A 230,992-nucleotide genomic window follows, 5' to 3' on the forward strand; every position below is an offset into this window, starting at 1 on the left:
ATTTTTTTTTTAAATCCAGGTCCAAAAAATCGAAATTTTGATACAACTCTCAAACCTGACCTCTTGTTGGAGATATATTTTCAATAGCTTTCAAATGATACCTATGTATTGGTTTAGGAGGTCCGGGTCTTGTACCCGAACTTTTGGGTTAAATATCCGGTTCCGTCCCTAAAATAAAAATATTTCCCCAAAATCCCCTACCTGTGAACTAAATTGTTCCTCATGTCCTGTTTGGTTGGCAGACCTTCTTCAGGTCTTTTTTTTTCTTTATCTGAGACTTCTCTTTGTAAAATAACGTTTTCAGGAGAGGACATTTCGTCAATCTTCTAGCATCTAATATTAAAAAACGCATAATTGACATCACTCATCAAATCTATTGGGGGGTTTTATGTGAGCTTAAAACGGGTTTGCTGTAATATCCCATAAATTCTAGAGTATTTCAAGAGAGCCAAAGAGAGCATGTCACACTGCATATGTTATGTTTACTTTTGTGAGTGCTGTGTTTTTAGTGGGTGATAGGCAAACTCACAACAAATATGGTAAACTCTGTCTTAGGTTTGAATATTGGGAGAAGAGAAGGTCTTTTTGGGGAGATTTGACCGAGTCTCATGGTGAGATAGATATGTGCAAATTTGTTTTTTTTGTTTATTTTTCGGTATCTAAGCCACAGTTTTCGTTGTTGTTGTTGCTACTGATTGGTTGGTTGGTTGGGCTTGTAATGTGTTGGGTTTGTTTGGCTCTGTGTTTAGATTGTGTGCCCGAGTGCTTTTGTTTTTATTCGACGGTGGGGAGTAGTAAGCGTTGGTCTCGCGCACTTGTTGTGTGCGCCTGTGTTTGTTTTTGTCTTGGAGGTGCACCAAACAAACAATTATCAATCAGTCTGTTTAGAAACAACGATCGATCAACAACGTGTCTGACGGAAGTGTGGCCAAGAAAACGAAGGCACATTACAAAACGGTGGTGAATGGAAATGTAAAGCCGTGCAGTTTGCAGTGCGAGCTTTTCAATTTTTATATTTTTTACATTATTCTAAACATCTCTGCGGAGGTGAGGTGATAATAGTGAAACAAATTTCGCAATGATAAGGAAAGATTTTTAAACAAAAAAATATTAAACGAATTTCCATTTAAACGTTATAAAAATAATTGCCATTCATGGATTTCCTTTTAATTACACAAATAAAAAATTTATAAATAGTGCAACAAGAGTATCCATTCATGAAATCAATATTGAATTAAAGTGTGCAACATAACTGTGAATTGTATAATTGTAAGAAACATCATCTTGTGAGAGCAAAAGAGAATAATAAGAGATATCTGCTCCAAAGTGCATCGGAATCGTAAGAAATGTGGAAAAAACGTGCGCGTGTCTAATAATCGCTGTTATCATCTTCAAATCATCAACCCAATAAAAACAACATCAACAAAAACGAGAAGACAAACTTTATAATCCCCCGCTTAAGCCGCTGAATTGATGTAACACAGAGTCAAATATCAAAATATTGAATCTGTTTTTTAAATGTAAACAAGTAAGCGACAATTCAAATCCCATCCGACAGCAGCCAATGTTAAATACCCTACACCAATTTTTGATTTAAATATTGCGAGAGTGAAAATTAGTAACAAAGTGTAAAAATAATTAAAAAAAAATTCTCGAGATAAATAAAGTTCAAATTTTTAAATACGCCTATCAATTTCCCTATTCTATTAGCCTCGAACATTTCAATATTTTCTTAATCTCGCAAACAATAAAATTTGAACATAAATCTGTGAAAATATGAATTTATGAAAACAAAAACATTTCGTCATTCGAATATTAATGTGTATATCGAAGATTTATCATTGAATTATCAATTTTTGGTTTATGTAATAATAGTTTTAATTGTTTGCAAGATTTAGACAATATTAAAATATAGGATACAAATTTGATAGATGAATATAAAAAATTGAACTTTATTTTTCTTGAGGATAATTTACTTGCAAAACCATTTTCGAAATTAATTTTTCGTAAAACTTTCATCTCCACAATTAAGCTTCTCTTAAAAAATGTAATGTTAAAAAGGGTGTTTTTTTAAAATTTTGAAAATATTGGTAAAAACATATTTTTAACAGAAGCAATTGGGGATATAAATTTAACATTAACAAGTAAAAAAGCAGTAAGTTCGGCCGGACCGAACTTTGAATACCCTCCACCATTTGGAACGAATTAGAAAATTTTCAAAAAAAAAATAAAATCCATTAAAAATTCTTTTAAAATCTTTAAAATATCTAATATAGGAAGGTGCCGATATGGGGGGATATACGATATTGTGGACCTATAAAGACAAATCTATGTCTGCGTGTATAGTACTCGCAAGGAACTCCTTGTGTGGATTTTCAAAATACCGAATATCGCGGGGTATCGTTATATGGGAGCTATACGTTATCGTTAACCTATACAGAGAATTCTCTGTCGGGGGGTAAAGTGCTCACAAAGAACCCCTTGTGTACAAAGAACCCCTTGTGACCATTTCATTGAAAAATATGGCTAAAAACATTAAAATACCGAATATCGGGAGTACCGTTATATGAGGGCTATACGATATCGTGGACCTATATAGATAATTCTCTGCCGAGGTATAAAGTACCCACAAGGAACTCCTTGTGTGGATTTTCAGACAATTCCGATGAAAATGTGGGTAAAATCATCAAAATACCGAATATCGGGGGTACCGTTATATGGAGGATATACGATATCGTTGACCTGTATAGACAATTCTCTCTCAGGGGGTGAAATACTCACAAGGAACTACTTGTGTGGATTTTAAGACAATTCCATTGAAAAGTGTGGCTAACATCATTAAAATACCAAATATCGGGGGTACAGTTATATAAGGGATATACGATATCGTGGACATATATAGGCAATTCTTTTTGAGGGGGTAAAATGCCCACAAGGGACTCCTTTTGTGGAATTTCAGACAATTCCATTGAAAAATGTGGAAAAAATCATCAAAATACCGAATATCGGGGGTACCGTTATATGGGCTATACGATATCGTGGACCGATATAGCCCATCCTCGAACTTGACCTGCCTGCAGACAAAAGAGAGATCTGTGCAAAATTTTAGCTTCCCATCTTAAATCGTTTAGACTGTAGCGTGATTACAACAGACGGACAGACGGACGGACGGACAGGGCTAAATCGTCTTAGAATTTTACGCTGATCAAGAATATATATACTTTGTTGGGTCTAAAATGATTATTTCGATGAGTTACAAACGGAATGACGAACTTAATATACCCTCCATACCTTTTTTGGTGGAGGGTATAAAAATTATCTTACCGATCCATACTGGCTAGATATTTTATAAAAAAAAAACACAATTAAAAAAGCGTCTAGGTTCGGCCGGCCGAACTTTTAGTACCCTCCGCCATTTGGAAGGAATTGCAAATTTCCAAAGAAAAAGAAAAAAGTCCTTCGAAATTTTATCTGCAAAAAATGTACAATCTCATATACCAAAAAAGGGGATGTTCCCTAGACCGCTTTTAGCTCGAAAACGGATGGAAGGTTTTCATAATTCTCACCAATTTAGAATGGCCTTTTGGCAGAATGGCATACAATGGTAAAAAATGGCTAAGAAAGGTGTGAACATTTTTTCTGTTATATTTTTCATTTTTTGTCAACACTATGTGTTTGGGGGTATTATAAGTTCATTGGGCCAAAAAACTTGTAACACCTCGTAATATTGGTTCAGCACGTAGGATGTTATATATAATAGAAGCCTAATGTTGGGAGACTTGATCGCAAAACATTTAGGGGTTGAAATGGACTAAAAATAGAAAAATTTCCTGATTTTACAGTTGCTCTAAAGGTACCAATTATATCGACCCGGAATTCAGCAGCCTACCATTTTGTTTGTTCATTCAATAATATTTAGCGGGTGAAATAACATTTATTTATAAAAATACAAAAATTTCCATATTTTTCATTTAAGCGAAAAGATCAAAGATATCCCATTTATAGTCTAATATATACAATCTCATATATCACAGCAAGGGATGTTAATTAGACTGCTTATAACTAAAGAACGGCTGGATGGATTTTGAAATTTCTCACCAATTCAGAATGTCCTATTGGCAGAAAAGAATAAAATCGCATACGATGTAGGGTGTAAATGTAGAGCAAATGCCACGAAGAAAAGCCAAGATAAAATTTGTGCAATGCGATGTGACATTACTTCAAGGAGAAAAGAGGTATTTGCTGTAGTAGGATCATCTGGTTCGTCAAATACCGATGCTTATTAAGAGCTTGTATGTTTTTGAAAACTATTGTTTCCAGATCTATGCTGATTATTCGAAAAGCAAGAGCAATTAGGTTCATCATTATAGTCAAAAGAGTTTCAGACCTGCAGAAACTTTACTGCAAATTGTAGTGTTATAGGGTATCAAATGGTCGGACCCGTCGCAACTACATCCTTTGCCTACTTTTTTTGGCAAAAGTACTTATACATACATTTTCACATTTATTGGCATTCACAATCGAAGTATTATTCAAAATTATTACCTTTTCTTAAGGTGGTACTGAAAAGAGTGGACCTATACGTAATATTCACAATAATCTAAGATTCGTGGAAATTTTGATATATACGAATTTTAAAACAAATCGCTGTCTTTTAGTCATTAGTCTGAGAGCATTAAAGTTAGTAGTTTTTCAGAATTATCAAATATGACCAAAAAATCTGAACAAAAATAAAGTCTATTTTAAATGTTTTATTTCGATACCCTCAGCAATATGTCTAGAGAGGGTATATATCATTTGATACGGTCAAAACATGCCTAGTCGAAAGAACGGTTTTAGACCAAATCTGTTTCAGGTCATTTGGAGTCGATCTAGCGATGTCCGTCCGTCCGTCTGTCTGTTTAGCTGGAGCACACGATAACTGTCGCAGGGAGTATCCGATTTGGTCCAAACTTGGTACATCGTAATATTTTTGTCAAACTTAGATCGAGTTCGGAGATGGGCAATAGCGGTCCACTCCTTCTGCTACCTCCCCACAAAAGGTCGAAATTTTCAAAAAATATATTTTCTGCACAGAAAGAGGAACGATAATCCCATTTTGCTCCAACTTTGCAAATCCTAATATTTGCATCAGTTCTAGATCAGGTGCGGACAATATCGGTCTACTCCATAAAGTTACCTCCCCCACAAAGAATCAACATTTTGAATAATTACAACTCATATAAAATGTTATGTAAGTGTCCGATTGTCTTCAAATTTCACACATCTCAATATTTATGTTAACCCAAGGTGTGGTGTAAAAATGGAATATATCGGTCCACTACTTCTGCTACCTCCCCCATAAATGGTCGAAATTTTCAAAAATATATATTTCTTGCACAGATAGAGAAACAATAATGCGATTTTGCTCCAACTTTGCAAATCCTAATATTTGCGTGAGTGCTAGGTCAGGTGTGAAAATGGACACTATTGGTCCACTCCATCAAGTACCTCCCCCACAAAAGGTCAAAATTTTGAATAATTATATCTTTCCTAAAATGTGATGTAAGAATCCGATTGTCTTAAAATTTCACACATCCCAATATTTTCATAAACCCAAGATCTGGTGTTAAGATAAAATATATCGGTGCACTATTTCTGGTACCACTCCCACAAAAAGGTAGAAATTTTAAATATCCATTAAGCTCATAAAACGCTTAACGAAACGCTAAAATGAAATTAACATCCGATTCCATTTAGAATCTTTTAAAAAAACTCCAAAGGGTAAAAATTTTAAATACCCATGAGGGTCATAGGATCTCTTTATATTTCACACATCCCATTATTTCTACTTAAATGAGATCTGTTGTGAATATGGAATATATCTGTCCATTCCTTCTGATACCTCACCAACAAAGGTTAACAATTTTGAATATCCATGAAGCTCATAAAAAGCGAAATTAACATCCGATTCCAGTCTGGACTTGGTACATCTCTATATTTCCATCAACACCAAATCTAATATAAGGATGGTAGAGAACTTTTGCTACCTGCCCACATTGGGTTCAAGATTTTGGAAAACAAAACGCTCAAAGAAAGCGAAACAAGCATCCAACTCTCCTCAAATTTCACACATACAAATATTTTTGCTAATACGAGATCTCTTGTGAAGATAATATTTCTACCTTCTGGTACCTCCCACAAAGGGACACAATTTTCAATAAAACTGCCCAAAGATTCTTACAATCTTCTAATTTTAAGTTAAACTCACTGTACCACCGTTGGGAATATGAGGGAGTTTTTTTACAGTCTTACATCAATAACTCATTGCGTTTATTATACCCTCCACTATGGAGGGTATATTAATTTTGTCATTCCGTTTGTAACTCCTCGAAATACTCATGTCAGACCCAACAAAGTATATATATTCTTGATCAGCGTAAAATTCTAAGACGATTTAGCCATGTCCGTCTGTCTGTCTGTCTGTTGTAATCACGCTATCTTTCGAACAAGTTATCGTATAGCCCCCATATAACTGTACCTCCCGATATTCAGTATTTTGATAATTTTAGCGACATTATTCACCGGAGTTGTTTCAAATTTGGCATTTGAAGTTCGTAATGAATACTACAGCCTAGGACAGAAAATTATCTGTGCGCGTCCACGTCTTCGTGTAGCCCCCATATAAAGGTATCCCCCGATATTCGGGATTTTGATGATTTTAGCGACATTCTTTACCGGAATCGTTTCAAATTTGGTATTTGAAGTTCGTAATGGATACTACATCTTAAGTCAAAAAAAAAAATGAGCCATGTAGGTCCACGTCTTTATATAGACCTCATATAACGGTACCCCCCGATATTCGGTATTTTGATGATTTTAGCGACATTATTTAGCGAAATCGTTCCAAATTTGGTATTTGAAGTTCGTAATAGATACTGCAGCATAAAACAGAAAATGAGCCATATGGGTCCACGTCTTCATATAGCCCCCATGTACCGTACCCCCCGATATTCGGTATTTTGATGATTTTAGCGACAGTATTTACCGGGATTGTTTCAAATTTTGCATGTGAAGTTCGTAATGGATACTTCAGCCCATGCCAGAAAATTGTCTGTGCAGGTCCATGTCTTCTTATAGCCCCTATATAACGGTACCCCCATAGTCGGTATTTTTATGATTTAAGCTATATTATAAACAGTTTTTTTTCAAGTTTCGCATTTAAATATTGTAAAAACTTATGACAAAAGTTGCCTATGCAGGCCCACGTCGTCGTATAAGCATTCGGTATTCTTAAGATTTTAACAGAATTTTTAACGGATTTTATTTTTTGGAAATTGCCAAATTTGTACCAAATGGTTTGTTTTTTTTTCATTTAAGAACGCCGAGTCTTGGTATCACAACGAAGAAGATAAAAAAATAGTTCTGATAGTTTTTAAGAAATAGCTTATTTTTTGTAATTTATTGGAAATTTTTTTATATTACCTTGTAATGGATTATTCGGCTCATACAGCTTCCAAATTTTTGCTGGGCTATCACTGCCAGTATTCGAGTAACAAATACTCCAATAATAACTAATGATTCTAAAAAAAATGTCACTCGTTTTACATATCTGCAAATTAAATATCTCAAACATGGTGTAGGGTACACCATTACCCTGCTGCAATTCAATTTTTTTCTATTTACTCTAACATTCCTGTTTTTATTCAATTCAATGCATTTTTAGGGTAATCCAGCTCAAATGAGGAAAAACTGCAATGGCATAACTGTTACACACCAGCCGCCAGCATGTTGTTGTATTTGTTGTACAATATGTGTTTTTTTTTTTCTTACTGAACCATGAATGAGTATCAACAGCAACAGCAACAACAACAACGTGAAGGAAAAGCCCCCTGCCATCATTAAAGAAGTGTGGTGAGCCTTAAAGAAGTACTAATCCAAATCCTAGCAACAACTCCTATAACTTACATATGCAATAATCCGGCTATCGCGAAAGAAAGAAAAAACTTGCCACAGTGTCAGCTAAGCCCGCGCATACCACAGGCCACCGCCACCACCACCGTCAACATTCGTCTATGGTTTTTGCCAAAAAAAACTACAACTACTACAACAGCAGTAACAACAAATATATATTACATTGCATATATCGTTCGTATCTATAGCGTCGCGTGTTTTATGCCTTTGCCGTTTGGAAATATTTTATTCGGTTGTACCTCCGTCGTCGTCGTCGCGGCAGTCTTCGGCACTGCACTGCTGTAGTAACAGCAACAAAGTTTCGCAGTAGTTCGAATATCTGTAACATTAGCTTGGCGAACGAAAAGCAATTGGCTTCATTTCTGTTTTCAAGTTAATTTTAATTTCATTATTTAGAGTGTCGTATGTTTGTATGTACGTGTGTGTCTGATTGCCTTAAGTTCTCCTAACATTACTTACTCCACTCTACAACTTGCTGCTACTTACTCCTCCCTTGTCGTTGCCTTCATTGTACCAGTCATTCGCTTGGTGTACTACATATAAATTGCAAAATTTACCAACAACACCAACAACAACAATCATCAGATTGAATGTGAATTTCAGTTTCTTAGTGAACATGCCCTGCTGCTGCTGCTGCATAGCTTAAGCAAAGAAAAAAAAATTGAAACAAACGAAATTAAATCGAATTGAAAACGATAACAAAAACAAAAAAGAAATACCTAGTTGCTGTTTTAAGTGCTTTTTAATCAGAATTGAATTCGAATATCAAAACAAAACAAAGCAAAAACAAAAAAAAAAAAAAAACGACAAACGAAACAAAAATAAAAATTAAAAAGTGTTTTTATTTTTAATATTTGATTACAACTAAAATCGAAAAGAAAAAAATATTTAAGAAATAAAACGATAAACTCCAGTGCTTGGTGTATTTACAACGAAAAAGAAAACAAAACCTTTATCGAAGTTTTGTTTTGAAATTGTAACCCCATAATCGTGGGCGATTTTTTTTCTGCTGCTGCACTCAGTGGAGATTGAGGATATTCTTAAGCCAAGGTAAGATAAAGTAGAATAAAATTTTAATTTTTCAAAAAACAAAAAAAAAAACATTACTTTTTTTGACACATTCGTTTCGTATATAAACAGTAAGGAAAGGACAACTGGGGATATTCTTTACCACTCTGCCTATTTTTATACCCTACACCACAAGGTGGTCAGGGTATTATGTCTTTGTGCATTTGTTTGTAACAGGCAAAAGGAAACGAGATAGACCCATAGTTCCTTTTGATGATCTGCATAGAATCACATTCTGAGTCGATTTATGCATGTCCGTCCGTCCGTCCATCTGTCTGTCTGTTCATGTATTTTTGTAAACAAAGTACAGGTCGCATTTATTGCCCTATCCAGATGAAATTTTGCACAAATCATTTGTTTGGCCCAAGGACGAACCCTATTGAAATTGGAGATAATCGGTCAAAATGTAGATATAGCTCTCATATATATCTTCGTCCGATTTGCCTTTTATTGTACACCAAACGTGTAATATCTGTCCGAATTGTATGGAATTTTGCACGTACGATCAGATTGGACCTGAAAATAAGTATGCCAAATTTGATCGAAATCGGTTCAGATATAGCTATAGCTCCCATATATACTGTTCATCCGATTTGTTATTTTTGTCCTCCGCAGCCGTAATATGCATTCTGTAACAATAATATTTGGGGAAATATATAAAATACAGCTCAGAAATACATTTGCTAAATTTTACCGAAATCAGTTCAGATTTGGATATAGCTCCCATATATAACTTCGTCCGATTTACTTTTTACCAAACGTCTAATATTTGCCCAAATGGAATGAAATTTGGCACTTACGACCAAATTGAGTCTAGAAGCTAGTATGTCAAATTTGGTGAAGATTGGTTCAGATATAGCTATAGCTCCCATATATACTCTTCATCCGATTTGTTATATTTGTTACCCACAACCGTAATATGCACTCCGTAACAACGATATTCAGGGAAATATATCAAATACAGCTCAGAAATATCGTTGCCAAATTTTATCGAGATCGGTTCCGATTTGGATATAGCTACCATATATATTTTTATCCAAGTCCGAATTTAAAAGATACAAATGCTTCGGCATATTTAGTCCTTTGAACTTTAATTTATAATTGTAATCATAGCGTGTATGATTGAATTCTCCCATAAAAACTTTTAATTGTTATTCGGAGCTCTACTAAATTAGCAAAGTGGTGTAGGGTATCATAAATTCGGCCCCGCCCGACTTTAAGACTTTCTTTACTGTTTTGTAACAGATTCATGCAATGAGGGTTTTTGTTAAGCAAAACATTCCGACTATGATACAGCGACAGTCGATCGAAAATTGTCCATTGTAAGGAGTTGTCCGCCTGGGGGAGGTTAAATAAAACAATTTAAAAAGTATCAGTCGGGTTTGCCGACAGATGTATACCCTCAGTCAATTTTCGATTATTTTAATATATTATGACTTGTGTTACGATTAATATGATATAAAAATTGCGACGTGCCAGGTTTGGACTATATTGGTTACTCATATTGGTTATTTATATTTAATTTTATGCGAATTGAAAAAAGAAATTGAAATTTGAAGAGAGTTGGATGCTTAATTCGCTTTGTTCCTTAGCGTTTTGTTTTTCAAAATATTGAACCCTATGTGGGGGAGGCCATCGTTATAATAGATGATGTGTTAATGGATATATTGAAATGTGCCAAGTCTGAATGGAATCGGATGTTAATTTCGTGTTTTATAAGCTTCATGGATATTCCAAAATTGGACTTTTTGTGGGGGAGGTACCCGAAAGAGTGAACCGGTATATTTCATCTTAGCACCAGACCTTGGGTTTATAAAAATATTGGGATGTGTGATATTTGAAGACAATCGGATTCTTGCATCACATTTTATAAGAGTTATAGTTATTCAAAATGTTGACCCTTTGTGGGGAGGGACATGATGGAGTGGATCGATATTATCCATTTTTGCATCTGACCTAGAACTGACGCTAATATTAGGATTTGTTGGCGGAAAATCGGATTATCGCTTCTCTTTCTGAGCAGAAATTTATATATTTTTTAAAAATGACGAGCTTTGTTGGGGAGGTATCAGAAGGATTGGACCAATATATTCCATATTAATTTGAAGACGATCGTATTCTTACATCACATTTTTGAAGAGTTGTAATTTTTGAAAATTTTGACCCTTTTCGGGTGAGGTACTTGCTGCAGTGGACCGGTTTTGTTCATTTTCGCACCTGACCTGGCACTGACGCAAATATTAGGATTTACAAAGTTGGAGCAAAATCGGATTATCGTTCTTTTTTCTGTTCAGAAAATATATATTTTTTTGAAAATTTCGACTTTTTGTTAGGAGGTACCAGAAGGAGTGGACCGATATGGCCCATTTTCGAATTCGATCTATGTTTGACAAAAATATTACGATGAACCAAATTTGGACCACATCGGATACTCCCTTCGAGAATTGCCGTGCGCGGACATCGCTAGATTGACTCCAAATGTCCTGAAACAGATTTGGTCCAAAGAGTCCTAGGGTCTAAAACCGTTATTTCAAATGATATATACTCTCTCTAGCCATTTGGCTGAAGGTATGAAAAGGTAAAAAGTTTTTATTCATTTAACAAAATATAACAAAAGAAGATCGGCGGAAACCTCCTTACTATGGGCAAATTTCGGTAGACCGTACCCGTCCACTGTTTGGAGCTGTCACTGTAGTTACCAAATGAGATCCATATCTTGAGCTGATTCAATTTGGAGGCTTTATGTGTTCTCTCTTACCATTAGATCTATTCTAAACTTGATCGTATGATCATCATCTTAATTGGACAAATAAAGTTGAGTTAGTGCATCATTAACATCAAATCGGTGTCAATATCTAAATATGTACAGTAAGATTTTGAGAGGATTCGAAAGAGGATATTTTGTACCTAAATCGATTATTTTCAAATTTTATAGACTGGCTTCTAGTATTGAATCAACTCGGTATGTCAAATTTTATCCTGTTTGGGAAAATGTTACACAATTAAAATACATGGGCAGACGCACGGACTTACACAGATCGACCAAGAAAGTCGGACCGTGCTTCAGAATAATTTTTCCTGACCAAAAATTAAAATATTAATAGATTTTAATAAAGAAGCCAATTATTTTTGTATGTATATTATACCCTCCACCATTCAATGGAGGGTATATTAACTTTGTCATTCAGTTTGTAACTCCTCGAAATACGCATGTTAGACCCTACAAAGTACAGGGTGAGATAAAAAGGATAAAGATAAAAAACTGCAGCAAAGTTAAACGACATAATTTTTAATTTTTTTTTTAAATTTTATTGAATGAAAGCCGAAAATTTCGGAAATAGCTTTGGCCAGAATTATGGCCTTCAAACGGCCAATGAAACCGTCACACGCAGCCCGAATGATGCTCTACCGTATTTTGGCCCATTCCCGGTGAAGCGCTTACTTAAGGTGATCGACACTTTGGTGTTTTTTTTTTTTTTTTTTTTTTTGCCAACCTTGCTTTCGAAAATACTCCAGACACAATAGTTTAACGGATTGGTATCGGGGAGATTTTGGTGGCCATTGTGCGCTGGAATTGAAGCGAGAAACCTCATTTTGTAACCATTCTTGGTTGGCGAGTGCTGAGTGCGATGGTGCTGAGTCCTGTTGGAATGTCCAAGGTCTGCGGCCAAAATGTTTGCGTGCCCAAGGCTTTAATACACCCTCCAGAATATTTTCGCGATAAAATTTGGCATTTATTTTAATGCCACGGTCGATTAATACGAGCGGAGAGTGACCATCGGCTGTTATGGCTGCCCACACCATAACCATGGCCGGCGCTTGAGTTCTGATGGCCAACGCAAGGTGCACATTTTCAGCTGACCTCTTTGTCAAGTAAACATGATCGTTTTGTTTGTTTACAAACTGCTGGACAACGAATGTTTTCTCATCGGAGAAAACCAAATTCGGCAGTCCACCACTTTCGGCCAAACGAAGCTAGTCTCTTAAGCTAGTCTTTTTTCTTTATGTTGAGGGGTAAGTTCTTGCACTTTTTGGAATTTCAATGGCTTTACCTCGAGCTCATTTTTCAATATTTGTCGAATGGAATATTGTGATATGTTCAGCTCACGAGCCATTTTCGGCCACTGCGACGTGGGTTTCGATTAGCTTCTTTACTTTTCGAACCATTTCTGCTGATGTTGCTGGTTTCTTCCGTCCACTTCCTTGACGTCGGGCTACGCTACCATTATCACGGTAACGATCGATGGTACGTGACACAAAAGAGTTATTGACATTTAAATGCTGGAGTGCTCTAACGATTGTGGTTTTCCATCCAAATATAAAGAAATCACACTATCACGCCTGAATTCCATCACGAGTAACTTTTTTTCGGGAAAATTCTCACCAAAATGCTTTTGTACGCTTGTAAACAATATAATGAGCTGTCACTGGAATAATTTTAACAGATGTCGGACGAGTGGCTTAGAAATGACAGCAGTCTGAAGTTGTTTGCAGTTTTTTCATCTCACCCTCACCTTCACTATAATTTGACAAACTAAACTCCCACTGGATAATTACTTTCAAATCTCCGATTGCATTAGCCACTATAAACGTCACAATAAAACCAACCTCCTGTTAATTAATACAGTCTATTAAATTTTTTCCCAGGAGAATTACACGACAACATTTTATTGCTTTTAATTGCTGGTTTGAAAAAACTAAAAGACAAACAGAAGTCCCATTGCTTTGGGAGAGTCATTTGTAAAGTTTGTTGCCTAAGTCTTTTGTTTCTTCCATTTCTGCTCTACTTCCCCATTTGCTAAATTGACAACATTTGTAGGCTAAAATCATATTTTTTATGATTTTCAATTTGCATAAACTTGAAACCCAGGCAACCTTGTGCCGCTCCACCAAAAACAAAAAAAACCTTTTGAAATATGAACTTAATTTGAAACATAGACAACATTTTTCAATTAGATTACCATCATTTGTTGCCGTATCTGAAAACCAAAATTAAATCACAACGCCTGTCTATTAAATTTTTTTTTTATGTCTAGTCATGTCGTGGAGGTCATTGCTGGCGGGGGGTGGGTTGCTTGCGCACTTGCAGCTAGCCCACAATGTAACCTGCCTTACAAAATCTGCCAAATTGAAGGTGTCTGCCACTAGAGAAAAATTAGACGGAGAAAAATTGTTAAGTCACGGGTTGAGAGGAAATCATTGCTCCAAATTTATGCTAGGCCATCAATCAAAAAAACGGTATTGCTTTTATTTTTGATTTTTGCACGCCGCCAATTCGAAAAAAAAATTGTGGTGGTCAATTGGCCATTGCCCGTTTCGTGTTATTATTTTAGCCCAGAATTATGGCCATTATTTATTGTAAAAAAAAATAGAAACAACAACCACAACCATCACCACCACCTAACAATCAAAAGTGAAACTTTGTTTTATATAAGTTCCAGTTATTCGTAATTTTGTTCTAAATGTGTTTTCATGGGTTTTGTTTGAAATAACAGTTGGTATGCCCTCCCCCGGCTCACTGACAACTTCTGATGGTTGTTATAACCACTTATATATCTCTCTTTTTAAAAGTTCTTGTTATTTGGTCTTAGCCGTTCTTGTTGCCATATTCTCTTTTTCCCCTTTACTTCTTTTGCGTAGCCATGAAACGTGAGAACTTGTTTGTTGTTGGTGTTTTGTTGGTTTCTATTTTGTGTTTTTGTTTTTTTTTTATTTTTATTTCAACATTTGAACAGTCTAGCTGGCGTTAGAGTTGTTGACGTTATGGAAAAATGTGGGTGTGTTAGCGTTTAGACCTACCGAACCCATAAAAAACAGTGCTTAAACTGTATCATGAGTTGCATTTAGTGTAACAGACACCAAAAAAATAATTATACCCTACACCATTTGGAGGAGAGGGCATTATATGTTTGTTTTGACTAAAAAAGTTTGTATCATCTCCAGGGTGAGATGATAACACTGCAACCAATTTCAGAATGCTGTCATTTCTAAGCTACTCGTTCGACAGCTGTTAAAATTATTCCAGTGACTGCTCATTATATGGTTTACAAGCGTACAAAAGCATTTTTGTGAGAATTTTCCTGAAAAAAAGTTATTCGTGATGGAATTCGAGCGTGATAGTGTGATTTTTTTTACATTTAGCTGAAAAACCACAAGTGGCTATCGGTAGAGCACTCCAGAATTTAAATGTGAGTAAATCTTTTGTGTCTCGTACCATCGCTCGTTACCGTGATACTGGTAGCGTAGCCCGACTTCAAGGAAGTGGACTGAAGAAAACAGCAACATCAGCAGAAATGGTTCGAAAAGTAATGAAGCGACTTGATCGAAACCCACGTCGCAGTGGCCGAAAAATCGCTCGTGAGCTGAACATATCGCAATATTCCATTCGGCAAATATTGAAATATGAGCTCGGGGTGAAGCCATTGAAATTCCAAAAAGTGCAACCCAACAGAAAGTAAATAGACTCGGAAGAACTAAAAAGTTGTTTCGCTTGGCCGAAAGTGGTGAACCGCCGAATTTGATTTTCTCCGATGAGAAAACAGTGGTTGTCGAGCAGTTTGTAAATCAAAAAATAGGTCAGCTGAAAATGTACACCTTCTGTTGGCCACCAGAACTAAAGCGCCGGCCATGGTGATGGCGTGGGCCGCCATAACAGCCGATGGTCGCTCTCCGCTCGTAGTAATCGACCGTGGCATCAGACTAAATGCAGAATATTTTAGCGAAAATATTCTGGAGGGTGTATTAAAGCCTTGGGCACGCAAACATTTTGGCCACAGACCTTGGACATTCAAACAGGACTCAACACCATCGCACTCAGCACGCACCATCCAAGAATTATTACAAAATTAGGTTCCTCGCTTGACTTTCAGCACACAATGGCCACCAAAGTCTCTGGATACCAATCCGTTGGACTATTGTGTCTGGAGTATTTTGGAAAACAAGGTTGGCACTAAAAAATACCAAAGTGTCGATCAGCTCAAGCCATCGCTTCGCCGGGAATGAGCCAAAATACCGCAGACATTCAACAAAATTCGGACAGCGTGTGACGGTTTCATTGGTCGTATGAAGGCCATAATTCGTGCCAAAGGTGACCAATTCGAACAAATCTAGACTTATTCTAAAATTTTATGCTATTTCCGACATTTGTTGCTTTCATTCAATAAAGTTAACAAAAATATGTAAAAAATATGGCGTTTGACTTTATTGCAGATTTTTTTTCTCAGCCTATGGGGCCTACATCCGCCATATATTATACCGATAATCATATCTTAATGAACCGAAATGGTGTAGCTATGTCTGACTCTTGGTTTCTCTACTTTATTTGTAATCAAAGTTCAGATTTCAATTATGACCCGATCCTCATTCAAATTTAGAACGAAATCAGGTTAAGGGTCACGATAGAAGCCTATAATTTTTGGAGACGTTTAAGAAATATTTGGGGAAAATGAACACATTTTTCGCTGATTTTGCAATCACTCTACAGGTCAATGTTATGGACCGATCGTTGCCAAATTGTGATTTTCTGGAATACTTTTGCCTATGATTTACGAGGATTGTTCGAACGGAGGAATATAATAGTGACTGAATAGTGGCAACATTTGGAGCCCCTGATAATCGACAATTAGAGAACGAGCCTTTATATTTAAAAAGGGCTTGTGTTTTCATTACCTTGAACGATTTATTTTTAAGTGATTTTAGTCAAAAGGGTTTGAGATCTACTGCAAATGATAGTGGTGTAATGTATCACACCGCCGACCATAGCCCTTAGCCACATGCCTAGAGAGGATATATATCATTTGATACGGCCAAAACGTGCCTCATCGAAATAACGGTTTTACACCCTAGGTCTCTTTGGACCCAATCCATTTCAGGATATTTGAAGTCGTCCTAGATATGTCCGTCCCTCTGTCCGTCTGTCTATCTGGCTGGCTGGTGCGAAGATAACTCTCGAAGGGAGTATCCGATTTGGTCCACACTCGAAATATTACAACCAAATTTAGATCGAGTTCGGAGATAGGCTATATCAGCCCACTCCTTCTGGTATCTCTCCCACAAAGGTTCGACATTTTCAAATAATATATTTTACTGCACACAGAGAGAAGAGATGATCCGATTTCGCTCTAACAATTCAAGTTCTAATGTTTGCATCAGTGCTAGATCAGATGAGAAAACATTCATCACAAAGGGTCAAAATTTTAAATAATTATAACACTTCTAAAATGTGATGTAAGAGTCCGACTGTCTTCAAATTTCATTCATCCAAATATTTGGCACGAATTATGAAACCGTCACACGCTGCACGAATGTTGCTCTGCGGTATTTTGGCACAATCCCGGCGAAGCGCTTGCTTGAGGTGATCGATACTTTGGTCCAACGGATTGGCATCCGAGATTTTGGCGGCCATTGTGCGCTGGAAATGAAACGAGGAACATCATTTTGTAACCATTTTTGAGTCCTGTTAGAATGTCCAAGGTCTGCAGCCAAAATGTTTGGGTGCCCAAGGCTTTGATACATCCTCCAGAATGTTTTTGCGAGAATATTTGGCATTTATTTTGATGCCACGGTCGATAAATACGAGCGAAGAACGACCATCGGCTGTTATGGCGGCCTACACCATCACCATGGCCGGCGCTTGAGTTCTGGTGGCCAACCCAGGGTGCACATTTTCATCTGACCTCTTTGGCAAGAAAACACTATCATTTTGTTTGTTTAAAAACTGCCGGGCAACGAATGTTTTCTCATCGGAGAAAACCAAATTCGGCAGTTCATCACTTTCGGCCAAACGAAGCAACACTTTAGCTCTTTTGATTTTATTTTCTTTTTGTTGGGTTGCACTTTTTGAAATTGCAATGACATTACCCCGAGCTCATTGTTCAATATTTGCCGAATTTTTCAATATTGCGATATGTTCAGCTCACGAGCCATTTTTCGGCCACGGCGACGCGGTTTTCGATCAGTCGCTTCTTTACTTTTTGAATCATTTCTGTTGATGTTGCTGTTTTCTTCCGGCCACTTCCTTGAAGTCGGGCTACGCTACCAATATCACGGTAATGAGCGATGGTACGAGACACAAAAGATTTATTCACATTTAAATTCTGGAGTACTCTGACGATAGTCACTTGTGGTTTTCCAGCCAAATATAAAGAAATCACATTATCACGCTTGAATTCCATCACGAATAACTTTTTTTGCTGGAAAATTCTCACAAAACTGCTTTTGTACGCATGTTAGCAATAAAATGAGCTGTCACTGGAATAATTTTTAACAGCTGTCGGACGAGTGGCTTAGAAATGACAGCAGTCTGAAGTTGGTTGCAATACTTTTGTCTGTCATAACTTGCGAAATAAGTCAGCTATTCTTGACAACATGCTTTATCTACATATTTCTCTCAACCAGAAACCTGAGATGAATATGGAATGTATGATTTCGCAGAAAATTGGATATAAATGTTCGATTTTCTTGTAATTTTGCCCATACCAATATTTTTATCTCTATTAGATGAATTATGAAAATGGAATACTTCGGTCGACTAAATCTGGTACCTCAGGCACATTTTAAAAATTTCCAAAAATTATCACATATCTCACTTAAAGTGAAGTGAATAACCAATATAGTCCGAACCTGCAACGTCGCAATATTTGTAGTATATTTATTTAGGTCCGATACGAAATGGACAACATTGGTCCACTCCTTTGGAACCCTCGCCATAAAGGGTTCAACTTTTGGGATAATTATAAGACAAGTCCGAATATATTTAAATAAACGAACAGTGCCTGAGGGCATATGTCGGTTGAACCCAGAGATAATTTTTAACTTGTTGCTATTGCTATTGAAAATGTTAGAAAGTGGTACCGACCTATTGTTTTGGAACGTGGAGTTTGTAATGGGCACCGCCTTTTGGGCAGTAAATTGTCCATAAAGATTCACATTTTCAAATAGCTCCTTTAAAATGGTAGCTGTCTATATTCGGTTCTACAAAAATTTACTTTACTATAAAAATTATTAAAAAAAATGGCATAAGAGTAGGCATCGGAGAGCCGCAGGCCCCTATAGGAACCTTTCCAGATACATTTGCATATTTTTTCAAAACACTGTGCAACAATCCTTTAACATTTAATAAATAGACCGGTTTCGCCTTTTTTTCAAAATGACAAACCCCATTGTGGCTAATGATATATCGTCGTCGTCTCCGTCGTAGTCGTATGTTCAATTATCAAACAACATTTTGTTCAAGTTCAGGAAACTATTATGTAAACTATTGACCGACCAGAAATTTTATATTGTTAACAATTTATTTTAGCTTTGGGGGTTATGTTGATTTCTTTTTTTTGTTTTCTATTCTGTTGAGGAAATTGTTTGCTTTGTTGGTTGGTTTGATTCGGTTCTATTTGAAATTCGCAACCATTTAAATGGTTCCTAGAATCAAGGCATAGCATGTCATATATTTTTTTTATTATTACCTTGAGATTAATCGGACTCAAACCAAATGTAAGTATGGGTGTGTGTGTGTGTAGTTTTAATCGAACAGACATTTTGTGGTTTCCGTTCGGACATATTCACATGTTTTAACTATTGAATATGAAATACGAAATAAAGGCACGCCTCTGAGAAGGGGAGGAAAATATGAAATCTGAGATGTAAGAAGACAAAGAACAAACTTTTGCTAACCTTTTGCTTACATGCATAATTCATAAAGTTCTCTTGAGAGAACATTTTTCAAATCGCCGATTATGCCATTTAGACAAACAGATTGATCACATGAGGTGCAGTTATGACGTTCGTTAGAGGAAGTTTTAAAGGAAATCCGTTTTCTAATGGAATTCTATTTTTATTTGTATAATGAACATTTGGACGTATTTTAGAAAACTTTTTGATATACAGGGTGAGATGAAAAAACTGCAACCAATATCAGACTACTGTCATTTTTAAGCTACTCGTCCGACAGCTGTTAAAATTATTCCAGTGACAGCTCAAAATATTTTTTGCAAGTGTACAAAAGCATTTTGGTGAGAATTTTCCAGCAAAAAAGTTATTCGTGATGGAGTTCAAGCGGGACAGAGTGATTTCTTTGCTGGAAAACCACAAGTGGCTATCGTTAGAGCACTCCAGCATTTAAATGTGAATAAATCTTTTGTGTTTCGTACAATCGCTCATTACCGTGATACTGGTAGCGTAGCCCGACGTCAAGGAAATGGACGGAAGAAAACATCAAAATCAGCAGAAATGTTTCTAAAAATTAAAGAAGCGACTTGATCTATACCCGCGTCGCAGTGGCCGAAAAATTGCTCGTGAGCTGAACATATCGAAATATTCCATTCGGCAAATATTGAAAAATTAGCTCGGGGTAAAGACACTGAAATTCCAAAAAGTGCAAGAACTTACACCGCAACAGACAGAAAATGGACTCAAAAGAGCTAAGGAGTTGCTTCGCTTGGCCGAAAGTGGTGAACTGCCGAATTTGGTTTTCTCCGATGAAAAAGCGTTCGTTGTCCAGCAGTTTGTAAACAAATAAAATGATCGTGTTTACTTGCCAAAGAGGTCAGTTGAAAATGTGCACCTTCGGTTGGCCAGCAGAACTTAAGCGCAGGCGATGGTGTGGGCCGCCATAACACCCGATAGTCGCTCTCCGCTCGTATTAATCGACCGTGGCATCAGAATAAATGCCGAATATTATCGCGAAAATATTCTGGAGGGCATGCAAACATTTCGGCCGCAGACCTTGGACATTCCAACAGAACTCAGCACCATCGCACTCAGCACGCGCCACCCAAGAATGAGTACAAAATGAGGTTCCTCGCCTCATTTCCAGAGCACAATAGCTACCAAAATCTTTGGATACAAATTCGTTGGACTATTGTGTCTGGAGTATTTTGGACAGCAAGGTTGGCACTAAAAAATACTAAAGTGTCGATCATCTCAAGCAAGCGCTTCGCCGAGAATGTTGCTAAGTTTTTGTACCCTACACTACAAGGTGGTCAGGGTATTATGTCTTTGTGCATTTGTTTGTAACAGGTTAAAGGAAACGAGATAGACCCATAGTTCCTTTTGATAATCTGCATAGAATCACATTCTGAGTCGATTGTCATGTCCGTCCGTACGTCCGTCTGTCTGCGCGAATAGTATGGAATTTTGCACATACAACCAAATTAGGCCTGAAAATAAGTGCACCAAATTTGATCGAAATCGTTTCAGATATAGCTATAGTTTCCATATATATTGTTCATCCGATTTGTTATTTTTGTCCTCCGCAGCCGTAATATGCACTCTGTAACAACAATATTTGGGGAAATATATCAAATAAAACTCAGAAATAGCTTTGTTAAATTTTATCGAGTTCGGTTCGGATTTGGATATAGCTCCCATATATGTCAAATGGGCAATACAAGTCCGCATTTAAAAGATACAAATGCTTCGGCATATTTAGTCCTTTAAACTTTAAATTATAATTATAATCATAACGTGTATTATTGAATTCTCCCATAAAAACGTTTAATTGTTATGCGGAGCTCTACAAAATTAGCAAAGTGGTGTAGGGTATCATAAAGTCGGCCCCGCCCGACTTTAAGACTTCCTTTACTAGTTTATACTGAAATTTAAAGAGATTATTCGCTTCTCGATTTTACATCTGGATGATTTCATTGGTTTTGGTAATAAAAAAAGTTCCCCTGGAATAAAAGTTTCCTTCAATTGTTTATATCAAACCCATTTCTATAGGTATTCCCCCCGAAAATTTTAAACAGAGTGAATAAAATATTGTCATTGTAATTTTTCTGCAAAAATATGTAATGCTAACTGGAAAACGTTTAGTTTCGTTCTCTATTTCTTGTTTTTCTTTCGTTTATTTTCGACTTTGCTGCTGTTGTTGTCAGCTCAAACTCATGGTTCGTAATTGTTGCCAAGTTGTCGCCATTGCTTGTGTTACATTAAAGGTTTGTAATCAAATCGTTATGCAATATAGCAGTATGAAATAACAGCAGACCAGCTAGAAGTGAAACAATTTAAATCAGATTTAAATAATACACCGAAAGGGTTATTAGTAAAAGGTGGTCTATAAAAATGTAAAAATAGTAATTGTTGTTTTTAAAAAAGTCGTTGGATACTTAGACACCTTGTAATGGCTTGGGGTAGACACCAATGTGTATTGGAAATTTGGGAAAGCTTTTATAATACAGAGATTACGTGCTCGACGTCTGTAATTCTCAGAAGAATAAGGAGTCTTCTCATCGAAGGTCTTCTCATAAAAGACCAGAGGGTCTTCTCGCAGAAGACGAGGTTTTTTCTCAAGGAATACCAAAACGTCTTCTCACGCAAGATCATAAAGTATTTCCAAAGAAGACCAAAATAAGTCTCCAGTAGCAGATCAGAAGAAGTTCTTCTCACAGAAGAAAATGATGTCTACGAACAGAAGTCCAAAAGGCTTTCGAATGGAAGACCAGGGGGGTCTTCGAATGGAAGACAAGAACGTCTTCGAATAGAAGGTGAGAAATCTTTCGAACAGAAAACCATAAGGTATTCGAAGAGAAGGCCAAACGAAGGTCTTATAAGAGAAGACTAGAGTGTCCTTTGGAATAGAAGGACACAGGGTCTTTGAAAATAGACCAGAGGGACTTTCCACAGAAGACCAGAGAGAGATAAGAACCGATGGTTTTGACTAAGAATAGCTGCGTCTCCTCTAAAAAGACAAAAGGTATAAAAGACCAGAAGAAGGCCTTCTCATAGAAATTCAGAAGAAGGTATTTTCATAAAAGACCAGAATGTGTCTCACCGAAGGACAGAAGGATTTATCGCAGAACTCTAAAAGGTCTTTCCACAGCAGACGATAAGGTTTTCTTATAGAAGGCAACAGGGCTCTGAAGGCTTTCTCATAGAAGACAATAGCAATTCAAAAAATCCTCCTACAAGGCCGGAATGTCTTTTCAGGGAAGGCCTGAAAGAAGAGCAGAAAGTCTTCGAATAAAAGAGCAAAGGGTCTTATCATAGAAGAGAGCAGAAGGTCTTCTCATAGAAGAGAGTTGAAGGTGTTCTCATATGTCTTCTATCATTGAAGACCACAAGGTTTTCTCATAAAAGACCACAAGGTCTTCTCATAGAAGAGCTTAAGGTCTTATCATAGAAGAGGAGAAGGTCTTCTCGTAGAAGAGCCGAAGTTCTTCCTCTAAATGAGCCGAAGGTCTTCTCCTAGAAGAGCCGAATGAGAAGAAGGTCTTCTCATAGCAGAGAAGAAGGCAGAGAAGAAGGTTTCTCATTGCAGAGGAGAAATTCTTCTCATAGCAAAGAATAAGGTCTTCTCATAGCAGAGAAGAAGGTCTTATCATAGCAGAGAAGAAGGCCTTCTCATGGCAGAGAAGAAGGTCTTCTCATGGCAGAGAAGAAGGTTTTCTCATAGCAGAGAAGGAGGTCTTCTCATAGAAGAGCCGAAGGTCTTCTCATAGAAGAGCCGAAGGTCTTCGTATAGAAGAGCCGAAGGTCTTCGTATAGAAGAGCAGAAGGTCTTCGTATAGAAGAGCAGAAGGTCTTCGTATAGAAGAGCAGAAGGTCTTCTCCTAGAAGAGTAGAAGGTCTTCTCCTAGAAGAGTAGAAGGTCTTCTCCTAGAAGAGCAGAAGGTCTTCTCCTAGAAGAGTAGAAGGTCTTCTCCTAGAAGAGCAGAAGGTCTTCGTATAGAAGAGCAGAAGGTCTTCTCATAGAAGAGCAGAAGGTCTTCTCATAGAAGACCAGAAGGTCTTCTCATAGAAGACCAGAAGGTCTTCTCATAGAAGACCAGAAGGTCTTCTCATAGAAGACCAGAAGGTCTTCTCATAGAAGACCAGAAGGTCTTCTCATAGAAGACCAGAAGGTCTTCTCATAGAAGACCAGAAGGTCTTCTCATAGAAGACCAGAAGGTCTTCTCATAGAAGACCAGAAGGTCTTCTCCTAGAAGATCTTAAGGGCTTCTCATAGAAGAGCTTAAGGTCTTCTCACAGAAAACCAGAAGGTGGTCTTCTCACAGATAACCAGAAGGTGATCTTCTCATAGAAGACCAGAAGTCGGTCTTCTCATAGAAGACCAGATGTCGGTTTTCTCATAGAAGACCAGAAGTCGGTCTTCTCAGTGAAGACCAGAAGTCGGTCTTCTCACAGTAGACCAGAAGTTGGTCTTCTCACAGAAGACCAGAAGTTGGTCTTCTCACAGAAGACCAGAAGTTGGTCTTCTCACAGAAGACCAGAAGTTGGTTTTCTCATAGACGACTAGAAGGAAGATGATGAGAAGGCCTTCTCATAGAAGATGATGAGAGGGTCTTCGCATGGAAGACGGAAGGGGTTTCTAGACCTAAGAAGATGTGAAAAAGGTCTTCTATTCCTAAAAGTCCTCAGAAAGGAAATTTTTCGTGAGAAATCTCCATTAAAGGGCACTTTTGCTGAATGCCTGAAAATTATTTATTCGAAGTAAACTAGAATGTTTTCAAAAGTCGTTAGAATATCTGCCAGGGAAAGACCAGCTTTTATTTACCCAAAAATATTTTTGTTCGACTGACTCTCATTAATTGCAAATGCAATCCATTCCAAATTCTTTCATATGCTGCCCTTAATCGTATAACCCTATGGGAAAATTGGCAATCACTTTGTTGCCGAAAATGTTAAGCAAGGAGTGCTGGCTGGCTAGCTCGAACTATTTCTGTATCACTGGTCTGGTCTCGATTTGTTCCTTTCGTTATCCCATGGCTAAAAAGCAGCAACGCCCTTCTTTTGTGGTTTTCTATCGATAGAGTTTTGGACCATTTTAGTTTTTGTTTTTGGTGGTGGTTGCTCTCTGCATAACCTCTAACTTTGGCAACAGCAAATGCAGAGAACAAAGCGTTTTGTTTGTCTGCGGTGTAGCAATTTTTATATGTTTTTTAGCCAAGTTTTTATTGTTTGGAGGCAAAACAAAATCTTTTACGGTGCGGACATTAATTGGTAATTGTTTTAATGCTGCTCCGGTTTGTTTTTGTTTTCTTCTTTTGTTGCTGTTGTTGTTGTTATTGTAGTCTGTAGTAAATGGTCTTATATTTCACACTCTCGAACGACGATAATAATACCAATAATAATAAAAAAAATAATGGTAACAAATCCGTTGTTCGGATGCTATGGTTGTTGTTTGCTGTTGTTATTTTGCGCCATTCAGTCACTCGGTCAGTCAGTCACTCACTCAGAGAGACAGTCAGTTGGAAATGACTGACTGGTTTTCCATTTTTTTTTCTATTTTCAATTCCCATTGACCAGCCCGACCATTAGAGCTCCGCTGTATCCATGTGATATATACGGTGGAACGACAATTATAGAATTGGTTTGGTCGCTTGGCCAGTTTGTAACCTTGTGCGTAATGAAACGGTAATTTTAACTTTATTAGCGGTATTTAAGCGACATGCCAGCGAAATGACTTGAAAACAAACCAAAAACGAAGAAACGCTCGCACATGAGACATTAGTCATTAACTATGTCCACGGTAGACGGTGTTGCCGCAGCCACATTTCTTGGTACTCAATCTTAGATTAAGTTGTCTGACCAAAAGAGTTAACAGCAACAACAACAACGACATCTGCGTTTTGCTGTTGTTTCGTTTCGCATCGAAAGTGTGATTTTTGCCATTCCATTGTGTCGTATTTGGCTAGAATCACAGAATTGTTAGCTATCCTAATAAAGGTGGGAACTTTAATCTGTTTGTTGTTAATTATTATTTAATTTATTTTTTCTTTCATTCAAAAAGCCTGTTTGCATTCATGTATTGTTTTGTGTGTGTTTTTTATGCTTTTCTTAATAACTCTCGAGGGTTTTGGGTTCGTATTAAAGCCAAGTATTTTAATAATGGTCAACTCGAACAGATGTGGGAATTTTATGATTAATTGTTTGCCAGATATGTTAGTTTGGCTATTTAAATTGTAATTATGATGTTTAACTAAAGTGGCATTTATGCAGAAGCCTAAGCGCCCAATTATAAATTTTGTGAAAATTCCAGTTTTTTTTGTGGGAAAATAGAAAATTTATTCAAAATGGAGTTGTGGCCAAATAACTTCATAATATTGTGTGTTGAATGTGTTATAAGTATTTTGGGGTTAGAAAGCATGTAACACCTCGACCCGCCTAGATCCATCGGTTTTCTTATCTCTCCGAGGAGAATCGTCTAGCTGCTTTGACTATAGGGATTGGTTTAAACAAGAAATCTAAAATTTGGAACAAGGACTACACTTGACATAGGAGCAGGCTATTGAAAATTTATTCTAAACAAGTAAAACAACAGTTTAGTTTGGCCTGGCAGAACTTTTAATACTCTCCACCATTTAGAGAAAATGTGTTCAAACGGAATGACAAAATTAATACACAAGAGATTTTATGGGAGAATTCAATCATGCACGCTACGATTATAATTATAATTTAAAGTTCAAAGGACCAAATATGCCGAAGCATTTGTATCTTTTTAATTCGGACTTGTATTGCCCATTTGGAGCACAATTAATTTGTAATCGGATAAAAATATATATATGGGAGCTATATCCAAATCTGAACCGATCTCGATAAAATTTGACAAATATATTTCTGAGCTGTATTTGATATATTTCCCTGAATATCGTTGTTACGGAGTGTATATACAACAAATCGGATGAACAATATATATGGGAGCTATAACTATATCTGAACCGATCTTCACCAAATTTGGCATACTACCTTCTAGACTAAATTCGGTCGTGGGTGCCAAATTCCATCCCATTTGGACAAATATTAGACGTTTGGTGCACAATAAATGGTAAATCGGACGAAGTTGTATATGGGAGCTATATCCAAATCTGAACCGATCTCGATAAAATTTAGCAAAGGTATTTCTGAGCTGCATTTGATATATTTCCCCAAATATTGTTGTTACAGAGTGCATATTACGGCTGCGGAGGACAAAAATAACAAATCTGATGGACAATATATATTGGAGCTATATCTAACCCGATTTCGATTAAATTTGGCATACTTATTTTTAGGCCTAATTTGGTTGTATGTACAGCCATACTATTCGGGCTGATATAACACGTTTGGTGCACAATAAAAGCCAAATCGGACGAAGATATATATGGGAGCTATATCGAAATTTTGACCGAGTATCTCCAATTTCAATAGGGTTCATCCTTAGGCCAAACAAATGATCTGTGCAAAATTTCAGCTCAATCGGATAATAAATGCGAACTGCATTTTGTTCACAAGAATACATGGACAGACGGACGGACTGACATTCATAAATCAACTCAGAAAGTGATTCTATGGAGATCCTCAAAAGAAACTATGGGTCTATCTTGCTTCCTTCTCTATGTTACAAACAAATGCACAAAGACATAATACCCTTACCACTATGTGGTGTGGGGTATAAAAAGCGGTACCAAAACGAAGTCCTACTTCATTTCGTTCTGAAGACAGATGAACGGACATTTCTAAATCAAAACGATCATCAATATACAGAGTGAGATGAAAAAACTGCGACCAACTTCAGACTGCTGTCATTTCTAAGCCCCTCGTCCGACAGCTGTTAAAATTATTTCAGTGACAGCTCATTATATTATTTACAAGCGAACAAAAAAATTTTGGTGAGAATTTTCCAAAAAAAAAAGTTATTCGTGATGGAATTCAAGCGGGATAGTGTGATTTCTTTATATTTGGCTGGAAACCACAAGTGTTTATCGTTAGAGCACTCCAGCATTTAAATGTGAATAAATCTTTTGTGTCTCGTACCATCTCTCGTTACCGTGACACTGGTAGCATTGCCCGATGCCAAGGAAGTGGACGGAAGAAAACAGCAACGGCAAATCAGCAGAAATGTTTCGAAAAGTAAAGATGCGACTTGATCGAAACCCGAGTCGCAGTGGCCGAAAAATGGTCGTGAGCTGAACATATACCAATATTCCATTCGGCAAATATTGAAAATTGAGCTCGGGGTAAAGCCATTGAAATTCCAAAAAGTGCAAGAACTTACACCGCAACAGAAAGAAAATAGACTCAAAAGAGCTAAAGAACCGCTTCACTTGGCCGAAAGTGATGATCTGCCGAATTTGGTTTTCTCCGATGAGAAAACATTCGTTTTCCGGCAGTTTGTAAACAAACAAAATGATCGTGTTTACTTACCAAAGAGGTCAGCTGAAAATGTGCACCTTCTGTTGGCCACCAGAACTCAAGCGCCGGCCATGGTGTTGGTGTGGGCCGCCATAACAGCGGATGGTCGCTTTCCGCTCGTATTAATCGACCGTGGCATCGGAATAAATGTCGAATATTATCGCGAAAATATTCTGGAGGGTGTATTAAAGCCTTGGACACGCAAACATTTTGGCCGCAGACATTGGACATTTCAACAGGACTCAGCACCATCGCACTCAGCACGCGCCACCCAAGAATGGTTACAAAATGAGGTTCCTCGCTTTATTTCCAGCGCACAATGGCCACCAAAATCTCCGGGTACCAATCCGTTCGACTATTGTGTCTGGAGTATTTTGCAAAGCAAGGTTGGCACTAAAAAATACCAAAGTGTCGATCACCTCAAGCAAGCGCTTTGCCGGAAAATGGCCAAAATACCGCAGAGCAACATTCGGGCAGAGTGTGACGGTTTCATTGGCTGTTTGAAGACCATAATTCGTGCGAAAGGTGACCATATCGAACAAATCTAAAATTATTCTAAAATTTGATGCTATTTCTGACATTTTTGCATGCATTTAAAAAGGTTAAAAAATTTAAAAATTATGGCGTTTGACTTTGTTGGAGTTTTTTTTTTATCTCACCGTTTATGCGTCTTCTAAGTTTTTCTGAATAAATATTTAAACGATATTAGAAATGTTACCCCCTTCGACGACTATCCAATGTGGAATTATGTAAGAAAAACCAATGGGAAAATTAAAAACCGGCTTTACTCCATTTTTTAAACTTTCCTATGCTTTTCAACTATTACCCATTGAAATTGTCAATTTAAAGACTTAAATTGTCAATTTAAAGAAAATTCGCTTAAAGAACAACTGTCTTAGCCAATACTTTAAAGTTTTGGTAATTTGAATAGAAATCATTTAAAAATCTCACTTTAAAGATTAGCACCAATTAATTAAGGTTTTTTTTTTCGTTTACTGCCTTCTGGTTTAAGAAATCATATGATAATTGAAATCAATAAATATGCGATTTGTCTCACTTCAACATTTACTTTTGAATGAAACAATAATTTGTGTTTCAATTATTTACTTTTTATTATCTACCTTATTAAATGAGTTTTAAATAATGCTATCAAAGTTTATAGACTATACAATTGAATGATTGATTGTTGGAAAGGGGATTAACAAATTGTCTATTGTTATACATTTTAACTTATATATGTTTCCGGGTTTAATTGCACTGTGGATTATTGAAATTTATTACCCAATTTTCATGTTGCCCCAAACTAAATAATATTTTGGTTCTCTAAAAGTTAGAAAAATTTCTAAATATTGGTCCATATGTACCGCTCAGTATGGCCCAAAATAATGACCTGCGTGTATAATGCAGTCAATCTAAAAGAAAAAAAAACTGTTGTTGTCACCAAAAGGTCTTCTAAATATCTAATATTAGGTTTAGAGAATCTTAGAATATTTCTAGAAAAAACACTTGAGAGTTATGGAATGTTGCGGATACCGACATTTATGTTAAAAAACAGACGAGAAATTGATGAGTCTTGAAATAATAATTGTTGTTATAGATACAGGGTGTCATCAAAAAATGCAACAAAGCCAAACACCATAATTTTGAATTTTTTTTATACGTTATTGAATGGAAACAAAAATTGTCAAAAATAGCATTAAATTTTAGAATAAGTTTAGATTTGTTCGAATTGGTCACCTGTGGCACGAATAATGGCCTTCAAACGATGAAATGAAACCGTCACACTCTGCCCAAATGTTGCTCTGCGGTATTTTGGTCCATTACCTGTGAATCGGAAGGAAACCAAATTCGGCAATTCTCCACTTTCGGCCAAGCGAAGCAACTCTTTAGCTCTTTTGAGTCTATTTTCTTTCTATTGCGGTGTATGTTCTTGTACTTTTTGGAATTTCAATGGCTTTACCCCGAGCTTATTTTTTAATATTTGCCGAATGGAACATTGCGATATATTCAGCTCACAAGCCATTGTTTGGCCACTGCGACGCGGGTTTCGATCAAGTCGCTTCTTTAATTTTCGAACCATTTCTGCTGATGTTGCTGTTTTCTTCCGTCCACTTCCTTGCCGTCGTGTTACGCTACCAGTATCACGGTAACGAGCAATGGTACGAGACACAAAAGATTTATTCACATTTAAATGCTGGAGGGCTCTAACGATAGCCACTTGTGGTTTTCCAGCCAAATATAAAGAAATCACAATATCACGCTTGAATTCCATCACGAATCACTTTTTTTCTGGAAAATTCTCACCAAAATGGTTTTGTAAACAATATAATGAGCTGTCACTGGAATAATTTTGACATGTGTCGGACGAGTGGCTTAGAAATGACAGCAGTCTGAATTTGGTAGCCGTTTTTTCATCTAACCCTGTATATATAAAATATATAAAAACAAAACTCCCAATAAAAGTTGTTGGCCACAAAAGGTCTGCTAAATATCTAATAGTAGGTTTTTTCTGACGAAAAACACTTGAGATTTGTGGAATATTTCGGATACAGACATTTATGTTAAATAAACAGGCACGCAATTAAAGAGTCTCGTAGGCATAATTGTTTTTATAGATATGTATGTTTTTATCACTATGACCAAAATACCTTCGTGCCGCTCCTTTTTTTACTATATGACTATAAATATCCACAAAATGTTTATTTTAGGCTTTAACCAAAAACATAATTTCGATTTCCTAAATAATTTTTTATCCTGTGCTTTAAGTGTGTGGTTCCTCTTTTTGTTTGTCGGCAGAAAAAATGAATTATGTTACGTTGCAAAATGTTGCCAACATAATTCGCACAAAATCCCCTCATTTGTCAAAGACTTTTGATATATGACTCAAATAAAATACTTTGATTTAATAACCGTTTTTCGGTGTGCGAGTGAAATTAAATTTAGCCTGGTCAAGGAAGTTAGCCATTACAATGATGGATAATCAAAATTATTCATCAGTCAAGACATTACTTTATTTTGTATTTTTGCAAAGGAAATCATATTTATTTTGTAAAAAGTTACTAATCCATGTAATTTCTTTTAATTTCAGGTAAATATTTCACTTTAAAAAAACACTGGTTGTAAGGTAACACAATTATATATTTATATTTTTTTTAATATAAAATTCATATTTTACAAAGAATAAATATAATTTATTATTTAATTGTTTGACTTAGTATTCTTAAATCTCTTTTTTGTGTTTCTTGAAAGTAGTAGAAACGAAATTATAACTCTTAACCCCGCTCTTGAGCAGTACATAATTTCAAGTCGATATGACCATCTCCGTCTGTTTGAGCTAGTCAAACTTGACATTACTCCAATGTCAGTCAACATAAGTATAGTGGCAGATAGCCACAGCTCCTATTTGCCAAAATTTTGGCTTAGGCCCAACTTCGAACCACATTACCTGTACATTTCTTTTTTAAAGTTATGTTAAAAAAGTAAGCAAAGACTATAGTCGTGCGGAGCCGACCATGTGATACCCTACAACACTACAATATGTTCGAAGTCCCTTTATATCTAAATCCATTTTGGAAGATTTCGTTTTCTAAATAATATCAAAGAGCCCTGTCCAGAGGTTACCCTTAGCTTTTTGACCCGGAGAATTAGGCCATTATTTACGCACTCCGTAATGTTGTTAAATATTCAAAACAATTTCACACGAAAGTTGTGGTCCATTTTACAGCTAATTATAACCCAATGGTCATCCAAAATGCTGGAATTCATCCCTGCCCTTAACACTCTTCTGATGTGAAATTCTGTGTCGATTAGCTTTCAATTGTGGGCTGTAGAGCGACTACAAAATTAGGATCGGACGATAATTGCGACATGCATATAATACCCTCAAAACGTAGTGTTGAAGGGTGTAAAAATTTGTAAAATTTACAATTCAACATAGTAAGTCAAATAAAAAAATAAATAAAAGATATTCACTTTTTTATTAGTATATTTTTCCGCAAATTTCTTGAATTTTTACCTTTTCTGGCAAGTGACCATTCCTAATTGATGGGAATTGTAAAAAATCGGCCCAGCGGTTCTTGATTTATAAGCAGAATAAATAATATCAATTCTTTTACATATATATTGTACCTATTTTGCTATATATCCGATTTCTTGGCTATTAGCATCACTGTAATGGTCAGAAGTGATCTTTTAATGTTTTAGTGATTTGGCTGGGATTAAAAATATTCGCGGTTTAGTGAAAATTTTTATTTTTTTTACATAAAAGCTTAGGTCTATTTTTACACGCTGATTATTGTCTGATGGTCGCCCAAAGTGGTAGGTTTCTTCCCAGTCCTATCGATTGGTTCATAATTGTGGCCTATAGAGCAACTGCAAAATCATGAAATTTTTCTGTTTTTGGTCCATTTCAACCCCTAAATATCGTGCGAACATAGGGTTCTATTTTGACCCTAACATCACCTCTATTTTCAATTTCGTGAGGATCGGTTCATAATTGTGACCTGTAGCTTGATTACAAATTAACATAAAAAGACAGACAGTCGGGCGGACATATATACCTAGATCGAATATCTCGGCGAGATAGGAAGATCCATATATATTTTCCTATGTGGGAAATCAATATTTCGAGGTGTTACATAATTTTTTGGCCCAATCAAACTTATAATACCCCCAACACATAGTGTAGGGTATAAATATTAATTGTAAACTACACCTTGGAAGCAGTTATTTGTTTCCTGTAGTTTTGGAGTCATATAACTCTACTTTTCGATTTTGAATTTTTTAAAACACTATTTTTGAACTGTATCGGTTGCACAAATTTCAAAAATTTTTAGCATACGTGTGGTACAAAATACCTATACTGAGGCTAAACGCTATATATTTCAAGTTTCATGTTCGAATTAGATCTACTTTGAGTTTCAGTAAGACATATCGTTGTCAAATAATATTCTGCAATTTGCAGTCTTTCTTTTTTTGGAGTTGTGTTTTCTCTCGAATTCGAATTCAAATTTAAGTTTTTGTCTTTAAGCCACAAATAGTTGTAATGGTTCATTAATCAATAATTATAACCTAAAGCCATAGAGTTGCATTCGACCAAAACTTGGATAACTTGTTACAAATATATATAATGATGTGGTGGTGGAATTCAGCAAAAGGAATATTAGGGTGGATAAAATATCAAATTGGCATTTTTTAAAATATACAAAAAATCAAAATGTTCTTATAAAAGAGCTGAAGGTCTTGTTATGAAAGAGCTGAAGGTCTTATGGAAGACCAAAAGGTTTTCTTGGTGATATTAGGAAAGACTTGGAGAACCAGACGTTTCTCTCATAGAAGAACAGTAGGTCTTCTCATAGAAGACCAGAAGATCTTCTCATAGAAGAGCAGAAAGTCTTCTCATAGAAGGCCAGAAGGTCTTCTCATAGAAGGCCAGAAGGTCTTCTCATAGAAGGACAGAAGGTCTTCTCATAGAAGGCCAGAAGGTCTTCTCATAGAAGGCCAGAAGATCGCCAGAAGGTCTTCTCATAGAAGATCAGAAGGACTTCTCATAGAAGATCAGAAGGACTTCTCATAGAAGATCAGAAGGACTTCTCATAGAAGATCTTCTCGTAAAAGACCAGAAGGTGGTCTTCTCATCGAAGACTAGAAGTTGGTTTTCTCATCGTAGACCAGAAGGTGGTCTTCTCATAAAGGACCAGAAAGTTGTCTTCTTGTAGACGACCAGTTGGTTGGTCTTCCTTAAACGACAAGAAGGTGTCTTCTCATAGACGACCAGAAGGTGGTCTTCTCTTAGAATACCAGGGAAAATCAGAAGGTCTTCTCAGAGAAGATCAGAATGTCTTCTAAGAGAAGGTCAGAAGGTCTTCTCAGAAAAGATCAGAAGGTCTTCTCAGAAAAGATCAGAATGTCTTCTCAGAGAAAGTCAGAACGTGTTCTCAGAAAAGATAAGAAGGTCTTCACAGAGAAGATCAGAAGGTCTTCGACTAGTTGGTCTTCTCATAGAAGACCACCAGTTATTTTTATAGATTACCACCATATACAGAACACCACTAGGTCTTCTTTGGAAGACCGTTATGCTTCTTTATAGAAGATCTCCACAATGTCCTCTCATAGATTATCAAATTATCTCTGCTTTTTCCACCCACCCTTATCTCCAATATTTGCATAGATGACTGAATATGTCTTTCGACGACGGCATGCATGCATTTACCAAGGAAAACCAATGACAAACTGAAAAATGTCAATACAAATCGAGAAGAAGAAAAAAAAAACAGTTCAATAAATATTGAGTAGGAAAAATTTTGAGCCAGCCATGGCAAACGACAGCGGTTTGCGGGCTGCCAGCAATCAGCCAACAAGACTGCCGGCCACATTAGAAATTTGATACAAGTGACCGAAAAAATCAAAAAGCCGTAGAAACTGTAGCATGAAAAGACAACAACAGCAACAATAACAGTAACGATAAACCACAGTCGCCTAGCAGTCACATTGGCTTAGATTCGTGGTTTGTTTTACTTCAAGAAACTGAACGAAAAAAAATCGAATCAAGTCTGAAACTGCAACAACGCCATCACCGCCACAAATCTAAACAACCAGCCAAGAAACGAAACATTCCCCCACAAAACTTCAAAAGCCTATGGGCCAAGGTATGAACTGCCAATGTTTTTAGCAGAAAAATTACGGTTGTTTTTGTTGTCGGAGTTTTTCGTTTTTTTTTTCTCCAACGTCGTCAGTTAGTGTTGTTATTTATTAACATTTTTTCTACATGAAAGAATTTACCTTTCGATATTGCTTAATTTTCATACCCACCGTCCGTGCACCAGCCCCCCCCCCCCCCAAAATTGAAAATAGAAAAAAACATCGTTTCTTGTAAAGTTAACAATATATGAGGTTTTTGGTTTGTTTTATTATGCCAATAATGCAATAGCCTATTTCTAATAGAAGGTAGCTGTTGTACAGAGCCAGACATGGCTAATATTGTAATAGAAATTAGTCAATGGATGCAATATTTTGGTTACCTGCAATAAATTCCAAAGTATTACAAAGTATTGGAAATTTTCATTTATTTTTTTCTTGGGAATTTTCTAAAGACTAAAGGTAATGTCAGACCAATTTGCTAATTGACATGTAAAAATACATTGTGTGTGTGTGTGGGATAAATCGTAGCACTGACTTAGATTGGGTTACAGGGGTATTTTATGAATTGGGTGGCGAATTAGGGTAGGTTTCTGTATGGCGGCACTAAATTTCAATAGTATTTTTCTAGTTTGGATATAACTCAAAAAATCATGAATTTTAAGAATTGTTGTGGAATTGTGTCATTTTCATATCGACATACGGAAACAGGCCCATAATCTAATCCACATCAAAACCAGAAAGGAAAGGTCAAAAATCGAGCGGTGGCGACTATATAATACCCTACACCACGTATTTAGTGGAGCTCTCGTAACAAAAAACATTGCTGTATAGTGCATGCTATTACTTCGATAAGGATTATATTAAAAAAAACTGTTTTTGGAGCTATAAATATACCGGACCAAGTTTCTCCAAATGGTAAAATTCGGTTGAATATGAAACAAGTAAAAAAACAAGTTCGGCCGGGCCAAACTTTTAATACCCTCCACCTTAGGGTAAAAGAAACATTTGAAGAAACGTGGCAAAAACCATTAAAATGCCGAATATCGGGAGGTACCGTTATATAGGGGCTATATCAAATCATGAACCCATGCATGCAATGTTTCGCCACCGAAGCTGGAACCGATTATGACCAACAAATACCAATTTTCAGACAAATCCGTGAAAAAATGTGGCAAAAATCATCAAATTACCGAATATCGGGAGGTACCGTTATATGGGGGCTATACCAAAACGTGGACCTATAATTACAATGTTTTGCCACACGAAGTAGGACCCATTATTACCCACAAATACCAATTTTTAGACAAATCAGTGAATAAATGTGGCAAAACCCATCGAAATACCGAATATCGGGAGGTACTATTATATGGGGGCTATACCAAATCATGGACCCATACATGCAATGTTTCGCCATCGGAGCTGGAACCCATTAAGACTAACAAATACCAATTTTCAGACAAATCCGTGAAAAAATGTGGCAAAAAAAAAACTAAAATACCGAATATCGGGAGGCACCTTTATATGGGGGCTATACCAAATCATGGACCCATACATGCAATGGTTCACCACCGGAGCTGGAAACCATTATGACCGACAAATACCAATTTTTAGACAAATCCGTGAAAAATGTGGCAAAAAAAAACTAAAATACCGAATATCGGGAGGTACCTTTATATGGGGGCTATACCACAACGTGGACCTATACATGCACTGTTTTGCCACACGTTCAGGGACCCGTTATGACCTACAAATACCAATTTCCAGACAAATCCGTGAAAAAATGTGGCATAAATCATCAAAATACCGAATATCGGAAAGTACCTTTATACGGGGACTATACCAGAACGTGGACCGATATATCTCATTTTCAATACCAACCATCCTAGACACAATGCAAATAGCTCTGCTAAATTTTGGCGCTCTACGTCAAATAATGTGGGCTGTATCGTGATTTCAACAGACGGACAGACAGACAGACGGACATCGTTAAATCGACTTAGAATTTTATGCTGATTATGAATATATATACTTTATGAGGTCTAAGACGAATATTTAAGGATGTTACAAACGGAATGACAAAGTTAATATACCTTCCTTTCCAAGGTGGAGGGCATAAACATTTTGATTTTACATATATGGTGAGCACCTTAAAATCCGATGAAGATGTATATCGAAGCTCTATATAGAAATCTGAACCCATCCCGATAAAATGTAGCATAGGTATTTTCGAGCTGTATCTGATATCTGCTACCAACTATCAGTGTTGTGGAGTGCATATTACGCATGTGGGGGACTTTAATACCAAATCGGATAAAACATATATATGGGAGCTATAGCTATATGTTAGAGCTATAGCTAAATTTGAACTGATTTCCAACAAAATATGATGTACCTTATTTTAGGCTGAATTCCGTCGGAAGTGCCACAATTCACTCCATTTGGGCTGATAGTAGCCATTCGGTGGACAAAAAAACCTGAAATTGGATAAAGAAGCCATATCCAAATCTGAACCGATTTTGACACTTACAAACCTCAAATCGGATAAAAATATATTTGGGAGCTATATCCGAATCTTGGCACCGATCTTGACAAAATTTTATAAGCCTATTTCTGAGCTGCATCTGATATCTGGTACCAAAGATTATTGTTGTGGAGCGCATATTACACATGTGACCCCATGACACCCCTAATTGGATGAAACATCTATATGGGAGCTATAGCTATATATCTGAACCGATTTTTTCCAAATTTAAATAACTTGCTTTTTACATTAATTCGGTCGGATGTGCCAAAATTCAGGTCATTTGGATAGATATTGCCCATTTGGTGCACAATAAACATGATATCGGAGAAAGATATATATGGGAGCCATATCCAAATCTGAACCTATATTGACAAAATGTTATGCACTTATTTCTGGGAGGTGTTGTAGAATGCATATTACGCATGTGAGGGACTTAAAACCCCAAATCGCATGGAACATATATATGGGAGTTACAGCTATTTCTAAAACGATTTTTAGCTAAAACGATTTTTTAACGAACTAGCAATTTTTACTAGGAGGAATTTTGTCGGTAGTCCCAAAATTCAGTTCATTTGGGCTTATATTAGTCATTTGGTGCAATATATAAACCCGAAATCGGTTGAACATATATCTATACATGTTTAGATGAAAAAATTGCAACAAATTTCAGACTACTGTCATATCTAAGCTATTCGTCCGACAGCTGTTAAAATTATTCCAGCGACAGTTCATTATATTGTTTACAAACGTACAAAAGCATTTCGGTGAGAACTTTCCACAAAAAAAGTTATTCGTGATGGAATTCAAGCGTGATAGTGTGATTTCTTTATATTTGGCTGGAAAACTACAAGTGGCTATCGTTAGAGCACTCCAGCATTTAAATATGAATAAATCTTTTGTGTCTTGTACCATCCCTCGTTACCGTGATACTGGTAGCGTAGCCCGACGTCAAGAAAGTGGACGGAAAAAATTGCAACATCAGCAGAAATGGTTCGAAAAGTAAAAAAAACGACTTGATCGAAACCCGCTGCGAAGTGGCCGAAAAATGGCTCGTGAGCTGAACATATCGCGCTATTCCATTCGGCAAATATTGAAAAATGAGCTCGGGGTAAAGCCATAGAAATTCCAAAAAGTGCAGGAACTTACACCGCCACAGAAAAAAAGAGCTAAATAGTTGCTTCGCTTGGCCGAAAGTTGTAAGCTGCCGAACTTGGTTTTCTCCGCTGAGAAAACATTCGCAGTTTGTAAACAAACCAAATGATCGTGTTTACTTGCCAGAGGGGTCAGCTGAAAATGTGCACCTTCGGTTGGTCGCCATAACAGCCGATGGTCGCTCTCCGCTCGTATTAATCGACCGTGGCATCAGAATAAATGCCGAATATTATCGCGAAAATATTCTGGAGGATGTATTAAAGACTTGGGCAAGCAAACAGTTTGGCCGCAGACCTTGGACATTCCAACAGGACTCAGCACCATCGCACTCAGCACACGTCACCCAAGAATGGTTACAAAATGAGGTTCCTAGCTTAATTTCCAGCGCACAATGGCCACCAAAATCTCCGGATACCAATCGGTTGGACTATTGTGTCTGGAGTATTTTGGAAAGCAAGGTTGGCACTAAAAAATACCAAAGTGTCGATCACCTCATTCAAGCGCTTCGCCGGGAATGAGCCAAAATATCGCACAGCAACATTCGGGCAGAGTGTGACGCTTTCATTGGCCGTTTGAAGGCCATAATTTGTGCCAAAGGTGACCATTTCGAAAAAATGTAAACTTTTTCTAAGATTTGATTCTATTTCCGACATTTTTTGCTTTCATTCAATAAATTAAAAAAAAAAAAATAAATAAATAAAAATAATGGCGTTTGACTTTGCAATTTTTTTATCTCACCCTGTATATGGGGGTTACGGCTGAATCGATTTTTCATCAAATTTGAAGTACTTGTTTCTTGGTTGAATTCCGTCGGAAGTCCCAAAATTTAGCTTATTTGGACTTATATTTTCAAACTGATTTTCACCAAATTTAAAGTACATACTTCTAGGCTGGATTCGGTCGGTAGTGTCACAATTCATTCCATTTGGCCCCTATATTAGCTACTTGGTGCACAATTAACCCCAAATCGGTTGAATATATATTGGAGCTATATCTAAATTTGAACCGATTCTCACCAATTTCAATTTGGGTTGTCCTTGGGCCAAACAAATATTATTTGGAAATTTTCATCTCAATCGGATAATAAATGCGACCTGCATTGTGTTCCCAAAAGTACATAGATCGTCCGTCCAGACATGCGGATTGACATTCATAAATCGACAAAGAAAGTAATTCTATGAAGATCCTCGAAAACAACAATGGGTCTATCTCGCTTCCTTCCCTATGTTACAAACAAATGCTCAAATACATAATATCCTTACCACTATGTGGTGTAGGGTATAATAACACCAATTTTTTGTCAATTTTTTCCAAAGCTATTTCTTTTAAGTGTCTATGTCAAATTTTCTCAACATTTCATTTTTTTTTTCATTTTTCGATTATCCCAGTTAAGAAAATAAACCCCTTGAATTCAATCAACCAGATGTATATCTGTTCAGAAATTTATTCATATCTCTACGAAATCTCTTTTTTTTTTTGTTTTGAAACCGACAAAGTCATTCCTTCAATCAAATATCGCAAGTTGTTCTCGACAGCAAAGTCATGACATGACAAATTAAAAACCTGAGGGGAAACATAAAACATGACATTTGATTTGGTATCTGAGAAATGAAATGGTGGGGAGAAGGTGAAGAAAAAAAACCGATTCGAAAAGAATTTGAAATGTTTGTGCTAGAAATTATTGATTTCAATCGATAATAATTGATGTCGTTTCCACAAGAACAACGACGTTAACAAGAGCGAGCCGCAATGCTGGCAACTAAGAATGACAGCAGGAAGTTGGTAATTTTTTGAAATATAGTGCAATATATTTTATGCGAACATTTATGTCTGAATGTATGAGACATTCCAGAAAAATTCTTGCGGTGACACAAAACTGATTAAATAAATTTTTATATCCTGAATCTTATGGTTACAGAGGGAACCGACATAGCCATGGGCGGAAGTGTTGAATTTTCACATATTTTCAGAACAGTTTTCTTAAAAAACAAGTAAAAATGCATCGGCCGGTTTTGCCGACAGTTGTATACCCTCAGCCAATGTTCGATTATTTAAAAATAATTTGACTTCTGTTGTGATATTCAAATGTTTAACCCCTTATGCAGTTGGTTCCGAATCGGATGCCAAATTCGCTTTTTATTAGCTGCATGGATATCCAAAATTTTGAGCCTTTCAGGGAAGGTACCAGGAGGAGTGGACCGATATATCACATCTTCACAACGGATCTTTTGTTAGTGGAAATAATGGGATGTGTGAAATATAGAGATAACCTTATGCTTTTTTTTCGGATTTTATAAACATTTTGGTTATTCAAAACTTTCACCCTTTGTGGGGGAGGTAGCAGGATGAATGGTCCGATCTCTACCGCTTTTTTGGTAACAGATCCTGTGTTGATAGAAATATACAGATGTGCCAAGTCTAAACAGAATCCGATGTTAATTTCGCGTTTAATGAGCTTAATGGATATTCAAAATGTCGACTTTTTGTGGAGGAGGTACCAGAAGGAGTGAACTGATATATTCCACCTTAACATCAGATTTTGGGTTTATGAAAATATTGGAATGTGTGAAATTTTAAGACAATCGGATTTTTACATCTCATTTTATAAGACTTATAATTATTCGAAATTTTTACCCTTTCGAGGGGAGGTACTTGATGGAATGGACCGATATTGTCCATTTTCACACCTGACCTACCGCTGACAAATATTAGAATTTGCAAAGTTGGAGCGAAATCGGATTATCGTTTCTCTTTCTATATTTTTTGAATATTTCGACCATTTTTGGGGGAGGTACCAGAAGGAGTGGACCGATATATTTCATCATAACACCAGAACTTGTGTTAATATAAATATTGTGGTGTGTGAAATTTAAAGATAATCGGACTCTTACATCACATTTTATGAGAGTTGTAATCATTCAAAATTATGACCATTTGTGGGGGAGGTACTTGATGGAATGGACCGATATTTTCCATTTTCACACCTGACCTACTACTGATAAACAAAATCGGGTTATCCTTTCTCTTTCTGTGTAAAAAATATATTTTTTGAAAATGTCGACCTTTTGTGGGGGAGGTACCAGAAGGAGTGGACCGATGTATTCCATCTTAACCCCAGACCTTTGGTTAATATAAATATTGGGATGTGTGAAATTTGAAGACAATCGGACTCTCATCACATTTTATGAGAGTTGCAATTATTAAAAAATTTGACCGTTTGTGGGGGAGGTACTTGATGGAGTGGACCGATATTGTCTATTTTCCCATCTTACCTAGCACTAACGCAAATACTAGGATTTGAAAAGTTGGAGCAAAATCGGATAATAGTTTCTCTTTCTGTGAAAAAAATATATTTTTTTTTTAAATTTCGACCTTTTGTGGGACAGATACCAGAAGGAGTGGGCCGATATTGCCTATCTCCGAACTCGATCTTAGTTTGACAAAAATATTACGATGTACCTAGTTTGGACCAAATCGTATACTCCCTTCGAGAGTTATCGTGCGCACCAGTCAGCCAGACGGACGGACGGACGGACATCGCTAGATCGGCTCCAAATGTTCTGAAACGGATTTGGTCCAAAGAGACCTAGGGTCTAAACCCGCTATTTCGACTAGGCACGTTTTGATCGTATCAAAGTGTATATACCCTCTCTAGCCATGTGGCTGAGAGTATAAAAATGAAATGAGAATCACTGATGGACTACCGGATAGGTGTACCACATAATTTTTGGAAATCGACTTTAAGGTTGCGAAAAGTTCTAAAACGATTCTAAATTTCTAAAATAGTAGCATTTGGTATTATGTGAACAGATAGTGCTTGCAATCTGAAATTTGGTATTAGGGTCGCTGTTCATGTGTAGGCTGAACATATGGAGGTGGTTTCGGAAATTTCTACTATAATTGTACGAAAGTACTAAATTTTCTATTGGGTTAAGAAATGGAGCTGAAACCCTGAAATGTAATATAGATGTCGCTCTTTGTGTCTGTGGTTAATATGTTTATACCCTACCCCACAAGGTGGTCAGGGCATTATGTCTTTGTGCATTTGTTTGTAACAGGCAAAAGGAAATGAGATAGACTACGCCGATTTATGCATGTCCATCCGTCTGTCCTTCTGTTCGCGTATTTTTATAAACAAAATACAGGTCTAATTTAATGCCCCGATTCAGATGAAATTTTGCAAAAAATCGTTTGTTTGACCCAAGGACGAACCCTATTGAAATTGGAGATAATCGGTCAAAATGTAGATATAGCTTCCATATATATACTCGTTGGGTGAAGGAATACAGATAGAATTCTGAAATATGATATTTGTGTTTGAGACTTGGCGGTGATTTGGAAATCCGTCCTTCATTTGTATGAAGTACTTAATAGTACTAAATTTGGTATTGAGCTAAGGATTAAAGCTGAAATCCTGAAATTTGATATAGATGTAGATGTCACTGTTGGAGTCTGTGTTTGAGACTTGGCGGTAGTTGGGAAATGCGACCAATATTTGTACGAAAAGTACTAAATGGTACTAAATTTGATCTTGGAAGAAGGGATAGGGTTGGAAACCTCAAATTTGATATTAAGGTCTGTGTTGGTATCTGGAATTGAGGCATAAAGGTGGTTTCGGAAATGTATACTATAATTGTACGAAAAGTACTGAATGGTACTATTTTTGGTTTTGGGTGAAGGGATAGAGATAAAAATCTAAAATTTGATGTTTAGATTAATGATGATACCTGTGTGAAAAATTTATCGGAGGCTTTGGTTGAAAACCTGAAATTTGATATGGGTATCATTCTTGGTGCCCGTGGTTAAGAAACAGAGTTGGTTTTGTATATGCGTACAATAATTGTACTAAATGGTACTAAATTTGGTAATGGAGAAAATTACAAAGCCGAAATATGATATGGATGCAAAGACATAAAATGGTAAAGACTAGACAAAATACATTCTGAAATTTTAGATTGAGGTCACCGTTGGGGTCTTGGTGTCCGTGGTTAAGAAACGGAGTTGGTTTTGTATATGCGTACAATAATTGTACTAAATGGTACTAAATTTGCTAATGGAGAAAATTACAAGGCTGAAATTTTATATGGATGCAAAGACCTAAAATGGTAAAGACTAGACAAAATGCATTCTGAAATTTTATATTGAGGTCACCGTTGGATTCTAGGGATTACATATGAAGACCATAAAATAGTTTTGGCCTAAAAACATTGACGTGGGTCCATTGTTTAATGGTTGGAAACTTCGAAAGTAAAGATTTTAAAGATGTTAAGGTTTAAAAGGTCAACATTTTCCTATTATTTTTTCTGAAAACAGGAAAATCGTGAATAATATATAAATGATGCCCGTAAAGTTAAATTTTAAAATATAAATGCAATGTGTTGGTGCGCAAGGGGTTAATTGAAAAATAGTTTTTTTTTTTATTATTAATGATTTTTACCATTTTTTTGGATAAATCAACGTATTTTTAAATTAATTTCAATTAAATTAATTAATTAAATTAATTTAACAGGAAAATGACACAATTTCCCGACGAGGACGAATAACCAGAGTGGTGTTGGCGGTAGGGAAACTGCATGGAAAATGCTGAATTGCACAAAAACTATGCTAGCTGCGTCATTGAGGCGGGTCTTAAATGAAAGGTCTCGAGGAGTACTTTCTGGCTATATATGCCTTATATACCCAACTGATTTCAGATAATCGAATTTTTTCGATTTTCTAACCAAAGTAGCGGTTTCTTAAATGAAAGTACTCCTCGAGACCTTTCATTTAAGACCCGCCACAATGACGCAGCTAGCATAGTTATTGTGCAATTCAGCATTTTCCATGCAGTTTCCCTACCGCCAACACCACCCTGGTTATTCGTCCTCGTCCGGAAATTGTGTAATTTTCCTGTTAAATCAATTAATTAATTAATTTAATTTAAATTAATTTAAAAATACGTTGATTTATCAAAAAAAAAAAAAAAAAAAAAAAAAAAAAAAAGGTAAAAATCATTAATATTAAAAAAAATATTTTTCAATTAACACCTTGCGCACCAACACATTGCATTTATATTTTAAAATTTATCTTCACGGGCATATATAAATGCTTGAAAGTCTGAAGATTTAGTACGATGTATGAAGTTTTCAGTGGAAAATTTTGTCAAACTGAACAAATTTTGCATTTTGAATACTAACAAGTTAAAAAGCAGTAAGTTCGGCCGGGCCGAACTTTTAATACCCACCACCATTTGCAACGAATTTGGAAATTTTTAAAAAATAAAATCTTTAAAAAAATTCTGTTAACATTTTAAAAATACCGAATATAGCCGTTATATTGGGGTCTATTCGACGTGGACATACATAGGCATTGTTTGTCATAAGCCATTACCATATTCAAATTCGAAACTTGAAATAAACGGTGAATAATGTAGCTAAAATCATCAAAATATCGTATATAAGGAGGTGCCGTTAAATTGGAGCTGTGCGAAGACCTGGACCAGCATAGACAATTTTCTGTCACAGACTGTAGCATCCATTACGAACTTCAAATACCAAGTCTCAAACAATTTCGGTGGGTATTGTACCTAAAATCATCAAAATACCGAATATAGGGAGGTACTGATATATGGGGCCTATACGAAGACCTGGACCCGCACAGACAATTTTCTGTCACAGACTGTAGTTCCCATAACGAACTTTAAATACCAATTTTGAAACAATTCCGGTGAATAATGTCGCTAAAATCATCAAAATACCGAATATAGGAAGGTACCGTTATATGGGGGCTATATGAAAAAGTGGACATACATGGCCCATTTACGAACTTAACCTGGCTACTGGAAAAATAAACATGTGTGCAAAATTTTAGCCATCTATCTCAATTCATTCGAAAGATAGCGTGATTACAACAGACAGACGGACGGACAGACAGACAGACAGACGGACATCGTTAAATCGACTTAGAATTTTACGCTGATCAAGAATATATATACTTTGTTGGGTCTGACATGAGTATTTCGAGGAGTTACAAACGGAATGACAAAGTTAATATACCCTCCATAGTATGGTGGAGGGTATAAAAAGACGAATACGAACTTTTGGAATAATTCTAAAAGTTTAAGGTGGACTTTCCTCCGACGATATAGTGGACACTTTGAAGTTACATAATAAAAGCTGTAGTAAAATGCGAAATTTCCGACATTTTGAACTGAAAAAGCATTAAATCTTGCGTGAGTATACCAACAGTAATCAACACTTTCATAAAATGCGATGCCGATTTGATTGGAAATTTAGGCTAGAACCTACAAAAATACCAAAAATCATGGGGCTATACCAAAAAGTGGACCTACATTGAATATATTTTGCGAAGAGTAAATCTACGTACAGAGACCTCTAGATGTCAAATTTATTTGATTGGAAATTGTGACAGTAACTTATAATTTTCCGAATGCAGGAGGTATTCTAATCGAGTTGTTATGTTGTTTTTTTTTTTTTTTAACAAACAGATTCTTGTACAATAGCATTAGCCTTCAACACGGGCTCTTCTTGGGAGTCCATGAATAAATTACCAGCTCCCTTATTCAGTTTTTGGCTTCCTCTTTATCACCAGAATGTCTGTAGAGGGTTTCCAAAGAATGAAACGAATTTTGAGGGCAATATTCAGTTTCTTTTCAACTGACTTATATTGTGTTTAGGCTTATTCAGCACTCAACGCTTGATTTGTAATTTGTCTTTTATTTCACAATAATTTAAAAAAAACAAGTAAGCAAAGGCTACAGTCGAGCGGGGCCGACCGTTGAATACCCTACAACACTATAATAAACGATACATATTATATAGGCGAGATACTCGAAAGAATTCCACAAGATATTGTGACAAATAATAAAAGAAAACCATCAGGTTCCGTTCTCTAATTTTCGAATAATAGCAACTTTAACTAATTTGCTCATTTCCAATTTATTGGAAGATGTTGCACGTAAATGGTCTTCCTAGATCTGGAACCAATATTTCCCAAAGACCTATAATCTTTAGAAGTGGCAAAAGATTAACATTTATTATTGGTTTTTGACTGTAACGCATCTATATGAGATACAGACATTTGACTATATTCTTCAACGAAATCAGCGTTAACGGAATAGTCAGAAGTGCGTCTTTCCTGTATTTGTGAAATCTCCAAAAATCACTGGAATGGATATTTTCGTATTTTGTCTACAAAAGTTGGCAATCTATTTCAGACATTGAATATTTTTGAATGGCCATCCAAAACTGCTTGGCTTTTGAAATGCCCGGTAACCCCCATTTAAATGTGCGTGAGGATCGGGCAATAATTCCGACCTGCTGACAATTTTGCAGTTTTTTTGGTTCTTTTCAACCCCTAAATATATGGCGATCATCTTCAAAAAGAGTAGGCTTCTATCTATTAATGAGAACTGCCGAAATCAGTTCAGCCGTTCTCGACATATAAGAGATCTTTCAAGCATATCTTCATTGATAGAGTTATATATCGCACATATTTTGCTATATATCCGTTTTGTTGGATGTTAACATCAATGTAATGGCTTTGTCATGGCTTTGTGATTTTGCCAGGATTTAAAATATTCGCTGTTTAATGAAAAATTTTGAATTTTTTCAATACAAAAGATATGGTTTATTTTACCCGCTAAATATTATCCGATGACCACCAAAATTGGTAGGCTTCTTCCCCGCCCTACATTTTTTCAGTTTTTGGTCCATTTCGACCCCTAAATATTATGCGATCATCTCCAAAAAAAATAGGGTTCTATTCCGACCCTAGCCCCACCTCCATTCTAAATTTCGTGAAGATCGGGCCGTAATTGCGACCTGTAGAGTGATTACAAATTAACATGGACAGACGGACAGACGGACGGACGGACATACATAGCTAGATCGACTCATCTCGGCGAGCTAGGAAGATCCATATATACTTTCCTATGTGGGAAATCAATATATCGAGGTGTTACATAATTTTTGGCCCAATCAAACTTATTATAGTGTTGTAGGGTATAAAAAATCAGCCATATGTTCTTAGAAACCCAAGGCAAAGAAAACGAAAAATACTGGGACATATGTAAATATAATAATTGTTACACCATTATCGATCGAAGTCAATCAAACGCAATCGCATATGCAAATCTAATTGAAACAATACTGCAATGCCGCATTAGCTTTCGATTGAAATGCTATTCTTATGACACATTTCTACCTTAAATAGTGTATAATTTCAAGAAAACAAAAATAAATAAAAACTAAACAAATGCACTTCATTTACATTTTAAACACTTTAAGGTGGGACATTGTACCATTTTGTCCAACATTTGATTGATGAGTTCAAATTGATTGTATCCGATCTCAATGAAATGCCATATTGAATGCACGTTTTTTGCTAATGTCTTTGACGCAATGAATTTATGTATATTACGTTAACCCTATGTCCAATGAAGGGACTTGGAAGACCCTGTGGTAATTTTTGAAAAGATTTTAATTTAAATGAGTACTTATATACATAATCGAAATAAATATATAACAACAAGTAAATTTCGATAATTTAAAGGTTATATTAAAATGAATTCTAAATTTATTATCAATACTTAAATTGAAAACTATTTATTGCTAAAAAAAGACAGATTCCATATTTTTAAAGCCCAAATTCCTAAGGTTTTTATATGATCTGAACATTGACGTCATAAACTTATTTTTTCGCATTAATCCGATTAATAAAACTCTGATTCTGCAGCTATCCAATTTCTTAATATCTAAACGAGTCCGAGTTATATTCTTTTCTAAAAAAACATAAATTGAAATACAATTAAAATATTATCAATTATTTACATTTATGGATTGATCGACTTTATGTGAACGGATATCGAACTTTTAACATTTGCTCGTGAAGTAATTTGCATAAATAAGTATATAGATCAAATGGGTCATATATGCTACCATGTTTTCTCTAATCATTTCAGTTTCATTTTGTAGTGAAGTGTGAAAACATCGATAAATTTGTGAGACAGCATCCGTAGCATATTGTGGAAAAGTTAATATAATTAAAGGTATATATATATATATATATATATATATATATATATATATATATATATATATATATATATATATATATATATATATATATATATATATATATATATATATAAAATTTTATAAAAATAGGATTTTCCACCGGCTTAAAGATCCAGAATAATTCAGAATAATTCCGTTCGTTTTGTATGTGAGTAATGATTTTTGAAAATTGTGAATTTTATATAGAATTTTATTGATATATCCCATTTAAATAATCCATTTAAAATTTATATTTACAATACTTGCAATATTTGTACCCGATTTTATATTCGTAAAACATTTAGATGGTTGTTATTTGAATAAAATCAGAAGAATATTTGTTAGATTTATGATTATTCAAAATGTCAATTCTTTTGGGGGACAGAAGCATGCAACTATATATACATACCTTCTGTGTGAGATATGATTTTTATTTAAAATTTCCAAAAAGATTGGCATTGGCATTGGCAAACTGGATTTAAGTTTATAAGGAATATTTGGATAAAATCGGATTCTCGTTTTGAAAGCTAGGTATCCCTATTCGAAAAAATATACGATATCGTGGACCTATATAGACAATTCTATTTCAGGGGGTAAAGTACTTATAAGGGACTCCTTGTGTGGAATTTCAGACAATTCTAATGAACAATGTGGCTAAAATCATTAAAAGGCCGAATATCGGGGGATACCGTTATATGGGAGATATACGATATTGTGGACCGATATAGTCCATCTTCGAACTTGACATGCCTCCAGACAAAAGAGAAATCTGTGCAAAATTTTAGCTTCCTATCTTAATTCGTTTGGACTCTAGCGTGATTACAACAAACGGACGGACAGACAGGGCTAAATCGTCTTAGAATTTTACGCTGATCAAGAATATATATACTTTGTTGGGTCTAAAATGATTATTTCGATGAGTTACAAACGGAATGACGAACTTAATATACCCTCCATACTATGTATGGTGGAGGGTATAACAAAAATCCTGCAGTACCGTTCAATGGGTGTACAAAACAATTTTACCGAAATGAACACATTTTTGTAAGAAACAAGTAAAAGAGCTGTAAGTTCCGCCGGGCCGAACTATGAATACCCTCCACCATTTGAAAAGAATTTGGCAAACAAATAAAATCCATTGGAAATTCTGTTAAAATCTTAAAAAGGCCGAATGTAGCCGTTATATTAGGGTCTATATGACGACGTGTACCTGCATAGGCAACTTTGTCATAAGTCATTACAAATTCAAATGCGAAACCTAAAAAAATGGGGAAAATGTCGCTAAAATCATCAAAATGTCAAAGATGGGGGGTACTGTTATATGGGGGCTATACCAAAACGTTGACCTGCGCAGAAAATTTTCTGTCATAGGCTGTAGTATCAATTACGAATTTCAAATACCAAATTTGAAATAATTCCGGAGAATAATGTCGCTAAAATCATTAAAATACCGAATATCGAGAGGTACCGTTATATGGGGAAGTCGAGGACATGCACAGACAATTTTCTGTCTTAGGCTGTAATATCCATTACAAACTTCAAATACCAAATTTGAAGCAATTCCGGTTAAAAATGTCCCTAAAATCATTCAAAATATCCCGAATATCGAAAGGTACCGTTTTATGGGGGCTATACGAAGATTTCGACCTACATGGTCCATTAACGAACTTAACCTGCCTACTGGAAAAAAATCATGTGTGCAAAAATTTCGCCTTCTATGTCTATTCGTTCGAAAAATAGCGTGATTACATGGTGGAGGGTATAAAACTGTCGGAAAGAGCATCACACTTTAGAATAAGTTTAGATTTGTTCGAATTGGTCACCTTTGGCACGAATTACGGCCTCCAAACGGTCAATGAAACGGTCACACGCTGCCCGAATGTTGCTCTGCGGTATTTTGGCCCATTCCCGGCGAAGCGCTCGCTTGAGGTGATCAACGCTTTGGTATTTTTTAGTGCCAACCTTGCTTTCCAAAATACTCCAGACACAATAGTCCAATGGATTGGTATCCGGAGATTTTGGTGGCCATTGTGCGCTGGAAATGAAGCGAAGAACCTCATTTTGTAACCATTCTTGGGTGGCGCGTGTTGAGTGCGATGGTACTGAGTCCTGTTGGAATGTCCAATGTCTGCGGCCAAAATGTTTGTGTGACAAGGCTTTAATACACCCTCCAGAATATTTTCGCGATAATATTCGATATTTTTTCAGATGCCACCGTCGATTAATATGAGTGGAGAGCGACCATCGGCTGTTATGGCGGCCCACACCATCACCATGGCCGGCGCTTGAGTTCTGGTGACCAACCAAAGGTGCACATTTTCAGCTGATCTCTTTGGCAAGAAAACAATTTTGTTTGTTTACAAACTGCTGGACAACGAATGTTTTCTCATCGGAGAAATCCAAATCCGGCAGTTTACCAATTTCGGCCAAGCGAAGCTACACTTTAGCTGTTTTGAGTCTACTTTCTTTCTTTTCTCTTGCAGTGTAAGTTCTTGCACTTTTTAGAATTTCAATGGCTTTACCCCGAGCTCATTTTTCAATATTTGTCAAATGGAATATTGCGATATGTTCAGCTCACGAGCCATTTTTCGGCCACTGCGATGCGGGTTTCGATCAAGTCGCTTTTTTTACTTTTTGAACCATTTCTGGTGATGTTGCTGTTTTCTTCCGTCCACTTCCTTGAGGCCGGGCTACGCTACCAGCGATGGTACGAGACACAAAAGATTTATTCACATTTAAATGCTGGATTGCTCTAACGATAGCCACTTGTGGTTATCCAGCCAAACATAAAGAAATCACACTATCCCGCTGGAATTCCATCACGAATAAGTTCTTTTTCTGGAAAATTCTCACCAAAATGCTTTTGTGCGCTTGTAAACAATATAATGAGCTGTCACTGGAATTTAACAGGTGTCGGACGAGTGGCCTAGAAATGACAGCAGTCTCACCGTGTACATGCACATATGGAAGGACATGCATAACTCGACTCAGAATGTAATTCTATGCCTGTGACCAAAACAAACTAGGGGTCTATTTCCTTTCCTTCTGCATATCACAATCAAATTTTTAAAACCATTATACCCTGTACCACAAAGTGGTGTAGGATATAAAAAGGGGAAAAATACAATTACAATCTAACCAGCCAGGACAACATTTCAGTGTGACTGATAGCCCCGACATAAAAAATTGACAAACAAAAATCTATAATTTCAACAAAAGCCACTTTGTTATGGCTGTCTGTCATGGTGTTTCGAATGCCCCATTTAGCTTCTGCAGCCAAGACAAAATAAATTTTTATACCATCGAGCTGTAGTTAGACACTTACAACTGCAGGTTTTCCCCATGTGGAGGGTAAGACACATATTCAATCATCGCACAAAATCACCAAATTCCATTTGTGCAACTATTTCGGCTAGTATTTGGCTAAATTTACACCAACGATTTTTAGCCAAAACAACACCATGCACCCGCACACTCGCACACCTCACAAGACACAGAAACTTCAAAAGCAACTCTAATTGTGGTCCAGTGCCAGAGGCCTGTCGTCGCTCCTTGAGTCGAAGAACATGAATAGCATTGCCACTCATTAGTATGCCAAGACAAGAAACACCGAAAAAACACCACCAAACTGTAGAAACGAAAACTGAAAACTCTGCTGAACAAAGGAGACTAAAAAGCTGGATATATTCATGTTTTTTTTTTTGTGGATTTTAAAATTCTTTGTTGCTTTTGTGTGTGATGCGGGTGCTCCGCCATTTAGTTAGTGTCGTATGTTTGTCACACTCAGTCGCGGAGACCTTAGCGTGGGCGTTAATAATATGGTAAATAAAACATTTTTTGCTTTCGTTGTTTTTGCTGATGCTTTGGCTATGGTGGTAGTGGCAATGTTTTATTTTGTCCAGAGACAAACCTAACGGGAAGGCACAACTCCCATTTGGAGTCATATGTCCGCCGACGACCGACTTTATGGTGGGGAAAATGTCAAAGTTTGTTGCTTAAGTCTTTTGTTTTAAAAATGAAATTCATTCATGTCAAAATTTGTTCATGTACAATATATGGGTGAGTATGTATGTGGTGTGTGTGTGTGTGAGACAAACAACATGAAGCAATATTGCCATCAGAATTGGGTCGCATGCTGTCATACCATATGGAGGCAATTCTGACAATAAATCTACAGATAGGTCATGTGTGTGTGAAGCAAAAACAAAGCGGCTGACATGAATTTAAAACCGAAAATTTGCATTCATTTATGACACTCTGTTGTTGTGTGGCCAATTTTTTTGACACTTTGATGTCGGCCAGAGTGACATATTTTGTGAGAAAAGATAGCAGTACTTATTTGATGCATAGCCGAAATTAAAAAACTCGAAATACTATTTTTAATCGAGATCATCCAAAATAAGTCACTATACCCTATATAACTATGATGTGAGGGTATTTAAAAATTGATAAGGCCAAAACGTTTGAAACACCTTGAAACGTTGCTTCTAGACCTGCTATATAAAATACAGATCTTCTTTGGAATATTCTCAAAATATTTAGGTTTTAAAGTGGACTTACATTTTTTCTGATTTTGCAGCCGCTATACAGGACACAATTATACTCCAGTCAATACGGAAATTCTGATAGAGATGGATCTTAAAATAGAGCAGAAGTCTGCAATTTTGAATGCATTCTTCATATATTTTATTAATATTCACAAGGAATGCCCAGAATATTAAGAAAATACGACAAAACAAGTTAAAAAATATCAGTCGGTTTTGCCGACACATACAGGGTGAAATAAAAAAACTGCAACAAAGTCAAACGCCACAATTATACCCTACAACATCATGTGTTGGGGGTATTATAAGTTTGATTGGGTCAAAAATTATGTAACACCTCGAAATATTGGTTTCCCACATAGGAAAGTGTGAATGGCCTTTTGCCATAAAAGCAGAAAATCTAAGAAAATCGCGGAAAAATATACCGATAAAAAAGTGAAGGGTAACCTCTGGGCGGGGTCTTTGACATTATTCCAAAACCGAAATCTTCCAAAATGGATTTGGATACAAGGGGACTTTGAACATATTGTAGTGTTGTAGGGTATCACATGGTCGGCCCCGCATGACTATAGGCTTTGCTTACTTGTTGTTAAAATATTTTTTTATAATTTTATTGAATGAAAGCATAAAATGTCGGAAATAGCATCAAATTTTAGAATAAGTTTAGATTTCGTCGAATTGGTCACCTTTGGCACGAATTATGGCCTTCAAACGGCCAACAAAACCGAATGCTGCTCTGCGGTATTTTGGTCCATTCCCGGCGAAGCTCTTGTTTGAGGTTATTGACACTTTGGTGTTTTTTAGTGCCAACCTTGCTTTCCAAAATACTCCAGGCACATTAGTCCAACGGATTGGTATCCGGAGATTTTGGTGGCCATTGTGCGCTGGAAATGAAGCGAGGAACCTCATTTTGTAACCATTCTTGGGTGGCGCGTGCTGAGTCCTGTTGGATTATTAAAGGTCTGCGGCTAAAATGTTTGCGTGCCCAAGGCTTTAATATACCCTCCACAATATTTTCGCGATAATATTCGGCATTTATTCTGATGCCACGGTCGATTAAAACGAGCGGAGAGCGACCATCGGCTGTTATGGCGGTCCACACCATCACCACGGCCGGCGCTTGAGATCTGGTGGCCAACCGAAGGTGCACATTTTCAGCTGACCTCTTTGGTAAGTAAACACGATCGTTTTGTTTGTTTACAAACTGCTGGACAACGAATGTTTTCTCATCGGATATCGGAGAAAACCAAATTCGGCAGTTTACCACTTTCGGCCAAGCGAAGCAACTCTTTAGCTTTTTTGAGTCTATTTTCTTTCTGTTGCGGTGTAAGTTCTTGCACTTTTTGGAATTTTAATGGCTTTACCCCGAGCTCATTTTTCAATATTTGCCGAATGGAATATTGCGATATTTCAGCTCACGAGCCATTTTTCAGCCACTGCGAGGCGGGTTTCGATCAAGTCGCTTCTTTACTTTTCGAACCATTTCTGCTGATGTTGCTGTTTTCTTTGATACGTACCAAGTCTAAATGGAATCGGATGTTTATTTCGCGTTTTATGAGCTTAATGAATATTCAAAATTTCGACCTTTTGTGGGGGAGGTAGCAGAAGGAGAGAACTGTTATATTCGATATTAACACCAGACCTTGGGTTAATAAAACTATTGTGGTTTGTGAAATTTGAAGATGATCAGGCTCTTACATTACATTGATTATTATTTATAAGGGTTGTAATTATTAACATTTTTTACCGTTTATGGGGGAGGTACTTGATTAGTTGACCGATATTGTCCATATACACCTGATGCAAATATTAGGATTAACAAAGTTGGAGCAAAATCGAATTATCGTTTCCCTTTCTGTGCAGTAAAATATTTTCTTTGAAAATGTTGACATTTTTTTAGAGAGCTACCAAAAAGAGTGGTCCGATGTTTCCCAACTCCGAACTCGATTAGGCTTGATAATAATATTACGATGTGCCAAGTTTGGACCAAATTGGATACTCTCTTCGAGAGATATCGTGCGCACCAGCCAGGCAGACCTACAGAAGACCGACGGACAGAAATCGCTAGGTCGACTCCAAATGTCCTGAAATGGATTTTGTCCAAAGAATCCTCGGGTCCATTATTTCGATGAGACACGTTTTGGCCGTATGACGTTGACATATTTTTGGTCAGAAAAATTGGATGTTGTACCATTGTCCACAAAGCTTTCGGCTTATCTGAGCTATTCGTATAAATTCTATTCTTATACGGCCGAAAATGTATTTCATCGATGTTATACAAACAATTTCGAACGAATTTAATTGAAGACCTTTTAAACTCGAGTAAGCCGTGTCATAAATTTCGCTCATATCACAAGCCTCGAAGACAGTTACTTATACTTTGTCAAAAATTTAACATTTTATATGGGAGGCACTTGATGGATGGTAGGTCGATATTGTCCATTCTCTCATCTGACTACGAGAAATTATTTTCTGTGAAAATTTTAATCTTTTATGGGGGAGGTACCAGAAGGAGTCGACCAATGTTGACCATCTCCGAACTCGATCTAAAATTGAAAATAATATTGCAATATACCAAGTATGTATCAAATCGGATACTCCCTTCGAGAGTAATCATGCGCACCAGCCAGCCAGTTACACAGACAGGCGGAAAAACGTAAGGACACCCCTAGATCGACTCCTAATGTCATGAAAGGGATTTGACCCAAAGAAACCTAGATCGTTATTTCGATGATGTACTTTGGTCGTATCAAATGATATATACCCTCTGCAATGTACAATTTTATTCCTTTTGAAAATTTAGTACCTTTTAAATCCATCTAAAATCCAGCTATGCAAACACCACTAACCAAATAATTATCACAATCGCTACACACAACACAATCATAAACATGCTAATTACCGCTGTTAAATAACTTCAAATTATTGCGAAACAATTTCCTATAATTCTTGTTCTACTTGTGTCCATTTATTTTTCTAATTGTCCAGTTAAATTGGTGGTCATGTGGCGGCGGCGTCGGCCACCAACAAATATTTACATACTTACTTATATAATTTGGCAATCCACCTTTGTAATCGCCTGGTGTAACAACCCTGTCTCAAGATCTTTATCATCAGAGAATAAGAGGCAGTCAGCAAGAGTTCTGTTTTTTTCTGAACAGAATTTAACCGGTTTACGGTGGTTGCTTTGGCCATCGAGGACTTTCAAAATTTAGTCTGGTTATGTTTTTTTTTGGTTTATGTAACAAAATATTCGTATTTCTGTTGTCCGTTCTAAGGCATAATTGCAATTCGATTTGATCTAACTGCTGACTATGAATTAATTCTGCAGATTTCGAGGGGTAAACATGCAGGTGTGTGTGTGTGTGTGGGGGCGATACATGCAATTGCTGTGTCTTACGCTTTCAATGCGAGGATTGCATGCAAGAATTTCTTGTTATTAAATTGCTATTGATTTCTAAATTGATGTAAAATATATATGAACAGGTCAGAAAAAATATATTTTTGTATTTTCAGTGGCTATATGCCAAATCACGAGGCTGTATGAATTCCTCAATGCTCAATTCCAAATCGGCGAAAAACATTTTTTGGTAACACGCCATTGATTTTACATAAAAACTATTGAATATGAAAATAAAATGATTTGAAGTTAAACAAACACCTTACATCAGTAGATGTCTGTAGAGCAAACTAAAAGAAAAACAAACAGTGTCCAGTACAAAAAAAAAAAAAAAAAAAAAAAAAAACAGTAAAGAAAATCTTAAAAAATCTTTATGATACCCTACACCACTTTGCTAATTAAGTAAAGCTCCGCATAACAATTAAAATTTTTTCTGGGAGAATTCAATTATACACGCTATGAAAGAAAATAGACTCAAAAGAGGTAAAGAGTTGTCCTGCATGGCCGAAAGTGGTGAACTGCAGAATTTGATTTTCTCCGATGAGGAAAGATTCGTTGTCCAGCAGTTTGTAAACAAGCAAAAATTATCGTGGTTTCTTGCACCTTCGGTTCGCCACCAGAACACAAGCGTCGGCCATGGTGATTGTGTGGGCCGCCTAACAGCCGATGACCGCCCTCCGCTCGAATTAATCGACTGAGGCATCAGAAAACAATGCAGAATATTATCGCGAAAATATTCTGGAGGATGTATTTAAACCTTGGGCACGCAAACATTTTGGCCGCAGACCTTGGACATTCCAACAGGATTCAGCACCATCGCACTCAGCAGGCGCCACCCAAGAATGGTTATAAAATGATGTTCCTCGCTTCATTTCCAGCGCACAATGGCCACCAACATCTCCGAATACCAATCCGTAGGACAATTGTGTATGGAGTATTTTGAAAAAGCAAGGTTGACACTAAAAAATACCAAAGTGTCGGTTACCTCAAGCAAGCGCTTCGCCGGGAATGGGCCAAACTATCACAGAGCAACATTCGGGCAGCGTGTGACGGTTTCATTGGCCGTTTGAAGGTCGTAATTCGTGCCAAAGGTGACCAATTCAAGCAAATCTAAACTTATTCTAAAATTTGATGCTATTTCCGATATTTTATGTTTTCATTCAATAAAATTGATGAAGTTGCGGGCACCTGCACTTGGGTCGTACTATTAATTCAAATAAATAGTTCATGCGTTTTTTCCAATTTTCTTTCTTTGGCTCTTAAAAAATCAACTGTTATCATTAAACGATTGTTAGAAATAATAATTTTTATAAAATACCAATAAAATTCGCCCAAGTGATTCTAGTTATGCAAACCTTTCATATTTGTAGGACTTGCGAAAGATATACTCTTTATAGAAAACCTCAGTCGTTAATTGGGATTATTGGATGGATTCTCATGGATATGGACCCAATTTACGAATTTATTTATAATTTTCCTCACACTGGAAATGTCAACTCTATCTTTCCTCGTTAGAGTTTGAATTGAATATAATTTTAAGGACTTAAATATTTAATCAATCTTCTGGTTCTCTTCAGTGCACAGCTGCTGCCTCTTAGAGTTCTCTGCCAGGTGTATATTAGACTGTGACGTTAAAGGTGTTGCTTTTTTTTGTATTTCCTACATTTGCCATGCCCGCCTAATGATCTGATCATTTTCAATACCCATATACCTTTGATATACTTAATTGGACTGTTTTTGGTTTAGCATAATCTTTTCGAACAAATCAAAGGCGCATTCAAAAACAATAGCCGAATTTATGCCTTTTAGCAATGAATTCCAATAAAAAAGTGAAGGTGGTTTTGATTTCGCAAAATTTACTTTGTTTTGGGTGGGTTTTATATCAAAATGAAAATTAAAATTTATTTCTTGCCCAAGAAAAAAAAAAAAAAACAGACTGAACGAAAAATAGTTATTCTGCAAAGGCTGGCTGGCAAACTGATTGGAACAATCGACAACGGCGTAATGGCGTAATTACCTATATTTTGCAATCATTATCGGTTAATTCAATCCTTCTATTTAGTTCTTTTTTTGTTAGTTTTGGTTTGGTTTATGAGTTTGGATTTTAAAAAAGAGAATATTTTAATAAATGACTAGGGAAATAATTTTTGCGCAAAAAAAAAAAAAAATAATAATATAATAATAATAATAATAATAATAATAATAATAATAATAATAATATAATAATAATAATAATAATAATATAATAATAATAATAATAATAATAATAATAATAATAATAATAATAATAATAATAATAATAATAATAATAATAATAATAATAATAATAATAATAATAATAATAATAATAATAATAATAATAATAATAATAATAATAATAATAATAATAATAATAATAATAATAATAATATAATAATAATAATAATAATAATAATAATAATAATAATAATAATATAATAATAATAATAATAATAATAATAATAATAATAATAATAATAATAATAATAATAATAATAATAATAATAATATAATAATAATAATAATAATAATAATAATAATAATAATAATAATAATAATAATAATAATAATAATAATAATAATAATAATAATAATAATAATAATAATAATAATAATAATAATAATAATAATAATAATATAATAATAATAATAATAATAATAATAATAATAATAATAATAATAATAATAATAATAATAATAATAATAATAATAATAATAATAATAATAATAATAATATAATAATAATAATAATAATAATAATAATAATAATAATAATAATAATAATAATAATAATAATAATAATAATAATAATAATCATAATAATAATAATAATAATAATAATAATAATAATAAAGTATCAGTCGGTTTTGCCGGCAGATGTATACCCACAGCCAATGTTTGGTTATTTAAATAAATGTTGACTTCTAGCGTAAAATTACGAAGGAATGGGCCAATATTGTGCATTTCGTATCGGACCTAAATAAATATGATATAAATATTGCGACATGCCAGGTGTGGACTACATTGGTTAATTTCTTCACTCTACATGAGATAGGTATGTAAAATTTTTAGAAAATGTTAAAAATGGCGTGAGGTAGAAGATATACTTGACCGAATTATTCCATTTTTATACCCTCCACCATTCTATGGTTTGTACTCCTCGAAATACTCATGTCAGATCCAACAAAGTATATATATTCTTGATCAGCGTAAAATTCTAAGTCGATTTAGCCATGTCCGTCGGTCTGTCTGTCCGTCTGTCTGTCTGTCTGTCTGTCCGTCTGTCTGTCCGTCTGTCTGTCCGTCTGTTGTAATCACGCTATCTTTCGAACGAATTAAGATAGAAGGCTACAATTTTGCACACATGTTTATTTTTCCAGTAGGCAGGTTAAGTTCTTAAATGGGACATGTAGGTCCACGTTTTCATATAGCTCCCATATAACGGTACCTCCCGATATTCGGTATTTTGATGATTTTAGCGACATTATTCACCAGAATTGTTTCAAATTTGGCATTTGAAGTTCGAAATGGATACTACAGACTAAGACAGAAAATTATCTGTGCAGGTCCACGCCTTCGTATAGCCCCCATATAACGGTATCTCCCTATACTCGGTATTTTTATGATTTTAGCGACATTATTAACCGGAATTGTTTAAAATTTGGTATTTCAGATTAATAATGGATGCTACAGCCTATGACAGAAAATTGTCTGTGCAGATCCACGTCTTCGTATAGCCCCCATATAAAGGTACCTCCCGATATTCGGTATTTTGATGATTTTAGCGACATTTTTCACCGGAATTGTTTCAAATTACGTATTTAGAGTTCGTAATGGGAACTACAGTCTGTGACAGAAAATTGTGTATGCAGGTCCAGGTCTTCGTGTAAGCCCCACATACCAGTACCTCCCTATATTCGGTATTTTGACGAGTTTAGGTACAATACCCACCGAAATTGTTTGAGACGCGTATTTGAAGTTCGTAATGAATGCTACAGCCTATGGCAGAATGATGATGATTTTTGCTACATTATTCAAGTTTCGAATTTATGACAAACAATGTTCATGTAGGTCCACGTCGTATAGACACCAATATAACGGCTATATTCGGTATTTTTAAAATGTTAACAAATTTTTTAAGGATTTTATCTCCGGATTCGTTCCAAATGGTGAAGGGTATTCAAAGTTCGGCCCGGCCGAAATTACTGCTTTTTAACTTGTCATACTTCATCTAATGCAGATGTTTTTTTCTCTTTCTTCGAGCGTTTGGTTTTTCAAAATCTTAAACCCTATGTGGGAGCGATTCCAGCAGAAATGGTCCGATCTCTACCATTATAACAGATCTTGTGTTGACGGAAATATTGAGATGTATCAAGCCTGAATGGGCGTTATTTTCGCGTTTTATGAGCTTCATGGATGCTCCAAATGTTGGCCCTCTTTAGGGGAGGTACAAGAAGGCGTGGACTGATATACCCCATCTTTACACCATACCTTGGGCTAATAAAAATATTGTGATGTGTGTAATTTCAAGAGAACCCGAATGCTTATATCGGATATTATGATCGTTTTGGTTATTCAAAATTGTAACCCTTTGTGGGGGGTGGTACCAGAAGGAATCTTCCGATATCTACCATCTTTATAACAAATCTTGTACTGATGGAAATATTGAAATGTGTCAAGTCGGAATAGAATCACATGTTAATTTCGTGATTTATGACCTTAATAAATATTCAAAATTTTGACCATTTGTGGGGAAGGTACCAGAAGGTGTGGACCGATATAGCCAATCTTTGCACCAGACCTTGGATTAATAAAAATATTGTAATGTGTATAATTCGAAGACAATCGGACTGTTACATCACATTTTATGAGAGTTATAATTATTTCAAATTTTGATCATTTGTGGGGGAGGTACTTGATGGAGTGAACCGATATTGTCCATTTTCGCACCTAATCTAGCACTGATGCAAATATTAGGATTTGCAAAGTTTTAGCACAGTCGGATTATCGTTTCTCTTTCTGTGCAGAAAATATTTTTTTTTTTTTTTTTGAAAAATTCGATCTTTTGTGGGGGAGGTACCAGAAGGAGTAGACCGATTTTAATAAAAATTGGGAGGTACTTAATGGAGTGGACCGATATTGTCCATTTTCGCACTTGATCTAGCACTGATGTAAATATTAGGATTTGCAAAGTTGCAGCAAAATCGGATTATCGTTTCTCTTTCTGTGCAAAAAAATATATTTTTTGAAAATTTCGACCTTTTGTGGGTGAGGTACCAGAAGGAGTGGACCGGTATTGCCCATCTCCGAACTCGAACTAAGTTTGACATACACATTACGATGCACTAAGTTTGGACCAAATTGGATACTCCCTTCGAGAGTTATCGTGCGCACCAGCCAGACAGACAGACGGACGGACATCGCTAGATCGACTCCAAATGTGCTGAAACGGATTTGGTCCAAAGAGACCCAGGGTTTAAAACCGTTCTTTCGACTAGGCACGTTTTGATCGTATCAAATGATATATACCCTCTGTAGCCATATGGCTGAGGGTATAAAAATATATATTGAAGCTGAAACGTACTCCCCGAAATTCACTAAATTACGGCTGATATTAGCTATTATATGCACAATAAACCTGAAATCGGATTAAGGATATATATGAGAGCTATATTCGAATCTTAGCAGTTTTCGATATTATTTTGGGAAATGAATTTCTGAGCTCTAAAAGATATTTGGTACCAAATATCATTGTTGACGAATGTATATTACGAATATGAGGGTCTTAAGCATCAAATCGAATGAAACATATGTATGGAATTTATAGCTGTATCTGAACCTATTTTCTCCAAATTTGATGCACTTGCTCCTAGACTGAATTCGTTTGGATGTACCAATATTTAGGAATTTTTGACAGATATTGACCAATTAACATGAAGTCGGTATGGGAGCTATATCCAAATCTGATCCAATCGTGATAAAAATTGGCAGAGGTATTTTCGAGCTCTATATGATATCTTGTACCAAATACCATTGTTGTCGAATGTATATTACGAATGTGAGAACTTAAAAATCAAATCGGACAAAACATATATATGGTAGTTATAGCTATTTCTAAAGCGATTTTCTCCGAATTTAATGGACTTGCTTCTAGCCTGAATTCGATTGCACACATCTATATTTTGCCAGTAGGCAGGTTAAGTTCATAAATGGGCTATGTAGGTCCAAGTTATCATATAGCCCCCATATAACGGTACCTCCCGATAACCGGTATTTTTATGATTTTAGCGACATTATTCACCGGAATTGTTTCAAATTTGGCATTTGAAGTTCGTAATGGATACTACAGCCTAAGACAGAAAATTATCTGTGCAGGTCCACGTCTTCCTGTAGCCCCCATATAACGGTACCCCCGATATTCGGTATTTTGATGATTTTAGCGACATTGTTTACCGGAATCGTTTTAAATTTGGCATTTGAAGTTCGTAATGGATACTACATCCTAAGTCAAAAAATGAGCCATGTAGGTCCACGTCTTCATATAGCCCCCATATAACGGTACCTCCCAATATTCGGTATTTTGATGATTCTAGCGACATTATTTAACGGAATCGTTCCAAATTTGGTATTTGAAGTTCGTAATAGACAATCTAGCATAAAACAGAAAATGGACCATGTAGGTTCACGTCTTCGTATAGCCCCCATATACCGTACCCCCCGAAATTTGGTATTTTGATGATTTCAGCGACATTATTCACCAAAATTGTTTCAAATTTGGCATGTGAAATTTGTAATGGATACTGTAGCCCATGCCAGAAAATTTCCTGTGCAGGTCCACGTCTTCGTATAGCCTATAGCCAACGGTACCCCCCATATTCGATATTTTGATGATTTTAGCTACATTATAAACAGATTTTTCTTCAAGTTTCGCATTTAAATATTGTAATAACTTATGACAAAAGTTGCCTATGCAGGTCCATGTCGTCGTATAGGCATTCGGTATTTTTAAGATTTTAACAGAATTTTTAACGGATTTTATTTTTTTTTTTTTTTTTTGGAAATTGCCAAATTTGTACCAAATGGTGGAGGGTATTAAAAGTTCGTCCCGGCCGAACTTACAGCTTTTTTACTTGTTTCATCTAGACTAAATTCAGTGGGATGTACCATGATATTGGTCATTTGGGCTTACATTAGCCATTTGTTGCACAATTAACCCGAAATTTGTGGAAGATTTATGGGAGTTATATCTAAAGCTGATCCGATTATCACCAATTTCAATCAGGTTTCGTACTTGGGCCAAATAAATATTTTTTGGAAAATTTCATCTCAATCGGATAATAACTGCGACCTGCATTTTGTTCACAAGAATACATGGACGGACGGACTGACTGAACGTTGAAATTATCAAATTATCATAGTATCAAAATCCTTTATATTTTCGTCTATATTATCTATCTATGATGATGATATGATATATCTGTCAAGCTCTTATCATCACCCAACTCTTATATAAAGCTATATATATTTCATATTGTTTGCCCAGGCATAATAGCGCACCTTTCCAATAACTTCATTTTACGTTTTGAAATTTTAAGGCGTTCCTCATAGGTTTACGCCGCCCATGTTGACCTTTACACAAAAGCTTCACTTTGACTTGTTAAAGGTTGAATTCTTTTCAAAAGAAATAATAATAACAAAAGACAAAAACAAAACCCAACAGCACACGGCGATCAACTATGAATTCTGCAATAGCTCTGAATACTTGTCACACAAATTCCCCGTAGCTGAGATGGGGATGGGGGCGGTGGACCTTGAATGCAAGTCATGTAATTAAAATTGAAATAAAAAAGACATTGAAACTCGAATTATTGTTGGATGTGTATTAGCTTCAAATTTTTTTTCGCCAATTGTTTTTCTCTTTGCTTTTTTTACAAAATATCTTCGTAGTCATCGAGTCAATAGCAATACATTTTTTTTCGCATATTAGAATGATCTAATTACAAGCCAACTAACGTCTTAAGGTCAAACCTGTCATTCATTCATGCAACACCGGACTGAACTTGAAATGTTCGGATTTCATTACCACGCCGTGCATATATTTCTCTCCGTCTGTCATTTGTTCGAAGTGCAATGATTCTCATTAGACGCACATACAATTTGGTTTAACATAGAATTTTCACATCGCAAATATCTTTCATTCATTCGAAGCATACGAAGAGTGACTGCTGCAACCTCCACCTCTTCGCCACCCAAGCGCAGTAGTCTGTCATGTCATATGACTCATTTAATTGCTGGTTAAATGAACATTTATTTGAAACCTTTAAAAATGTTCTTTGTCGAATATAATTATGATTTTCAGTGTTTCGGCTAATAATTTTAAGGGAAGCAATTAAAAGGTTGGTGGCTTCAATCATAACCCTATCAGATTTGGGAAGAAAAATTATTGAGAATATATGTACGAATCCATTCGACAAGTAAAAAATTCAGAAATAATTTAAAAACCAGTAAAGAAAGTCCTAAAGTCGGGCGTGGCCGAATTAATGACACACTACACCAATTTGCTAATTTAGTAGAGCTCCGCATAACAATTAAAAGTTTTTATGGGAGAATTTAATTATACACGCTATGATTATGATTGTAATTTAAAGTTCAAAGTACTAAATATGCCGAAGCATTTGTATCTTTTAAATTCGAACTTGTATTGCCCATTTGGTGAAAAATTAATTTGAAATCAGATAAAAATATATATGGGAGCTATATCCAAATCTGAACCGATCTCGATAAAATTTGGCAAAGATATTTCTGAGCTGTATTTGATATATTTCCCTGAATATTCTTGTTACGGAGTGCATATTACGGTTGTGGGTAACAAATATAACAAATCGGATTAACAATATATATATGGGAGCATAGGTATATCTGAACCGATCTTCACCAAATTTGACATACCAGCTTCTAGACTCAATTCGGTCGTAAGTGCCAAATTCCATCCCATTTAGACAAATATTAGACGTTTGGTACACAATAAAAAGTAAGTCGGACGAATTTATATATGGGAGCTATATCCAAATCTGAACCGACTTCGACAAAATTTGGCAAATGTATTTCTGAGCTACATCTATATCTATAAAAGAGGAAAATGTTTGTATGTTTGTTTGTTTGTTTGTTTGTTTGTTTGTTTGTTTGTAATTTATGGACTCGAAAACCGCTGAATAGATTTTCCTGAAAATTTCCATATATACTGCAACATCGCCTGAAAGTAACATAGGCTATATACATTTTTGAATTTCCACTTGGAACTGGAGATATAGCATCAGAATCGGAGGTACCTCCCAAAACTTTAGATTTTATATGCACATATCTATTGATTGGTTGAAGATACAGTCTCCAAATTTGGAATACGTAACGGAATTTGGAACAAAAATAAGTTTGCCAAACTATATTGTAATCGGTTCAGATTTGGATATAGCTCCCATATATATTTTCGACCGATTTCGTTCATTTGATGCCTCAAACACAATATGAATGTTCGATTCCAATGAAATTTGAAATGTGTGACGGAATTTAATCCGAAAATAAATTTGTCAAATTATATTGAAATCGGTTCAGATTTGGATATAGCTCCCATATATATTTTCGGCCGATTTCAAGCATTTGATGCACCAAACACGCTATGTATCCCCAATTTCCATGAAATTTGAAACGTGTGATAGACTTTATTTAAAAAATGGATTTTCCAAATTATATTGAAATCGGTTCAGATTTGGATATAGCTCCCATATACATTTTCGGGCGATTTCATGTATTTGGTGGACCAAACACTATATGTATTTCCAATTGTAATGAAATTTAAAATAAGTAACGGAATTGGGAACCAAAATGAATTTGTCAAATTAAATTGAAGTCGGTTCAGATTTGGATATAGCTCCCATATATATTTTCGACCGATTTCATGTATTTGATGCACCAAACACGCTATGTATCTCTAATTTCAATGAAATTTGGAATGTGTAGCGGAAATTAAAACAAATATACATTTGTCAAATTATATTAAAATCGGTTCAGATTTGGATATAGCTCTCATATATATTTTCGACCGATTTCATGTATTTTAGGCACCATACACGATATGTATGTTCGATTCCAAAGAAATTTGGAATATGTAACGGGATTTTTATTAGAAAATAAATTAGTCAAATTATATTAAAATCGGTTCAGATTTGGATAGAGCTCCCATATATATTTTCCGCCGATTTCACATATTTGATGCACAAAACACGATACGTATTTCCGATTCCAATGAAATTCGGCATGAGTGGCTAAATTTGGTACAAAAATAAATTTGACAAATTATATTGAAATACGCTCTGATTTGATTATAGCTCCCATATATATACTCAGCCGATTTCACATATTTGATGCACCCAAAGCGGGAGAGACGAAATCTGGCACCAGAAAAAATTGCCAAATTATATTGAAATCATTTGAGGTTTGGGTATAGCTAAAATATATATTTCGGTCGATTTCTTACATGTTATCCACAAAACATGATGTATATGACCGATACCAATGAAATTCAGAATGTGTGGCGGAATTTGGTTAGAATAATAATTGTGACAAATTAACTGGAAATTAGTTAAGATTTGAATATAGCTCCCATATATATATTCTCGGCCGATTTCATATATTTGACGCACCAATTTCAATAAAATATGAAAGGTGTGGCGGAATTTGATGAAAAAGTATTTTTTTTAAATTATATTTAAATCGAATCAGATTGGGATATGATTTTAATAAGAACCATTGACCCACAACGCTTTAGGCTAACACTAAAAAACAACACAACAATTAATTTGAAATACGCTTATTACGGCGAAGTATGTTACTATCTCGAATTCACTAATTGCAATAGAAATGTCACTCAACTTCAAAAGATTGCAGTTTACTGCACGCTGGATATAAATAATGAAATAAATAACTGAAATAACTGATTACTGCTTTTCTAATGGTTTTGTTTATTTACGCATTAAAGTAGTGCAATAATTTTTTTTTTTAAATTTGTTTTTTTTAACCATAACATAAATTAAATTTTGAATGCAAATAAAATCAAAAGGGGTGGCGAAGTGCACCGGGTTCAGCTAGTCTATATATATAAATGTAAGTTATGTTAGTTACTACGCTTATAACTTAAGAACCGCTGGACTGATTTTAACGAATCACACAAATTTGGAATTGTCTCCTCTCCGAAAAGGATAATATCCAAAAAAATCGCGTAAAAATGTGATATATTAGAATTTTCATTTTGACTTTTGAAATGTACAATAGTAATGTTTTATTTTGCATGATTTTTTCCATTTTGACTTACTTTTTTCTAATGTACATTTGTAGTGTTTTTAAACCCTACAACACTATGTGTTGGGGGTATTATAAGTTTGATTGGGCCAAAAATTATGTAACACCTCGAAATATTGGTTTCCCACATAGGAAAGTATATATGGATCTTCCTAGCTCGCCGAGCTGAGTCGATCTAGCTATGTATGTCCGTCCGTCCGTCTGTCCGTCTGTCCGTCTGTCCGTCTGTCCATGTTAATTTGTAATCACTCTACAGGTCGCAATTATGGCCCGATCTTCACGAAATTTAGAATGTAGGTGGGTTTGAGGTCAGAATAGAACCCTATTTCTTTTGGAGATGATCGCCAAATGTTTAGGGGTTGAAATGGACCAAATACTGAAAAAATGTCGGATTTTGCAGTAGCTATACAGGACGCAATTATTGACCAATCGACGAGGAATTTCGCATGTAGCTAGAGTTTAGGGCAGGAAAGAAGCCTACCAATTTGGGTGGTCATCGGATAATATTTAGCGGGTAAAATAGAACATATCTTTTGTGTTGAAAAAATTCAAAATTTTTCATTAAACCGCGAATATTTGAAATCCCGGCTAAATCACAAAGCCATGACAAGGCTACTTCTGATCTTTACATTGATGTTAACATCCAACAAATCGGATATATAGCAAAATATGTGCGATATATATGTCTAACAAAGAGGATATGCTTGAAAGATCTCTTATATGTCGAGAACGGCTGAATTGATTTCGACAGTTCTCATTAATTCAGAATGGCCTCTTGGCAGGAAAGAAAAAACGTCTAAAAAAATCGCATAAAAATATCTCTCTATAGATGAAAATATTGATTTTGTAACATTTTCTCATATTTTTTCAATTTTGTCATATTTTTGGCATATTTTCATTTTGAATTAAACATTTGGTAATATTTCTACAGCTAACAAAACTAAGTAGTTAGGATATCAGGATATAATATACAGATCGCATTTATGGCCCGATCCTTACGAAATTTTGCATGGGGATAAGATGAGGGTCAGAATAGAAGCCTACTCTTTTTGGAGATGATCGCCATATATTTAGGGGTTGAAATGGACCAAAAACTGCAAAATTTGTCAACAGGTCGTAATTATTGCCCGATCCTCACGCACATTTGGATGGGGGTTAGCGGACATTGCAAAAGCCAAGCAGTTTTGGATGACCATCCCAAAAATATTCAATGTGCGAAATAGTTTGACAACTTTTGTAGACAAAATACGAAAATGTCCATTCCGGTGACTTTTTGGAGAATTCACAAATACAGGAAAGACGCAATTCTGACTATTTCGTTAACGCTGATTTCGTTGCGTTTCAGCCAAAAACCAATAATAAATGTTAATCTTTTGCCACGTCTGAGGGATTATAGGTCTTTGGGGAATATTGGTTCCAGATCTAGGAAGACCATTTACGTGCAATATCTACCAATAAATTGGAAACGAGCAAATTAGTTTAAGTTGCTATTATTCGAAAATTAGAGAATGAAACCTGATGGTTTTCTTTTATTATTTGTCACAATATCTTGTGGAATTCTTTCGAGTTTCTCGCCTATATAAACTGTATCGTTTATTATAGTGTTGTAGGGTATTCAACGGTCGGCCCCGCTCGACTGTAGCCTTTGCTTACTTGTTTATATTTTATTTTTGAATTCGAATATTAATACCAATTTATTTAATTGACTTGATTTCTTGAGAACTGAAATTGATAACGGGTTACATGGAAGTGTAGTACCGAATTATGTGGTGGCGAAACGGAATAGATGATATCGAAATAATTTAACGCGGTCACACGAAAGTTAAAAGATAATTACTTTTTCAAAATCGCTAGAAAAAATCATGAAAAAGAATTCTCAAAAATTCTCAAATCGGGAAAAGATCGAAAAAAATTACAATGGAATCGAATTACAAAATAATAGTACATTCTATTGACAAACTTTGTAAGGATCTTTAAAATGAAATAAGTGTTAAATAGGATGTTAACTGACATATACCCTTCAACTCGAGGGCCTACATCGTGGTTCAGCTGGAAAATGCGCAGACATTTAAACAAACAAAAATGACCGAAAAAGACTAATGGGGCTCATTTCAAAGCATGGACCTTCTTCTTTCATGTGACAATAATCCGTCCAATGAGAGCTCAAAATGCAAAATTCTTTGAGAGTACAATCAGTAAAATACCAAATTTAAAGTGTGCAAAATAGTAGAGCGAATGGGACTTTTAGTATGAAAAGGATTTATATCCTTCCAGAAATTCTTTCAAAACATTCAAGATTACTTAAATCGCTTTTGCAGGTCTTGATATCGATCATGACTCACGGATAAGGGTACAACCCGATTTCATATTTATATAACCATCTATGATTTAAGCTATTTTTGGGGTCTTGGCCACTTTTTCATTTTTTTGGCCCTTATTTGAAATTTTCAAAGTTGGTCTTGACCACCTTCATCAATTGATTTAGCTAAAAAATTTTATTTATACTACCCTGTGGTAGGGCACCATCATACAGATAATTGTCACACAGGAAAGTTTGGAGTATCCCCAAGTCCACTTTCACATCTAATGTGTGGTCAGAAAAGAAAATTTTGTATTCTATTGAATTTTTAACCCCCAAGAGAATATTGGTTAGGTATAACCCTCATATGAATGTATCCCTGATTCCAGTTATGACTGTGGTCTTGGCAACGTTTTTCAACTGATTTGGCTATTATTTGGCATCTTGGCTTTTCTGTTTCGAGGGTCTTGACCACATTTTCCAATCGATTTTGCTGTATTTAGGCTACTTTGAGAGTAGAGAACCATTGTACAGAAAAATGTCAACATACGTAAATATTTTGGTACAGTCCCCAGGGCCGCCGATCTATTGTGATTTTTACCGATTGGCGGACGACAACACGGGAATTGTTTAATCGTCATTTACTATGAACAAGAACATAGACTTTTTGGGGACGCTAATGCGCAATTTGAGGTGCTAAGGCGTAATTAACTTATTATTATTATTTTGCCCTCCTTCCATAGGTATTTATTTCTATTTAGTCGGATCAATATTTATATTAAAATTTGTTCACCTTTAAAATTTGCATTACAGACTAGAACTACGGGCCGGCAACGCGGACCGGGCCAGCTAGTTTGATATATTTCCGATTATTGACCAGACATAATACCCTTACCACTATGTGGTGTAGGGTATAACAAGTTATACCCTCTACCAATGTTCGATTATTAAAATACATTCCGACTTCTGTTTCTGATTATTCGAATTATTGACCCTCTATGGAGTCGGTTTCGAAGGAATGGGTCAATATTGTCCATTTTGTATCGGAACTAAATAAATATGATATAAATATTGCGACGAGCCAGGTTTGGACTTTAGTTTTCAATTCCGTCACCTCATATGAAATATCTGATAATATTTTAGAAAATGTTAATATGTGCCTGAGACACCGGACATAGTCGACCGACGTATTCCATTTTTATACTCCATCTAATAGAGATGCAAATATTGGTATGGACAAATTTTCAAGAAAATTGAACATGTTTATCCAATTTTATGGGAAATCATAAATTCCATATTCATCCCAGGTTTCTGATTGAGAGATATACAGGGTGCGATAAAAAACTGCAACAAAGTCAAAAGCCATATTATTTACATTTTTTTTTTAATTTTTGTTGCATGAAAGCAAAAAATGTCGGAAATAGCATCAATTTTAGAATAAGTTCAGATTTGTTCCAATTGGTCACCATTGGCACGAATTATGGACCAGCATAGTCAATTTTCTGTCACAGGCTGTAGAATCCATTACGAACTTCAAATACGACATCTCAAACAATTTCGGTGGGTTTTGTACCTAAACTCGTCAAAATGCCGAATATAGGGACATACTGATATATGGGGCCTATACGACCTGAATAATTTTCTGTCACAGACGGTAGTTCCCATTACGAACTTCAAATACCAAATTTGAAACAATTCCGGTGAATAATGATACTAAGATAATCAAAATACCGAATATTGGGAGGTACCGTTATATGGGGGCTATACGCTGTTTTCTTCCACCTGCACAGACAATTTTCCGTCTTAGGCTATAGTGTTTATTTCGAACTTCAAATATTTTATTTGAAATAATTCCGGTGAATAATGTCGCTAAAATCATCAAAATACCGAATATCGGGAGGTACCATTATATGGAGGCTATACGACGACGTAGACCTGCACAGACAATTTTCTGTCTTAGGCTGTAGTATTCATTACGAACTTCAAATGCCAAATATGAAACAATTCCGGTGAATAATGTGGCTAAAATCATCAAAATACCGAATATCGGGAGGTACCGTTATATGGGGGCTATATGAAAATGTGGACCTACATGACCCATTTAGGAACTTACCTTTACCTTACTACCTTACTAAAATATACATGTGTGCAAAATTTTAGCCTTCTATCTCAATTCGTTCGAAAGATAGCGTAATTACAACAGACAGGCAGACAGACAGTCAGAAGGACATGGCTAAATCGTCTTAGAATTTTACGCTGATCAAGAATATATATACTTTGTTGGGTCTGACATGAGAATTTCGAGGAGTTACAAACGGAATGACAAAATTAATATACCCTCCATAGTATGTTGGAGGGTATAAAAATACACAATTTGCAGACTTATTTCCATAAAATATATTTTACATGCAATACTAGACAGAGCCCTTATTCTCCAGGGGTCAATATGTCTCCAACGCTTTGCCAAACCAACCTGCCGGCAATATTTTTTCTATCTACAAATCATTTTCTGTCATTGAAAAGTTAAATTAAAATATTCCAAATTTGTGTTTCATTCATTTTGGTTCAATTTTTTTTAAATTTTAAAAAAGAAAAAAAAAAAAAAGAAATAATGGTGGAGAATCTTTCCAAATTTTTAATTTGTGGACTTCTAATAAGTTGCAGAGGTAAGAACTATCATTCACTAATGAGAGATCTAAAATTTTCTTCGTCACGGAAGACCGACGTGCGATAGTCGAATTTGGTCCATCTTCAAGCGTTTAGTAAAAAATGTCATAATGTTAAAATTTATAATCCGATCCAGATGATACTAGAATTATCCAAAATGTTGACCCGTTGTAGGAGATATTTTGGATGTATTGTCCTGGTTTTGTAAACGTTCATTTCCGAACTAGGCTTGAAACAAATATTGCAATGGGCAAAGGTGTAGCAAAACTAAGACTCTTTTTTTGCCTTCATTTGGGCAACGTCGTGATCATTATTATATCCTCCACCTGGAAAGGAGGGTATATTAACTTTGTTCGTTGTAGACCTCATAAAGTATATATATTCATAATCAACATAAAATTCTAAGTCGATTTAAGGATGTCCGTCTGTCTGTCCGTCATAATGGGTCCTAGTTCGTCATTAATGGGTCCTAGTTCGTGTGGCGAAACATTGTAATTATATTCCCACGTTTTCGTATAGCCCCCATATAACGGTACCTTCCGATATTCGGTATTTTGATGAATTTGTCTAAAAATTGGTAGTTGTGGGTCATAAAGTTTCCTTTACCCTGATGAGGAGGGTATTAAAAGATCGGCCGGCCGAATTTAATGTTTTTTTATTGATTATCAGCCTCAGCCATAAGGCTATAGTCGGTACATGTCATTTGATACGGCCAAAACGTGTCTTATCTGAAGTGCCCTTCCGTCCGATTTGGTCCAAACTTTGTGCATCCTAATATTGTTGTGAAAATTATGTCGAGTTCGGAGATGGGTAATATCGGTCCACTCCTGGTAACTTCCCCACAAAAAGTAAACATTTTTACAGACAATAATTATACCCTCAGTCATATGGCTGGAAGGTGTATATATTTGATACTGCCAAAACGTGCCTGATCGAAATAACGGTTTAAGACACTAAGTCTCTTTTGACCAAACCCGTTTCAGGACATTTGGGTGTCTGTCCATCTCTCTGGCTCTCTGCGCACGATAACTCTCGAAGGGAGCATCCGATTTATTGCAAACTTGGTACATTGTCATTTTATTGCAAAGCTCACCTTGAGTTCGGAGATAGGCAATGTCGGTTCACTCCTTCTGGTATCTCCCAAAAAAAAGGTCGAAATTTTATAAAAAAAAACGAAAAAAATATTTCACTGCATACAAAGAGAAAGGATAATCCGATTTTGCTCCAACTTTTGCAAATCCTAATATCATCAGTGCTAGGCCAGGCCATCATGTAACTCCTCCACAAAGGGTCAACGTTTCGAATAATTATAACTATTATAAAATGTGATGTAACTGGCCGATTGTCTTCAAATTACACACACCCCATTATTTCTACTAACAGAAGATCTGCTGTGAAGATGGGATATATCGGTCCACTCCTGGTACCTCCCTTACATTGGGTCAAAATTTCGAATAGCCATGAAACTCGTAAAACGTGAAATTACCGTCAGGATCGTATTAAACTCAACACAAACCAATTTTTTCTTTCCAGTCAAGACCGTTGAGGAAATTATAGACATCGGTCCACTTCTTCTGGTTCAAAATATCGAATAACCAAAACGATTATTAAATCCGAAATAAGCATTCGATGTCCTTTATATTTCACACATCCCATTATTTCTACTAAAACAAAATCTGCTGTGAAGATGGGATATATCGGTCTCCTCCTTTTGGTACCTCCCCCAGCTCATAAAACGCGAAATTAACATTCGATTCAATTTAGACTTGGCACATCTCAATATTTTCCTCAACACAATGATATAAAAATGGTAGAGATCGGACCACATCTTCTGGTTCCTCCCTCACAAAGAGGCAAAATTTTGAATAACTAAAAATAACCATCCGGTTCTCCTCAGATTTCATTTATTTCAATTTTCATTTGGTTTCCCCTGCCTTCCTCATTCTTCTCTTCTATTTTCAGTCTTGCCATTGCTTGCAACATGCCACCTTAACAATATACGGAATGAGTGGCATGTAATTTTGGAATTTAAAAATGAAGAATTGAAATTATTGCGTCAAGAGCCAATAGCCAATGGCACCGTACTCTATATGGTCTGCAATATGAACGATATTGTGGAAATGCGATGTGAGAATGGCCAACTGATATCGGATACGCCATTAAATTTTTGCTATAACCATCTAAGACCCGAGCTAAAGGCAGAAACCGATAGCGAATTGTGTCGCCATCAACTGTATAGGGTTGGCTATAACATTCGCTGTCGTGATCGGGATTACTTCTTCACCACATATTCGGTGTGTTTTGATCATCAGAAGATAAGATCGGTGTTTACCATCAGTGAAGCCTATCCATTTGGTAGATATTGAAGTTTTGGGGGGAGAGTTTCAAATGGTTTAGTAATTTCCGTTTTGTTTTTCTACCTTCAAGTTCAGGGGCGACCATTTGGCATGCAATTTGATCCCGATGAAATTTTTACCATGAACATATTCTCGGCATACAACAAACGTAATATATTTGCCAATTTTCTAAATCGTTTGGGCCACCAACAATCCTATATGTCCCCCAACGAACAGGAGAGGCGTTTCGATCGCGGTCACTTGACAGCGGCTGGCGACTTTATGACCAACACCCTAATTGCCTCAACATTCAAGATGATCAATGTCATACCACAATTTCATGCCATCAACGATGGCAATTGGCGTCTGATGGAAGAGTGGGCGCGAAGCCCCGCAAATACTCCGTCCAAGGTGTGCAGTGGTGCCTTTAATTATATCCTGCACCTAACGAATGCCGAGGGCCAAGAAGTACCCATCTTTTTTCTTGACGAACGTATTCCAGTTCCCTTGTGGACATTTAAAGTGGTGTTAGATCGCAATGGTGAGCGGACGGTGTTCGTTCAATACAACAATATTCATGATAGTAGGGTGCCACCTCAGCTGCCTGCTGACATTTGCAGAACGATCGCGTGTCCATCGACATTGCGTCTAACTCCCTCGAATTTTTTGGGTTACACCTATTGTTGTGATCCAGGACATTTTATGAATCAAGTAATGCCCAATTTGCGAGGATATTGTTAGGGGTGAAGTGAGGTGGAATTACTTGGAGTTGAATTATGAATTTGTTGGTGAAAACATACAATTAAAAAACAAATATAAATCGAAATCGGAAGGTCTTTAGAATACTTCACTTTTACAGCAAAGCCCTGAAAAAATATTTTTTGGTCACTTTGCAAGGAGAATTGCTCTCATAAACGGTTGAAGTGGAAAATGAAGTTCTTCAAATAATGTTTTTGCAAATATCACCAGTAGGTCTTCTCATAGAAGAGCAGAAGATCTTCTCATGGAAGACCAAAGTGAGTTCACGTAAAAAACGGGAAAGTCTCATAGAAGACCAGAAGGTCCTCTCATAGAACACCAGAAGGTCTTCTTACAGAAGACCAGAAGGCCTTTTTATAGAAGAGCAGAAGGTCTTCTCATAGAAGACCAGAAGGTCTGCTCATAGAAGACCAGAAGGTCTGCTCATAGAAAACCAGAAGGTCTTCTCATAGAAGACCCGAAGACCAAAGGGAGTTCACGTAAAAAACGGGAAAGTCTCATAGAAGACCAGAAGGTCTTCTCATAGAAGAAGCAGAAAGTCCTCTCATAGAAGAAGCAGAAAGTCTTCTCATAGAAGAAGCAAAAGGTCTTCTTATAGAAGACCAGAAGTTCTTCTCATAGAAGACGTGAAGGTCTTCTCATAGAAGACCGGGAGGTCTTCTCATAGAAGGCCAGAAGGTCTTCTCACAGAAGACCAGAAGGTCTTCTCATAGAAGACCGAAATGTCTTCTCAATGAAGTCCGAAAGGTCTTCTCAATGAAGTCCGAAAGGTCTTCTCATAGAAGGCCAGAAGGTCTTCTCACAGAAGACCAGAAGGTCTTCTCATAGAAGACCAGAAGGTCTTCTCATAGAAGACCAGAAGGTCTTCTCATAGAAGACCAGAAGGTCTTCTCATAGAAGACCAGAAGGTCTTCTCATAGAAGACCAGAAGGTCTTCTCATAGAAGACCAGAAGGTCTTCTCATAGAACACCAGAAGGTCTTCTCATAGAAGACCAGAAGGTCTTCTCACAGAAGACCAGAAGGTCTTTTCATAGAAGACCAGAGAAGGTCTTCTCATAGAAGACCAGAGAAGGTCTTCTCATAGACGAGCAGAGAAAGTCTTCTCATAGAAAACCCGAAGGTCTTTTCATAGAAGACCAGAGAAGGTCTTCTCATAGAAGACCAGAGAAGGTCTTCTCATAGACGAGCAGAGAAAGTCTTCTCATAGAAAACCCGAAGGTTTTCTCATAGAAGACCCTAAGGTCTTCTCACAGAAGACCAGAAGCTCTTCTCACAGAAGATCAGAAGGTCTTCCCATAGAAGACCAGAAGGTCTTCTCGTAGAAGACCAGAAGGCCTTCTCGTAGAAGACCAGAAAGTCTTCTCACAGAAGACCAGAAGGCCTTCTCATAGAAGACCAGAAGGTCTTCTCATAGAAGACCAGAAGGTCTTCGCATAGAAGACGTGAAGGTCTTCTCATAGACGACCAGAAGGTCTTCTCATAGACGACCAGAAGGTCTTCTCGTAGAAGACCAGAAGGCCTTCTCGTAGAAGACGTGAAGATCTTCTCATAGAAGACGTGAAGGTCTTCTCATAGAAGACGTGAAGGTCTTCTCATAGAAGACATGAAGGACTTCTCATAGAAGACCAGAAGGTCTTCTCTTAGAAGACCAGAAGGTCTTCTCCTAGAAGCCCAGAAGGTCTTCTCCTAGAAGACCAGAAGTTCTTCTCCTAGAAGACCAGAAGTTCTTCTCATAGAAGACCAGAAGGTCTTCTCATAGAAGACGTTAAAACTTAAGGTCTTCTCTAAGACCAGAAGGTCTTCTCTTAGAAGAACTAGGGATCTTGTCAAAGAAGTCCAAAGGGTCTTCCCACAGAAGATCCAAAGTTCTTCTGAGAATTTCAAATAATTCCCTACTTTAACGAAAATCGTGGACTATGTATTTTTTTGGAACACTAAACAATTATTAATTAATAGGTTGGACACCACCATTTTCAAATAAACTTAGCTGTCTACAGACATTATCTACTCCATGATAAGCATTCATTTTCGCATTTAAGTTTCCGTTTTGTAAAAAAGCCAAGTCCTAAATTACATTAGGCCTATTTTGTTTGTTTTTGTTGAAAATTACCCCACCACAGATAGACATCTAACATTTAGTTGCAGCAAAGACATTAAAATAATAGTCGGGAAAACCCCCCTCCAAATGCTGTTGATACATTTTCCAGCCAACTATGGATCAACGCAACATAATTGTGCCACACAATTTATGACAGCAATTTTGAAAGAAACGTAAAAATCGCAAACAAACGTTTCGACTCTATTGTAATGCGACGATGACGATAATTGTCGCACTCACTCACTCACTCACTCGCATATGCTCAAATAATTTGTCACCAATTCATAACTCACAACCTGATACATAAATAAAAAAAATTAAAAATAATGCCACCAAATGTGTATGAACGAACCAGCGAACAAATGTATGAACGAACAATTTGTTGTAAGTTGAGTGAGTGCATTGTGCGCAACACATTTGGCCAGCGCAACGGAGCTAAATGACTGAATGAATGCAACAACATGTGTAACATTTAACATAAACTCAAAATGATTACATTTTTTTGTAATATGTAGAGGGATAAGTGTGTTTGTTTTTCATTACATCATTTTAGACCAATTTTGTTGGCATAATTTAGAAAAGAAAAAATTACATTTGTAAATAATACAAATTAAATTAGCTTCAAGTGTTTGTTTGTTTGGAAGATACCACAATGAAGAAGTGTTAGGAAAATGTTTTGTCTCCTTATATGAAATCTTGGTAACTAATTGTAGAGAGTGATTTTTCAAAACAGAGGTTCCAATCAGAGCACGAAATCAATATTTGAATTGATACTACGGTCCATATACAGGGTGAGATGAAAAAACTGCATTCAACTTAAAACTGCTGTCATTTCTAAAGCACTCGCCCGACAGCTGTTAAAATTATTCCAGTGACACTTCGTTATATTGTTACAGGCGTAAATTTTTGTGAGAATTTTCCAGAAAAATAGTTATTCGTCATGGAATTCAAGCGTGATTTCTTTATGTTTGCCTAGAAAACCACAAGTGGTTATCGTTAGAGCACTCCAGCATTTAAATGTGAATAAATCGTTTGTGTCTCGTATCATCGTTCATTACCGTGATACTGGTAGCGTAGCCCGACGTCAAGGAAGTGGGCGGTAAAAAACAGCAACATCAGCAGAAATGGTTCGAAAAATAGAGAAGCGACTTGATCGATATATCGCATATCGCAATATTTCATTCGGCAAATATTGAAAAATGTCCAAGAACTAACACCGCAACAGAAAGAAAATAGACTCAAAAGAGCTAAAGAATTGTTTCGCTGAAGGTGGTGATCTGCCGAATTTGTTTTTCTCCGATTAGAAAACATTCGTCGTCGAGCAGTTTGTAAACAAACAAAATGATCGTGTTTGCTTGCCAAAGAGGTTAGCGGAAAATGTGCAGCTTCGGTTGGCCACCAGAACTCAAGGGCCTGCCATGGTGATGGAGTGGGTGCTGATGTCGAACTTTAGGGTTAAGAAAACTTCTAAAATTGTACCATTTAGTACTATGTGAATGGATAGAGTTAAAAATTAAAAAAAAATAAGTAAAAATAAGTAAGCAAAGGCTATAGTCGTGCGGGGCCGACCATGTGATACCCTACAACACTACAATATGTTAGATGCCCTCTTACATCCAAATCTATTTTGGAAAAAAATCTGTTTTCTGTTCATTTGAACCCCTAAATATTTTGCGATCATCTCAAATGCAATAGGCCCCTCAGTATCTCAAATTTAGACTCATCTATATGATTTGCTTGTATACGATATGCTGCTATATTCGTCAATGAAATCAGCATAAAAAAGCCAGAAGTTCGCCTTTTGTTTATTTCGGATATCGCCTGTAAGTAATGTTAGTATTTTTTTACACGAAAGTAGTGGTCCATTCTACCCGCTGTCCTAAACTCTAACTTCATTTGAGATTTCGTGTCCTTTGGTTTTTACTTGTGACCTTTATAACGGGTGAAAAATCAGGAAAAATTTTAGTTGTTGGTCAATTTCAACCCCTAATATATTGCGGACATCTTTGAAAAAATAGGTCTAGCCCTTCTGAGTCTAACCCTACCCTTGTGAAAATTTTCGTGAGGATCGGACGATAATTGCAATTTGTATATAATAACCCCAACCTGTGTTGTAAGGTGTCAAATTGAAAAAATCGCATGCGATAAAAAATATGAAAAAATAAAAATATGTCACAAAATATTAGAAAATCTATATTTTTTTAGATTTTATTCCTTTATATCAAGAGGGCATTCTGAATTGACAAAATTTGTCAAAATCGGTCCAGCCATTCTTGAGATATAAGCATTCTAACTAACATCGCCTTCCTTTGTATATACACATTGTATATATTTCGCTATATATAACCTATATATTTCGTCTATTTGTGGTTTCGGCGGGATTAAAAATATTCGCGGTTTAATGGAAAATTTGACTTTTATTTAACGCAAATGTTGTGGCCTATTTCACCCACTAAATATTACCCGATGACCATCAAAATTGGAAGGCTTCTGCCCTGCCCTAAGCACTAGGACCTGTAGGAATTTTTTTCAGTTTTTGGTCCATTTCAACCCTTAAATATTATGCGATTATCTCCAAAAGAAATAGGGTTCTATTCTGGCTCTATCCCCACCTCCATTCTAAATTTCATGAAGATCGGGCCATAATTGCGACCTGTAGAGTGATTACAAATTAACATGGACAGACGGACAGACGGACGGACGGACATACATACCTAGATCGACTCAGCTCGGTGAGCTAGGAAGAGCCATATATACTTTCCTATGTGGGAAACCAATATTTCGTGGTGTTACATAATTTTTGTCCCAATCAAACTTATAATACTGCCAACACATAGTGTCCACCTTAGGGTAATGGAAACACCAGAACCAATTATGACCCACAAATACCAATTTTTAGACATATTCGTTGGAAAATGTGGCAAAAATCATCAAAATACCGAATATCGGGAGGTACCGCTATATAGGGCTGTTTAAAAGTATGGACCTATACATACAATATTTCGCCAACGAAGCTAGAACTCATTATGACCAACAAATTTAAATTTTTAGACAAATCCGTCATAAAATGTGACAAACACCATCAAAATACCGAATATCAGAAATAACCGTTATATGGAGGCTATAACAAAGCGTGGGCCTATACATACAATGTTTCGGCGCACGAACTAGAACCCATTATGAACTACAAATCCCAATTTTTAGACATGAAAAAATATGGCAAAAATCATCAAAATACCGAATATCGGAAGGAACCGTCACATGGGGGTTATACCAAAGCGTAGACCTATACATGCAAAGTTTCACCACCGGAGCTAGAACCCATTATGTCCAACAAATACCAATTTGTGGACAAATCAATGAAAAAATGTGGCAAAAATCAAATACCGAATATCGGAAGGTACCATTATATGGGGGCTATAACAAATCGTTGACCTATACATGCAATGTTTCGCCACCGGAGCTAGAACCCATTATGACCAACAACTACCAATTTTCAGACAAATCCGTGAAAAAGTGTGGCAAAAAATGTGGCATCAAAATACCGAATATCGGGATGTACCATTATATGGGGACTATACCAAAACGTGGACCGATATATCTCATTTTCAATATCAACCATTTAGAGACAATAAAAATTTTTCTGCTAAATTTTGACGCTCTACGTCAAATAATGTGGGCTGTATCGGGATTTCAACAGACAGACAGACGGACAGACAAACGGACATCGTTAAATCGTCTTAGAATCCTGATTATGAATATATATACCTTATGGGGTCTACGACGAATATTTAGGGATGTTACAAACTGAATGACAAAGTTAATATACCCTCTTTTCAAGGGTGGAGGGTATAATTAGTATGAGAATCAAGGTTGGAAAAAAGTTTGATATATGAAGGTGGAGTTGGGTATGTGTATAAGGATTCTAATTATTCTAAATGGTACTAGATGTGGAACAGCTTGGATTAGAGTGAAAGAAAGAAAAGAGAAAGAAATTGAGAAAAGAGAATGTTTCGGAAATGGGTACTATGAACGTACAGAAAGTGAAAAATGCCACAAAATGTGCCGTTGAGATAGAGTTGGAATTGATATAGAGTTCGAATTCTGAAATTTGGTATCAAGATCACTTTTGGATTATACAGTGTAGATAAGGAAGTGGTTTTAGACATGCACAGAATAACTCTACGAAGAGTATGGTAATACATTTGGGATTGGATCTTAGGATAGAGACGGAATCTCTAAGATTTTAAGGTGGACTTTTTGTTGACGAAGAAGCGGCCGCATCATACTTTATTACATTTAAAATTTTATTTTTTTATGGGTCACCATTTCCTTCCCAATGTCCTCGATAACTTTATCCCAGGCACATGTATCTCAAAATCAAACCCTAGTGACTAAATTGAAAAGCAGTATTGGAAAATAAATTACTTAGCCACTCTCCGGATTCTCCGCAAAATACCAACTGCAACAATTTATTACACATTACATAAGTCTCCGTTCACTATTTATGTCAATATTATTTAAATACAACTAATCACAGTGATTTCTTTGTTCGTTTGTCATAAATCCAAGATAATAGATTGTTTATTTAATTTTTGAAATAGTAGTTATATTGTTTAAAACCCCAGGCATTGTTTGCTCCAATTTACCAACCAAATGACAAATTGACAACAAAACGAAGATTAACTGCAATTTGCTGTTGAAATAGTTCTGCAAATGTATGGATATTTATGTAAAAAAAGGCAATGCATTGGTGAACAAAAACTACAAATTGCTTGGGTTAAGAAGAAAAAAAATTGTCATCTAAGGCAGACAGACAGACAGACCTGGCTGACCAGTTGTCACAGACGACGACAACTCTTATCGAAGCATATGTTAACATATAATTGAGAAAAATGAGCTCGCATGGAATTAGCATCATGTCAGAGATAGTAAATTACTAGCCACATTTTGAAGATAAAATATTTCAGCAACGCATTGTGGTTAGACAATATGAAAAGCAATTTGTTTTTAGCAGAATCACAAAAAGTGCATTAAGAAATCTTGCAAAATCCTGGCATAATGAATCTTCTATGAGCAAGAGCAAGAATGCATTCCTGACTTTTGTGATTTGCCAAAGACCACAGTCAGACTGAGTAAATAATGGCATAGCACTACTTAAATCATATCAACATTTATAGATGAGACAGCACTTGTCCAATTAGCTTTGAGGAAGCTCTCTGCATCCCCCTTAAAATACGTAACAATTTTTTTATACCCTCCACCATAGTATGGAGTGTATATTAAGTTTGTCATTTCTTTCTAACACCTCGAAATACACATTTTAGACCCCACAAAGTATATATATATTCTTGATCAGCATAAAATTCTATGTCGATTTAGCGATGTCCGTCCGTATGTCCGTCTGTGTAAATCACTCTAGCTTCCGAACGAATTGAAGTAGATTAATAAAAATTTGCCCAAATGTACGTTTTGTCTGCAGGACTTTTGGTATTGTATATAATAAGCCATGTAGGTCCACGTTTTGGAATAGCCCCCATATAAATGCCCCTCCTGATATTCGGTATTTTGATGATTTTATGAACATTTTATCACCAAAACTGTTTCAAATTTGGTATTTGAAGTTTGTAACGAATACTACAGCCTAATACAGAAAATTGTCTGTGCAGGTCCACATCTTTGTATATCCCCCATATAACGGTACCTCCCGATATTTGGTATTTTAATGATTTTATGGGCATTTTATCACCAGAATTGTTTCAAATTTGGTATTTGAAGTTCGTAACGGATACTACAGCCTAAGACAGAAAATTGTCTGTGAAGGTCCACGTCTTCGTATACCCCCCATATAACGGTACCTCCGGATATTCGGTATTTTGATGATTTTAGCGAATTTATTCACCGTAATTGTTTCAAATTTGGTATTTGAAGTTCGTAACGAATACGACAGCCTAAGACAGAAAATTGTCTGTGCAGGTCCACCTCTTCGTAAAGCCCCCATACCTATTGGTACCTGCCGATATTCGGTAGTTTAATGATTTTAGGGACATTTTTCACCAGAATTGTTTCAAATTTGGTATTAAAAGTTCGTAATGGATACTACAGCCTAAGACAGAAAATTGTCTGTACAGGACCACCTCTTCGTATAGCCCCCATATAACGGTACCTCCCGATATTCGGTATTTTGATTTTATCGACATTATGAATATTGTAATGGCTTATGACAAATATTACCTACGCAGGTTCATGTCGTCGTATAGACCCTAATATAATAGCTACATTTGGTATTTTTAAGATTTTAACAGAATTTTGAGAATTGTCAAATTTTTTCCAAATGGTGGAGGGTATTCAAAGTTCGGCCCGGCCCTCACAAAGGGTCGAAATTTTGAATATCCATGAAGCCCATTAAACTCGAAATTAACATCCGATTCCATTCAGACTTGGTACATCCCAATATTTCCATCAACACAAGATATGTTAGAAAGATGGTAAAGATCGTTCCATAGGGTTCCACATTTTGAAAATCAATCCTCCAACTCTCTTCAAATATCACACATGCAAACATTTTTGCTATCACAAGATCTTTTGTGGAGATGATATATATCTGCAAACCCCTACTAATACCTCACCCGAAACGGGTCACAATTTTCAATACCTTTATCCGCCATAATTTGCGAAACAAGTCAGCGATTTTTTACTATAGCAAGTTGTCTAAATATTTCTCTCAACCAGAAACCTGAGATAAATATGGAATTTATGATTTCGCAAAACAATTGGATGTAAATGTTCCGTTCTCTTGTAATTTTGTCCATTCCAATATTTGAATCTGTATTAGATGAGTTATGAAAATGGAATACTTCGGTCGGTCACATATCTCATATAAAGTGAGGGAAGTAACCAATATAGTTCAAACCTGGCACGTCGCAGTATTTATATCATATTTATTTAGGTCTGATACGAAATTTATAATGTTGGTCCATGCCTTCAGAACCTACTCCATAGAGGCTCAACAATTAGAATAATCATAGTACAGGTCAAAATAAATTCTATGTCGATTTAGCGATGAACGTCCGACCGACCAAAATCACTCTATCTTTTGGACGATATGAAGTAGGTTGATAAAATTTTACTCAAATGTATACTATTTCTGCAGGACTTTTGGTATTGAAAATGGTCTATGTAGGTCCACTTTTTGGTGTAGATCCCATATAATGGTACCTCCTTATTTTCGGACTTTGGTGATTTAAGCGACATTATTAACCGGAATTGTTTCAAATTTGGTATTTGAAGTTCGTAACGGATACTACAGCCTACGACAGAAAATTGTCTGTGCAGGTCCACGACTTCGTATAGCCCCCATATAACGGTACCTCCCGATATTCGATTTTTTGATGATTTCAGCGACATTTTTAACCGGAATTGTTTCAAATTTGGTATTCGAAGTTCGTAACGGATGCTACAGCCTATGACAGAAAATTGTCTGTGCAGGTCCACGACTTCGTATAGCCCCCACATAACGGTACCTCCCGATATTCGGTATTTTGATGGTTTTAGAGACATTTTTTCACCGAAATTGTTTCAAATTACGTATTTAGAGTTCGTAATGGGAACTACAGTCTGTGACAGAAAATTGTCTATGCAGTTCCAGGTCTTCGTATAGGCCCCATATATCAGCACCTCCCCTTTATTCGGTATTTTGACGAGTTTAGGTACAATACCCACCGAAATTGTTTGAAATGTTGTATTTGAAGTTCGTAGTGGATGCTAAAGCCTGTGACAGAAAATTGTCTATGCTGGTCCAGGTCTTCGCACTGCTCCGATATAACGGTACCTCCCTATATACGATATTTTGATGATTTAAGCTACATTATTCACCGTTTATTTCAAGTTTCGAATTTAAATATGGTAATGGCTTATGACAAACAATGCGTATGTAGGTCCACATCGTATAGACCCCAATATAACGGCTATATTCGGTATTTTTAAAGTTTTAACAGGATTTTTTAAGGATTTCATTTTATGAAAATTTCCAAATTCGTTCAAAATGGTGGAGGGTATTCAAAGTTCGGTTAGATGTTTTTTTTTTTTTTTTTTTTTTTTTTTTTTTTTTTTTTTTTTTTTGAAATTAGGTATTGCGAATTCCTAATAACAGAGAAAATATATGTCGCTGAATTACTAGAAACGGTTAAAAAACGGGTAATATAGTAAGTAGTTACTACTAAACTCAGGATCTGACTAAACTAAACTTATTTTTATACACTATCAGCCAGTACTTTAATATTAATTTAAAAAATCCACTTTACACAATTTATTAGCTAATCTAACTTGCTACTTGTTTTACAATCGCAGAACATTTATCTAAACTCAAACAACAACTCTTTCAATATTAATTTGTGGCACTGTTGGTGGTCGGTCCATTTACTGCGAGTCTTGTAAATTCTTAGATCAAATTGATCGATTAATTTGAACATTTATATGTTTCTCAATTGACAGTCTACGGCTACTCTTTCCCGATTATCAAGATTTGCATTGAGTTGTCGTTGGCTTTTGTTGTCTTTGCTGTGATAATTTGTATTCGATGTTGTTGTTGTTGCTGTTGGTGATAAACTCAAATAAATTCAATTTGAAATTAGACCACACTTGTCGATGTGTTTTTGGTATTAATTTTCTTATCCGGTTTGGCGAAGTAGATGGAAAAAAATCCACTAAAATTGAGTTGATAAAACAACACGAACTCCAACCACATTTAGGTGGTTTCGGATTGCCATTTAAAAGACAATTTGTAAATTGTTTGAATTGAGGCATTTCGATGCAATTGCTCCAATTTTGGTGTCGTTTAATTTAGTCCACTCACTCGTTGTTATGGCTGCACACGTCAAATTTTAAATATGTTGTCTATTCCTAATCCGTTGACATAACGGCATTTTGCGCCAAATGCGGGTGTCACACTAATCGAATCGGCAATGGGTTTGTTTTTAGTCCAGTATGGTCGTAATGGGTGTGTGTGTGTGGTAAGGCAAGCCGAAGTGTTGTACATTCATGTGTAGCGTATATGAAGCGCCAACGGCACCTTAATTAAAATTTGTATTGGTCTCGGGGGAATTATGGTAGCTACTAGTAATTAAATCAATGTCTTAGAGGTATTCACACATATTCTTTATGGCGTTGGTTGCCGCAAAAATGTTTGAGGCGCCAACTCTGAATAGTATTTCCTTTTTGGAAAAGTGTGGGAAAATGTTTGAAAAAGGCAATGCGTTGAATTTATTAGGTTTGTGGTGGCTTAAAAATAGTTGCGCTTGACAGAAATGTAAATAATTTTTAATTGTCCGTCTGCTAAATATTTTTGTAGACCAGCCACAGGTCGCATTTATTGTCCGATCAAGACAAAAATTTTGCACTAAACATTTCTTTGGCCCAAGGATGAACCCTATTGAAATTGGATATTATCGTCAAATTTTTAATATAGCTCCCATATATATCTTCAACCGATTTCGGGTTAATTGTGCACCAAATGGCGAATATCAGTCCAAATGACCTGAATTATATCACATCCGATCGAATTCAGCCTAGAAGCTAGTACAGTAAATTCTGGAGGAATTCGTTTTAGATATAGCTCCCATATGTTTCATCCGATTTGGCGTTTTAAGTCCCTCACATGGGTAATATGCACTTCACAACAATGATCTTTGGTACCAGATATCAGATACAGCTCAGAAAAAAGTGTTTACAATTTTGTCAAAAACGGTTCAGATTTGGACATAGCTTCCACATATATCTTTATCCTATTCCGGGTTAATTGTGCACCAAATGGCCAATTTTAGTCCAAATAACCTGCATTTTTTACATCCGACTGAATACAGTCTAGAAGGAAGTACATCTAATTTAGCGAAAATCGGTTCAGATGTAGCCATAGCTCCCATATATATGTTTCATTCGATTTGGAGTTTAAAGTTAATCACATTCGTAATATGCACTCCACAAAAATGAAATTTTGTAGCAGATAACTTATGGAGCTCAAAAATACCATTGCGAAATATAATCGAGATCGGATCAGATTAGGATATAGGTCCCATATATATAATTATCCAATATCAGTTCTATTTTGCACAAAATGGCTAATATCAGCCCAAATGGACTGCATTTTGGCACATCCGACTGAACTCATCCTAGAAGCAAGTACTTCAAATTTGGTGAAAATCGGTTCATATATAGCTATAGCTCCCATAAAAATGTTTCATCCGATTTGGTGTCACACAATAATGATATTTGATACCGGACATCAGGTACAGCTCGGTTCAGATTTTTATCTATCTTCAATATACATCTTCATCCGATTTTACGGTTATTGCTCACCATACAGTGTGAGATAAAAAACTGCAACAAAATCAAACGCCATAATTTTTACATTTTTTATACCCTCAGCCATATGGCTACAGAGGGTATATATCATTTGATACGGTCAAAACGTGCCTAGTCGAAATAACGGTTTTAGACCCTATGTCTCTTTGGACCAAATCCGTTTCAGAACATTTGGAGTCGATCTAGCGATCTCCGTCCGTCCGTCTGTCCGTCTGTCTGTCTGTCTGGCTGGCTGGTGCGCACGACAACTCTCGAAGGGAGTATCCGATTTGGTCCAAACTTGGTACATCGTAATATTTTTGTCAAACTTAGATCGAGTTCGGAGATGGGCAATATCGGTCCACTCCTTCTGGTACCTCCCCCACAATAGTTCGAAATTTTCAAAAAATTTATTTTTTGCACAGAAAGAGAAACGGAAATCCGATTTTGCTCCAACTTTGCAAATCTTAACATTTGCATCAGTGCTAGGTCAAGTGTGAAAATGGACAATATCGGTTCACTCCATCAAGTACCTCCCCCACAAATAGTCAAAATTTTGAATAATTACAACTCTTATAAAATGTGATATAAGAGTCCGATTGTCTTCAAATTTCACACATGCCAATATTTATGTTAACCCAAGGTCTGATGTTAAGATGGCATATATCGGTCTATTCCTTCTGATACCTCCCCCACAAATGGTCGAAATTTAAAAAAAATATATATTTTTTGCACAGAAAGAGAAACGATAATCCGATTTTGCTCAGACTTTGCAAATCTTAATATTTGCATCATTACTAGGTCAAGTGTGAAAATGGACAAGATCGGTACACTCCTTTTGGTACCTCCCCCACAAAAGGTCGAAATTTTGAATATCCATCAAGCTCTTAAAACACTAAATTAACATCCGATTCCATTCAGAATTACCACGTCTCAATATTTTTATAAACGCAAGATCTGTTATAAAGATGGTAGAAATCGGACCATTCGTTCTTGTACCTCCCACACAAAGGATGACAGTTTTGAATAATCAAAACGAGGAAAGAATCCGAAATAAACATCCGGTTCTCTTCATATTACACACGTCCCATTATTTCTACTAACTCAAGATCTGGTGTGAAGATGGGATATATCGGTCCACTCCTTCTGGTACCTCCCCCACAAAGGATCAAAATGTTGAGTATCCATGAAGCTCATAAAACGCAAAATTAACATCCGATTCTATTCAGACTTGGAGCTTCTCAATATATTCATCAACACAAGATCTGCCAACTTATAGTTGTCATAACTTGCGAAACAAGTCGGTGATTCTTAACAACTTGCTATATCTAAATATTTCTCTTAACCAGTATTGTGATATGAATATGTAAATTGTCGGAATTTATGATTTCGCATAAAATTGGATACGAATGTTCAATTTCCTTCAAATTTTGTACATACCAATATATTTTATCTGTATTAGATGAAGTATGAAAATGGAATACTTCGGTCCGCTATATCTGTTACCTGACGCATATTTCCGAAAATGTGCACCTATCTCATATAAAGTACAAGAAGTAGCCGATATAGTCCAAATCTGTCACGTTCATAACTCAAGGCTGGGGGTATACATCTGTCGGCAAAACCGACTGTTACCATTTTACTTGTCTTTTTTTTTAATTTTATTGAATGAAAGAAAAAAATGTCGGAAATAGCATCAAATGTTAAAATAACTTTAGATTTGTTCGAATTTGTCACCTTTGACACAATTATGGCCTTCAAACGGTCAATGAAACCGTTACACACTGCCCGAATGTTGCACGAATCTGCGGTGTTTTGATCCATTCCCGGCGAAGCGCTTGCTTGAGGTGATCGACACTTTGGTATTTTTTATTGCCAACTAGACACAATGGTCCAACGGATTGGTATCCGGAGATTTTGCGACGCGGGTTTCCATTAAGTCGTTTCTTTACTTTTCGAACCATTTCTGCTGTTGTTTCTGGCAATATAATGAACTGTCACTAGAATTAATTTAATTTTAGTGGCTTAGAAATGACAGCAGTCTGAAATTGGTTGCACTTTTTTTCATCTCACCCTGTAGAACGACTGCAAAATTAGGAAAAATGATAATTCAAATAATTTTTTGGTCCATTTGAACCCTTAATATATATTTTCAAAAACAATTACCTTTAATTCTGACCCTAATCCTAAGCCATGCAAAATTCCGTGAGGATCGGACGATAATTGCGACCTGTGCAGGGGGTGTAGAAAAACTTTAGAAAATGTATAATTTAAAATTGTAAGTCAAACTGTAAAAAATGTTTTTGTCATATATTTACGAGATTATCATAGATTTCATCTTTATCTGGCAAGAGACCACCCCGAATTTATGAGAATTGTGAAAATCAGTCCAGCAGTTCTTGGCTTATAAACAGAATAACTAAGATTTATTTCAAATATAAATTGGTTTGGTTTATATTACCCGCTAAATATTGTCCGATGACCATTCAAATTAGTAGGCTTCAGCCCAACCCTCTAACTCGATGCAAAATTCCACATCAATTGGTTTATATTTGTGGTCTGTTGAGTAACTATAAAATCAGGATTTTTTCTGTTTTTGGTCCATTTCATCTCCGAAAAACATTAGGGCTCATTTGTAACCCTAACCCCACATCCATTTTCAGTTTGGTGAGGATCGGGCCATAATTGCGACATGTAGTGTGATTTCAAATTAACATGGACAGATGGACATACATAGCTAGATCGACTCATTTATCTGTTTTTATAGGCAAGCCTTCTCAATGTCATTATATGCACACTATTCCAACATTTTTTAGGGGAGATCTCAACCTTCAACTTCAAAAAATCCTTCGTCAAATTAAGTGAAAATCAATTTAGAAAAAAACTTGCTCGTAATTATAAGGTACATCGCATTTGTTATGACTTAGTTCACCCAAATTCCCAATTTAAAGGCATATTTCTAGCTTTGTTAAATATGCATAGTGGTACAGGGTATCCAGTAGCCGGCTCGCCCGAATTTTATCTTTCCTTACCAGTTTTATTTGAAATCGATTAAAATCGGTTTATTTTTGCACATACAGATTTATTCACATATATATTTTTCTTTTCTCAAGTCTGAACCATTTGTTACATGTTCTATATGAAGTTTTCAGTAGAATCTGCATTTCAAAACAATTGCCTGTAGGGAAAATTATTTTCTCGAAATATAAACCTCTCAACAATGCTCTTTGCTCCCCATAAATCTCGAAACATTCAACCTATTTTAACAGCCGACATAGTATGTTAATCGTTATTTTAATTGGCTCGGTGTGACAAACAAAGCGTTTTGCCACAATTTACATATCGCTCTGACGCATGCCATGATTATTCGAATGAATTTAACACCAATTAATTTAGCGAACCATCTTTCGCGCTCTTTTTGTTTTTTTTTTCACCCAACTGGCCACTGACTATTTAAACAAACCATCGAAGATTACGAATTACGAAACAGGTTGTTGTAACGTTTTCAAACTAATTTGAATAAGTCGTCAATTAAAAAACAATTTATGTGGTGTTGATTAAAAATGAAATAAAAAAGAAACAGATTTAAGCGGAACACCAATTGAGGACTTGGTGGTGGCGAGCGAGCGAACGAATCTCAGAAGCAGATGCCATAAAATTAATTAACATATTATCTATAAAATCGAAAAGTGCTACTGGTGCTATTTGGAGATATAAGCGGTAATTTAAACGAGATCAAGAATTTTTTTTCAAAACGTCAAACGGGTTTTCATGAAACGTAACTTCAAATGAAGACATTCAAATATTTAAATAATGGACATGATTAAAATATTTCTCATTTATGCTTGATGTTAATTCGTTTGTTCCGTTTGCTGGGGTTCAGGCAAAATAAGTTTGAATTTTCATTTTTATATTAAGTTTGTCATTCCGTTTGTAACACCTCGAAGTATACATTTTCTATGTCGATTTAGCGATGTCCGTCCGTCTATCCGTCTGTCCGTCTGTGGAAATCAATCTAGCTTCCGAACGAAATGAAGTAAGTTGATAAAAATTTACTCATACGTGTATTATGTCTGCAGGACATAATTTGCCATGTAGGTCCACGTCTTCCTATAGCCTCCATAAAACGGTACCTCCCGATATTCGATATTTTGAGGATTTAAGCGACATTATTTACCGGAATTGTTTCAAATTTTGTATTTGAAGTTCGTAATGGATACCTAATACAGAAAATGAGCGATGTAGGTCCACGTCTTCCTATAGCCCCCCATATAATGGTACTCCCGATATTCGATATCTTGATGATTTTAGCGACATTATTTACGGGAATTGTTTCATATTTGGTATTTGATGTTCGTAATGGGTACTACAGCCTATGACAGAAAATTGTCTATGCAGGTCCAAGTCTTTGTATAGCCCCCATATAACGGCAGCCTCCGATATTCGGTATTTTGATGATTTCAGCGACATTATTTACCGGAATTGTTTCAAATTTAGTATTTGAAGTTCGTAATGGATACCACAGCCTATGACAGAAAATTGTCTATGCAGGTCCAAGTCTTTGTGTAGTCCCCATATAACGGTACCTCCCGATATTCGGTATTTTGATGATTTTAGCGACTATATTTACCGGAATTGTTTCAAATTTGGTATTTAAAGTTCGTAATGGATACTACAGCCTATGTTTTTTGTGCAGGTCCACGTCTTCGTATAGCCCCATGGTACCTCCCTATATTTTTTCATGTTTCGCACTTGAATATTGTAATGGCTTATGACAAAGGTTACCTATGCAGGTCCACGTCGTCGTATAGACCCTAATATACGGCTACATTCGGTATTTTTAAGATTTTAACAAGATTTTTAACGGATTTTATTTTTTTTTTAATTTCCAAATTTGTACCAAATGGTGGAGGGTATACAAAGTTCGGCCTGGTGGAAAAAAAAAATGAAAGTATTCGAAATATTTAAATCCAAAATTTCTTTCTTTCCTTGCTTTCTATCATTGTCTTAACCATTTTCGAAGACAATGGAAAAGAAATCTCCATCTTATTAGCACGAGCTATCAATTTATCCACATCTTCCCTCCCGTAATTGTTAAACCTTCGTTGAGTTTTCACATTTTTATTGTTTTTCTTTTCCTCCTCCCTTTTCTTTTTTTTTGTGGGCGTTGAACTTGAAGACTGAAATTAAGTTCGGGCAATGGCACGGTTAACTGCATCATTTATTTTTTGTTTTTGTCTTGAATTTTCGGGGAGAAAAGATATCTGGTGAATAGCTATTATCTCTTGTTTATTTAAGTGTGTTGTAATTACCAAGTTTGTTGGGGGAAATTGTAGCATTGATGATGGTGGTGATAGCTCTAATAGGTGCTCAACTCCGAAACGAAAGACTTAAGACACAAACTTGGCCTAGAGGTAAAATTTAATATTTGGATGAAGGTTTAGTGATTGATCACTGATATTTTCGTTGTGTGTTTTTATACCCTTAGCCATATGGCTATGATACGGCCAGAACGTGCCTCATCGAAATAACGGTTTTAGACTTTAGGTCTCTTTGAAGGTGCGAACAAGGTCAATGTAGGTAAACTCCATCAAGTACCTCCCCCACGTCCAAGGTGTGAAGATGGAATATATCGGTCCACTCCATCTGGTATCTCCCACACAAAGTTTCAAAATGTTGAATATTCATGAATATTCATATTTCCATAAACACAAGATCTTCTATATCTATAAAAGAGGAAAATATTTATATGTTTGTTTGTTTGCAATTTATGGACGCGAAAACCGCTGAACAGATTTTCCTGAAAATTTCCAAGTATACTACAACATTGCCTGAAAGTAACATAGGCCATATAACTTTTTGAAATTCCACTTGGAACCAGAGATATGGCATCAGAATCGGAGGTACCTCCCAAAAGTTTAGATTTTATATCCACATATCTATTGATCGATTACAGGTAGACCAAATGGCTAATATCAGCCCTAATAGACTGTATTCTGGCACTTCCGACGGAATTAAGTCTAAAAGCAATTTATTCAAATTTTGGTGAAGACCGGTTAAGATACAGCTACAGCTCCCATATATATGTTTCATCTGATTTGAAATATTTTTCTTGTAGACAACTTCATTTTTAAGGAGAAGGCCACCTTGTCCATCAGAGGTTAGATAATTTTCTTTCGAGGACCAAAAATTCCAGTTCATATGGTCTTCTAAAAATGGATAAAGGTAGCAATTCTTTGAATAGAAGTTCAGGAAATCTCACAAAATAAAAAAAAAAATTTCCGTCCTACATCAGGATATCTTATCATTACAAACCAAAAAGTCTTCAAAAGGCAAATCAAACATTATTCTTCCTCGGACAGCAAAAGATCTTGGCATGATAAATCAGAAGATTTTTTCAAGAAGTCCGGAAATAAATGCCGTAGAGGACCATGGGGTCTCCTAATAACAGACAAAAAGGAAGATCTTTTTAAAGAAGATCAGATAGGTCAGAAGATCAACACATAAAAAACTCTAAGACATAACGACACAAACCCTGGGAGAGAAGAGAATAATAATAATAGACCATTCCAATATTTGTTGCCAACGAGCAAACATAGAATCCTTAATCCTTCGCAAAAAATTAATTTGAACCAAAATTAGTGTTGCAGTTTTCCGTTATGGTAATCTATTGGGTTTTATAGTAAATAAATAATTATAATTTTATGTGTACTACATGTTTATTTTAACATTTTTTAAACGCTGTTTTACTTATTAATATTTTAAATGTCTTTTTCAGATCTCAATCATCTACAGAATTTTAGGTAAGTTTATAACATTTTGAGACAGCAGCGAAGTAATTCTGAATTATTTATTTAACATCCAATTCTCTTCAAATTTCACATCATAATATTTCTACTAAAGCAATAACTGATGTGAAGATAGAATATGTCGGTCCATTCCTCCTGGTACCTCCCCCACAACGGATCAATATTTTGAATAGCCATGAAGCTTGTAAAGCACAGAAGAAACACAGCTCCAGTAAAAAATCGAGGCACATACAAATTTCCTTGATTTGAGTTACATGAAAAACATATTAAATGGATCAAAGGCATTTCCTTTCACTTGGCAAATTTCAATAATAGACTCACAATTTTTGAGTCTCAAGCAGCAGCGGCGGCAGCAGCAACTTATCGAATTCATTAGGAAATCATCACTTATTTAAATGAATGAACAGCAGCAGCAGCAGCAACAAATGGAAAGAAACTTCATATCATTTGCCATTTTGTGGTGGCAATAGAAAGTAAAGCAGCCGATGACAGTAAGCCAAATGGCGAGCCACTGTCTGATCGTTGTCTATATGTCTGTCTGCTGGTGGTTATCCGCATAAAAACCCCAAACTAGAGAGAGAAAGAAAAAACAAAACCAAAACAAGCAAAAAAATCCATATGAATATCATTGCAACACTTATGACACATTTTCCTCAAAAAACACAATTTTTTGCTGTTCATCGTTTCCCTATGCGTTTCTGCGAGCTGCATATCATTGTCATCACGTTATTTTTCCAATTCGTATTCATTCAAAACAATTGCAGCGTGTTTGGCATAATTCCTAATGTCAGGAAAAAAAGATATGCACAAAATATCACAGCCACAATAACCGCACAAAAGCGTTACAGTTTCAGCATTTAAAAGAAACAATTTTCACTTTCAACGGTTTTCTGTTTTTTACTGTCTTTTTTTGTTGTTGTTGTTGCGAAGATATTAAAAATTCCCATTAGCTTTAGTGAGCCGGTAATGATTTTTTTTTGTTCACGATTTTCTAGTAAATTTCTTTGCTAACGATTGCGTAATGGTGTTTTGGTTTTTATGGTTTAAGGGCGCTTGCGACTTTCATGCGTCGTTTTACATTTAAATTGGGTGTAAACAAAAGACTTAGACAACAAACCTTTCTTTAGCCACCACCACCAAACTATTCAAAGAGCGAAGGAGAGAGAGTGAGTGAGAGAGAAAGACAACCAAGGTAATGATGTTTGTTTTGGTTTCCATCACTTGTTGTTTTTATTGTTTTGTTTTTCTCTTTCAATTATTTATTCTAGTCACATCTTTCTTGGCGTTAACCAACATTTGTTGTAATTGTATAATTGTCTCCAACTAAATAAATAAACGTAAAAGGTGTCGTCTCAGTAATAACTGTGGTTGCGGATCATGTCTTTAGCTGTTCAAAAAAAAAAAAAGGAAAAGTTAAACTTTTTTTGTCGACTCGTAAATATTCAGCTCACGAAAGTTTTAGTTTAAAAAAGAGACAAATACGGAGGAAGTTTCCACTGCAGTTTCTGCGAATTTAACTAAACTATCCGATGAAGTGGGGAGTGTTTAATTTGGGTGTGTAAAAATGTGGGATTGCAACAAAACGCAACAGACACGCCCGTATGATGACTCATGCTAACAAACAATGTCCATCATATCATGTCTATTCATCTTCCATATAATTAAAGATGTCATAGAGATCTAAATAAGTTTCCACTTTTAATTGGAATTTTTAAATGTTTTGATCACGCATTTCAGGCGAATAATCATGCAACTGCTCACATACAAAAAATCATACAAAGCCATCATTTCGTAGTTTCTAAACCTTTAAATATTTTTAAAGCTGAGACTTAAGAGAAGACTCTTTGCACTTGTATGAGAATACCCTTTGGTCTTCTATGAAAAACCCTTTCGGTCTTCTATGAGAAGCACTTTTGGTCTTCTATGAAAAGCACTTTTGGTCTTCTATGAGAAGACCTTTTGGTCTTCTATGAGAAACTCTTTGGCCTTTTATGAGAAGACCCTTTGGTCTTTTATGAGGAAAGTCTTTGGTCGTCTATGAGAAGACCCTTTTTGGTCTTCTATGAGAAGACCTTGTGGTCCTCTATGAGAAAACCTTTTGTGTCCTCTATGAGAAGACATTTTGTGTCCTCTATGAGAAGACCTTGTGGTCTTCTATGAGAAACCCCTTTGGCCTTTTATGAGAAACCCCTTTGGCCTTCTATGAGAAGACCTTGTGCTCTTCTATGAGAAGACCTTGTGGTCTTCTATGAGAAGACCTTGTGGTCTTCTATGAGAAGACCTTGTGGTCTTCTATGAGACGACCTTGTGGTCTTCTATGAGAAGACCTTGTGGTCTTCTATGAGAAGGCTTGTGGTCTTCTATGAGAAGACCTTGTGGTCTTCTATGAGAAGACCTTGTGGTCTTCTATGAGAAGACCTTGTGGTCTTCTATGAGAAGAACTTGTGGTCTTCTATGAGAAGACCTTGTGGTCTTCTATGAGAAGACCTTCTGGTCTTCTATGAGAAGACCTTCTGGTCTTTTATGAGAAGAACTTGTGGTCTTCCAAGAGAAGACCTTCTGGACTTCTATGAGAAGATCCTTTGGTCTTCTATGAGAAGATCCTTTGGTCTTCTATGAGAAGACCTAGTGGTCTTCTATGAGAAGACCCTTTGTTCTTCTATGAGAAGACCCATTGGTCTTCTATGAGAAGGCCCATTGGTCTTCTATGAGAAGACCCATTGGTCTTCTATGAGAAGACCTTGTGGTCTTCTATTAGAGGACCATTTGGTATTCTATGAGAAGACCTTGTGGTCTTCTATTAGAGGACCATTTGGTATTCTATGAGAGGACCATTTGATCTTCTATTAGAAGGCCCTTTTTGTCTTCTATGAGTAGGCCTCTATGAGAAGATCTTTTGGTCTTCTATGAGAAGACCATTTGATCTTCTATGAGATGACCCTTTGGTCTTCTATGAGCAGACCTTTGGCTCTATGAGAAGACCTTGTGGTCTTCTATTAGAAAACCTTGTGGTCTTCTATGAGAAACCCCTTTTGGTTTTCTATGAGAATGTCCTTGGTCTTCTATGAGAGGATCCTTTGGTCTTTTATGAGAAGACCCTTTGGTCTTCTATGCGAAGACCTTTTGGTCTTCTATACGAAGACCTTCTGGTCTTCTATTAAAATATCTATGGGTCTTCCATGAGAAGACCTATGGGTCTTCTACGAGAAGACGTTCAATCATTCAACAAAAAATTGTAATTGCTTATGATTCACAATGATCGCGGTTTGATTCTCATTCTTTAGTTATTTTTTGTTAAATGCGGCTTATGAAAAGTATTTGAGGTAAAAACAATAACCCTCTTCTAAATAAAATATAACAGCATTTATTTCTGAGTTTATTTTATTCCAACGCCCACTTATGGATATAAGCTTTGTAAAGGTTGCTTGAATAATTTAGACACTCCTTGCAAAGGCCAAAAAAGATTGGCTTTTTTTGGTTGACAAAGTTAACTGCAATTTATGGTCAAATGACAGTTGCAAGTTGCGGTGTAACTCAAACAAACAAAATAATTTACCTACCGCATTGTAAATAATGGCTACACTGTAGCATACCAGGCTAATTATTCTACGTTTATCTACTCCCTCATAATGATTTGTTCCTTTTTTTTCCTAAAATTAAGAATATTTTAAAACTTTGTTCTACAGTACACCTTTGCTTAAATTTTCTTGTACATACTTTTTTAGTTTGTATGCAGTATTATTATCATTTTTTTATTTTTTGTTTTTAAACCCAGACCTTGACAATGTTGCATTTTGCTATTTTTTTTTTCTCGCTGACTAATGAAATGTCATCGTTTTGAAAAAAAAATTAGCTCTGAAAGATTAACCTTTAAAATTGGCTTGCCAGTAATTTTGCATTGAGTAACATCACAATTATCTCTATTTATCTGTGTGTTCAATAATGGTGATCACCTTTAGTTATTTTTAGTATCACATTTTTTTTCTTCTCGTTTCTTATGACTCAGTTTCTTTATGCAAATAGGTTTCTTTGTTTTTGGCTAATAGCAGTAACACAAATCAAAAATATTTTGGCGGTGCACTGCTGCTGGAGTGTTCCATAAAAATGTGTGTGCCCATTTTTTGGAGTTTTCGAGTTAAGAAATGTTACATTTATCGTGACTTGATTGTCGTTAAGAAAGACATTTTTGTCTCGGCACAAAGTGCCATAAAGCCGGGAGGTATGATCACGTTTCTAAACGACGTTTTTTTTTTTGGTTTGAAAATATTTTTTGTTTCGTTTTTCGTTTTTTGATGATTTACATTGATCGCATGCCATAAATGTTGAAAAATGGCAGACACATTCATATATTAAATATTATTTATTGTTATCGGAATGGAGAGGTGCATAGGCTACATGCATAAATTTATGATTGGCTAGGGTTAGATTGTGACCAAAAAAACATTGCTGCAAAAAAAAAAACAAAAGACTTAAGACACAAACGTGTTATGACGAATGCAGTTTTTTTTGTCGATGTGTTTGACAAATATGCGCCAGATCGTTAGGGTTATTGTCAATTGTTCTACTTTGTTGAATGGCTGCAGCCATACGAATAAATTTAATTGGACAATTATCAGGCATTAAATGTTTGCAATTTACACAAATTGTCATAAATTGTCTGTTTGTTTTTGGACAAAAAAAAAAAAAAAAAAACAAGTGATTTATAACAAACTTGCAAGTGCCCGCTACTTCGTCAGTGAAAAAAATAGATTCTTTCTAATAGTTGGTGTGTGGCATTTTTAGTACTCAAAATACACAATTTGTCTATATTGACTATAAAATTTTGAATCAAAACTTCATACATTGTACTAAATTCTCAGACTTTCAAGGTTTTTTTCATTAATATTTTTCTTTTTCGGAAAGAATTATAGGAAAATGTTTACCTTTTAAACCAAAAAGTATTCATTTTGAATGTTATGCAGGAGAACATTAGCAAAACCATTGCACAATGTTCTCACATCAAATTTTTCTGTCCAAAACTTTTCAACGTCTCCATATTTAACCCTAGAAACCAACAGTCAATTTTCTGATCTATCTCTTCAAAACCAAATTTAGTAGCATTTAGTTCGCATATCCAAAACAATCTACATCTCTCAATCGCAGACGCCAACAGAGTGATCTAAAATTAGTACCATTTAGTACTTTTCGAAGAGTGTATAGTACACCCGATATCAACAGAGACCTCAATATCAAATTTCGGGATTCCAGCTCTTCACCCAATACCCAATTAAGTACCCTTCGAACACTTTTCCAAACCCACCTCTATACCTCAATACCACGTACCAACAGATATCTCAATATCAAATATCCGGATTCCAGCTCTATGCCTTCACCCAATACCCAATTTATTATCTTTCGAATACAATGACTTATAAAATGTCAGGATTTCAAGTCTATCCCTTCACCCAATACCATATTTTGTACATTTTAGTAATTTTCGTTCAATTATAGCTCACATTTCCAAATCAAACTCCATATCTCAATTCCAGATACTAACAAAGACCTCAGTATTATATTTAAGAACTCAAGCCCTATCCCTTCTAAAAATACCAAATTTTGTACCCCTTTGTACATTTCATACAATTGCAGGCTGAGATGAAAAAAACTGCAACCAACTTCAGACTGCTGTCATTTCTAAGTCACTTGTCCGATAGCTGTTAAAATTATTTCAGTGACAGCTCATTATATTGTTTACAAGAGTATAAAAGCATTCTGGTAAAATTTTCCAGAAAAAAAGTTATTCGTGATGGAATTCAAGCGTGATAGTGTGATTTCTTTATATTTGGGTGGAAAACCACAAGAGCACTCCAGCATTTAAATGTGAATAAATCTTTTGTGTTTCGTACCATCGCCCGTTGCCGTGATACTGGTAGCGTAACCCGACGTCAAGGAAGTGGACGAAGTGGAAGAAAACAGCAACTTTAATAGAAATGGTTCGAAAAGTAAAGAAGCGACTTGATCGAAACCCGCGTCGCAGTGGCCGAAAAATGGCTCGAGAGCTGAATATATCGCAATATTCCATTCGGCAAATATTAAAAAATGAGCTCGGGGTTAAGCCATTGAAGTTCCAAAAAGTGCACGAACTTACACCGCAACAGAAAGAAAATAGACTCAAAAGAGCTAAAGTGTTGCTTCGCTTGGCCGAATGTGGTGAACTGCCGAATTTGGTTTTCTCCGATGAGAAAACATTCGTTGTCCAGCAGTTTGTAAACAAACAAAAGAGTTCAGCTGGAAATGTGTACCTTCGGTTGGCCACCAGACCAGACACTCAAGCGCCGGCCATGGTGATGGTGTGGGCCGCCATAACAGCCGATGGTATCAGAATAAATGCCGATTATTATCGCGAAAATTTTCTGGAGGGATGTATTAAAGCCTTGGGCACTCAAATATTTTGGTCACAGTGCTTGGCCATTCCAACAGGACTCAGTACCATCGCACTCCAAGAATGGTTACAAAATAAGGTTCCTTGCTTTATTTCCAGCGCACAATGGCCACCGAAATCTCCGGATACCAATCCGTTGGACTATTGTGTCTGGAGTATTTTGGAAAGCAAGATTGGCACTAAAAAATACCAAAGTGTCGATCACCTCAAGCTAGCGCTTCGCCGGGAATGGGCCTAAATACCGCAGATCAACATTCGGGCGGCGTGTGACGGTTTCATTGGCCATTGAAGGCCATAATTCGTGCCAAGGTGACCAATTCGAACAAATCTAAACTTATTCTAAAATTTAATGATATTTCCGATATTTTGGCTTTTATTCAATAAAATTAAAAAAAAAGTAAAAATTATGGCTTTTGACTTTGTTTCAGTTTTTTTTTATCTCACCCTGTACTTATTTCCAAAAAGAATTCCAATTTTCAGGACTCTAGCTCTATAGGTTCTCCCAAATCCAATTTGTAATTTGATTTTAAATTTTCAATTGACCAAATTTTGTACATTTTAGTACATATAAGTACAAATTTCCAAAACTACCTCCATATCCCAATTCCACACTCCGACAGAAATCTGATCCGCATTCCAGGATTCAAACTATACCGGTTCTTCCAAAATGTATATTGTACTATTTAATACACATAAATACGAATTTCTGAAACTTCCAAAATACCCTAATCCTACAATGCCATAGTAATCATATTTTCGAATTTCAGGATTCCAACTCTGTTGGGTCTCCCAAAATGTTAAATTGTACCAAATTTAGTAAACATAAGTAGGAATTCCAAAACTACCTACATTCCTTAGTCCTAGAATGCAATAGTAATATTTTTTTCAAATTTAAGCATTCCAGCTCTTTCGGTTCACCCAAATCGAAATTTTACCAAATTTAGAACCATTTAGAACTTTTCGTGCACATAAGTTCACATTTCGTAAACTGCTTACATATACCAATCCTACACTCTGCCAGAAATATTGATTCTAAATTTTAGGATTGCCGCTCCATCCGTTCCTCCAATTTCGAATTGTAACAACATTTAGTACTGTTTAGTACTTTTTGTATACTTTAGTACTTATTCTCAAAACTACCTCCTTGCAACGACCCAAATCCTCAACCTTGATTCCTATTCCAAATTTCAAAGTTTTAGCTCTAATCCTTAACATGATACGAAGTGGTACTAAATATATAGTACATTTTAGTATTTTTCGTAATCTTATAGTGCGAATTTTCTAAAATCCTTTTGCACATCTATCGTATAGTCCACCAGTGACCAAAAAGCCAAATTTGAGAGTTCTAGCTCTACTGGTTCGTCAAATACAAAAGGTACCAAATTTAGTATCTTTGAGTACTTTTCGTACCGTTCTAGTACGGATTTAAAAAAACCCAGCCCTATCTGACACCTTCGGACTAAAAATTTCAAGATTCTAGCTTAAGCTAAGTCTGATCGTTGATAAATCATTAAGTCAGTCAGTTGTTACGTGCCGCTTTAGGCGTTAACCAGATTTGGGGGACCAACTAGCTCAGTTGACGTCTTCATCGTATAGGTCCATCCCATCCGGCAACCCACGGCAGTCACACTTATTCTAAACCAAATGAACACAACTATCACCGCGACACACAAAAGTAGGAAGGACCATCGCAAACACGGTCGCCACACAGTCAGTCAATTACTTTACTCTTTTATTAATTAGACATAAGTACGAACTTCCAAAATTTCCTACATACCCCAATCCTGCAATGCAATAGTAATATTTTTTCCAAATTTAAGCATTCCAGCTCTATTGGTTCATACAAACCGAAAATGTACCAAATTTAAAACCATTTATTACTTTTCGTGCACATAAGTTCAAATTTCTAAAACTATTCCATATCCAAATCCTTCTCTCCGCAAGTGATGTTACTTTAAAATTTCAGGATTTCAGCTCCATCCGTTCCTCCAATTTCGAATTGTACCAAAATTTAGCACCGTTTAGTACTTTTCGTTTACATGAGTACACGTTCTCAAAACTACCTCCTTAGATCAACCCAACCCCTCAACCTTGTTTCCCATTTCAAATTTTAGCTCTAACCGTTCACATGATACGAAATAGTACCAAATTTGATACTATTCGTACACCTATAGTGGGGATTTCCAAAAATCTTTTGGCACATCTATCACACAGCCGTTTCGTCTGGGCGTTGATGAATCGATGATTCAGTAGGAATGCCTGCCAATCAGTAAATTAAGTACTTTATTCTTATATTAATTACACATAAGTACGAATTTCCAAACTTCCTACACATCCCAATCCTACACTACTCAAAACTTCCAAAACTATCTCCGTATCTCAATCATACAATTCCATAGAAATGTTATTTCCAAATTTCAGAATTCCAACTCTTTGGTCCTCCCAAAATTTAAATTGTACCAAATTTAGTACCAATTAGTACACATAAGTACTAATTTCCCGCTCTGGAATACAATAGTAATCTACATTCTACATTTCAGATTTCCAGCTCTATCGGTTCACCTAAATCGAAAGTGTACAAATTTAGTACAATTTAGTGCTGTTCGTGCACATAAGTACAAATTTGGAAACCTATTTCCATTCCAATCCAATTCTACTCTCTCCCAGTAACATTAATTTAAATTTTCTGAATTCTACCTCCATCCGTTCCTTTAAATTCGAATTGTACCAACTTTGGTACCGTTTGGTACTTTTCGTATAAATGACCCAAATCCTTGATTTTCATTCGAAATTCCAAGTTTAATAGTACCAAATATAGTTCTTTTAGTACTTTTCTAAAATATCTTCATAAGTCATGCTTCATCCGTCTCGTCTGGGCGTTGATCAAGTCATTCAATTGCTTTTCATTTTTATAATACAGACGAAAAGATCTATTGATCTATCTTAGGATGTAATTCTGCCAAAAAAAAAAATATATGCAGATCTGCAATAAATATTTTTAAAGTTCATCCATTTATTTATTTCTCGATTGAGAATATGGAAAACATAACTACCCCAGAAGATGTTCGCTGTCATTCAAAAAACACATCTCAACACCAAATTTAATTACGATGTCAAGCCCCCTTAGCAGTACACATTTTACCATAGGCCCATAATCCAATATTGCACACACACACACACACTTTGTGAAAAATCAGTTCATGGTTCAAGCAGACACTCTAAACTCTCACTAACAATAGAAAACAATAACAATGACAACAAATAAAATATGCAAAAATACACATATTTTTGTTGTACGAAATTGTTTCACACTTTGCGAAAGAGGCAATCCCGCGCCAAGAAACAAAGGAAACATTAAAACAATTGAAACAAAAGCAAAAATGCTGGCTGGTGTTCCACCGACAATTGGTGATATGATCACAGAGACAACAGCGATAGAAACAAAACAAAACTACACGAAATACTCAATGAATGTCATAAATTGTGCAAAATAGCTTACCAAAAACTTGAAGAATAAACAGAGCCAACAACATTGCCTAAAAACACAGACACACACTATGACATAGTTATATGGCATCACATCTCCTTTAAAGTAAAGTACAGAGACTGACAGGCTGTCTGCTAGACAACAAGTTGCAATACTGAGATCTTCTTATGTTGAGCAGACAAGAATGGCAAGAAATTGTCTTGGGGCTGATGCAGCGACAACCAATTGCTGGTAGTTGAGAGAAGACGCCAACAGCAGCAAAGATGTGGTGACGAGAAATCAAAAAAAAGAAAAAAATTAAAACAATGACAGAATTTTTGTATGGCAATGATGGGGTTCTTAAATAGTGGAATATTATGGGCTGAGTTGAAAATTCGGGCCGGACCGGCTATATGATACCCTACACCACTCTTCGTATTTAGTAGAGCTCGTTTATTTTCATAGAATAGCAATCTAACCTCAGGTTTTAAGCAAAGTTATATCAACTTTTTAAGCAAAGTTATATTAACTTTGCCAGATTTGGATAGTAGGAAATTATCATCATTATGATCAGCGAGGTTCAATAGTACGACATAAACGTTACCAACAAACTTACGATGTGTTATGTGGGATATTAAAATATTTTAGCAGTTTATGAGGTGTTACACTTTTTTACTTTCTATATAGGTATATGACAGGTCAAACGGACCATCTCTGCTCTAGTGCCACATAACATTAAAAAATATTTATTGGAGCAATAGATAAACCGGACCGAGTTTCACCAAATGGAAAAATTCGATTGAAAAAAAAATCTATCCAATTTAGTTTGATATTATAGATATGCTGGACTATAACCCTAAAATCGGATGAAGATGTACATCGAAGCTATATAAAAATCTGAACCGATCTCGATACAATTTGGGAGAGGTATTTTTGAGCTGTATCCGATGTCCGGTATCAAATATCATTGTTGTGTAGTGCTACACATTTGTGGGACTTCAACACCAAATCGGCTGATACATATATATGGGAGCTATAGGTATATCTAAAGCGATTTTCACCAATATTTGAAGTACTTATGTTTGGGCGGACTTCCATCGGAAATGACAAAATTTGGGCTGATATTAGCCATTTGGTGCACAATTATCTCAAAATCGTTTGAAGATATATATGGAAGCTAAATCTAAATTTGAACTGATTCTCACCAATTTCAATAGGATTCATCCTTGGGCCAAACAAATATTGTTTGGAAAATTTCACCTCAGTCGCTGCTACCTGAATTTTGTTCACAACAATACATGAATAGGGTATAACAATGAGGCATGTGCTATAGACGTTCATGGCCGACCATTTGATATCCTAAAACACTACAATATTTTGGAAGTCCCCTTATGTCCAAATCGATTTCTGAAATGATGTCATGGAGCCCTGCTCAATTGTTCTCTTAAGTTTTTGACCGGTGGCATTTTATAGCTAAATATAATTCAATGGTCATCCGAAATGCCTGTTCTTAAATCTCTTATCATGCAAAATTCCGTGTCGATTGGTTTTCAATTGTGACCTGTAGAGCGACTGCAAAATCCGGAAAATAGTAATTTTTGAACTTTTTCATGTATCTTCAAAAAATGGCGTTAATTCTAACTCAGGCAAATTTTCGTGAGGATCGGACGATAATTGCGACGTGTACATAATAAAAATTTGACAAAAATTGAAAAAAAAAAAATATTCACCTTTTTTATTGGCATGTATTTTATTGTTTTCTGACAAGAGACCATTCCGAATTGATGAGAATTGAGAAAATCAGTCCGGCGATTCCTGACTTATAAGCAGTATAACTAATATATAGGTAAAATCTATATGTAAAAGAAATATATAGATTGTACCTATTTCGCTACATATCCCATACCTTTGCTATCAGCATCGCTGTGATGGTCAAATTGGTAGGCTTCTGCCCAGTTCTAAACTCTAACTCCATGAACAATTCCGCGTCGATTTATCCATAATTGTGCCCTGTAAAGCAACAGCAAAATCAGGAAATGTTTCTGTTTTTCGTCAATTTCAACCCCTAAATATTTTACGATCATCTCCAAAAACAATAGGCCTCTATTCTGACCCTAACCCCACCTCCGTTTTTAATTTCGGCGATCAGTCCATAGTTGCGACCTGTAGTGTGATTACAGATTAACTTGGACAGACCTACGGACGGACATATATAGCTACATCGGCGAGATAGGAAGAACCATATATAGTTTCCTATGTCGGGGACCAATATTTCGATGTGTTACATAATACAGCAACACATAGTGGTAATAGAATAAATCGCTGTCAAATCAGTTCGTCAATATCAATATATAAATTAATATTTATTAACAAAATATAGCGTGGGTTCTTGGGAAGGAGAAATGCAAATATGTTTTGTTTTATTTTGCCAACATTCAGTTTTCAAAGGTCATTTGTTTACATCAAATATTTAATGATTTCATTCGTTTTGCCCACATCCTACGATATTTGTAGAATTGGCAAAATACTATTTTTTTGTTTGTTTTTTTTTTTTTTTTTTTTTTTTTTTTTTTTTTTTTTGTAGAATTTCGTTGTGATAGCTTCTCAAAACAAAATACTGACATAGCAAATAACAATTTTGAATTTAATTAATGGCTGTGTTTGGGTAATCACACCCTAAAAGGGATGATAACTGGCGTGTGTGTTCACTCAATGCAATTCATCAAATTCCACAACTGAGATAATCGCATTGTTGTTGTTCACGTTTACATAAATTCTATTCACGATTTTAGAACTGAGTGCACCACCCACTCAAGATGAGACGTTTTTGTTTTCATTGTGATGATATGATGAGGGTATAGCTATGATTTTATTTTAGAAGTCAATTATTTACCATGATTTTATTTTCTGATAATTATAAGCAATAAATAATATTTCGAAATTTTTGATCGACGAAATATTAAAACTATTTTTTATTTTATGTTTTGCAGATTTCCTGCCAACTTAAAAGTAGAGGTAAGTTTTTGAAATCAGTTTTATAACCTCAGCCAGATGGCTACATTTGATACGGCTAAAATGTGCCTAATCGAAATAAGGGTGTTTTAGACATTAGGTCTCTTTGGACCAAATACTATTGAGGACATTTGGAGACGATCTAAGGATGTCCGTCCATCTGTCTGGCTCGTGCGCACAAAATCGGTTATTTTGAAGTTTACCGAAGAGTATAATTGTAAAACCATTGCCCAGTTGACCCACATCCAGCGTTTTTGTCCAAAACTATTTATTCTATTACTGTGTCCATATGTAAACCCTAGAATCCAAGAGTAATCTCAATAACAAATTTCAGGATATCAGCTCTATCTCTCCTCCTATTACCATATTTAGCAGTATTTAGTTCTTGTCGTACAGTTAAAGTACGCATTTTTAATCTTAATATTAAATTGCAGGACAATTTCGATATTTAGTACCATTTCGTACAATTACCGCAATGTAAAAATTTTATAGCTTAATCACGGTAAAATGTTAGGACTTTTTGTACAAATATAGTACACATATCCAACATAAACTCCATATCTCAATCCCAGATACCAATAGTGACATGTGTATCTAATTTAAGGATTTTAGCTCTATCCCTTCACCCGATACCAAATTTAGTACGATTAAGTAATTTTCATACTAACCTGGAACGAATTTCCAAACCAAAGCCAAATCGCAAACTCAGATACCATCTGTAATCTAAATATCAAATTTGAAAGGGATAGAAACCCTTCACCTAATGCCAAATACAGGATGAGATGAAAAAGCTGCAATCAACTTCAGACTGCTGTCATTTCCAGGCCACTCGTCCGACAGCTGTTAAAATTATTCTAGTGACAGCTCATTATATTGTTTACAAGCGTACAAGAGCATTTTTCAGAAAAAAGTTATTCGTGATGGAATTTAAGCGTGATAGTGTGATTTCTTTATATTTGGCTGGAAAACCACACGTGGCTATCGTTAGAGCACTACAGCATTTAAATGTGAAAAAACATTTCGTGTCTCTTACCATCGTTCGTTACCGTGATACTGGTAGCGTAGTCCGACGTCAAGGAAGTGAACGGAAAAAAACAGCAACATCAGCGGAAATGGTTCGATAAGTAAAAAAGCGACTTTATCAAAACCCTCGTCGCAGTGGCCGAAAAATGGCTCGTAAGCTGAACATATCGCAATATTCCATTCGGCAACTATGGAAAAATGAGCTCGGGGTGAGGCAATTGAAACTCCAAAAAGTGCAAGAACTTACACCGCAACAGAAAGAAAATAGACTCAAAAGAGCTAAGAAGTTGCTTCGCTTGGTGGTGAACTGACGAATTTGGGTTTCTCCGATGAGAAAACATTCGTAGTCTAGCAGTTTGTAAACAAACGAAATTATTGTGTTTACTTGTCAAAGAGGTCAGCTGAAAATATGCACCTTCGGTTGGCCAAAAGAACTCAAGCGCCGGCCATGGTGATGGTGTGGGCCGCCATAACAGCCGATGGTCGCTCTACGATCGTATTAATCGACCGTGGCATCAGAATAAATGCCGAATATTATCTCGAAAATATTCTGGAGTTCACGCAATCATTTTGGCCACAGACCTTGCACATTCCAACAGGACCCAGCCCCATCGCACTCAGCACGCGCCACCCAAGAATGGTTACAAAATGAGGTTCCTCGCTTCATTTCCAGCGCACAATGGCCACCAAAATCTCCGGATGCCAATCCGTTGGACTATTGAATCTGGAGTATTTTCCGACATTGTTTGCTTTCATTCAATGAAATTTAAAAAAACAGTAAGGGTCGGGCGGGGCCGACTATTTAATACCCTACACCTACACCACTATGCATATTTAGTAGAACTCTCGTAAAAGAAAGGTTTATATTGCAATTTCTGAGCTCTATGATATATCTGGTACAAAATATCATTATGGTAGAGTGCATATTTCGAAAGTTGGACATTTAAAAACCGAATCGGATGAAACATATATATGGGAGCAAATTTGCTAAACTCGGTTGAATTTCGAAAATTCACTCCATTTGGGCTAATATTACCTATTTGGTGCACAATAAACCCGAAATCGAATAATGATATATATGAAGGCTATATCCAAATCTGAGCCGACCTTCATAAAATTGAAAACATCTATTTCTTGGCTGCATCTGATATTTGGTACCAAATATTATTCTTGTATCGTGCACCAAATTTGAAGTACTTATTTCTATACAAAATTCGGTCTGAAGTGCCAAAATTCACTGATATTAGCCATTTGGTGCAGAAGAAACCTAAAATCGGATGAAGATATATATGGGAGCTATAGCTATATCTCAACCGATTTTCACCAAATTTGAAGCACATGTTTGTACGCTCGGTTGGATGTAGCAAAATTCACACCATTTGGACTGATATTAGCCATTTGGGGCACAAGAAACCTAAACCTATATCTAAATTTGGACCGATTTTCACCAACTTCAATAGGGTTCACCCTTAAGCCAAACAAATGTTATTTAGGAAATTACATCTCAATCGCATAATAAATGCGATCTGCATTTTGTTTACAAAAATACATGGACAGACAGACGGATGATCACTAAAAGCAACTATGGGTCTATCTCGTTTTCTCGTGGTATAGCGATTAAGGATTAACAAAAATATTTTAAGAATCTCTTTGTTAGAAATAATTTATTAAACAAAATGTTTTGTTAGTTATACCCTACACCACAAGGTGGTCAGGGTATTATGTATTTGTGCATTTGTTTGTAACAGGCAAAAGGAAACGAGATAGACCCATAGTTCCTTTTGATGATCTGCATAGAATCACATTCTGAGTCGATTTATGCATGTCCGTCCGTCCGTCCGTCTGTCCATGTATTTTTGTAAACAAAGTACAGGTCGCATTTATTGCCCGATCCAGATGAAATTTTGCACAGATCATTTGTTTGGCCCATGGACGAACCCTATTGAAATTGGAGATAATCGGTCAAAATTTAGATATAGCTCCCATATATATCTTCGTCCGATTTACCTTTTATTGTGCACCAATCGAGTAATATCAGCCCGAATTGAATGGAAATTTGCATATACACCCAAATAAGCCCTGAAAATAAGTATGCTAAATTTGATCGAAATCGGTTCAGATATAGCTATAGCTCCCATATATATTGTTCATCCGATTTGTTATTTTTGTCCTCCGCAGCCGTAATATGCGCTCTGTAACAACATTATTTGGGGAAATATATCAAATGCAGCTCAGAAATACCTTTGCCAAATTTTATCGAGATCGGTTCAGATTTGGATATAGCTCCCATAAATAACTTCGTCCGATTTACCATTTATTGTGCACCAAACGTCTAATATTTGTCTAAATGGGATAGAATTTGGCACTTACGACCGAATTGAGTCTAGAAGCTAGTATGTCAAATTTGGTGAAGATCGGTTCAGATATAGCTATAGCCTACATATATATTGTTCATCCGATTTGTTATATTTTTGTTACCCACAACCGTAATATGCACTCGATAACAACGATATTCAGGGAAATATATCAAATACAGCTCAGAAATATCTTCGCCAAATTTTATCGAGATCGGTTCAGATTTGGATGTATCTCCCATATATATTTTTATCCGATTTTAAATTATTTGTGCACCAAATGGGCAACACAAGTCCGAATTTAAAAGATACTTCGGCATTTTTAGTCCTTTGAACTTTAAATTATAATTATAATCATAGCGTGTATGATTGAATTCTCCCATAAAAACTTTTAATTGTTATGTGGGGCTCTTCTAAATTAGCAAAGTGGTGTAGGGTATCATAAAGTCGGCCCCACCCGACTTTAAAACTTTCCTTACTGGTTTATATTTGTTTTTGTCCTTGTATCCGAATTAATTGTCAGAATGACTTTATAGTTCCTATAACAACAATGTTGTTATTGTAAAATTTTAGTTGTTGTAGCTGATGCGAACACCTTATAAATACACCATGATTCAGAGTACATTTAAAAATATTTATTTTTTTTTTATTTCAAAACTTTTAAACTTTTAATTTTTATGGTAATTAATTACTGAAATTAATAACAAGTTTCCTCTGTAGCTGCCATCATCTGACAATTTCCATCCAATTGTTTCAAATCCGCAAGAATATGGGCAGTTTCAGCTTCAGTTATTACCAAAGACGTTTTGGAATCTTCATGGCTGACATGATAACAAACAAAGGCCTGGGCAAAAATTCGATGAATTCTCGGCTCAATTTGTGTTTTTTTTAGAATGCATCCAATTACAGCTCCAATGCCTTGTAAATTATGTTGCAAATTGTAAACCTCCTGCGGTACATTTGTCATTTGGAAATCATTGTGTGATACACATTCATATGGAATATTGGAGCAATGAGGATGTATGGATTGCAAGTCTTTCAAAGTGACATTGGCCTTTTCATTGATCAAATCCATGAAAATGTGATCAGGCAGTTTAAGGATCGCATGTTTTTGAATGCGTTCTAAATTGCCATCCCATACTTTGTAGATACGTTCGCCGATTTGAGGACTGTAAAAGTGTGTAAGACATTCTAGAGTGGCGCCCAATAGTCCCAGTTTCTGAGCCATGGCTAAATCACGATTTATGGTCTGTTGTGGAAAAAGTGCATCATGTTGGGGGCAGATTCCTTCGTTGCGGTTTTGGAACTGACATTTATTGTCCAACTCCTTTAGTTGCTGCAGCACCTGTGATGTCTCCATCCCCGTTATGGCTGCTGTGCTCATGGGAATGTAATGACTCTCATGATATCTCATCAGGGATCGAGCTATAATACCATAGATTCGGTTATCAGTCTGGCCATTGCTTAGCAGACATTTCATGGTGGTTGCAATTCCTTCGAAATTCTTTTGTAATTCCACTAAATCTTCTGGAGCCTTGTGATGATGATGACTTCTGGGCTCACAAGTCACCTGTGGTCCGCTGCACTCGGGACGAATAAGTTGCAAATTTTCTATGACAATGTTTAATTTATCCTGCAACATATCCATAAAATCGGTTTCCCGAAAATTCAAAACCTGTTCCTTCTGAATACTTTGCATATTTGCAGCCAATGCTAGATTGATTTGCTCATCAATTTGGGGATCAAAGGTATCCAGCAGACATTTGAGAATGTTCGATAATTTTTCCAGTTTTTCTGCCACAAGCAAATCCCGTTGGAGGGCAGCTGATTGTCCCGAACTTTCATTATTTTCAAGCGAAATGCAAGGTTCTTCTCCAGCATATACTATTTGACATCTTGGATAGAGAACTCTCAAATTTTTGACCACATACGTTGTTGCTGCATCGGATATCTCCAAACCTCCAAGGGATCTCCTCTCCATTCCTTGATATTTCTGATAGGCGGCAGCTATAATCTCGTAAAACCCATAATCCATGGCACCATTATCGAGTATGCATTTCATTGTTAATGCCATAGTTTCCATGATTTTCTGAGAGGTTTTTAGGTCCTGAGGAATATTTTCGGTATTTTTGAAATTTTGTGCAACACAGGGATATGGTATGGAGGCACAACGGGGATCTATGGACTGCATTTTGCTCAACTTTATCCTTTGCTTCTCGGAGAGCAAATCCATGAATTGCTCTTCGGTGATGTTATAGTTACCATCCTCTTTAACATTTTCATGCATTTCATTAAAGATTTTATAAATTTGATCACCAATCTGGTCCGAGTAAATATTCAAAAGGCATTTAAAGGTGGAACTTAAAAGATAGTGGCCCTCAGCGGCCATATGGTCACGTTGCAAAATTTTTCTACTCTGATACTTTTGACTTTCTATAATTTCCTTATCTCTTAAGGTGCTGGAACAAGGCACTTCACTCTCAATTATCGATTCACATTTCGAATTCAGTTTCCTCATCTCTTCCAAAGCATTTACAATTTCCGCCTCGGCAATGTCCACACCAGATGCCATCCTATCATGTTCGCCTTGATATCTCTTAAAACTCAAGGCAATCACCTGATATATCCCCTCATTAATGGGATTATGTTCCAACAGGCATTTCATTGTGAAACTCATCAGTTCCACACTTTTTTGTATATTTTCTATTTTTGGGGGAATATTGGAAGCGTGCTGATAATGATTTTCCTGGCATGGATGTGGTATTTTCGAACAATCCCTGTGCAGAGATTGTAATTTTGTCAATATTAGCGCCTGTTTTTGACTTAAAATCTCCATAAATTCTTCATCGGGCACTTCATAGAGCCCATCCATTTTGACATTTTCATACATTTCATCATAAATTCGAAATATTTGTTGGCCAATATTATCGTCGTAGTTATTCAAAAGGCATTTTATGGTCGAACTTAAGACATAAAGTCCCTCGGCTGCCATGAGATCACGTTGCCTATTTCCAATGGAAGTTTGTTGCATTTGCCCCACATCTATTTCTCTTGGGTGTGAAAAATCGGCCGCCAGTAGCAGAAGGAGCACTAAAAATGCAATAACAACGAAAATATTTAATATTCTGATATAAAAAAGTACAAGGTCTTGCAGAATTCAATTTTTGAAACTAGTTATAACTTTATTAAGTTCTTTTAGACGCTCAGCCATATGACTACAGAGGGTATATCATTTGATACGACTAAAACATTCCTCATCTTCCTCATTCCTCTTCGAATGAAATCCGTTTCAGGACATTTCGTGTCGACTAGTCTTGTTCGTCCATCTATCTGTCTGTCTGTCTTTCTGAAAAAACAAAACTTAGAACTAGTTCGGAAATGGGAAATATCGGTCCACACTTTCTGGTACCTTCACCACAAAAAGTCAAAATTTTCATAAGAAATCATTTACATCATAAGAAGGGATTGGATCATCCGATTTTGTTCAACTCTAGCCAATCCTTGTATTTACACCAGTGATATGTCAGTTTTTCTAGAACCTCCCTCCAAAGGGTTAACAATAGGTGTTATAAAATATGAAAAAAATAGTCCGATTTTCTTCAAACTTCGCTTATCTCAAAATTTCTTCAAACTCTAGAAAAAAAAAAAAATAAATGAACCACTTTTCCAGTATCTCCCCACAACCGGTCAATATATTGAATACGCATTACGCCCACAAATTTTAAAATGAGCATCAGATTTGTTTTAATTCAGAACCTTCCAATATTTCTACCGCCACAAGATCTGGTGTGAAGATGGTATATAGAGGACCTTGCCTTCTGGTAACCCCCCCTTACAAAGGGGAAAAATTTTAACATTCATTACATGCCCAGTTCTTTTCCAAGTTCGCACATTTCATCGAAATACAGGGTGAGATGAAAAGACTGCAACAAAGTCAAATGGATTGGTATCCGGAGATTTTGGTGGCCATTATGCGCTGGAAATGAAGCGAGGAACTTCATTTTGTAACTAGCCTTGGGTGGCGGTGCGATGGTGCTAAGTCTTTTTGGAATCTAAGTCCAAGGTCTGCGGCCAAAATGTTTGCGTTTCCAAGGCTTTAATACACCCTCCAGAATATTTTCGCAATAATATTCGGCATTTATTCTGATGCCACGGTCTTTGGCAAGTAAACATGATCATTTTGTTTGTATACAAACTACTGGACAACGAATGTTTTCTCATCGGAGAAAACCAAATTCGGCAGTTCACCACTTTCGGCCGAGCGAAGCAACTCTTTAGCTCTTTTGAGTCTATTTTCTTTCTGTTGCGGTGTAAGTTCTTGCACTGTTTGGAATTTCATTGCCCTTACCCCGAGCTAATTTTTCAATATTTCCCGAATGGAATATTGCGATATGTACAGCTCAGCAGCCATTTTTCGACCACTTCGACGAGGGTTTCGATCAAGTCGCTTCTTTACTTTTCGAACCATTCCTGCTGATCTGAAGTTGGTTGCAGTTTTTTCATCTTACCCTGTATAACTATGCCCCCAGGTATTCCGTATTTCGATGATTTTTGTCACACTTTTCACCGAAAATGTTTCAAATTTGGATTTTGAAGTTCCTAATGAGTACTACCTCCCAATGACAGAAAATTGCCTATGCAGGTTCACATATTCGTATAGCCCCTTTATAATGGGTGGCTCCCTATATTCGGCATTTTGCTAATTTTAGCGACATCATTCACCGGAATGGGTCCCTAATGGGTACTACAGCATATGACAGAAAATGGCTTATGTTGGTCCAGGGCTACCTCACTCAGTATTTTGCTGATTTTAGCGACATCCTTCAACGGATTTTTTTTAGGATTCGAATTTGAATATCACTTCTTCGTATAGACCCCAATATAGCGCCAACTCACTATATCTTACATTTTTATGAATTTAGCAATATTTTTATACCCTCCACCACAATATGGAGGGTATATTAAGTTAGTCATTCCGTTTGTAACACATCGAAATATAGATTTTAGATCCCACAAAGTATATATATATATTTTTGATCAACATAAAATTCTAGGTCTATTAAGCGATGTCAGTCCATCTGATGAAATCACTCTAGCTTCCGAACGAAATAAAGTAGGTTGATAAAATTCTACTTAAATGTGTATTAGGTCCGCAGGACTTTTAATATTGAAATGGGTCATGTAGTTCCACGTTTTGGTATTGTTCCCATATAAAGGTACCTCCCGATATTCGGTACTTGATGATTTAAGCGACCTTATTCACCAGAATTTTTTAAATTTGGTATCTGAAGTTCGTAATATATAGTACATCCTATGACAGAAAATTATATGTGCAGGTCACGTTTTGGTATAGCCCCCATATAATATTACCTCCCCATATTCGGTTTTTTGATGATACACGGTTATCGTACTGACCGTAATATGACGGGTCGGTATTTTTAAGATCGGTATTTTTAAGATTTTAACGGATTTTATTTTTTTTTTTTTTTTGAAAATTTCCAAATTTGTGCCAAATGGTGGAGGGTATTCAAAGTTCGGGGTCGAACTTAAAGCTTTTTTTCTTTTTTTTTTTTGAAAATTTACGGCACAAATGAGCATGAACAAATGAGCATGAACCGAGCACAATGAGCATGAACCGAGCACAATTTTAAATTATTCCAAGTTTGCAATTGTCTCAATTATTTTGATTTATTTTTTTAATTCCGAAAAATATTATTGCATTTGGGTACAAACAAATTTGAAATAACTTTCCTTCATGGAAAATTGAAATTTCATTGGATCCCACATATATTGACCACATCTATTGTTAAGAATCACTGCCTCCATCCAAGAAATTCAAATTACCATTTTAAGCATGACGTAAAATTTAGACACTTTTGTATAACATTCTGAATCTTATTATAACACTAATTACGGTGCATTAATTTCTTCTGATATAATCTACAGACATTCAATTAGAGATCTTGTTTCTTGAATGCAACACTTACCAGTTATTACGTTTTGTATTTGTCGATTAGCCATAACGTTTAGATTCAAAAATAAAATTTGTTAAACGAATTTTTTGATTCTTCCGTTGCGTTCTTAACAAGGCACGTTTTCATTACTGATTTTAATCCTTAGCCGATTGCAATTTTTATAGCAGAATTCCCAAATGAAATTTGTCGTAATTCCATTGCAAAATAGATCTACAAATAATTTACAATTTTTTACCTTAGCTGTAGAATTTTATTATTTATCGCCTGAACAAGGGAAGGCAAGCATGATTTTTGTATTGGACTTAAAACCAAATAAATTATGTTTATTAAATAATTTAAATCGAGCTACTGTGAGTGAGTTATACGCCTCGATATCAGAGGTTAAATAGTGTTAAAATTTTTAATTTTGCTGTTTTTTATTTACTGACTAAAACATAAATATTAAAAAGTCTGAAATCTGAAGTCCCATTGTTAAATTGTTATATTAAATAAGTAAAAAAGCTGTAAGTTCGGCCAGACCGATCTTTGAATATGCTCCACCATTTCAAAAAACAAAAACCGTTAAAAATTCTTTTAAAATCATAGGCAAAATCATCAAAATACCGAATACAGGGAGGTACCGTTATATGGGGGCTATACGAAGACCTGGGCCTGCATAGACAATTTTTTATCATAGGCTGTAGTGTTGATTACGAATTTCAAACAACAAATTTGAAAAAAAAAAAATCCGATGAATAATGTCGCTAAAATCATCAAAATATCAAGTATCGGGGGTACCGATATATGGGGGCTACACGAAGACCTGCAGAGACCGTTTTCTGTCTTAGGCTGTAGCATCCATTACGAACTTCAAATACCAAATATGAAACTGGAGGTACCGTTAAATGGGGGCTATACCAAAACGTGGACCTACATGGCCCATTTCCAATATCAAAAGTCCTGCAGACATAATATACATTTGAGTAAAATTTCATCAATCTACTTCAATTCGTTCGGAAGCTAGAGTGATTTTCACAGATGGATAGATGGACAGATGTCGCTAAATCGACATAGAATCTTATGCTAATCAAGAATATATATACTTTGTGGGGTCTAAAATGTATATTTCGAGGTATTAAAAACGGAATGGCAAACTTAATATACCCCCATACTATGGTGGATTGTATAAAAACAAGTAAGGAATGGTCAAAATTCGGGCAGGACCGACTATATGGTACCCTACACCACTATGCGTATTTAGTAGAGCTTACGTAACAAAACAAGTTTGTATTGGGAACGTATGTGAAGTAGATCATACCAACTATGAACCAAATAAAATTACTGTATAGGGCATGATATAACTTCGACAAGGATTATATTAAACAATTAAAAATGCTATAAGTTCGGCTGGGCCGAACTTTGAATACCCTCCACCACTTAGCACGAATTTGGTTATTTTCAGAAAAATAAAATTCATCAATAACATCAAAAATATGAATATAGTGAGGTACTATATGGCGCTATACCGAAACGTGGACCTGTACAGACACTTTTCTGTCAGAGACTGTAGTATTCATTACTAACATCAAATGCCAACTTTGAAACAATGTCGCGCAAATCATCAAAATACCGAATATCGTGTGGTACCATTATATGGGGACCATGCCAAAACGTGCACCTAACCTCCATACTATGGTGCAGGGAATAGAAATATTTATTGGAGCAATAGGTATACTGAATCGAATTTCAGCAAATGATAAAATTCAGTTGGATATGAAAAACTCTATTCAATTTGGCCTGATATTACATATATGGTAAGCAATAACCGTAAAATCGGATAAAGATGTATATCGAAGCTAAATAAAAATCCGAACCAATCTCGATAAAATTTCGCAGATGAATTTCGAGCTGCATCTGATGACCGGTATCAAATATCATTGCTTTGGAGTGCATATTACGCAAGTGGGGAAATTAAAACCCCAAATCGGATGAAACATATTCATGGGAGCTATAGCTTTATCTGAACTGATTTTCACCAAATTTTGAGGCACTAATTTTTAGACAAAATTCCGTCGGATGTGCCAAAATTCAGTCCATTTGGTTTGATAGTACTCATTTGGTGCACACCTGAAATCGGACAAAGATATGAATGACAGATATACCCAAATCTGAAGCGATTTCGACAAAATTTTAAACACTTATTTATGATCTTCATCTGATATCCAGTACCAAAGATTATTGTTGTGGAGTGCATATTACGCATGTGAGCAACTTAAAACTCCAAATCGGATGAAACATATATATGGGATCTATAGCCATATCTGAACACATTTTCAAAATTTGAAGTACTTGGTTCTAGTATGAATTCGGTCGGAATGGCTAAAATTCAGGCCATTTGGACTGATATTGTAAATTTGGTGCACAATAAACCTGAAATCGGTTGAAGATATACAGGCTGATATAAAAAACTGCAACAAAGTCAAAAGCCATGATTTTTAAATGAAAGCAAATGTGTCGGAAATAGCATCAAATTTTAGAATAAGTTTAGATTTGTTCGAATTGGTCACCTTTGGCACGAATTATGGCCTACAAACGGCCAATGAAACAGTCACACGCTGCCCCAATGTTGCTCTGCAGTATTTTGGCCCATTCCCGGCGAAGCGCTTGCTTGAGGTGATCGACACTTTGGTATTTTTTAGTCCCAACCTTGCTTTCCAAAATACTCCAGACACAATAGTTCAACGGATTGATATCCGGTGATTTTGGTGGCAACCTCATTTTGTAACGATTCTTGGGTGACGCGTGCTGAGTGCAATGGTGCTGAGTCCTCTTGGAATGTCCAAGGTCTGCGGACAAATGTTTGCGTGCCCAAGACTTCAATACACACTCCAGAATATTTTCGTGATAATTTTCGGTCGATTAATACGAGCGGAGAGCGACAATCGGCTGTTATGGCGGCTTACACCATCACCATGGCCGGCGCTTGAGTTCTGGTGGCCAACCGAATTTTCAGCTGACCTCTTTGGTAGGTAAACACGATAATTTTGTTTGTTTACAAATTGCAGGTCAACGAATGTTTTCTCATCGGAGAAAACTCAATTCAGCAGTTCACCACTTTCGGCCAAGCGAAGAACCTCTTTAGGTCTTTTAAGTCTATTTTCATTCCGTTGCGGTGTAAGTTCTTGCACTTTTTGGAATTTCTATGGCACTACCCCGAGCTCATTTCTTAATTTGCCGAATGGAATATTGCGATATGTTCAGGTCACGAGCCATTTTCGTCCACTTCGACGCGGGTTTCGATCAAGTGGCTCCTTTACTTTTCGGACCATTTTTGCTGATGTTGCTGTTTTCTTCCACTTCCTTGACGTCGGGCTACGCTACTAGTATCACGGTAACGAGCGATGGTGCGAGACACAAAAGATTTATTCAAATTTAAATGCTGGAGTGCTCTAACGATAGCCACTTGTGGTTTTCCAGCCACATAAAAAGAAATCACACTATCACCCTTGCATTCCATCACGAATAACTTTTTTTCTGGAAAATTCTCACCAAAATGCTTTTGTACGCTTGTAAACAATCACTGTATTGTCACTGCAATGATTTTAACAGCTTTCGGACGAGTGGCTTAGAAATGACAGCAGTCTGAAGTTGGTTGCAGATTTTTCATCTCACCCTGTATACATGGGAGTTATATCTAAATTTGAACCGATTCTCACTAATTTCAAGAGTTCAAAAAATTATTTTTGGCAAAATTTCATCTCAATCGGATAGTAAATGCGACCTGTATTTTGTTCACAAAAAATTCATGGACAGAGGGAAGGAATAAATCACTCAGAAAATTATTCTATGAAGATACTCAAGTGTAACTATTGGTCTATCTCGATTCCTTCTTCCTGATACCACTATGTGATGTAGAGTATAAAAATAAGACAAGGAATTCTTTTGATACAAAATAGTTTCCAAAACGAAAAAAATTTGAGTTCCTAGGATATTTTTCTTCGATTTATATTCCATAAAGCCATGACATTTTTAATGAGATTCAAATTTATTTTTTAAATAATTATTTTTCTATAGCCAAAGTTCAGAAATATTTCATAAGATCGTCGAAAACGATTCCAATCATGGTCCAAACAATATCGTTCCTCCTCCATTTCATTAATAGTTCACGGATTTTCCAAAGTAAAATTACTGCACCGTTTGTCCACGACGATCGCAGATATTCTTAAATCCTCTGGCCACCAACTCTACGGCTGGAACAACACGTTGGAACGAAGTTCCCGATGAATCTCTATTATTTTCAATATACTCCACACTATCCGAGAGTAGTGAAATAATTTCAGGAAAATCAGCCAATGTGGTACATTTCGAATAGGCCAAAATGTTGCCCATAGCATTTTCAAAATCATAAATTTCCTTGGGCAAGCTAATGGGATGGGGAGTGGGACAGGTGTATGAAGGATTTTTGCAATTGGGATCAATGGCCAATAGCTTCTTGCTTGCCTCAGCTACAACAGATGACAATTTCATGACACGATCTGCCTTGGTTTCCGGTTTAATGGTTCTCTGTTTCAATTCAAATTCCGAGACATCATCGATGAGGATGGCTTTTTGAATGGCAAATGGATCGCAGCTGTGAGCCAGGCAGAAAAGGGTGTTGCGGATTTGATTCATGTTTTTCAGAGTACCGGTGAGGACCTCCAGTGGCGATGGCAGGGCTGCGCTGGCACTGTTGATGGCCACAACAACTGAAAAAAGGCGAAAAAAAAAAAAAATATTTTTATTTTCTAAAAAACTTAAATATTTAAGTCAAGGAAAACTCACCCACAAATAGTAAGACAACATTTAATTTCGACATGGTTCTGAATTCCTCAACACTGTCACGAAGAATATTTTACTAAGCTTTGATGCATTATTGGTTTTTATAGAAATTTATTTTCTTGGGTTTTTTTGCCATTCCATTCTATTTACTCAAATGCTTTTATGTACGCAATTCCGTAGGATGACAAATATTTACTTTTATCGATTCGAAAGAAATAGAACACCTGGATTAGGCAGAACAAAAAGGCAGTCAATTTTGTTTACATTTTAAATAGGTCGTAATTTAATAGAAATTTGAAAATTTCTATACAATTGTTGACCGGATAGAGAATTTTTTGGAATTATATTTTATTTGACAAAAGCAATTAAGATATTTTATTGACAGTAAATAGAGCTCGATTCATTATATTCCTAATGAAATTATTATATAAAGAAGTCATAAATTTCGGTTTCAAAAGCTGACAAATTATCAGTGTCAAAATGTCATATTCTAAATGGCTGATCGTTAAAAAGTGGGTTTAATATGGCTCTGAAGAATGTAAACTGTAAAAATTTCATTTTTTAGTAACTATAATATCGCTCGAATCCATATTGCAACCCTTAACTAATTTCTCCAAATTCCTGTCAATTTGGATCATCTTAATTCCTACGATATTCCAGAGCCCATAAAATTACTTAAGCAGTCCATTTAAATGAAAAGGCCACTTCGAAAAAAAAAAATCATCTGGGACCTACAAAGCCCCTAAAATCAGATGGTGCACATATGTGAGACTGATTTTTTTAAGGACGAAATCGCCAACCAAAGATTATGCTAAATTAGATTCACTTTGATTTGAAATCGTGGTGAAACCTTTAAAATACCGAAAGATCGGAAGCGCCGCTAAATGGGTCTTTACGAAATAAGGGTAATATATTCTCTCAGAACCAGAAAAAACGTAATATCGGGCACTGCACTCTCTTAAAATGTAATTTTTAACGATCTGTCGAAAAAACATTTATCTAAAGGGTGTGTCAACTGGAACGCAATTTTTAATAAAACACAGATATTAACAAGTAAAAAAGAATCTAAGTTTGGCCGGAACGAACTTTTAATACCCTCCACCATTTGTAAGGAACTTGAAAAATTTAAAAAAAAATCGAAAACTATCACTTAAATCAAAACAGTTCTATGGGGGCTATACGAAGACGAGAACCTGCTACGAATTTTTTGTCATAGGCTGTAGTATCCATTACGAACTTTAAATACGAAATTTGAAACAGTTCCAGTGAATAATGTCGCTAAAATCATTAAATATCGAATATCGGGAGATAACGTTAAATGGGTGATATACGAAAATGTGAACCTGCATACGAAATTTTTTGTCATTGGCTGTAGTACCCATTACGAACTTTAAATACGAAATCTGTTACAATTCCGGGGAATAATGTCGCAACAATCATGAAAACACCTAGTATCGGGAGGTATCGTCATATGGGGGCTATACGAAGACGCGGATCTGCATACGAAATTTTTTGACATATAATGTTGTAGCCATTAAGATCATCCAATACGATATTTGAAACGATTCCGGTGAATAATATTGCTGAAATCATCAAAATACCGAGTATCGGGAGGTATAGTCCCCGTATAGCCCCCATATACGAAAACGTTGACCTGCATACAATTTTTTTTGTCATAGGATGTAACCATTAGAAACTTCAAATACGAAATTTAAAATAATTCCGGTACATAATGTCGCTAAAATCATGAAAATACCGATTATCGGGAGGTTCCGTCATTTGGGGGCTATGCGAAGATGTTGAGCTGTATGTAAAAATTTTTGTCATAGGCTGTAGTACACATTACGAACTTTAAATATGGAATTTAAAATAATTTCGGTAAATAATGTCAATAAAATCATGAAAATACAGAACATCGGGAGGTACCGTTATATGGGGCCTGTACGAAAACGTGAACCGACATGGCTCATTTACGAACTTAACCTGCCTACTGGTAAATTATGCATGTATTCAAAATTTTAGACTTCAATCTCAATTCGATCGAAAGATGGCGTGATTGCAACAGACTGACGGACATCGAAAAAGTTAGAATTTTACGCTGATCCAGAATATATACACTTTGTGGGGTCTAACATGAGTATTTCGAGGAATTACAAACGGAATGACAAACTTAATATACTCTCTATAGGGTGTAAAAACCAGTAAGAATAGTCAAGAGTCGGCAACAGTATGATACCCAACACTATTATCAGTATTTAGTAGGTTCACGTGTAGCAACTAAACGGTCATATTTGCAATTGAGGTGTTAATTGCTTATTAAGATTTATGAGCGGTAATAAAGATACATATGGGTAAAGACATTTATGGGGGGCTACATATTTAAATCTGAGCCGATCTCGATAAAATTTGGCAGAGGTATTTCTGGGTCATATCTGATATCTAGTCTCAAGTGTGACATGCTATCACGAATGTGAGGGACTTAGAAATGTCGAATGAAACATATATATGGTAACTATAGCTGTAACTGAACCGTTGTTCACCAAATTTGAAGTACTTGCTTCTGGGCTGAATTTGTTTGGATGTGCCGAAATCCATTCCATTTGGACGAAGATTACGAAAATAAATCTGGACTAAAATCTGAACCAATATTCACAAAAATTGCAAGACATATTTATGGACTGAACTTGGCTGTGTGTGTTAAAATTTTATTCGGTCTGATATTACGCATTTGGTGCACAATATTTATGTAATCGGACGACACTATATATGGGAGCTATATCTGACCCGATTATCACAAATTTTAATTTTTTTGTGGAAAATTTCATCACAGTCAGGCAATAAATTCGGCTTGTATGGACAGACGGACACACATAAACCGATTCAAAATGCGATTTTATAAAGAGGATCAAAATGAAGTATGGGTATATCTCATTTCCTTCCGCATGTAACAAACAAATGCACCACAGTGTGGTGTCGGATATAAAAATCGTGAAAAGTTATTATATAGCAAAGTAAACAGAATGAGAATATATATGGAGCAGAGGACTTTTCAGAAAATTTTCAATTAATTATAAAATATCTATATCCAAATATCAACACAACGAAAGCCGGTCAGTACTTCAAATTTTGGCAAAGTATGGCTGGTGTCCTTCTAAAAAAAGCCTAAACTATGGTGGATAGATAATTAGTTCTTTAAGCGGTTAATTTAGTATTATTTTAACCTCATCCATATGGCTAGAGAGGGTATACAGAGTGAGATAAAAAAACTGCAACAAAGTCAAACGCCATAATTTTTACATAATTTTTTTTTTAATTTCGTTGAATGAGAGGAAAAAAGTGTCGAAAATAGCACCAAATTTTATAATAAGTTTTCCCTGCGAAGCGCTAGCTTGAGATGATCGACACTTTGGTATTTTTTAGTGCCAACCTTGCTTTCCAAATACTCCAGACAAAATAGTCCCAAGGATGGGTATTCAGAGATTTCGGTGGCCCTTGTGCAGGAAATGAAGCAAGGAACCTCATTTTGTAACCAGTCTTGGGTGGCGCGTGCTGAATGCGATGATGCCGAGTTCTGTTAGAAGTCCATTTCCTTGAAGTCGGGCTACGCTACCAGTATCACGGCAACGAGCGATGGTAGGAGACACAAAAGATTTATTCACATTTAAATGCTGGAGTGCTCTAACGATAGCCACTTGTGGTTCTCCAGCCAAATAAAAAGAAGTCACACTATCACGCTTGAATTCCATCACGAATAAATTTTTTTCTGGAAAATTCTCACCTAAATGTTTTTGTACGATTGTAAATAATATAATGAGCTGTCAATGGAATAATTTTAAAAGCTGTCCTACGAGTGGCTTAGAAATTACTGCGGACTGAAGTTGGTTGGTACCAGAAGAAATGGTCCGATCTCTACCATCTTTATAACAGATCTTATGTTGATGGAAATAGTGAGATGTGCCAAGTCTGAATAAAATCGTATGTTAATTTCGCAATTTAATGTGCTCATTGGATATTCAAAATTCTGACCCTTGTGGGGGAGTTACCAGAAGGAGAGGACCGATGTGTCCCATCTTCACAACAGATCTTGTGTTAGTAGAAATAATGGAATGTGTGAAATATAAAGACAACCTGATGCTTATTTCGGATTTTATAAACGTTTTGCTTATTAAAAACTTTGACCCTTTGTGGGGGAGATACCAGAAGGAATGTTCCGATCTCTACCGCCTTTAATACAGATCCTGTGTTAATAGAAATATTCAGATGTGCCAAGTCTAAATGGAATCTGATGTCTATTTCGCGTTTTGTGGGAAAGGTACCAAAAGGAGTGGAGGATCGATATTGTCCATCTTCGAACTCGACCTATGTTTGACAAAAATAAATCAAATACTGTCTTCGAGAGTTATCAAGCGCACCAGCCAGCCAGATGGACGGACATCGATAGATCGACTCCAAATGTCCTGAAATCGATTTGGTCCACGAAGACCTAGGGTCTAAAACCGATATTTCGATGAGGCACGTTTTGACCGTATCAAATATATATATATATACCCTCTCTAGCCATATGGCTGAGGGTATAAAAACCGAAAAACTTCTCTTCATATTTCACATATCCCGTTATTTCTACCAACAAATCTGCTTTGAAGACGAGATTTATCGGTCCACTCTTTCTGGTACCTCCCCCACAAAGGTATAAAATTTTGAATATTTACGAAACTCATAAAACACGAATTTTACATTCGATTTCTTTCAGACTTATTAACATTTTGATATGTACCAATATTTCCATCCACTCAAGATCTGTTATAAAGATGGTAGAGATCGAACCATTTCTTCTAATTCGTCCCTTACATAGGATTGAAGATTTTGAAAGATATCAAAACGCTCTCATATCAAGTGAAGGAAGTAACCAATATAGTCCAAACCTGGTACGTCGCAATATTTATATCATATTCATTTAGGTCCAATACGGAATAGATGATTGACCCTACTCCATAGAGGGTTAACAATTTGAATGATCAAGATGTCAAAATATATTTAAATAGTCAAAATATATTTAAATAGTAGAACATTGGCTGAGGGTATAAATCTGTCGACAAAACCGAATGGTACTTTTTAATGTTTTTTTTTTTTTTTTTTTTTTTTTTTTTTATTAAACTCAAAATGTTTGGATAGCCTCAGGGCATATAACGTTTGCCCTGTGAATCACATTTATTTTGAATTTTTACTCTACTGACCTAATACCGTCACCTTCACTTATAATTTACCAACCCCTGACTATAAATATTCCTTCAGTTATTTATAAAATGAAAACCCAAATGTCTAAATATCCGTCAGTTTGCTTTCGTAATAAAATAGAAACAACTGCTTTAAAGACGAGTTTATTAAAAATCTCCCCGATTTACCCCAACTCTGTTGAAAAAACCTACGATTTTTTCAACCACATCATTTGGGCATTCTTGTTCAAAACCTTCGATGGTATCAAAACCATGACTTTTTTACCATTCCCCGAATTTTCACCATCCTTATCATCTCCCGACTGAGAAGGTTCCGCCGGTATCAAATGTTTCATGGGTTGGCACATTTCTTTAAGTCTCATAGTGACTAATTCCAGAGCTGGAACAAATCTCTCCGTTGCTGTTCCTGAGCTATCGCCATTATTCTCAATGTAAACAATACCCTCGCCAATGACATTAATGGCATCCTCAAGATTTTCCGTGGTTATACATTTCGATGCCGCCACCATCAACTCAACATATTCAGCCATTTCATAGACCTCACTTGGAATGACCGGCTTCTTTTCCCTCTTCTTGGGGCAGATATACAAATGATCATTACAATTCGGATCAATTGCCAAGAATTTTGGCAAAGCTGCCGATACTCCAGCGGCAAATTTCAGCACACGATCAAAATTACTTTCCATTTCGTAGGGTTTTTGTCTGAGCATAAATTCCGAAGCATCATCGATGGCCATGGCTTTGGCCACGGCTCCTGTATCACAGCTGCGGGCCAGACACAACATTACTTTGCGTATCTGTGACATGTTGTTCATGGCACGGCTCAGCAGATCCCTGGTATTTGTCTCCATTTGGGCATGACTGTCCCGGCTCATCAGACACAGAACTGCAGATGGATAAGTAAAATAACTTTTTTTTCAGTTTTGTGAAAACTATATTCTGAAATAGTTACTTACCACCCACTACAAACAAAATGGGGAATTTCATATTTTTGCACAGGTGTTTTCTTTTCCTTTTCAATTCGCTTCCGCAGCACTTCGTTTCAAAACACGAATTTAGTCTAATATCAAATGTTTCATTTAATGTCTATATAAGTGGATTTCAAAAAAGCCATTCTGTATTTGTTTGCCCAAATGTTAAGCATTTCGCTTTAGCCAATATTTACACAATATTCGAAACAACAAAAAGAGCGCATAAATGTATCAGAGTAAGAAAACATCGGGACAAATAAGTTGTTTATTTTGAAGGTGAACTGTTCACCGATTCGTGCTTTGGCGTCATCAATGTTGACTTTAGCCTTTCTTATTTTAATTTTCTTTATTTTCTGAGTTTAAATCTTGTTCCTTGGGCATGCGTGGTCTATTTGCCTTAGAAAATATTTAACGAATTACCAGTCTCAAGCTTAATTTTTATACCCTCCACAATAGTATGGACGGTACGTTGAGTTTGTCATTTCATTTCCACAAAAGAAAAATAAACAATCTAGCTTCCGAACGAAATGAAGTAGGTTAATAAAATTTTACTCAAATGCGTTTTAGATCTGTAGGACTGTCAGTATTAAAAATGGGCTATATAAAACTGTCCTTACAGGTTCAAGTTTTGGAATAGTTCCCATATACCTTCAGATATTCGGTATTTTAGTGAATTGTGCCGCACTTTCCACCGGAATTGTTTCAAATTTGGTATTAGAAGTTCGTAATGGGTACTACCTGCTATGACAAAAAAAGTTCAGTACAGATCCTCGCCCTCATTTATTATTATATATAGGGATATGATTGTACTACCTGATATTCGGAATTTCTTTTACTTCTTTTCTTTTTATACCCTCCACCATACTATGGATTTTAGCGTCATTATTCACCGAAGTAGTTTCAAATTACGTATTTAGAGTTCGTAATAGGAACTACAGTCTGTGACAGAAAATTGTCTATGCAGGTCCAGGTCTTCGTATAGGCCCCATATATCAGTACTTCCCTATATTCGATATTCTGACCATTTTAGGTACAATACACACCGAATTTGTTTGAGATGTCGTATTTAAAGTTCGTAATGAATGCTACAGCCTGTGACAGAAAATTGTCTACGCAGGTCCAGGTCTTCGTATAGCTCCGATATAACGGTACCTCCCTATATATGATATTTTGATGATTTTAGCTACATCATTCACCGTTTATTTCAAGTTTCGAATTTGAATATGGTAACGGCTTAGGACAAAATGGTGGAGGGTATTCAAAGTTCGGCCCGACCGAACTTACTGCTTTTTAACTTGTTTATTTTCTTTATGTGAAACGAAGGTCAAACAAGTTAAAAAGTATCAGTCGGTTTGGCCGACAGATGTATACCCTCAGACAATGTTCGATTATTTAAATATAGGGTGAGATGTAAAAACTGCAACCAACTACAGACTGCTGTCATTTGTAAGCCACTCGTCCGACAGCTCATTATATTGTTTACAAGCGTACAGAAGCATTTTGATGAGAATTTTCCAGAAAAAAAATCTCCACTAATAAACAAACGTTGTTTTTATAAAAACAACAATAAAGGAATAAAGCCTGACCATTTTGCAAAAACAAAAAAGGTTATTCCTGAGGGAATTCAAGCCTGAAAGTGTGATTTCTTTATAGTTAGCTGGAAAACTGCAAGTGGCTATTGTTAGAGCCATCCAGCATTTAAATGTGAAAAAATCTTTTGTGTCTCGTACCATCGCTCGTTACAGTGATACTGGTAGCGAAGCCCGACGTCAAGGAAGTGGATGGAAGAAAACAGCAACAACAGCAGAAATGGATCGAAATGTAATGAGGCAACTTGATCGAAACCTGCTTGATCGAACCTGAACATATACAAATAGGAAATATTTTCAAGTTTTTGTGAAACATTGATTCCCATATTTTTATACCCTTGGAAAGGAGGGTATGTATATTAACTTTGTCATTCCGTTTGTAACATCCCTAAATATTCGTCGTAGACCCCATAAACGGTACCTCCCATATAACGGTACCTCCCGATATTCGATATTTTGACGATTTTTGCTACATTTTCCCACGAATATGTTCAAAATATTTGTATTTTTGGGTCATAATGGGTTCTAATATTTCCTTTACCCTAAGGTGGAGGGTATTAAAAGTTCGGCCCAGCTGAACTTAATGTTTATACCCAACACCACAAGGTGGTTAGGGTATTTTGTCTTTGTGCATTTGTGTGTAACAGGCAAAAGGAAACGAGATAGACCCATAGTTCCTTTTGATGATCTGCATAGAAGGACATTCTGAGTCGATTAATGCATGTCCGTCCGTCCGTCCGCCTGTCCATGTATTTTTGTGAACAAAGTACAGTTCGCATTTATTACCCGATCCAGATGAAATTTTGCACAAATCATTTGTTTAGCCCAAGTACGACGAAATTGGAGATAATCAGTAAAAAATTAGAAATAGCTCGCATATATATCTTCGTCCGATTTGCCTTTTATTGTGCACCAAACGTGTAATATCAGTCCGAATAGTATGGAATTTTGCACATACAACCAATTTAAGCCTGAAAATATGTATGCCAAAATTGATCGAAATCAGTTCAGATATAGCTATAGCTCCCATATATATTGTTTATACGATTTGTTATTTTAGTCCTCCGCAGCCGTAATATGCACTCTGTAACAACAATATTTGGGGAAATATATCAAATACAGTTCAGAAATACATTTGCTAAATTTCATCGAGTTCGGTTCAGATTTGGATATAGCTCCCATATATAACTTCGTCCGATTTACCATTTATTGTGCACCAAACTTCTAATATTTATTTAATATTCCAAAAGGGATGGAATTTGGCACATACGACCGAATTTAGTGTAGAAGGTAGTATGCCAAATTTGGTGAAGATCGGTTCAGATATAGTTATAGCTCCCATATATATTGTTCATCCGATTTCTAGTATTTGTTACCCACAGCCGTAATATGCACTCCGTAACAACGATATTCAGGGAAATATATCAAACACAGCTCAGAAATATCTTTGCCAAATTTTATCGAGATCGGTTCAGATTTGGATATAGTTCCCATATATATTTTTATCCGATTTCAAATTAATTTCGCACCAAATGAGCAATACAAGTCCGAATTTAAAAGATACAAATGCTTCGACATATTTAGTCCTTTAAACTTTACATTATAATTATAATCATAGCGTGTATGATTGAATTCTCCCATAAAAACTTTTAACTATTAAGTGGAGCTCAACTAAATTAGCAAAGTGGTGTAGGGTATCATAAAATCGGCTCTGCCCGACTTTAGGACTTTCTTTACTGGTTTCAATTTGATTTTTAATATTTTGTAATATTTTTTCACCTTACAACACAGGTTGGGGATATTATATAAGTATTGCAAATATCGTCCGACCCTCACGAAAATGTTCACAAGGGTAGGGTTGGGCTCAGAAGGGCTAGGCCTATTGCTTTCAAAGATGTCTGCAATATATTATGGGTTGAAATGGACAAACAACTACAATGGTTTCTGATTTTGCAGCCGTTACAAATAGAAACCAAAGGACACGAAATCTCGCATATAGTTAGAGTTAGGACAGCGGGTACAATGTACCACTAATTTTGTGTGAAAAAATAACAGAATTACTTACAGGCGATATCCGAAATTAGGAAATTTTCAAAAAAATAAAATCCATTAAAAATTCTGTTAAAAAACTTTAAAATACCTAATACCAGAAGGTGCCGGTATATGGGTGGATACGCGATATTGTGGACCTATATAGACAAATCTATTTCGGGGGGTAAAGTACTCAGTACTCCTTGTGTAGAATTTCAGACAATTCCGTTGAAAAATGTGGCTAAACGCATCAACATACCGAATATCGGGGACTACCGATATATATGGTATACGATATCGTTGTCCGATATAGCCCATCATCGAACTTGACCTGCCTGCAGACAAAAGAGAGGACGGACGGATCAAGAATATATATATACTTTGTTGGGTCTAAAACGATGAGTTACAAACGGAATGACGAACTTAATATACCCTCCATACTATGTATGGTAGAGGGTATAAAAATAATTTTTCGCACAGTGTAATTATTTACAAAAAATAAAAAACCATGCCGGGAAATTGATAAACCACTAGTCAGTAATTCAAATCCTTTGTCTACACTGTTTATATTTCAGAAACATTTTTAATGTTTTCATATTTAATCTCACAACCATATTAAACCAAACCAAATCATGTTACACTGTTCAAATGAATAAAAGTGTAAATTATGAAAAAATTCTTGACTTCTTAACCTCTACATGATCTACAAAGCTATTTAACTAATCCATTTGAACGTAATTTCTAAACAATTAACTGTTGTGCATTTCAAAGCAATCTCACTCGGTGTTTTTTTTTTTTTTTCAAAACAGATTTATGACATCTGAATAACACTTATTCGCCTTAGCCATATGTAAGGCAAAAACACAAGTATTTTACAAACATTTTTCTCACGCTATCAATTCCAGTTTTCGCTCGCATTTGGCGTTTTTTGTTTTTCATTGCTTCAGCTTCTGCTCTCGTTATGGCTTTGCAACTAATTTCAATTTGTTAGTTTTGTTTCTCGTTCATTTTATTATTATTAATAGTTTTGTTGTTGTCGGCTTCCAATGAAATTGTTGTTGCCCGGCTATATGCTCTGTGTGTTTTGCAATAGCACAAAATAATTGTACATATCATGTCTACCCTGAAGTCATGGAGGTTAAATATAATCCACTGCTGCTATTTACAACTCTAGGTGTAACCTACAAAAAAAAAAAAAAAACGTACAAAACACTTAAACTGATTTCAATTTATTTTCAATGAAAACTTGACCGAAAACAGATATGAGTGTATGTGTGTGTGTGGTGTGGTGTTGGGTGTATGTACTATGTCCACAGAACTAAGCATGTCAATCCAATTGACCACTCTGACTGAATGGGACAATTTTGCAAAGAATGTTTCTTCCAAGAATATTGTGCTAAAAAATAGATATTTGAATTTTATTCTTTATATGGTTGTTAATGTTGCATTTCAATGTCAGCCGAGACAAGCGAAAATAATGAGGGTGTCAAAGTTATAAACAATATTTTGTGTTTTAATCGTGTGGGAAAATATTCGAGTTTAATGTGGCTGGTACTCCCTGCTACATATTAATTGCATACCAATACACATTCGTTTCAATTTATGAATACTTCGATTGGTACTCGAAAAAGGTTATTTGTATAAGGTAAAAATCGCAACATGAATCGATTAACCCACAAAAATCCATAAAATGGATAACTCCTAAACTAAACCAGTAAAAAAAGTCTTAAAGTCGGACGGCCGACTTTATGATACTCTACACCCCTTTGCTAATTTAGTAGAGCTCCACATAACAATTAAAAGTTTTTATGGGAAAATTCAATCATACACGCTATGATTATAATTATAATTTAAAGTTCAAAGGACTAAATATGCCGAAGCATTTGTATCTTTTAAATTCGGACTTGTATTGCCCATTTGGTGCACAATTAATTTGAAATCGGATAAAGATTAAATTAATCTCGATTAAATTTGGCAAAAATATTTCTGAGCTGCATTTGATATATTGTTATTACAGAGTGCATATTACGGCTGCGGAGGACTAAAATAAAAAATAGGATGAACAGTATATATGGGAGCTATAGCTGTATCTGAACCAATCTTCACCAAATTTGACATACTAGCTTCTAGACTCAATTCGGTCGTAAGTGCCAAATTCCATCCCATTTGGAAAAATATTAGACGTTTAGTGCACAAAAAAAAGGCAAATCGGACGAAGTTATGCATGGGAGATATATCCAAATTTGAACCGACTTCGATAAAATTTATCATAAGTCTTTCTGAGCTGTATTCGATATATTTCCCCAAATATTGTTGTTACAGAGTGCATATTACGGCTGCGGAGGACTAAAATAACAAATCGGATGAACAATACATATATGGGAGCTATAGCTTTATCTGAACCGATTTCGATCAAATTTGGCTTACTTATTTTCAGGCCTAATTTGGTTGTATATGTAAAATTCAATACTATTCGGGCTGATATTACACGTTTGGTGCTCAATAAAAGGCAAATCGGATGAAGATATATATGGGATCTATATATAAATTTTTACCGATTATCTCCAACTTCAATAGGGTTCATCCTTGGATCAAACAAATGATTTGTGCAAAATTTCATCTGGATAGGGCAATAAATGCGAACTTTGTTTACAAAAATACTTGGACAGACGGACGGGCGGACATGCATAAATTGAGTCAGAAAGTGATTCTATGCAGATCATCAAAAGGAACTATGGGTCTATCTCGTTATATTTTGCCTGTCACAAACAACAGCACAAAGACATAATACCCTAACCACCTTTTGGTGTAGGGTATAAAAATCGAAAAAGAAGTTTAGACAAAATTCAATTTTTTCAATAATTATAGGAAAAATCCAATAGGTTATGAAAGAAAAGCTAACAAGTGAAAAAGCAGCAATGGTCGACCGGGCCGAAATTTTTATACCCCCACACCATTGGGAAGGAACTTGAAAATTTTCAAAAAGTGTCCATCGAAAAATACAGCTCAAATGAAAACCTTTATATGTGGGCTTCACAAAGACGTGGACCTGCATAGACAATTTTCCGTCATACGTTGTAGTATCCATTTCGAACTTCAAATACCAAATTTGAAACAATTTCAGTGAATAATGTTGCTAAAATCATCAAAATACCGAATAAAGGGAGATATCGTTATATGGGGACCTGTATAATAAATTTCCGTCATTGATGAAACCCTTACGAACTTCAAATATGAAATTTTAAATTTTTTTCGGTGAATACTGTACCGTTGTAGATCGTGGACCTAGATACCGCATGCTTCTCTAAGAACAATTCTATTCCAGGGGAGTAAAGTACTTAAAGGGAACTCCGTCTATTTTCAGACAAATCCATTGAAAGAAGGTGACTACCAAATCACCAAAATACCGAATATCGGGAGGTAACGTTACATGAGGGATATAAGAAGACATGGGTCTGCATGATCTATTTTCAGACACAGACGGTAGTACCTATTAGGAACTTCAAATAAGAAGTTTTAAACAATTCCGATTAAAAATTTCACTAAAATCCTCCAAATACTCAATATCGGGGAGTATCGTTGTATGGGGACTATACGATATCATGGACCGAAAATGGTCTATCTTCGAAATTAACCTGCCTGGTGACAAAATACCGATCTGTGCCAAATTTTAGCTTCCTATCTTAATACGTTTTGACGAACAGACGGACAGGGCTAAATCGTATTAAAATTGTATGCTGATCAAGAATATATACAGGGTGATATAAAAAAACTGCAACAAAGTTAAACACCATAATTTTCAATTTTTTTGTGAAAAAATTATTGAATGAAAGCAAAAAATGTCGGAAATAGCATCAAATTTTAGAATAAGTTTAGATTTGTTCGAATTGTTCACCTTTGGCACGAATTATGTCAAAGAAACCGTCACACGCTGTCCGAATGTTGCTCTGCGGTATTTTGGTCCATTCCCCGCGGAGCGCTTGCTTGAGGTGATCGACACTTTGGTATTTTTTATTGCCAATCTTGCTTTCCAAAATACTCCAGACACAATAGTCCAACGAATTGGTATACGGAGATTGTGCACTCCATTGTGCGCTGGAAATGAAGCGAGAACCTCATTTTGTAACCATTCCTGGGTGGCGCACGCTGAGTGCTATGTTGCTGAGTACAGTTAGAATGGTCAAGAGCTGCGGCTAAAATGTTTGTGTGTTTGTTTTGGAATTTCAATGCCTTTATCCCGAGCTCATTTTTTAATATTTGCCAAATGGAATATTGCGATATGTTCAGTTCACGAGCCATTTTTCGGCCACTGCGACGCGAGTTTCGATCGAATAGCTTCTTTACATTGGAATCATTTCTGCTGATGTTGCTGTTTTCTTCCGTACACCTCCTTGACGTCGGGCTACGCTGCCAGTATCACGGTAACGAGCGATGGCACGAGACACAAAAGATTTATTCATATTTAAATGCTGGAGTGCTCTAACGATAGCCACTTGTGGTTTTTCCATTCAAATATAGATAAATCACACTATCACGCTTGAATTCCACCACGAATAATTCTTTTTCTGGAAAATTCTCACCAAAATGCTTTTGTACGCTTGTAAACAATATAATGAGCTGTCACTGGAATAATTTTAACAGCTGTCGGACGAGTGGCTTAGAAATGACAGCAGTCTTATGTTTGTTGAAGTTTTTTCATCTCACCCTGTGAATGTTGATTTTTAAAAAATGGGTTTTTTTCGAAGACCTTCTAGCCATAAATATTAATTTTTAAAAAATATTTTTGAAGCACCTTCCCAGCGAAAAACTTGTATTTTCAAAAAAAAAAAAAAAATCAAGGTCCTTGAACAAAAGTAAATTTTTAACTTTAAAGTCATTAAGGACCTTTTCACTGGATTTCTGGGGAATATTTTATGATATCCCTATTAAATAATCCGAGTGAGAAACTCCTGTAAAAAACAAAACATGAATTTTGAAGAAGTATTTTTCGAGGACCTAATGAGCTACAAACTTGGAATTCTTAATATTATTTTTTTTTCGTGGACCTTCCAATAAACGTGTATTTTGAGAAACATTTTTTCAGCCACAAATGGAGATTTTTGAAGAATATTTTTTCAAGGATCTTTTCATACACAAATTCTTTAAGAGCAGGGATTTTCTCGGCCAGAAATGTAAATGCTTCAGGAATATTTTTTCAAGGAAAAATTAGAGTTTGTAAAAAAATTTTCAAGGACCGGATTTCAGACAATATTGTTTCCAGGGCCTTTCCTATAGTAAACGTGAATTATATTTTTTTACATTTTCAGCCATAAACATATAATTTTATAGAATATAATTTCCGGGACCTTCTTAGTCATAAACTTAAAGTTTAAAAGGATACATTTTCTAGAAGGTTTTTTGTTTGACATAGATTTAAATTAATTTTTCCGGAAAAAAAATAAAAAGGAATTCCCCCAAATGAAATTCGAAATTTTTACAAAAAATATATGTTTGTTGTAGATTACTATCCTTTACATAAAATACCTTTCGACTTCAGATAAAATACCAAAAAGCAATAAATAAATACACAATTACACATCAATGCAAACATTTCACGAATAATAATCTACTCAACATTGATTAAATAATAAAATAACAATTACTTAAGCAACAGCAATAACAACAACAAATACAACGACGACAACAATGATGATGATGCTGATCTCTGTGGCATGTGCGAGCTTCTCGAAAATTGATAGTCAAACAAATGGCTGCTTAAACATCCATAAAAATAAGTCAAAGCCAGAAACCCAAAACGAACTGATGCCGATATAACCGATGAAAAAGCTTGTTAAATGCTTGAAGCAAACCAAAAAAAAAAACAACAAACAGTGTTTGGAGCCCCCTCTAAACGCCATAACACTGATTTTGGTGGCAGGCAGGTAGACAGATGGACAGACAGACCGGTCGACCGACAGCCACAAAAACACACTTAAATAGAAATATAAACATAAACGAGGAAGATTCGACTGTGAACTGTGCCACACAAATTTGGCAATTTTCAAAAAAAAAAAAAAAAAAATTCATTAAAAATTCTGTTAAAATCTTAAAAATACCGAATGTAACCGTATATAAGGGGCTATACGAAGGCGTGGACCTGCACAGACAATCTCCTGTCATATGCTGTAGTATCCATTACGAACTTCAAATACTAAATTTGAAACAATTCCGGTAAATAATGTCGCTAAAATCATCAAACCGTTATATGGGGGCTATACGAAGACGTGGATCTGCATGGCCCATTTCCTGTCTAAGGCTGTAGTATCCATTACGAACTTCAAATGCCAAATTTGAAACAATTCCGGTAAATAATGTCGCTAAAATAATCAAAATACCGAATATCGGAGGTTACCGTTATATGGGGGCTATATGAAGACGTTTCCCTATATGGGTAATTTTCTGTCTGAGGCTGTAGTATCCATTACCAACTTCAAATACCAAATTAGAAACAATTCCGGTAAATATTGTGGCTAAAATCATCAAAGTACCGAATATCAGGAGGTACCGTTTTATGGGGGCTATACGAAGATGTGGACCTATATGGCCCATTTTCTGTCTGAGGCTGTAGTATCCATTACCAACTTCAAATACCAAATTTGAAACAATTCCGGTGAATAATATCGCTAAAATCATCAAAATACCGAAAATCGGGAGGTACCGTTATATGGGGGCTATATCAAACCTACATTACCCATTTTCAATACCAAAAGACCTGCAGACATAATACTCATTTGAGTACAATTTTATCAACTTACTTCGTTTCGTTCGGAAACTAGAGTGATTTCCACAGACGGACAGACGGACGGATATCGTTAAATCGACATAGAATTTTATGCTGATCAAGAATATATATACTTTGTGGGGTCTAAAAAGTATATTTTGAGGTGTTACAAACGGAGTGACACACTTAATATACCCTCCATACTATGGTGGAGGGTATTAAAATCCATGATGTATACCCGGAAAGCCTTTGAAAAATATTTATAAGTAATCCACAATCCATGACCCCAAGATTTTTCGAAATATATTTTCTACAAATTCCTTGATTCTTGACCGGAAAGTCTGAAAAAGTACAAAAAAAAAAAAAAATAAACAACTCCTTAATTGTAGAAACACCTCTAGAAGCCTTCTACCCTCAACATTTTCAAATTTGATCCACTGTGCAACATTGCAGAAGAGACATAAATTTGCCACTTGTTGCTCGTCGTTGTTGTTCGTTTATTGTTGTTTCTTTTTTTCCTCAAATGGCCATAAAGTAAATAAAGAGGCGACCGACCACAAAATTTAGAGCTTATTATGGACCCCAAGCTAAATCAATGGTGCCACACAGATAAAACACCAAATGGCCACCAGATTTTGTTGCGCAGCCGCACAACGGCAGCATCTGTTGGAGAGCTGTTCAATGATTTTGAGGGGTTGTAAGTTTTTTCATTAGTTTCTTTTTTTTCTCTCTCGTTGCTTTTGTCTTTTATATCTTTATCTCGTTGGAGTTGTTATTATTTTTGTTACCATTGTTGCTGTTACTGTTGTTGTTTATGACGAATAAACAGTCAACAATTTGCTTTGTTTGTCTCATAACACCTCTTAGATTGAATTATGGCATTTTGTGGAGCTTCAGGAGAAGATACAAAATTGAAACATAGCCATCATCGAAAACCGGTAGCCCATTTTTATTTTGTTTTTTTTTTTATTGACTGGTTTTTTGGTTGCTGAGAATGATGATTACGGTGATGATTTTTTATGGTAAACTATATAACTCATCAGAGTTTGATGCTACCACATTTTTTCATGGTAGATGTGCCACCAAAAAAACTTAAGGTTTCGCCAAATTGTTGGTACACTTGGGGAAAAAAGTCTACGCAGATGCGGTTAGACGGGATGTTGAAAACTTGGTTAGGAATAGATTTTTTTTTTTTTTTTTTTTTGGAAAATGGAATATGTTTTTCCAAAAATCAAGAGCTTTGATGGTGAACATTTTTAAAGCAATATTTTTTCAAGCATTACAAAACTTATGTTCGTCTGTTTTTTTTACAAAATATTTTTAGGTTCTATCAGTTTTTTTAACGTGGATATTGTAAAAAAAATTATGGTTAAGGAGAGATATTGTCATGGACTTCTTTGTTAAAGACTATTTTTTCGTAGACTGGCTGATCTGGGATCGTAGACTAGGAAAAAATATTTTTTTTCGCGGATTGATAGAATACTTCTATAGGAACCAGAAGCTTTAGTAGAAAAAGACGAAAAAAATTAAAAAATAGCCATCACCGACAACCGGTAGCCAATTTTATTTTTATTTATTTATTTATTTATTTATTTATTTATTTTTTTTTTTTGACGGGTCGTGGAATTTTCAAGGAATGCTTTTTAATGGACCACCAGTCCCATAATCGAGTATTTTTTAAAAATCATGGTTCAACAGATATAGACATGCAGTTTTGTAAAAAAAAACGTTCTCAGACCACTAGAGCTAAAATTGTGAATTTTTTGAAGATACTTTCTTCGTGGAACACCTGAGCTTTAAGTGATTTTTTTATGAAAAATGTTCATAGTCAATTTTTTATACCCTCAGCCATATGGCTACAGAGGGTATATATCATTTGATACGGCTAAAACGTGCCTAGTCGAAATAAGGGTTTTAGACCCTAGGTCTCTTTGGATCAAATCCGTTTCAGAACATTTGGAGTCGATCTAGCGATGTCCGTCCGTCCGTCTGTCTGTCTGTCTGTCTGGCTGGTGCGCACGATAACTCTCGAAGGGAGTATCCGATTTGGTCCAAACTTGGTACATCGTAATATTTTTGTCAGACTTTGATCGAGTTCGGAGATGGGCAATATCGGTCCACTCCTTCTGGTACCTCCCCCACAAAAGTTCGAAATTTTCAAAAAATTTTAGTTTTTGCACAGAAAGAGAAACGGTAATCCGATTTTGCTCCAACTTTGCAAATCTTAATATTTGCGTCAGTGCTAGGTCAAGTGTGAAAATGGACAAGATCGGTCCACTCCATCAAGTACCTCCCCCGCAAATGGTCAAAATTTTGAATAATTACATCTCTTATAAAATGTGATATAAGAGTCCGATTGTCTTCAAATTCCACACATGCCAATATTTATGATAGCCCAAGGTCTGATGTTAAGATGGAATATATCGGTCCATTCCTTCTGGTACCTCCCCCACAAATGGTCGAAATTTGAAAAAAATATATATTTTTTGCACAGAAAGAGAAACGATAATCCGATTTTGCTCAAACTTTGCAAATCTTAATATTTGCGTCAGTACTAGGTTAAGTGTGAAAATGGACAAGATCGGTCCACTCCTTCTGGTACCTCCCCCACAAAGGGTCAATATTTTCAATAATTAAAACTCTCATACAATTGATGTAAGAGTCCGATTGTCTTCAAATTTCACACATGCCAATATTTAATGTAACCCAAGGTCTGGTGTTAAGATGGAATATATCGGTCCACTACTTCTGGTACCTCCCACACAAATGATCGAGATTTTCAAAAAAAAAAAAAATATTTTTTCTGCACAGAGAGAGAATCGATAATCCGATTTTGTTCCAACTTTGCAAATCCTGATATTTACGTCAGTTCTAGATCAGGTGCAAAAATGGATAATATCGGTCCACTCCATCAAGTACCTCCTCCGCAAAAGGTCGAAATTTTGAATATCCATCAAGCTCTTAAAACACTAAATTAACATTTAAGAATTAGCACGTCTCAATATTTTTATAAACGCAAGATATTTTATAAAGATGGTAGAAATCGGACCATTCGTTCTGGTACCTCCCACACAAAGGATGACAGTTTTGAATAATCAAAACGAGGAAAGAATCCGAAATAAACATCCGGTTCTCTTTATATTACACACGTCCCATTATTTCTACTAACTCAAGATCTGGTGTGAAGATGGGATATATCGGTCCACTCCTTCTGGTACCTGCCCCACAAAGGATCAAAATTTTGAGTATCCACGAGCTCATAAAACGCAAAATTAACATCCGATTCTATCCAGACTAGGAGCTTCTCAATATTTTCATTAACACAAGACCTGCCAACTTATTATTGTCATAACTTGCGAAACAAGTCGGTGATTCTTAACAACTTGCTATATCTAAATATTTCTCTTAACCAGTATTCTGATATGAATATGTAATTTGTCGGAATTTATGATTTCGCATAAAATTGGATACGAATGTTCAATTTCCTTCAAATTTTGCACATACCAATATATTTTATTTGTATTAGATGAAGTATGAAAATGGAATACTTCGGTCAGCTATATCTATTACCTGACGCATATTTCCGAAAATGTGCACCTATCTCATATAAAGTACAAGAAGTAGCCGATATAGTCCAAATCTGTCACGTTCATTAATCAAGGCTGGGGGTATACATCTGTCGGCAAAACCGACTGATACTATTTTACTTGTTTATTTTTTCCTTGGGCACCTGAATATTTTAGATGTTTGTTTCTAATATTTTTTAATGGACCACAAGAGTTGTAACCATATGTTTTAAAAAATAGTTTTCTATTTTCTACACCACGAGAGAATTATCTGGCTTTTGATTAAAGGACAAAATAACTTTATCCATGAAACTTTTAAAAATATTTCTTAAAAGACAATTAGACCTGCAATCGTGGTGGGTTTTCAGGGAGTAGTAGAGCTTTCATAATGGATTTTTTCATGAACGAGAAGAGCTTTAATCTTAAGCTATTGAAAACAATTTTCTGTCGTATCCATTATGAACTTCAAATACCAAATTTGAAACAAATTCCGGTGAATAATGCCGCCAAAATCATCAAAGTACCGAATATCGGGGGGTACCGTTATATGGGGGCTATACGAAGAGGTGGACCTGCACAGACAATTTTCGGTCTTAGACTGTACTATCCATTTCAAACTTCAAATACCCAATTTGAAACATTTCCGGTGAATAAATCACCAAAATACAGATAAAAGGAGGTACCATTATATGGGTGATATAACAAAACATGGACCTACATGACCCATTTTCTATACCAAAAATCCTGCAGACATAGTACAAATTTGAGTAAAATTTTATAAACCTACTTCATTTCGTTTGGAAGCTAGAATGATTTCCACAGACGGACGGACATCGCTAAATCGAAATAGAATTTTATGCCGGTTAAGAATATGTATACTTTTTAGGGTCTAAAATGTATATTTCGAGGTGTTACAAGAGGAATGACAAACTTAATATACCCTCCATACTATGGTGGAGGGTATAAAAAGTAATCACGTTTTTTTTAGGGACCAAGAAAGGTAAGCTAAGATGTCTTCTAGGACCAGCAGGAACAACAACAATCGAGAGTTTTTAAAGATTGTTTTTCTGAGGAAGAGTTGGACTAAGAATAGAGTTGTGTCATAGGTCAGTACACCAGATTCTAAACGTATGAGTGATTTCAGATATTTCATATCACTCATACGCGGAATTTGCATAGAAATGACCGGAATCTACGGAACTATATAAGGACCTACTTCGTTCTAGCGAACATGATTGGTAAAACTCTATTTAATACCCTGGATTTTTAAAGAATATTTCTTTAAGGACCAATAGAGCTGTAGCCGTTGACTTTTACAGAATATTTCTTCAAAGACAGAACATTTCACCAAGCACCAACTATGCCTTTTTATCGGGGATTTTAAGGAATATTTCATCTAGGACAAATACAGATATAATCGCAGGTTTTCAATGAACATCTTATTAGAGACCGATAAAGCTTTAATGATTTTTGATATTTAAAAATATATATATATATACAGAGTTGTCCATATTCGCCGGACCCATGTTTTTTTAAAAAAATCAAAGAAAAACCAGTAAGGAAAGCTCAAAAGTCGGGCGGGGCCGACTATATGATACCCTACACCACTATGCATATTTAGTAGAGCTCTAGTAAAAAGGTTTATACAGGGCATTTCAGCGCTCTATGAGATATTTGGTACAAAATCAAAATCTATCTAATTCTATCGTGCATTTTACGAACTATAGCTATCTCTGAACCGGGTTTCTCCAAATTTTACGTATTATCTTCTAGACTGGTGATTTGGGCTGATATTGACCATTTAGTGCACATTTAACCCGAAATCGGATGAAGATATATATGAGAGCTATATCCAAATCTGAACCGATTTCGATAAAATTTAAAACAGCTATTCCTGTGCTCCATCTAATACCTGGTACCAAATATCACGGTTGTGGAGTGAATATTACGAATGTATGGGACTAAAACTCTAAATCGGATGAAACATATATATGATTGCTATATCTATATCTGAACCGATTTTCACTAAATTTGATATACTTGCTTCTAGGCTGGATTTGGTCCGATGTACTAAAATTCAGTCCATTTGGACTTATATCGGCCATTTGGTGCACAATTAACCCGAAATCGGATGAAGATATATATGGGAGCTATATCCAAATCTGAACCGATTTCGATAAAATTACAAACAGCTATTTCTGGGCTGTATCTTATATCTGGTACCAAATATCATTCTTGTGGAGTGCATATTACGAATGTGAGAGGCTTAAACACCAAATCGGATGAAAGATATATATGGGAGCTATAGCTATATCTGAACCGATTTTCTCCAAATTTGATATACTTGCTTCTAGGCCGAACTCGGTTGGGTGTGCCAAAATTCAGGTAATTTGGACTGATAGTGGACATTTGGTGCACATTTAACCCGAAATCGGATGAATATATATATATGGGAGCCATAGCTGTTTCTGAACCGATTTTCTCCAAATTTGTTGTATTTGCTTTAAGGCTAATCTCGGTCACATGTGCCAAAATTCGGGCCATTTGGGCTGATATTGGCCATTTGGTGGTCAATTAACCCGAAATCGGATGAAGATATATATGGGAGCTATATCCAAATCTGAACCGATTTCGATAAAATTTAAAACAGCTATTTCTGTGCTCCATCTAATACCTGGTACCAAATATCACGGTTGTGGAGTGCATAGTAGGAATGTTAGGGACTTAAAGATCAAATCGGATGAAAGATATATATGGGAGCTATATCTATATCTGAACCGATTTTCTCCAAATTTGATATACTTGCTTCTAGGCCGAACTCGGTTGGGTGTGCCAAAATTCGGGCCATTTGGGCTGATATTGGCCATTTGGTGCACATTTAACCCGAAATCGGATGAAGATATATATGGGAGCTATATCTAAATTTGATCCGATTCTCACCAATTTCAATAGGGTTCGTCCTTGGGCCAAAAAAATATTGTTTGGAAAATTTCATCTCAATCGGATAATAAATGCGACCTGCATTTTGTTCACAAGAATACATGGACAGACGGACGGACGGACGGACGGACGGACGGACGGACAGACGGACTGACATGCATAAATCGACTCAGAAAGTGATTCTATCAAGGTTCTCAAAAGTAACTATGGGTCTATCTCGTTTCCTTCTCCATGTTACAAACAAATGCACAAAGACATAATACCCTTACCACTATGTGGTGTAGGGTATAAAAATTTGGCGGTTGCAATGTTAATCATTTAATTTGTTCCAAGTAGATTTGTTTACATCAATTTTTGAATATGATTTCTCTCAAATGGCCGCCTCTGGCGTTGATGACGTATTGTGCTCTTTTTGCTGCATTTTCCATCGTTTTTGACAACATTTCGGCCGGAATAGCGGCTATTTCTTCACGAATGTTGTCCTTGAGCTCTTCTACGGTCCTTGGCTTGTTAACGTAAACCATTGACTTCGAATATCCCCACAAGAAGAAGTCAGGCGGCGTCAAATCGGGCGAACGCGGTGGCCAGTCCAAATCACCACTTTTCGACATCAAACGGCCCGGAAACAAATTCTTCAGAAAATCGATTGTTATGCGACTTGTTTGCGGCGGAGCGCCGTCTTGTTGAAACCAGAACTGTCTCATACGCTTTCGACGAATAATTGGCATCACATAATCCGTTGTAAAGTGGACCGAGTCATGCCCAACTGCTGAGAACGGCGTTTTTGGGATGTTCTTGGGGACCTCTCAACATTCTCGGCCGATCGCCTTGGTCGACTTTTATATGGCCTCTTCGGATTAGAAAGAGCCTTACAAGTCGAAAATGTTTCGTATTAACGCTTAATCGTGTTCTTAGAAGGCGCACTTCTCAAATTTTTTTAATGTTTTAAAAGCACGTTGAGTTTTCACAATTGACTTCTTCTGTTGAATGTAAATTTCAGAGAGCTCGCGTGGCGTGTATTGGTTCTTGGTAAAAATCTGCTTGGTCTGACGCTTCAAACGCGGTATGTCATTAAACGATGTGACATCTCTGTCAAAAGTTATGGCGTTGCCAGATGGGTCCGTCGAATATGGACAACCCTGTATTATAAAAATGTTTTTCCAAGGTCCTTCTTATCAATAAATGTAAATTTTTTTGAAAAAAAATATTTGAAGGAATGTTTTAACGACCTTCTTTACAATGAATGTGAATATTCATTTTTTATGTTTTTTAAGGACCTTCATAGGCAAGAACTTTGATTTTTTGACGAATATTTTCTCGAGGATCTTCTCAGCCAAATACCTGATTTTTAATAATGATTTTTAAGGACCTTCTCAATCATAATCATGGATTTATGAAGAATATTTTCTAGCACCCTCTCAGCCTTTAACAAGGATTTATAAAGAATATATTTCAAGTACTTTGTTTTGTTCAAATATCTTCTCGAAAATTAAATTGGATAAAATATATTGTCAGTCTTAAAATCTACTCAGCAATTAAAGCGGATATTTAAAGAACTGGACTTAAAAAATACCTTCCCAGCTACAAAAATATATATTTTTCAAGGACCTTTTCAGGCATAAATGTGAATTTTAAATCATTTTTTTCTATTTATGCAAAAAAACTCACGAGTTTTTTGTTGATTATGATAATGACATTCCATACAAAACTACGAAAAAATATTTTAGGACCTTCTTGATATTTTTTTTTTTTTTTTTTTTTTTTTGTTTAAACGCCATCTACTTTTCGTATATGGCGAAAACATTGACATATTTTGAATAATTCTGATAATGTAAAAGCTCGTTTAATTATACTACCATGTATAGGTTTATTCGTAATATTTACTCAAGGCCAGAAATGTTCTTCTTCTTAATTATATTCTATTTCATTTGTAGTGCTTCTGTCGAATTTCCATCTGCTAATTAATATCTATATTTCTGATAAATTTTTTACTTTTTCTTTTCAGTTGGTACACATAAATATCGTAAATAAAGTGGTACATCATCAGCCCAAGTCAATTAAACCAGGAGAAAGAGAATTAAAAAAAACTGACAAAAGTCGGCTTCAGCTAAATATACGTAAATAATTTGAAAATCCAAATTTAAACAAATATCCCAAAAAAGAACTAAAATAAATTAACATTAAATGGATCAAAACAATTAACCAACTTATAATGACAACAACAACAACAATAGCCACAAGATAATTAGCAACAAAAACAAACAAATCCACATCATTAAGGGCAGCAGCCGCCGCACTTGATATTCAAGCTTGTTAATGTCATAACCTCAACTAAATTGAGTTAATTAAATGGCATTTTAAATCATTTTGGGACAGTTAATGGTCTAAAAAATGGACAAACTATTTAAAAAGATAAACATCACGCATTGCTGTATCTCCTCTTCCTCCTCCACCATCAAAAGCTGCTTTTCCTTCAACTTCATCATAATTATGATAATTTATAAATGATAATTAACATTTCACTGCAGTTTCACGTAACGAAAACGAATAACGACAAGCAAAAGGTGATACACAAATTTTTAATTTATTTGCGAAAATAACAACAACATCTACCAACGAAAAACAATCATTACTTCGATTACAACAATCACAATAACGAGAACTGATAATAAAAATTCATCAGCACTCATTTTTTGGGGCATAATCCATCCCAAGTTAAATTCTCTTAACCATACTGTGATAACAAAAACCAAAAGGTAAGGAACTTTTTTTTAATTTACTTTAAATTGATTTATTGAGGATAATTTAAACTTTATGTATAATTAAATTAAAAACTCATCTGAGACGTTGCATTAAATAGTACATTGATCATATTCGAGCATATGCAAGACCTATCATATGTGAACAGTTTTGAATCCTTCATATTATTATATCCTTAGCCACATGGCTAGAGAGGGCCAAAAGTCGCATCATCGAAATAACGGTTTTATATCCAACGTATCTTTGTATCAAATCCGTCTCAGGACATTTGGAATTGATCTAGCAATGTCCGTCCGTCTGTCTGTCTGGCTGGTGCGCACGATAACTCTCGAAGAGAGTATCCGATTTGATCCAAACTTGATACATCGTAATATTATTGTCAAACTTAGATCGAATTCGGAGATGGGCGATATCGGTCCACTCCTTCTGGTACCTCCCCCACAAAATGTCGAAATGTTCAAAGAAAATATTTTATTGCACAGAAAGAGAAAGGATTATCCGATTTTGCTCCAACTTTTCGAAGCCTAATATTTCCATTAGTGCTAGGTCAGGTGCGAAATGGATAATATCGGTTCACTACATCAAGCACCTCCCCCACAAAGGGTCAAAATTTTTAATAATTATAACTCTCATAAAATGTGATGTGATTGTCTTTAAATTTCACATATCCCAATATTTTTATCAACCCAAGGTGTGATGTAAAGATGGAATACATCGGTCTACTTCTTCTGGTACCTCCCCCACAAAAGGTCGAAATTTTCAAAAATATATATTTTCTCCACGGAAAGAGGAACGATGATCCGACTTTGCTCCAACTTTGCAAATCCTAATATTTGCGTCAGTGCCAGGTCAGGTACGAAAATGGACAATATCGGTTCATTGCATAAAGCATATCCCCCACATAGGGTCAACATTTTAAATAATTACAACTCTTATGAAATGTGATGTAAGAGTCCGATTGTCTTCAAATTTCACACATCCCAATACTTCTACTAACACAAGGTATGGTGTTAAGATGGAATATATCGGTCCACTCCTTCGGGTATCCCCCCCCCACACTATAGGTCGAAATTTTGAATATCCCTTAAGCTCATAAAACGCGAAATTATCATTCGATTCTATTTAGACTTGGAACATCTTAATATTTCCATCAACGCAGGCTCTGTTATAAAGGCGGTTGAGATCCATTCCCTCTGGTACCTCACCCACAAAGGGTCAAAGTTTTGAATAACAAAAACGTTTATAAAATCCGAAATGAGCATCAGGTTCTCTTTAGATTTCCCACATTCCATTATTTCTACTAACACAAGTTCTGCTGTGAAGATGGGATAAATCGATCCTCTCCTTCTGTTACCTCCTCCACAAAGGTTCAAAATTTTGAATATCCATGGAGCTCTTAAAACGCGAAATTAACATACGATTCCATTCAGTCTTGGCGCATCTCAATATTTCCATCAACATGAGATTTGTTGTGAAGATGGAATATATCGGACGATTTCTTCTGGCACACCAACCACAAAATAGGGTTCAAAATTTCTAAAAACAAAACGCGCAAACAAAGCGAAGTACGCATCCAACTCTTTTTAAATTCCACACAAACAAACGTTTTTGCTAACACAAGAACTGATGTGTAGATGATCATTTATGTCTGCAAACCCCTTCTGTAGCCTCGCCCACAAAAGTTCACAATTTTCAATACTTTTATCTATTATAACATGCGAAACAAGTCAGAGATTCCTTACAACTTCCTATATAAAATTATCACAGATCTCATATTAAGTGGAGAAACTTGACGATATTGTCCAAACTTGGCAAATCGCAATGTTTAAATCATATTGATTTAAGTCCGATACGAAATGGACAATATTGGTCTATTCCTTCGGAACCCACTCCAAAGAAGGTCAACAATTTAAATTCTTATTCCATACCCCTAATTTTGTATTTTTGTTTTATATTCAAACTGAAATCAATAACAATTTGCCTTCTAATTAGTTCGCATCGAAACCAACATAAAATTAGCGGAATTATTTTTTAATTTTATGCAAATATGTGTAGGTGTGGAAAATTGCAAGCATTTGAATTTCCTAGCCATCGCACACGATTATGTGAAACAACATTTGCATAAACCTCGTCGACTACCTTTTTAAAATGCAGGCAAAGCAAAGAAACAATCGTATGTATCTCCCTCACAGGGTGTCTGGCTGTCCATCCACCCACCACCCAATCGATTTTACTTGGACAGACTCTCCAGTATTCCACTTTTTTTAAATTTGGTTTAATTATATGAAAGGGAACAACACACAAACCTGTCATAATATTATCAACACTTAGGGGGTACAAAACTTTAAGGTGTTAATCGTAATTTGTTACATATTATAAAAATTATTAATTTTTTATATAAAAAAAAGCTTTGGTTTTATGGATAGCTAATAACTGGACGTTTTCTAAACGTAATTAGGTGTAATATTAGTTATTTTGTAAGACACTGTGGGACAAGCGACAACATAATTAAGCCTGTTTTGGAAATAGTTCCGCATACGCCTTTTTGTCACATTAGAAACTTGTATTAGAATATTTAAAGGTTAATACGAGATTTGGAATTAAATATTCTCCCTCATATTAAATGAGTACATAGAAGAATATTTAAGAAATTTATGCTGTCAGTTTTTTCCTTATTTTAGCGATTTTTTATAAGAAATTAATAGATGACGGTTTTAGCTTTACCCAAATCTTTTCTGGTTATGGCAACCATTTGCTATTTTGTTATTTTTGTATAACGTTAGTAATGCATCGCCTGAACGTAACATAGACTACATACATTTTTAAAATTCCACATGGAACTGCATCAGAATCGGAGGTAACTCCAAAAAATGTATTTTTTTATGGACTATTTTGTATGGACTATTGATTGGTTATATATACAGTATTTAAATTTGGAATATGAGACGGAATTTGGAACAAAAAATAATTTTCCAAATTATTATAGAATCGGGTGAGATTTGGATATAGCTCCCATGAATATTTTCAGCCAATTTCGCATATTTGATGGACTAAACACGATATCTATGTCCGATTCCAATGAAATTCGGAATGAGTAACGGAATTTAGTACAAAATTAATTTTTCAAATTATATTGATATCGGTTCAGATTTTGATATGGCTCCCATATTTTTTTTGGCCGAACTTATATACCATCTTTATAATAGATCTTGCGTTGCTGGAAATATTGAGATGTGCCAAATCGGATGCTAATTTCGTGTTCTATGAGCTTCATGGATGTTTAAAATTTTGACCCTTTGTGGGGGAGGCACCAGTTAATAAAAATATATTAATGCGTTTAATTTAAAGACAATCGGACACGTACATATTATTATTACATTTTATAAGAGTTGTAATTATTCAAAATGATGACCTTTTTTGGGGAAGGTCCGATGTTGCCGATTATCGCACCTAACCTAGCACTGATAAAAATATTATTATGGAGCAAAATCGAATTATCCTTTCACTTTCTTCTCCAGTAAATTATTTTCTATGAAAATATTGACATTTTGTGTGTGACGTACCAGAAGGAGTGGACCGATATTATCCATCACCGAACTCGATCTAAGTTTGACAAAAATATTACGATGTACCAAGTTTGGATCAAATCGGATACTATCTTCGAGAGTTATCGTGCGCACCAGCCAGACAGTCAGGACGGATGGACGGATATCGCTAGATCGACTTCAAATGTCCTGAAACGAATTTGGTCCAAAGAGACCTAGGGTCTAAAACCGTTATGTCGATGATGCAAGTTTTGGCCATATAAAATGATATATACGCTCTCTAGTCATATGGCTGAGGGTATAAAAAGTACTTGTAACCTGTGATCTCCTGAAGAAACCCTCTGCCAAAGATCATATATATAAAATAAATGTATACCGATTTCTAAGGAAATGAGACCTCTCTCTCTCTCTCCCTTAGGTCTTTATATACATCAGACTTCTCTCTTTAAGGGAAGTTTTTTGTAAAAATTACCCAGTATTAACTTGGGAGTTGTATACCCTATTGATACGAGACTTCTAGAAGTCCTATAAGGAGATGATTGTTGTACAGATAGGAGAATTTTGGCAAATCTTTACTTGTAGACCTATATAGGATGTATAATAGTTGTGCCAATCTACATATTTCCATCAAACGAACTAGTGCCTTATCTGGTTCTGTGGACTCCGATCGTTTGTATGAAAACTCTGCGTATGAGTGATATGCAATCACTCATACGATTAAAATATCACACATTTACTCTCAAATAGTGGCATAATTAAAAAAAGGCGTTTTTATACCCTCCACCTTGGATAGGAGAGTATATTATTCCGTCTGTCTGTCTGTCTATCTATCCGTCTGTCTCTTTATTGCTACGTAGAGCGTCAAAATTAAGCAGAACCGTTTGTATTGTGTCTAGAATGGTTGGTATTGAAAATGAGACATATCGGTCCACGTTTTGATGTAGTACCCATAGAACGGTACCTCCAGATATTCGGCATTTTGATGATTTTTGCCACATTTCTTCGCGGATTTGTCTAAATTGGTATTAGTGTGTCCTAATGGGTTCTAGCTCCGTTGGCGAACATTGTATGTATATGTTCAGGTTTTTGTATAGCCCTATATAGCGGTACCACCCGATTTTTGATATTTTGATTTTTTTTGAGATGTGACACTTCTGGAGTAAATTAGTGTTAACTTCTGTATATTTACCATTGTTATCAGGCCAGAAAAACTCTAAAAATGTCCATAGCTTCCAGATTCGACGGAGAAGTGATTTATTGTAATCTGTAGCAATTGAATACTTTTTAATAATCTACATATATCTATCTACGAAAACTTAAACTGGCTTTCTATTGATATAATATATTTAAGTTGTTGATTTTTTGCAGGTCATGTCTGATAAGTCTCATATCTAAAGATTTTCCCATGTTAAATCCAAAAATTTACTTAGTTTTTAACCACAGTTGATATTCTTGAAATTATCTTTGACAGTGTATGTATATCGACCTTACTTAGCCCACCAGGAATTAGAGATTTCATCTAAATATCTTTCAAATATTGAAATTTTATTTAATAACAAAATACTTTTTTACGAATGTCTTTTGCGCGATGACCTTTCATATTTAATGTGGTTCACGATTTAGTATTTAAAATGTGTCATGTTACATTTCTATATTACTACCCTCCAATAGATATACATGATGTCATTATTATCCCATGGCATATCGAATTGCTCCACATAGCCGGACCATTTATCCAGTTGACACTTTACACTATCGTTACATTAAAATTGCTTGTCAATAAAACGTTTTGTTTTGTCTCTCCACATGTCAGCTCTATTAAGGGGAGGCAAATGCTGCAGCAACAAAAACAATAATAACATGTATAACACACACCCGAAATTCAATCACCTGTAGAGAGAGATAGAGTTATGGCCAGTTTATTGGTCATTCAAAGCACACATTTTGATATTTTTCAAATGCCATATTCTACAAAAGGATACATCCATACTTATATATGAAGATATATGTATGTATGCATATTTTGTTTACAATGTTGCCCATGCACAGTTATATTTTTTATAGATATTGGTGACAGTTTGTAATTTACTTATTATTTTGTGACAACATAACGACAGTTGTGATAATCAGCAATCGAAATGGGACTAATCGTGGTGTTTAAATAGAAACAATTTAGATTTAATTATTCTGTTATTTGTATAAATGAAATGAAGGAACTGGAAATAATTGTACTTACTGTCTAACTCCCACTAGTAGAAGTTAAAAATTAGGTCTTTCACATAAAACAGTTGATAGAGTTATCACTTTGGTACAAATACGAATTTTATTATTTACAGAAGAACTAAAAATAACTATTATTTATTACTCCAAACTACGACTTGCATTTCAAAGTTCTCTAAATTAGTTTGATTTTAGAAATTTATATTTGTCAGTCTTTTGAGATCAAGATAGACGTTGTAATTTACACCAACAGTGACATCGATACCAAATATCGGATTTCCATCTCTATCGTAACACCCAACAATAAATTTTGTGGAATTTCCAAAACCATCTCCATATCTCAATCGCAGATACCAACAGAGGCATCAATATCAAATTTTGTCATTCGAACCTCCTTGACCCAATATCCAATTTAATACCTCTTAGTACTTTTCGAACAATTTTATTACACATTTTCAAAACAATATCCATATCCCAACATCATAAACGAACAGTAATCTTAATATCAAATTTCATTTTCATTTCCAAATTTAGTACAATTAAAAAAACCAGCAACTTCTCTCACAGACACCAACAGCATTATATCAAATTTCACGATCTCAGCTTCACCCAATACAAAATTTAATAAAATTTAGTACCTTTCGTACACATTTACAAAACTTCTCCCATATCTTAATCTCAGATACCAACACAGATCTCAATATCAAATTTCGGAAATCCAGCTCTATCCATAAACCCAAATCCCTATGCCGTAGCACTTTTCGAACAATTAGGGTATGCATTTTCAAAACCACATCCATATATTAACCACAGACACCAACAGTGACATCTATATCAAATTTTAGGATTCCAACTCTTTCCGTTCACCCCAATACCAATTTATAACCATTCAGTTCTTTTCGTATTGCTAAAGTACGCATTTTCAAAACAATCTCCAATCTTAACCTCAGATGCCAACAGTAACCCCAATATTAAATTTCAGGAATCCAACTCTTTTGATTCCCTCCATTAACAAATTTAGTACCATTTAGTACAATTATAGAACACATTTCCAACACCATCTCCATATCGCAATTTCAGATACCAATTTAGTACCACTTAGTACTTTTCGAACAATTATAGTAGACATTTCCAAAACAACCTCCATATCTCAAACACAGACACCAACAGAGAAATACCAGCAGAGACCTCCATATCAAAATTGAGGATTCCAGCCCTATCCATCCAAATTAAATACTTTTCGTAGAAAAACACACCATTTCCAAATATAGTACCATTCAGTACTTTTAGTACAATTATATTACTCATATCTAAAGTCCATATACCAATAAATACATCAATATCAAATTTGAGGATTCCAGCAATATCGCTTTACCGATTACAACATATAGTACCATGCCGTACTTTTCGTACAATTGTGGTACACATTTCCGAAACCAACTCCTAATGCCAAATTCCAGATTTCAAGCACTATCTTTCACACAATACCAAATTGTACCAAATATAGTACTCTTTATAATTACAGAATTATAAAATCCCAGATCCCAAAACAGCAACATCAGCAGAAATGGTTCGATAAGTAATCAAAACTCTCATCGCAGGCCGAAAAATGGCTCGTGAGATAAACCGCGACAGAAAGAAAACAGACTCAAAAGAGCTAAAGAGTTGCTTTGCTTGGCCGAAAGTGGGGAACTGCCGAATTTGGTTTTTTCCGATTAGAAAACATTCATTGTCCAGCAGTTTGTAAACAAACAAAATTATCGTGTTTACTTGCCAAAGAGGTTAGCTGAAAATGTGCACTTTCGGCTGGCCACCAAAACTCAAGTGCCGGTCATGGTGATGGTGTGGGTCGCTCTTCGCTTATATTAATCGATATTATTGCGAAAATATTCTGAAAGGTGTATTAAAGCCTTGGAACCGTAAACATTTTGGCCGCAGGCTTTGGATATTACAACAGGACTCATCACCATCGCACTCAGCACACGCCACCCAAGAATGGTTAAAAAATGAGGTTCCTCGCTTCATTTACAGAGCACAATGGCCACCAATATCTCCGAATACCAATCCGTTGGACTATTGTGTCTGGAGTATTTTGGAAAGCAAGGTTGGCACTAAAAATACCAAAGTGCCGATCACCTCAAGCAAGCGCTTCGCCGGGAATGGGCCAAAATACCGCAGAGCAACATTCGGGCATCGTGTGACGGTTTCAGTTCATTAACAACCACTATATGTTCACCCATCACCAAATTGTACCAAATACAGTGTTATTTAGTACGTTTCGTGCACTTGTAGTACCTGTTTCCAAAACCACCTCTTTAACACAAACCTACCACCTGTAGTGGCCCAACACAGAATTTCAAAATTCCAGCTTTATCCGGTACCCTTAAAACAAAATGCTCCGAATTCAGTACCATTTAGTACATTTCACACAATTAGTACACATTTCCAAACCTAACTTACTTTTCAACCTTGATTCTCATACCAAATTTCAAATTTTAAGTTTTATTCATTCAAATAATTTCAAATGGTACCAAAGCATTTAGGAGATTTTCGAAACGTTTAAGTTCGAATTTCCAAAAAGCATTTAGTATATCTATCTTGCACTCCACCAGTGACCTCCATTTTAAATTTTAGAATTCTATCATTCCGTTTGTCAATTACAAAGTATTAAATTTTTGGTTTTTTTTTTACTTTTCGTACCCTCTGTATGAATTTCCGAAATCCCAGTCTTATCACATGCCTACGCACCAAGACTGACCCTAGTGCAAAATTTCAAGATTCTAGCTTCAGGCGGTTCGTTGATTCTCAGTCAGTTATCTCACTACTCATTTATATATAATTAGATACATAAGAAACAACCATGTTTAAAGGGAGTTTTTAACAGAACCAAAAAGACGCTTTGGAATCTAGCTTGAAGTTAACATTTTCAATATAAGAATCCTTGGATCATAGGTAATATAGCCAACAACATTCCTAAGATGCAAAAATTCCAAAGAATCTTAATCTGAAAATTAAAGAAAACGGAAAAGGGGAATTAGTTCCCTCTTTTTAGGCTACTTTGCGATGCGCACTTTCAAAATGCCAATAAACTTGTCTTTAATTTCTAGCTCTACTTTCATAATCTACTGGAGGTTTAATGTTGGTTTACAAAAATAAATGAAATGCTATTTCTATAATTTACACTCAAAATCACAAACTTATTATACCCTCCATTATACCCTATGCAAATATATAGGTGTTGCGACCCGATGTTTTAAATTTCAATTTATACTTAGAAGAACATTTCCCTTTAATTGACTTCGTGCGATATCATTATACAAAAATAAAATGGCAAGCGAATTCTCTTGTAAATATTGTAACATGTCTTTATGTCAGCAAAATTTAAATATGGATTATCTGTCATTTCCTGCTATTGACACTATCATAACTAGGTTCTTTAAAAAAACGTATCAAATTTTTTTAATGCAAACAGGTTGTTAGTGGAATACCACTTGTATCGCATTTATTTATTTATTTATTTATTTTTTTTTTTTTTTTTGTAACACAAATTTGCAACAATATTCAAATTGTCAATTGGCCAACAATGTATGTTGTTGGCATTTTTTGTTTGTTTTGTTTTAAAATAAAACAAAAGTTAAAAAAATTAGCAAAAAATGTATTGAAATAGACAAAACAAAGAACATGATTTGCATGCCATATAAGTCTGTAATCACAACCAAAAAAAAAAAAACAACAAAAAAAAAAAAAAAACAACAAAAATAGCTTTGTCATTAAACCACGGCTGGTATCGTTTGAATAGTTGTTGAATGGCTAATAGAGGTAGGCAACCTGGTTGTATTGCACAACTAGCTAGCTAATTACAGTTATTTATTTGTTTATACTTTTTGGATTATATAAAACACACAAAAAATACTTAACTACATAGCGAATTTTTTAATAAGCCAATGACTTTCTAATTAGAAAAAACTAACAAAAATAAAAAAGTTACTTCCACTAACGCACAGGGTTTGAAGTTGTATATTACTTTGGAAAAATTTGGCATGAACTGATTTAGATCTATTATATATAAATAAGAACTAATATCCTCCAAAAAATGTTAAAAACGACTATTATAACTCTTCTTTGAACAAAATACAAGACAAATATATTAAATATATATATTAAAAAATATAAATAATATATATAAAAAATACACAATAAATAAATAAATATAAAGAATATAGATTTTTGTCCTTGAAAACCAAGGATTATAGTTCCTAATCCTTAAAACATATTTTGAACGAATTTCAGGACTATATCCCTTAAAAATATCCACTAAGTCATCCAGGATTAACGCCTGTAGTGCTTAAAACATATTGTGTAAAAAAATACAATATTACAGCTCTACAAATACTTAAATAAATATTTTTAAAAGAATTCACCTGCAAGTGCTTGAAAGTGATTCTTAAAATGCTACAATTATAGCTCTTCAACCCCTCGAGATATTTAAAAAATGGATGGAATATAGAACTGCTGGAATTTGAAAAAAAAAATATTATTTTAAACATTTGCAAAAAAATATTTACTCGAACGTTTAAATCGCTGTGGACCCTGAAAAAAAATCCTTAAAAATTACGATTATAGCTCTATTTGTCCTTGAGAAAACATTCTTTAAACATCTATGGTTATAGCTCCCTTGGTCCTACAAGAAATATATTTAAAAAAGTCCACAAGTACGCCTTTGTTAATCCTTGAAAACATAATCTGAGGTAATCTTCATGTTTTGTTCTCTTGTTTTTGAAAAAATATTTCTTAAAAAATCCAGGATTACAGCTATTGGCCTTTAAAAAATAACTTTTTTAATCTATGATTATAGCTCCTTTAAGAAATTTTCATCAAAAATCAAGTCGTGATTATAGCACTGTTGCTGCTTAAAGCAATGTCTTTTAAAACCCCTATTATAGCTCTTTTGGTTAGCTATGTTTTTCTTAAAGAAATATCCTTAGAAAAATCAACGATTATAGGATATGTTGATCCTTTAAGAGAAATCTTTGAAATTCTTATACTTCTCAGTTAGCTCTTTAAGATATGTTCTTTAAAACTCCCTTGGTCCTTAAAGAAATATTTTTTAAAAATGCACAATTTTAGCTCTGCTGATCCTAGTAGAAATATTCTTTAGAAATCTACGATTATAGTTATGTTAGTCCTTGAAGAAATATCCATTAAAAATCCACTGCTAAGATATAGCCCAGAAAAATCCAAAGATCCTAAGGTATAGCCCATAAATATCCTATAGATCATTAAGAAAAACAACTTTGAAATACCACTGTTATTACTCAGTTTGTTCTTTAACATATGTTCCTTAAAAATTCCCGATCGGTCCTTAAAAAAATATCCATTAAAAATCCACGATTACAGCTTTGTAGGTCCTTAAAGAAATATCCCTCAATAATCGTCAGTTGCATCTCTGTAGGTCCTTAAAGAAATATTATTTAAAAATCCACGAATTCAGCTCCATAAGGCCTTGAAGACATATCCTTTAAAAATCCGCTATTACAGCTCTGCTGATCCTCATAGAAAAATCTTTAAAAAATCGACGATTAAAGTTCTGTTGGCCCTTGAAGAAATATCCTTCAAAAATTGACGATTTCAGCTCTGCTGGTCTTTAAAGAAATATCCTTCAAAATCCACAATTATAGATCTGCTAGTCCTAGAATAATTATCATTTGAGAATCCACGATTATATCTCTGTCGGTCGTTGAAAAAATATCTTTCAAAAACCTGCTATAATAGCTCTGTTTGTCCTTGGAAAAAAACTTTCAAAAATCCACAATTACAGCTCTAACGGTCGTTGAAAAATTATCCTTCAAAAATCCACTATTATACCTCTGTTGGTTCTTAAATAAATGTTATTTAAAAAGCCAAGATTTTAGCTCCATTGATCCTTTATGATGTCGGTCTTTGAAGAAATAGCCATCAAAAATCCACGATTACAGCTCCATTAATCCTGGAAGAAATATCCTTTGAATATACACGAGTATGGCTCTGTCGGTCTTTGAAGAAAAATCTTTAAAAATCCACGATTACAGCTCTATTAGTCCTTAAAGAAATATCATTTAAAAATACACGATTACAGCTCTGTTAGTCCTTGAAAAAATATCCTTTAAAAATCCAAGATTATAGCTCTGTTGATCCTTGTAGAAATATCCTTTGAAAATCCATAATTATGGCACTGATTATCTTCGTAGAAATATCCTTTAAAATTCACGATTAAAGTTCTGTTAATCCTCGTAGAAATATCCTTTAAAAATTAACGATTATAGCTCTATTAGTCCTTAAAGAAAAATCCACGATTATAGCTCTGTTGATCCTCGTAGACATATCCTTTAAAATCCACGATAATAGCTCTGTTGATCCTCGTAGACATATCCTTTAAAATCTACGATTATAGCTCTGTTGATCCTCGTAGACATATCCTTTAAAATCCACGATAATAGCTCGGTTGATCCTCGTAGACATATCCTTTAAAATCCACGATTATAGCTCGGTTCTTTTAAAATCCACGATTATAGTCCGGTCGGTCTTTGAAGAATTATCCTACAAAAATCGTCATTTACAGCTCTGTTGGTCAAAAATCCAAGTTGGCCTGTTGGTCAAAAACCCATAACTATAGCTTTGTTGGTCCTAAAAGAAATATTTTGTTGTTGCAAAATGGTCTGGCTTTATCCCTTTATTGTTGTTTTTATAAAAACAACGTTTGTTTATTAGTGGAGAACGATGGTAATGTTTACCAGGGGGTAAGGCAGGGAATACCTAGGTTTCGGAAAGAGCCACCAATCCTCATCAGTTCCCTTGTTTTTGTCTGGGATATTCTCCCCAGAAGTTATTTTAAAAATAACTTCTATGACAAAAAACATTTTTTTACCCAAGTGACGAGATCGTAAGCTCAATAGAAGAGGAACCAAAGAATTAAATAAAACTAAAATTCTCTTGGAAAGTCTTCTAAATCTTACAACCGCACTTATAAACATTTACATCTTTCTCCACTTGTTATGCTTTCGTTCAGCCTGAACGAAGTAGCATAACCATGTAAGTTGGTTTTGTCTGTTACAACAAAAACCCCTTCGTCGAACGTGCCTTGTCTATTAATGTAACAGTGTGGTTTTAAAATAACTTCTGGGGAGAATATCCCAGACAAAAACAAGGGAACTGATGAGGATTGGTGGCTCTTTCCGAAACCTAGGTATTCCCTGCCTTACCCCCTGGTAAACATTACCATCGTTCTCCACTAATAAACAAACGTTGTTTTTATAAAAACAACAATAAAGGGATAAAGCCAGACCATTTTGCAACAACAAAATACTACGGTATCCCGAACAAACAAGCCACACTGTTCTAGAAATATTTTTTAAAAATCCACGATTCGGTCTTTGAACAATTATTCTTCAAAAATCCAAGATTATAGCTCTGTTGGTCCTTAAAGAAATATATTTTAAAAATCCACAACTACAGCTCTGACTGTCTTGGAAGAAATATCCTTCAGAAGTCGTAAGATTCAGACTGTTGATTTTTAAAGAAATATTTTTAGAAAATGTACGATTATAGCTCTTTTGGTCGTTTATGAAATATTCTTTAAAAATCCACTCTATCTGTCTTTGAAGCAATATCATAAAATAATCCAAAATTTTAGCTCAGTTAGTCCTTTAAGATATATCTTTGAAAAATCCAGATAAGATATATCCTTTAAAAATCCTTTTTAAATCCACGATTATTGCTCTAACGGTATTTAAAGAAATATCTTTCGAAAATGGACAATTAAAGCTCGGTTAGTCCTTGAAGAAATATCCTTAAAAATCTCCGATATTTCTTGAGGAAATATTCTTCGAAAATCCTGATAATATCTCTGTTAGTCTTTAAGAAAATATTCTTTAAAATTCTAAAATAAATTATTCTAAAAAAGTTAAGAAAAAGTCTTTGCAAAACCACGATTATAAATCTGTTGGTCCTTGAGGAAATATTCTTGGTCCTTGAAAAATATTGTGTAAAATTTACAAATTGGATTCCATTTTTCAATAATTTTATTCCATGTTTTACTCCCATATCCATCCAAACTCTGACTGCCACTCAACCATTCATTTATGTATAAATGAATGTTCTCTGGTGGGCAGGTTTGTTGTGCTCTCATTGCTTTTTGTTTTTTTTGTGATTTTTTGTCTATTATTGCAAATTTTGGATTTGGGTCATAGAACTTTTTTTTTTGTTGTTATACACGTATTTCAATATTCTTTTTTTTTATTTATTTGCAACCATTGTTAATGTTTTGGGCGCTTTGGCCAAAATACAAAACCGAAGAAAAAATATATATCATATTGCCATAAATTTAATGTAATTGAAGTTTTTTGTTGTTCGTTGGTTGGTTGGGCTCAACCTCCAAAATGTTGCCAGCAGTCTCATAAATTACTTCACTCAGTTCGAAAGCATTTAAATTTTCCCATAGATTCGAGCGCGCAAAAAAACTGAAATCTATTAGCCGAAAACAATTTGATTTTCTTAGACGATTTTAAAGTTTTTGTTCGATTTGATTTGTTGCGGTTTTTTTTTTTTTTTTTTTTTTTTTTTTTTTGAAATTGTTACAATTTTCAACACCTAAAAGGCGTATTAACTATTCGAAATTCTTACATGCAACGTCAATCTACCAAAACCAAACCCAATTTTTTTGCTGGTGGTTTTTTTGGAGAATAATTCACAAGGCATAAATAAATTCATGAAAGAAGTCAGTTTTTGTTTGAGTGGCAAAAAACAATCAAAGGTAATTTGGTAATTGCAAATGCCATTATGAATGTACATATTAAAAAGGATAATAGTGTTTTTTTCTTATATTTTCTCAAGGACCCACAGAGTTTTGATTGTGTAATTTTAAAGCATTTTTCATGGGTCAGATTTGTTATTATCGGAAGATTGTTAAAAATATATTTTCTGGGTCAAGTGGAGCTATGATCATAAATTCCTAAATATTTTTCCAAGGCACAACAGAGCTACCATCAGGGGATTTTTAGGAATATTTCTTAAGTACCAGTACCAATTCGTATATGATTAAAATATTTTTGTAAGCCTCAGTAGGAATGCAATAACGGGTTTTTTAAATGATAGGTTTTCAAGGAAAAGCAGGGATTTTACAGAATCTTTATCAAGGACTATGGGAGATACAATCGTACATCATCTAAAGTTTCCAATTACAATAGTGGAATCAAGAATAGTGGAGTCAAGAAAGCTTACGTTATAAAATTGCGTAGATCACCCTTCAAGGACCAATGAGTATGTACATCTGTTTTCAATATTTCATGAATTTTTTAAAGAATATATTTGAAACAACAGTCAGGCTATAATCGCGAATTTTTTAAAGGATATTTTTTACAAAAACTACTCAGGCTATAATAGTTGGGGGTTTTATGAGTATTTTTTTGAGAAGTTGTCAGGGTATAATCGCGGATTTTTAAAATATATTTTCTAAATAATCAGTCAGACAATAATTATAGATCGTTTGAAGGATATTTTCCAGGACTTTCAAAGGATATTTCTTCATGAAACAAGCAGGCTACTATCGTGGATTATTTAAGGAATGATTTTCTAGGACTAGTCAGGCTATGACCGTGGATTTAATAAAGAATTTTTATCGGGTATTTTTTTAAAAAATGTTTTTCAAAAAGTCAATCGGGCTATAATCGTGTTCTTCTAAAATATATTTTTTAACAACCACAAGCACCAATTAATTATTTAAAAATTTCTTTTTAGAGAACAAACCAGGCCATAGTAGTGGATTATTCAAACAGAATATTTTTTCCAAAGCTGGATTTTCTAAGAGAAATTTCTTGAAGAACCAATTAGACTATAATCCTGATTTTTTTGAAGAAAACAGTTTTCGAGACCTATGCCGGCTACCGTTGATTTTTCAAAAAGAATAATTTTTCAGGAAGCAGTCAGGATAATCTGTGGCTTTTCAAAAGATATCCTTACATGAAACAGGCAGGATATCTAAAGAATGTTTTTAGTGGAACCTATACAGGGTCAGATAAAAAAAAACTGCAACAAAGTCAAGCGCCATAAATTCTTACATTTTTTTTTAATTTCATTGAATGAAAGCAAAAAATGTCGGAAATAGCATCAAATTTTAGAATAAGTTTAGATTTGTTCGAATGCCAATTTGTTCGGCCAATGAAACCGTCACATGCTGCCGAATATTGCTCTGCGGTATTTTGGTCCATTCCCGGTGAAGCGCTTGCTTGAGGTGATCGGCACTTTGGTATTTTTTAGTGCCAACCTTGCTTTTCAAAATACTCCAGGCACAATAGTCCAACGGATTGGTATCCGGAGTTTTTGGTGGCCATTGTGCGCTGGAAATGATGCGACGAACGTCATTTTGTAACCATTCTTGAGTGCTGAGTGTGCTGAGTGCGATGCTGCTGCTAATTCCTGTTGGAATATCCAAGATCTGCGGCCAAAATGTTTGCGTGCCCAAGACTTAAAACACCCTCCCGAATATTTTCGCGATATTATTCGGCATTTATTCTGATGCCGCAGTCAATTAATACGAGCGGAGAGCGACCATCGGCTGTTATGGCAGCCCACACTATCACCATGGCCGGCGCTTGAGTTCTAGTGGCCAACCGATCCGCTGGTGCACATTTTCAGCTGACCTCTTTGGCAAATAAACACGATCATTCTGTTTGTTTATAAACTGCTGGACAACGAATGTTTTCTCATCGGAGAAAAACAAATTAGGCAGTTCACCACTTTCGGTCAAGCGAAGCAGCTCTTTAGCTCTTTTGAGTCTATTTTCTTTCTGTTGCAGTGTAAGTTCTTGCACTTTTTGGAATTTCTTTACCCGGAGCTCATTTTTCAATATTTGCCGAATGGAATATTGCGATATGTTCAGCTCACGAGCCATTTTTTCGGCCACTGCGACGCGGATTTCGATCAAGTCCCTTCTTTACTTTTCGAAACATTTCTGCTGATGTTGCTGTTTTCTTCCGTCCACTTCCTTGACGTCAGGCTACGCTACCAGTATCACGGTAACGAGCGATGGTACGAGACACAAAAGATTTATTCACATTTAAATGCTGCAGTGCTCTAACGATAGCCACTTGTGGTTTTCCTGCCAAATATAAAGAAATCGCACTATAACGCTTGAATTCCATCACGAATAACTTTTTTTCTGGAAAATTCTCACCGAAATGCTTTTGTACGCTTTTAAACCATATAATGAGCTGTCACTGGAATAATTTTGAACTAATATTAGTTCAAATAGGACGGAATTTGGCACATATAACGAGATTGAGCCTTGAAATAAGTATGATGGTATAGGTCCCATATATAGGTTTCATCCGATTTTGTAGTTGACGCCATCACACCCGTACAATACTCTCCACAACAATTATATTTGTTGTCAACTATCAGATACAGCTTAGAAATACCTCTGCTAAAATTCTATAGAGATCGGTTCAGATTTGGCTATAGCTCCAATATATATCTTCATCCGATTTCATGTTTATTGTGGCTAAAAAGTGTAATATCAGCTCAAATAATAATACACATAAATTCTCCATAAAAACAATTTATTTGTTATATGTAGCTCTACTATGCATGCAGTTCGACCAAAATAATCTTCGTGTTGTTGTTGGTAATACTGTGGAGGGCGAGCTTCTAGTTTTGGCTCGACTTTTAAATTTTGCTGTATTTTTCTCGAATTTTTTTTTTTGTGTTCCACTGTGCAATTCGAGACTATTTTTAAAGCCTTGTAATAGGGTATTTTTCAAGGGAGAATGGGGCCTTACTTGTTAATTTTTATGAGTACTTACAAGATTTATAAAGAACTTCTCAGAAAATAGGACCCTCAGAGCTTTATGTTTTTTTTTTTTCAGAATATGTTTCAAGGACACCAAAAGCTTTAGTCGTGAAATTTTTAAAAAGTTTATGTTTTATTTTTGTGAAGACATTTTCCAGTAAACATTTTTCTGAGGACCAGAGGACGAGGAATTGTTTAAGAATATTTTTTTTCTAATATTTTGGTTTTTATTTTAAAATATTTTTTATGAATATTTTAAAGACAGTTTCAGTCATTGTTGTTAAATATAATGTAATTAATATTATCCATCCAATAAATGAGGTTCTACTGCCTTAACTACCAACTAAACTCCAAAAACTGCTAAAAGATGACCCTGATCTGTGTTACAATGTCTATGCCATCGATGCTGTTGACCATAACCCTGAACATTTGTCTGACAAAAAATTATTGACAAAAAACTCAAGACAACTAAATTCAATAGCCTTCACCGTCTGTCTCAATTCTTAGTTGAATCTCTCAAAGTCATCATCAATGCACGTCCTCGTGCTTTGCCATTATGGCTGTTGGACCAAATGATTTATGGTTATGGTAAAAATTAAAGCATCATCCATTCATTCATTCGTTCGCCGTTCATTCACTCCGATCATTTGGATGCATCTGAAGCTACAAAGTGGCGAAAACAAAAAAATGCAGTAGCAAGACCATCTACCGTTTAACTTATTTTCAGGTAAAAGAATCTAACAAAAAGCAGTCAGTCAATGGTATTGCCAACGGAGCTAGCTGGTCATTTGCTTGATAAAAAGGGAGAGGGGAGAGTACACCAAGTAACTGCCTAAAAACCACTTTTTTGGGTACTCAACTCACGTGGAAGTGCGACGTTGCTGGCTAGTATGCAATTAAATTTGTTTAAACATAGACCAAGAGTATATTTTTTTTATCTAAAATAGAATGACTCCAATGGCCTGACAATGATCAATTTCGGTCTTCGCAATGGGTGAAGGGGGACGAATGCCAAAAAAATCGAAGTTTCAAAAAAAAAACTCCACTTAACTGTTACTAATTTTAAATAAGAATCGTGCTTTACACTTTTTACTGCTGTTGTTGTAGTTTTTCAACCAAGTTTTTCTACAAAACTGCATCGAGATTGTAATTTTCCGATAGAGTTTTAAAACTTGTTTTCAACTACTGCCATGACAATTGCAATTTGGACGTTGGTTTCGTTTTTTTTTTTTTTTTTCTTTCGTGTTGTAAAATACACCAAGTAGCAAAATCTCAACTGTCAAAGTCGAATGACACAAGGATTTGAAAATATAATTTTTATTTGCAGAAAACTGGAATAATTTCGCGAATTATTCTTAAAAACTGTGACAATATTGGAATTATAAAGTTGGCTATAATTGCTATAAGTTTGTTTCAGGATTTTTTATTTATTTATGTTTATACCCTACAACACTATGTGTTGGGGGTATTATAAGTTTGATTGGGCCAAAAATTATGTAACACCACGAAATATTGGTTTCCCACATAGGAAAGTAGATATGGATCTTCCTATCTCGCCGAGCTGAGTCGATCTAGCTATGTATGTCCGTCCGTCCGTCTGTCCGTCTGTCCATGTTAATTTGTAATCACTCTACAGGTCGCAATTATGGCCCGATCTTCACGAAATTTGGAATGGAGGTCGGGGTTGGGCCAGAATAGAACCCTATTTCTTTTTGAGATGATCGCCAAATGTTTAGGGGTTGAAATGGACCAAATACTGAAAAAATGTCGGATTTTGCAGTAGCTATGCAGGTCGCAATTATAGACCAATCGACGCGGAATTTCGCATGTAGCTAGAGTTTAGGACGGGGAAGAAGCCTACCAATTTGGGTGGTCATCGGATAATATTTAGCGGGTAAAATAGGCCATATATTTTGTGTTGAAAAAATTCAAAATTTTTCATTAAACCGCGAATATTTTAAATCCCGGCGAAATCCCAAAGCCATGACAATGTTACTTCTGACCTTTACATTGATGTTAACATCCAACAAATCGGATATATAGCAAAATATGTGCGATATATAGGTCTATCAAAGAAGATATGCTTGGAAAATCTCTCATATGTCGAGAACGGCTGAACTGATTTCGACAGTTCTCATTAATTCAGAATGGCCTCTTGGCTGGAAAGAAAAAACGTCTAAAAAAATCGCATAAAAATATCTCTCTAAAGATGAAAATATTGATTTTCTAAAATTTTCTCATATTTTTTCAATTTTGTCTTATTTTTGGCATATTTTCATTTTGAATTAAACATTTGGTAATATTTCTACAGCTAACAAAACTAAGTAGTTATGACATCAGAATATCATATACAGATCGCATTTATGGCCCGATCCTTACGAAATTTTGCATGGAGATAAGATGAGGGTCAGAATAGAAGCCTACTCTTTTTGGAGATGATCGCCATATATTTAGAGGTTGAAATGGACCAAAAAAACTGCAAAATTGTCGGCAGGTCGTAATTATCGCCCGATCATCACGCACATTTGAAAGGGGGTTACCGGACATTGCAAAAGCCAAGCAGTTTTGGATGGCCATCCAAAAATATTCAATGTGTGAAGGAGTTTACCAACTTTTGTAGACAAAATACGAAAATGTCCATTCCATTGACTTTTTGGAGAATTCACAAATACAGGAAAGACGCATTTCCGACTATTTCGTTAACGCTGATTTCGTTGAAGAATATAGTCAAATGTCTGTATCTCATATAGATGCGTTTCAGTCAAAAACCAATAATAAATGTTAATCTTTTGCCACTTCTGAGAGATTATAGGTCTTTGGGAAATATTGGTTCCAGATCTAGGAAGACCATTTACGTGCAACATCTACCAATAAATTGGGAATGAACAAATTAGTTTAAGTTGCTATTATTCGAAAATTAGAGAACGAAACCTGATGGTTTTCTTTTATTATTTGTCACAATATCTTGTGGAATTCTTTCGAGTATCTCCCCTATATAAACTGTATCGTTTATTATAGTGTTGTAGGGTATTCAACGGTCGGCCCCGCTCGACTGTAGCCTTTGCTTACTTGTTTTTTTTTTTTTTTTTTTGTATTGAATAATATCCAAATGTTATAATTGAATTTTTAAACAAAACAGGCAATTCAATCTTGGTTTTATAAAAAAAACATTTTTAAAGGACGTGCAGGGATGCCAACTGTTTCTTTTTAACACTTTGCCGGGACTTATTGGTTTGCAATCGTATATTTTTCAAGAGCTATAAGCGCAGATTTTAACGGTATTTCCTAAGGACAAATAGAACTACAAACGTATATTTTAAGAATATTTCTAAGGTCCCATTATTTTTCATGACTATATAAATATATTCTATTAATAATTAATATATTTTTGAAAGACCTCTGAAAATATAAATCTTAATTTTTGGATAAGCATTTGCCAACAACCTATGTAGTATTCCATGGAAAGAATAATTTTTAAGAACCATTGGAGATATAAATGTCCTTGTTTTAAAAATTATTTATTTAAAGACATACGGAAATGTAGTCGGCGATTTTTAGGAATAATTTTCAATGAAAATAATTTTAAGTGGAAATATCAAGGACTTTTAGAAAAACAATCGAGGAAACATAAGTAGATAATCGTTGGGGTTAAGGATTTTTTTGAGGATTTTTTGGATCTATGAAAGTTTAGTCATGGATCTTCAAGAAATAGGAATTGCGAATATATTATCTTGAATTTTGTACATACAGGATGAAATGAAAAAAAAAGTAAAAAAACATTAAGTTCGCCCGGGCCAAACTTTTAATACCCTCCACCTTAGGGTAAAAGAAACATTAGAAGAAATGTGGCAAAGACCATTAAAATGCGGAATATAGGGAGGTACCGTTATGGGGACTATACCAAAACGTGGACCTATACATACAATGTTTCGCCACACGAACTACGACCCATTATGACCATCAAATACCAATTTTTAGACAAATCAGTGAAAAAATGTGGAAAAAACATCAAAATACCGAATATCGGGAGGTACCGTTATATGGGGGCTATATCAAATCATGGACCCATGCATGCAATGTTTCGCCACCGAAGCTGGAACCCATTATGACCAACAAATACCAATTTTCAGACAAATCCGTGAAAAAATGTGGCAAAAATCATCAAATTACCGAATATCGGGAGTTACCGTTATATGGGGGCTATACCAAAACGTGAACCTACAATTAAAATTTTTCGCCACACGAACTAGGACCCATTATGACCCACAAATACCAATTTTTAGACAAATCAGTGAAAAAATGTGGCAAAAACCATCAAAATACCGAATATCGGGAGGTACCGTTATATGGGGGCTATACTTAATCATGGACCCATACATGCAATGTTTCGCCACCGGAGCTGGAAACCATTATGACCCACAAATACCAATTTTCAGACAAATCCGGGAAAAAATGTGGAAAACAAACTAAAATACCGAATATCGGGAGGTACCTTTATATGGGGGCTATACCAAAACGTGGACCTATACATGCAATGTTTTGCCACACGCACAGGGACCCGTTATGACCTACAAATACCAATTTTCACACAAATCCGTGAAAAAATGTGGCATAAATCATCAAAATACCGAATATCGGGAGGTACCTTTACGTCAAATAATGTGGGCTGTATCGTGATTTCAACAGACAGACGGACAGAATTAGTTCGAATTGTTCGAATTAGTCACCTTTGGCACAAATTATGGCCTTATGAAACCGTCACACGCTGTCCGAATGTTGCTCTGCGGTATTTTGGCTCATTCCCGGCGAAGCGCTTGCTCGAAGAGATCGAGACTTTGATATTTTTAGTGCCAACCTTGCTTTCCAAAATACTCCAGACACAATAGTCCAAGGGATTGGTATCCGGAGATTTTGGTGGCCATTGTGCGCTGGAAATAAAGCGAGGAACCTCATTTTATTACCATTCTTGGGTGGCGCGTTTAAGCGCGGTGGTGCTTAGTCCTTTTGGAATGTCCAAGTTCTGCGGCCACAATGTTTGGGTGCCCCAGGCTTTAGTACACCCTCCAAAATATTTTCGCGATAATATTCGGCATTTATTTTAATTAATACGAGCGGAGAGCGACCATCGGCTGTTATTGCGGCCCACACCATCACCATGGCCGGCGCTTGAGTTCTGGTGGCCAACCGAAGGTGCACATTTTCAGCTGACCTCTTTCGCAAGTAAACACGAAAATTTTGTTTGTTTACAAAATGCTCGACAACGAGTGTTTTCTCATCGGAGAAACCAAAATTCGGCAGTTCACCATTTTCGGCCAAGCGAAGCAACTCTTTTGAGTGTATTTTCCTTCTGTTGCGGGGTAAGTTCTTGTACATTTTGGAATTTCAATGGCTTTTACCCCGAGCTCATTTTTTAATTTTTGCCGAATGGAATATTGCGATATGTTCAGCTCACGAGCCATTTTTCGGCCACTGCGACGCGGGTTTCGGTCAAGTCGCTTCTTTATTTTTCGAACCATTTCTGCTAATGTTTCTGTTTTATTCCGTCCACTTCCTTGACGTCGGGCTACGCTACGGTAACGAGCGATGATACGAGACACAAAAGATTTATTCACATTTAAATGCTAGAGTGCTCTAACGATAGCCACTTGTGGTTTTCCAGCCAAATATAAAGAAATCACACTATCACGCTTGAATTCCATCACGAATAACTTTTTTCCTGGAAAGTTCTCACCTTTTACGCTTGTAAACAATATTATATGCTGTCTCTGGAAAAAATATTAATAGCTGTCGGACGAGTGGCTTAGAAATGACAGCAGTCTGAAGTTGGATGCAGTTTTTTCATCTCACCCTGTAGATTTTTTGCTTTTCTTAATGACTGCAGTCTGAATTCGGTTGCAGTTTTTTCATCTCACCCTGTAGATATTTTTTGATTTTCTATAGAAAAATTGGGAAGTCCTCCGAGGATTGTCATTTATGTTTTTGGGGAATTGTAATTTGTCTATAAAACTATTTCTGAATAAATTTCCAAAATATTTTCAATTCAATGAGAATTGTTTTTTACGCCTTAATAAAGGCAAACCTTTTAAATAAAAAAAACATTGAATCAATTAAAATGTGTTCTCTTTTCTTTATGGACTCGATTTTTTCCTAATGCATGCCTTTCGTTTTTTTATGAAAATTACTGATTTTTCTGAGGTCTGAGTTTTTCCATTAAAATATACTATGTTCTTAAAGAGATTCATTTTTCTATATTAGAGATGCTCTCCTCACAGATTGCAGTCCTTTTGAATAAAAAAAATCCTCACACAAGGATCTCAGTCCTTTGAGAAGTGATATTTATTGTAAAGAATTGATTTTTTCATAGAAAGACTCTCAGTCTTCTGTGGTATGTTGTTCAGTATGAAAAATTGTTTAATCATCATGGGTCTAATTGTCCTTAAAAGAACTAATTTTTATTTTCTGTCCGCTAATGCCTGTCCGTCCCCTCCTGCATATTAGGATTCCTCCAAGAAGTGATATTCTTCAGCCTTAAGTTTAACTTCGCTTTGGCTTTGTGACTTTAGTATGTTTGTATCGGTCAATGTAAACAACATCAGTCGCAATTTTATTTACAAAAACATAAAACACCACCAACAACAACAAAAAACTACAACACCATCCACAACATCAACAATGTAAGCACGTGCCTCTCCAATCAAACAATTATGGATGTACAACGACGTAACATAGATTATCTCGACAAAGAAAAACAAAAACGACACCACAGACCTCAAAGTAAACATAACAAACAAAGGCAACAAAAACAATAATTGAAACCAAGCTTAACCATAATGGCAACAACTCATCAGCTATTTAACATGGCTAGGTATCGAGCTAGCCTGAGCGAGCAGCAGCAGCAGCAGCAGTGATGCCATAGCTTTGCTCATCGTTGCAACTAATTATCATCCTCTTGTGTGTCCGTTGAACGGCGGCGGCACGAGCAACAACACGCTGAAGTGAGCCAGTGGTGCCCGGCAAGTCTAGCTAACTAGCACCTGTTTTAACAGAGGGGATTACTTACCTTCATCATTTGGGGTATATTTTTTATGGTTGGGAAACAGTGGTTCAAATTGGTGGATGGTTGACGGACTCTAATGAGTTGTTTTATTCTCCCATCTTATAAACATAGAAGAGTCTTCAGGGCCCACGTATGTCAATGAGTCAAACTCGCTTGTCACTTGATAGTCAAGAATCATTTCTCAGAGAATTGCATTTTTTTCATTTGAAAAAAAACCGTCCAGAGAAGACTGAGAATTGTCGATAACAAACAAAATGTTGTCGATAACAACAATTTCTATAGAAAATGTTGTCGATAATAACAATTTCTATAGAAAATGTTGTCGATAATAACAATTTCTACAGAAACTGTTGTCGATAACAACAATTTCTATAGAAAATATTGTCGATAACACCAATTTCTATAGAAAATGGTGTCGATAACAACAATTTCTATAGAAAATGTTGTCGATAACAACAATTTCTATAGAAAATGTTGTCGATAACAACAATTTCTATAGAAAATGTTGTCGATAACAACAATTTCTATAGAAAATGTTGTCGATAACAACAATTTTTATAGAAAATGTTGTCGATAACAACAATTTCAACAGAAAATTTATCGACAACACCAGTTTCTATAGAAAATGGTTACGATAACAACAATTTCTATAGAAAATGTTGACGATAACAACAATTTCTATAGAAAATGTTGTCGATAACAACAATTTCTATAGAAAATGTTGTCGATAACAACAATTTCTATAGAAAATGTTGTCGATAACAACAATTTCTATAGAAAATGTTGTCGTTAACAACAATTTCCATAGAAAATGTTGTCGTTAACAACAATTTGCATAGAAAATGTTGTCGATAACAACAATTTCTATAGAAAATGTTGTCGATAACAACAATTTCTATAGAAAATGTTGTCGATAACAACAATTTCTATAGAAAATGTTGTCGATAACAACAATTTCTATAGAAAATGTTGTCGATAACAACAATTTCTATAGAAAATGTTGTCGTTAACAACAATTTCCATAGAAAATTTTGTCGTTAACAACAATTTCCATAGAAAATGTTGTCGATAACAACAATTTCTATAGAAAATGTTGTCGATAACAACAATTTCTATAGAAAATGTTGTCGATAACAACAATTTCTATAGAAAATGTTGTCGATAACAACAATTTCTATAGAAAATGTTGTCGATAACAACAATTTCTATAGAAAATGTTGTCGATAACAACAATTTCTATAGAAAATGTTGTCGATAACAACAATTTCTATAGAAAATTTTGTCGTTAACAACAATTTCCATAGAGAATGTTGTCGATAACAACAATTTCCATAGAAAATGTTGTCGATAACAACAATTTCCATAGAAAATGTTGTCGATAACAACAATTTCTACAGAAAATGTTGTCGATTACAACAATTTCTACAGAAAATGTTGTCGATTACAACAATTTCTACAGAAACAGTTGTCGATAACAACAATTTCTACAGAAACAGTTGTCGATAACAACAATTTCTACAGAAACTGTTATCGATAACAATAATTTCTACAGAAACAGTTGTCGATAACAATTTCTACAGAAACTGTTGTCGATAACAACAATTTCTATATAGAAAATGTTGTGGATAACAACAATTGTTGTCGATAACAAACATTTTTGATTTTTTGTTTTCAATTTAAAGAAATCTCCTCCTGAAGACCACAGTGTCCCATTTGAAAGATGCACATTTACGAAAAAAAAACATGCCATTTAAATTGCAGCTCACACAAAAAAGAAGCTACATCAGCAAATGCTAAACCAGCCAAGCTTAACCGTTAGCTAACAACAACATTATTGCAAATAAAAAAGCACAAACACAACAGCAATAATTTTTTATTATCACGAAAAGTGCATGACTTAATAAAATGCATTACATAAGATTTCAATTTTTTTTTTCCAAAACCAATATTTTTTAACAAAATTTATAATTTCGTTTTTGTTTTTTTTTTTGTCTCTCCCACCCTTTCTAATTTCAGATGAAGTCGTTGGCCTTAAACTTGTTCCAAAAAATACTTCCACTTTTAATGGTCTTACTGTTGTTATTGTTGGCAACATTAGCGACAGCCGCAACCACAACGACAACAACAACAGCACCCGCAGTGGAAGTAACATCCTCCACGCCATCATCTTCAAGGCGCAATCAACATTTTGCGGGACGAACTAGATTTTCATTTGTACGAACGACTACACCCGTGCCTCCATCATTACCAAGACCTCCGCAATTAAGACGTCGTTTTAGCACCACCACCATCTCCCCGAGTGGCAGTAGTGGTGGCAGCAGCACCAGCAGTATATCATTGCCAACCTCCACAACATCACCGCCTGCAACGGCGGCAAAGATGGCCCAACGACAAAGACGTCTGCCACAGGCAGCAAGACAGCACGCGGCATCAGCCTCTGAAATTATCACCTCCAAGCCAGCAATCGTGGGTGAAGCCTCAACATTGGCTTCGACACGGCTGGTTCGGCATGTGGATGCGACCACCCCAAAATCGAACAGCAACAAAGATGATGATGGTGGCGGCGGTGGCATACGACAGCATCGTAGTTTTCAAACCAACAGTCAGACGGATCGTTCATCAGTCTTTGGAGAGGAAAATGGGGATAAGACACAATTTCCAACGAAACGACGAACATTTGGACGAACTGTCGTCCCAACTGAGGGCAACAACAACCACAACAGTGCCGCTGAGAGTCCCTCGCCAAGATATCAACGTTTCAGAACGACAACCAACTACAATAAGTCGCAATCATCATCATCAGCAACAACAACGGCTCACTTTGATGGCCGACAACTATCATTGAAAAGCAATTCTGCATCAGATGACGATAGTCCTACGAAGTTGCCGCCACCACCACCATCACCAACTGGAAATTCGAACAACATAAAATTGACAACTCGCCACAATCAGCAGCAGACACCAAAAACGTGAGTCTGTCATTTCTTTTTGTTTGTTGGTTTTACTGTTGTAGTTGTTGTTGTTATTACTAGTGTAGTGTTAATTTATACGCTGTTGCATTGGCCCAGCTCTCGTTGTCGTTGAGCACTTTTCGTTGAATAAATGCTTGTTTTTAGCCTTATTTGTAGCTATGGAATAGCAGATATCTTGGGCTTTATGTGACTATTTTTAGTGAGTCATGAGGTTATGCGGTTATTGTGGTCACTAACGACACGACCGGCCCCATGAGCCAACAACCGTGCAGCTAACCAGCTAGCCAGTTAGTCAGCCATTCGCATTCTTGTGGTGGCGGCCATAAATTTGTCTGGCCCGAAAATTCCTAAGAGTCTTAAATTGATGACTAGAATTTATTTGGTTTTTTGCCAGGGAATCTGGGTTATTTTATTCAATTTCATTGAAATTCAATTTAAATATTGGAATTTAAAATTGAAACGAACTAGAATGCAATAATAGCCGTATCCTTAGCTTTGATTAGTTTCTTAAATTTCTACGACTAAACATGCATTTTAAGGGAATAATTTTTCAAGGACTATTTGCCGTTTTTTTAAATATATCCCTTCGACGGTTAAACGTAGATTTTCTAAGATTTTTTTATTTTAAGTAACGAACAGATTTTTTTCAAGTACCAAATGTGAGTTTTTTTAGAGTTGTTGTAAGGCCAAACCTGGATTTTCAATGAGACAAGGATTAAAAACACACGGAATTTTAAAAATATTTTTGCAATGTCCAAGGAGAAACCTCGATGTTTTACAGCATATTTTCAAGGACCAATGTATCCAAAAACTTAGAATTTTGTAATAACTTTTTCAAGGTATAACACCACCACAAAGTGAATTTAAAAAATATTATTCGTTTTTTTGTTTTTGTTTAGTATCGGTAGAGTCTCACATTTAGGTTTTTTGTAAAACATATATTTTATCTCTACTTCGTCAGCGAAAAGTCCAGCTTAAAAAAGTCCAGCACGATTTTATTTTTATTCAAAATTATTTCAACCCTATCCCGACCCTCTTCATTTTGCACTTTTCCAAAACCATTTCCTCCCAACTGTAAATATTAAATTTCAGTTCTGTTATCTCCTCCATTACCAAATTTAGTACCATTTAGCGCAATTATATTACGCATATCCAAAACCAGGTCCTTCTCTCAGCCGCAAACACCAACAGTGACATATATATCAAATTTAAGGATTGCACCTCTATTTCTTCTCCCAATACAAAATTTAGTACATTTAAGTACTTTTCGTACAATTATAGCACACATTTCCAAAACCAACATCAAATGTCGGGATTCCAGTTCAATCCCAATATCAAAATAGTACAATTTAGTACTTTTTGACAATCATAGATTTCCAAAATCACATCCATATCTCAATTCCAGATACCAACAGAGACCTCTATATCAAATATCAAGATTTCAACTCCTTAATTTCTCCTATTACCAAATTTAACAATTATATTTCGCATATCTAAAACGAGGTCCAAACCACAGACACCAACAGTGACATGCATATCAAATGTTAGTATTTCAACTCGACAATTATTATTATTACTACAATTTCAAAAATCCATTCTATATCGCTAATCCAGATACCTGTTAATACCTTCATATCAAATTTCCAGCCCCATCCATTCTCCCGATACCAAATATAGTACCATTTACTACTTTTCGTACACTTATAGTACACATTGCTGAAACCACCTGCATATTTTAATCCCAGATACCACAAATACCTCAATATCAAATTCCAGGATACCAACTTAGTAGTTTTTGTAAAAAAATAGCACCCATTTTCAAAATAACCTTCATATATCAATTGAATCAATATCAAAGAGGCCCAATCAGTCAGTCTGTCACTCTTTTTTTTTTTTTTTTTTTTTTGTTTTGCTCTTTTATAAAAATAGATAGTTCAAATTTTAGTACCATTTGGTACCTTTAGTACATCTATGGTACGTATTTCCAAAAACTATTTACATATCATAAATCTACGCACCAATTCTGTCCCCAACACCAAAATTCAGAAATCTAACTCTATCCGTACAATCAATACTGAATTGTGTACCATTTAGTACCTTTTGTACTCTTGTAGTACTTATTTCCAAAAATAATTTCAAATTTCCGGACTCCAGCTCTATATGTTCACCCAAATCCCATTTGTACCAAATCTAGTACCATTTAGTACACATAAGTACGAATCTCAAAAAATTTTTATATAGCCCAATCTTATACTCCAACAGTAATCCTTATTCTAAATCTCTAAATCTCCAGCCCTATTGGCTCGCCAAAACTCAAATTGTACCAAATTTGGTACTATTTAGTACACATAAGTACACATTTCCAAAAGTTCTACATACCCCAAATCTATACTCCTCCATATTCCAATCCTACATTCCGACACTAATCTTATTTTCAACTTTTAGGATTCTATCTGTTCTCCTAAAACTTATATTGTACCAAATTTACTATTATATAGTACACTTCAGTACGAATTTCCAAAACTTCCTACAACCTCAAATCTACACTCCAAGAGTAATCCTAATTCCAAATTTCAGCATTCCAGCTCTATCGGTTCACTCAAATCGAATTTATTTAGTAGCATTTAATAATTTTCGTGCACATAAGTACCAATTTCAAAAACTACTTTCATCTCCCAATCCAGTTATTTTATTTTAAAATTTCAGGATACCAGCTCTATTGGTTCATCCAAATCCAAATTGTACAAAATTTAGCACCAAGTGTTCTACCTAATTTCTACGTACCAAGTGTACTACTTAAGTATAAATTTTCATAACTACTTACTTCATACATGCCAATAGAAAATATAGATTGTACCAAATTTAGCACCAACAGTACGTACATACCCCAGCCCTAAAATGCAATAGTAATCTTATTTCCAAATTTCAGGATACCAGCACTATTGGTTTATCCAAATCGAAATTGTACCAAATTTAGTATCATTTAGTACTTTTCCAGCACATAAGTATACATTTTGAAAACTACCTCAATATCCCAATGCTACACCCCGCCAGTAGAGTTAATTTCAAATTTAAGGATTCCAGCTCAATCCGTTCGTCCAAATTCAAATTGTACCAAATTTGGTATACATGAGTATACACTATTAAAACTACCTCCTTACATCGACTCTAATCCTCAACCTCGATTTCCATTCCAAATTTCAATGTCTTTAGCTCTAACCGTCCACGCGATACGAAATCGTACAAAATGTAGTACATTTCCGCACTTTTCGTACACTTACAATGCCAATTTCAAAAAACCCTTTGGTACTTCCATCACACACTGAATCGGTGACCTTTATTCCAAATTTAAGAGTTCTTAACAGGTCAAATACAAAGGATACCATATTTTAGTACTTTTCGTGGCGTTCTACTACGAATTTCCAAAAACCCAGCCTTATCCGAAAACTTCGGACCAAGAGAGACCCCCATCCAAAATTTCAGGATTCTAGCTTCAGCCGTTTCATCTGGACATTAAGTCAATCAGTCATATGTAATTACTTACTTTTATATTTATTTATTTTATTTAAATATTTATTTATGCATTTAGTTATTGAATAACTTTTATTTATTTATTTTTTAATTGTCTTTCTTCAAAACTTCTCTTTCTAGCCCCCGTATGATCCACCGTCTAGTTGCTGGTCATATACAAAATAACGATAATCGTCCCGCGGCATCCAGCAACAATAGCACCCGGATTAGATATATCCTACCCCTAAATACCGATGACACATCCCCATTGGGATCCCGAAATAATGGAATACTGAGCAGTAGCTATAGAGATAATAAATTAAATGCCAATATTCGAATAGATAGCCGAACCACAACAACGACAACAGAAACTCCCACTTCAAAAGGTATCAAAAATTCCACCCATGACGAGGAGGGAGATTATCATGATGATGATGAGGCCCTCTTAGATGATTCGGGAGATTTTGATAATTGGGATAATGGTATACTCCGGCTAAGTGCTGGTTCAGGTAAAGAGAACACCTTAAAATCCAAAAAGAATAAAGATGAGTCAAAAAAGACCTTGGCCGATCAGGTGAAGGATGGTAAATATGGCCTTATTGAAAAGGAATTGTTTCGCCGACCTCCAAAGAGGCCAGGCGTTTTGAGTTATTTACCCAACAAAGAGGTACCCGAGGATAATGAACGTAACTATGGCGGCTTGAATGAGGAAGATATTTGGCTGGCCGAGGATCATTTGCTCGTAATCAAGGGTGGCAGTTTGAATGAGGACAATCCCGCCGAACCGTGGCCGGCTATTGATGACTTCAATGCCGCCGGCAGGCAAATTAAAATCCCCGACAATCCAAAAGTCCCGCCACCCTTTCCTGTCCAACTCGAAGAAAACGGCCCCGTACAGCTTATCGGAAATAATAAACTCACGGTCGTCTATCCGATCGCTAACGAACCGTTATCGATTTATTCCGGCGGCAGCGCGGGCCCAGAAGTCCACAACGCATCGCCCGAAAGTGACAGTGACGACGAGAAAAATCTTATTACCCGGCCGGGAGCGCTTAAGGGTGTTAAAGAGAACGAAGATGCCGCGGGCGGTTACAACTACGCGTCGCCCCCACTCCCTTGGCTTGTTGCGAACAACAAAACGTCTGTTGATTCGGCGCCACCGTTAAATAAGCCGGTCAATTATCCGGTTTTGGGACCATTCCTCTATGGACGCAATGGTTCGCTGGATAATGCCACCGATGACTTTGATGAGGATGATCCGTCGTTGTATTATCCTCCACCCTATAGTTTTGTTTATAAGAGCAATTACACGAACCCAGTGCCACCAGGTCCATTGGTACCGGGTATTGTTGTGCCACCACCGCCAGATCAGTTCAGTAAACTGGAGAAATCTGAAAAGGAACGACGTCCCTCCCACGGTGGTGTTTCCACGCCCATACGTTATAGGGTCTATAGCACCACATCGACCACAACCCCCTTGCCCATTGTTACCACAACAACAACAGCACCAACCACTTCGAGTACTACAACAACAACGACGACGACGACCACAACAGAATCGCCATATAGAAATACGATTACCAAAATTACCGAATACACCCCGAAGATTATCCACATTGCCTCGCCGTCACCAAGGCCTGTTTATACACCCACAGCCTCGCCAGCAATTGGTTCGAGAATACCTACAACAACATCCCCACCACCCAACCGGGTTTCACTACAAAACATCCAACCCGTTCCAGTACCTGTCGCCGTCCCCATACCCATTTACCCCGCCAATGTGGAACAGAACATACGACCTGGAACCATATCCTTTGTGCCCACAACCCCCGAACCCAATGTGGAAAGCTTCTCCAAATCCAACCCCATCTACTATGAATACTTTGAGGCCAAGAGACAACATCAGCCGACCTCCCAAATATTCGATGAATTTCTCTCGACGACCGTTAAACCCTATCCCACTCCGTCACCGAAACCCATTAAGCTATACAACACCAGTAAGAGGCCATACAAGAACCGTTATCTGCAAAATAATGTCCCATCCAATCATCGTTATGTAGATGAAAATATTGTGGTGATAACCCCGAAACCGGAGCTACGTCAGAAACAGAGACCCTACTACAAGCCAAGGCCTCTGCACAATTTCGAACAGGATGTGTCAAATGTGCGGGATAGCTTACGTTACTATCAGAATCAGGAGTTAAGGGATAACAATATTCCAAGGACCCCCAAAGCCAAACCGGTATTTGATTACAACAACAACTACGAAACCACCAAATCGGTAACATCGGACGGCTCACGAAATACCTTCCAACCTCCACTGGAGTACGATGTAGAACCCTTCCAACCCATGGTAACCTATAGTCCACCGGTGGGTGATGATGATGCATTTAAAGCCGTAAATCTCGATAAAGCCGACAATATCTCTCTCCAACCCCAGGGACGCGAAGAACCCGCAGGAGAGCAGGAACTATATTCTCCTCAACCGAAATATGTCAGCACCACCACCCTTGTGCCCATACAGCAGCCGGAGAGGTCCAAGAAACTTAGGGCTGGGGCTAAATATCTCCAGCAACACAGCAGCCAGTATCAACAACAACGGCAACAACAATTCCAGCAACAACAACAATTCCGTCAACAGCAACAACAACAGCAGCTGGAATACAACCGCTGGGTAGCCGTCAATAAACAGGAATTCGAAACCAGATATACCACGCCAGAGAATGCGCCGCGGCAACGGGAACGTTATCAAGAGCCCGCTCCCATACTACAGCCTCAGAGGAATCGTGATGGTTACTACTATGGACCATCGCGGCAAAATAATCGTTTCTACGAGGAACCTTTTCAAAATGCACCAAATCGTAAAATTATCAATTATCGGCCAGCGGCTCCACCCATCTCTGCACCGCAGGTTCAGCAACAACAGCTGGCACCACAACCGCTATGGAGTTTGGAGAATGATACCTATGTCAACTATGCGCCCAATCGACCACCCCTCAATCCTGATGCAGAGTTCATAAATCCCTATCAGACAATACCCATTAACACGTATCAGCAGCAGCAGCAACAACAACAGCAAACACAAAGGCTTGGGGCCTATCAGCAACAGCTACACCACCAACAACAGCAGCAGTCGGGTATAGCCCCTCCAGCATTGTCACATCAATCACAATACTATGCCCCACCACAGCAAGTGCAGGTACCCCAACGCCTGCCAAGTCGACAATTTCAATCACCACCCCAACCAGTATCATTGCATCGCGATATTCTGGTAAATTATCGTCAACCTCTGCCGCCCATAAATCCCGATAGTGAATATATTTCACATCCTCAGGTGGTACGCAATCCCATTGCTGCTAATCCATATTATCGCAATGGTGGTAACCAATATCGTCCCGCTGGCATTCCCGTGCCAAATCTAAATATTGAAAGTGAAGCTGATGTCTATTTTCTGACGCCGAAATTTCGACGTGCCAATAATTTAGGTAATAGCAATAATTCCGATAATCGGAATCAACCTGCGACAAATGGCAAGTAGAGGGTAGGCGTGGGGAGTATTATAGCCAACAATCATAAAAATAATTTTCTGTCCTATAAGTGTGCGCAGGGTAGAATCATCGAGGTAAACCAGCGCAATCATATTCGCCTTTTTTTCAAAATTATTCCTTTGACAATATCTCATTGTCCAAATGTGTATTTTTGAGATCCATTGTATATTCAGAAACCAGGGATGGGAATTGGTTTTCTATGCTGTTAAATTTTGACAAATGTTCTGTTCCAGAACCGATATCATAAAGAGAAAATCGGTTAAGGTCGTAAAAACTTTTACATTTCTGCAGTTATGGAACAGAGCAAAGGTAAATTACAGAAAAATTTCGAGCCTGATATCATTTTTTAAAATATGTCTACCTTCAAATAGTTGTACCATGAGTGTACGTTTGGAAGCCAAAGCCTATCTGATGCTGGTGAATTGTCTAGAAATTTGGGAAACTGCAGCTAGTAATTTGAGAATCCGGTCTAATATAATATAGGGCATGTAGTGCTATTTTGTAACAAGTATGGACCACTAACAATATTTTTATCTTCATTATACATATATAGGTCTCTTTGGACCAAATCCGTTTCAGGACATTTGGAGTCGATCTAGCGATATCCGTCCGTCCGTCCGTCCGTCCGCATGTCGGTCTGTCTGGCTGGTGCGCACTATAACTCTCGAAGGGAGTATCCAATTTGGTCCAAACTTGGTACATCGTGATATTTTTATCAAACTTTTATCAAGTTCGGAGATGGGCAATATCGGCCACTTCTTTTGGTACCTCCCCCATAAAAGTTCAAAATTTTCAAAAATATAGTATTTGCACAGAAAGAGTAACTATAATTTGATTTTGCTCCAACTTTGCAAATTCTAATATCAGTTCTAGGTCAGGGGCGAAAGTGGAGAATATAGGTCCACTCCATCAAGTACCACCTCCGCAAAGAGTCAAAATTTTGAAAAATTACAACTCTTATAAAATGTGATGTAAGAGTCCGACTGTCTTCAAATTCCACACATACCAATATTTTTATTGACCCATGGTCTGGTGTTAAGATGGAATACATCGGTCTACTCCTTCTGGTACCTCCTCCACAAAAGGTCGAAATTTTCAAAAAATATATTTTTTGAACAGAAAGAGAAATGATAATCCGATTTTGCTCCAACTTTGCAAATCATAATATTTGCGTCAATGCTATGTTAGGTGTGAAAATGGGTCGGTCTCGGCCCACTCCATCAAGTACCTCCCACACAAAGGGTCAACATTTTGAACAATTTTAACTCTTATAATATGTGATGTAAGTTTCCAAATGTCTTCAAATTACACACATTACACTATTTTTTATAATCAAAGGTCTGGTATTAGGATTGAGTGGTCCACTCCTTCTGGTACCTCCCCCACAGAGGGTCAACATTTTGAATACCCACGAAGCTAAAAAAACGTGAAATTAACATCCGATTCCATTCAAACTTGGCACATCTCAATATTTCTATCAACACAAGATCTGTTATAAAAATAGTAGAGATCGGACCATTTCTCCTGTTACCTCCCCCACAAAGGGTCAATATTTGAAATAAACACAACAAAAATCCAAAATAAACATCCGTATCTCTTCAAATTGCACATATCACTATATTTTTATTAACCGAAGGTCTGGTGTGAAAATGGAATATGTCGGTCCATAAAGATGCTAGAAATCGGATAATTTCTTCTGATGCCTCCCCCACATAAGGTTCAAGATTTTTGAAAAACAAAACTCTCGAAGCATTGTCTGTCTGTCTGTCTGTCCGTCTGTATGTTGTAATAACGCTATCTTTCGAATGAATTGAGATGGAAGGCTAAAATTTTGCACACATGTTTACTTTTCCAGTAGGCAGGTTAAGTTCTTAAATGGGCCATGTAGATTCTCGTTTTCATATAACCCACATATAACGGTGCCTCCTGATATTCGGTATTTTGATGATTTTACCGACATTATTCACTGGAATTGTTTCAAATTACGTATTTAAAATTCGTTATGGGAACTACAGTCTGTGACAGAAAATTGTCTATGCAAGTCCAGGTCTTCGCACAACCCCGATATAACGGTACCTCCCTATATACGATATTTGGATGATTTAAGCTACATTATTCTCCGTTTATTTTAAGTTTCGAATTTGAATATGTTAATGGCTTATGACAAACAATGCCTATGTAGGTCCACGTCGTATAGACCCCAATATAAGGGCTATATTTGGTATTTTTAAAATTTTAACAGAATTTGTGAAGGATTTTATTTTTTGAAAATTTCGAAATTCGTTCCAAATGGTGGAGGGTATTCAAAGTTCGGCCCTGCCGAACTTACTGCTTTTTAACTTGTTTCTTCTTGCTACCGCAAGATCTATTGTGATGATGATATATATCCGCCAACCCCTTCTGGTACCTCGCCTACAAACGCTTACAAATGTACCAGATATCTTAAAGAGCTCGGAAATTCCTTTGCCAAATTTTATCAAGAACGACTAAGATTTGGATACAGCTCCCATATATATCCTTAATTCGATTTCAATTCGAATTTTACTGTGCAAATAATGGCTAATATCAGCCCGAATGGAGTGAATTGCGGAACTTACGTTGGTGGAATTCGTGAAGTGATATCATGCACTATGTAGCAATTTTATTTGGTATAATAGATGAATATGTCTCCTTAACAGTTGGTGAAAATCGATTCAGAATTGTATATGTCTCCCATATATTAGTTCTCTCTCAAACCAACCTGTGACTGCTCTAGAGCCAAATGTTGATAGGTGGTATGATCTACTCAAATAAATTGTTTTGCTACGGAAACTCTACCAAAAATACATAGTGATGAGTGGTATTCTAAAATTCCACCCCGACCGACTTTTGACTTTTCCTTACTGCATAAAGGGAAAGTCGGTTATCGTATGAAAATCGGTTTACATTAGATATTTTATAGAACTACAAGAATGTAGAAGTTTTCACTACGATACATGATTTTTCCTTTGCAAAACTAGTAGATTCTTGCAAGTACTGGAACAGAGCAATTCTTGAAGTTCTGGAACAAACCAATGGTCAATTTTACTTTCGGATATTGGGACGGTGATCCCGTAAATTATTTTAAAATAGTAAATAGTTTTAGCAAATTTAACCGGAAGATGTATATTGCAAGTTCTGGAATACAACTTTATTTATTTGGTTCTTCCCTATCACTTCCTTTGAAATTAAATGTTTAGTAATTTAAAAATTGGTTTTAACATATCTCCCTAGCTTATCATGGGACGTTAATTGTGTATTTTAAATATTGATTTTCATTTCCGGCACTTGTACATTTATTTATTCTCATCTATCTCGACAGCATATCTTATAGGCTAAATCGAAACGACTTTCGACTTCTTCCAACAATACTCTATAGCAGAACAAAGCAAATATGTTTTACTCAAACTTTTTTTTTCAACAAACCGAAATGTTAAATCTTCAACGGTCTTGGATCCTTATACATATATACTCTGAATCAACTCTTTATTTTTTATATACTTAATATAATTCGTTATTAATTTTCAATTACATTTTTTAATCCTAAAGCAATCCTATTTACTTACTACATACATACTCTCATTTCTCTTTTTTTCAATGTTAATTTTCTTTTACTTATTTAAGTTATTTTAATTGTTAAACTGGTCAAACTAAGGAAAAAACGAAAAAACGCAATAAATTGTTTATAGTATGTTATTTCTTGTAAATAGTTGATAACTAATAGTATTAATTACTACTATTTTAATTTTAATTTTTTTTGTACACAAAAATATTATTTTTCTTTTTTAATAATTCTCATATGAAAGCCATAATTTTTAAGAATAACCTAAGTTAAAGGCGAAGATAAACGCGTTTAAAATTAGTGAACAAAAATATTGGGTTTTAATAAATTAAGTTAATTTTTTTACGTATATGTTGTGACTCATTTTAACTAAGTTTATGTGAAATCGATTAATTGTTATAAGCAAAAATTATTAAATAAATATTTAATAAATTATTAAAATGGAAATAATTAAAGAAACTTTCCAATTCGTTAATTTATTTCATAAAGGGGTGAAGGTAAGTGACAAGAAAAATAAAAAATATATTTTTTTTTGGAATATGGGAGACCCATGAACCTGCCCATTAAAATTTAAATAGCACCTTTTAAAATTATTCTAGTGACACTCAGTAATTTCATTTCTGATCAGCGCTTTTTTGGAATATTTTTTCATCGGACTAGTATCCTATTTTATAACAGGAGCAGAGACATAGGATGGAAAAGACTGGACATAATGCATCATGTAAAAATAATCAACGCCTAGACGAAACGGCTAAAGCTAAAATTAAAATTTTGCACGAGAGTCAGTCTTGGTGCGTCGGCATGTGATAAGGCTGGGTTTTTGGAAATTTGTACTAAAAGGGCACGAAAAGTACTAAAATGTACTAAAAATGTAATACTTTTTATTAGACAAACGGAATGAGCTCACTGATGGAGTGCTGGGTAAATCTACCAAAGGTCTTAAGGAAATTCGACCTTAAGGATTACGAAAAATTCCAAAATAGTACTAAAATTCAAAAAAAAAAAATTCACATAATACTAAAAATTCTAAAATTCTATTTAGTATTATGTGAACGGATAGAGGTAAAAATTTGGTACGAGAATCAAGGTTGGAAAGTAAGTATGATATATGAAGGTGGTTTTTTGTACTTTTTTGTACTTAATTTGGAACACTTTGCTTTAGGAAGAACGAATGAAACTGAAATTTTGTATTGGGATCCCTGTTGATGGTAGGTTTGTGATAAAGAGCTGAATATTTAAATGTGTACTACAATTGCATGAAAAATACTAAATAGTACTATATATAGTACAAATTTGTATTGGGTGAATAAATTGTGCTTGAAATCTGAAATTTAGTATTAGGGTGGCTGTTCATGAGAGTGAGATGAAAAAAACTGCAATCAAGTTCAGACTTTTGTCATTTCTAAGCCACTCGTCCAACAGCTGTTAAAATTATTCCAGTGACAGCTTATTATATTGTTTACAAGCATTCAAAAGCATTTTGGTGAGAATTTTCCAGAAAAAAAGTTATTCGTGATGGAATTCGAGCGTGATAGTGTGCTTTTTTTACATTTGGCTGGAAAATCACAAGTGGCTATCGTTAGAGCACTCCAGCATTTAAATGTGAATAAATCTTTTGCGTCTCGTAGTATCGCTCGTTGCCGTAATACTGGTAGCGTAGTCCGACGTCAAGGAAGTGGACGGAAGAAAACTGCAACATCAGCAGAAATGCAGTTCGAAAAGTAAAGAAGCGACTTGATCAAAACGTCACAGTGGCCGAAAAATGGCTGGTGTGCTGACCATATCGAAATATTCCATTCGGCAAATATTAAAAAATGAGCTCTGAGTAAAGCCATTCGGTAAAGCCAACTCACACCGCAACAGAAAGAAAATAGACTCAAAAGAGCTAAAGAGTTGCTTCGCTTGGCAGAAAGTGGTGAACTGCCGAATTTGGTTTTCGATAAGAAAACATTCGTTGTCCAGAGATTGAATGATTGAAGAATGGTTACAAAATAAGGTTCCTCACTTCATTTCCAGCGCATAACGGCCAAAATCTTCGGATACTAATCCGTCGGACTAATGTGTCTGGGGTATTTTGGAAAGCAAGGTTGGCACTAAAAAATACCAATGTGTCGATAAACTCAAGCAAGCGCTTCGCCGAGAATGGGCCAAAATACCGCAGAGCAACATTCGGGTAGCGTGTGACGGTTTCATTGGCCGTTTGAAGGCCATAATTCGTGTCAAAGGTGAACAATTCGAACAAATCTAATCTTATTCTAAAATTTGATGTTATTTCCGACATTTTTCGCTTTCATTCAATAAAATGCTAAAAAATGTAAAAATTAACATCATGCATTGTAAGTCTTCTCCTGAATGTGTATCAATTCCTTTTGTATCAACGCTTCAGGAACTTTCCACAAACATTGCGAAATAATTAACATTTGATGTGAAAGCATTTTGGACCCAAATAGTAAAATACCAAAACCAAAACAAGTAAAATATGCAAATGCAAATATCGTTTATTACTTGGTATATTATAACGATAGTTCGTAAAAATACTTAATTTTTTTAGTCAAATTAATGTTTGCATGTTATTCATGTTATTCAAAAATATAAATTTGATAGAAAATGCCTTACAAAGTCTAGCCATTCTATTTATACAACCCTAAAAGAATGCTATAGTTTATCAACAACAACTTTTTCCAAAGTCCTATATCATTGCTAATGACTACTATTCACCACTAGATGGCACCATATAATTTTTAATATTCGGTGGTACAGCTATCTTTGGAAGAAATAGATAAAATAAACAAAATGCATTTACAATACCTAGACATTTAAAAATTTAGTTTTAAAATAATGAGTAATATTGAATTCGACAAACATGCGATTTATTTAATATAGCAAATAAAATAAATAATAGGATGGTAAATAAAGTTGTATCCCTTGGTAATAAATATTGGCATAAAAATACGTTTGGATGCAAATGGTTTTATAAAAAGTCTGTCAAATTATAGAGCACGACAATCAGTGGCCTTGAAAAATCAAAATACATTGAAATTTATTATACAACGGATAGAGGTAACCGAATGAATTTTTTCTTATAGTAGTCTCGGAATGTCGAATCACAGCGTATTTGATGGGTACATTGTTTTGGATAATGTTGTTGTAAAATGGTTAGACTTAATCCCATTATCGTTGTTTTTATCAGAACCACGTTTGTTTATTAGTGGATATATATGGTAATTTTTACCAGGGGGTAAGACAGGGAATTCCTAGGTTTCGCAAGGAGCCACCAATGCTCATCAGTTGGCTTGCTTTTTGTCTGGGGATATTCTCCCCAGGAGTTATTATAAAAATAACTCCTGTGACAAAAAGCCTTTTTTTCAAGGGCTAGAGGAGCAAACGGAAGAGGAGCAAAAAATTCAATTAAACTCAAATTCTTTGGCATTTCGTCTAAATCTGAATAATATGCACAATAATTAAAAAAATACAATTCATGTTTATAACCTTTGTAGAGAAAAATATTTTGCGTTTGAGGATTGACAATAATCTTAAATCTTAGCCCTTCTGAGTGAAAAATGTGTCGAGAATCAAAACCAGAACTTGGAAGGAACCCATAGGCCTTTCTGAAATATTTGTATTTTCTAAGATTTTCCAATATATTTTTATACCCTACAACACTATGTGTTGGGGGTATTATAAGTTTGATTGGGCCAAAAATTATGTAACACCTCGAAATATTGGTTTTCCACATAGGAAAGTATATATGGATCTTCCTAGCTCGCCGAGCTGAGTCGATCTAGATATGTATGTCCGTCCGTCCGTCTGTCCGTCTGTCCGTCTGTCCGTCTGTCCATGTTAATTTGTAATCACTCTACAGGTCGCAATTATGGCTCGATCTTCACGAAATTTAGAATATAGGTGGGTCTTGGACCAGAATAGAACCCTATTGATTTTGGAGATGAACGCCAAATGTTTAGGGGTTGAAATGGACCAAATACTGAAAAAATGTCGGATTTTACAGTAGCTATACAGGTCGCAATTATAGACCAATCGACGCGAAATTTCGCATGTAGATAGAGTTTTGGGCGGGGAAGAAGCCTACTAATTTGAGTGGTCATCGGATAATATTTAGCGGGTAAAATATACCATATCTTTTGTGTTGAAAAAATTCAAAATTTTTCATTAAACCGTGAATATTTGAAATCCCTGGGAAATCACAAAGCCATCACAAGGTTACTTCTGACCTTTACATTGTTATTATCCAACAAATCGGATATATAGCAAAATATGTGCGATATATTTGTCTATCAAAGGAGATATGCTTGAAAGATCTCTTATATGTCGAGAACGGCTGAACTGATTTCGACAGTTCTCAGTAATTCAGAATGGCCTCTTGGCAGGAGAGAAAAAACGTCTAAAAAATCGCATAAAAATATCTCTCTAAAGAGGAAAATATTGATTTTGTCAAATTTTCTCATATTTTTTTTTCAATTTTGTCACATTTTTGGCATATTTTCATTTTGAATTAAACATTTGGTAATATTTCTACAGCTAACAAAACTAAGTAGTTAGGATATCAGGATATCATATACAGATCGCATTTATGGTCCGATCCTTATGAAATTTCGCATGGGGATAAGATGAGGGTCAGAATAGAATCCTACTCTTTTTGGAGATGATCGCCATATATTTAGGGGTTGAAATGGACCAAAAAAACTGCAAAATTGTCTGCAGGTCGTAATTATCGCCCGATCCTCACGCACATTTGAAAGGGGGTTACCGGACATTGCAAAAGCCAAGCAGTTTTGGATGGCCATCCAAAAATATTCAATGTGAGAAATAGTTTGCCAACTTTTGTAGACAAAATACGAAAATGTCCATTTCAGTGATTTTGGAGAATTCACAAATACAGGAAAGACGCACTTCTGACTATTTCGTTAACGCTGATTTCGTTGAAGAATATAGTCAAATGTCTGTATCTCATATAGATGCGTTTCAGTCAAAAACCAATAATAAATGTTAATCTTTTGCCACTTCTGAGAGATTATAGGTCTTTGGGAAATATTGGTTCCAGATCTAGGAAGACCATTTACGTGCAACATCTACCAATAAATTGGAAATGAGTAAATTAGTTTAAGTTGGTATTATTCGATAATTAGAGAACGAAACCTGATGGTTTTCTTTTATAATTCGTCACAATATTTTGTGAAATTCTTTCGAGTATCTCGCCTATATAAACAGTATCGTTTATTATAGTGTTGTAGAGTATTCAACGGTCGGCCCCGCTCGACTGTAGCCTTTGCTTACTTGTTTTTTCTGAGTTTGTTATTCGTTTTCCAATGTTTGCTCTATTATTCGAGATTTCCACTTAAAAATAAATAAGGAAAATTAAGATATGTTTAAAAAAAGTTAAAAAACAAACCAAACAAGTCTTAAATATATAATCACAATTTTCAGTTAGCTCCAAGCAAACTTTGAAATGTGTGTTCTCGAAGTTATGTAAAAAAGTGGAACGGGAGAAAATCGAATTTTAAGTCAACGATTAAAAATGACATCAGGTTCGGTCGGTCCGAGCTTTTAAATCCTTCACCTTATAAAAATTAAATATTTTTGTGAAATCATTTGTTTTCAAATCCCAAAAAAAATTGGGTCATGACCTGTAAGAATTCTAAATTTTTACATTCTGAATAAAAAATGTGATTTGGGCCTTAAAAAATACCCATATTTGCTACTGCAAAATATCAAATTATATCCACTTCGAACCTAAACCTAAAAATGACACTAATGACCAATTTTTGTAATTTGGTAGAAAACTTCAAAATACCGAAAATTTGGTAGTGCCGAATTATGGGGTCTACAGTAAATACTGTACCTATATAAAGGAGAGATTTTACCTATTGAGAGTCCAAAATATGCCGTTGATTCAGTTTAAAATTGCGGATTTTAATGATTTTATTAAAACGTTGACCCCAAAAACAATACGTAATTATGGGCATTTAAAACCCATTTTCATCAAATGTTTCAATAATATATACGGTCAATAATATATACGGTGCCTAGTCGAAATAACGGTTTTAGACCCTAGGTCTCTTTGGACAAAATCCGTTTCAGAACATTTGGGGTCGAGCTAGGGGTGTTCGTCCGTCTGTCTGGCTGGCTGGTGCGCACGATAACTCTCGAAGGTAGTATCCAATTTGGTTTGGAGATGGGCAATATAGGTCCACTACTTCTGATCCTCCACCACAAAAAGTCGAAATTTTTAAAAAATATTATTTTGCACAGAAAGAGGAACGATAATCCGATTTTGCTCCAACTTTGCAAATCCTAATAGTTGCGTCAGTGCTAGGTCAGCTGTGGACAATATACCTCCCCCACAAATAGTCAAAACGTTGAATAATTACAACTTTCATAAAATGTGATGTAAGAGTCCGATTGTCTTCAAATTTCACACATCCCAATATTTATATTAACCCAAGGTCTGGTGTTAAGACGGGCAAAAGCGGTCCACTCCTTCTGGTATCTCCCCCACAAATGGTCGAAATTTGCAAAAAAAAGATATTTTCTGCACAGAAAGGGAAGCAATGATCTAATTTGCTCTAATTTTGCAAAACCTAATATTAGCGTCAGTTTTAGGTCTCGTGCCAAAATGGAAAATATTGGTCCACTCCGTCAAGTACCTCCCCCTGCCCTACATAGGGTTCAAAATTTTGAAAAACATAAGGCTCAACGAAAGCGAAAGCATCCCACTTTCTTCAACTCTCTCTTCTTCTTCCGGCCGATACATTTTTACTTGTTATATTCAAGGAGTATAATGTTTTTGTTTTTAGTTTTTATTTTCCTTTTGCGTTTAACGTATTTAATGCTACTCAGTAACACTGAAAATTATTTTATTTCAAATTCAAATTTTTTTAACGAAAATTTACTTTAGTTTTCGTTTTGAAAAAGGTCTTATATGCATCTTGGCAACCCTCATCTGGTGTAGAAACATGCGCACACGGTAAGTAACAAATGTTTTTCAATGCTGGCAATACCATGCACTCACTCTCGCTCTCTTTTCACTCTCGCAACATAAAATAACAACTGCTGTCTTCCTGTCACAGACATTCAAGTGCTGTCTCTTCCTCTCTGCGGAGGTATTTTTATGGAACTAACGGTATGTTCAGAGGATATTAATTGTCAAACGAAGGTGCGAAAAAAAAAACGGAGAGGAGACTCACAAAAAAAAAAAAAGAAATTAAACCCCTATAAAATACAATACCCCGAGGAATACGAGTCGAATTCGTTTTTAATTGATGGACAAATGAGAAAAATAGAATAAATTAATTGCCAATGGCATGGATGGATGTGGAATAAGAGTGAAAAATGATTCCGTGTGTGCTGTGGAAAAATACGCCAACACAAATACAATTATGGGCGATGTGGATACAAATGTCTATACAGGACACTAACTAATGTCCTGACGGTGAAGACAGGAAGGCAGTAACATTTACGAGAGGTTATAAATATAAGAAACAGACACACACACACACGCGAGCAACAACAACACCACAATGCTGCATGTCCTTTGAGAGCGAGAGCACACACAGAGCCATAAAAGAAATTATTGAAATCAATTCGAATCCATCGAGAGTGTGTGATGAGCGAGCGAACAAATTGTTGAGGAGTAGTGAAAAAATAAAATTTTGGAAGAAAGCAAGGAAAAAAAGTGGCAAAGAAAAATTCATCTCGAGTGGATAGTAATTGTGGAAAATTGGTAAAAAAAGAAAAAAGAAAATTTAAAAAGGACTCCCCGGAAATGAAAAAATATTAATTGTTTATTGAAGTTGTAGCCATTGGAATGGAAATCCACAAAATATATACGTGAATGAAAAAATTGAAAACGTCAAGAGAGTGAGCGAGGGGGTTCCTCCAACAAATAAGGTGTGTTGCTTTGTAATGTCGTGTTCCACCAGACCAACAATAGTAGAATAAAAAAGTGCTTTTCAAGAACACAACAAAAAAAGGACATTTCTGGTGCGTATCCGTGACGGTTGCGGCTGTGTCCAAGTAACGGTAGGTGTGCTCAAGTGTGTGTAAACTATGACTCAAATACGTACATATGTTGTTACCTTACACACCGTGACATTGCATTGATGGTCCTGGCGATAGTAAACAGGACACGCACACCCGCACACATACAGTGACACATGTAAGGAAGCTCTTGAACTCGGAAATTTCGTAAACGTACCCATCGATAAAACAAATACTGAATATTAAAAAAAAGAAAGGACACCCAAACCACTTCTCCAACAAATTACCGCCCAGGGATATGGAACAGCAACAACAACAACATGAATATGTCCACTAAAATTTGTCCTTATTAAAAATCAATAAAAAAAGACCATGTTATAAGAATCTCCTAATAACCAAGACGCTGTCAAAGAAAAATCGACGAAGGAGGAGCAGCAGAGAGACGAACAAAACATAACTTTTTTTATAGTTCCGGTCTGGCGTATGACGAACCTACCTCGTCTATTACGACAAGGTTGTTAACAAGTCTCCTAACATTAACACTTTTTTTGGAGCACACACCCGCACACACACAGACACACTCACCCCAAAACAAATACGGAAGAACACGACAAACGAAAAAAACGCGCAATAAAACATGGTAACAATGTCTACAGAGGTGGATAAGACACAAGCGACGATAGCCAATGCCATGGCCCAAAAAGTTGAAAATTCCACGACATCACTGAATGGCGGAGTCGAGAGGGAGGACGGCGTTGAGGTCACGACTTGTGGTGGTCTCAACAATGGTAGTCTGAATTTCGCGGAGAAGGTGGACAGTGAAAAGCCCACGGTGGACCATAAAAGTCCTCAACATGATGGCGCCCAAGAAAATCAAAAGAAGGAAGATACCGAGGTTACTGGAGGCCACATGGCAAAGGAAACTGAATTACCCGTGGCTAATGCATGTCCTGCCAAAGCAAAAGAAGAGGATAGTTCTAATGACACGCCAAACGAGGACAAGGGAACCACGAATTGTGTTAACACTGAAAAGGAGCAAACGGAAACCACCTCATGCGATACTAAATCGACAACAACTACAACCATCATTAATAATAACAACAACAACAATAACAATATATCATCAAAACTAGAAACAGTAACAACAGTACAAATAACTACAACAACAACAACAGAAACAGCAACCACCCCCACCAACACCGCCGCCAACCAGAGCAGTGACAATGCCACTGATATTACAACACCAACACCCACCATTACCACCACCGCCGCCACACCCACCACCAGCATTACTCAAAACACCTCTCCCACACCCAACAAATCCAACTGTTCCTCCTCAGCCACTGCGACTTTAAAATCATCATCATCCGGCACCAGCACCCAACAAACGACGGCCCAACAACAGACCCTACTACCCTCCTCGATACAAATCAACAAAGTGAATGCCAATGCCCCAACATCATCGTCGGCAAATGCTGCTGGTTCCTCGTCGGGGACCAATGCCTCCGGCTCACATCAACGGAATCAACAACAGCAGCAGCAGTCGCATCATCATCAAGGTAGCGGAGGACAACAGCCTCCCAGCTCGTCGCAACATTCCATGCAAACGCACAGCGGAAATGTTAATCATAGTAAAAATAAAAATGAAGATGCTCCCAATATTTTGGTGTACAAAAAGGTGGGCCATCAATAATTTTTCCATCAATTACTACAACAATAACAACATCCTTTTTTCAGATGGAAGCCATTGTGGAAAAAATGCAAGCCGAAAGTACCGGAGTCTCGGTGCGTACTGTCAAAGGTTTTATGACAAAAGTTCCTTCGGTCTTCACCGGGGCTGATCTCATCTCATGGATATTGAAAAATTTGGATGTGGAAGATGTAACCGAAGCCCTGCATTTTGCCCATTTGTTGGCCTCCCATGGTTATATATTTCCCATTGACGATCATCAGTTGACGGTGAAAAATGATGGAACATTTTATCGGTAAGTATTGCAAAGAGCAGAGGAGTTGTGCAGCTGAGTTAAGAAATAATTAGTGTCGCATAGACTAAAATCAGGGTACGAGACGCATTCCACTTACCCTTATAATGTACTACTTGCAAAAAGAAGGACGGTTTGACATCAGACAACATATTGTTTGTGTCATGCTGAAGTGTTCCCTATACTATTTATGTATTTTTGAGATATGGGAAATTGCTAAGGTTTTCGGGATTCACTTTCTGAATTTTAAATCAGTTTCGAATAACTAATATAATTTTCCAGATATTTCCAAAAATCGGACTTTCAGTTATTAGTTGCATATGACAACTTTTCCACTAAAAATCACTCAGAAACTTGTACTGAGCGAACTTTCAATAGCGTAAAAATATTAAAAAAAAACACACGAGCTAAAGTCCATTATGACCTACCTTAAACCCTTAATCGACTTAGAATTTAATGCTGATAATGAATATATATACTTTATGGGGTCTACGATGAATATTTAAGGGTGGTACAACCGGAATGACAAAGTTTCAAGGTGGAGGGTATAACAAGTAAGCAAAGGCTATAGCAGTGCGGGGGCGACCGTGTGATACCCTAAAACACTGCAATATGTTGGGAATCCCCTTATGTCCAAATCCATTCCGGAAGATTTCGTTTTTGAAATGATGTCATAGAGGCCTACCCAGATGTTACCCTTAATTTTTTGACCTGGGATATTTGCCCAATATTTACACACTCCGTCATATTGCTAGGTATTCAAAACAATTTCACACGAAAGTTGTGGTCCTTTTTACAGCTAAATATAATCCAATGGTCATCCAGTGATAGACCTTTTCCTAGTCCTTAACTCTCTTCTCACGCAAAATTCCCTGTCGATTGGTTTCCAATTGTGACCTGTAGATCGACTGCAAAATCAGGAAAATTTTATTTATTTATTTTAATTTTTTTGGTCCATTTGAACCCCTTAAATGTACATCTTCTTAACAATAGGCTTTAATTTTAACCCTAATCCTACCTCCATGCAAAATTTCGTGAGGATCGATACGATAATTGTGGCCTGTATATAATACCCTCAAAACACAGTGTTGCGAGGTGTAAATGGGTGTAATGCATAATTCAAAATTGTAAGTAAAATTAAAACAAGTAAAAAAAGCTAAGTTCGGTCGGACCGAACTTTTATTACCCTCCACCATTTGGAAGGAACTTGAAATTTTTCAAAAAACTAAACTTAATTGAAAACTGTTATATGGAGACTACACGAAGACGTGGAACTGCTTAAAAAATTTTTGTCATAGGCCGAAATACCCATTACGAATTTTAAATGTGAAACTTGAAATAATTCCGGTAAATAATGTCGCAAAAATCATGAGAATGGGGGCTATACGAAAACGTGGACCGACATGGCCCATTTACAAACTTAACCTACCTACTGGTAAACTATGCATATATGCAAAATTTCAGCGTTATATAAATCAATTCGTTCGAAAGACAGCTTGATTTCAACAGACAGACAGACGGACATCGATAAATCGATTTCTAAATCGATTTTACACGATTTTCTTAGGTTTTATCCATTTCTGACAAGAGACCATTCCGAATTGATGAGAATTGTGAAAATCAGGCCATCGGTTCTTGATTTATACACAGAATAACAAACATCAATGTATTTTACATATATATTGTACGTCAGCATCACTGTAATAGTCTGCAACAGCAACATCAAGAATTGTTTCTGTTTTTGGTCTATTTCAACTCCTAAATATTGCAATCATCTCCAATAACAATAGGCTTCTATTCTGACCCTAACCCCACCTACATTTTCCATTTTGTGAGGACTGGGCCATAATTGCGACCTGTAGCTTGATTAAAATTTAACATGAACAGACGGACATACAGAGTGAGATAAAAAAATTGCAACAAAGTCAAACGCCATAATTTTTACTTTTTTTTAAAATTTATTAGATGAAAGAAAAAAATGTCGGAAATAGCATCAAATTTAAGAAAAAGTTTAGATTTGTTCATATTTGCCACCTTTGGCACGAATTATGGCCTTCAATGCTCTGCGGTATTTTGGCCCATTCCCGGCGAAGCGCTTGCTTGAGTTGATCGACACTTTGGTATTTTTTAGTGCCAACCTTGCTTTCCAAAATACTCCAGACACAATAGTCCAATGGATTGGTATCCGGAGATATTTGTGGCCATTGTACGCTGGAAATGAAGCGAGGAACCTCATTTTGTAACCATTCCTGTTGGAATGTCCCAGCTCTGCGGACAAAAATGTTTGCGTGCCCAAAGCTTTAATACACACTTCAGAATATTTTCGCGACAATATTCGACATTTATTCTGATGCCACGATCGATTAATACGAGCGGAGAGCGGCCATCGGCTGTTATGGCGGGCCACACCATCGCCATGGCCGGCGCTTGAGTTTTGATGGCCAACCGAGGGTGCATATATGCAGCTGACCTCCTTGGCAAGTAAACACGATCATTTTGTTTCTTTACAAACGGCTGGACAACGAATGTTTTCTCATCAGAGAAAACCAAATTCGGTAGTCCACCGCTTTCGGTCAAGCGAAGCAACTCTTTAGCTCTTTTGAGTCTATTTTCTTCATGTTGCAGTGTAAGTTCTTGCACTTATTGGAATTTACCTCGAGTACATTTTTCAATATTTGCGAATGGAATATTGGGATATGTTCAGCTCACGATCCATTTTTTGCTCACTGCGATGCGGGTTTTGATCAAGTCGCTTCTTTACTATTCGAACCATTTCTGCTGATGTTGCAGTTTTCTTCCGTCCACTTCCCTGACGTCGGGCTACGATACCAGTATCAGGGTAACGAGCGATGATACGAGACACAAAAGATTTATTCACATTTAAATGCTGGAGTGCTCGAACGATAGTCACTTGTGGATTTCCAGCCAAATATAAAGAAATCACACTATCACGCTTAAATTCCATCACCAATAACTCTTTTTCAGGATAATTGTCACCAAAATGCTTTTGTACGCTTGTAAACAATATAATGAGCTGTCACTGGAATAATTTTAACAGCTGTAGGACGAGTGGTTTAGTAGTGACAGCAGCCTGAAGTTGGTTGCAGTTTTTTCATCTCACCCTTATATGGGGGTCCATTTACTTATTATGAAAGAATTAGACGATTCGTAAGGTGTACCAATATGACGTCTTCGTATAGACTCTATACATTTCCTATTTTCAGAATTTTGATGATTTTAGCGACATTGTTCAACGTAATTATTTCAACGGAAGTTTTCGCGACTCCTCTAAGCCCATAATAAATTAAAATTAAATTAAAAAGGTGTATTTTATGGATTTTTTAAATAATTTTCTAGACATTAAGAGCATTTTAGATTCCTCCGAGGCCCAAAGATTTGATTTATAAAAAAGTAGACTCATCCCAGACCCAATGGCGTGCAATTTTCAGAATTTTTTCTAGACTCATTCAAGGCCGAAAGCATAAATTTTGACAGCTTTTTCTAAACTTCTGTGGAGTTTAAACCCTCTCTGGAAAAAAATAATTATAAGACCCATATTTTCCCTACCTTACAATACAATATTCGATCGATGTACCTTACAATATTCGATATTATGATGATTAGTGTCACATTTTTCGACGGAACTGTTTCAAATTTAGTACTCGTTCCTATGACAGGTCAACTTCTTCGGGTATATATGTTTCCCCCCCCATTTTTCAGTGAAATTATCTCAAAACTAGTATTCGGGATTTCCATATTACTTCACCACCGATGCCGATTTTCCCCACATTTCTCATAAAATTATCTCAAAACTAGAATTATCTTTTCGGCGGAATATTTTAAAATTTCCAACTTCTTTCTAATTAGTGGAGGATATTATCTCTTAAACAATTCAGAAAACAAATAATCATGAGGCATCATTACATGAGGCTATACTTATTAGCGGTCTAAGAAAGCCTTCCAAATAGAAGCGCTCTCGATTTGACAAAACATAAAGTACTATCACTTTTTAAGATTTTTAGCCGATTTTTCTTTAAGTTCTCGAAAAAGAGTCAACCTCCTTCTTAGGATTATAAATTTTCCAACTGAATATACTCCTGCTTTATCTCCAAAGATGATTAAACCACCATAAAATTGTTGAAATCGAATTGGAAATAAAAATAAGGCAAAAAATATATATTACCCGGAGTCGAGTTATTTTTTCGACTGGTACTCTACACTGAATGGGTTGGAATTTGGTATTTTGACTTCATATATCGTTGTAAACTTGAGCTCAAAGATATTTAGGTTTAATTTTCGATCATTTTATGATCACCGCAAATTATTAGGAGTTAGAAGCTAACAGAATTGGCTCCTTCAATTCCTCTATTGGAAACAAAATTTATCCACTTTAAAGTATATATGTCTAGATATCTCTAGGTTATTGTTGGTGTTATGGGGTAACATAAAGCGCGTTTTTCTACCACACTTTAGAGGGTATATTAGTTTTGTTCTTTTACGAAGAAGCTAGCCGATGACTTAAGCCTGTCAAAAAAGCGTATTCTATATATTCTAACCTTTAAGCCAGTAAAAAAGCCTTTTATATACTTACAACTTTATGAATAAGATACATTTGGAAACTATTGCTCTGTTCCAGTACCTGCAAGAATCTACCATTTTTGCAATTTGTCTCAATGTCATAAAGGAAAAATCGGTTATCGTAGCAAAAACTTTAAAATGTTTGCAATTCTTGAACAGACCATATTTGATTGGAAATTAATATCAATTTACATTTTATTTTTTCTTAGATTCCAAACACCCTATTTCTGGCCCTCGAACTGTTGGGAACCCGAGAATACCGACTATGCCGTCTATTTGTGCAAACGGACGATGCAAAATAAAACCCGCCTAGAATTGGCCGATTATGAAGCGGAAAATTTAGCCAAACTACAGAAAATGTTTTCGCGCAAATGGGAATTTATTTTTATGCAGGTGTGTCGTTAAGAAAATGCCTTTATATATCCGTATTAAAATCGAAATTTTTCACTTTCAGGCGGAATCCCAGAGTAAAGTGGCCAAAAAACGCGATAAACTGGAACGTAAAGTGCTCGACTCGCAAGAACGAGCCTTCTGGGATGTGCATCGTCCGATGCCCGGTTGTGTCAACACCACTGAAATTGATATTAAAAAAGCATATCGTAGAGGTGCCTCTAGCCACGGCACCGGTTCTGGCGGTGCCTCAGTTGCCAAAAATCCTATTGAACTACTGACGCGCATCATAACACTGCGCAAACAAAAGCTGGAACGTCGTACAATAAAAGTGTCGAAGGCGGCCGAAGCGTGAGTATTAGACGATGGGCTTCAAAGATTATTTTAATTTATTGATTTCAATTTCCAATTTCAGTTTGGTATCCTATTATGAGCAATATAATGAATTTGATTACTTTATCACTTCCCCGGATCTGCCAAATCCCTGGCAAACCGACAGCACCGAAATGTGGGATGCCGAAAAGAATAGGTGAGCTTTATAAAAACATATAAATATATGAAAATCTATTGAATATTTTATGATCCCTATTTTTCAGCAAAGAGGTATCGATGAGACGCTGCAAACGCTGGGCATTTAGCATGCGCGAACTATTGAAAGATCCCATGGGCCGTGAACAATTTGCCAAATTTCTGGAAAAAGAGTACAGCTATGAGAATTTATTGTAAGTATGATTTAATTTATAGAGTATCCGATACACGAAAACAATTAGGATGCCCTTTTTAAATAGGTTAGGAAGAGTATGTAATGTATTTATAGATATAAAACCTCCAAGAGCTATACTACTTTTAAAGCGTATCAGGAAGTCCTCTATTGAAGACCTCGAGAAGAACTTCCGTCTATAGAAGATCTTGAGACCATGTGAATGTCTTCTGTCTATAAAGGGCCTTTAGACGTCTTTTTGTCTATGTAACACCTTTAGATTGTGATTTAGAAAGCCTTCAATCTTTAGAAAATCACGAGAAGATTTTCTGCCTTTCGACGACCTTAAGATACTTCTATCTATAAAAGACGACCTTGAAAGAGGTGGACGACCTTGAAAGAGGTTTCTACCTATGGAGATCCTCGAATGGTCTATAAAATATCTTTCAAATATTTCTGCAACACAAGATCATCTCTATATATAAAGGCTTCGCAAAGTCGCCTTTCTAAAGATGATCTATATCGTAGGAATTCCATCAACAAATTCCCTGAAAAATGGGAAAATATTCTTAAAAATCCACGTCTCTCGCTTTCCAGGATTCTGGAAAATATTCTTAAAAATCCACGTCAAAAATCCACGACTCTGGTTCTGACAGCCATTGAAAAAATATTCTTAAAGGTCTCTATCACTGCTTTAGAATGGTCCTTACAAAATATTCTTAAAAATCCACAACTCTGTCTTTGAAGGTCCTTGAAAAAATATTCTTAAAAATCGAAGTCCTTGGATCAGATAGTCTCTGCCTTAAGAAAATACTCTTAAAAATGTACGTCTTCGGATTTTATGGTCCTTGAAAAAAGTCTTAAAAATCCACGCCTCTGGCTCTGATAGTCGTTGAAAAAAATATTCTCAGAAATCCAAATCTCTGATAGCCCTTGAAAAAAAATCTGAAAACTCAACGTCTATGGCTCTGATGGTCCTTAAAAAATACACGTTTCTGGCTTTGAAAAAAATACTCTTAAAAATTTACCTGTTTGGATTTTATGGTTTTTGGAAAAAAATCTTAAAAATCTACGTTTCTGGCTCTGATAGTCCTTGAAAAAAATCTTAAAAATCCACATCACTGAATCTGATAATCCTGAAATCCTCTCTGGCTCTGGTAGTCCTTGAAACAAATATTCATAAAAGTCCACGTCTCTGGATTTCTTGATCCTTGTAAAAATATTCTTAAAAATCGACGTCTTTGGATTTTATGGTCCTTGAAAAAATATTGTAAAAAATTCACGTCTTTGGATTTCTAAAAAAATAATGTCTCTTGATTTGATGGTCCTTCACAAAAAATATTCATTAAAGTCCACGTCTCTGGATTATATGATCCTTGCAAAAATATTCATAGAAATCCACGTCTCTGGATTTTATGGCCCTTGAAAAAATATTCCTAAAAACACGTCTCTGGTTTTGATGGTCCTTGAATAAAATTTTCTTAAAATCCATGCATCTGACACTGATAGTCCTTGAAAAAAAGTATTCTTAAAAATCCACGTCTCTGCCTTAAGAAAATACTCTTAAAAATGTACGTCTTCAAATTTTATGGTCCTTGGAAAAAATTTTTAAAATCCACGTCTCTGGCTCTGATAGCCCTTGAAAAAAATATTCTCAGAAATCCAAATCTCTGATTACCCTTGAAATAATACTAGAAAAAAAATCTTAAAAATCCAAATATCTGGCTCTGATAGTTCTTGAAAAAAATCTTAAAAATCCGCTTTCCTATTCCTTGAATAGAATAGTATTAAAATCCACGTCTATGGTTTTGATGGTCCTTAAAAAATACTCTAAAAATACACGTTTCTGCCTTTGAAATTTATTTGGATTCTATGATCCTTGGAAAAAAAATTAAAAATCGGCGTATCTGCCTTTGAAATTTATTTGGATTCTATGGTCCTTGGAGAAAAAAAATAAAAATCGACGCATCTGGCTCTGATAGTCCTTGGAAAATATTCTTAAAAACCCACATCACTGGATCTGATAATTCTTAAAAAAAAAATGTTCCAAAAAATGCACGGCCCTGTCTTTGATGGTTCTTTAACAAAAAAAAAAGTATTATTAAAAATCCACGTCTCTGGATACGATGGTCACTGAAAAAATCCACCCCTCTGATTTTAATGGCCGTTACAAAAAATATTCTTCAAAATCCACGCCTCTGGTTTTAATGGTCCTCACAAAAAAACATTTTAAAAAATCCACGCCTCTGGTTTTAATGGTCCTTACAAAAAAAAATCTTAAACATCCACGCCTCTGGTTTTAATCGTCCTTACAAAAATATTCCATGTCTCGGTCTTTGATGAACCTCCAAAAGAAATAAATAAAAATCAACGATTCTGGATCTGATAGTCCCTGAAAAAATATTCTTGAAAACCAAAGTCTCTGACACTGATAGTCCTTAAAAAATCTCAAAAATCTATTTCCTTGGATTTCTGGAAAAAAAGTATTCTTTAAAATCCATGCCCCTGTCTTTGATGGCCCTTAACAAATATTTGTAAAAATCCGCGTTTAAGGCTTCTTGAAAAAACTCTTAATAAATCCTTGAAACAATATCCTTTACATATTTCATTCCTTTCCTTCTTCCCCCCACTTGCAGATTCTGGGAATCGGTCCAGGAAATGAAGGCTCTACCTCAAAGCGAAATCAAGGAGACCATACAACGCATTTGGCAGGAGTTTCTGGCACCCGACGCACCAAAAGCCGTCAATGTTGATTCGAAATCGGTGGAATTGGCTCGTGAAGCTGTCAATTCACCGAATGGACCAAATCGTTGGTGTTTTGATGTTGCTGCCGCCCATGTCTATCATCTCATGGAACGGGACTCATATCCCCGGTATTTACGTTCCGATATGTATAAGGACTACATTAATTGTTCGCGCAAGAAGATCAAGTCGATACCGAATCTGTTTGGGGTGAAACGCTGAAGTGTGGTTCCTGCGGTTGCTTTGTCCTCGGCAACCGCAGCTGCTACCTCGTCCCACCACCATCATCATCATCATACGCAGCATCAGCAAGCCCATCCCACAACGTCATCATCGTCGGCAACCTCTGGAGGTGGTACTGCATCCACGCCATCCGGGGCAGGGTCGCATCAGCAACATACTCCACATCATAGATTTTCATCATAGAGAGAAGAAGGAAATGAAGAATGGAATGGAATATAACTTGAAAGAAAAATGGTATCCTATGCCACTACACTCATACATACACATACATACTTGCATACCTATACTCATCGTTAGAAGCCAGGAATTGTAGGGTAATATGAAATTAAAAACCAAATGAAATAAAAATTTAAAAAAATATTTACAAGAAACTATATATGAATGTGCAACACATTGAATCGTTTTTTAGATTTTAAAATTTAGCAGAAACGTGGTTAAATGTTGAAATGATTAAAAAAAATGAAGAAAATGGCCGCTAGATTTTTGATTATATTTTGGATTTATTTTTAAAAAAATTAAAAACAAACAAATACAAAAATTAACTAAATGGCTAGCAAAAACAGGAGATATATAAATGTTTATTTTTGTGTTATATTTATATGTAAAAAATATAAATAACTGAATTGACTAAACTAAAACCGAGAAAACCAAAAAAACTAATCGTTAAACGTATGTTAAATGTAAGTTTCAAAGGAACCTAAGAGAAATAATAAAATTAAAAGAAAACCAACAAGAAGTGGAGATAAATCTTATAAGGATTTGGTCGAAACATTTCGAAAACGCATACATACACATATATAATCAAATCAAAATAAAACAAAAATATATCATTCCTCATCCTCTGTATCACCCATATAAGAAAAACCCATACCGAAACATATACATATATATCGAAATAAATACATAGTTTGCAAAACGCATATAGCAAAAAAAAATAAAAAATAAATAATGAATTGCATAACATTTTAGAATAATTGATTAAAAATAAAAAAGTATAACTGAACTAAAATAAATTAACAAAAAAAAAGAAATTATGAAAAATGTGAATTAAAAAAAAAATACCGAAATAAAAACAAAATAAATAAATAAATCCTATATACCTTAAAAGTGTATATGAGAACTATATGAAATGTGAAAGAAATGGGTTTTATTTTAAAGTTAAAGATTTGTTAGACTCTTGTCGGAATAATTCTTCGACAAAAAAGAGAATCGCACACTGTGCTGAGAGATATGCAAAAATTCCTTTACAAACCATTTCGAGAGGAAATAAGACCTAATGAGAAGAGTAAAAAAACCTAATAAAAAGAGTAAATCTATCCACAAGGCGTTCGAAATATCATTTTGAGTAATAGGTCTACCCTCAGATTTCCCGAAATGGCAGTCGATTTTGTTGGGAAATGAGGTAGAATCATCCAAAATACCTAAAGTATCCTAATGTGGACCAATATAGTTCGTTTTTAATACCAAACATCTTAGGTGTACTGCAAATATCTAAACCATTTTTTTAATTTATATTGACTCCAAAATAGACTTGTGAATGAAACTGATCACAAATATATCATTAATTTACTCAAAAAGTGGCTAGCCTGAAAATGTGTTTTTATTTAGCAATTTAAGATTAAAAAAAACTGCAACAAAGTCAAACGCCATAATTTTTACATATTTGTTATACCCAACAACACTATGTGTTGGGGGTATTATAAGTTTGATTGGGCCAGAATTTATGTAACACCTCGAAATATTGGTTTCCCATATAGGAAAGTATATATGGATCTTCCTAGCTCGCCGAGCTGAGTCGATCTAGCTATATATGTATGTCCGTCCGTCTGTCCATGTTAATTTGTAATCACTCTACAGGTCGCAATTATGGCCCGATCTTCACGAAATTTAGAATGGAGGTGGGTCTGGGGTCAGAATAGAACCCTATTTCTTTTGGAGATGATCGCCAAATGTTTAGGGGTTGAAATGGACCAAATACTGAAAAAATTTCGGATTTTGCAGTAGCTATACAGGTCGCAATTATAGACCAATCGACGCGGAATTTCGCATGTAGCTAGAGTTTAGGGCGGGGAAGAAGCCTACCAATTTGGGTGGTCATCGGATAATATTTAGCGGGTAAAATAGACCATATCTTTTGTGTTGAAAAAATTCAAAATTTTTCATTAAACCGCGAATATTTTAAATCCCGGTCGCAATTATAGACCAATCGACGCGGAATTTCGCATGTAGCTAGAGTTTAGGGCGGGGAAGAAGCCTACCAATTTGGGTGGTCATCGGATAATATTTAGCGGGTAAAATAGACCATATCTTTTGTGTTGAAAAAATTCAAAATTTTTCATTAAACCGCGAATATTTTAAATCCCGGCGAAATCACAAAGCCATGACAAGGTTACTTCTGATCTTTACATTGATGTTAACATCCAACAAAACGGATATATAGCAAAATATGTGCGATATATACGTTTATCAAAGAAGATATGCTTGAAAAATCTCTTATATGTCGATAACGGCTGAACTGATTTCCACAGTTCTCATTAATTTAGAATGGCCTCTTGGCAGGAAAGAAGAAACGCATAAAAAATCGCATAAAAATATCTCTCTAAAGATGAAAATATTGATTTTGTAAAATTTTCTCATATTTTTTCAATTTTGTCATATTTTTGGCATATTTTCATTTTGAATTAAACATTTGGTATAATTTCTACAGCTAACAAAACTAAGTAGTTAGGATATCAGGATATCATATACAGATCGCATTTATGGTCCGATCCTAACGAAATGGGGATCAGATGAGGGTCAGAATAGAAGCCTACTCTTTTTGGAGATGATCGCCATATATTTAGGGGTTGAAATGGACCAAAAAACTGCAAAATTGTCAGCAGGTCGTAATTATCGCCCGACCCTCACGCACATTTGAATGGGGGTTACCGGACATTGCAAAAGCCAAGCAGTTTTGGATGGCCATCCAAAAATATTCAATGTGTGAAATAGTTTGCCAACTTTTGTAGACAAAATACGAAAATGTCCATTCCAGTGACTTTTTGGAGAATTCACAAATACAGGAAAGACGCACTTCTGACTATTTCGTTAAGGCTGATTTCGTTGAAGAATATGATCAAATCTCATATAGATGCGTTTCAGTCAAAAACCAATAATAAATGTTAATCTTTTGCCACTTCTGAGAGATTATAGGTCTTTGGGAAATATTGGTTCCAGATCTAGGAAGACCATTTACGTGCAACATCTACCAATAAATTGGAAATGAGCAAATTAGTTTAAGTTGCTATTATTCGAAAATTAGAGAACAGAACCTGATAGTTTTCTTTTATTATTTGTCACAATATCTTGTGGAATTCTTTCGAGTATCTCGCCTATATAAACTGTATCGTTTATTATAGTGTTTTAGGGTATTCAACTGTCGGCCCCGCTCGACTGTAGCCTTTGCTTACTTGTTAATTTATAGTGACTCCAAAACGGACATCGTTAAATAGACTTGGGAATTAAGCTGATCACAAATATATCATTAATTTTCTCAAAAAGTGCCAAGCCTGAAAAATGCGTTTTTATTTAGCAATTTATATTTTTTTAAGCAATTCATTTTATCTTTTTATTTTTGTACCCAATTCCGTCACTCATTCTGAATTTCATTGGAATCAGACACATATATCGTATTTGGTGCATCAAATATGCGAAATCGTCCGAAATATATACAGGGTGAGATAAAAAAAACTGCAACAAAGTCAAACGCCATCATTTTTTACATATTTTTTTTAATTTTATTGAATGAAAGCAAAAAATGTCGGAAATAGCATCAAATTTTAGAATAAGTTTAGATTTGTTCGATTTGGTCGAATTTGGACCTTCAAACGGCAAATGAAACCGTCACACGCTGCCCGAATGTTGCTCTGCGGTATTTTGGCCCATTACCGGCGAAGCGCTTGCTTAAGGTGATCGACACTTTGGTATTTTTTAGTGCCAACCTTGCTTCCCAAAACACTCCAGATACAATGGTTTAACTTCCTTGAAAAAATATTCTTAAAAATCAATGTATCTGTCAGTCCCTGAAAAAATTCTCTTAAATATCCACGTCCTTAGAAAAAATTTTTAAAAATTGAATTGACTTGAAAAATGTATTTTAAAGAATACATTCACGTGTCTGTCTTTGATGACCTTAGAAAAATATTCTTAAAATCCACGTCTCTGTCTTTGATGACCTTAGAAAAATATTCTTAAAAATCCACGTTTTACGATCATTGAAAAATATTCCTAGAAATCCACGTCTCTGGATTTCATGGTCTTTAAAAAAATATTTTTAAAAATCCAGGTCTCTGGCTCTTATAGTCCTTAACAAAAATATTCTCGAAAATCCAGGTCTCTGGCTCTAATAGATAAAAATATTCTTAAGAATCCACGACTCTGCCTTGAATGGTCCTTAAAAAGATTATTCTTAAAAAATCACGTCTCTGGCTCTGATGGTCCTGGAAAAAAATATTCTTAAAAATACAGGTCTCTGCCTTTGAATGATCCTTGAAAAAAAATATTATTAAAAATTCCCGTCTCTGGCTCTGATGGTCCTTGAAAAAATATTGTCAAAAATCTACGTTTTTTGACTTTATGGTCCTTAGAAAAATATTCTCAAAATTCCACGTCACGGATTGGTATCCGGAAATTTTGGTGGCCATTGTGCGCTACAAATGAAGCGAGGACCTACATTTTGTGACCATTCTTGGGTGGCTCATGCTGAGTCCGATGGTGCTGAGTCCTGTTGGAATGTCCAAGGTCTGCGGCCAAAATGTTTGCGTGCCCAAGGCTTTAATACACCCTCCAAATTTTTTTCGCGATAATATTCGGCATTTATTCTGTTGCCACGGTCGATTAATACGAGCGAAGAGCGACCATCGACTGTTATGGCGGCCCACACCATCACCATGGCCGGCGCTTGAGTTCTGGTGGCCAACCGAAGGTGCACATTTTCAGCTGACTTCTTTGGCAAGTAAACACGATCATTTGTTTGTTTAAAACACGATCATTTGTTTGTTTAAAACTGCTGGACAACGAATATTTTCTCATCGGAGAAAACCAAATTCGGCAGTTCACCACTTTCGGCCAAGCAAAGCAACTCTTTAACTCTTTTGAGTCTATTTTTTTCTGTTGCGGTGTAAGTTCTTGCACTTTTTGGAATTTCAATGGCTTTAACCCCGAGCTCATTTTTCAATATTTGCCGAATGGAAAATTGCGAACATAGCTGACGAGCCACGTTTCGGCCATTGCGACGAGGGTTCGATCGAGTCGCTTCTTTATTTTTCGAACAATTTCTGCTGATCCTTGACGTCGAGCTATGCTACCATTATCACGGTAACGAGCGATGGTACGAGACACAAACGATTTACTCACATTTAAATGGTGAAGTGCTCTAACGATAGCCTCTTGTGGTTTTCCAGCCAAATATAAAGAAATCACTCTATCACGCTTGAATTCCATCACGAATAACATTTTTTTCTAGAAAATGCTCACCAAAATGGTTTGGTACGTTTGTAAACAATGTAATGAGCTGTCACTGGAATAATTTTAACAGCTGTCGGACGAGTGGCTTAGAATTGACAGCAGTCTGAAGTTGGTTGCAGTATTTTCATCTCACCCTGTATATAATTTTTGCACATGATTTAGTATTAACATAAATATTTGGAATCCTGCATTACTTTTCAATATTATAATTTGTTGTTGTGATTGTTCAAAATTTTTACAATTTTACAGGAGAAGTGCAAGAAGGACTTGACTGTAATTGCCAATCTTCGAACTCGTTGTTAATTTGATTCAATATGTGATATCTTGGGATAAAACCGAATATTGCATGGGCATTATCCAAACTAATAAACGGACTGTTAAAGAGGGACTATAACGAAATCAGAAGTTTAATCAATAAGGATTTGAAAGTATTAAATTCCAGACACTTCGGTTGGGAGATGGGTCTAAAATTGTTTAAAACAAATAAAACTAACCGATACTGCCAAGAACTCAAATTACATCCAATTGTGTTGGAAATTTCGGAAGAAAAATTTTAAATATCCTAAATTAGGTGGTACCGTCATTTTAAAACTATTGAACATTTTTTTAACATAGAGGGTGGAGAAACTTATATGTTAAAATTGCAGTAAATTTGGTTGGAAAAAGTATGTGAAACGTTCATATTACTCATAATCGGGGACTCTTTTTAATATTAACTCGAAATATCCAATTTCCAAAAAAATAAAAATAAAAAAATAACAATATCCATCTACTGATAAAAAGCCAAGAAGTCATTAATATAGCAAATTAATTGGATATGTTAAGATAAAAATTCTCTTAGCAATAGAAATTTTGATTGCTAATTGTTAACAGATGTTGTTATCGTACTTTGATCCGTATCACCCATTTCGGTTATGATGACAAATGACTTATATTTTGAAAAAATTCCACTAAAGTCTAATCAACTAATTCTGTTAAGAATTTATTTTTATATAGTTTTTTTTTTTTAATTCACCAAGAGTTTAAATATTCTCACACATCTATTATTTGCTATTCTCGATATTTCATTCCTTACATTCATCGATATTTTCATTAGTATTCCAGAGGCATTTAATCTGGCATGTTTGTTTAGAATAATCAGGTATGACAAATTAGTAACGAACAAAAACAATTTGACAAAACGATAGATTCCTCAGTACGTTATTAGTTTTAAATAAAAATACATATTGCTGGTTAACATTTTATTTGAAGTAATACAATTTTCAGAAATTTAAAAAAATATATGTAATTATTTAGACAAAGTTGTTAATATTTGGGTAATCAAAATTTAGCCGTCTGACTTTTTTCTTATTCATTTAATCACTTTTAAAAAAAAAAAATTTTTGTCTCAAGTTTTTGTTATTAAAATTTTGCAGTTAAGTGGTAATACATACTCCGTTTGCCTATAGCCCTCATTGTCATGCCTTGAGCTCAATATACTCATATTTCAAATTCATATTTATATTTTCAAATTCTTTCATTGACCTACTTTTATCAAACAGTAATAAAATGTCATGGAGATAACTAAATTGAAATCTATGTAAACATAGTGTGTGAAAAGAGAGACAATTATACGGTGTATAAAACTTTACTTAACTTTGCTTTTTATATAATAAATAAAAAAATATAATTTAATATTCTCCGTCATGTGAATGGAGAGAATATAAAATTGGTATTCTGTCAAAATACCTCTATAATATCACGAGTGCAACCCAGAAAATAATTTCACAAAAAACTCTGTATATTATGATCGTTTCGAAAGTTTGCTCTGCAAAATAAGTTTTTGGAAAATTTTAGATAATTTTGGTTGAAAATTATAATAATCAAGCACTTCACCGAAGGGGTCCTTTTGGTACTTTTTATATCCCACAACATAATGAGTTGGGGGTATTATAACTTTGATTGGGGCAACAATTATGTAACACATCGAAATATTGGTCCCCGACTTAGGCAACTATACAGGGTGAGATGAAACAAGTAAAAAAACATTAAGTTCGGCCGGGCCAAACTTTTAATACCCTCCACCTTAGGGTAAAAGAAACATTAGAAGAAATGTGGCAAAAACCATTAAAATGCCGATTATGGGGAGGTACCGTTATATGGGGGCTATACCAAAACGTGGACCAATAATTACAATGTTTCGCCACCGGAGCTGGAACCCATTATGACCCACAAATACCAATTTTTAGACAAATCAGTGAAAAAATGTGGCAAAAACCATCAAAATACCGAATATCGGGAGGTACCGTTATATGGGGGCTATATCAAATCATGGACCCATGCATGCAATGTTTCGCCACCGAAGCTGGAACCAATTATGACCAACAAATACCAATTTTCGAACAAATCCCTGAAAAAATGTGGCAAAAATCATCAAATTACCGAATATCGGGAGGTACCGTTATATGGGGGCTATACCAAAACGTGGACCTATAATTACAATGTTTCGCCACCGGAGCTGGAACCCATTATGACCAACAAATACCGATTTTCAGACAAATCCGTGAAAAAATGTGGTAAAAAAACTAAAATACTAAATATCGGGAGGTACCTTTATATGGGGGCTATACCACAACGTGGACCTATACATGCAATGTTTTGCCACACGCTCAGGGACCCGCTATGACCTACAAATACCAATTTTAAGACAAATCCGTGAAAAAATGTGGCATAAATCATCAAAATAGCGAATATCGGGAGGTACCGTTATATGGGGACTATACCAGAACGTGGACCGATATATCTCATTTTCAATACCAACCATCCTAGACACAATGCAAATAGCTCTGCTAAATTTTGGAGCTCTACGTCAAATAATGTGGGCTGTATCGTGATTTCAACAGATAGACAGACGGACAGACAGACAGACAGACGGACAGACGGACATCGTTAAATCGACTTAGAATTTTATGCTGATTATGAATATATATACTTTATGGGGTCTAAAACTAATATTTAGGTATGTTACAAACGGAATGACAAAGTTAATATACCCTCCTTTCCAAGGTGGAGGGTATAAAAACTGTAAGCAACTTCAGACGGCTGTCATTTCTACGCCACGTCCGACAGCTGTTAAAATTATTCCAGTGACAATTCATTATAATGTTTACAAGCGTACAAAAGCATTTCGGAAAGAATTTTCCAGACCACACACCGCAAGTGGCCATCGTTAGAACACTCCAGCACTTAAATGTAAATAAATCTGTTGTGTCTCGTACCATCGCTCGTTACCGTGATACTGGTAGCGTAGCCCGACGTCAAGGAAGTTGACGGAAGAAGACAGCAACATCAGCAGAAATGGTTCGAAAAGTAAAGACGCGACTTGATCGAAACCCTCGTCGCAGTGGCCGAAAAATGGCTCGTGAGCTGAACATATCGCAATATTCCATTTGGCAAATATCGGGGTACAGGCATTGAAATTTCAAAAAGTGAAAGAACTTAAACTGCAACAGAAAGAAAATAGACTCAAAAGAGCTAAAGAGTTGCTTCGCTTGGCCGAAAGTGATGAGCTGCCGAATTTGGTTTTCTCCGCTCTTCGATGAGAAAACATTCCTTGTTCAGCAGTTCGTAAACAAACAAAATGATCGGGTTTACTTGCCAAAGAGGTCAGCTGAAAATGTGCACCTTCGGTTGGCCACCAGAACTCAAGCGCCGGTCATGGTGATGGAGTGGGCCGCCATAACAGCCGATGGTCGCTCTCCGCATCGTATTAATCGACCGAATATTATGGAGAAAATATCCTGGAGAGTGTATTAAAGCCTTGGGAACACAAGCATTTTGGTCACAGACCTTGAACATTCCAAGAATGGTTACAAAATAAGGTTCCTCGCTTCATTTCCAGCGTACAATGGCCACCAAAATCTCCGGACACCAATCCGTTGGACTATTGTGTCTGGAGTATTTTGGAAAGCAATGTTGGCACTAAAAATACCAACAGTGTCGATCACCCCAAGCAAACGCTTCGCCGGGAATTGGCCAAAATACCACAGAGCAACGTTCGGGCAGCGTGTGACGGCTTCATTGGCCGTTTGAAGGCCATAATTCGTGTCAAAGGTGACCAATTCGAATAAATCTAAACTTATTCTAAAAGTTGATGCTATTTCCGACATTTTTTGCTTCCATTAAATAAAATAAAAAAAAAATGTAAAAATTATGGCGTTTGATTTTGTTGCAGATTTTTTAACTCACCCTGTATATTCCAAATTGAAAATTATGTGTTACCGTGACTGTGACTGTTATTTTTATACGTTTCTAATCTGAGTCAAAATCTCCCATAATAACTAAATATTTTTGGAAAAGCGTCAAAGAAAGTCTTGGTTTGGATTCTTAAAAAATTACTCCTATAAAACTCTCTTGGGTTCTTAGAAAACCGCGCTATAAGATCTCTTTAGCAAGTTATTTTTTATTCTTCAAAGATCACGCATAATGACGTTTCGATTGCTGGAATTCTAGGCCAACAAACCTCTCAGATCCATTGAGAATCATTACTTCGGACCCCTATTACATTCATTGAAAACCACGACTGCAGGTCGCTCTTGGACACCTTTTTTTCTTAAGAATCCACAACCTTGGGCCAACCAATATTTCGAGAGGTTTTCAAAAATACCAACAAAAATTATTTCACAACATTTAACTGCAGCAATGCTATTTGTTTTAAACAAATTAAAATTTCGGTACACCTTTATCACATGGCATATCTCGAGCTCTTATCTTCCATAATACTTGTATTTATATTATACACCTTGAATGCAATAACCTCTAATAAAATAAATTCTTGTTCTAGAAGACCAACATTTCGAAAAATTTCCCTCCAGCTAATGAATGAATTTCTAAATAAATAAATTGCACAAACAAAACAAACTGAAATAAATAGAAAAAAAAAAAACACATTTTTAGATAATTAAGAACATATTTAGTAATCAAATACGCCCCTGAATCATACGACACAAAGCGCAGACGAGTACGTGATAAGAGATTTATCTCATTAATTTGGAAGGAATTTTTTGTGCAACATGCGAGCGAGCGCGAGAGAAAGAGAGAGGTCGTCAAAAACAGCGGAAAATGCGGCAAGATGTCAGCGATGTCAACTTTAAAACAAACCACAAAAAAAGGCAATCCAAAGCGACCTATGGAATGTTGAAAGCCTCGATAAAAATAATAATTACACACATACGCAGATACATGTATGTAGCAATAAAACTAAATGAAATTGTCTGAAAACGCTAGAGGCTTGTGTGGTTGGCAAATTAAAAAAAAAACAGTTTAAACAACTAACTAGGTGAGCAGTTAAGGCATAGCTGCTAAATAAACAAATTGTTGGGAAAACAAGTCCGCTTTCTGTCTTAAACAAATATGATAGGCGAGTGGACTTATTAAGAATGCCGCATAAAATCAATGCACACACATGGGCACAGTGGGTGGAAATCAAAAAAAAAAAGGAAAAAATATAAAATATTTATATTTAGAATTAGATCAACAATGGAAGGTACTACTAGACCCTGAATTTCTGGTCTGAGTGTCAACATACAGTGTGAGATGAAAAACTGCTGTCATTTCTAAGTCACTCGTCCGACAGCTGTTAAAATTATTCCAGTGACAGCTCATTATATTGTTTACAAGCGTACAAAGGCATTTTGTTGAGAATTTTCCAGAAAAAAAGTTATTCGTGATGGAATTCATGCGTGATAGTGTGATTTCTTTATATTTGGCGGGAAACCACAAGTGGCTATCGTTAGAGCACTCCGGCATTTAAATGTGAATAAATCTTTAGAGTCTCGTACCATCGCTCGTTACCGTGATACTGGTAGCGTAGCCCGACGTAGAGGAATAAAACAGCAACATCAGCAGAAATGGTTCGAAAAGTAAAGAAGCGACTTTATCGAAACCCGCGTCGCAGAGGCCGAAAAATGGCTCGTGAGCTGAACATATCGCAATATTCCATTCGGCAAGTATTGAAAAATGAGCCATTGAAATTCCAAAAAGTGCAAGAACTTACACCGCTACAGAAACAAAATAGACTCAAAAGAGCTAAAGAATTGCTTCGCTTGACTGAAAGTGGTGAACTGCAGAATTTGGGTTTCTCCGACGAGAAAACATTTATTGTCCAGGAGTTGGCAAACAAACAAAACGATCATGTTTACTTGCCAAACAGGTCAGCTGAAAATGTGAACCTTCGGTTGGCCACCAGAACTCAAGCGAAATGTGCACTTTAATCGTATGAAAAGAAATAAGAGGTACTAAATTTGGCATTGGGTGAAGGAATATAACTGAAGTCCTGAAAGACTCAAAAGAGCTAAAGAGCTGCTTTGCTTAGCCGATAGTGGTGAACTGCCGAATTTGGTTTTCTCCGATGTGAAAACATTCGTTGTCCAGCAGTTTGTAAACAAACAAAATGATCGTGTTTACTTGTCAAAGAGGTCAGCTGAAACTGTGCACCTTCGGTTGGCCACCAGAACTCAAGCGGCGGCCATGGTGATTGTGTGGGCCGCCATAACAGTCGATAGTCGCTCTTCGTTCGTATTAATCGACAGTGGCATCAGAATGCCGAATATTACCGCGAAAATATTCTGGAGGGAGAATTAAAGCCTTGGGCACGCAAACAGTTTGGCCGCAGACCTTGGACATTCCAAGAGGACTCGGCACCATCGCACTCAGCACGCGCCACCCAAGAATGGTTGCAAAATGAGGTTCCTCGCTTAATTTCCAGCCCATAATGGCCACCAAAATCTCCGGATACCAATCCGTTGGACTATTTTGTCTGGAGTATTTTGGAAAACAAGGTTGTCAGTAAAAAAATACCAAAGTGTCGATCACTTCAAGCAAGCGCTTCGCCGGGAATGGGCCAAAATACCGCAGAGCAACATTCGGACAGCGTGTGACGGTTTCATTGGCCGTTTGATGGCCAAAATTCGTGCCAAAGGTGACCAATTCGAACAAATCTAAACTTATTCCGAAATTTGATACTATTTCCGACATTTTTTGCTTTCATTCAATAAAATTTGAAAAAAAAATGTAAAAATTATGACATTTGACTTTGTTGCAGTTTTTTTTCATCTCACCCTGTACAATCTAAAGGCATAAAGCTTAATTTAAACAGTCAATACTTAACAGCAGAGATTAATGGATCTACTTGGGCCCCATTTAGGCTTAGGTATGAAACAACATACAAAATTGTAACTAAGGCCATGGTTGCAGTATCCTGCATTCTCTAAGGTTCTATTAGGATGCTCCTGAGGGTAAAGATCCCGGTATCGGCTTTTCTCTTTATCTTTGGCTATAAATCTGAGCACACGTTCGTCTCATTTTGGACCTTTGATCCCATTTTAAAATAGAAGTGATTTCAAAACCCAACCCCCTCATATTTCAAAACACCATTTCGGCCACTATCAGCATTGTTTACTTTTCCAGCAGAAATAACCGTATTTGCAACATCAACAAAAAAAATTAAATAAACTTTATGTTTATTTATGTTATACATTGGAACAACAACAATAACATAAGATAAGAAATTTGGTTTTGTTGTAAGGTTATCACCAATTCAGATAGTTTAATGATGTTTATATTATCGTAGGTCCAATAAAAAAACGCGCATGGAAATGGAAAGATTTAGGATGAAAAGATTTCTTTTAGGCAAACACCAACCCATATTTTATCAAATGAAACAGGAAGTGAAATCAGGTCTAATTCCAAGTTTGTTAGTTAGGCAATGTAAGAAAAAATAAACGGACTTTTAATTGTAGAGTTAGCATAAATTTGACAAGTAAGCAAAGGCTACAGTCGAGCGGGCCGACCGTTGAATACCCTACAACACTATAATAAACGATACAGTTTATATAGGCGAGATACTCGAAAGAATTCCACAACAAATATATATATATACAAATAATAAAATAAAACTATCAAGTATCGTTCTCTAATTTTCGAATAATAGCAACTTAAACGAATTTGCTCATTTTCGATTTATTGGTAGATGTTGCACGTAAATGGGCTTCCTAGATCTGGAACCAATATTTTCCAAAGATTTATAATCTCTCAGAATTTTCAAAAGATTAACAATTATTATTGGTTTTTGACTGAAACGCATCTATACGAGATACAGACATTTGACTATATTCTTCAACGAAGAATCAGCGATCAGCGTTAACGAAATAGTCAGAAGTGCGTCTTTCCTGTGTTTGTGAATTCTCCAAATAGTCACTGGAATGGACATTTTCGTATTTTGTCTACAAAAGTTGGCAAACTCCTTCACACATTGAATATTTTTGGATGACCATCCAAAACTGCTTGGCTTTTGCAATGTCCGGTAACCTCCATTCAAATTTGCATGAGGATCGGGCGATAATTAAGACCTCCTGACAATTTTGCAGTTTTTTGGTCCATTTCAACCCCTAAATATATGGCGATCATCTCCAAAAAGAGTAGGCTTCTATTCTGACCCTCATCTTATCCCCATGCAAAATTTCGTAAGGATCGGTCCATAAATGCGATCTGTATATGATATCCTGATATCCTAACTACTTAGTTTTGTTAGCTGTAGAAATATTACCAAATGTTTAATTCAAAATGAAAATATGCCAAAAATATGACAAAATTAAAAAAATATGAGAAAATGTTACAACATCAATATTTTCATCTTTAGAGAGATATTTTCATGCGATTTTTTTAGACGTTTTTAGTTTCCTGCCAAGAGGCCATTCTGAATTAATGAGAATTGTCGAAATCAGTTCAGCCGTGCTAGACATATAAGAGATCTTTCAAGCATATCTTCTTTGATAGACATATATATCGCACATATCTTGCTATATATCCGATTTGTTGGACGTTAACATCAATGTAAAGGTCAGAAGTAACCTTGTCATGGCTTTGTGATTTCGACGGGATTTAAAATATTCACGGTTTAATGAAAAATTTTGAATTTTTTCAACACAAAAGATATGGTCTGTTTTACCCGCTAAATATTTTCCGATGACCACCCAAATTGGAAGGCTTCTTCCCCGCCCTAAACTCTAGCTACATGCGAAATTCCGCGTTGATTGGTCTATAATTGCGACCTGTATAGCTACTGCAAAATCCGACATTTTGTCAGTATTTGGTCCATTTCAACCCCTAAACATTTGGCGATCATCTCCAAAAGAAATAGGCTCTAGCTCCACCTCCATTCTAAATTTCGTCAAGATCGGGCCATAATTGCGACCTGTAGAGTGATTACAAATTAACATGGACAGACGGACAGACGGACGGACGGACGGACGGACATACATAGCTAGATCGACTCAGCTTGGCGAGATAGGAAGATCCATATATACTTTCCTATGTGGAAAATCAAAATTTCGTGGTGTTACATAATTTTTGGCCCAATCAAACTTATAATACCCATAGTGTTGTAGGGTATAATAAAATAATGTTATGACGGGCGTGTTCGCCTCCTATGAATTGAGATATTTAAATGTCTTTATCGCTGTTTGTGTGATGCATCGAATTTCTGTTCAATATTTTTGAATGTGCTAAGTTTGGAGAAAATCGGGGACAAGTTTTTACATTTGAGAAGAGTTATGTTAACACCCGGACATTCGCGAAAGCTTAGCTGGGTGCTACCGGACGCGTCCACTGCTTGAGGATAGTGGAACTCTGTCCGCCTGTTGTAATCACGTTGGAGTCAAAACGAATTAAGATAGGAAGCTAAAATGTTGCACAGACCACTTTTTTGTCTGCAGGCACGTCAAATTTGAATATGGGTTATATGAGTCCACGATATCGTATAGCTACATTTAACGGTACCACCGATATTCTGTATTTTGATGATTTTAACGACATTATTCACCGGAATTGTTTCAAATTTCGTATTTGAAGTTATTTATGGGTACTACAGTCTATGACAGAAAATTGTCTATGCAGGACCAGGACTTCATATAGCCCTCATATAAAGGTCCTCAATATATTCCGTATTTTAATGATTTTAGCGACATAATTCACCAGAATTGCCTCAAATTTTATATTTGAAGTTCCTGATGGGTACTACATCCTGTAACACAAAATTGTCTATGCAGGTCTTCGCATAGCCTTCATATATAGGTACCTCCCTATATTCGGTATTTTGATTTTAGCTACATTATCAAACGGAATTTTTTAGCTTTCGTATTTATATTGTGTCATGGCCTAAAAATTGAAAAAGTTGACTATGTATGTCCGCGGCTTCGTACAGACCTCCATATAACGTCGACAGAGTGAGATGAAAAAAATTGCAACCGACTTTAGACTGCTGTCATTTCTAAGCCACTCGTCCGACAGCTGTTAGATATTGTTTACAAGCGTACAAAACATTTTGATGAGAATTTTCCAGAAAAACAGTTATTCGTGATGGAATTCTCGCGTGATAGTGTAATTTCTTTATATTTGGCTGGAAAACCACAAGTGGCTATCGTTAGGGCACTCTCAGCATTTAAATGTGAATAAATCTTTTGTGTCTCGTATCATCGCTCGTTACTTGTGACCGTGATACTGCTTACGTAGACCGACGTCAAAGAAGTGGACGGAAGAAACCAGCAACATCAGCAGAAATGATTCGAAAAGTAAAGAAGCGACTTGACCGAACCCCGCGTCGCAGTGGCCGAAAAATGGCTCGTGAACTGAACATATTGCAACATTCCATCCGCAAATATTGAAAAATGAGCTCGGGGTAAAGCCATTGAAATTCCAAAAAGTGCAAGAACTTACACCTCAAAAGAAAGTTACTAAAAGTCAAAAGAGCTAAAGATTTGCTTCGCTTGGCCGAAAGTAGTGAGCTGCCGAATTTGGTTTTCTCCGATGAGAAAACATTCGTTGTACAGCAGTTTCAGTCCGCTGAAAATATGCACCTTTGGTTGGCCACCAGAACTAAAGCGCCGGCCATGGCAATGGTGTGGGCCGCCATAACAGCCGATGGTTGCTCTCCGCTCGTATTAATCAAATAAATGCCGAATATTATCGCGAAAATATTCTGGAGGTTTTATTAAAGCCTTGGGCACGCAAACATTTTGGTCGCAGACCTTAGACATTCCTACAGGACTCAGCACCATCGCACTCAGCCAGCGTACAATAGCCACCAAAATCTCCGGATACCAATCCTTTGGACTATTGTGTCTGGAGTATTTGGAAAGCAAGGTTGGCACTAAAAAATACCAAAGCGACGATCACCTCAAGCAAGCGCTTCGCCGGGAATAAAATACCGCAGAGCAACATTCGGGCAGCGTGTGATGGTTTCATTGGCCGTTTGAAGGCCATAATTCGTGCCATATGTGACCAGTTTGAACAAATCTAAACTTATTCTAAAATTCGATGCTATTTCCGACATTTTTTGCTTTCTTTCAATAAAATTTAAAGAAAAAGTAAAAATTAAAAATTATGGCGTTTGTCTTTTTTGCAGTTTTTTTTATCTCAGGTACACGTCTTCATATACCACCCATATAACTTATATCTCCCGATATTTGGTATTTTGGTGGTGCTATGTTTAAAGGGCCATAAGGGTGGAGTTTTAAGCATATTTATTAGAGGACCCTCATGGTGGCAAATGCAAATATATGCTTAAAACATGATATTCAAATTTCATCACATTTTCGTCCTTCACCCACTTTAACAAACAACTATATTTAAAATTAAAAAAAAAATAAACTCCTCAAAAGTATTTCATATCGCTCCGCTAAAAAAAAATCCCGCTTCGAATGAAGTTGCTAACTTGTTGTTTTTGGTTATCAGAAAGTAAATCATGGTTTTAATTATTTACAATCATTTTTTTTCTACTTTTATTTGTCTAGCCATATTTTTATGGACATTTATCACGAATGGGGATTTTAATTTAAAAAATTACTTTATGACGAAGTGGCGAGAACACCGTTGTGCAGTCAGTGACAACAATTCTCGGTATTTTTAACTTTGTTGTGTTTTTTTTTTACAATTCGCTGATGAATATTTGTTATTCTTTTATCGCACCTTCCCTTGTTTGCAAAATTATAAAATGTTGCTGATTGAGATGTTATCTATCTCTGTCACAAGTTTATCCGATGTTTAAAATAAACTGAGTATATTTTATGGAGTTATATTGAACTCTTTTTATTCGCATTGCACGGGAATAGATAAAAAATAGCCGCTCGATCTCAGTGCATCTAATATTAATTTATTTGATCTATAAGTGTTTTCGTATTGTTTTTATAGGTTATTATTAGGGTTGAGTGAACGCTTTATAGCTAGTCAGTGGTAAAGTGCATTGGCGTTATGAGGTTGTTTATGAGGTAAGTAGGTTAATTGTAGAGAGAAAATGTATAATTAAATTTCTCTTTTCTTTGGAATTGTTAGATCAAAATTAAAGGGGTTAATATCCTGCAAAGTTATATAGGGGAATACGAACGTTGACAAGGGGAACAAAGTCTATTTCTGGGGTACCGATATGTGAAGAATACACGATTATAAAGCTGAGGGCCTCCAAAAGCTGAGAGCCATTTTGGACCCTGCCAAGACATTACTCTAACAAGGGCGTCTACTAAGGCCGTCGACTAGGCCTTTTATTACTCAAAATTGTTCAGTCTAATCAAAACTTCATATATCGTACCGAATTTTCAGGCTTTGAAGGTTTTCCATATTACTCAAGCGTTTCGTTTTTCGTAAAGGACGATAGGAAAAGGTTTAACTTTTACCTCCATATCTCAACCTCCAATACCAACAGTGACATTAATATCAAATTTCAGGATTTCAGCTGTATTCCTTCACCCAATACCAAATTTATTAGCACTTAGTACTTTCCGAAAAATTATAGAACACATTTCCAAAATCACTTCCATATCTCAATTCCAGGTACCAACCTCAATATAAAATTTGAGGATTCCAGCTCTATCCCTGCACCCAATACCAAATCTAGTACTTTCCATATAAATAAAGGACGAATTTCCAAATAACCGCCAAATCCCAAACACAGATACCATCAATAATCTAAACATCAAATTTCAGAATTATATCTCTATCCCTTCACCGAACACGAAATATAGTACCATTTAGTACCTTTCGTACAATTATAGAATACATTTCCCAAACCATCTCAAATGTCAGATTCAAGCACGATTTGTTCATGCAATACAAAATAGTACCAAATTTAGTACCACTTACAACTTTTCAAAAAATTATAGTACACATTTCAAAAACCACCTGAATATCTTAACCACAAACACCCTCAGTAATCTAAATATCAAATTTCCGAATTGTATCCCTATCGCCTCAACCAATACCAATTATAGTACTATTTAGTACTTTTCGTAGCACAGATTTCTGACACCATGTGTCCCGGTACAGCACAGCGACCCTAAATTTCAGATTTTAAGCACTATCTGTTCAACCAATACAAAATTGTACCAAATTTTGTACTATTTTGTACTTTTCGTACAAATATATGACGCGTTTCCAAACCACATTCAAGTTTCAAACACAGATACCATCAGTGACCTAAATATCAAATTTCAGAGTTTTTTCTCTCTACCCCTTCGCTTAATGCCAAATTAAGTACCATTCAGTACTTTTCGTACAATTATGGTACACATTTTCGAAGCATTAGGCCCTGAAAATTCTCTGAAAAAATACGCCTTTTGCCTTTGATTCTAAAAAACCTCAGAAAATCCTTCCTCACTTTCCTCTGAAAGTCCTCTAAAAAAACACGCGTTTTGTCCTGAAAGTCTAAACCTTTAATCCTTAAAAATATCCTCGTCTTTGGCTCTGAAAAAAGTCCACATCTTTTCTTCAATATCCAAGCCTTAAACCCTGAAAATCCTTAAAAAAAACACGTTTTTGACCCTGAGAGTCCTCTAAAAAAATTCACTCCTTTTGGTCCTGAAAATCCCATAAAGAAAACCTACCCTTTGGCCCAGAAAGTATAAAACTCCAAGCATTTGGAACTGAAAGTCTTCTTAAAAAATATGTTTTAGCCCTGAAAGTCCTCTAAATAATCTACGCCTTTGGTTCTGAAAGTCCTCTAAAATATCTCAGCCTCTGACCCTAAAATTCCTCTAAGAAAATCCAAAGTCTTAAACTCCAAGCTTTTGGAACTGAAAGTCTTCTTAAATAATATGTTTTACCCCTGAAAGTCCTCTAAATAATCTACGCCTTTGGTTCTGAAAGTCCTCAAAAAAATATATCAGCTTCTGACCCTAAAATTCCTCTAAGAAAATCCACGCCTTTGGCCTTGAAAGTCCTTCAAAAAATCCAATCATTTAGACCTAAAGATAATAAAGCCTTTGGCCTTGAAAGAAAGAAAAAATCTAAGCCGTAGGACTTGAAGCCCTCTTAAAAAAAATAGAAATAAAAATACACGCCTTTTGGCCCGAAAGTCTTCTAAAAATCCAAGCGTTTGGCCCTAAAGTCCTAAGTCCATGCCTTTCTTTTAAAAAGCACAAGTCCTGTAAAAAATCGAAATATTTGGCCTTGAAAGTCCTCTAAAAACATCCACGATTTTTACCGCAAAAGTCTTCTTAAGAAACGCACCCCATTGGATCTGAAATCCTCTAAAAATATGCAATCCATTGGCCCTGAAAGTCCTGTAAAAGATACTAGCCTTGGCCCTGGATGTCCTCTAAAAAATCCATGCTTTGGCCCTGAAAGTCTTCTTAAAAAAATACGTCATAAAATTTGTCTTAAAAATATGTCTAAGAACTCCACGATTCCGAGCCTAAGGAGCTCTCTAAAATTTGTTTTTAAAATGTCTACCCTTATGGTCCTGAGAGTCCTCTTAAAAATAGTGTTAAGCTTATGGTCCTGGGAGTGACCTAAGAATATGTTTCAAAATTCTACGCATATGTCCCTGGGTCGCCTAAAAAAATATTTAAAAATTAAAGCTTATGGCCCTGGGAGTCGCCTAAAAATATGTTTAAAGAATTCATACGTATGGACCTGAGGGTCCTCTAAAAATTAGTTTAAAAATCCACGCTTCACAAGCATCCTTTAAAATGTTAGCTAGAAAAGCTCATTCCTTGATTACTTCTTGATAACTCTCGATAATCTGTTATCAAAAATTTTTCAAATCTTATCTCAGATATGAACGCTTGTAATCTGTGGAATCTAGCACGTTCCTTGGGTGTAATAAAAATCCCCCCAACCATCGAAGTGATTCAAGAGAACCCATTAAGAAATAACTCATTCCGGAGAACTCTATTCCTATGTTGTTGACAAGCAGAAGTTCAGAGAAATCCAAATAAAAATATTAACGCCACACGAATTGACACCCAAACGAAAACTGTCTCCGCTGAAATTTGTAATCAGATCGGGTAACGAGATAAACGTAATTAGATGCTAATAAAAAATAAATAAATATTATTGTTTTATCTTTCACCGCACGGCGTAATTGAATTGAGAAAATGTGTTTATTATTATTGTTGTTGTTCTGGGTGTTGTTTACACTTGTGTTGATGGGTGTTTTTGGTGTCGCCAGCAGCAGCAGCAGCAACGCCAACATCATTATCATCGCTATCTCGATCGACAATGTGACAAAACTTGTGAAGATCGGAATTCTTTGGATGAATGGTTGGCGACCTCCATTATTCTAGCTAGTACTACTACCCACCTTTCAGTTCCATGCTTTACTACCTTCTTGCCCACCATCCACCGAGACGGAGATAAAAATAAGTGACAATATAACCATCTGAAATGAACTTGAAATTTTACTGCAACGATGGCAATTAACCAAAAGCACAATCACATGTGACCAACAAAAACAACAACACATCACATGCCACTTGGAGCCATCAATGGATGTGCGTGTGCGAGTGTATGTGTGTGTCTTTGAATGCAAACAAGTTTTGTTGTCTGGCCAAGAGAAGTGTTGTGGGGAAACGAAAGAAAAATACTAAACGACATACGATTAAGGAAACTAAGGCAGTAAGACAAGTTAGCACCGATCTCCAGCACAATGGTGAATGGGGGAGACGGGTGTTCTGATGCCAATTGCCCCACCAAAAGTGTCAACTGTTTAGATTTTACGGTCATTGCAGTTGATGGATTGTATTTTCTATGGTTGTTAGAGACAACATCAAGACTTGGATCGTTGAGTATGCATCGAATGGGTTGTCTGAAATTAGCGTCAGGATTAGTTTTTTGGATCGAAAAGAACATTTTATAACAACAGGAGTAAATAATTGTTGAAATAGGAAATCAAAGATAAGTTCAATACCGAAAAATAGTTTCGGAAATGTATACTATATTTGTACGAAAAGTACTGAATTTTATATTTGGTATCGGGTGAAGCGATAGAGATGAAATTCTGAAATTTGGTATTAAGATTACTCATGGAATGTATATTATTGATTGGTTGGTGGTGTAGAAATTAGTGCTATTTCTGTACGAAAAGTACTGAATGGTACTAAATGGTTTTAGGTAAAGGTAAATGCTGAAATTTGATATAGGTGTCACTGTTGGTGTTGGGGATACTAAGGGTATTGGGTGAAGGGATTCAGTTGAAATCCCAAAACTTGATATTAAGGTCTCTGTAGGTGTCTGTAGATAAGATATGGATGTGGTTTTGGAAATGCGCACTATAATTGTTTGAAAGAACAAACAGGTACTAAATTCTGTATTGAGTGAAAGATTAGAGCTGGAGTCCCGATATTTTATATACATGTTGTTGTAAGTGGTTGAGAGAAGAAGCCGGTTTTAGTAATTTCTTTCGAAAAGTACTAAGCGGTACTAATTTGGATATTGGAGAAGGGAAGACAGCTACGATTCCGAAATTTGATATTGAAGTTTCTGTTGGTATCTGATGTTAAGATCAGGTGGTGGTTTTGCAAATGCGTGTTATAATTGTTCGAAAGGTACTAAGTGGTACTACATTGTGTATTGGATGAGCGGATGGAGCTGGAATCCGGAAATTTGATATTGGAGTCTCTGCTGGTATCTGAGATTAAGGTATGGAGACGGTTTAGGAAATGTCTACTATAGTTGCACGAAAAGTACTAATTAGGTATTGGATGAAGGGATGGAACTGGAATCCCAATATTCTATATGTATGTCACTATTGTTGTATGCGGTTGAGAAAAGTACTATACTGTACTAAATTGGGTATTGGGGGAAGGGATAGAGTAAGAATCCGGAAATTTGTTATTAAAGTCTCTCTTGGTATCTGGTGTTTAGATTTAGTGGTGGTTTTCCAAATGTATACTATAATTGTGCGAAAGGTACTAAATGATACTAATTTTGGATCACTGATAGAATCTAGGATGGAGAGTTGCTCCATTTTTTGTTTTTATTTATTTATTTATTTTTTTTTTTATTACTTTTTTTTAAGATTCTTTTCGGACGACTTTTAAGCCAAACACAACTTGGAAATGAGAAAAATGTTCTTTGTATTTTTTATAAATAACCCATTATTTTTCATCTTCTGGTAATGTAGAAGGTAGTTTGTTTACATTACCCTTTACTGGGTTATTCACCTCATACAGCTCCCAAGTTTATGATGGGAATATATTTTAACTAAATTGATTGCAATATGAATAACACCGTTTTCGCATACTGTTCTCATTAAGAAGTACTTTGTTGCTAAGATTAATTTTAGAATTGTTAGTTAGTTGCCAAGTTGACTGAACTGACAAGTTTAGATTTGTTGGCACACAGTGGTTTCGTTCAACAAATATTTAAGTCATTCTTGCATTTCTTTTTCTGACTGGATCACTCATTAAACTCCATAGCCTCCAAAGAGTTCAATGAGTTTTAAATCCAATTTTTCCAACTTCATCAATTTTTTTATTTAAAAATCAAAATTGATTATATGCAAATCGAAAAAAAACCCACAGCTGTGTCTGTTAAAACACGGTGCCAATTGAAGTGACAATCTGTGAGAAAAAAGCAACACGAAAAACTTCCTGATGCTTTGTTTTGAATATCTGCCGTCGATGGTGGTGACATAGAACAATTGATTTACAACTCGCTGTATGCAAATGCAAAAAAAAACCAAAAACAAAAAAATAGCCGCAGCAATGTTTAAGGCGTAAACACGTACCATTCATTAGCTTCGGACAGAAATTAATGCAGCGACAGAATGTCCGCCATTCCATCAACTGGTTAATATACATACGTATGTGTGTGTATGTGTGGAAACCTTGTAAGTCAATATGGAACACTACTACCAACCACAACATTTGCATAAATGCTAGCATTTAAATGGCAAATGTCCGATATCTGAGTATGAGACGGCATTTTAATCAAGGAATGAAATATTTATTTGATGCACTGCTTTCACGGATAGAATAATGGGAATTTTTTCTCAAAAATTTTTCTTTAGGTGATCACGATAATCTAATAAAAAAATATTATAAAATGATCGATAACCTTAAATTACATTAAATGTGATTGAGTAAAGAGAGAAATTTTAATAGATGAATTGCTGACAGTTTGCAAATTCTTATTGGGAAAAATTTCTCTCCAAGAATTATTATTAAAAAATAAAAAAATTTCAATAATTACAGGAAAAAAGTAAAATAACTAAAACTAGAAAAAATGTGTATTGACGTCTTGGTTGGAAATCCGCAAAACTTGTTTCCATATCCATGAATCCTTGAAAATGTACGAGTCTTATTTTATATCTTTCACTAGCCTAACTTCCATGTCCTTACAATTGCATGGGTCAGGCCTCACTATATTTGAAAGTCCACGTGTTTTTCTCCATAACCATGGAAATTCCAGAATCCAGGTTTCATTTCCTTAAAAATATACGAGTCTTCTTTTTATGTCCTTTAAAATTATTCTGTGTTCGTAAGAAAATCTACCAATCCCAATTCTATGTCCATGAAATCTATATCCTTAAAAATCCATAAGACTTGTTAAAAAACCCCTTGAAGCTCACGAGTATTGCTTTTATATCCTGAAAAATCGATGAGTCGTAGTCAGATATTTTTGAAAATCAATCATCCTTGCTTCGTTATGTTTAAAGACTCTTCTGAGAAGACATTCTGGTCTTCCATGGGAGTGAAGAGAAGTTCTACCACTCTTCTATGGGAAGACCAACCGGACTTTTCAAAAATACCTTCTGGTTTTTTAAGGGAAGACCCTCGGGTCTTCTTTGAACATCTTTTTCGCATCTTCTTCCGGAAGAACAGATCTTCTGGTCTTCTCAGGGAAGACCTTATGCACTTCTTGTCCTTCTTCTCAGAGAATAACTTCGGGTCTTCTGTTAGAATACTTTTGGGCCTTCTATGAGAAGTCTTTCAATCCTCCTATGAGAAAACCTTTCTGGCCTTTTATTAAAAACCCACTTATATTTCTTTTCTGCCATTGAAATCCATGTCTTGAAAATCCTGGAGAATCCACGAGTCGTAATAGTAGTCTACCATTGAAAATAGAAAATAGACTTTTAAAAATACCTCAACAATTTAGAAGGCTTGCTTCCATATAAAATCTGAAAAAAAAAACGTGATAACCTTTACTGAAATCCTAAAAATCCACGAAAGCTTCCCTGTATTGAAAATACACGAGTCTTAATCATATATCTTTCTTGGTTATCTTCAAAAATCTACGACGAGTGCTACTTTTCAAAATCCTCCAAAAATCAACAATGAACCCTGAAAAAAATCCTTTACTGGCATCCTTAAGTATCCACGAATTATTCACCTATGTCCTTGAAAATCCTGATGTGGAAAATCCATTTTTCTCTTTTCATATCCTTAAAAAACATTGAGTCTTGCTTCCTTATTTCTGATAACCCACTAATCTTTCTTTCCTTATCTTGAAATCTACGAAGGCTTCCATATCCCTAAAAATCCTGGAAAATTCAAGAGTCGTAGTCACATATCTTTCTTCGTTATATTCAAATATCTACGACGAGTTTTACTTTCAAAATCTCCCAAAAATCAACGATGAAACTTGGAAAAACCATGTGAAACACTCTCCAATGTCCTTATCCATGATCCATGAATTGTGTTTCTAGTACTTAAAAATCCTTCTATTGTAAATCTATCTTTCTCCCTTTATATCATTGAACATCCACGAGTATTTTTTCCTTACATTTTAAAAACCCATTAATTGTTCTTCCTTGTCCTTGAAATTCAGGAAGGCTTTCATATCCTTTCAAAAACCCACTAGTCTTGATTCAACATCTTTGAAAATCAACGTGTTTTCAAACATATTTTTGAAAACCTGTTTCAATACCCTTTAGAATCCTTGATATTCCTGAAAATACACGAGCTTTGCTTGAAAATAAAGAATTTTTCCTACTATATCCTACCCCTAGAATCTTGCTTCGATGTCCTTGAAACGTAATTTCCTTCCAAATCCAATAGTCTTGATTCCATATCCTTTAAAATTTCCAGGTCCTGAATCAATATCCTTAAAAAACCAAGCATTTGTTTTCATATCCCTAAAAATCTACGACCATTGCTTGGAAATAAATAAGTTTTCCTTTTATGCTCTGAAAACTCCAATAGTCATGCTTTCATGTCATTGAAACGTAATTTCCTTCAAAACCCAATAGCCTTGATTCCATATCCTTAAAAATTTGCACGTCCTGAATAATTATCCTTTTAAATCCAAGAATCCATTGCTTGAAAATAAAGAAGT

General features: G+C 35.7%; 5 protein-coding genes across 6 annotated transcripts; 3 read left to right on the forward strand and 2 right to left on the reverse strand.

Annotated features, from left to right (window-relative positions):
• The first annotated feature begins 811 nt into the window (after nucleotides 1-811).
• LOC101892224 (uncharacterized) lies at nucleotides 812-186,727 on the forward strand. Of its 2 annotated transcripts, none has more exons than XM_059128317.1 (7): nucleotides 812-1,528; nucleotides 7,706-9,003; nucleotides 95,086-95,110; nucleotides 107,994-108,018; nucleotides 147,261-147,372; nucleotides 174,675-175,627; nucleotides 179,282-186,727. In XM_059128317.1, exons 6-7 carry the CDS (start codon nucleotides 174,675-174,677, stop codon nucleotides 182,676-182,678), a joined length of 4,350 nt encoding a protein of 1,449 aa, XP_058984300.1. In that variant the 5' UTR covers nucleotides 812-1,528; nucleotides 7,706-9,003; nucleotides 95,086-95,110; nucleotides 107,994-108,018; nucleotides 147,261-147,372; the 3' UTR covers nucleotides 182,679-186,727. The 2 variants fall into 2 exon arrangements, with proteins under 2 accessions (XP_058984300.1, XP_005185395.3); XM_005185338.3 differs by having other exon boundaries at nucleotides 813-1,528; nucleotides 147,261-148,011.
• LOC101891877 (uncharacterized) lies at nucleotides 72,699-75,863 on the forward strand. Its single transcript, XM_020037412.2, has 3 exons — nucleotides 72,699-72,774; nucleotides 74,738-75,130; nucleotides 75,203-75,863. The coding sequence occupies exons 1-3, from the start codon at nucleotides 72,720-72,722 to the stop codon at nucleotides 75,850-75,852; spliced, it is 1,098 nt and encodes a 365-aa protein (XP_019892971.2). The 5' UTR covers nucleotides 72,699-72,719; the 3' UTR covers nucleotides 75,853-75,863.
• LOC101892051 (uncharacterized) lies at nucleotides 121,373-122,322 on the reverse strand. The gene is made up of 2 exons (XM_005185337.4): nucleotides 122,168-122,322; nucleotides 121,373-122,091 (listed from the first exon to the last, which is right to left on the reverse strand). The coding sequence occupies exons 1-2, from the start codon at nucleotides 122,199-122,201 to the stop codon at nucleotides 121,532-121,534; spliced, it is 594 nt and encodes a 197-aa protein (XP_005185394.2). The 5' UTR covers nucleotides 122,202-122,322; the 3' UTR covers nucleotides 121,373-121,531.
• On the reverse strand, nucleotides 127,527-128,462 carry LOC101887981 (uncharacterized). The gene is made up of 2 exons (XM_005189812.3): nucleotides 128,355-128,462; nucleotides 127,527-128,284 (listed from the first exon to the last, which is right to left on the reverse strand). Exons 1-2 carry the CDS (start codon nucleotides 128,383-128,385, stop codon nucleotides 127,587-127,589), a joined length of 729 nt encoding a protein of 242 aa, XP_005189869.2. The 5' UTR covers nucleotides 128,386-128,462; the 3' UTR covers nucleotides 127,527-127,586.
• Nucleotides 186,728-193,372: 6,645 nt separating the features above from the next.
• LOC101899951 (regulator of G-protein signaling 7) lies at nucleotides 193,373-205,420 on the forward strand. The gene is made up of 7 exons (XM_059128334.1): nucleotides 193,373-195,941; nucleotides 196,001-196,248; nucleotides 201,033-201,216; nucleotides 201,278-201,564; nucleotides 201,629-201,742; nucleotides 201,810-201,935; nucleotides 204,550-205,420. The coding sequence occupies exons 1-7, from the start codon at nucleotides 194,901-194,903 to the stop codon at nucleotides 204,875-204,877; spliced, it is 2,328 nt and encodes a 775-aa protein (XP_058984317.1). The 5' UTR covers nucleotides 193,373-194,900; the 3' UTR covers nucleotides 204,878-205,420.
• Nucleotides 205,421-230,992: the final 25,572 nt, after the last annotated feature.

Source organism: Musca domestica, unplaced genomic scaffold (assembly GCF_030504385.1).
Source record: "Musca domestica strain aabys unplaced genomic scaffold, Musca_domestica.polishedcontigs.V.1.1 104, whole genome shotgun sequence".
Lineage (NCBI taxonomy): Eukaryota > Metazoa > Arthropoda > Insecta > Diptera > Muscidae > Musca > Musca domestica.

Coding starts and splice junctions, on each gene's coding strand:
- LOC101887981 (XM_005189812.3), bottom strand. CDS start 128,385: ATGAAATTCCCCATTTTGTTTGTAGTGGGTG. Junction 128,285..128,354: donor CATTTTGTTTGTAGTGGGTG/GTAAGTAACTAT, acceptor ATCCATCTGCAG/TTCTGTGTCTGATGAGCCGG.
- LOC101892224 (XM_059128317.1), top strand. CDS start 174,675: ATGAAGTCGTTGGCCTTAAACTTGTTCCAAAAAATACTTCCACTTTTA. Junction 175,628..179,281: donor CAGCAGCAGACACCAAAAAC/GTGAGTCTGTCA, acceptor TTCTCTTTCTAG/CCCCCGTATGATCCACCGTC.
- LOC101891877 (XM_020037412.2), top strand. CDS start 72,720: ATGGTGGAGAATCTTTCCAAATTTTTAATTTGTGGACTTCTAATAAGT. Junction 72,775..74,737: donor ACTTCTAATAAGTTGCAGAG/GTAAGAACTATC, acceptor TTCTATTTTCAG/TCTTGCCATTGCTTGCAACA. Junction 75,131..75,202: donor CAGTGAAGCCTATCCATTTG/GTAGATATTGAA, acceptor TCTACCTTCAAG/TTCAGGGGCGACCATTTGGC.
- LOC101899951 (XM_059128334.1), top strand. CDS start 194,901: ATGGTAACAATGTCTACAGAGGTGGATAAGACACAAGCGACGATAGCC. Junction 201,743..201,809: donor TGGGATGCCGAAAAGAATAG/GTGAGCTTTATA, acceptor CCTATTTTTCAG/CAAAGAGGTATCGATGAGAC. Junction 201,936..204,549: donor TACAGCTATGAGAATTTATT/GTAAGTATGATT, acceptor CCCCACTTGCAG/ATTCTGGGAATCGGTCCAGG.
- LOC101892051 (XM_005185337.4), bottom strand. CDS start 122,201: ATGTCGAAATTAAATGTTGTCTTACTATTTGTGG. Junction 122,092..122,167: donor TGTTGTCTTACTATTTGTGG/GTGAGTTTTCCT, acceptor GCCTTTTTTCAG/TTGTTGTGGCCATCAACAGT.